At 51.8% G+C, this 285,337-nt stretch overlaps 2 protein-coding genes across 6 annotated transcripts; one reads left to right on the top strand and one right to left on the bottom strand.

The window, feature by feature from the left end:
- Positions 1-20,065: 20,065 nt before the first annotated feature.
- On the bottom strand, positions 20,066-21,650 carry LOC127056900 (uncharacterized). The gene is made up of 6 exons (XM_050965232.1): positions 21,535-21,650; positions 21,365-21,448; positions 21,186-21,272; positions 21,019-21,093; positions 20,592-20,933; positions 20,066-20,071 (listed from the first exon to the last, which is right to left on the bottom strand). The coding sequence occupies exons 1-6, from the start codon at positions 21,646-21,648 to the stop codon at positions 20,066-20,068; spliced, it is 708 nt and encodes a 235-aa protein (XP_050821189.1). The 5' UTR covers positions 21,649-21,650.
- A 72,308-nt stretch (positions 21,651-93,958) lies between these two features.
- NHSL2 (NHS like 2) lies at positions 93,959-274,558 on the top strand. Of its 5 annotated transcripts, none has more exons than XM_050964191.1 (8): positions 93,959-94,223; positions 246,914-247,066; positions 249,290-249,426; positions 249,941-250,136; positions 252,550-252,681; positions 256,731-259,034; positions 260,433-260,565; positions 264,901-274,558. In XM_050964191.1, the coding sequence occupies exons 1-8, from the start codon at positions 93,959-93,961 to the stop codon at positions 265,214-265,216; spliced, it is 3,636 nt and encodes a 1,211-aa protein (XP_050820148.1). In that variant the 3' UTR covers positions 265,217-274,558. The 5 variants fall into 5 exon arrangements, with proteins under 5 accessions (XP_050820148.1, XP_050820151.1, XP_050820150.1 ...); XM_050964194.1 differs by lacking the exon at positions 93,959-94,223 and adding an exon at positions 116,099-116,207; XM_050964193.1 differs by lacking the exon at positions 93,959-94,223 and adding an exon at positions 185,055-185,147.
- The last annotated feature ends 10,779 nt before the right edge of the window (positions 274,559-285,337 follow it).

Here is a 285,337-nt window from a genome sequence, read left to right as displayed (position 1 = left end):
GCCGCTCACTGGTCCCTCGGCTCCAGAGCCATGGGACCAGAGGACCCTCGCAGGCATGCTGCCAAAGGCACCGTGCCTGCCACCCTCCCGGCGACTGGCAGAGTACCCCCTGCGGCATCCCGGCCCAAGCACACGCTTGACGTTCTAGGGCCTGGAGCTGCCCCTGGTGGTAGCTGCCAGCCACTGTGTCTTTGATCTGTGGGTTATCCCAGGCCTCATTAAAACTGATGAGTATGCTAGCCACCTTGCGTTCATTCTGAATGGAAGAAGCAATTAAGCCAGGGCTTCTCCAACTAGGGGCTGTGACCCCTCAGGGGATCAGGAGGTTATTACTTGGGGGTTGTGAGCTGTTATCCTCCCCCCACAAACCCTGCTTCACCTCCAGAATGTGTAATAGTATTAAATATAAAAAAATGTGGTTTTAATTTATAAGGGAGGAGGTCGCACTCAGTCTTGCTGTGTGAAAGGAGTCACCAATACAAAAGATAGAGAAACACTGAATTAAGTTCTTCTATGGTGTGAAATAGCTGAAACAATAGAAGTCACTGCATAAAGCATGGACCTCATGGGAAGTTCCTGAGCATGAACTAACTCAGGGAGAATAAGAAGAGTTTCCTTGGGACTACAAATACAGAGGCTGAGGCAGTGAATGGTTGGAGTTCTATGTGTCAAGAGGCAGAAAACAACCAGGAAGAGAGGAGAAAGAGCCAGAGAAGCAGTCAGTACCATAGCCCCAAGAGGGGGCAGATGCAGAGGTCTTATGGGACAGGACTGGTTAGAAAGGCTTGCGAATTGTGAGCAAGAAGCCTGCTGCGCTTTGTTCCAACTGTGTTCAGGAGAACAGGACTATGTGGGCCAGGGGTCTCAAAGTCCCAACCCGAGGGCCATCTGCAGCCCGAGAACCTCCCCACTACGGCCCACGGAGGAAAGACCATGCAGATAGGCTGCTCTTGCTCCCATTGGCTGGGGGACAGGGACAGAGATACCATCACTAGGGCAGAGTCAGCCATGGATGCAGCATCATTAGTTACCAGGCAGAGTCAGTTATGGAGGCAGCATCACTTTTTTCCACAATTAATATAAACAAGTCAAAATACTGAACACAACTATCTGATGCACACCTTGCTGCAATCCTGAAGGTTTCAATTGCTCAGTCACAGAGGTCAAACATCAACAAACTGACAGAACTGAAGTGTGACAAACACTAAAAGCTCTCTGGCAGGCGAAGAATTGTATAAAGCTGTATGACAGTTTTATTATTTCTAAGAAACTTGAAATAAAAAATACAATACGAACATCTTTTTTTCTGAAAAATCACCTTCAGTGACATTATTGGCCCGCTGCGAGGATTTGAGGTCTGTCACTGGCCCTGAGGTAAATTGAGTATGAGAGTCCTGATGGGGGCATTCTTTGAAAATAAACAGAATTGCTCCAGAGAACTTAACTGACACAATCAATTTCTCCTCCTCATGGAAGCAAGCCCCAATAAAGACCTCAAATACTGGCTTACTGCTCAGGCCAAGGGGCAACAGTATGAGCAGAGGAATATGAGCAGAAGTAGGGAAGGGTAGAAAGGTAATACTTACCTCTGTATTAGGGTGGCCAGATGTCCTGCTTTTATAGGGACAGTTCTGATATTTGGGTCTTTTTCTTGTATAGACTCCTCTTACCCCCCAGTCACACCCTGATTTTTCATGCTTGCTGTCTGGTCACCCTGTATACAGGACTGACGAGACTGCCTGGAATGCTGTGCCTTGTTCTGGTGTCCACACGAAAAAAGAAGCTGAAAAGTTAGAGAGGATTCAGAAAAGTGGCTACAAAAATGATTCAAGGTCCAGAAAACTTTGCATGACAGCAGAGGTGATGCGTATGTGGGGGCAGGCAGGGATCACATGCCCCCCCAGATTGCTGAGTAACATGGTATGGCCAGGCCCCCTCCCTGTGGGGCAGCTGAGCCAGCGAGCTACACCAGACAGGGAGAGGCAGGAGCAAGGGAACAGCTGGGAGCTGCACAGAGGCGCTGCTGCTTTCCAGGAGGGGAGGACTGCAAGAGGAGAGGGGGTCACTTGAGTTGTTCTGGGGTTGTGCCCCCCATCAGCAGACACCAGTTGTCTATGCATGACAGTGAGAGATCTGCATCCTGAAATGGTATAACCCTTGTATACTCGAGCCATGCTGATGCTGAAGCTTGTCTATGCAAGGCCCAAGTTGTCCTGTAGTGACCAAACATACATCCGTGCAGTATCTCAACAAAGAGATGCACAAGATACCTGACCAACCATGGAGCATGCTGGCATGACTTTACGTAGAATGGGAGATCAAACATACCCTGTGACTGTTGAGCCTATTCTGATTATTGGCCAACAGATTCCTTATCCACAACAACAGCAGCCTCCATCACTGAATGCAGCAAATCCTAGTGTGTCTAATATAAAATTCCAGAGACTTTTCTTACAGATCCTGGATCTCAGTTTGCTTATTGTGAATTTGTACAGTTTGCAGCAGAAGAAAATGTGAACATATCACAGCTAATGAATGCAAAGCTGAAGAAAGTGTCAGGACTTGGCAGCCCTGAGTCTGTTCTAAATTATGCTGGGGGCTGGGCAGGGTGTGCCCCCACCAGCCAAAAAAGCATCACTCCAAATTGTGGTTGGTTCTAGAAAGCACATATGCTGGTAGCGGGACAGTTGGTTCACCTGTTACAAAGCTCTTTTCCAGGCAGCTGTTCAGGGAAACCCACCCATCAAGCACTGGGGTTGTAGCAGTGGGGAGGCTGAAGTGCTGGGGACATGTGCTGCTGGAACAAATGCCATGCTGCATAGTCTGACTTTGGAACACTGGGCTGGATTCAGATACTTCCCCAAACCAGGTCCTAGTGGGGCCTGTACTGAGTGCAGTTGCTTTCTTGGCCTGGGCTGGTTCATAATTACGTTACTGATGGGGAGCTTTAGGGCCTATGGGGAAATGCTGAGTCTTCCTGCATACACTAACTGCGTGGACCCTGCCCCAGTGAGTCTTAGGAGCCAAGGAGCAGTCAAGGCACTCAGGGAGCTGCCTGTTTTGCAGTGCTCTCTCTCTGCTCACATGCTCCTCACCCTGCTATGTCTGTCAGTGACGGTGCATGGCATGGACTCTATTTCCAGTGGATACTTTACTTACTGTAAAACACCTGAAGCTAGGAAGAGTTTTGTAATCCATGTTGGTAGTGTTTGCCATGCTCTGCTCCAGAGACTGCTCTACTGGAGGTTAACAGCTTACATGTGCTGCCAACCACCGGGCTTATTTTAGGGCTAGCACTTTGTAAGTGAAGGTTCTGAGTTCAAACTCTGCTGATGACCCTGGTGGCAAGTCATTGCACTTTAAGGAATTTAAATGAACAAATAAAATCAAACTCACCTGATAATGCAGTTCTGCCTTCTCAGCTGCTCCAGTCATGTGGTTTGGAAGGGGCAGAGGGGCCATTACAGACAGCCCCAAACCCACGGGTACACTGCACTGCTTCGAGGGATTGGTTCAGTCCTCACCAACATTCATACTCTGAACAGTGCTGGTCTGTTCACCTCCAACCCATATCTAGCCATAGAGAGAAGGGTCTTTTTACATTTCTTCCTTATTATAGTGCAGGACCAGCTCTCTGTTTAAAGCTTGATACTTCTAAGTGCTCTAAAATCTGCATAGTTACTTGGATTGCCTTGAAATTTGGTGTGCTTCCTGAGGGCGGAGGGTTTGTTCAATGAAATAAATTTGGGACCACTTGGTCAAAGGGTTACTGAGATTCAGGTCCCCCCAAATCCCAGCTTTTCTTAAAGTTGCTGTATTGTGGCATTGTTTTTTGCCTGAGCCGCAGGATCAAACCAGGGCTCTTATCCTGACATAAGGGTCTCACTCACCCGAGGGTTACCCCCAAAGTGTGTATGGTATGTACTAGCCCTTTGGAGGATTAAAATTCTGAAAGTAAGGCCTGGTCTACACTACGTTGTTAAACCGATTTTAACAGCGTTAAATCGATTTAATGCTGCACCCGTCCACACTACACTGCTCTTTATATCGATTTAAAGGGCTCTTTAAATCGATTTCTGTACTCCTACAAAACGAGAGGAGTAACGCTAAAATCGATATTACTATATGGGATTAGGGTTAGTGTAGACGCAAATTGACGTTATTGGCCTCATTATTTTACAGTAGCTACCCACAGTGCACTGCTCCAGAAATCGATGCTAGCCTTGGACCATGGACGCACACCACCGAATTAATGTGCCTAGTGTGGATGCACACAATCGACTTATAGTATCTGTTTTATAAAATCGGTTTAAGCTAATTCGAATTTATCCTGTAGTGTAGACGTAGCAGTAGTAATAAGCTCGATAGTATTCATCACCATGCAATTTTGACAGGTTTCCACGCCCCTTTTAGGGCTTATGTCCCGCCTTCCCACCCTCCATTTCCGTTGGCGCCGTCGGCCATTTTGAAAAAAGTGCGCGTGTATGTGTTTGACTAGGGGAAGTGTTGTGTATGTTTGAGCTTGGTGACACGAATAAAAAGTGTATTAAATATCAGGGTGGATTAAGAAAAAAGTTAAATAATATTGAAAGCTAGGTTTATAAAGGGAATTTTCTAAGGCAAAACCTGTTTGGTAAGCACAGGATAAAAAGGCATTGAAACTAGTCAATATCAATGTAGGTTAAGAAAAAAACATTAAAAACTAAGTTGAAAAGGATAATTAACTGAAGCAAAACCTGTTTTGTAAGCACATAACCAAAAACTATAAAGAAATACTTAAAAACTAGGTTTAAAAAAAATTGACCAAGGTAAAGCCTGTTTGGGAGGCCCAGGGTAAAAAAGTAAATAAAAAGGCATTGAAACTATTGACTACCCGTGTAGGTTAAAAAAAAGCTTTTTAATATTATTGAATAATATTAAAAACAATACAGCTGGGTTTAAAAGGGGAATTGACTGAAGCAAAACCTGTTTAGTAAGCACATGGCCAAAAACTATAAAGGGGTACTAAAAAAGGCATTTAAAAAACATTAAAAACTAGGTTTAAAAGAAAATGTACTAAGGCAGTATAATAAAAGTAAATAAAACATATTAAAACTGTTTAATACCGGTGTAGGTTAAGAAATTTGCTAAAAAATACAATTAAAACTATTTAATGCCGGTGTAAGTTAAAAACTAGGTTTAAAAGAAAATGTACTAAGGCAGTGTAATAAAAGTGAATAAAACATATTAAAACTAGTCAATACCAATGTAGGTTAAGAAAAAACGAGGTTTAAAAGGAAAATTGACAAAGGCAAAGCCTGTTTGGTAAGCCCGGGGTAAAAAAAGCATTGAAACTATTCAATATCAGTGTAGATTAAGAAAAAAGAGCAAAGATAGAGAGCACACGGCGGAATCAGAATAAAAAAAGAGAGAAGCAGGCAGAGTCTGTTTAGTAAGCACATGGTAAAAAAGCATTCAGAATCAGGGCGGGTTACAAGACAAGAAAAGTGAAGAGAGAGTCCGCTTTGCAAAGAGCAAAGATAGAGAGCACGGGGTAGGATTAAAGAGCAAGAGAGAGAATTGTTACCTTTGCCCGTCTTTCTGTAGAATGAGGCAGCTTTCCTGGTTCAAACTCTCTCCGGCTTGTTATCACCGCCTTTGGATCGGACCAATCAGAGGTGGTTTTACAACAGCGTCATAGAATTCATTTTCCTGAACCAATCCTAGTGTTTCAAGATTTTAAGCAAGAGCCAGCTCCCTCCTTTCCCCGCTCCCCTCCTCTCTCTCCCCTCCCTTTTAACTGCTTTTTTTCTTATCTAAAGAAACAGACCCCTAGCATTTTCCCCACGTAGCCCTTTTACAAAGGCGTTTTTATAAAAGTTAAAACCATAAGCTTTTAGTAACAAACAATTTTTAAAAGTTTTTCCCTAGGTTTTAAACTAACAGAGGTTATTTTTTAGTAAAAACAATGTGAAACTGCAGCAAAGCGCCTGTTAGCAAAGCAGCCTCTGTGAGTCAGTGGATCAGAGATAAGAAGGCTGCTTCTTTCCCAAACTTTTTAACAAACAGAAGTTACAATTACATTAAGTTTTGAAAAGGAATAATGACTCGAAAAGACAAACCTAAGACACAACCCTTTTGTATGTGTTGTAATAAAAAAATATGCAGAAGCACCCCAGATTTTTAGTAACAGACGGTTTATATTACCTCTTATTTTGTAAACCAGTGGAATAAAAAGACAAAGAAGCAAAGCACCTGTTAACAAAGCAGTTTTTGTGAATTAGTGAATTAGAGATAAGAAGGCTGGTTCTGACCCATGCTTTTTAACAAGTTACATTAAGTTTTACAAAGGGATAAGGACTTGAAAAAACAATCCTTTTGTATGTGTTGTAATAAAAAATTATGCAGAAGCACCCTAGGTTTTTGTAGTAACAGGCGGTTTATAGTCCCCATATTTAGTAAACCAGCGGATTAGAGAGAAGATTGCTTCTTTCCCCGCTTTTTAACAAAGAAAGGTAAAAGACATGCCAAAACGAAGGCACAGTCCTTTGGTATAGGTGTTTTAATAAAAAAAGAGCATGCACAAACAGTCTAGGGCTATAAAAGTAATGTATAGTAACAAAAAAAAATTTCCCTAGGTTTTTGACTAGCGCTGCTTATTTTTTAGTAAAAACTGTGAAGCTGCAGCAGAGCCCTGCTCTGCTCTTATCTAATTAACCAGGACCCTGTAACAAAAGCTGAACAACACATAGCAAAGCAGCCTCTGTGAGTCAGTGGATCAGAGATAAGAAGGCTGCTTCTTTTCCAAACTTTTTAACAAACACAAGTTAAAGTTACATTAAGTTTTGCAAAGGGATAATGACTGAAAAGACAAACTTAAAACACAACCCTTTTGTATGTGTTGTAATAAAAAATTATGCAGAAGCGTCCTAGGTTTAAAACCCCAGGTTTTTAGTAACAGACGGTTTATAGTCCCCTTATTTTGTAAGCCAGTGGATTAGAGAGAAGATTGCTTTTTTCCCCACTTTTTAACAAATAAAGGTGAAAAGGAAACCTGAAGACCCATAGCCTTTATTTAGGCATAGGTGTTTTAATAACATGTAAGTGTGCAAGAACAGTTTAGGGCTATAAAACTAATGTGTTGTAACAAAAAAAGATTTGCTTTTTTTTAATTTTAGGCTAACCCGGGCCATTTTAAAGTAAAAACAGCAGCTGTTAGCAAAAAACAGCCTCTGTAAGTCAGTAAATTAAAAATAAAAAGAACAAAACATAACAAGGTCTTCTTTTAAAGTAAAAGAATGCCAAAAACAGGTATTAAAAAGCATACTAACTTACTTACTATCAAAACTAAGCTTTTTAACCATTAAAGTTTAAAAGCTAAAGTGTGTAGCCAAAAACCTTCCCGCCTTTTTTAAAAAACCAACTAAGACAAACCCCCCCCCCCCCGCTCTTATCTAAACAGCCAGAGCCTTCGGCTTTTTTTTTTTTTACTCTGTAACAAAAGCTAAATACCGTTTTAAAATGTGTTTTTTAAAGTAATACCTAAATTTTTTAACTTACTAACAATGTAAAATAAGTTTTGTAAAAGTTTAACATGGTTTATTTTTAAATTAGCAGTTTTGTTTTAAAAACTAAGGCCATAAAACAAATTAAAAAAATACAGGTTGCAGTTTTTATAAACTTTTTGGTTACAAAGGTGTAAGTGGGTATCTTACCATTTACAAAGGCTTTTTATTAACTGTTTAAACACATTTACTGTAAAAAATAACATTTTTAGCCATTAAAGCTAAAGTATATAGGCCCCCCCAACCCACACCCGCCTTTTTTCCTAGAAAAGTGCCCTTTACACACTCTGTTTTTTTAAAGAAATGCCTTTTTAAATATTAATATTGGGGGTGGGGGGCAAAACCTTTTTTTAAAAAAACAGGTTTAAACCTATAAATAGGGGGACAAAAAAACTGAACAAGGCTGTTAAAGAAATATTGCTAATACAAGGCTTCTACCGTTATGGGGAGCAACAACATGGTAAGAAACCTTACTATAATTTGTGTGGGCCGCCAAGGTATTACACCAGCGTTATGCTTAGTTAAAAGGCAATATTTTTTCTTTTAAATAGGACGATGCCTTTTTTCTTGACATTCCAGATGCCGCGCTAGAAGCTTTAAATTTTGGTAAGCTAATTAATATGCTACACAAGTATAATTTATTTTTAAGAAAAAAGGTTTTAAAAAATTTTATTTTTTTAATTTAGAACAAGATGGAAGTCAAAACCACCCAATAGGTTTTCCTGAAATTACAGAAGAAGGTGTGAACTGTTTTTTAAATATGTGTTTTTTTAAAAAAAAAAAATTGATGTTGGAAATACTGTGCATTTTAGGGGCTTGTTTGTTATTGTTAGGAAAAAAACCCTTAAAGGTTTTACTGTACAAAAGTTGCCGTTGTACAGCCCCAGGGTGGTGTAAACTAAAAGAGAGCTTTATTTTGTACATTGTATTTAAATGCGGTTTTAGCCCCCTTACTGCAAAAACGTTTTTAAAATATATATATATTTGGGGAACATGTTTGTTGTTGTTAGTAAAAAAACCCGTGCTAAAAATCATTTTGTTTATGTGTATCGGCAGACTTATCAAGCGTTATTCCTCAAGAAGAAATGTTGAAGGGGAGTGCGCTTAAAGGGGCCAAGAAATTTCCCTCTGAGGCAGCTGCAGTTGGAAGCAAGGGTATTAAGCACACCGATTTTGAACAGCCCTGCACGTCCAAATCCCTTATTGCACAAAACCAGCCGGCATTAAAAAAGGCCAAAAAGTCTACCTCTAAAACAGCATCCGTTTTTAGGGCGGGGGGAAAGGGTCTCAGACCTCCCGCTTTTGAACCGCCCAAAGCTACCTCTACAACTTCCAGGAACCATGGTAAGCGAGGTAGAGGAGGTAAAGCCCCTAGTTTTCAACAGACCTATGCCTCCCCGACCCAAAATAAATTAGCTTTAAAAACAAACAACTCTGTAGAAGCAACCGTGTCTAGGGGTGGGTTTGAGCAGGGTGAAGAAGTTAAACCCCCGGCTTTTGGAACCCACAAAACCCTTGCTACAAATAACAATCTTCCTGTGGGGCTGGCTGCATCAGTTTCTGCTTGTAACGAGCTGTTTAGTGTTTGTACATCTCTAAAGCGTTTAATAGATAAAAAGTTTTCAAAGCTAATTCTTGAGGTGTTTCAAAAACAAAATTTTCCAGAAGAAAGGGTGGTTTTGGACCAAAAAATAGCAGATACCTGGGCACTAATTGAAAAGGTGGAAAGCGCGTTAAAGGGGGAAGGAAGAGGGTGACTAAACATGAAACCTAAAAATGTAAAAAGGGGTTGGAAAAAAAATGGAAAAAATCTAAAATATTAAGAAGGCTTTTGGCCAAAAAAATAAAAAAAGTCAAAGCTATTTTAAAAAAACAACCCCCCAACCAAGAAAGGGAAATAGACCCTCCCACCCCTTCTTCTTCTGAAGGTCCAGATTCCCCCGCTCCCGATACACCACCACAGGTGTATTTGGAGTGTGTAAGACACTGGATAAGACTCCGAAGAGAGTTTAACGCTTATGAATATTTTCAAGAATTTCGTTTTGCTAATTTGGACAGAGTAACGGGGTTCACAGAAGCCATGGCGGCCATCGACATCGCTATTCAAAATTTGCTAGATGATATTAATAATCAGGTGGGCCCTCAAGATTTTGTACAGCTATGCTTAGATGCCCTGGGGCTAAATCACCCGCTCTTTTCTTTACGGAGGCCTTGGGAAAATTTAAATCCGTAGATTTTTTAAATAACATCGTTAATGTGTTGCAAAGTAATGCAGAGATTGTGGGGTCCGGAACTTTATGCCTGGTTGTTACAATTATTAGAAACATGGTTGGTGGAGTTGGGTCTGTAAGACCCCTAAAAACTATTACGTACAGTAAAATTATTGAAAAAAAAAGAAAACATTTAATTGATTTAAATAACCAGGGTAACAACTTGTGTTTTGCCGGTAGCGTGCTGGGTCTTTTATCAGATAAAAAACTTACAGATGCCCAGCTGTTAGAGGGGGCCAAACACCTTCATCAGGAGTTGGGGTTTTTGGACCAAAAAATGATTAGCTTAACAGACGTGAGCTCTTTCGAAGAGTGCTTGGGGGTAGCTATTACCGTTATGTATTATGAAAATGGAAATTGGTGTTTTTTTACAATGGGGGGTGTACAGCGTTCCCAAACTGTTTTTGTTTTGTTACATAACAAACATTTCTACGGCATTTTAAATATTAAAGCCTTTATAGGCGCCCCGTATTTGTGCAACTACTGTTACGCTCCCTATAGCCACAAACACCAGCACACCTGTAAAAACCACTGCCGTACGTGTAATAGCGCCGAGTGCCTCGAAGTGGCTGGTGAAAAAAAGAGATGCCCCAGCTGTAAGCTATTTTGCAGGTCTGACGCCTGTTTAGAAAGGCACAGCGCTTTGGTGACCAGCGGTAAAGTTGATTGTAAAAACAGAAGTTTTTGCGATAAGTGCGGCTTCTACATGGTTAAAAATCACAAGTGTACAAGCAAAAAGTGTCCCCAGTGCTATCAAAAAACCGACAACATAGAGGGTCACAAGTGTTATATGCATAATATTTGGTCTCCAGAAGAGGGAAAGGATTATGTGTTTTATGATTTTGAATGTATGCAAGAAACGTGGGTACACGTGCCAAATTATGTTTATGCTTTGCATTTAAATAAAGAAACTAGCTGGGAATTTAAGGGGGAAGAATGCATTAGCGAGTTTGTTTTAACCTTTGTAGACAAGCGCTTTAAGAGATACACTTTTATTGCTCATAACGCTAAAGGTTACGATAGTTATTTTATTCTAAGGCAGTTAATTAAAGAAAAAATGGCTGTTAGCACCGTAACGCAAGGGGGAAAACTTATTTGCGTGACGGTGGCAAACTTAAACATTAAATTTATAGATTCTTTAAATTTTCTCCCCATGAAACTTAGCAAGTTACCCAAAGCTATGGGGTTTGAGGAAGCGAAGGGGTACTTTGCGCACTTTTTTAATACCGTTAAAAATCAAAACTATGTGGGACCTATGCCCGAAATAGAGTACTTTGGAGTAGACTACATGATGCCTGACGAAAAAAAGGAATTTTTAAACTGGTACCTGCACAATCGCCAAAACAGCTTTGATCTTCAAAAAGAACTACGCTATTATTGTCAAAAAGATGTTGAAATTTTGCGAGAGGCTTGCGACCAGTTCAGAAATGAAGTTATAAAAATGACAGAAAAGCAAATTGTTAAAAACCCCGGAAAGGATAATGAGGAGGTGGTTACTAAGTGTATAGATCCCTTTCAGCACTTCACATTGGCCTCGATTTGCATGGCCATGTACCGGTTTAATTTTTTAAAACTGCAAACCATAGCTCTTTTGCCGTTAGACAATTACCACAAACAGCAGAAGAGATATTCCACGCCGGCCATTCAGTGGTTGATGTACGTAGCCCACACTGAGAATATTTACATTCAACACGCTTTGCAGGGTGGTGAGTTTAAAACGGGGTCCTATTTTTTGGACGGTTACGCCGTTATAGCTGGTAAACCCACGGCCTTTGAATTTAACAGGTGTTTTTTTCACAGGTGCCCCATTTGCTATTGCGAAAATGATTACAACCCGTTGCTTAAGGCAACCTACGGACAGCTGTACAACCGAACCATCATTAAGGCTGAATTTTTAAAAAGCCAGGGGTTTGAGGTAAGGACCGTGTGGGAACATGAGTGGCAGGCCATGCTAGCAAACAATAACCGGGTGGAAAATTTTTTACGAGAAAAGAAGCTGCCACAGCCTTTGGTTCCTAGAGACACCCTTTACGGTGGTAGAACAAACGCCATTTGCCTTTATTACAAACCTCAGCCCGGGGAGCAGGTTCATTACTATGATTTTACCAGCCTCTACCCTTTTGTTAACAAAACTAAACAATACCCTGTGGGACATCCCGTTATTGTGTATGAGGGTTTTGGGGATATCTGCCAATACTTTGGCATTGCCAAGGTTAAAGTGTACCCTCCAAGAGGTTTGTATTTTCCCTTGTTACCATACAGGGTTGATGGTAAACTAATGTTTCCCCTGTGCGCCCTTTGTGCAGAAACAAAACAAAAGGACCCCTGCGGGCACAGTCTGGAGGAGAGGGCTTTAACAGGGACTTGGTGCACAATAGAATTGGTGGAGGCTTTAAACAAAGGGTACAAAATCGCTGAAATTTATGAAGTCTGGCATTTTAACCGCTCTTCAGATGCCCTGTTTTCAGACTACATTAAAACACACCTTAGACAAAAACAAGAGGCCTCGGGGTTCCCTCACTGGTGTACGGACAAGTTTAAAAAAGAACAGTACGTTAAAGAGTACCGTGAGAAAGAAGGTGTGTGTCTGCGTCTAAACAAAATTAAGGTAAACCCCGCAAAAAGACAAATCTCAAAGCTGTTTTTAAATTCCTTGTGGGGAAAATTTGGTCAGCGAACAAATTTGACTAACACTAGTATAGTAACGGACCCCGACGAGCTCTTCAAGTATGTTTTTGTACCTTATTACGATGTGTCATCGTGTGAGTTTATCGATGATGACACAGCCGTAGTGTCTTGGAAGTACGCAAAAGAACACTGCACCCATTCCAGCAATACTAACGTGTTTATAGCGTGCTTTACCACCGCTTATGCTCGGCTAGAGCTCTACCGCTTGTTAGATCGTTTACAGCAGCGGTGTCTTTATCATGATATGGATTCTGTAATTTTTGTAAGTAAAGAAGGGGAGTGGAATCCACCCCTAGGGAATTATTTAGGAGATTTAACTAGCGAAATACCCCCAGATGAACACATTGTGGAGTTTGTGTCCACGGGACCTAAAACATATGGGTACAAACTGTCCAGCGGTAAAACCTGTATGAAATTAAAAGGAATCACACTTAACTCAGGAAACAGTGAAAAAATTAATTTTGAAAGCTTAAAAGAACTCGTCTGGGATTACCCCGCGGGAGAGGTCCCAAAAGAAATCGTAGTACAGCAGCCAGGAATTGTAAGGGTAAAAAAACACTGGTTAATAGAAACAAGAACTCTAAAAAAAACCCAAAAAGTCATTTACGACAAAAGAGCCCTCGAGGAGGCTTTTAAAACTTTGCCGTACGGGTATTAATTATTATGAAAAACCACGTTCAGTTTGTTCATCCCTTTTCCTGTTTGCTTTGTGGTCCCTCAAATTCTGGAAAATCATATTTTATAAAGCAGTTGTTAGAAAATGTTCATAAACTGTTATCATGTATGCCTGAAAATATTGTGTGGTGTTATAGCTGTTGGCAACCGCTGTATACAGAGTTGCTGCAAAAATTTTCATGTATTACATTTTTGGAAGGTTTAGCTAATACTTTTAATGATGAACATTTATTTCCTAGTAATAAAGTGAATATGGTTATTATAGATGATCTAATGGAGTCTGCTTCTGAAAGTGGTGAAATTGAAACAGCCTTTACAAAATACGTACACCACAAAAACTTAAGTATTATGTACATTGTGCAAAATATGTTTTGTCAAGGAAAAAAAGCCGTACAATTAATTTAAATACTAAATATATGGTTCTTTTAAAAAACCCCCACGATAAACTACAAATCACCACTTTGGCCTGGCAAATGTACCCTGGTAAAACACAATTTTTTTTGGAGGCTTTTGAGGATGCTACCAAAAACCCCTACGGGTATCTGCTGGTGGATTTAAACGCTTCAACGCCCGAAAACCTCAGGTTAAGAACAGGTCTTTTCCCCCCAGACTGGCCCTGTGTATACACCTTTAAAAAAAACCATTAAAAATAGTTATTTTTTTATTAATCTTCCATTTTAAAAAAAATCGCCACCCGAACAAACATGTCTAACTGTGTGCAAAAAAACCTGGCTCTTTTAAAATTTCTTATCAAAGCCAAGCCGCCTCAAAGAAAGGCTATTCTCTGTACGGCTTCTGACGACCTAGTAGCGGCCATCTCAGAAATAGCGCTTAATACTTTAAAAGGAAACGTTCCTCTAAAACCTCGACAAATAGGCATCCTTAAAAAAACCCGAAAAATTATTAAAAAGCTAAGTGATAAAAAGCTATCCCTAAAAAGAAAAAAGCTTATTGTAAAACAAACCAGTGGCTTTATTGGCCCTTTGTTAAGCTTTGCACTCTCCCTGCTGTCAAGCCTTTTAATTAACAGATAATGGAACCCGCTGAAAAAATGTACCTCGTTCCTAGCCACCAGTTAAAACAAATAAAGCGGGCTTCTAGCAGTGAAGAAAATATCAGAACCACAACCACTCGCCAATTGGATTCAGAAATGAAAGACATTCTTCAAAGAACCGGTTTATCGGACTACGAAAAGGCTAAACTCTACGAGGGGTCCTGCAAAGATACCTGGTATTGGCCAAGCGTGGTGAAATGGAAAAGACTAAAATAAACCTTTTTTTTTTCCCCCGAGCAAGAGCAAGAGCAAGAGGAGCCTCAACCTCCTAACGTTCAGGGGGGTTTATCGGACTTCGTTATTCAGGAGGTGTTGGAGGGGGTAAATCCTCGCTATAAAAAAAAAGCTGAAATATTGTTAAATAAGCTTAAACAGCGTAAAGATGTTTCTTCTTGGGCTGATAACGGCCGTTTTGTGTACCGGGGGAAAGCGATTGAGGGGTCTCACATGCTTGATTTAATCAGGGGGGTAACCGGCTCTTATTCTTTCGCTAACAAGAGGACTCCTAAAGGGTGGCATGTTTTTATGAAAGCCTTGGCAGAGCTAAACGTGCCTACGACCGTCGTAGGGCATGTTACCAATAAACAATTTTTAGAGCATCTAAAAATAGGGCTAAAGCCGGTCAAGGCCACAAGTAACACCACCCCTTTTAAAAGCGTCCCTGTTAAAAAACGAAAAATCGACTGGTTAAGAATGTAAAATAAAAGACGTAAACAAAATTAAAAATTGTGTTTTATTGGTGCACCTTTTTAAACACACGACAAGACAAACATGTTTGAACATGTTGAAACATGTTTAAAACAGGTCTGGGCATGCCGGGTCTTTTTCCTTTTACAAATCGCACCACCAAGCGGTCATTTTCTGGTAAATCTTTGGTGTACAATTTTAAAATACAATCAAAAGATAAACCCTTACTACGTTGTTTTAAAAAAAAAAATACAATGATAACCGCAGGTTACAGCTAGGGGGTCCTGTAGTTGTCTCTGACTAAACACAACGTTATTACAGTTACGGTTTAAAAAAGTCATAATAGACTGAGGGAAAAAGTTACTGTCTGGGGAAAAACCGTAGGAGTCAAAAAACTCGCCGGGCCCCCGTTTTGGTAAATAAAGGGCCAGCCAATGTTCCCCGGGTAACTTATGGGGGTGGGTGTTAACAATAAGCCCCAAAGGTCTTCCGGACACAAAACCTTTCAGAAGCAAGTCGCTAGAAAAAACATCTAAAAAAGAAGGGTCCTTTGATAAAATATCTCGTATCTGCACGGTGTTCATGATTACACATAGTCAAACAGAACGTTTCTTCTATGATTTACTTCGAGCACGTTATCAACAACCCCATACACTATCATGTTAACCGTAGAGGGCAAAGCCGTTGCAAACCGAATTTCCGCTCTCAGGTTTCCAGTTTTAATTAAAGAATAATGATCGGCGCACTCCTGATCCGGGGTCAAATCAAAGGCGTACAGCGTATAGCCCTGGGCAAATTCATCGCGGTTAATTAAGAGTGATCGGTCTTTTACATATTTTCCAGTAGCCTGCACGAGCTGCATGTACTCCCTCATGCAGTTTCCATTTTCAAAATCGGGTTGTAGGGGTTTTGCTGGCACCTGTTCGCCATCCACATACAAGGCCACAAAATTAATGTTATAATGTTTAAAGTTAAAAGGGTTTTTAACGTAGCTGCCGCTGAAGGCGTCGTTATCTATAAAACTGATTACTAGCTGCTTGGGTAGCTGTCCCAAAAAAAGGTTTTCCTGGTTACTGACACGACTGCCGGCCGGTATGCTAAACACCTTTATGCTTACCCGGTCTACGGGGTACTTAGCGTTGGCGGTCATTAAAGCTTCAGCGTGCCCCAAACGAACCCCCGGGGTTACTTTTACACTTTTTACAAACAGGGACACCGAAATAATGTGTACTTTATAATTCTGGTTGACAGTCCCGCTCATGAGGCAAAAAACATCTTTGCTACGTGTTAGTTTAATTTTTAAATCCACGCCGTTTAGCAGTAGTTTTTCTTGAAAAAACAAATTGCTGTGTAAAGGTCCCAACAAATCCAGCTTCCTGCTGCCGGCCGTTAGTTCGGCCCTGCGTATAAACCCCTCATTGGCCTGGCCAACCAAAAGGGTGCTTTCGTGGCCCCCTGCCGTGTCTTTATAAAATCCGCCTGTCGAAAACTCCGTAGCGAGGGTGTGTCATAAACAGATAGCTAAGGGTTAATGTCTCTTTCACCTGAAGCACCTGACCAGAGGACCAATCAGGAAACCGGATTTTTTCAACTCTGGGTGGAGGGAAGTTTGTGTCGAGGTCTTTGTTTTCTGTCTGCCTGCTGTCTCTGAGCTTTGGAGAAGTAGTTTTTGCTTTCTAATCTTCTGTTTCTAAGTGTAAGGACAAAGAGATCAGATAGTAAGTTATATGGTTTCTTTTCTTTGGTATTTGCATGAATATAAGTGCTGGAGTGCTTTGATTTGTATTCTTTTTGAATAAGGCTGTTTATTCATATTTCTTTTAAGCAATTAACCCTGTATTTTGTCACCTTAATACAGAGAGACCATTTGTATGTATTTTTCTTTCTTTTTTATATAAAGCTTTCTTTTAAGACCTGTTGGAGTTTTCTTTTCTGGGAAATTTCAGGGAAATTGAGTCTGTACTCACCAGGGAATTGGTGGGAGGAAGAAATCAGGGGGAAATCTGTGTGTGTTGAATTTGCTAGCCTGATTTTGCATTCCCTCTGGGTGAAGAGGAAAGTGCTTTTTTTTTCCAGGACTGGGAACGGAGAGGGGGAGTCACTCTGTTTGGATTCACAGAGCTTGTGTCTGTGTATCTCTCCAGGAGCACCTGGAGGGGGGAAGGGAAAAAGGATTATTTCCCTTTGTTGTGAGACTCAAGGGGATTTGGGTCTTGGGGTCTCCAGGGAAGGTTTTTTCAGGGGGACCAGAGTGCCCCAAAACACTCTAATTTTTTGGGTGGTGGCAGCAAGTACCAGGTCCAAGCTGGTAACTAAGCTTGGAGGTTTTCATGCTAACCCCCATATTTTGGACGCTAAGGTCCAAATCTGGGACTAAGGTTATGATAGGGTGTCGTGGCTGTAGTTTAAAATTAGCTCTATTAAGGCTCTGTAAGGGTAACAATTGTTGCTCTGGCTAATAAGACGATCGCCTAAAGTAACATCCAGCTGGTTAAAAAGAGTGGCGATGGGGTAGTTTGGTAGGGCCACCCGGGCATCATCATCAATGTCTGACCCGTCTTCTTTTATCACCTTGCAGCACACATACAGCAGCGTGTTGTTAAGGTCTAAGTAATGATCCCCATGTCCCGAAATAAAAAATTCAAGAGGTGCGTTTACCGTTAAAGCGGCCAAAGGAGGCACCTCTACATAAAAGCTATTTTCAATACTGGCTTGTGTGGGGGCTATTTGAAATAAATCCAGTTCCGATTTGGTGCATTCGTCAGAGCCACAATGAATAAAAGCCATTTTAAAATATATCCCTTTTATCGCGGGTAACGCAAAGCTTCCTCTTCTTAGGATGCCTTTTAGGTATATGGCTAAGACGTCTTCTGACAGCTTTTTTTTTTTTATAGGGTCTAGGTGGTCCTTTAAATGGCTGGCGCAACGCTGCTCTTTTTCTTCTCATTACCACTAAACCGGAACCTTCCTGTGCTCCTATTTTGTTTATAACTGCGCTAGACACGTGGTTTACGACGTCTTTGGTTATATTTTTTGCGGCTGTTTTCATATGGGGTTTAATAATGTCAAAACCTCTTTTTAAAATTGGCACGGCTTTTCTAAAAAGACTGCAAAATATCCCTCCTAAACCTGCCCCGTACATAACGGGTAATCCTTGATATCCTGGTAAGCCATAGCCAGCCTGGGCCTTGTAGTAGTTTCTATACAAAAAGGGGTCCCCGTAGTTTTTCATAGTCACCATTCTTCAGCTTTTTTGGGGAGCAAATGTAGTTTAACAATTACCTTTCCAAAACTAAATGAAACGTGTTTATTTTGATCCGTCTTGATTTCAATAGTAATGGTTCCGATGTGCTGCTTACTTACGGGGACGTAATGCGGTTTGTCATACGTTATGGTAACAAATTCGTTGTTGCTACCGCGGATGGGAATGCAGCGCAACAGCGGCACATAGTAGTCCCCCACTAACTGATGTTCTACTATGTCTGTGTACACGTATAAAGAGTTAAAACCCCCTGTAATGTCTGCGGGGTACGGTGCTATCCTACACGGATGATTTGAAAGCATTCCCAATATTGTTGCCAATTTACCACCTGTGGAAAAAAAGTACTTTTGGTTTTAACTGAACCCTTCTAGTCACAGGGTTGTAAATAACGTAGGCATTTGGTTTTTCGGCATCTTTGTCTATATTCTTGTTGATGACTTCTATAAATGGTGAATGCTTGAATAATAGCCGGCATCCATGTTGTAGGTTCGAATTTTTTTTTCCGATGCTAATGTAAATGCTGTATCGTAAAGAAGCGTGTTCCAAGAGTGACAATAATGAATTTCCGATAAAGCGACATCCCACCGCCCTATTAAATTTAAAGGCTTGGCTAGTTGTATTGTAAAATTGGAACTAGTATTTTGAGGAAAAGCCCCCGCTGAGGCATTGCTTGGTAAGGTCATGTAAAAACTTTGTTCAGTCATTTTTTTTAATTAAAGGTCGTGCACTTGAAACGCTTTAACCCAACTATTAAATTTTTTAGGCCAGCCTTTCCATTTTACAAAAAAAATTTGTTTTTTCCCTGACCTTTTTTTGCTATAATTTTTTCTACCCTGTAAACGCGGTGCTGGTTAGGGTTTACTTTTTGTAATTCTTCAGGATAAAAAGACCCCACGACTTCCTCCCCTTCATAATCTTGTAATGCATACACCGGTCTTTGTCCTCTTAATAAAACCCCTGACACGATAAATATTTCATCGGTAAAGGTTTGCTGATAGCCCTTTTCAAAAGTGCCCTTCGTTTTAGATACTCTTACATGATCCCCTTTTTTAAAAATCACACGTTGCGTCTTTATTTTAAAACTATCCCCGTAGACGGTTTTCCACACGTTTAGCGCATTAGCTTGTGTCACATCAATTGGGTGCCCTCTGATAGTTCTGTGATAACTTCTGTTGTAACCGTCTATGAAGGCCTGCAGCACATCAATGTAGCGAAAGGTGTTACGGGCGGTAAAATACCTCCACATCTTTGATTTTAAAGTTCTGTTAAACCTCTCCACGATTCCTGCTTTAACTTCGTTATTGGTAACAAAATGGTGTACCCAATATTGCTTAAACAAATTTTTTAAAGCTTTGTTTAAAAACTCTTTTCCTCGGTCTGTTTGTAATTTTTGAGGCACGCGCCCCTTTGTAAAAATAGCTTTAAACGCCTCTGCCACCTCTTTTCCTGTTTTATTTTTTAGGGTTACCGCCCAGGGGTATTTAGACAAAATATCTATCACTGTTAAAATATATTTATGGTAGTCATTGTCTTTAGAATAGGCGGCCATATCAACCAAATCTGCCTGCCATTGCGTATCCACATTAGACACCACTGTTTTATTTCTTTTAAATTTAAGCCTTGTAGGTTTATGTAAAGCGTAAGCATCTTGATCCGCAAGCCAAGCGGAAACCTGCTTTCTGCTTAAGGTTTTACGGTGTCTTTTAGCGGCCTGAAATAAAGGTGTTATGCCCCCAAAACTACCAACTTTTTCGGGTGAGTAATAAATTTTCTTTAGCAACTTTGCCATGCTTACCCCATCTTGCTTTAAAACACACGTATACACAAAAGTTTGTTCCCGCTTTTGTTTTTATTTAACACAACAACGTCTATACACACTTGACTTTTAAAGCTGCAGCAAAGTAATATATGATACAATTACATACATTTTTTAACGCATAAGCAAAATAATATAAAAACTGTGATACAAAATTTTTTTTTACAATGCATCTTAATTAATATATATTTTTTAAGCCTCTAGGGTCACAAGCTTGCATGTAAAAACTTTTATAATCCATTTTACAAACCCGGCTACACACCAATTGGCGAAGTAATATACGGTACAATCACATACATTTTTAACGCATAAGCAAAATAATACAAATTTGTACAATGCATCTTAATTAATATATATTTTTTAAGCCTCTAGGGTCACAAGCTTGCATGTAAAAAGTTTTGTAATCCATTTGACGAACTCTGCTACACACCGCTCGGCCAATATCGGGGGCCACCTCTTTTGACAGGTCTACCAGCAGGGCCACCGGGTCAGATGATTTTGCAACCTCCCTAATCATTTTAACAACTTTGATTATAGTTTCAGTGGTTATGTTAAGCTTTTTCAGTTTGTAGCCTTCAGCTATAATTATATTTACCAACTGGGCCACGTTCAGTTTAGAAGAAATACGTCTAAGCTGGTAAAATACTTCTGAGCGATCCCAAAAAATACAAGGGTGACTAAAAGAGTTGGACTTATTTACAGCGCAGGCTGCACAGTTTTCCAAAAGTTGTTTTTTCAAACAGTGGTAAAAGGCTTTTACTACAACAGCTCTAATAATATCAACCTTAACGGCATCTTCTTCTTCTTCACAGCTTTTCTGGTCACTCTCCTTACTTTTTACAGACTTTTTTTTAACATCTTGCTTCACACAAAAACAACAGGTACATATTACGGCTGTTCTGCTTAGAGGCCACCTCTTTTCATCCTCTGAAGATGTCTGTTAAAAACATTGTAAAAACATATTTTAAATTTTTTGTTGCAAAAATTTTAAAATAAAAAAGCCTACAGTTTATTTGTGCTACCTCAGTCGTACCCTCGTCTAATTCTGAATTATCATCATCCTCAGCTGACGCACCGTCGAACCCCGTAGCACCTTCCTGTTATTAAACACAAAACATATAATTTTATTTTACCGCTTTTATATATGTTTATATTTATATTTTTTTTAAATTATTTAAGTAACTTTTACCTCGCCGTGTTCTTTGGGTTTTACCATTGACACCCCGTTTGTGTCCTTTGTTTCTGAATCACTTCCGTCAATCATAGTTTCAGCAACCTATTATTAAACCAACCGTATAGTAACGCTTAATTAGTGTCATACACAAATATATATATATATATATTTTAAATAAGTTAAGCTGTCTTTACCTCCTCGGGTGTTTCTGTCTCTGCAACTGTTGGCCGTTTGTTACACACCAAAGCAGTAATCTTGTATGGCCCCGGCTTGGTTATCTGTTAAAAAATCAAAAGTCATTTTTTAAAAGTGTAAATACAATACTTTTTTTATTTTATTTTTATACAACTGGTAAAACTTTTACCGTAACAATATTGCCATCTTTCCATAACTTGGGGTCTATCGGCTGGTTTTCAACATCGCTATCCTGCGGCTGTTCCTCGGTTGCCATGTCCTCATATATAGGCTCTTCTTCCATTCCCCCCTATAAAAACAAAAATATTTAACCCTTTATTTTTATAAAACATTTTGTAATTTGTTACAAAAAAAAAAAGGTTTACCTCTGCCTTTAATTCTGTTTCTTCCAAATCTGACAACAAATTTTTTCGCACTTGATATTTTACAAACGGCTGTGGCTTCTCTTTTTTCAGTTCTATTTCAGAATAAAACACAGGGCTCGGCAACAACCCTTTCTCATTGGCAAAATAACTGTAAAGGAGCCTTCTTTTCTGAACACGGACTGGTGCACCCAGGGGCAATTCCGGCTTCTTGGCTTCTGTAGGTGTTTTGTACAGGGACATGCCTTTGTGTTTAGTTTCTCTGTGTTAAAAAACCCGCTCGCAAAACCACGTGTTTTTATACACAAAAATACATGCTCATTGGTAGACAATAGCCGGTTTTTAAAAGGCTCTTGCTTAAAATCTTGAAACACTAGGATTGGTTCAGGAAAATGAATTCTATGACGCTGTTGTAAAACCACCTCTGATTGGTCCGATCCAAAGGCGGTGATAACAAGCCGGAGAGAGTTTGAACCAGGAAAGCTGCCTCATTCTACAGAAAGACGGGCAAAGGTAACAATTCTCTCTCTTGCTCTTTAATCCTACCCCATGCTCTCTATCTTTGCTCTTTGCAACGCGGACTCTCTCTTCGCTTTTCTTGTCTTGTAACCCGCCCTGATTCTGAATGCTTTTTTACCCTGTGCTTACTAAACAGACTCCGCGTGCTTCTCTCTTTTTTTATTCTGATTCCGCCGTGTGCTCTCTATCTTTGCTCTTTTTTCTTAATCTACACTGATATTGAATAGTTTCAATGCTTTTTTACCCCGGGCTTACCAAACAGGCTTTGCCTTTGTCAATTTTCCTTTTAAACCTCGTTTTTTCTTAACCTACATTGGTATTAACTAGTTTTAATGTGTTTTATTTACTAGGGTTAAACCAAAAAAGCTACCTCGTTTTACAAAAAGACTGCAAAGGTAAACATTTTTAAATTTTACCCTAAGCTTTATTGTGTTTTTCTTAGCCACTTTTTTATAGAGTTTTTATGCTGTGCTTACCAAACAGGCTTTGCCTTTGTCAATTTTCCTTTTAAACCTCGTTTTTTCTTAACCTACATTGGTATTGACTAGTTTTAATATGTTTTATTCACTTTTATTACACTGCCTTAGTACATTTTCTTTTAAACCTAGTTTTTAACCTACACCGGCATTAAATAGTTTTAATTGTATTTTTTAGCAAATTTCTTAACCTACACCGGTATTAAACAGTTTTAATATGTTTTATTTACTTTTATTACACTGCCTTAGTACATTTTCTTTTAAACCTAGTTTTTAATGTTTTTTAAATGTCTTTTTTAGTACTCCTTTATAGTTTTTGGCCATGTGCTTACTAAACAGGTTTTGCTTCAGTCAATTCCCCTTTTAAACCCAGCTGTATTGTTTTTAATATTATTCAATAATATTAAAAAGCTTTTTTTTAACCTACACGGGTAGTCAATAGTTTCAATCCCTTTTTATTTACTTTTTTACCCTGGGCCTCCCAAACAGGCTTTGCCTTGGTCAATTTTTTTTAAACCTAGTTTTTAATTATTTCTTTATAGTTTTTGGTTATGTGCTTACAAAACAGGTTTTGCTTCAGTTAATTATCCTTTTCAACTTAGTTTTTAATGTTTTTTTCTTAACCTACATTGATATTGACTAGTTTCAATGCCTTTTTATCCTGTGCTTACCAAACAGGTTTTGCCTTAGAAAATTCCCTTTATAAACCTAGCTTTCAATATTATTTAACTTTTTTCTTAATCCACCCTGATATTTAATACACTTTTTATTCGTGTCACCAAGCTCAAACATACACAACACTTCCCCTAGTTAAACACATACACGCGCACTTTTTTCAAAATGGCCGACGGCGCCAACGGAAATGGAGGGTGGGAAGGCGGGACATAAGCCCTAAAAGGGGCGTGGAAACCTGTCAAAATTGCATGGTGATGAATACTATCTAGCTTATTACTACTCGTAGCCTAATTAGCAAAAGAATTTGCTTCTCCAGTTAGGCGTGCACCTACGACTCAACAACCAATTAGATTACGCTGAGCAGAGGGCTGTGTTTTGGTGAATCATGATGGGAGAAGGCAACAAGAAGAGGATGGGCTGGGGCTAGTGAGATTTGCAGCCCCCACAAGGCTTTTGGAGTAGGCTTGAGGTCTTGAGGGATTTAGCACATGATTTGAGCCATAAGATCTTGCAGGATTTGGCCTGAGATCTGGAGCCATGATAAGAGCCACTTCCTGTTTGCAGGCTTCCAGTAGTCAGACACTCTCTCTCCCTGGCCTAGGTTTCCATGGGCTAGTTGCCACTTGGGGCTGGGAAGTATTGGCCAAGGCTGGTTGAGTTTTTCCACCTTCCTTGTAGTGAAACCCAAGGGTTGTGTTTTGGGAAAGTAGAGGGCTGGGTCACAGTTTGGATCTACATGAGAGTTGTTGCATATTTTATCAGGTACCCAGTGCAGGAACTTGCTGATTTAGGCTCCAGATCAAAAAGGTAACATAGTGGGCATCCCAAGGGCATCTCTTTATGAGAAGGGGCATCATGTCTAACTCCTTGGGGGCAAATGTGAACCAAGGGTTGAGGCACTACCCAAGGGAGATTGCCCTGCCAGTGTGCTGGATGGTGTTGTTGGGTTAAGGGGGGGAAAGGTCCTCTCTCACGTCAACCCCTGAAAGGGAAAGGGAGAGGGCTGCTAGCGGGTGAGTGGAGGTACCCAGAGATCCTCCTGTGGTCAGAGCGCCAAGAATTGGCAAAGGATCAATGGGGGGACGCTCACCGGCAACCAACAGGAACCTTGGATCTAATTTAACTAATAATGTTGCGGCCTGGTTGAAACCCATACCACATGTGCTTGCCTTCTTCTGTGCAGCGAGCACACCAAATAGGTATACTGAAGCAGAGATCTTGGAAACTGTAATTGGGGGAGTCTGCCCAGGACTGAGCCTCAGGGACTACTTGGAGGGAAAAGCTAATCTGAGCCTGTCAAAATGAAGAAGTGTTTTAAGGTCCTATTACTAGGAAAAAGATGCCACTGAATTTTACCTGATGCCTAGAGTGACCAGATAGCAAGTGTGAAAAATTGGGACATGAGGTGGGGTGTAATAGGCTCCTATAGAAGAAAAAGGTCCAAACATTGGGACTGTCTCTGTAAAATCGGGAAATCTGGTCACCCTACTGATGCCTCAAGAGTTACACAAAAGCCAGAAAAGACACCTTAGGATTTCCTAGTCCGAGCACTTGATTTGAGATAGAAATCATTGTTTGCCTCGCAAGAAACTGATTCTGACCTAAGATATGACCCTACCTTTGTACAAAGCATGTTCCTCCATTCAGTTCTGATGGGGTTGCAGAATGACAATATATGGAGTGTGATGCAACCTTATTGACAAGATAATCAGGTTGCAGGGGAGACCTTGTTGAAGACACTGATAAGTGAGGAGGTAGACGTTAGGGAATGGAGAATATGCTCAGGCAGTAGCTTGTAATTCTATGCAGTTGCTCTACACGGAGCACAGGTGGTCAGAGAGTAAAGCAGCACCTCCTAAGTGAAAAGGAGTCTCCAAAGATGAGAGACAATATTAGGGAAATAATATCTTTTATTGGACCAACTTCAGAAGTTGTCTTTCTAATGTCCTAGGACTAACATCGCTACAATTACACATCTCCAAAGATGACTCATTGACTTAACTATCTTCAGTAATTTTCTATCATCTGCAGATTTTGCCACCCAACTTTTCCAGATCATTTATTCATACATTGAACAGCACTCGTCCCAGTACAGATCCTTGGGGGACCCCACTATTTGCACCTCTCCATTATGAAAACCGACAATCTATTTCTATCTTTTGTGTCTTATCTTTTAACCAGTTACTGATCCATGAGAGGACCTTCTCTCTTATCTCATGATTGCTTACTTCCCTTAAGAGCCTTTGGTGATGGACCTTGCCAAAGGCTTGCTGAAAGTCCAAGTACACAATGTCCACTGGATTAATCTTGTCCATATGTTTTTTGACATCCTCAGTTAATTCTGCTAGACTGGTGAGGCATGATTTCCCTTCACAAAAGCTGTGTTGACTCTTCCCCAACACATCATGTCCATCTACGTGTCTGATAATTCTGTTCTTTACTATAGTTTCAACCAATTTGTCTTGTAGTGAAGTTAGGTTTACCAATCTGTAATTGCTAGGATCACCTTTAGAGCCTTTAAAAGAAATTGATGTTACAATAGCTAGCCTCCATTCATCTTGAAGAGAGGCTGATTTACGTGCTAGGTTGCATACCACAGTTAGTAGCTCTGCAATTTCGTATTTGTTCCTTCAGAACTCTTGGGTGAATATCATCTGGTCCTGTAGAGTTATTACTGTTTAATTTATTAGTTAGTTCCAAAACCTCCTCTACTGATACCTCAATTTGGAACAGTTCCTCAGATTTGCCATCTAAAAAGAATGGCTCCAGTGTGGGAGTTTCCCTCCTTTTGTTTTCAGTGAGGACCAAGGCAAAGAACTTATTTAGCTTCTCTGCAAGAGCCTTTTCTTCTGTGAGTGCTCCTTTAGCACCTTGATTGTCACATGACCCCACTGTTTGTTTGGCAGGTTTCCTGCTGCTGATATATGTAAAAATATGTTTCGTATTAATTTTTGTGTCTTTTCTTATTTACTCTTCAGATTATTTCTTGGCCAGCCTAATTATACTTTTACATTTGACTTGCCAGTGTTTATGCTCCTTTTGGTTTTCCTCAGTAGGATTTGAGTCAGTAGGATTTGACTTACAGTGTTTAAGGGATGCCTTTTTCCTCTAACCTCTGTTGTTTAGCCATGGAGACATTTTTTTTGTTCTCTTACTGGTTTTTTTTTTTTTAATTTGGGTTATACATTTAATTTGAGCCTCTATTATGGTGTTTTAAAACCGTTTGATGCAGCTGGCAAGTATTTCACTGTTGTGACTCTTCCTTTTAATTTAAGTTTAATTAGCTTCCTTATTTTTGTGTAGTTCCCCTTTTTGAATTTAAAAATTACTGTGGTAGGTTTTTTATTTCCCCCACTACAAGGATGTTAAATATAATTACATCATGGTTGCTATTACCGAGCACATCAGCTATATTCACCTCTTGGACCATATCCTGTGCTCCACTTAGGACTAAATCAAGAATTGCCTCTCCCCTGGTGGGTTCCAGGACTAGCTGCTCAAAAAAGTAGTTATTTCTGGTGTCTAGGAATTTTATTTCTGCATCCAGTCCTGAGATGACATGTACCCAGACAATATGGGGGTAGTTGAAATCCCCCATTATTATTAATACTAATTAAGTTGTTTGTCCCCCAAACTCCTACTGGGAGGCTATTTCAGAAATTCACCCTTCTGATGGTTAGAAACGTTCTTTCAATTTCCAGGCTGAATTTGTTCATGCACAGTTTCTTTCCATTTGCCAACATCATCCTTGTTCTTCTGCCGATATCATCCTTCAGCTTAAATAGCTCTTCTCCCTCCCTGGTATTTACTCCCTGATGTGTTTATAGAGAGCAATCAGATTCTCCCTCAGTCTTCTTACTGCTATACTAAGCCAACTGTTTTCAAAAATAATTTCTGGTGACCCAGTTGAAGAAAATTATTGATGTTCGTGACTCAACGGAGCTGGGGATTTGGGGTTTGGAGTGTGGGAGGGAATCAGGACTGGGGCCAGGAATGAGGAGTTCAGGATGTGGGAGGGGGCTCTGGGCTGGGGCAGGGGGTTGGATACGGGAGGGGGTCAGGGCTACAGGTTGGGGTGGGCCGAGGAGGAGGGGCTTGGTGTGAAGGAGGGGGCTCCGGGTTTGCAGGGGGGACTCAGGCCTGGGGTAAGGGATTGAGGGCTTACCTGTGGTGGCTCCCAGTCAGCGGCACAGCAGGAGTGTTAAGGCAGGCTTCCTGCCTGTCATGGCACTGCAGACTTTGCTGCACTCCAGAAGCAGCCAACAGCAGGTCAGGCTCCTAGGCGGAGGTGCACAAGCAGCTCTGCGCTGCTCTCGCCCACAAGCACCCCCTCCCCCAACTGCCATTGGCTGGGAACCAGGCTGCTCAGGGTGAGGGCAGTGCACAGAGCCCCATGGCCCCCCCCCCTTAGCCAGGCAGCACTGCTGATGGGACTTTTAATGACCCGGTTGGTGGTGCTGACCAGAGCTGCCACAACCCAGTGCCTTACATTCTATGGCCCAGTACTGCGTCGCAACCTGCATTTTGAAAACCACTGGACTAAACTGCCTAAGCTCTTTCAGTCCCTCTCATAAGACAGGCCCTCTATTCCCCTGATCATCCTTGTAGCTCTTCTCCACATCTCTTCCAGTTTGAATTAATCTTTTCTGAACATTGGTGAGCAGAATTATACACATTTCAAATTGGGTCTTACCAGTGCCTTGTATGATGCCATTAATACTACTTTATCTTGACTGGAAGTCCTTTGCCTGTACATCCTAGGATCACATTTGTCTTTTTTTGCAGCTGCATCCCATGGGTGGCTCATAGTCATCCTGTGATCTAGACACACACTGGTCTCTCTCCTTCTCTGTCACTTCCCTAACTTATAGCAGAAATTCTTATTATTCAAGCCAAAGTGCGTGACCTTGTATTTTCACAGTTTAATTTCATCCCATTTCTGTCATTCCAGTCTCCAAAGTCCTCTAGGTCTTCCTATATACTGTTCTGATCCTTCTCTGTACTGACAATGCCTCCCAGCTTTGTATTATCAGCAAATTTCATTAGCAAACTTCTACTTTTTGTGCCAGTCATTAATACACATTGACGAAGATTGGTCCCCAGACAGGTCCTTGAGGAGCTCCACTAGTAACCTAGCAGGCAGGGGGGTCCCGCGGCAGGTGGGAGGGGGTGTGGCAGGGGGTTAAGGAGGTGAGCGGCAGGGTGAAGAGGTGAGCGCAGAATGTGAGGGTGCAAAGGTAAAAATCCTAAGGCCATTTTGGATCCTCTAAAGGACAACTAGAGTTTGTAAGCCCTTCTTGTCCCCACCTCACTCTGAATTCGGTGCCTTTTTATTTTAGGCAGGAAAAGATGGCTACTGTCATCAGGTAATCTGCCTAGCAAGCCTATGTCTATATAAGGGCAGTGCTCAGATTATATCAAGCTTGCCTGCCTGAGTGTCAGAGGCTTGTTGTTGTCTGTTTGGGGCAGAGAAGTGGCTGAAGGTTAATAAGATAGGCCATCCACCCCACCAGGGTCATCTTAAGCAGGGAATATACTTACCTAAATGCACCTAATCCATCCCTTATAGTGATTGCTTGTTCCATGCACGACGACGCAGATAAAGGGAAGAGGAGGGATTTAGTTACCTGAATACTGTCACCTTACTGAGAAGACACTCATCTGGTTCTGCCTTGAGGTCCTGTCTCCATCTGAGGGATCCAGCCATCCTGTTGTGCTGCATCCATCCTGAAGAGGAGAAGAAACCATCAAATCAAGCTGTAAGAGATGGTAATGTCATTGTTATTTTGATCCTAGTATATAGATCCCTATTGATACAGCCTTCCTTGTTTTATTATCCATCTCCCCTTATTACCTGGGGAGTCCTTGCCACCCCATTAATAAATCTTGTTGTACCTTTATCCTGTCTGAGTCATATCTGGGAGCAGAACACCCTGGTGCTAGATATGGGAAGGAAGGTGAACGTGAGATGGAGACTCCTGGCCTCCTGTTTTGGTCAACAGGGGGGGTGAGGAGGCAAAAGGCGGGCTGGGGGAGTGAGGAGGCAAGCGACGGGCAGGGGAATGAGGAGAGATGCGATTAGATGCGATGAGCCAGTGGCAGATGACGGGGATGGATAAGTGATGGGAAAATGCCAGACTTGCCATCTCCCAGCAGGTGGTGTTGTAAGGAGCAAGGCAGAAGTGCTGGCTATGAGGGGAGCTCCAGACTATACCTGTCCTGCCTTCTCCCAAAAGGGGGTGCTGTAGGGAGCACTGGCTGTGGCGGAAGCACCTGGCTGCTCCCAGCAGGAGGCATTGTAAGGAATTGGGCAGGAGTGCTAGCAGTGGGGAGGAGGCCCAGACACAGTTGTTCTGCCCCTTTCATCAGGGAACAATGCAGGTGAGTTTGCTTGGTGTGTCTTCACAGCTAATTTGGTACTAGTCACTGCCAGCAGGAGGTGCTGTCAGAGAGTGGGAGGGAATGGTGTTCTCAGAAGGTGATGGTTGCCCCCAGGGGGGTGGAGGTGATGGTCACAGAACCAACACTGCCCCACTCCCCAAGCCCTTAGAGCTACTGAGACTTAGTTAATGCCGACAGTTTAGTACTATGATACATGCCTCTCCCCTCCTCCTATAGGAGAGTCCTAGGGCCACGGGCTATCAGGGAGCCCCTGTGAACACAGCCCTGTAGTGGTCATGTGGATTGGGGCTGGAACAGGCTGTGAGCATGTGCAAGACCCACATGCCATGGCTGGTGTCCTGAGGTCTGGGAAATCCATGCCCACCTCGCTGTCGCTGCTTCTAGTGGGTGGGGCCAAGGCATCCCCCCTCCAGAGGGAGAAGGTTGGGGACTTTGGCCTGGTCTACATTACACATTTAAACTGATTTTTAGCAGCGTTAAACCGATTTAACTCTGTACCCGTCCACACAAAGAGGCCCTTTATATCGATATAAAGGGCTCTTTAAATTGGTTTCTGTACTCCTCCCCAATGAGAGGAGTAGGGCTAAAATCTGTATTACCATATCGGATTAGGGTTAGTGTGGCCGCAGATCGATGGTATTGGTATCGACGGTATTGGCCCACTTACACCCATGTCTCCCAGTAACTTGAAGGGAGCATAGCACTTGTAAAATTTGGATTAATACCTAGGCTGTTTTAAATGATCGTCAGTTTTAAAAATCCACCACCGGCATACTTTGGGTGGTGAAAACAGAGAAAAAAAGAAAACATTGACAATATATCAGATAGAAGCCAGTGAGAACTGATTACCAGGCTGAATGGAAGAAGCAGCAGAACCTGGCTGTGGGGAAAAACTTAATTATATTCATACACACACGTGTACACATCCATTCACACACTCACAGACACACACATGCACATTCACACATACGTGCGCGCGCACACACACACACACAGTGTACAATGAGTCAGTCAGATGTGAGATGTGTCCATAAGAGCCACCCCACTGCCCTTCAGAGTGCTCAAGTCAGCCCTGTTCATGGGATGATGATGATGATGATGGTGTGTAAGGGCTGTGGGCACAGGGAATTTTTCAGCAGGCTCAGCCCAAAACACCAAGGCCTCTATGCATAAGAGTCTGGGTCAGAGTTAAGATTATGCTATGGTGAAATGTGTATTTCTTTGTTCTAGGATAGGATGCACTTATGTTTATTATGCTGGCAAGGTGAGATTTATGATGCTCTTAACTACTTATTTCCTTGCTTTTAAGTGGCTGGGCTGGTAAATGAATACATAGGTAGCCACATTTTGCAGTATGGCCAATCCCAAGCAGTCAAAGATCATCAATCAGACTCCCCAAAATCCTGAGATTGGCTTAAAAATCATGAGATTTTAAAAAATAATACATTTTAGGTTCTTTGTATTCTGGTTTCTGAGGCTTTAGGTTACACATAGGTCATGTTTTCAAGCTTTTCTCTGCAACTGGAAGGGGTAGGAATGTATTTTTTGCAATGCAAGCTGGAATTCTCAAGTAATTACCTGACTCCAGGAGTTGGAGTGTTCCTAAAAGCATCAAATATCACAAGTCTCTTGATCATATAGCGAGGATTGGTTACCCTGTTTTTGTTGCCTAGCAACTTAATTTTTTTAAAAATGAAGTTTTTGGAATGCTTTCCCCCTTTCCCCTGCATTTTACCTTTTCTGCTTAGTGCAGGTAAATGATGGTTCCATTTCTAAAATGTTAGATAACTAGCAAGGCAGGATGATCACCGGGTTAAAAGTGTCAGTAGAGCCAGCCAGGCTCATAATGGTGGAAACCAACATTCACATTCCCTAAATAACTTTGGAAAGGACCTACCAGGGAAAATGCTTTGTGTATAAGCAATGCGTGAAAGGGTACTGTGCACAAGACACCCCATCCAGGAATGGGAGTGCCATACAGCACTCAGCACAATGGGGCCCAATCGTAAAGGGGCCTATGAGAGCCATCCCAGTTTGGATGGCTCAGTTCAACATTTTGCAGGCCTGGGACTGCCCCACAGCATGATGCCCCTGGCATGACAATGGAAGCGCAGTACACACCTGAGGGCACTGGGGGGACTGTGTGTGAAAGATGAGCCTCGCTCATGGCAAAACCAACCTGGCGAGGGTGATTATCCTTTGTGAGTGATCTGAACACAGGACCCATGCAGTCCAGCCAGCAGCCAGCTCCCTTCAGTCAGCATCCAGCAGTGCTGACTGCAGTAGGGAGTGAACCTCCTCCCTATATGAATGAAGGGAACTCCCCATTGTGCTCCTGGCACTGGGGTCTCTGCAGGACGAGACCTCCCCTGGCCCAGACCTGGATGAACAAGAGGGGACCAGGGCTCAGGCCCGTTCACTGGATGCAGCTGGTTGCAAAAGCCCAGCACACGGAGCCATGTTTTAGGAGCCTGAGGGAGACATCTCACTTGGCTCCTGGCCGGAAAGGAGCTTAGCGAGAGCTATAAACACTGATTGCAACCAGATGGTGCCATGGGGGTTTTCCTGCTCTGTCCCTCCTCGGGGCCTGCCTCTGGGGAGCAGCGCCCAGGAAGTGTAGGAGGAGATCTGATGAACTCTCAAGGGCAGCAGTGACCCCTCTGGCTAGGGGGGTGACAAGGCTCTGCAGGAGTCTGGCAGGGAGGAGGATGCTAGGGCTTGGAGGAGATCTGATGGGAGGGATGGTCAGGATTCCAAGAGGGGCGGTTGGTAGGGGGCATTCAGGGCATTGCCCTTCCCCCTCCTCTCTGACTGCCTCATCTGCATCCAATCTGCAGGCTCCTGCTGCTGGATGCTAGACAAGCACCACGACCCCTGCAGCATCAGCTCCAGTGGTGCTGCCACACGGTGCTCTAGGAAGCACTAGCTGAGGTCTCTGCACGCAGCTGACTGGTCACATGCTTCTGGCTTCTCCTCATTTCCAGTTGAGGAAGCAGGACAGATGGGGGAGGGAGGGATGAAGAGGAAAAGGAGACAGCGAGCAGAGCTCAGTTCACATAGGACACCACACTTAATGCACTGGAGATGGCAACCCGCACCCCACCCCTGTGCCATATCAGTGCCTGCTGTAGTTCTGGGGGGATGGTCTAGGATTGCCAAGGCCAGTGTCCACGTGACAATTTCTCTGCTAAAATGTTGTCTGCGCTTGAGGGAGCTGCGCTGGCCTGAATTCAGAGAGGATGTAAGGCTTAACGCACTCACCAGCAGGTTGCACTAGCACCCTCCACAGGCCACAGGTGGGAGTGTGTGCTCATCCTCATGGTGGAAAGGCACGGCAGAGAAGTGGGGGGTGGGACTAAGGAGAAGAGGGTAATGGGTGTAGGAAGTCAGGACATATCCATTGGCTCTGACATCATAAACCACTAAGGACAATGAGCATGGAGCAAATTGCTCTTCATAGGAAGCAGCGGGGTGGGGACATCAGACCTTCCTACCTGCTGTTGGGCCAGCAGGTGCCATGTCCCCTTTGCCTAGCTCAGAAATAGAGCAGGTCAGGACATTTCTAACAAAACAGGTTGTCCTTGGAAAATACGAAAGCATTTCATGGGAATGTACAGTTTGGGCTAAACTCTTTCCAGGAAAGGTTTCTCAAGTCCTGGACAGAATTTCAGTGGGGTGGGCAGGGCATTCATTTGGAGTGTAGGAGAGACAGGTTACGGTCCCTGATCTGAATCAGGCAGGTTAGGGACTTAAACCTGGGTCTCCCACATCCTAGATGTGTGCCCTAAACATCAACCTATTAGCTATTCAGGAGTGAGGAAGAAGGGTCTCTCCCAGAGTTTTGTAAAAAAATCTTCAAAAGGTCCCAGTTTCACCCCAATGCTGAATGGGAACATTTTCAAAATCTTGAAAAGTTTCATGAAATAGAAAAAACATTTCACACTCAGCTCTGTTCAGATCCTATAAAATCAACCCAGCTGGCTAAAAGCTCTGGAAGGATTGAGTTAGTTATTGTTGAGACCTCATGGAAGGTGGATGAGATCCCAGAGGACTAGGGAAGGGCAAACATATACCTATCTTTAAAACAGGGAACAAAGAGGACTCGAAGAATTATAGATGAGCCTGTGTAACATCAATGCCTGGAAAAATGCTGAAACAAATTATTAAATAATCAACTTGTGAGCACCTACAGGATAGTAGGGTGTTAAGGAATAGGCAGCATGGATTTGTCAAACACAAATCATGCCAAATCAACCCAGTTTCCTTCCTGGTCTGGGTAACTGGCCTAGTAGATGGGTCAGGCCAGTAGACATGTTATATCTTGATTTTTAATAAGGCTTTTGATACAGTCCCACATGGCATTCTCATAAACAAACTAGGGAAATGTGGTCTAGAGGAAATTACTGTAAGTTGCATGCACAACGGCTTGAAAGACCGTATTTAAAGAATACAGCAGTTATCAATGGTTCACCGTCAAACTGGGAGGGTGTATCTAGTGGGGTCCCACATGGGTCAGTCCTTGGTTTGGTACTATTCAATATTTTCATTAATGACTTGGATAATGGAGAAGTGAGTATGCTTATAAAATTTGCAGATGACACCAGGCTGGAAGAGGTTGATAGCACATTGGAGGACAGAATTAGAATTCAAAAAACCTTAACAAATTGGAGAATTGCTTTGAAATCAACACAATGAAATTCAGTAAAGACAAGTGCAAAGTACTACGCTTAGGAAGGAAAAATCAAATGCCTGACTACAAATGGGGAATAATTGGCTAGGCGGTCGTACTGCTGTGAAGAATTTGGGGGCAATAATGGACCACAAATTAAATATGAGTCAACAATGTGATATCAGTTGCAGAAAAGGCTAATATTCTGGGGTGTTGTATGTAAGACCTGGGAGATAATTGTCTCGTTCTCCTTGACACTAGTGAGGCCTCAGTGGGAGGGCTGTGTCTAATTCTGGGTGCCATCTTAAGAAAGATATGGATAAATTGGTGGGAGTCCAGAGGACAGCAACAAAGATGATGACAGGTTTAGAAAACCTGACCTATGAGAAAAGGTAAAAAAACTAGTCATTTTTAGTCTGAGGGGGGACCTGATCACAGCCTTCAAATTTGTTAAGGGCTGGTACAAAGAGGACAGGGATCAATTCTTCTCCATGTCCATTAAAGGTAGGACAAAAGGCCTTAATCTGCAGCAAGGGAGATTTAGGTTAGATATTAGAGAAAACTTTCTAACTAAGCTCAGGAACAGGCTTCCGAGGGAGGTTGTAGAATCCCCATCGTTGGAAGTTTTTGAGACCAAGTTGGATAAACCCCTGTCGGTATGGTTTAGGTTTACTGGGTCCTGTCTCAGCACTGGGGTCTGGACTTGATAACTTCTCCAGGTCCTTTCCAGCACTATATTTCTACAATTCTGTGAAAGGCAAAGATAGGCAGAATATGGTTTCAAAAGGACCCATGCATACAATTTGGGCCACATTAGCCCCACTGTGGACATGCCAGAATGCACCCCCCCAGGCCCCTGCTGAGATAACCCTGGACAATAATTTGTTGTGTCATTCAGAATCCAAGGGGTGGGTAAGGAGAGGTTTAATTTTCGAGGTGATCTGTTTGACTCAAATTGTTTTAAATCCTTCCGGAAACTCAAGATCCAATTTCTCTTTCTAACACAAATTTTAACAGTTCCTAGAAACTTGGCATTATGGGGGCTCTATTTCTCCCAGTAATCTCAGCTGAATAGGTGTTAACAAAACAAAACAAAACCCAGTTTTAAACAGTGTGACTAAAGGTCACTTTGCCGCTCACTTCAGCTTTCACTTGCATGGAATCTTTGACAGTCTAATTCTCCAGTCCTGCAGGCCTCCATAGAGTCCTTGAGAATAAAAAGAGTTAATATGTTCTGAATTTTTGTTACAAAACAAAACAGAAAAAAACCCTTTAAATAAGATCAAAACAAGCCCTCTTAGGCCTATCCCCAAAAAACAAGCAAAGAAGGGACAAACCCAGTGTCTTTCTTTTTGCAGATCATGTTTATCCGTGGCCTCTTCGGGACTTTAGAAACAGGAGTATATCAGAGATAAGCCAATGCCAGAGAGATGATTCATCAAACACTGAGCCTGGAAATGTGCATAAGTGCAAAAACTCTGGGAAATTCTATAACCAGACAGTGACTGGATTGTTGGAACAAGCTGACTCGTCTCCCCTGCCTCTAGAGACAGGTCCCCGGGGATCCCTTCTGAAGATTTCTCCATCCCTTTTCACAGATATCTCTGCATATTCTCTTTTCTTGTGCAGTTGTCTGTATCACATGGCACTGGGAATCTGCAAAGGTCCTGATGGCAGGCGAATGCATTTATAGAAGTCACGTGGTCAGCCAACAATGAAGAGCTGGGTTATGGTCTATGAGAAACAACAACAAATATGGAATCCTTGGCTAGCTATGATGGTATAAAATAGACTCTCTTTCATTATACTTCCCATCGGTTCTACATTGCTTCCTGGTGACTTAGTGTCCAGTACAAGAAAGATCCCCATTGCCTTAGTGCGCACTGGGCTTGTTTTTCCCTCCAATTTCCCATTGCTGTGACCACCAGTTCAGGTCCCCTCATAATAGCAATGGTGAGAGCTGGGGTTGACAGGGTTCCATGCAGCTGCAGGTGTTTTAACCTCCATGCAGTCTAACTCTGCTCAGATCAGGTCTATATGACATGGCTGTCTGGAGCCTTGTCTAGTTGCCACTGTTGCTACCACAAGGGCAGCTGATTTAGTGGTAACAACAGGGGCAATTTCTTGAGAAATAAGCTGGTGCAGACAAGGCCAGTGGGAGCTTCACAGGACCCAGCACTATGTTCAGTACTCAGAGTATTTGCAGGATCACTCCTCTTGCCAGTAAGATATGCTGGGTGGTGGCGACAAGAGTGAGTTTTGTGTGTCCAGCACCCCATGCCGGTGACACAAAAATGTTCAGATAAACCCAGGCCCCACCCTACTTGATGAAAATTGGTGTGTACAAGCTATACCTACACATGGAAGGCTTGACACTGCATGGTACCTCCTCCATTCCGCTCAATGCCCCCAGAAATTGGGGGTCTCCAGCACCATCCCAGAAGGGGCCCAGCACCATGGGGGAGCAGGCCCTTTAGTGACCATGCACATTTGTGTCCCCTCAAACAGCCTTTGGCTGGGCTGGCTCCTACTCCAAAGGACACACCCAGTATGTTCCATTCCCCCCTGCACTGTTTAGTAGCGAAGCTCACCCCGCAGCCTATTGGTTCTGGTTGTGTGATTCATGAGAGAGGTGAAAGTTCTATGGAATGGGTGTATTTAGTGGTGCCCTGGTGGTGATCATACCGATTCCTCTTCTCCATCGTGTGCAGGGATTGTACAGGGCTGTACCTTGCTACCTGTCTGGAGAGGCAAGGTCACTTACCTCATTCTTGCTATCGCTGCTCTCAGTCATGCCCACTGGTCCATGGGAGAAGGCTGGTGGCATGACTGTCTGTCACATGCAGAGTGCCAACTGGTGCCATGGGTCCATCATCACTGGTGCCATGGGCCCTTCCTGACATGGGGAGGTGATGGGATAACTGGGCCTACAATGTACCCTAATTGTGAGCTCAGTCTGTTCATAAAGTGTCCTCCCAGTAACCACTAACAATAAATGATGATGGGAAATGGTGTAAAAGAGACTGAATTAGTCCACACAAAAAGGCTATTGAGATCATGCCTGCTAAACAAGAGAAATCTGGGACTGGAAATTAATGGACCAAAATTGCTGGGTTGGCAATTAGGCCTTATTGGTAAATAAAATAATGAGGGGATAGCTTATTCCACCCATCACACCTTTTTTGGGTCCGTAAATAAAGACTGAAGCAAACAGCTGGCTACCAAGATGCTGGCTGACTGAAAGAAGGGGAGGAGCGAGCTCACTATCATGGCTGCCTCCCCTCCCCCATCTCTTGGGAACGTGGGATCCAGAGTGACAATATTGTGCCTTTGTCGTCATGACCCTGAGAAATGTCTTGACCAGACTAGGCCAGGGAGAGGGACCCCGATGGCATCACCATCTCTACTGGCTAAATCCCAAATACCATCTGGTATGTGAGCCTCTGTCTGCCCTACACCCTGGTGTGTCCTTTTCCTGCCCTCCCTTATTTCTTCTCTTTCCTATCTCTCTCCAGTCCCCTGTTGCCTAAGGAGAGTCTGGCTTAGCTGGCCAAGACTGCATATTCTGTCACACTGATGCAAGCCTGTGACCAGAGAGTTAGCGAAAAGCAAGGCCTTGAACAGCCTGATGTTGGTACATGTTTGTGACGCTGATCAGACTGTGGGCTGGACCTCTGTTTTTCCAGCAGTGAGGTTGCAAATGAGAATCAATACTAGAGACAGAAGATACATTTTGTATCATTGATGTTCTTTTCTATCCCCATTTTCATCGTGTTTTATCTTAAAGGCAGCAGGATCGGATTTTAACAACAGCTCCGGACTATTTCAACAAGCTTCTCTTTTGCCCAAGTGCACAGTTATTACTATCTTTGATAGGTAGCTAAGAGAGTGTCATGAGACTGGCCCTGCTGAGTCAGACCAAAGATCCATGTATAGCCCAGTATCCTGACTTCCAGCAGTGGCCAGTGTCAGGTGCTTCAGAGGGAATGAACAGAACAGGTTATCATCAAGTGATCCATCCCCTGTCGCCCATTCCCAGCTTCTGAAAAACAGAGGCTAGGGACACCATCCCTGCCCATCCTGGCTAATAGCCATTGATGGACCTATCCTCCATGAATTTATCTAATTCTTTTTTGAACCCTGTTATAGGCTTGGCCTTCACAACATCCTCTGGCACAGAGTTCTATGGGTTGGCTGTGCATTGTGTGAAGAAATACTTCCTTTGGTTTGTTTTACACCTGCTGCCTATTAATTTCATTCTGTGACCTCTAGTTCTTGTGTTATGAGGAGTAAATAACACTTCCTTTATTTACTTTCTCACTCATGATTTTATAGACTTCTATCATCTCCCCACTTAGTTATCTCTATTCCAAGCTGAAAAGTCCCAGTCTTATTAACCTCGCCTCATATGGCAGCCATTTCATACCCTTAATAATTTTTGTTGCCCCTTCTCTATACCTTTTCCAAATCTAATATACTTTTTTTAAGATGGGTTGACCAGATCCGCATGCAACATACAAAATGTGGGTGTACCATTTATATAGAGGCACTATGATATTTTCTGTCATATTATCTATCACTTTCTTAATGATTCCCAACATTCTGTTCACTTTTTTGATTGCCACTGCACATTGAGTGGATGTTTCCAGACAACTATCCACGACTCCAAGATCTCTTTCTTGAGTCGTAACAGCTAATTTAGACCCCATCATTTTAGATGTATAGTTGGGATTATGTTTTCCAGTGTGCATTTCTTTGCATTTATCAGCATTGAATTTCACCTGCCATTTTGTTCCCCAGTCACCCAGGTTAGTGAGATCTCTTTGTAACTCTTCACAGTCTGCTTTGGACTTAACTGTCTACAGTACTTTTGTATCATCTGCAAATTTTGCCACCTCGCTGTTTAGCCCATAATCTATGAATATGTTTTATTCCTTCTCAAACTCCCTCCAGCAAAAGGGAACGGGGACAAGGGATGGTGTTAAAGGAAAGTCTTACTCTATACTTTACATTTCAGATGCTTTAAATGTTTTTCCTTCTTTACTATATCCAGGTCCACCAATGGGGTGGGAGTGGGGGTGGGGCAAAGCAGGTAATTGCTCAGGGGCCCAGGCACTTTAAAAGGGTTTGGGGGCCCCTGGCTGCTGCCGCAGTAGTGGCAGCTGGGAGCCCCAGACCCTTTTAAATTGTCCGGGCAGGCTGCAGGGCTCCTAAGCGTGTGAGACCATTCTGGGACCGGGTCCCATGCTTTGGGGGGCCCTGTGGGCCAGTACAATTGGCCAGCGCAGGCGGTCCTGGAAGTGACGGATTCATCACTTCCACCCTGGACCCTGCCCACCCACTGGCAGCCCTGCAGATCAGCTCCTTCCCCTCCTCCCTCCAGCCCTCCCACCCACCACCAGTTCTTCAGCAGCGTGCAAGAGGCATTGGGTGGGAACAGGGCTGGCTCTACAGTTTCGCTGCCCCAAGCAGCACATTGAATTGCCACTACGGGCGATGGGGGCAGTCCCTGTGCCCTTAGGGCAGCAAGCGCGTTTCTGTGGCGGTGATAATTCGGCGGCAGCTTCTATGTTTAGCTGAAGCCACCCTGGACAGCTAAATGTAGAAGCTGCTGCTGCCAAATGGCTGCCGCCGCGGAAATGCGCCTGCCATCCTGAGAGCACACAGACTGCCCCTGCCACCCGCGGCGGCAATTCGGTGCGCCGCTTGGGGGCAAAACAACAGGGACTGCTGCCCCTTGCAGAATGTCGCCCCAAGCACCCCTGGGTGGGAAGGGGGAGGAGCAGGGACAGGAAGAGATAGGGAGAGGAGGCGGAACAGGGAAGGAAGGGGTGGGCGGGAATAGGCGGGGTGGAGGTTTGGGAGAAGGGATGGAGTGAGGGCGAGGTCTGGGCTGGAGTAGGGGTCGAGCAGCCCCCAGAAACTGGGGAAGTCATTGCCTCTGCATGGCCTCATCACACACTGACAGTTATCGCCTGGCGACTGATAGTTCCCATTTCAGCCATACTTTAATAACTCCTCCTGCTCCTGTCCCTTCAAAACAAGTATCTCCATGAAAGTGCAAGCTGACAGGATGGCTATTTAACAGGATGGACTTTGACAGCCATCTGCTGGGTACCACCTGAAACTGCAGCTCTGGCAACACCCCTAAATTTTGTGAAGGGCCCGCTGAACTTTATTCAGAGGACAAAGTGTTACAATAAAGATGAAGGGCTGGATTAAAGTGTGGAGTCACATGTTCAGAGAAGGGGAGCTTAGCGGTAGCGGGCATGCTCACTAGCATCCTGGGGGTGCCTAACACACGTGGGAGGGGGGGTTCTCGTCATGTAGGAATCAGGTGCTTTTACTTTAAAGTTGCCAATATGAAAAATGACAGGCTTTAGAGCAGTGGTCCCCAACCTTTTTGGCTGGTGGGCACCAGCCGAAGGACCACTGTGGCAATGGAGCACCTGCCGAAATGCTGCCGAATTTCGGCGGCATCTCGGTGGCGACGCCTCTCGATGATGCCGTTTGCCGTCGACAAGAGATGTCGTCGAGAGGTGTCCCTGCTGAAATGCCACTGAAATTCAGCGGCATTTTGGCAGGTGTTCTCCCAGGGGCCAAAACGTGGGCGCATTAAGATGCCCCCGCGGGCGCCATGTTGGGGACCATTGCTCTAGAGGGCTGGTGGTAGCGCCATGGTGGAGCTGTAGTCAAAAGCAGCAGCTCAGGAGGAACGTGTGGCCCATGGAAATAACCTAGAACATCTGACAGTAGGAGGTCATGTGTATGTCAGTATTAATGGCATATTTTGATCTGTATCCAAAAAGAGATTGTGACGGAGCAAGGAGTGGGGTGGATTTGACCTGGGAGTGTTGCCGGGGAGTTACATTGGGGATGAGAAGGAAGCTATCTGAGCTGTAACCTGAGCCAGGATGGAGGTGGGGAGAAGTGACACCTTCTGCCCGGGGAGACTGAAAAAAGGAGAGGAGAAGCAGAGGGGAGAGGGGACAAAGCTGCTAGAGGAATTTTTTGTTTCAGTTTGGGCTGGATCGTGCAATGCAGGGAACTCCACGCTGGGGTCTAAGCTCCCTGAACCCCCCAGAAGGACTTGATTGAGGGGTTCTGGCTGTACCTACACACTCTTCTTGGGATTGTGTTCCTGTTGTCCAATAAACCTTCTGTTTTACTGGCTGGCTGAGAGTCACAGAGAATCTCAGGAAGAGGAGTGCAGGGTCCTGACTCCCCCATACAGTGTGACAGAGATGTATGGGTGTTAGCCTTGCAAAGTGGGGGGGGAGAAGAGGGAAGGTGCCCGCTCAGATAGTTCAAAGAGCTCCCCACTAGCGAGACACAGTCATCAGGCCAATGATGACAGCTCAGTATGGCCAAGCTGGTCCAGCCACCCAAACAACAAAGCAGCTTTTATGGAGGCATCCTCTTGGACAGGCCTTCTGGATGCGCTGGCCCAAGGGGAAAATCACCAGGAGACTTCACACCTGATCCCATAAACAAAAACATCAAAATACCAAAAATGGTTTGAGCCCTTAGGGTAGATGTAATCAATTATTTTTTGTCAAGATCCAAATCTCTTGGTCAAGGTATTGTCAAGGTCCAGACTCCAGAGAAAATAATACAAAAACAATAATAATGATAATGAGTAAATAAAAAGATATTGGGGTCCATTCAAAAGTGTCTGGCAGTCCAGATTTGGCCCACGGTCTGCCTATTGACTATCCCTGCTCTAGGGAAATGGATTTGCTCAGGGAGCAGCAGGGTCTCTCTTCTACTTCAGAGAGAGGAAGGCCTTGTCTTCGCTGCAAAAAAATAGTGTGTTTTTTACCTCAGGGTAACTAACATGAGTGAACTGCATGGATGTAAAAACACTGTGTGAAGTTGTCATAACTATAAAGGGAAGAGTAACAACCCTCCTGTATACAATTTTATAAAATTCCTCCTGGCCAGAGGCACCAAAAATTTTTTACCTGTAAAGGGTTAAGAAGCTCAGGTAACCTGACTGACACCTGACCCAAAGGACCAATAAGAGTGTTTCCGGCACCTAAGTGCCCAAGGCCAAGCAACAGCCGGGGGGGGGGAGGAGGAGTCCATCGCCCGGTGTGCTGCGCCAATAAAGACACCAGAGTGGAGAAGCAAATAAAGTTTATTTGAGATCTCAAAGCGGTGCAGGGAGGCTGACGCCTCAAATCATACACACCTAACACAAGCAGTTTCCTCTTTTTATATCCCAGTTGCTTTTTGAGAACTTTTTCTTGCTGACTAGCTGATCTCTCACTTCCGCCTCCTTTCCCATCCAGCTGCAGTATCTTTTCTCATTCAATCTTTTGTCTTCTCCCTTCCTCCCCCCTCTCCGCTGCTGAGACATGTATACTGTATCTTGAAACGGCCTAGAGCATGCTTTAGCCTAGCTTCAATGTGTTACAGCAGAGAACTGGCTGTAACAACCAAAAACTAACTGCTAACACTACATTTTTGCAGCTATTAGTACATTAGGTTACACTAGGTTACACAAAGTGTTTAAAATGGAGAAACATTGGTTCATTGAGGCCTGAGCAGGAGGGTTTCATCGGCACTCGTGATCTTCCACCCTCCCGAGCTACCTAGATTTATGCCTAGTGACACCAACAAGAGGATAAGATACTTTCAAATCTTGGGAGGAGGAAGGCTTTTGTTTCTGCTCTTTGTTTTGGGTGGTGCTCGCTCTTGGGACTAATAGGGACTGGACATCAATCCATGCTCTCCAAATCTTTCTGCACAAGTCTATCATATTTCAAACTTGTAAGTAACCGCCAGGTAAGGTGTGCTAGTTTTATCTTTGTTTTCTCAACTTGTAAATGTTTCTTTGCTAGAGGGAGGTTTATCCCTGTTTTGCTGTAACTTTAAAACTAAGGCTAGAGGGCGTTCGTCTGGGCTCTTTAAATCTAATTACCCTGTAAAGTTATTTCCATCCTAATTTTACAGAAATAAACTTTACCTTTTTTTTATAATAAGTCAAGGCACTTTAGCAGTAAACAAGGCGCAGTGAACCCCAGGCAGGGGTGGAGATCTCAGCTGCCCTTGCCTGGCAGCAAACCCAAAGTGCCTTGCCTTCACATCACGGTGTAGCTCCCAGGTGCTGGTTACCCTGAGGTACAATTACTTTTCTCATTGAAGACAAGGCTGCAGACAAAGAGCAGCAGGGCTGCTGTCAGCTGGGACCAGTGTGCATCACAGGGCTGCCATCTTCGCTTTCTAAGAGAATGTGAGTTGGGTCAGTTCTGTTCCTGTCTCTGGAGAAGAATCCTGTCTCCCTTAGCTCAGTGGGAAGCATAAGACTGGATGAGGCTAAGCTTGCACGTTAACTGTTTGCTGTTTAAAAATTCTTGTTCTCTAACGCTTTGGTCCACCTGGTAAGTAAACAGACTTTCATAAAGGCAGTTGGTAATGATCACAGTCACAGTTCCCTGAAGGGTGGGTCAAGCAGGGTTGTAGCTGAGACAGGCCTACAGGGTGATAAGCAGTGGATATGCACAGGGAAGTGTACCGGGTCCTGCTCTGAGAGTCGGGGACTCATGAGATCCTGCCATGAGACAGTTAAGGGTGAGACAAGACTGCACATCTGAGAGAGGTGCATTCAGAGAGACTAGAAAGGAGGCAGAGAGATGTGGCTGGCCCTGTTACTGTGACAGCATCTTTCAGTTAGATTGAATACAGCTTAGGGCAGGTCAGTAGCACCAAGCATCACAGTGTCAACCTGGTGGCTATCCGGTGTCTCTCAGTGGCACGAGTGGGGATGTCACTGCCCTTCCCAAATGGCTCTGGTTGCTCATGAGTTGGAAAATTGGAGCAGAGCAGCAGCAGCTGCTGCTGGACCAGATCCTGCCATTAACTGGAATTTTCATGTGGCCCCAGTGCCAGCAGCCCAACATTTCCTGCCAAACATCTGAAGGGCCAGAGCCATCCTTGGAGAAACTGCATGGACTTCAGTGATGTTACCCCAGGGGTGCACTTGGCGCAGCATGTTTGGGGATGGGAAGGGCTATGTTAAGCAGGGATGATGCACATTTTCTGGTAGTGGCAGTGGCCCTAGAAATGGCAGCCCTCCAGCCAAATCATAACATCCATTCCCACCTTCTGGGGGTAAAAAAAGAGTCCAAGACTGTCTTCCTCCACTTCCTCCCAGGGCCACACCATGCTCTCAGCTTCACTGGGGTAGTGTTCTTCTTCTACCCCGCCTGCCTAGGCTCAGCATCCATTTGCCTTGTTGGCAGAGAGTAAAAAGAGGGGGACATCCTCCCACCCTCACTGGAAGTCCCAGCTTGGACCCCTAAATAAGAGCAAGTGTCAACTTCCTTCACCATCCATTCACAGTATCCTCTCCAGGCTGCTTCCGTGTGGACATACCCTTCCTCAGGGCCTCCTAATTCCCCTTGCATCAGGGCTTGCGCCTTCAAACATTCTTGTATCAGTGCAAGAAGTAGATTAAGAATTCCATCCCATTTGGGACAATGTGAGCCCCTGACAGGTCATGAGGATGCAGCCCTTGTGCTCTCCTGAATCCAGAAACAGCAACTGTGACTGGCTGTCAGGTAGATGGTGCAGGAATGGGGAGATGCTTTGCTAGCTCTCTGCTGCCTGTATTTTTAAATCTTTTCATGTCCTGTTAGCACAATCACTAACAGGGGGAAATGACCAGTCTAGAGAGAAGAATTTGTGAACATCTAATCTCCCCCATTCAATACACACCCGTGAAACATATCAGTGCTAAGGAGTCGTGTGTGTGAGCCAGAGAGAATAAATCTCCCCAGCACTAAATGCAGCCATGGGGAGAACAACCTGACTGCAATACTGAGTGGTATCCTTTGTGTCCACTTGGGGGTGCTCTTGTATCAGGGATGTCTCCCAAACGTTCAGCTATGCAGCAGGTCTTAAGCATGGCTAGAGTCTTTTAGCATCTAAAGAAACCAAATGCAGGCCAGAGCGAGTGACATTTGTGAAACTGAAAAACAGGGAAATGTTTCCTTTCCTTTGTTAAAGCCACTGAGAGAGGGAAGTAATCCTGGCGACTGACAGACACATCAGACATTGTATGTAAATACTCCCAGAACCATGCTCATGCTTCATCTACCCAGGGGCTCCACCACCCCCAGTTACACAACCGATGGGTGACTGGCCCTCTTCTGTACCCTGTCTGTAGAAGCTGACTCCCTACAGGTACATATTGCCCTGGGTCTCACCCCCTCTCTGGAGGTCTCACTCCTTCCACACTCAGTTAGCTAGTAGCTACTTTGAGAGATGGTCTTGCATATTTCGAGATGACATATGAAAACTGCCAATGTGTCAATAGTTCCTACATGCATCTTTTCTAGACCCAACTAGCCCCTTCTTCCTACTGTATTCCTCATGCCCAAAATCTATGAGTTTCTCTCACCTTCTCCCACTCAAATCTCATTCCAAGACTGAATAAGTGAGCACAAGCAGCCCAGGACATATGTTCCACAAATTTCTATCATACCTCCCTTCAGTCTACCAGCATGGTTCTTACAGCATGTATATGCATGTCCTATACATACCTAAAAGGGATACTACTACCAGGCACCTGGCTCACAATTCCAGCCTCATTGCCGCCTGAAGCACACGTCCTTGCTCATGAAGAACATCATTGTGTTACCAAGACTTAATGGGACTTGAGTCAGCTGACCTTTGTCTTGAAATGTGGGTGTGAGTGTCTACACTGATTTTTAACCCTTTGTTTTCTAACCAGGCTCAAACCCTGGAGCTCTGACAGCCATACTACAGTGTGCAGAACCGAGTCAGACCAACCATCTCCCAGAGTTCCTGGCTTTGTGAGAAGCTTGCCCCAATCCTTCAATGTAAAGAGACACACATGAGATTACCCTTGCTGGACAAGAAGCAGATTGCTATAAGCATCTGGAAACTGGCTACACTAGACTGCTACAGGTCTGTTGCCAACTAGTTTGGTGCTGGAAGGTCAACTGTGGGTAAAGCGGTGGCAGAGGTTTCTGAGGCAATCAGCCTTGTAGGTTACCCCAAGATGCTGGGCATTAAAGAGAGAGTGGGGTTTCAGGTAGCTTTCAACTACCTGAAGGTGAGTTCCGAAGAGGATGGAGCTAGACTGTTCTCAGTGGTGGCAGATAACAGAACAAGGAGCAATGGTCTCAAGCTGCAGAGCGGGAGATCTAGGTGGGATATTAGAAAAAACTATTTCACCAGGAGGGTGAAACTGGAATGGGTTACCAAGGGAGGTGGTGGAATCTCCTTTCTCAGAGGTTTTTAAGGTCGGGCAAGGGACACTGCAGAGTCACATTGTGGCACCATACTAGGGGGCCCCCTGTGTTGGGGTGGTCCAGGAAAAGTGAGTGGTCAGGACAGAAGGGCAATGGATGTTAGTCTGGATCTGTAAAAGCAGCAAAGAGTCCTGTGGCACCTTATAGACTAACAGAAGTATTGGAGCATGAGCTTTTGTGGGTGAATACCTACTTCATCGGATGCATCATGCATCCAACGAAGTGGGTATTCACTCACGAAAGCTCATGCTCCAATACTTCTATAAGGTGCCACAGGACTCTTTGCTACTTTAACTTTTTAAGCTGTTTTCAGTTAAGCCTGAAGCTTTTGGGGGACGTGGTTCAGACCTGGGTCTGTGTTTGTAGCAGGGAAGTGTGTCTGGTTCAAATCAGGCAGGGCACTAAAGTCCCAAACTGGCAGGGAAAACAGGCTCAGAGGTAGTCTAGGCACATCAGGTAGCAGTCCCAAAGGGGTTTCTGTGATCACCCCTGTCACAGCCCCCTTTGCTTTGGCTTATGAAACCACACCCTGATTTCAGAGTGTGGTTTCACAAAAGAAGGTTTAATTACATTCTCAGCAGGTGTAGAGTGGTTGCTGAATGTATGTTTGACAGATTAAAATCTCACTGGAGATGTCTACAGACCAGGTTGTACTCCATTGTCATCAATACTGTCTGCATTATGGTGGCTCACTGTGCTCTTCCCAACCTTCATGAAGCCAGAGATGAGCCACCATTCCCCACTTAAGGGACCTATGACAGCGAGGGGCAGTTGAATCAGTACACTCAGATAGAAAGTGCACCTGCAACAGCTGGAGCTGGCTGCATCTGGGCAACAGAAGTCAGGGATGTTCTGTGTTCTCACCTTATGGATTTGCATGGCCCAATGGAAGAGGGGGACTAATACCTGTAAGAATGTGCTTGTGGAGGGAAAAGGGCAAATTGGGGGTGGAGGAGTCCAGTGCTTGGGAAGGATGTGGGCTTGATTGCCATGGAATTAACTTGTCAATGACATGCTAAATAAGAGAACAACACCTACAAAATCTTCACCAAGCATTCTCAAAACAACAATACCCACATGAGAAATAAGGAAACAGATCAACAGAGCCTCCTACTGCAAGACAAACCCAAGAAAGAAACCAACAGAACTCCACTGGCCATCACATACAGTCCCCAGCTGAAACACCTCCAACGCATCATTAGGGACCTACAGCCCATCTTGAACAATGATCCCACACTTTCACAGGCCTTGGGTGGCAGGCCAGTCCTTGCCCACAGACAGCCTGCCAATCTGAAGCACATTCTCACCAGTAGCTGCACACTGCACCATAGTAACTCTGCAACAAACCTCGATGCCAACTCTGTCCACATATCTACACCAGCGACACCATCACAGGACCTAACCAGATCAGCCACGCCATTACTGGTTCATTCACCTGCACGTCCACCAATATAATATATGCCATCATATGCCAGCAATGCCCGTCTGCTACGTACATCGGCCAAACTGGACAGTCTCTACGGAAAAGGATAAATGGACTCAAATCAGATATTAGGAATGGCAATATACAAGAACCTGTAGGAGAACACTTCAATCTTCCTGGACACACAATAGCAGATCTAAAGGTAGTCATCCTGCAGCAAAAAAACTTCAGGACCAGACTTCAAAGAGAAACCGCTGAGCTTCAGTTCATCTGCAAATTTGATGCCATCAGCTCAGGATTAAACAAACACTGTGAATGACTTGCCAACTACAAAAGCAGTTTCTCCTCCCTTGGCTTTCACACCTCAACTGCTAGAAGAGGGCCTCATCCCCCCTGATTGAACTAAACTTCCCACGAAACCTCATGGTCCAATACGTCTATTAGTCTACAAGGTGCCACAGGACTCTTTGCTGCTTATGCTAAATAATAAACTTGGGGTGTGTGAATCACAATATAGGCTCATATGAGGACATAATTGAAGTGTGAATTAATGTATCTAAATACATAGGGCATGATTACACTGGCAAAGTTACAGCACCGGGTGTTACAGCGCCGCTCAGAGAGCATTGAAGAGAAACCGCTGTTGTGTGTTCACACTGTCAACTGCCTGCACAATAGTGTGTTCACACTTGCTGCACTTGCATCAGTATTCGGAGTTGTCAAGGTCTTTTCCCCACTTCGAACTTTAGCGTCCAGAAAGTGGGACCCGCTTGATTACTCTTAAGCTTAATTACCAGGTTACATTTGGTACGCTGCCAGCAGCCAAAAATACAGTGTATGGCACACTTCCTGTTCCCCCAAAAAATTCCCTGGGGAACCTAAGACCCAAACCCCTTGATCTGAACACAAGAAGAGATTAGCTTTCCTCCCTCTCTTTTCCCCCTCAGACTTTCCCCTCCCTGGGTTACCCTGAGAGGCTACACTGATCCAAACTCCTTGGATCTTAAAACAAAGAGGTATTAACCTTCCTCCCCTTCTTTCCCGCCCACCAAATCCCTGGTGAGTTTAGACTCAATCCCTTGGATTCCAAAACAATGAAAAATCAATCAGGTTCTTAAAAAGAAAGCTTTTAATTAAAGAAAGAAAAGGTAAAAATTATCTCTGTAAAATCAGGATGGAAAATGTTTACAGGGTTTTTAGATTCATATAGCCTAGAGGAACCTCCCAGCCTGAGATTCAAAGTTACAGCAAACAGAGGTAAAAATCCTTCCAGCAAAAGGAAAACATTCACAAGTTGAAAGAAAACAAACATAAGACTAATCTGCCTTTCCTGGCTATTACTTACTGTTTTGAAACATGAGAGACTGAGTCAGAAAGATTGGAGAAAACCTGGATGTACGTCTGGTCCCTCTTAACCCCAAGAGCGAACAACGAATAAAAAAAACAGCACAAACAAAGACTTCCTTCCACCAATATTTGAAAGTATCTTGTCCCCTCATTGGTCTTCTGGTCAGGTGTCAGCCAGGTTCACTGAGCTTCTTAACCCTTTACAGGTAAAAGAGACATTAACCCTTAACCATCAGATTATGACAGGAGTGGTGCAATCTAGGCAGCTATCCCACAGAGCACTTCTTTGCTTCCTTCTGCATTTGGTGCCTTCTTTCAATGGTTTGTGTACTGCACACCCTGCTTCTTCAGGCTGCAGGATTGAATTCCGAACTGTTGACCAGTATGCTCCTCACTCTGACCAACACATCACAAGTGGCAGTGGAGTTATTTTTTAAATTACAAAGGCAAGAGGAATGTGACACTGATCTCATCATACATAGTAGCTACGACACGAGATTGCTTGTGGCATTCACAGAGGTGCTGACCACAGTGGAACACTGCTTTTGGCTTGGGAAACAAGCACTGAGTGGTGGGATCACATTGTGATGCACATCTGGGATAACGAGCATTGGCTTCATAACTTTCGAATGAGGAAAGCTACATTCATAGGGCTGAGGGTACGTCTTCACTACCCACCGTATCGGCGGGTAGCAACCGATTGCTCGGGGATCAAAATATCGCATCTCATCTAGACGCGATATATAGATCCCCGAACGCACTTATATCGATTCCGTTACTCCATCAACCTGAACGCAGTTGTGGAATCGACAGGGGGAGCCATGGACATCGATCCCACGCCATGAGGACGGTGAATTATTCAATCTTAGATACTTTGACTTCAGCTACATTATTCACGTAGCTGTAGTTGCATATCTAAGATCGATTTTCCCCCATAGTGTAGACCAGCCCTATATGATGAGCTCATCCCAGCCCTGCGGCACAAGGACACAAGAATGAGAGCTGCCCTGCCGCTGGAGAAGCACGTGACGATTGCACTGTGGAAGCTGGCTATTCCGGACTGCTACCAAATGGTCGCTAACCAGTTCTGAACGGGAAAGTTGACCATTGGACTCGTGTTGACAGAAGTCTGCAGGGCCATTAATCGCATCCTGCTCCAAAAGACCATGACTTTGGGCAATGTGCGTGACATTGTGGATGGCTTTGAGCCTTGGCTTTTAGCTCATGTTTCATCCTCCCCCAACTTTTTTACATTTACAAGTTGGCTCAGAAGCACAATGGTGAGCTTAGTAGGGAGCAGGTGTCCCTAGAAGTCCCAGGGATGAAGGAGGGAACAGAGTGGCTGTATTGACTTCTATGTATCATTGTAAATCCCCTATTCCAGACAGGTCCCACTGGCAGACTCAGTGCTTCTCTCCTTCAGTCAAATCCTTCAGTCCCTAATCATTCCAAACTCCCACAGATTTCAATTAGAGCACTACTTGAGTGAGGGAAGAGTGGGTTGCTTAGAGTTTGACTCTTTGGAAGGGACTTCATGGTCCCCTGGCCCGGCTGGGTGGAGTTGGGATAATAAGCTACATTAAAGTGTATAAGAAATGTGGATCCTATAACAGCTACTAAGGCACTCTGAGTACAACTTATTTGACTATTAAGTCCTTGTTTCCCTTGGCACTGAAATCCTGACGTGTGATCACTTCTCAGTTTAGTTACAGTAAATCCTCTGTTAGTCACACCATTTGCCTCAGTTAATACAAAGACAAGGAAACCAAGCAGCAATGTTGAGGTGAAACCTGGATCCGAGTGTCAGTCAAGCTCCATTGTTCTCCATCCCTCTTCTCCAACTCTCAGAAGTATGAGTTCGCAGCCGGAGTTAGTGCCATGAGCTGTGTCTGTTTTCGACTGTTTTAGTCTATGGCTATTTTAGTCTACAGTAGTACTTTTGTTGGTCAGAGGTGTGAAAAAAATCCTCCCCTAAGTGATATAAGTTTCACCAACAAAAGCGCCAGTGTGCACAGCACTATGTCGGCAGGAGACACTCTCCTGTCAACATAGCTACTGCTGCTCATTGGGGATGGTTTACAGGAGACTTTAGAGTAGTGCAGTTATAGAACTACAGCTGTGCCACGGTAAGGGCTACAGTGTAGACCTAGCTTATGTCTAAACTAGTGAGCTTACAATGGTACAGCTGTAAGATCTCCAGTGTAGCTACTCTATGGATACGTCTACACTACAGGATAAATTTGAATTAGCTTAAACCAATTTTATAAAACAGATATTATAAAGTCGATTGTGCGCATCCACACTAGGTACATTAATTCGGTGGTGTGTGCCCATGGTCCAAGGCTAGCATCGATTTCTGGAGCGGTGCACTGTGGGTAGCTACTGTAAAAGAATAAGGCCAATAACGTTGATTTGCATCCACACTAACCCTAAATCGATATAGTAATATCGATTTTAGCGTTACTCCTCTCGTTTTGTAGGAGTACAGAAATCGATTTAAAGAGCCCTTTAAATCGATTTAAAGTGCATGGTACTGTGGACAGGTACAGCGTTAAATCGATTTAACGCTGTTAAAATCGATTTAACTGCGTAGTGTGGACCAGACCTATATCAATGGGAGAGAGTTGGTGGCAATTATGTTGGTGGGAGAAGCTCTCCTGCTGACATAGCGCTGTCCACACCAGCGCTTGTCGATGTAACTGATGTCATTCAGGGGGGTGTTTTATTCACACCCCTGAGTAACACAAGTTATGCCAATGTAAATGGCAGTATACACGTGCACTGGCAGAAACTGTGGAAAACCAACATCGCTTGCCTCATAACCTAAGTCGTGCAGAACGCAATGCCATCCACAGCCTCAGAAACCACCCTGACATTATAATCAAAGAGGCTGATAAAGGAGGTGCTGTTGTCATCATGAACAGGTCTGACTGCCAAAAAGAGGCCGCCAGACAACTCTCCAACACCAAATTCTACAGGCCACTTCCCTCAGATCCCACTGAGGAATACATTAAGAAACTGCACCATCTACTCAGGACATTCCCTAAACTAACACCGGAACAAATCAACATACCCTTAGAGCCCTGACCAGGGTTATTCTATCTACTACTCAAGATCCACAAATCCGGAAATCCTGGACACTCCATTGTCTCGGACATTGGCACTTTCACTGAAGGACTATCTGGATATGTGTACTCTCTACTCAGACCCTTTGCCACCAGCACTCCCAGCTATCTCCGTGACACCACCGATTTCCTGAGGAAACTACAATGCATTGGTGACCTTCCAGAAAACACCATCCTAGCCACCATGGCCGTAGAGGCTCTCTACACGAACATCCCCCACACAGGTGGAATACAAACTATCAGGAACAGTATCCCTGATGATTCCACAGCACAACTGGCTGCTGAGCTCTGTGCCTTTATCCTCACACACAACTATTTCAAATTTGATGACAATATATATTTCCAGATCAATGGCACCGCTATGGGCACCCACATGGCCCCACAATATGCCAATATTTTTATGGCCAACCTGGAACAACGTTTCCTCAGCTCTCGTCCACTCATGCCCCTTCTCTACCTATGCTACATTGATGACATCTTCATCATCTGGATCCATGGGAAGGAGACTCTGGAAAAATTCCACCACGATTTCAACAGCTTCCACCCCACCATCAACCTCAGCCTGGACCAATCTACACGGGAGGTCCACTTCCTAGACACCACGGTGCAAATCAGTGATGGTCGCATTAACACCACCCTATACCGAAAACCTACAGACCGCTATGCCTACCTTCATGCCTCCAGCTTCCATCCCGTGCACATCACACTATCCATTATCTACAGCCAAGCTCTGAGGTACAATCGCATCTGCTCTAACCCCTCAGACAGAGGTCAACACCTGCAAAATCTCCACCAAGCATTCTCAAAACTACAATACATTGACAGCTTGCGACCCCCATGAACTAATCTTGTGGACCTCCGGTTTGAGAACCACTGTTCTATTTTATGACATCAAGTGACAGCTGGTGCACAAGGTTTTGGAAGTCAACTGTCAAAACTGGAACTGTAGTGTGTAATTGGATCGAAGGGACCAGACCCTAGTTTGACTGAGCTCATGGTTGTGTGGGATCAGACTGCTCATCTCTGACCATGGGCCTGTTGTTTGCAGAGTTGTTGTAGCCATGTTGGTCCCAGGATGTTAGATACTCAAGTGTGCAGCAGCATTTTTTGTACCTGTGCAGCATGGTCTCATGATTAGAGCATTGGCTGGAAACCCAGGCGAACTGAGTTCTAGCCCTGACTTTTTTGTCACTGCATCACAATCTGACCTTGGGCAAGTCTTTGTACCTCAGTTTCTCTATTTGTAAGCAACAGGACATTAATACAGAGCCCTTTGTAAAGTGCTCTCTCTGTGATGAGAACATGCCCCATGGTACCTGCAGGCTCCTTCGCTGTGTGTTTGGACCTGCAGCCATGGGTCTATAGATACCTCCATATTCAGAACTCCACAGAAATACATGGGTGTGTCAGTCTCTGAATAGATGTGTAGAACAAACTTCGATTGAATGGTTGATGTAAAGCCAGAAAATCAAGAAATAAAATTGAGTGCTTCAAAGAATGCCAGACTTTGAAGCACAGAAGCAAGTGCTAAGATAAGTGCAGCACCTGGTCCCCCTTTCGAACAGAATGGGCCAACGAGGCAAGCAGGGGTGATAGAGGAAAGAGGGACATTTTGATACACTTTGACACGTTCCAGGCAGATAATGTACTACACACTTTGGCCTGGGCCATGAATAGAATTTAGATCGACCTAGTGATGTCAGGGCTCTGAAGAATTTCTCACCCTGTCCAACACTGTTAGGTGGACTTAGCCCCCGGTGTAGATGTGCCAATTTCCTCTTGGAGAGGTGGATTACCTATATTGATGGAAAAACTCCTTCTGTTCTTGTAGCAAGTGCCTACACTGTGGTGTCATAGAGAGACGCTATTCAAAACGACGGGGTCCTCTTGGCATGGGGAGGATTGCAGGGCGCCTGTTCCAGGGAGGGGCAGTTCCTGAGAGAAGGGAGAGGGCAGAGTCTAATGATTGACAAGGGAAAGCCTGAGAAGAAGAGCTAGCCTGCCCAATAGGGAGTGAGATGCCTGCCCTGGGAGCTCTGGAGAGGAGAGAGGTCAGTCTGGAGGAGCTGGAGCCAGCCAGGGAAAGGGCAGGGCTGGCTGCAGGGGCTGGTGAGGCCCAGGTTCGCCTGCAGGGTTCTCCTGAGAACCGACTTCTGGAGCCAGGCAGCAACATCCCTCAGCCTGTACCCTCTCTCTCCAAGGCGAGTCCCAGTTTGTAGAGCTTTATTGGGAAAATTTCTCCTGCGCGGCCTGGCTGGATTAGTCCTGCAGCTCCCTAGGTGAGATCAGTCACCACATGGCGAGCTCTGCTCTGGCTGTGAGTGTGTCTGAGCACTGGGGTAGGAGACTAACACTAGGATTTTAGTAGAGTTTTTGTAACCTGCACTCTGAGGAGCGAGGGGCGTGGAGATACTGCCTAATAAAGTCATATGTGAAGAAAATGAGGAAGTTACACCCTGATGAGGTGGAAGCAGGATGCAGAAGAACCTAGGCCTGTCCATCAAAACCCATAAGGAGATTGGCGCTAAAAGAGGTAACCGAGTGAATTCGGACACTTATACAAGGGAATTGGAAAGAATGAACTCTGCATACACATTGCTAGTATATAAATTAACTGTAATCTCTCATGAGAGAGACTAGGGACCACAGTTTACAGCTCAATGAAAATCTCTGCTCATGCAAAATTATTGCTGTTATTTTCTTCAGTGCCTTGAAATCACTCTTGAGCTATAGTTTTCCCTACTGTTAGCAACCCTGGGACTGTCCTATCGGCCCGCACCAGTGAGTAGGCGGGAAGTGGCTGTGGTGTTTGTGAAAACTGTCAAATTGGCAGACCTGGAAAATGAGGCTTCTGTCCGACATATCCACACAACAGGCACAGTCAGGGGCCTGAACAGACCTGGAAACAATGGGTCCCGTTTATCTTCAGAGCAGTGTAACCTAGCCTAGGGTGGCTCCTTGGGCCCAATTTTCAAAGGTATTTAGGCCGCCAAAGATGCAAAAACATATGTAGTGGGAATTTCAAAAGTACCTAAGCAGCTCCCCTATGGACTTCAAGGGGAACTGGGCACCTAACCTGTGTTTGGCACTTTTGAAAATCCCATTCAGCACCTGTGTGAATGTTTTGGTGCTGCCATCTGTTTGAGAATTGGGCCCCTTATCCTCAGTGGCTATTTCACATAAGAGGCTAAGAGCAGAACTAGGCAAATCATGGATTTTTTTGATTTGCTGGCAATTTTGAAAAACTGAAAGAAAAAATTGTTTCAGGTCAAACTGAAAATGACATTTGTGAAAGTTTTCTGTGAATTGAAAATCTGAAAAAATGGAATCAAAACGTTTTGGTAACATTGAAATGAAATGTTTTGACTTTCAGGCAATTTTATTCACAAATGGCCACAGGAGGAACCCCCTCCTTTGTGTGCTTTAGCCCTCACAGTTAGGAGAGATCCAGGTTCCGTTACCCTCTCTGCTCTTTATTCCTAACCCAATAAGATTTTATGATCAGGACCGCTCATAAAACTGTAGATATTTACTCCTAGAATTTCCTTCCTCAGCAGCTTCATCTTCCTCCCTAAATTCAGCTGGCACGGAATTAACTAGTTTTGAGTTCCAAACATTGTAAGCTTTCATCATATACACTGGATTAAGTTAGGAATTGAAAAGGAATTCTGTTAATGGTAATTTGCACATTTTATTTCACATTTATGTCTTTTGAGAGTTTCATGTTCATATTTTATCTTTCAGCACTTACCCAGGAAGCCAGGAAGGTTAAAGACACGTTCTTGCCCCTCACATAAAACACGTATTATTTTGAAAATCCCAAAATAACTATTACATTCGTAATATTTGCTAAGGGGTTTTTAATGATTTGTATTTCTAGAATTTCCCATCTTCCCATGTACTAGTTCCCCAGAGTGTAGCTAGGACTCACCAGGGTGGGAGCTGTAGATTGCAGGAGCTTGCCTTTGTCTTTCCCCAATAGTTCCAAAGTATCTCCAGGTGTGGGTATTTGAAAGAGCAATGTGCTGAAGGGAATTTCTTCAAGCCTTCATCTCCCTTAGCAACCTTCAGTGTGGGTTGCAAAGACCTTCCTGAGAACCGACTGTTCATGGTCATTAGCACAAACCATACTCTACCCAAATGCTGAAGGGCTGCAAGCCATCAAACAGGGTCTAATGTCCTTTGCGTCTCCTCTCAAGGACCAGCTCTCACAGCATGACAGCAATGTTAGCTGCGGCTCAGGGGGATGAGCCACCACCTCCGGCTGGAACTTTCCTACCAGTGTTGAAAAGTGCCTGGAAGCCCAATATTTTGCAGAAATCCCATGACCAAAATATTAACATGTGCTGATTGTTAATTAACATATGCTAACATGTACAGAGGAATGCCAGAGATATAAGAAAGGCTGCGAGTAAGCAGAACCAGCAGAATGGTGTCCCTAGCAGTTCCTGGGTCAGAGCAGGTGCGGCATTGCTGTGAGAACAGTGAACAAGAGGGAACTCATCATCCGTGAACTTACTCTGCTCTTTGATGATTTGAATGGGGAACTCTACCCGCCCTGGTGAGGCAGAGGCTATGGGCATAGAAGGTGTCTTGGGTGAATGCTATGGATGGCCATGGAAAGAAGATGGAGACTATTAAGAATATTATTATTATGTATTACTTGATTATAATGAGAGCCCTCATCATGGACCAGGACCCTATTGTGCTAGGTACTGTACAAACATGGATAGAAAATAGCATGACCTCCCCAACCAATCCTGGGTTGTAGATGGTAACAGTACAGCTTCCTCTCACATTTATAAAGGTGCAGCTGCTGAACATATTGCCTTCTGCTAACAGGAGTCAGCCATTGATGGGTCCTCCAGACAGGGGACACCTGAGACTAGAGGACACCAGAGGCCTGACTTGGAGGCACTCCCTTCCTAGGCTTGGAATTGGGATGGATGAGGCAAGTCAGGGAATTTAAGACACCTTTGCACTCCCTGTATCCTGATCCCAGGCAAGGACTTGCCCAGCACCCATGTAAATTAGAGTCCATTCTGTCCAACTAACACTCCGCTTCCTATGTACCTGGGAAGCAAAGAACAGTCATAGTGCAGTGCATCCCAACACACCCCACAGTCCATGCCCTACTCTGGGGGCTGGCAGCAGGGCTGGACTGAGCTAGTATTTCGAGAAGAAATTTCATATAGGGCATTGAGTATCCCCCAGGAGATAAGACAACCCTCATATCCATGGTATCTGCACAGAGCTGCAGGCAGAGATTAATCCATGGCAGCCTTTGAGGAGCACTCATTGTCAGTTGCTGTTCATGTAACTACAATGCATCCAGGGCACCCTACTCCCAGCCCCTCAGTTTGGGTGCTATTATGCAGCCGGATGCATTAACTGCTCTGATAGGGAGGGCAGGCAGGTACAGTCCATGCAAACATCTCTCACCCATCCTATTGGTAGCTTCAGATATACCTAGTTCCCAGCCTGAGTTGGAGCCAGACTGCATCTGCAGGAGATCTTCAATAACTGAGCCTCCTATTCTCCCCAAAAAATCCTAGTGAAATCCTACAGTACCAGAGAGACCTGATCTGCTTCCCTTCCATTCATATGATGCCTAGCAGGCTATTATAACCACTATACCTGAAATGGGACCCTACCTCACAATATGGGATAATGTGCAACAGTCTGTGAAACCCTCCCCCCCATACAGGTTTAACAAATAGAAATCCCTTTTATTATAGCTATAGCTTACAGTTTGTACAGAAAGAGGTGTAAGAGGGACACTCCCTAACAATAAAGAGATGCACATCAAGTCCAGGGGGGTTTGCAAAGCTGAAGACTATGTCTCTACTACATGGCAGTGTAATCATAGTTTTTTTTTAAAACATAGAATATTAGGGTTGGACGGGACCTCAAAAGGTCATCTAATCTAATCTAATCCAATCCCACCCCCTGCAGGATTAATCTCCAGGCAGACTTTCATTCCAGTTCCCTAAAAGGCTCCCTCAAAGATTGAGCTCGCAATCCTAGGTTTAGCAGGCCAAAGATCAAAGATCAAACCACTAAGCTATCCCTCCCCCTTATAAAAGCAGCAAAGAGTCCTGTGGCACCATATAGACTAACAAGACGTTTTGGAGCATGAGCTTTTGTGAGTGAATACCCACTTCGTTGGATGCATGTAGTGGAAATTTCCAGGGGCGTGTGTGTGTGTATATATAATAGCAGATGAACTGAAGCTCAGCAGTTTCTCTTTGGTCCTGAAATTTTTTTGCTGCAGGATGGCCAATTTAAGATCTGCTATTGTGTGGCCAGGGAGGTTGACGTGTTCTCCTACAGATTTTTGTACATTGCCATTCCTAGTATCTGATTTGTGTCCATAGAGACTCCAGTTTGGCTGATGTACGTAGCAGACGGGCATTGCTGGCATATGATGGCGTATATTACATTGGTGGACGTGCAGGTGAATGAAATGGTGATGGCGTGGCCGATCTGGTTAGGTCCTGTGATGGTGTCGCTGGTGTAGATATGTGGACAGAGTTGGCATCAAGGTTTGTTGCATGGATTGGTTCCTGAGCTAGAGTTACTATGGTGTGGTGTGCAGTTACTGGTGAGAATATGTTTCAGGTTGGCAGGTTGCCTCTGGGCAAGGACTGGCCTGCCACCCAAGGCCTGCAAAGTGTGGGATCGTTGTCAAGGATGGGTTTTAGATCCCTGATAATGCGCTGGAGGGGTTTTAGCTGGAGACTGTACGTGATGGACAGTGGAGTCCTGTTGGTTTCTTTCTTGGGTTTGTCTGGCAGTAGGAGGCTTCTGGGTACACATCTGGCTCTGTTGCTCTGTTTCCTTATTTCCTCGTGCGGGTATTGTAGTTTTGAGAATGCTTGGTGGAGATTTTCAAGGTGTTGGCCTCTGTCTGAGGGGTTAGAGCAGATGCGATTGTACCTCAGAGCTTGGCTGTAGATAATGGGATCGTGTGATGTGCCCGGGATGGAAGCTGGAGGCATGAAGGTAGGCATAGCGGTCGGTAGGTTTTCGGTATAGGGTGGTGTTAATGTGACCATCACTTATTTGCACCGTGGTGTCTAGGAAGTGGACCTCCCGTGTAGATTGGTCCAGGCTGAGGTTGATGGTGGGGCGGAAGCTGTTGAAATCGTGGTGGAATTTTTCCAGAGTCTCCTTCCCATGGATCCAGATGATGAAGATGTCATCAATGTAACGTAGGTAGAGAAGGGACGTGAGTGGACGAGAGCTGAGGAAGCGTTGTTCCAGGTCGGCCATAAAAATATTGGCATGTTGTGGGGCCATGCGGGTGCCCAGAGCGGTGCCACTGATCTGGAGATATAAATTGTCATCAAATTTGAAATAGTTGTATGTGAGGATAAAGGCACAGAGCTCAGCAGCCAGTTGTGCTGCGGCATCATCAGGGATACTGTTCCTGATAGTTTGTATTCCACCTGTGTGGGGGATGTTCGTGTAGAGAGCCTCTACGGCCATGGTGGCTAGAATGGTGTTTTCTGGAAGGTCACCAATGCATTGTAGGTTCCTCAGGAAATCAGTGGTGTCACGGAGATAGCTGGGAGTGCTGGTGGCATAGGGTCTGAGTAGAGAGTACACATATCCAGATAGTCCTTCAGTGAAAGTGCCAATGCCCGAGACAATGGGGCATCCAGGATTTCCAGATTTGTGGATCTTGAGTAGTAGATAGAATAACCCTGGTCAGGGCTCTAAGGGTATGTTGATTTGTTCCGGTGTTAGTTTAGGGAATGTCCTGAGTAGATGGTGCAGTTTCTTAATGTATTCCTCAGTGGGATCTGAGGGAAGTGGCCTGTAGAATTTGGTGTTGGAGAGTTGTCTGGCGGCCTCTTTTTGGCAGTCAGACCTGTTCATGATGACAACAGCACCTCCTTTATCAGCCTCTTTGATTATAATGTCAGGGTGGTTTCTGAGGCTGTGGATGGCATTGCGTTCTGCACAACTTAGGTTATGAGGCAAGCGATGTTGTTTTTCCACAATTTCTGCCAGTGCACGTGTATACTGCCATTTACATTGGCATAACTTGTGTTACTCAGGGGTGTGAATAAAACACCCCCCTGAATGACATCAGTTACATCGACAAGCGCTAGTGTGGACAGCGCTATGTCAGCAGGAGAGCTTCTCCCACCAACATAATTACCACCGACTCTCTCTCATTGACATAGGCCTGGTCCACACTACGCAGTTAAATCGATTTTAACAGCGTTAAATCGATTTAACGCTGTACCTGTCCACACTACCATGCACTTTAAATCGATTTAAAGGGCTCTTTAAATCGATTTCTGTACTCCTACAAAACGAGAGGAGTAACGCTAAAATCGATATTATTATATCGATTTAGGGTTAGTGTGGACGTAAATTGACGTTATTGGCCTCATTCTTTTACAGTAGCTACCCATAGTGCACCGCTCCAGAAATCGACGCTAGCCTTGGACCACGGACACACACCACCGAATTAATGTGCCTAGTGTGGATGCGCACAATCGACTTTATAATATCTGTTTTATAAAATCGGTTTAAGCTAATTCAAATTTATCCTGTAGTGTAGACGTACCCATAGAGTAGCTACACTGGAGATCTTACAGCTGTACCATTTTAAGCTCACTAGTGCTTTAGACATAAGCTAGGTCTACACTGTAGCCCTTACCGTGGCACAGCTGTAGTTCTATAACTGCACTACTCTAAAGTCTCCTGTAAACCATCCCCAATGAGCAGCAGTAGCTATGTTGACAGGAGAGTGTCTCCTGCCGACATAGTGCTGTGCACACTGGTACTTTTGTTGGTGAAACTTATATCACTTAGGGGAGGATTTTTTTCACACCCATGACCAACAAAAGTACTACTGTAGACTAAAATAGCTGAAAACAAACACAGCTCATGGCACTAACTCCGGCTGCGAACTCATACTTCTGAGAGTTGGAGAAGAGGGATGGAGAACAATGGAGCTTGACTGACACTCGGATCCAGGTTTCACCCCAACATTGCTGCTTGGTTTCCTTGTCTTTGTATTAACTGAGGCAAATGGTGTGACTAACAGAGGATTTACTGTAACTAAACTGAGAAGTGATCACACGTCAGGATTTCAGTGCCAAGGGAAACAAGGACTTAATAGTCAAATAAGTTGTACTCAGAGTGCCTTAGAAGCTGTTATAGGATCCACATTTCTTATTCACTTTAATGTAGCTTATTATCCCAACTCCACCCAGCCGGGCCAGGGGACCATGAAGTCCCTTCCAAAGGGTCAAACTCTGAGCTCCCCACTCTTCCCTCACTCAAGTAGTGCTCTAATTGAAATCTGTGGGAGTTTGGAATGATTAGGGACTGAAGGATTTGACTGAAGGAGAGAAGCACTGAGTCTGCCAGTGGGACCTGTCTGGAATAGGGGATTTACAATGATACATAGAAGTCAATACAGCCACTCTGTTCCCTCCTTCATCCCTGGGACTTCTAGGGACACCTGCTCCCTACTAAGCTCACCATTGTGCTTCTGAGCCAACTTGTAAATGTAAAAAAGTTGGGGGAGGATGAAACATGAGCTAAAAGCCAAGGCTCAAAGCCATCCACAATGTCACGCACATTGCCCAAAGTCATGGTCTTTTGGAGCAGGATGCGATTAATGGCCCTGCAGACTTCTGTCAACACGAGTCCAATGGTCAACTTTCCCGTTCAGAACTGGTTAGCGACCATTTGGTAGCAGTCCGGAATAGCCAGCTTCCACAGTGCAATCGTCACGTGCTTCTCCAGCGGCAGGGCAGCTCTCATTCTTGTGTCCTTGTGCCGCAGGGCTGGGATGAGCTCATCATATAGGGCTGGTCTACACTATGGGGGAAAATCGATCTTAGATATGCAACTTCAGCTACGTGAATAACGTACCTGAAGTCAAAGTATCTAAGATTGAATAACTCACCATCCTCATGGCGTGGGATCGATGTCCATGGCTCCCCCTGTCGATTCCGCAACTCCGTTCGGGTTGGTGGAGTAACGGAATCGATATAAGTGCGTTCAGGGATCGATATATCGCATCTAGATGAGATGCGATATATTGATCCCCGAGCAATCGGTTGCTACCCGCCGATACGGTGGGTAGTGAAGACGTACCCTCAGTCCTATAAATGTGGCTTTCCTCATTCGAAAGTTATGCAGCCAATGCTCGTTATCCCAGATGTGCATCACAATGTGATCCCACCACTCAGTGCTTGTTTCCCAAGCCAAAAGCAGTGTTCCACTGTGGTCAGCACCTCTGTGAATGCCACAAGCAATCTCGTGTCGTAGCTACTATGCATGAGGAGATCAGTGTCACATTCCTCTTGCCTTTGTAATTTAAAAAATAACTCCACTGCCACTTGTGATGTGTTGGTCAGAGTGAGGAGCATACTGGTCAACAGTTCAGAATTCATTCTTGCAGCCTGAAGAGGCAGGGTGTGCAGTACACAAACCATTGAAAGAAGGCACCAAAGGCAGACGGAAGCACAGGAATTGCTGAGATGCAAAGCAATGGATCACGGGGCATTGGGACATGACCCAGGATGCCCTGCAACACCCTCCACCTTCCCACAACTCTTAGTGGCAGAAGAGAAAGAAGTGCTCTGTGGGATAGCTGCCCAGATTGCACCACTCCTGTCATAATCTGATGGTTAAGGGTTACTGTCTCTTTTACTTGTAAAGGGTTAAGAAGCTCAGTGAACCTGGCTGACACCTGACCAGAAGACCAATGAGGGGACAAGATACTTTCAAATATTGGTGGAAGGAAGTCTTTGTTTGTGCTGTTTTTTTTATTCGTTGTTCGCTCTTGGGGCTAAGAGGGACCAGACGTACATCCAGGTTTTCTCCAATCTTTCTGACTCAGTCTCTCATGTTTCAAAACAGTAAGTAATAACCAGGAAAGGCGGATTAGTCTTATGTTTGTTTTCTTTCAACTTGTGAATGTTTTCCTTTTGCTGGAAGGATTTTTACCTCTGTTTGCTGTAACTTTGAATCTCAGGCTGGGAGGTCCTTCTAGGCTATATGAATCTAAAAACCCTGTAAACATTTTCCATCCTGATTTTACAGAGATAATTTTTACCTTTTCTTTCTTTAATTAAAAGCTTTCTTTTTAAGAACCTGATTGATTTTTCATTGTTTTGGAATCCAAGGGATTAAGTCTAAACTCACCAGGGATTTGGTGGGCGGGAAAGAAGGGGAGGAAGGTTAATTCCTCTTTGTTTTAAGATCCAAGGAGTTTGGATCAGTGTAGCCTCTCAGGGTAACCCAGGGAGGGGAAAGTCTGAGGGGGAAAAGAGAGAGAGGAAAGCTAATCTCTTCTTGTGTTCAGATCAAGAGGTTTGGGTCTTGGGTTCCCCAGGGAATTTTTTGGGGGAACAGGAAGTGTGCCATACACTGTATTTTTGGCTGCTGGCAGCGTACCAAATGTAACCTGGTAATTAAGCTTAAGAGTAATCAAGCGGGTCCCCACTTTCTGGACGCTAAAGTTCGAAGTGGGGAAAAGACCTTGACAACTCCGAATACTGATGCAAGTGCAGCAAGTGTGAACACACTATTGTGCAGGCAGTTGACAGTGTGAACACACAACAGCGGTTTCTCTTCAATGCTCTCTGAGCGGCGCTGTAACTCCCGGTGCTGTAACTTTGCCAGTGTAATCATGCCCTATGTATTTAGGTACATTAATTCACACTTCAATTATGTCCTCATATGAGCCTATATTGTGATTCACACACCCCAAGTTTATTATTTAGCATAAGCAGCAAAGGGTCCTGTGGCACCTTATAGACTAATAGACGTATTGGACCATGAGCTTTCGTGGGAAGGTTAGTTCAATCAGGGAGGATGAGGCCCTCTTCTAGCAGTTGAGGTGTGAAAGCCAAGGGAGGAGAAACTGCTTTTGTAGTTGGCAAGTCATTCACAGTGTTTGTTTAATCCTGAGCTGATGGCATCAAATTTGCAGATGAACTGAAGCTCAGCAGTTTCTCTTTGAAGTCTGGTCCTGAAGTTTTTTGCTACAGGATGACTACCTTTAGATCTGCTATTGTGTGTCCAGGAAGATTGAAGTGTTCTCCTACAGGTTCTTGTATATTGCCATTCCTAATATCTGATTTGTGTCCATTTATCCTTTTCCATAGAGACTGTCCAGTTTGGCCGATGTACGTAGCAGATGGGCATTGCTGGCATATGACGGCATATATTATATTGGTGGACGTGCAGGTGAATGAACCAGTAATGGCCTGGCTGATCTGGTTAGGTCCTGTGATGGTGTCGCTGGTGTAGATATGTGGACAGAGTTGGCATCGAGGTTTGTTGCAGAGTTACTATGGTGCAGTGTGCAGCTACTGGTGAGAATATGCTTCAGGTTGGCAGGCTGTCTGTGGGCAAGGACTGGCCTGCCACCCAAGGCCTGTGAAAGTGTGGGATCATTGTCCAAGATGGGCTGTAGGTCCCTAATGATGTGTTGGAGGTGTTTTAGCTGGGGACTGTATGTGATGGCCAGTGGAGTTCTATTAGTTTCTTTCTTGGGTTTGTCTTGCAGTAGGAGGCTCTGTTGATCTGTTTCCTTATTTCCTCGTGTGAGTATTGTAGTTTTGAGAATGCTTGGTGAAGATTTTGTAGGTGTTGTTCTCTTATTTAGCATGTCATTGACAAGTTAATTCCATGGCAATCAAGCCCACATCCTTCCCAAGCACTGGACTCCTCCAGCCCCAATCAATTTGCCCTTTTCCCCCCACAAGCACATTCTTACAGGTATTAGTCCCCCTTTTCCATTGGGCCATGCAAATCCATAAGGTGAGAACACTGAGCATCCCTGACTTCTGTTGCCCAGATGCAGCCAGCTTCAGCTGTGGCAGGTGCACTTTCTATCTGAGTGTACTGATTCAACTGCCCCTCGCTGTCATAGGTCCCTTAAGTGGGGAATGGTGGCTCATCTCTGGCTTCACGAAGGTTGGGAAGAGCACAGTGAGCCACCGTAATGCAGACAGCATTGATGACAAAGGAGTACAACCTGGTCTGTAGACATCTCCAGTGAGATTTTAATCTGTCATACATACATTCAGCAACCATTCTACACCTGCTGAGAATGTAATTAAACCTTCTTTTGTGAAACCACACTCTGAAATCAGGGTGTGGTTTCATAAGCCAAAGCAAAGGGGGCTGTGACAGGGGTGATCACAGAAACCCCTTTGGGACTGCTACCTGATGTGCCTAGACTACCTCTGAGCCTGTTTTCCCTGCCAGTTTGGGACTTCAGTGCCCTGCCTGATTTGAGCCAGACACACTTCCCTGCTACAAACACAGACCCAGGTCTGAACCACGTCTCCCAAAAGCTTCAGGCTTAACTGAAAACAGCTTAAAAAGTTAAAGTTGCAAAGAGTCCTGTGGCACCTTATAGAAGTATTGCAGCATGAGCTTTCGTGGGTGAATATCTACTTCCTTGGATGCATGATGCATCCGATGAAGTAGGTATTCACCCACAAAAGCTCATGCTCCAATACTTCTGTTAGTCTATAAGGTGCCACAGGACTCTTTGCTGCTTTTACAGATCCAGACTAACATCCATTGCCCTTCTGTCCTGGACCACTCACTTTTCCTGGACCACCCCAACACAGGGGGCCCCCTAGTATGGTGCCACAATGTGACTCTGCAGTGTCCCTTGCCCGACCTTAAAAACCTCTGAGAAAGGAGATTCCACCACCTCCCTAGATAACCCATTCCAGTTTCACCCTCCTGGTGAAATAGTTTTTTCTAATATCCCACCTAGATCTCCCGCTCTGCAGCTTGAGACCATTGCTCCTTGTTCTGTTATCTGCCACCACTGAGAACAGTCTAGCTCCATCCTCTTCGGAACTCACCTTCAGGTAGTTGAAAGCTACCTGAAACCCCACTCTCTCTTTAATGCCTAGCATCTTGGGGTAACCTACAAGGCTGATTGCCTCAGAAACCTCTGCCACCGCTTTACCCACAGTTGACCTTCCAGCACCAAACTAGTTGGCAACAGACCTGTAGCAGTCTCGTGTAGCCAGTTTCCAGATGCTTATAGCAATCTGCTTCTTGTCCAGCAAGGGTAATCTCATGTGTGTCTCTTTACATTGAAGGATTGGGGCAAACTGCTCACAAAGCCAGGAACTCTGGGAGATGGCTGGTCTGACTCGGTTCTGCACACTGTAGTATGGCTGTCAGAGCTCCAGGGTTTGAGCCCGGTTAGAAAACAAAGGGTTAAAAATCAGTGTAGACACCCACACCCACATTTCAAGACAAAGGTCAGCTGACTCAAGTCCCATTAACTCTGGGCTTACCTTGCAGTATAGACATATCCTCTGTGTCAGCCCATCACATTACATTACCAAATCCTCAACAGCAGTAGATTTTATTAACTACACTCAGGCAACCTCACTGTGGTATTTTAATCCATTTTCAGCATATAAATACCACACCAGGAAGCACTTTACTGGTGCTGATAGACAGATTAGAGTAGATTAGATTACATCTTGATATTAGTTCTTGAAATATGCAGTTTTCCAGAGCAAAAATAATAATTTTTTTAAAGAAATTCCTGTCATTTGAAAATGAGACACAACTGTCCACCACTGAAGCTAACAGAGGCAAGCAAGAGGTGATGGATGCTATATTCTGTTCAGCCGCTCTCGCCTGACAATTCTTTCAGAGACCAGAGCAAAGATACTATGTTTGTCTGGAGCCAATAAAGAGTGATTTTGCTGTGATGGAAACCCAGATACTGGGCAAAAGATGCAATTTCTGGCTGGGAAATGGCACCCCATTGTTGAATTGGATTTCTGGTAGTACATCACAGGAAGAGGAGGTTTTGTCAAGTAAGGGGAAGACCTTGTGTGAAGCTGTAGATGAAATAAGTGTGAGTATTCAATGATGATAGACAGGTGATAGTCACCAGAGGGAAGATTGTCCAGAGAAATCACTGCTGATTTCCTCCTAGAACTCTTTTGACAGGTCAGACATTGGAAGTGGTTGTGTTTTACTTGCAGGAACTTGGCATGGGATGTATGTGAGAAGCATGGATTGGGCCTACTTGTCAGTGCCTGGGAACCTGACTTGTTCATGAAGGAACTGTTTAGTCTTGGTAACACAATGATGTTCTTCATGAGCAAGGACGTGTGCTTCAGGCGGCAACGAGGCTGGAATTGTGAGCCAGGTGCCTGGTAGTAGTATCCCTTTTAGGTATGTATAGGACATTCATATGCATGCTGTAAGAACCATGCTGGTAGACTGAAGGGAGGTATGACAGAAATTTGTGGAACATATGTCCTGGGCTGCTTGTGCTCACTTATTCAGTCTTGGAATAAGATTTGGGTGCGAGAAGGTGAGAGAAACTCATAGATTTTGGGCATGAGGAATACAGTAGGAAGAAGGGGCTAGTTGGGTCTAGAAAAGATGCATGTAGGAACTATTGACACATTGGCAGTTTTCATATGTCATCTCAAAATATGCAAGACCATCTCTCAAAGTAGCTACTAGCTAACTGAGTGTGGAAGGAGTGAGACCTCCAGAGGGGGGGTGAGACCCAGGGCAATATGTACCTGTAGGGAGTTAGCTTCTACAGACAGGGTGCAGAAGAAGCCCAGTCACCCATTGGCTGTGTAACTGGGGGTGGTAGAGCCCCTGGGTAGATGAAGCATGAGCATGGTTCTGGGAGTATTTACATACAATGTCTGATGTGTCTGTCAGTCGCCAGGATTACTTCCCTCTCTCAGTGGCTTTAACAAAGGAAAGGAAACATTTCCCTGTTTTTCAGTTTCACAAATGTCACTCGCTCTGGCCTGCATTTGGTTTCTTTAGATGCTAAAAGACTCTAGCCATGCTTAAGACCTGCTGCATAGCTGAACGTTTGGGAGACATCCCTGATACAAGAGCACCCCCAAGTGGACACAAAGGATACCACTCAGTATTGCAGTCAGGTTGTTCTCCCCACGGCTGCATTTAGTGCTGGGGAGATTTATTCTCTCTGGCTCACACACACGACTTCTTAGCACTGATATGTTTCACGGGTGTGTATTGAATGGGGGAGATTAGATGTTCACAAATTCTTCTCTCTAGACTGGTCATTTCCCCCTGTTAGTGATTGTGCTAACAGGACATGAAAAGACTTAAAAATACAGGCTGCAGAGAGCTTGCAAAGCATCTCCCCATTCCTGCACCATCTACCTGACAGCCAGTCACAGTTGCTGTTTCTGGATTCAGGAGAGCACAAGGGCTGCATCCTCATGACCCGTCAGGGGCTCACATTGTCCCAAATGGGATGGAATTCTTAATCTACTTCTTGCACTGATACAAGAATGTTTGAAGGCGCAAGCCCTGATGCAAGGGGAATTAGGAGGCCCTGAGGAAGGGTATGTCCACACAGAAGCAGCCTGGAGAGGATACTGTGAATGGATGGTGAAGGAAGTTGACACCTGCTCTTATTTAGGGGTCCAAGCTGGGACTTCCAGTGAGGGTGGGAAGATGTCCCCCTCTTTTTACCCTCTGCCAACAAGGCAAATGGATGCTGAGCCTAGGCAGAAGGGGTAGAAGAAGAACACTACCCCAGTGAAGCTGAGAGCATGGTGTGGCCCTGGGAGGAAGTGAAGGAAGACAGTCTTGGACTCTTTTTTTACCCCCAGAAGGTGGGAATGGATGTTATGATTTGGCTGGAGGGCTGCCATTTCTAGGGCCACTGCCACTACCAGAAAATGTGCATCATCCCTGCTTAACATAGCCCTTCCCATCCCCAAACATGCTGCGCCAAGTGCACCCCTGGGGTAACATCACTGAAGTCCATGCAGTTTCTCCAAGGATGGCTCTGGCCCTTCAGATGTTTGGCAGGAAATGTTGGGCTGCTGGCACTGGGGCCACATGAAAATTCCAGTTAATGGCAGGATCTGGTCCAGCAGCAGCTGCTGCTGCTCTGCTCCAATTTTCCAACTCATGAGCAACCAGAGCCATTTGGGAAGGGTAGTGACATCCCCACTCGTGCCACTGAGAGACACCGGATAGCCACCAGGTTGACACTGTGATGCTTGGTGCTACTGACCTGCCCTGAGCTGTATTCAATCTAACTGAAAGATGCTGTCACAGTAACAGGGCCAGCCACATCTCTCTGCCTCCTTTCTAGTCTCTCTGAATGCACCTCTCTCAGATGTGCAGTCTTGTTTCACCCTTAACTGTCTCATGGCAGGATCTCATGAGTCCCCGACTCTCAGAGCAGGACCCGGTACACTTCCCTGTGCATATCCACTGCATATCACCCTGCAGGCCTGTCTCAGCTACAACCCTGCTTGACCCACCCTTCAGGGAACTGTGACTGTGATCATTACCAACCGCCTTTATGAAAGTCTGTTTACTTACCAGGTGGAACAAAGCGTTAGAGAACAAGAATTTTATAACAGCAAACAGTTAACGTGCAAACTTAGCCTCATCCAGTCTTATGCTTCCCTCTGAGCTAAGGGAGACAGGATTCTTCTCCAGAGACAGGAACAGAACTGACCCAACTCGCATTCTCTTAGAAAGCAAAGATGGCAGCCCTGTGATGCACGCTGGTCCCAGCTGACAGCAGCCCTGCTGCTCTTTGTCTGCAGCCTTGTCTTCAATGAGAAAAGTAATTGTACCTCAGGGTAACCAGTACCTGGGAGCTACACTGTGATGTGAAGGCAAGGCACTTTGGGTTTGCTGCCAGGCAAGGGCAGCTGAGCTCTCCACCCCTGCCTGGGGTTCACTGCGCCTTGTTTACTGCTAAAGTGCCTTGACTTATTATAAAAAAAAGGTAAAGTTTATTTCTGTAAAATTAGGATGGAAATAACTTTACAGGGTAATTAGATTTAAAGAGCCCAGACGAACGCCCTCTAGCCTTAGTTTTAAAGTTACAGCAAAACAGGGATAAACCTCCCTCTAGCAAAGAAACATTTACAAGTTGAGAAAACAAAGATAAAACTAGCACAACTTACCTGGCGGTTACTTATAAGTTTGAAATATGATAGACTTGTGCAGAAAGATTTGGAGAACATGGATTGATGTCCGGTCCCTATTAGTCCCAAGAGTGAACACCACGCAAAACAAAGAGCAGAAACAAAAGCCTTCCTCCTCCCAAGATTTGAAAGTATCTTATCCTCTTGTTGGTGTCACTAGGCATAAATCTAGGTAGCTCGGGAGGGTGGAAGATCACGAGTGCCGATGAAGCCCTCCTGCTCAGGCCTCAATGAACCAATGTTTCTCCATGTTAAACACTTTGTGTAACCTAGTGTAACCTAATGTACTAATAGCTGCAAAAATGTAGTGTTAGCAGTTAGTTTTTGGTTGTTACAGCCAGTTCTCTGCTGTAACACATTGAAGCTAGGCTAAAGCATGCTCTAGGCCGTTTCAAGATACAGTATACATGTCTCAGCAGCGGAGAGAGGGGAGGAAGGGAGAAGACAAAAGATTGAATGAGAAAAGATACTGCAGCTGGATGGGAAAGGAGGCGGGAGTGAGAGATCAGCTAGTCAGCAAGAAAAAGTTCTCAAAAAGCAACCGGGATATAAAAAGAGGAAACTGCTTGTGTTAGGTGTGTATGATTTGAGGCGTCAGCCTCCCTGCACCGCTTTGAGATCTCAAATAAACTTTGTTTGCTTCTCCACTCTGGTGTCTTTATTGGCGCAGCACACCGGGCGATGGACTCCTCCTCCCCCCCCCCGGCTGTTGCTTGGCCTTGGGCACTTAGGTGCCGGAAACACTCTTATTGGTCCTTTGGGTCAGGTGTCAGTCAGGTTACCTGAGCTTCTTAACCCTTTACAGGTAAAAATTTTTTGGTGCCTCTGGCCAGGAGGAATTTTATAAAATTGTATACAGGAGGGTTGTTACTCTTCCCTTTATAGTTATGACAACTTCACACAGTGTTTTTACATCCATGCAGTTCACTCATGTTAGTTACCCTGAGGTAAAAACCACACTAGTTTTTTGCAGCGAAGACAAGGCCTTCCTCTCTCTGAAGTAGAAGAGAGGCCCTGCTGCTCCCTGAGCAAATCCATTTCCCTAGAGCAGGGATAGTCAATAGGCAGACCGTGGGCCAAATCTGGACTGCCAGACACTTTTGAATGGACCCCAATATCTTTTTATTTACTCATTATCATTATTATTGTTTTTGTATTATTTTCTCTGGAGTCTGGACCTTGACAATACCTTGACCAAGAGATTTGGATCTTGACAAAAAATAATTGATTACATCTACCCTAAGGGCTCAAACCATTTTTGGTATTTTGGTGTTTTTGTTTATGGGACCAGGTGTGAAGTCTCCTGGTGATTTTCCCCTTGGGCCAGCACATCCAGAAGGCCTGTCCAAGAGGATGCCTCCATAAAAGCTGCTTTGTTGTTTGGGTGGCTGGACCAGCTTGGCCATACTGAGCTGTCATCATTGGCCTGATGACTGTGTCTCGCTAGTGGGGAGCTCTTTGAACTATCTGAGCGGGCGCCTTCCCTCTTCTCCCCCCCCCCACTTTGCAAGGCTAACACCCATACATCTCTGTCACACTGTATGGGGGAGTCAGGACCCTGCACTCCTCTTCCTGAGATTCTCTGTGACTCTCAGCCAGCCAGTAAAACAGAAGGTTTATTGGACAACAGGAACACAATCCCAAGAAGAGTGTGTAGGTACAGCCAGAACCCCTCAATCAAGTCCTTCTGGGGGGTTCAGGGAGCTTAGACCCCAGCGTGGAGTTCCCTGCATTGCACGATCCAGCCCAAACTGAAACAAAAAATTCCTCCAGCAGCTTTGTCCCCCCTCCCCTCTGCTTCTCCTCTCCTTTTTTCAGTTTCCCCGGGCAGAAGGTGTCACTTCTCCCCACCCCCATCCTGGCTCAGGTTACAGCTCAGATAGCTTCCTTCTCATCCCCAGTGTAACTCCCCGGCAACACTCCCAGGTCAAATCCACCCCACTCCTTGCTCCGTCACAATCTCTTTTTGGATACAGATCAAAATATGCCATTAATACTGACATACACATGACCTCCTACTGTCAGATGTTCTAGGCTATTTCCATGGGTCACACGTTCCTCCTGAGCTGCTGCTTTTGACTACAGCTCCACCATGGTGCTACCACCAGCCCTCTAGAGCAGTGGTCCCCAACATGGCGCCCGCGGGGGCATCTTAATGCGCCCACGTCTTGGCCCCTGGGAGAACACCTGCCAAAATGCTGCCGAATTTCAGTGGCATTTCAGAGGGGACACCTCTCGACGACGTCTCTTGTCGACGGCAAACGGCGTCATCGAGAGGCGTCGTCGCCGAGATGCCGCCGAAATTCGGCAGCATTTCGGCAGGTGCTCCATTGCCACAGTGGTCCTTCGGCTGGTGCCCACCAGCCAAAAAGGTTGGGGACCACTGCTCTAAAGCCTGTCATTTTTCATATTGGCAACTTTAAAGTAAAAGCACCTGATTCCTACATGACGAGAACCCCCCCTCCCACGTGTGTTAGGCACCCCCAGGATGCTAGTGAGCATGCCCGCTACCGCTAAGCTCCCCTTCTCTGAACATGTGACTCCACACTTTAATCCAGCCCTCCATCTTTATTGTAACACTTTGTCCTCTGAATAAAGTTCAGCGGGCCCTTCACAAAATTTAGGGGTGTTGCCAGAGCTGCAGTTTCAGGTGGTACCCAGCAGATGGCTGTCAAAGTCCATCCTGTTAAATAGCCATCTTGTCAGCTCGCACTTTCATGGAGATACTTGCTTTGAAGGGACAGGAGCAGGAGGAGTTATTAAAGTGTGGCTGAAATGGGAACCATCAGTCGCCAGGCGATAACTGTCAGTGTGTGATGAGGCCATACAGAGGCAATGACTTCCCCAGTTCCTGGGGGCTGCTCAACCTCCACTCCAGCCCAGACCCCGCCCTCACTCCATCCCTTCTCCCAAACCTCCACCCAGCCTATTCTCGCCCACCCCTTCCTACCCTGTTCCGCCTCCTCTCCATATCTCTTCCTGTCCTTGCTCCTCCCCCTTCCCACCCAGGGGTGCTTGGGGCGGCATTCTGCAAGGAGTGGCAGTCCCTGTTGTTTTGCCCCCAAGCGGCGCACCAAATTGCCGCCGCGGGTGGCGGGGGCAGTCTGTGTGCTCGCAGGGTGGCAGGCGCGTTTCCGCGGCGGCAGCCATTTGGCAGCAGCAGCTTCTACATTTAGCTATCCGGGGTGGCTTCAGCTAAACATAGAAGCTGCCGCCGAATTGCCACCGTCACAGAAACGCGCCTGCTGCCCTAAGGGCACAGGGACTGCCCCCATCGCCCACAGTGGCAATTCAATGCGCTGCTTGGGGCAGCGAAACTGTAGAGCCAGCCCTGTTCCCACCCAATGCCTCTTGCACGCTGCTGAACAATTGGTGGTGGGTGGGAGGGCTGGAGGGAGGAGGGGAAGGAGCTGATCTGCAGGGCTGCCAGTGGGTGGGCAGGGTCCAGGGTGGAAGTGATGAATCCGTCACTTCCAGGACCGCCTGCGCTGGCCAATTGTACTGGCCCACAGGGCCCCCCAAAGCATGGAACCCGGTCCCAGAATGGTCTCACACACGTAGGAGCCCTGCAGCCTGCCCGGACAATTTAAAAGGGTCTGGGGCTCCCAGCTGCCACTACTGCGGCAGCAGCCAGGGGCCCCCAAGCCCTTTTAAATTGCCTGGGCCCCTGGGCAATTACCTCCTTTGTCCCACCCCCACCCCCACCCCATTGGTGGACCTGGATATAGTAAAGAAGGAAAAACATTTAAAGCATTTGAAATGTAAAGTATTGAGTAAGACTTTCCTTTAACACCATCCCTTGTCCCCGTTCCCTTTTGCTGGAGGGAGTTTGAGAAGGAATAAAACATATTCATAGATTATCTGGAAAAGGGGCTAAACAGCGAGGTGGCAAAATTTGCAGATGATACAAAAGTACTGTAGACAGTTCAGTCCAAAGCAGACTGTGAAGAGTTACAAAGAGATCTCACTAACCTGGGTGACTGGGGAACAATATGGCAGGTGAAATTCAATGCTGATAAATGCAAAGAAATGCACACTGGAAAACATAATCCCAACTATACATCTAAAATGATGAGGTCTAAATTAGCTGTTACGACTCAAGAAAGAGATCTTGGAGTCGTGGATAGTTGTCTGGAAACATCCACTCAATGTGCAGCGGCAATCAAAAATGTGAACAGAATGTTGGGAATCTTTAAGAAAGTGATAGATAATAAGACAGAAAATATCATAGTGCCTCTATATAAATGGTACACCCACATTTTGTACGTTGCATACAGATCTGGTCACCCCATCTTAAAAAAGGTATACTAGATTTGGAAAGGGTATAGAGAAGGGGCAACAAAAATTATTAAAGGTATGAAATGGCTGCCATATGAGGCGAGGTTAATAAGACTGGGACTTTTCAGCTTGGAATAGAGATAACTAAGTGGGGAGATGATAGAAGTCTATAAAATCATGAGTGAGAAAGTAAATAAAGGAAGTGTTATTTACTCCTCATAACACAAGAACTAGGGGTCACAGAATGAAATTAATAGGCAGCAGGTGTAAAACAAACCAAAGGAAGTATTTCTTCACACAATGCACAGCCAGCCCATAGAACTCTGTGCCAGAGGATGTTGTGAAGGCCAAGCCTATAACAGGGTTCAAAAAAGAATTAGATAAATTCATGGAGGATAGGTCCATCAATGGCTATTAGCCAGGATGGGCAGGGATGGTGTCCCTAGCCTCTGTTTTTCAGAAGCTGGGAATGGGCGACAGGGGATGGATCACTTGATGATAACCTGTTCTGTTCATTCCCTCTGAAGCACCTGACACTGGCCACTGCTGGAAGTCAGGATACTGGGCTATACATGGATCTTTGGTCTGACTCAGCAGGGCCGGTCTCATGACACTCTCTTAGCTACCTATCAAAGATAGTAATAACTGTGCACTTGGGCAAAAGAGAAGCTTGTTGAAATAGTCCGAAGCTGTTGTTAAAATCCGATCCTGCTGCCTTTAAGATAAAACACGATGAAAATGGGGATAGAAAAGAACATCAATGATACAAAATGTATCTTCTGTCTCTAGTGTTGATTCTCATTTGCAACCTCATTGCTGGAAAAACAGAGGCCCAGCCCACAGTCTGATCAGCCTCGCAAACATGTACCAACATCAGGCTGTTCAAGGCCTTGCTTTTCGCTAACTCTCTGGTCACAGGCTTGCATCAGTGTGACAGAATATGCAGTCTTGGCCAGCTAAGCCAGACTCTCCTTAGGCAACAGGGGACTGGAGAGAGATAGGAAAGAGAAGAAATAAGGGAGGGCAGGAAAAGGACACACCAGGGTGTAGGGCAGACAGAGGCTCACATACCAGATGGTATTTGGGATTTAGCCAGTAGAGATGGTGATGCCATCGGGGTCCCTCTCCCTGGCCTAGTCTGGTCAAGACGTTTCTCAGGGTCACGACGACAAAGGCACAATATTGTCACTCTGGATCCCACGTTCCCAAGAGATGGGGGAGGGGAGGCAGCCATGATAGTGAGCTCACTCCTCCCTTTCTTTCAGTCAGCCAGCATCTTGGCAGCCAGCTGTTTGCTTCAGTCTTTATTTACGGACACAAAAAAGGTGTGATGGGTGGAATAAGCTATCCCCTCATTATTTTATTTACCAATAAGGCCTAATTGCCAACCCAGCAATTTTGGTCCATTAATTTCCAGTCCCACATTTCTCTTGTTTACCAGGCATGACCTCAATAGCCTTTTTGTGTGGACTAATTCAGTCTCTTTTACACCATTTCCCATCACCATTTATTGTTAGTGGTTGCTGGGAGGACACTTTATGAACAGACTGAGCTCACAATTAGGGTACATTGTAGGCCCAGTTATCCCATCACCTCCCCATGTCAGGAAGGGGCTGATGATGGACCCATGGCACCAGTTGGCACTCTGCATGTGACAGACAGTCATGCCACCAGCCTTATCCCATGGACCAGTGGGCATGACTGAGAGCAGCGATAGCAGGAATGAGGTAAGTGACCTTGCCTCTCCAGACAAGTGGCATGGTACAGTCCTGTACAATCCCTGCACATGCTGGAGAAGAGGAATCAGTATGATCACCACCAGGGCACCACTAAATACAGCCATTCCATAGAATTTTCACCTCTCTCATGAATCACACAACCAGCACCAATAGGCTGCAGAGTGAGCTTCGCTACTAAACAGTGCAGGGGGGAATGGAATATGCTGGGTGTGTCCTTTGGAGTAGGAGCCAGCTCAGCCAAAGGCTGTTTGAGGGGACACAAATGTGCATGGTCACTAAAGGGCCTGCTCCCCCATGGTGCTGGGCCCCTGCTGGGATGGTGCTGGAGACCCCTACTTTCTGGGGGCATTGAGGGGAATGGAGGAGGTACCATGCGGTGTCAAGCCTTCCATGTGTAGGTATAGCTTGTACACACCAATTTTCATCAAGTAGGGTGGGCCCTGGGTTTATCTGAACATTTTTGTGTCACCGGCATGGGGTGCTGGACACACAAAACTCACTCTTGTCACCACCACCCAGCATATTTTACTGGCAAGAGGAGTGATCCTGCAAATACTCTGAGTACTGAACATAGTGCTGGGTCCTGTGAAGCTCCCACTGGCCTTGTCTGCACCAACTTTTTTCTCAAGAAATTGCCCCTGTTGTTACCACTAAATCAGCTGCCCTGGTGGTAGCAACAGTGGCAACTAGACAAGGCTCCAGACAGCCATGTCATATAGACCTGCTCTGAGCAGAGTTAGACTGCATGGAGGTTAAAACACCTGCAGCTGCATGGAACCCTGTCAACCCCAGCTCTCACCATTGCTATCATGAGGGGACCTGAACTGGTGGTCACAGCGATGGGAAATTGGAGGGAAAAACAAGCCCAGTGCGCACTAAGGCAATGGGGATCTTTCCTGTACTGGACACTAAGTCATCAGGAAGCAATGTAGAACCAATGGGAAGTATAATGAAAGAGAGTCTATTTTATACCATCATAGCTAGCCAAGGATTCCATATTTGTTGTTGTTGTTTCTCATAGACCATAACCCAGCTCTTCATTGTTGGCTGACCATGTGATTTCTATAGATGCATTCGCCTGCCAACAGGACCTTTGCAGATTCCCAGTGCCATGTGATACAGACAACTGCACAAGAAAAGAGAATATGCAGAGACATCTGTGAAAAGGGATGGAGACATCTTCATAAGGGATCCCCGGGGACCTGTCTCTAGAGGCAGGGGAAACAAGTCAGCTTGTTCCAACAATCCAGTCACTGTCTGGTTATAGAATTTCCCAGAGTTTTTGCACTTATGCACATTTCCAGGCTCAGTGTTTGATGAATCATCTCTCTGGCATTGGCTTATCTCTGATATACTCCTGTTTCTAAAGTCCCGAAGAGGCCACGGATAAACATGACCTGCAAAAAGAAAGACACTGGGTTTGTCCCTTCTTTGCTTGTTTCTTAGGGATAGGCCTAAGAGGGCTTGTTTTGATCTTATTTAAAGGGTTTTTTTCTGTTTTGTTTTGTAACAAAAATTCAGAACATATTAACTCTTTTTATTCTCAAGGACTCTATGGAGGCCTGCAGAACTGGAGAATTAGACTGTCAAAGATTCCATGCAAGTGAAAGCTGAAGTGAGCGGCAAAGTGACCTTTAGTTACACTGTTTAAAACTCTGGGTTTTGTTTGGTTTCGTTAACACCTATTCAGCTGAGATTACTGGGAGAAATAGAGCCCCCATAATGCCATGTTTCTAGGAACTGTTAAAATTTGTGTTAGAAAGAGAAATTGGATCTTGAGTTTCCGGAAGGATTTAAAACAATGTGAGTCAAACAGATCACCTCGGAAATGAAACCTCTCCTTACCCACCCCTTGGATTCTGAATGACACAACAAATTATTGTCCAGGGTTATCTCAGCAGGGGACTTGGGGGGTGCATTCTGGCATGTCCACGGTGGGGCTAATGTGGCCCAAATTGTATGCATGGGTCCTTTTGAAACCATATTCTGCCTATCTTTGCCTTTCACAGAATTGTAGAAATATAGTGCTGGAAAGGACCTGGAGAAGTTATCAAGTCCAGACCCCAGTGCTGAGACAGGACCGAGTAAACCTAAACCATACCGACAGGGGTTTATCCAACTTGGTCTTAAAAACTTCCAATGATGGGGATTCTACAACCTCTCTCGGAAGCCTGTTCCTGAGCTTAGTTAGAAAGTTTTCCCTAATATCTAACCTAAATCTCCCTTGCTGCAGATTAAGGCCTTTTGTCCTACCTTTAATGGACATGGAGAAGAATTGATCCCTGTTCTCTTTGTACCAGCCCTTAACAAATTTGAAGGCTGTGATCAGGTCCCCCCTTAGACTAAAAATGACCAGTTTTTTTATCTTTTCTCATAGGTCAGGTTTTCTAAACCTGTCATCATCTTTGTTGCTCTCCTCTGGACTCCCACCAATTTATCCATATCTTTCTTAAGATGGCACCCAGAATTAGACACAGCCCTCCCACTGAGGCCTCACTAGTGTCAAGGAGAACGAGACAATTATCTCCCAGGTCTTACATACAACACCTCAGAATGATATTAGCCTTTTCCGCAACTGATATCACATTGTTGACTCATATTTAATTTGTGGTCCATTATTGCCCCCAAATCCTTCACAGCAGTACGACCGCCTAGCCAATTATTCCCCATTTGTAGTCAGGCATTTGATTTTTCCTTCCTAAGCGTAGTACTTTGCACTTGTCTTTACTGAATTTCATTGTGTTGATTTCAAAGCAATTCTCCAATTTGTTAAGGTTTTTTGAATTCTAATTCTGTCCTCCAATGTGCTGTCAACCTCTTCCAGCCTGGTGTCATCTGCAAATTTTATAAGCATACTCACCTCTCCATTATCCAAGTCATTAATGAAAATATTGAATAGTACCAAACCCAGGACTGAGCCATGTGGAACCCCACTAGATACACCCTCCCAATTTGACGGTGAACCATTGATAACTGCTGTATTCTTTAAATACAGTCTTTCAAGCCGTTGTGCATGCAACTTACAGTAATTTCCTCTAGACCACATTTCCCTAGTTTGTTTATGAGAATGCCATGTGGGACTGTATCAAAAGCCTTATTAAAAATCAAGATATAACATGTCTACTGGCCTGACCCATCTACTAGGCCAGTTACCCAGACCAGGAAGGAAACTGGGTTGATTTGGCATGATTTGTGTTTGACAAATCCATGCTGCCTATTCCTTAACACCCTACTATCCTGTAGGTGCTCACAAGCTGATTATTTAATAATTTGTTTCAGCATTTTTCCAGGCATTGATGTTACACAGGCTCATCTATAATTCCTCGAGTCCTCTTTGTTCCCTGTTTTAAAGATAGGTATATGTTTGCCCTTCTCTAGTCCTCTGGGATCTCATCCACCCTCCATGAGGTCTCAACAGTAACTAACTCAATCCTTCCAGAGCTTTTAGCCAGCTGGGTTGATTTTATAGGATCTGAACAGAGCTGAGTGTGAAATGTTTTTTCTATTTCATGAAACTTTTCAAGATTTTGAAAATGTTCCCATTCAGCATTGGGGTGAAACTGGGACCTTTTGAAGATTTTTTTACAAAACTCTGGGAGAGACCCTTCTTCCTCACTCCTGAATAGCTAATAGGTTGATGTTTAGGGCACACATCTAGGATGTGGGAGACCCAGGTTTAAGTCCCTAACCTGCCTGATTCAGATCAGGGACCGTAACCTGTCTCTCCTACACTCCAAATGAATGCCCTACCCACCCCACTGAAATTCTGTCCAGGACTTGAGAAACCTTTCCTGGAAAGAGTTTAGCCCAAACTGTACATTCCCATGAAATGCTTTCGTATTTTCCAAGGACAACCTGTTTTGTTAGAAATGTCCTGACTTGCTCTATTTCTGAGCTAGGCAAAGGGGACATGGCACCTGCTGGCCCAACAGCAGGTAGGAAGGTCTGATGTCCCCACCCCGCTGCTTCCTATGAAGAGCAATTTGCTCCATGCTCATTGTCCTTAGTGGTTTATGATGTCAGAGCCAATGGATACATCCTGCCTTCTTACACCCATTACCCTCTTCTCCTTAGTCCCACCCCCCACTTCTCTGCAGTGCCTTTCCACCGTGAGGATGAGCACACACTCCCGCTTGTGGCCTGTGGAGGGTGCTAGTGCAACCTGCTGGTGAGTGCATTAAGCCTGACATCCTCTCTGAATCCAGGCCAGCGCAGCTCCCTCAAGTGCAGACAACATTTTAGCAGAGAGATTGTCACGTGGACACTGGCCTTGGCAATCCTAGATCATTCCCCCAGAACTACAGCAGGCACTGATATGGCACAGGGGTGGGGTGCGGATTGCCATCTCCAGTGCATTAAGTGTGGTGTCCTTTGTGAACTGAGCTCTTCTCGCTGTCTCCTTTTCCTCTTCATCCCTCCCTCCCCCATCTGTCCTGCTTCCTCAACTGGAAATGAGGAGAAGCCAGAAGCATGTGACCAGTCAGCTGCGTGCAGAGACCTCAGCTAGTGCTTCCTAGAGCACCGTGTGGCAGCCACCACTGGAGCTGATGCTGCAGGGGTCGTGGTGCTTGTCTAGCATCCAGCAGCAGGAGCCTGCAGATTGGATGCAGATGAGGCAGTCAGGGAGGAGGGGGAAGGGCAATGCCCTGAATGCCCCCTACCAACAGCCCCTCTTGGAATCCTGACCATCCCTCCCATCAGATCTCCTCCAAGCCCTAGCATCCTCCTCCCTGCCAGACTCCTTCAGAGCCTTGTCACCCCCCCAGCCAGAGGGGTCACTGCTGCCCTTGAGAGTTCATCAGATCTCCTCCTACACCTCCTGGGCACTGCTCCCCAGAGGCAGGCCCCGAGGAGGGACAGAGCAGGAAAACCCCCACGGCACCATCTGGTTGCAATCAGTGTTTATAGCACTCGCTAAGCTCCTTTCCGGCCAGGAGCCAAGTGAGATGTCTCCCTCAGGCTCCTAAAACATGGCTCCGTGTTCTGGGCTTTTGTGACCAGCTGCATCCAGTGAACGGGCCTGAGCCCTGGTCCCCTCTTGTTCATCCAGGTCTGGGCCAGGGGAGGTCTCCTCCCGCAGAGACCCCAGTGCCAGAAGCACAGTGAGGAGTTCCCTTTATCCATATAGGGAGGAGGTTCACTCCCTACTGCAGTCAGCACTGCTGGATGCTGACTGAAGGGAGCTGGCTGCTGGCAGGACTGCATGGGTCCTGTGTTCAGATCACTCACAAAGGATAACCACCCTCGCCAGGTTGGTTTTGCCATGAGCCAGGCCCAACTTTCACACACAGTCCCCCCAGTGCCCTCAGGTGTGTACTGCGCTTCCATTGTCATGCCAGGGGCATCATGCTGTGTGGCAGTCTCAGGCCTGCAAAATGTTGAACTGAGCCATCCAAACTGGGATGGCTCTCACAGGCCCCTTTACAATTGGGCCGCATTGTGCTGGGTGCTGTATGGCACCCCCATTCCTGAGTGGGGTGTTGTGTGCACAGTACCCTTTCACGCATTGCTTATACACAAAGCATTTTCCCTGGTAGGTCCTTTCCAAAGTTATTTAGGGAATGTGAATGTTGGTTTCCACCATTATGAGCCTGGCTGGCTCTACTGACACTTAATCCGGTGATCATCCTGCCTTGCTAGTTATCTAACATTTTACAAATGGAACCATCATTTACCTGCACTAAGCAGAAAAGGCAAAATGCGGGGGAAGGGGGGAAAGCATTCCAAAAACTTCATTTTAAAACCAATTAAGTTGCTAGGCAACAAAAACAGGGTAACCAATCCTCGCAATTTGATCAAGAGACTTGTGATATTTGATGCTTTTAAGAACACTCCAACTCCTGGAGTCAGGTAATTACTTGAGAATTCCAGCTTGCATTGCAAAAAATACATTCCTACCCCTTCCAATTGCAGAGAAAAGCTTGAAAACATGACCTGTGTGTAACCTAAAGCCTCAGAAACCAGAATACAAAGAACCTAAAATGTATTATTTTTTAAAATCTCATGATTTTTAAGCCAATCTCAGGATTTTGGGGAGTCTGATTCATGATCTTTGACTGCTTGGGACTGGCCATACTGCAAAATGTGGCTACCTATGAATTCATTTACCAGCCCAGCCACTTAAAAGCAAGGAAATAAGTAGTTAAGAGCATCATAAATCTCACCTTGCCAGCATAATAAACATAAGTGCATCCTATCCTAGAACAAAGAAATACACATTTCACCAGAGCGTAACCTTAACTCTGACCCAGACTCTTATACACAGAGGCCTTGGTGTTTTGGGCTGGGCCTGCTGAACAGGGCTGACCTAAGCACTCTGAAGGGCAGTGGGATGGCTCTGATGGACACATCTCACACCTGACTGACTCATTTTACACTGTGTGTGTGTGCGCAGTATGTGTGCATGTGTGTGTCTGTGAGTGTGTGAATGGGTGTGCACATGTGTATGAATATAATTAAGTTTCTCCCCACAGCCAGGTTCTGCTGCTTCTTCCATTCAGCCTGGTAATCAGTTCTCACTGGCTTCTATCTGATATATTTTCAATGTTTTCTTTTTTTCTCTGTTTTCACCACCCAAAGTATGCCAGGGGTGGATTTTTAAAACTGATGATCGTTTAAAACAGCCTAGGTATTAGTCCAAATTTTACAAATGCTGTGCACCCTTCAAGTTACTGGGAGACATGGGTGTAAGTGGGAGCAGAATCTGGTTCACCTTAAACGGGGAGAACAATCTGTCATGTGGCTGCAAGAAAAATATAAGTTTGACAACCAGCTTGAATCCCAGAAAACAATTGAAAGAACTGGGGAAAAACCAGATCCTTTTGCAATAGAGGTGTTCTGGTCTACCAGGAAATCACAAGATAATGAGATCTCTGGTTTTGAAAAGCACAAACAGGCCCATTGTATGTGCATATTTTGGTTCTTTGGCAGGAGTTCGTGGATAATGTTGAGGTTGGTTGGGGAAAGGAACTTAGCTCTCTCCGGGGACCAGTACAGTTAGTTCCCTCTAGCAAAAGCTATTAAACTAATTCTGATCACATCCTGATGGTTGCTACGGGAAATGCCAGCCGCAATCACAGGATTCAATATGGGTGGCAAATTGTGCTCTGGAGTCATCTAAGTGTTTGGTTTACATTGCAGTACAGCATAGTGTGAGCCCTGGAGTCAGGACTCCTGGGTTCTATTCTTGGCTCTACCACTGACTCCTCTGTGACTTTGGGCATGTCACTTAATCTCTCTGGGGCTCAGTTTCCCCATCTGCAAAATGGAGGCAATGCTAGCTATCTCTCCAGAGAATTGTCCATTCATTAACACTTGCAAAGCACTGGGAGATGCTTGTATGGACAGTGCTAGACAAGTGCTCAGTGTTGTTACAGCTGTTGTGTCTGAAGGGTTAGTTCACTTTTGTGAATGGGGATGTAACAAAATGCTATTGCCATGGGTCTCAGTTTTATTACTGCATTGACATATTAACTTTGCTCTCTCCTGCTTACAGAAGCTTACAGCTGACAATTGCAGTATAATGACACAGACAACTGGAAAACCACAGCAATCAGACTAATTGGCAACAAATAGTAAATGGTGGTAAATAGTCAAGCAGCATGAAAACAACGCCTGGTGTAAATGAGACCAGCAATCGCATCGCCTCAGCTGTGCACCAACACCTCTTTCTGATCCACAGCAGGATGCGTTAGACACAAATCAGACTCTGCTCCAAGAACTGACTCTTGGTAGATGAAGCTGTGATGCCTTTTCTGTGTGCCCATGGCACCTCCCCATTCCTGAGCACTTGCCCCAGGTTTCTCAGCTCATTACAGAAAAGATTCACATGCTGTGCTCTCTCAAGAGGATTTTACTGTTGGTCTTTCTTGTTGGAGTTTTCCTTCATGTAAAGCCAAAGTCGCATTAGGCCAAGAGCAGGTGGTCCCCTCTGGATAGCACACTGAATGGCTAGCGGCCATCCAGGGGGAGGTGTTACTGCTGCATGGCAGCTGGAGTAAAGTAGTTCAGTTTGCAGTTAAAATGTCCTTCTGCTCTGATCTTATACCTGTGGGCTGCACTTTGACCCCTCGCAGGGGAGTCTCAGTACTTCAGGTCTTCATTTGCTATCCAGCACAGAGGAGAGCACCCTGCACATCATGGGAGCTGGACTGTGGGGAAAGCAGCCTGGGAACATGCCACACACACACCTCTATCCTCTCTGCAGGACAGCTGTGTACCCATGGATTGCATGGCAAAAGGGACATGACTAGGCAGTGAGAGTAGCTGGGAATAACCACTCCTAGCCAGACCAAAGGCCTTGTAGAAAAGCCTTATCCACTAATACTTGCTTTACTTGTTTTGAAGCCACATCAGCCAACCTTCGCACTCCCCCCGGCCCCTCAGAGGGACAGGTCTGCATGGTCAGGGTGTCACTGAGACCACGTTTTCTCCGCTCTGGGATGTCCAGAGTTCTCTGGATCCCAGAAGTGCCACTGGGTTCCACATGGGGCCATGGTGACTGGCTGGCCCAGCTCAGATCCCTCACCTGGTTTGCCCTGAAGGGCTTTCTGGGGCATGCCATTCAGTGCCCAGGACCAGGGCAGCGAGGGGGATTTCTGGTTCATTCCCACCCCTCTTTCTCTGCTTTGAGGGACAGGGCCGGGGTCTGAGTCTCTCCCAGGTGTGACGGGATAAGAACAGCAGGCTTTGAAATCAGGCCAAAGGGGTGGAGACACAAGAAGGGTCACACACGGGGTCCCTGCTGCACCGGGCACTTGCCTGCAGAGATGTGCTTCCCTCCTTCCACTGCACCAAAGGACAGTCCCCTCAGCTAGTAGCAGTGCTTAATGGCTGCAATGGTTACTATTACTCATGGCCTGGACAGTCAGTGTTACCACTTGTATTTGTTCTATTCAGTCCTATTTGCTCTCTCTCTAGCAGCCAAAAGGGGAAGTTTTGACTTAGCTTCAGACTGCCCATCCCTTACTCATTCGCCCTTAGGCCTGGTCTCCCTCCCTTCCCTTAATGAAGCTGTGGGGGACATAGTGAACACATGCACCCCCCACAAGTGCCTGGCCTCAGTCATTGTTAGAGAACAAGTCTCCCCAGCCCACTCTTTCCCTAACCTGACGTGGGTCACCTCCCCTGTTAACAGGCCCCATTCCTCTGGCCCTGCCTGGCATCTCACTTTTGCATAGCCAAGCCCACACTGCTGACGCTGCTGCTGCTGCATAGGGGCTGCTGGCTGGGACAGGGCCCTTTTGATGCCTCTCCATTTAACAGTCCAGAGGAGGATCATCTCCTGATCACTTTGCCGTCAGGGCTTTCTAGTTGTTTATTTTTGCACGGCAGTTCTAAAACCCTCACCTTGTGCTTAGGAATTTGGTTCGGGGGAACCCAGAAAGTGAAATCCCAGCATGCAGCTACACTACACATTCTTGTGGAACATATTCACTAAATGGTAATGCAAAGTTTACTGCAACTCCTCCATCCTGATCTGCAGCCTCTGCTATTCCAGCCCTGGGCCTCTCCTAAGACAGCACTGGCTGTCCTGCCAACGTGAACCTTGCTGTGTGTTGGAAAAGCGTCTACCGGAAACTGCAGTGAGATGGCAAACTCCATTCAAAGACCCGTTTGAACATGGCCTGCCATGAACGCCCCTACCATTGGCTACAGCTTGCCTTTCACAGCGCTACCCTCTGCTTCAGTACAGTTGCTTAAACCTTTGTCTCTTCTAGGGTGCACAACATACATCCTGCAATGCAGTGCATGCTGGGAGAAATTATCCCTTTGGATCAGTGCATGTGACTCACTGACTTCAAGGTAGGTGCACGTATTTATTTGAGGGTAGCATCTAGCCCACTGCATGTGGCACAGGGTGGCATCACGGTCTTCGCCATTCAGCGGGATCTGAGGTGAGAATGGTTTCCACTGGATTTAGAGCTAGGAGCCTAGGGATTGCTGTCAGCAATGTCTATTCTTTATTGAAGTATCTGTCTGGACAACATAGTTCAGAATATCAGGGCCCCACCAGCCCAAAGCAGAAGGCAAGATGTGAACCCACATGCCCTTGAAGCACTGCTACGGATGGGTGAGGCTGGTGAATGGCACAAAAGATATCAGAGTGGAACATCCCAGCAACTTGGGTCTGACACACAGGCTAGTAAGTAATCAGTGAAAAGCTGGAGGAAGCAGCATGCAGCAGGGTGTGGCTGGAGAAGTGAAGATGCAGGATTGACATGAGATCAGTTATCGACCTGAGGCATGTATTTACAGCGCATTTATCACTGGCATTAGAGCTGGGTGAATAGCTGATTTTTCAATTTGGTGGCCAAGCCAAAACATTTTTAAAAAATGTTTCAGATCAACATGAAAATTTCTGCAAACTGAAAAAGTAAAAACAAAAATTAGAGGCATACGAAATGTTTCATTTTCAGGGGGTTAATAAAATTGCAGTAACATTTGAAAAGGCATTTCAAATTGAAATGTTTCATTTTGAAAATGTCATAAATAAACTGAGAAGACTAAAAAAAATCTGTTTTTTAAAAACAATTTGGCAAATTCAGCCTAAATTCAAGCGTTATTTTGGTTAACTTGAATTTGCATTTTTGGAAGAAAAATGGTTTTGTACAAAAAATCTCATCCAGCTGTACTGAGAGCAAAGGGCTCAGACTCACACTTGATGAACAGCTAGGCTCAGGATGGCTGGATGTAGGATTGCTCTGTCATCGACCTGCTGCATCAACTTAGGCAAGTCGTGTCACCACTTTGTGCCTCAGTTTCCCCATCTATGCAGTGGAGTGGAAAGAACTTTGTGAAGCACCTTGAGATTGGCAGCAGAGCAGCCCTTCATAAGTGAAAAGTACGGTTATTTCTGGAGTTTAGGACACTGCAGTTGTGGGAGTGGGCACAGAGACTCCTCACCTCTCTGCTCCCATGTGCATGTGTGTGGCGGTGGTTGTGACACCCAGGATGTGCTAAAGCTGCCTCATTCCTGCGCATTTAGTAGCCTGACTCACATGAGTGCTGATGTAGGAGTTCTGGCCACACCCCCATTTGCAGGCTGGACGCATGGTACAGAACTCTGCTACACACCTTTGCCTGCACCCCTTAACCTTGGGTTTGTTAATGGGGCAAATCCCATTCACTGCCCTTCTCCAGAGTGCCGTAAGCACAGTGGGCCGTCGAGCTCTGGGAGCTTCCCATCTCTATACACCTCAGTTCTGTGTGCTGCTTTAGGCAGAACAGGCGCATGGCTCACTCATTCTTTTTCCTCACCCTTTTCTTCCCTACCAGTGGGGCTACTGACTGCTGCATGTTTTATAGGGGGGAAGGATCAGGAGAGCGGTAGCCTCAGATGCTGGGCCTGGAACTTGATTTTCTCCACTAGCTACAGCAGAGGATCTCAGGGTTTCACGAATACAGGAGGTTACTCAAACTTCTTGGACAGTGAATGTTCCTATGTAGCTTCCTGTGGGAACCCCAGCACAGCTTCGAGATCACTGGGAGTGGGCGGGGGGAAGGCCAAGCGGACATAAGAATTTGCTGCCAAAGGGCTTTTATTTAAATCTTGGCAAGAAGAAAAGATCAAATAAAAACATGTTAAAATTAGCCTCTGTCGGGCAGGGGATAAAGTTTCCCAAAGCTCTGTAGGGAGAGCATTGCAAACCTCGAATCTGAACCATCTGCTGCCAGACAGGGCCTCACTGCAAGCTCCCTGCTACAGGGACAGCAAGGCTGCAAGGCGACCAAGGTCCTCCATCATTGCCCTGGCCACTGCATGTTGAACAGAGCCCACATCAGAGAAACCCTCTGGTCCATGGCCAAACCTTGCAGGAACTATGATTATGCAGCCCAGCCTCACCACTGCATTTATTTATTTTCCTTTTGAGATGCCATGTGCTGTGAGCATTTCAGCCTCCTGAAGCTAAGCAGGGTAGGGGATCAGTCAGTACGTGGATGAGAGACTTCCAAGGAACATTCAGGTCTGTTACTGATTGGGAGGATCTGACTCTGCCCCAATCCAGTGCTGCTCGAGGGACCATCGTTGGGAGGAGATATAAAACCCAGGTCTTGACCTCATGTCATTATTAAAGCTCCTAAGGCCTGTATTGGAGGAACAGGAGTTTGAACTCCCATGTCTTGGCTAGTTTCCAACTCTAATTCCATTCTGCCTCACCACATTCCCACTGCAGTGTCTGCTGGACACATGACTCCTTCTTCACTTCCTGTGTTGTTTGATGTTGTCAAAACATTGCCATACTCCACCCCAGAGGTGGCTGCACTTCAGTGGTGGCCTAAGTGATTTTTCTTTAAAGCTTGCAAAATGCTGGCAAACCCTTCTCTAGAAATGCCAGAGTTTAGTTACTAATTGGGGTGATGTCCTGGATTTGGCTCAGCCAGTCAGTCTCCTCAATGAGCGATACGTTGGAGGGCACGCCCATAGTAATGGATTGTACCATTATCATTCCCAAAATATTTGGGAGGTTTTGAAAAAGGAGGAAGCTGAAAGGCCCATGGAAGCTCCAGAGTCTCTAATGATGTCTGTGAATCCCAGCATCCGGCAACATCTCTCTTCTTAGTCTCAGTTTGGAAAGGAGCGACCCTGACCCCTTTCTCCTGGCTCAGGTTAGCCCAAACTGGCACCTCCTAATCAAGGCAGGTGTGTGATGCCCCAGCAGGACCAACTCTCATGCAGGAGCAGATGCTCACGGTGCATGTCAAGGCTCAGAGAAGGCCAAGATTTTATGTTCTGTTCCACTGTCTTCTTATGCCAGTGGGAATCACAGAGCGGGGAGGAGGCTTCCAAAGAGGAGAATGTTTGCGGCAGGTCCAGCATAAACATTTACTTTAGCGTACGCTGAGTGGAGGGAGGAGGGCAGAGGCACGCAGCTGCTGGGGGGGGGGGGGGGGCCAGGAACACTCACAGGAGAGGAATGCCAAAAGAATGCAAGCAGAACAGGTCACCATGTTTTCCCTGTTGCAGGCCTCGCGCCCCATGTTCCTGTCCTCGGTCAGAGTGAGCAACGAACCCCCATCAGACTTCCCTGGCTCTCCCCCCCGATTTCAGAGGGAACAGGAACATGGCCTCCAGGCCTCCGCCCTGCTAGTCAGGTCTGGTGGGTGACTCCCATACGGCACTGGCAACACAAAGTGTGCAGCTGCCATGGGCTGCTGCCCAGGCCTAGGGCTACCTTCACAACACACACACACCAGCTGGCCAGTGCAGGGGCAGGAAAAGGACTAAAGAGTTGCAGCAATAGCTGAGAATAAACAAACAGCCACTGAGCCAAGCTGTGGGGCATGGCCTGCCCAGCAGTACAGTCTTGTCATCCCACACACCTGGTCACATCTCTGCGTATCAGTGCCAGGCTGCAGCCAGAGGTCAGAGTCTGACGCTCCTGTGCCTTTCCTAGGGGTGCTAGAACAATGTGTACAGTGGGGGTGCTGAGAGCCATTGAACCAAACTGTAAACCCTGCATATGATGGAAACCTCTTCAAGTCAGGGGGTGAGGCAGCTCTCCCCACCCCCAGAACCCCTAGTCCCAGCACCTATGGCCTTTCTTCCCCTTTGGCCAGCTTTCAAAGCCTGTTGTTCTTATCCCATCGCACTGTTGCTAGAGTGGTTCTGGCTCTGTCCCTCCGAAGCAGAAAACAGGTGGTAGGAAAGAACCAGAAATGCCTCTTGCCCCCCTGGGCTTGGCCACACATAGAGAACAGCCTATTCACTGCAGGCCAGACCCACCCAGGCCAGTGCAGGAGAAAAGGTGTTTTCCAATGGCTCCTGGCAACATGCGCTGTGACTTGGCTAGTAGCTGGTCAGCAGGAGCAAACCTGAGGTCTTCAGCATTAAAAGCCCTGCACCTCCATAGCTCTCTCCTTCCTGTGTCAGTCATAGAATCATAGAATATCAGGGTTGGAAGGGACCTCAAGAGGTCATCTAGTCCAACCCCCTGCTCAAAGCAGGACCAATACCCAACTAAATCATCCCAGCCAGGGCTTTGTCAAGCCTGACCTTAAAAACCTCTAAGGAAGGAGATTCCACCACCTCCCTAGATAACCCATTCCAGTGCTTCACCACTCTCTGAGTGAAAAAGTTTTTCCTAATATCCAACCGAGACCTCCCCCACTGCAACTTGAGACCATTACTCCTTGTTCTGTCATTGGGTACCATTGAGAGCAGTCTAGATCCATCCTCTTTGGAACCCCCTTTCAGGTAGTTGAAAGCAGCTATCAGATCCCCCCTCATCCATCTCTTCTGCAGACTAAACAATCCCAGTTCCCTCAGCCTCTCCTCATAAGTTATGTGCTCCAGCCCCCTAATCATTTCTGTTGCCCTCCGCTGGACTCTTTCCAATTTTTCCACATCCTTCTTGTAGTGTGGGACCCAAAACTGGACACAGTACTCCAGATGAGGCCTCACCAATGTCGAATAGAGGGAAATGATCACATCCCTCGATCTGCTGACAATGCCCCTACTTATACAGCTCAAAATGCCATTAGCCTTCTTGGCAACAAGGGCACACTGTTGACTAATATCCAGCTTCTCATCCACTGTAACCCCTAGGTCCTTTCCTGCAGAACTCCTTCCTAGCCATTTGGTCCCTAGTCTGTAACAGGGCATGGGATTCTTCTGTCCTAAGTGCAGGACTCTGTACTTGTCCTTGTTGAACCTCATCAGCTTTCTTTTGGCCCAGTCCTCCAATTTGTCTAGGTCCCTCTGTATCCTATCCCTACCCTCCAACGTATCTACCACTCCTCCAAGTTTAGTGTCATCTGCAAACTTGCTGAGAGTGCAGTCCACGCCATCCTCCAGATCATTAATGAAGATATTGAACAAAACCGGCCCCAGGACCAACCCTTGGGGCACTCCGTTTGAAACCGGCTGCCAACTAGACATGGAGCTGTTGATCACTACCCGTTGAGCCCGACTATCTGGCCAGCTTTCTATCCACCTTATAGTCCATTCATCCAGCCCAGACATCTTTAACTTGCTGGCAAGAATACTGTGGGAGACCGTGTCAAAAGCTTTGCTAAAGTCAAGGAATAACATGTCTACTTCTTTCCCCTCATCCACAGAGCCAGTTATATCCTCATAGAAGGCAATTAGGTTAGTCAGGCATGACGTGCCCTTGGTGAATCCATGCTGACTGTTCCTGATCACTTTCCTCTCCTCTAAGTGCTTCAGAATTGATTCTTTGAGGACCTGCACCGTGATTTTTCCAGGGACTGAGGTGAGGCTGACTGGCCTGTAGTTCCCCGTATCATCCTTCTTCCCTTTTTTAAAAGATGGGCACTACATTAGCCTTTTTCCAGTCATTCGGGACCTCCCCCGTTTGCCATGAGTTTTCAAAGATAATGGCCAATGGCTCCGCAATCACATTCATCAACTCCTTTAGCACCCTCGGATGCAGCGCATCCGGCCCCATGGACTTACGCTCGTCCAGTTTTTCTATAAGCTGTAGAGTCACTGCAGTGGTCACTAGAAGGAGACATGATCGCAGGCACCTGGCTAGTGAAGGCAGCCGAGCCCAAGTTCCCACTGGTGTGGATGGGAATTAGGGGTGCTGGAGGGACCCCGACAGGTTTCATCGCTCCTGAGTTTGCTCGCATAACATGTAACAGGGCAGCTCGTTCCCCAACGAGCCAAACAGCTACATCCTCAGTATAGTCCCTTCCTCAGAGTGGGCAAGGCCCCTGACTTCTCCCTCTTCAGTGGCTCTGTGGCTCCCTTTAGGACGAGTGAGGCCTGGGTTCTCCAGCTGCCTTCTCCCCATCCCCTCCACAGCATCTGCAGAGAGCAGGGTGAGCCCTATAGAAAGAGAGGATAGTGACAGAGAACTTGAGATGGACAGAAAGAAGGGAAAGGAGCTGTTCAGGAAAGGGAGCCAGCTGGGTTCAGCTTAGTGCTGGCTACCCAAGCAGGGCTGCCCAGGGATTCAGGAGCACACTTAGCACATGCCTTCCGGAGTGGAGGGAGGGGAAAGAATTTAGAACACATGAGGGAGGCTAAAGGCGAAGGCCAGGCATGGCTGCAGGATCAGGCTGTCCTGACAGCATATGCACTAAGGAGTCCAGGACTGTGGGATCTGGAAGGGAGGGAAGGGATGTTGCTGAGGGTTTTTTAAATGTTATTTGTATTGTTTCGGCTTCCTTGGTATCATCACAGAACACAGCCATGCTTGGAAAGGAAACAGCCCTAGGAAGGCAGAAATCACTTACCGCCAAGGAGGGAATCACATGGATACCATGACAGGAGTGCTCTGATTCTGCACCAATCCCTCTTCCTTATGGCACCGGGCCTGACCCTACTCCCCTGGGGCCCTACTTCCTGGGGGTCTGTCCCTAGAGTGAGCTCAGGGCAGTGTGAGGAAGGATGGTAGCACATGGCCTTGTACACAGTGCTCCTAGCCAGTCAGGGTTACAGAAATCTGATCCCCCTCCCTTCTGGCACCTAGTTACCCCGTGGCAAGTGTTTAGTTACCCCCGTGGCTACTCTTTACAGAGCCCTTCAAGGCGAGAACTGTGTCACCCTCCTGTATTGTCTTCTCATAGGGCCTGATCCTGCAGCCACCACCAGGCAAAATCAATGGGACTCATCACAACAATAAGCACTATGGAAGGAAGTATCACAGGATCGGGTCCCTGTAATTTCACTGCGGTGCTGGCTGCATGTAGCATTTGGCACAGCACCAAAGCAATGTTAGAACCAGGGCAGGGGGATCTGGAGAGAGAGCGGGCTGGAGGAGGGGACAGGGACAGACATCTGGGTCAAGCCCTGGTAAAGCAAACTTCCCCTGCAAGCTGGGTCACTGCCTGCTGCGTCCCTGGGCAGGATAGTTGCCTACTGAGGGCCTGATCCTAAAGGCATTTGCACAGCCGGGGACCCTAGCTGGCTTGAGCTCCATGGGAGGGAGTGCTGCTGCTGCAGGGGCTTGTATGATCGGGCATTTGCCTCCGTCCCAGGCTGGGAAGCGCCTTATCCACCTCAGGGCTGGGCCGGGGCGCAGGGGGCACAGCACTCATGTCTCCGCGGATCTCAAAGGGCGACACAAACACTACCTCCCCACACCTCCGGGGCACAGAGGCTCCCTGGCTCCGCGCCTCCAAGTGTCCCCGCGCCCGGCGCCGGGGGAGGGAGCGGCCTGGCAGGCCCGGCGCTACAGCCAGCCCACACCCCTCCCTCGCCGCGAGGCTGGCTCGGGGAAGCCCTGCCGGCCGGAGCAGCCTGGACTCCGCACTGCGCGCACAGGCAGCGCAGGACGCCGCGCAGAGGCTGGCCAGGCAGGGTGCTGCGCTGCGCTGGGCTTCGGCGCTCCGACCATGCCGTTCTACCGGCGCACGGTGCTGCCCCGCAGTCTCTGCCCCAGGCGCGCCGCGCTGCAACTGGCCGAGCTGCGGGACGTCTGCAGCCTGGCCTCGCTCACCCTGCTCCGCCAGCTCGCCGACCTGTGCGGCCACTCGCTGGCGCTGCTCGGCGAGATCGAGGGGCACCTGCTGGCGCTGGGGCGCCGGGCCGGCCGGCTGCGCCACCGCATGAGCCGCCTGCAGGGGTTGCTGCACGGGCGCCCTCACCCCCGAGCGCAAGGTAAGAGACCGAGAGGCTCCTGCGCCTCCCTCGAGCCCTCCGACAGCCCCTCCCCGGCCACCGCCCCGGAGCCCCCCTCATCTTTCCTCCTCTCTCTCGGGAGCTGTTTCCCATTAAAGCAACTTCCCCTCTCCTCTCCCAGTCCACCGCGTCCGCCGCCCCTCGGTTCTCCTTCGGCCGAGGAATGAGTCTCTCTTCCAGCTTCGCCGGGCAGAGCTGCCCCCAGCTCGTGTCCCAGCTCTGTCACTCTCTGCCCCTTGGCGTGCGGGGTCCTGCTGGGTCTACACAGCCGCTTCCAAGGGGCCATTCTCCGAAGGTTCTCCGGGCTGACGTGTGGCTGCCTTGAGCGCAGGACTCGTGGGCATGGCTGAGCCTGGTGGTGCTGGGCACGGGGTAGGAGGTGATGCAGGGGTGTGCCTGGGTCCAAAAGAGTAAGGCTGCATGCAGCATGGCGGGGACACCTGTGGCCTCCTGGAGAGGAGTTGGTTGTCATTTGTCCCCTAGACCTAGCACTCAGGGCCTTGGCACTTAGCCCTTTGTGAGGCTTCCTGGGCCGGTCCTGGCTTCACCCATAGTCTCTGTTGGCGCATGTTCTGGTGGCTTCGAGATTTTTTTAATCTGCTTCAATTTGTAAAGGGATTAATGTAAAAACGGGAACTGTCTGGTGTGGCTAAAAGCAACTGCACAATCCAGTTCAGATCTCCAGGAAGGGGCTACTCATGATGTCACCTCCGAACTGGCTTTATGATTATTTCTGTATACCAACTAGATCCCTGCTGAGCTGCCATGGGCAGCTATCCTGTGAGGAATGGGCTCCTTGAAGTCTCTGTCTGATTCTCCTAAGAATTTACCTGGGACAACATGCTGCTGCTTCTGGGAGACTCACAGAGCCATGGCACGCGCAGAGCGGGGCAAGCGCCCGATCCCGCTCCCTGCCTGGAGCTCGAGGGCCAGATTAAGAGGTCTGAAGGGCCGGATGTGGCCCCCATGCCATAGTTTCCCCACCCCTGCTGTTGTACCTGAGCACCTTCTGCATCAGTAGCAATAGCAAAGTCTCTAATGGGCTTAGTTGTGTCTCTCACCCTTCCCCTTTTTGTAGTGAAAGCTCTACTGCAGTCGGGGTGGGGGGCTTGTTTACGACAGGTGTTGATGGGTGTTTTTTGAGCAGAGGAAGTGGCAGTGCTGGAGGTAGCAAAACTCCCCATGATTTATGTGGGGGTAGGACTGGACCCTTAGCCCCTGGTTCAGCCCCACCGGGAAGGAAATCGCCTGAGGACTCAAGCGTAGCCCTAGTAAAATCTGAGTACAGTGACAGAGCATTGCCCAAGGCAGCCCTGGGGCATCCTAGCCCGTGCAATCAGGGAAAGCTGCTGGTGCTGGGAGCAGAGCAAGCACTGGGTACAGCCCAGTGTGTCTCTGTTAGTGTGTCGGTGGCCATGTAGATCCGCTGTGTGCTCTGTCACACTGGCACATGCCCAGAACACCCACTCACCCTCTTCTGGGAGATTGGCAGGACACCTGCCACTCATCCCCAGGAGGGGCAGGGCCTGCGAAGCCCTGTCTGCTCTTTCCCCACCTGCAGTGGAGCTGTGTTGGGCCTTGCACAGGTACACGCTATGCTCAGACTATGTGCCTTCCTCTCACGCTAGCACCTGGCACCCATCTATCATGCTGGCAACACCATCTCAGTGAGTGACTGCTACACTTACACTGACGATTCCGATTCACAGCTTGGCTTATGCTTGCCAAATCCAGTCCCCAACCTGCCTTCACGTGATGTCAAGTGTCTCGCTACATGGCAGAGGGAGACACGTAGGCGATCTGGCACTATCCGGCACCTGTCCTGCCCCGTAACATACCGAGGACCCCGGGCACATCTCACCCGGTGCAGGAGCAAGGCCTAGTGGGGAGCAGGCTGAGGACAGCAGCCTGAATCCTGCCTTTCTTTGAGAGTTGTCCAAACACTGGGCATTTCCCAGGCTGCTGGTCAAATGAACGCAGTACAGGTTGCTCCTTAGATCAAAGCACTGGTGTGTACTGTAGCTCTGAGTGTTAATGCTCTGTCTGCACTGCTGGGCATCCGTGCAGCCCTGTCCTGCCATGCACTGGGTGCAGCGTAAAGCCTGGCCTGGATTTTGTGGGGCAGGTTACTTCCTGGGTTGTCCCAAAGCCCTGGTGTGGGATATGGAGGTAAACTTCTCCCATAAACAAAACCCAATCTAAATCACTCTCTTTAAAGGCTCCCTAAGGTGTGTCCATCTTTAGGTATTCAACCTTTAGCTAAGGCAGGCCTGCACAACATGTGGCCTGGGGACCAAATGCGGCCCGCATGGGCTCACTGTGTGGCCCGCGTGGGGTGAGAAGGCAAGCAGCGAGTGAGGGAGGGGAGCTGAGGAGGCGAGTGGGTGGGCAGTGGCAGGGGGTTAGTAGGCGGGGAGGGCAGGTAAGCCGGGGGGGTGAGTAGGTAAGTGGGGGGGGCTGAGGAGGCAAGCGAGCAGGCAGTGGTTGGGGGGCAGGTGAGCCGGTGGAGGGTGAGCAGGCAAGCAGACGGGCAGTGGCTGGGGGTGAGTAGGTGAGCGGGGGGGAGGGGGCTAAGGAGGTGAGCAGGGGGGCAGGTGAGCTGGCGGCGGGGGAGGGGAGCTGAGAAGGTGAGTGGTGATTCAGTGGCTGACCTGTTCTACTGATCTGGTCCGGCTCTCATCCCCTCTCCAAGGGTTGCAGCTGTCTGGGGATGCTTGCCTTCCACGCCTTCCACAGTCACACCTCATTCATTCAACAGGGCAATTGATTACAAAGTGGCAGGAAGATCTTATTCTACTTCTAGCAAAAAGACAGTTTTATTTTACTTTAATTATACTACCTTAGGGGCCCGCTATAAGATATTACCAAGGTTCAATACCGCTATTTCGGTGAGACGGCACTAGGGAAGGAGGGTTTGTTTCCACGGGGGAGGGTTTTGGCAGCGCTGGGGTGGGGTTGTGTTTCAGGGGAGCTGGGTGGTGCTGGGTGGGTGGGTCCAGCAGTGATGGGTGGGAATCAGCGGGGCTGGGGGGGTTTTGGCCCTCAGCTGTTTTCTTTGAAGTAATATGGCCCTCGCCACTTTACGAGTTGTGCAGGCCTGAGCTAAGGGCTCTCTTCTACTAAGGAGGATGGATTTTTGCTGGAGTCTTGTGCTGCTTGTTAAAATGACAAGTTGCACCCTCTTTGTCCTTTGTGCCCCCATCTGATCACCTCTGCATTGGAGCTCTACTGGCAGGTTTGCTTTTGTAGTGCTTTTATTTTCACTTTCAAATGCTAAGTTTTGGCACAAATGTCTGCATTGGGGCAGAAATGGGCAGTGTGTTTTGGAGGAGTTTAAATACGCTCATTTGAGATTTGCTTGTAAAGGTTTCTTTGAAAATACTTATTAAAATGGTGTCAAGCGCATTCCCTCTGCAGACTCTGCACTTTCATCAGGCCCTTTGGCAAAGGCTGTGCATCTTGTGTTTTCCGCATTCTCTTGCATGTGCTGTTTGTTTCTAAGTTGGAGCGCTCTGCATGGAGCCAGGGGAAGTAGCTGCCAGGATCCTGCAGCTTGTTTCCTGTATGCAGAGAGCAAACCAAAGTTTTCAGAGTTGGCCTTTGAGACACGTTTGTGTTGCAGACACTAGTGTGATAATTAAAAAAGCTACTAGGGCAAGCAGAGACAAAGGCCAAAAATCCTTCATCTCGGGTACAAACTCTGAGGCAAAGCGTTGATAGATTAATAGATTTTAAGGCTAAGGGCCATTATGGTCATCTAATCTGATGTCCTGCATAGCACAGGTCAGAGAATTTCACTGAGTATTTCTTGCATCAAAACTGTGATATGCTGCATTTATTTCCAGCCAACCAGGTGATATTGACCCCAGCTGGCAAGGGTGAGCAGAGGATGCCCTGTGGGTTTTGCAGTCTAACTCAGCTTGGGCCAGAGGAGATTCAGACTGTGGTGCTGGAGCCTGTCAGCATCAACATAAAACAGCCACATCCAACCAAAATATTATTTTTAAAATTTCTTCCTGTAAAGGCAGGTGACTGGCTTGGAGCAGCCTCAGCGGTTGGGGGTGGGGATGCTGGGGGCGGAGGTTGCCAGTGTCGTACTGGAGAGCTGCCTGACAAGAGAGGGAAGGCGCCTGGGGATTATGCACCTGCTGCTGTGTCCCTGCCTGCAGGAGGACGAGGGAGATCATTGACTGGGCTCTCATTCACTGGGGCGAGGAGCAGGGAAGCAGGCAGGACTGGGGGAAACTGGAGAGAGAGGAGGAGGGCTGGCAGCTGTATGTGTGTGGCTCTGCCCCTGTTCTGGGGGTGAATATTCAGACGGTGGGTGGAGTCATGACCGGGCTGTCTCTGGATTGGCTCTGATCACCACACTTGGCTTTGCAGTCAGCATCAAGTCACCGCTGCTCCAAGTCAGAATCGCACAGCATGTCAGTCGTGAGGCCAAGCCACTTGCAAGCATAGGCGCAATGTCACTTTCTGCATACATGTGTGCATGGTGGTGGATCCTCTCCTGCTGGTGGATGATCATTGTTGTAGCCATGACCAGTTTGGTTTATACCACCTGTGTCCCTCCAGGAGGTTGCGACCATTTCTCATGGATGGGGCTTGCTCCCATGACCCAGGCCTTTATCACCTGGGGACGGATTCGTGCAATGCTTAGAACTAAGAACAGCCATACTGGGTCAGACCAAAGGCCCATCTAGCCCAGTGTCCTGTATTCCGACAATGGCCAATGCCAGGTACCCCAGAGGGAATGAAAAGAACAAGTAATCATCAAGTGATCCATACCGTTGCCCATTCCCAGCTTCTGGCAAACAGAGGCTAGGGACACCATCTCTGCCCATCCTGGCTAATAGCCACTGATGGACCTATCCTCCATTAATGTATCTAGTTCTTTTTTGAACCCTGTTATAGTCTTGACCTTCACAACATCCTCTGGCAAGGAGTTCCACAGGTGGACGGTGCATTTTGTGAAAAAATACTTCCTTTTGTTTGTTTTAAACCTGCTGCCTATTAATTGAATTTGGTGGCCTCTATTTCTTGTGTTATGAGGAGTAAATAACACTTCCTTATTTACTTTCCCCACACAGTCATTTTATAGACCTCTATCATATCCACCCTTAGTCATCTCTTTTCCAAGCTGAAAATTCCCAGTTTTATTAATCTCTCCTCATGCTTCTGGGTGTGGCTGCATTTGGGGTCAATCCAACAACCTTGAACTGGTGTGGAATGTAGCACCTTCATGCTATGCGGCACCTCTCAGGGCTGCATGTGTTACCAGTGCTCCGTGATCCTCACTGGGCTGCCTCCTGGCTTCTGGCTGGAGATTAAGTTGCTGGGTTTGATCTGTGAAGCCCTAGGTGTCCTGGGACTTGCCTAGTGGAGCTGCCTCCCTCCCCAAGCAGTGCTGTCAGCAGCAGAGGCCATTGAACTTGATCCCCTTGTAACAGGCAGGGTCTGCAGGCAGAGTACTCTCTGCCAGGGTCCCGTCCTTTGGAGTTCTCCGGCTCCCAGGGTCTGAAATAGCCTCAGTCTGTAGGTCAGTCTAGCTCACTGCCAAGCCCATCCGTTTGAGCAGGTGTTGGGGGAGGGGGCAGGGAAGGTGGCTTTCAGGGGAGAAGGCAGAGTGTGCTGGGGGTGTTGCACTGTATGAGTCACATAGCTGGGGAGGAGTGGATGAGGGGGCAGGGAGGAGAATGCTGTTGCTTTACAGGGTTTATGCTCTAACTCAGGGATCTCAAACATGCGGCCTGCAGGCTGCATGCGGCCCATGGGGCTATTTCCTGTGGCCCGCTCCCTTCCGGCCTACCTCCAGCCAGGCATGGGCAAACTACAGCAGATTGCCCCTCTCATGCCCTGTGCCACCCCCTGAAGCGGCTGGCATCACGTTCCTGCGGCCGGGGCAGGGTGGGAGGTGGGAAAAAGCAGAGGGCTCCAGCCCTGTCTTCCAGGCACCGCTCACTCGCCACTCCCATTGGCCAGGAACGGGGAGCCACAGCCAATGGGAACTTTGGGGGAGGTACCTGGAGGCACAGCAAGCTGCGTGTGGAGCCCTGCATCCCCCCTCCCCCAGGGGCCGCAGGGACATGGTTCCAGCTACTTCCCGGAGCGGAGCGGGGCCGCGGCTGGCAGCCTGCCCTGGCCCCGGTGTGTACCAGTGTGCACCACTGCCACTCCAGAGCCCAAAGCCCTCCCGCACCCTACCCACCACTCCCTGCCCCGAGCCCCCTTGCCCTGAGCACTCTGCTGCACCCCACACCCAACCCCGTGCCCTGAGCCCCCTGCTGCATCCCACACCCCTTCTGCACCCCAACCCCCTGCCCTGAGCCCCCTGCTGCATCCCACACCCCTTCTGCACCCTAATCTCCTGCCCTGAGTCCCTTGCCTGAACCCCAACCCCCTGCTGCACTCCAACCGCCTGCCCTGAGCCGCCTGCCTGAACCTCAACCCTCTGCTGCACCCCAACACCCTGTCCTGAGCCCCCTGCTGCATCCCACACCCCTCCTGCACCCCAACTCCCTGCCCTGAGCCCCCTGCTGCACTCCACACCCCAACCCCCTGCCCTGAGCCACCTGCTGCCTCCCACACCTCTTCTGCACCCTGAGCCTCCTGCCTGCACCCCAACCCCCTGCTGCACCTCAACTCCCTGCCCTGAGCCCCCGCCACACCCCTCACGCACTCTCTGGGTGCAGGGAGGGGGTGGAGTTGGGGTGAGGACTTTAGGAAAGGGATAGGAATGGGGGCAGGGAAGGAGTGGGAAGAGGCAGGGCCTCATGGAAGGGGTAGAGTGGGGGCAGGGCCGGGGGCAGCAAGGGGGAGCGGTGTCAGTGATGCAGCCCTTGGGCCAATGAACTAGCCCTCATGTGGCCCTCTTGGACATTTGAGTTTGAGACCCCTGCTCTAACTCCTGCCTTGTTGTGGTTTTAGATGTGGTGTTGCAGTACCCAGGGCATCAGACAGGGTTCTTGGGGCAGAGTTTCTTTTGGAACAAACTTGTAATATAAAAGCCCTGTGTACGTCCTGTGTGTGACGTAATCAGAAAGTACAGTGGGGCCCAGGCAGCTGCTGCTCTTTAGGGTGGGGGTTAATATCCCTTGTCTGCAGATGTGAAGTGATTGCTTTCTTAAGGCTGACGATCAAGATTAAGAGTATAGATCTGAACTAGTCCAATCTCCTTGCTGTTGTTACTAACTCAGTCTGTTCAAACGGAAGGGGTCCAAGTCACTGTGCACATTCCCCAATCTCCATTCACAATTTCTAAATCCTCTGTCACTTTTACCACTGAGGCTGTTTGCTTGGTTTTCATACTTCACTCAGCCCGGAGAGGGAATCTGAGTGGTGAGTTTCTCTGGCTGTTCCTAGTCAATCTGGTGTAACTCCTTCCTACTCTCTGGAAGGATGCTGAGGTATCTGGGAATTTATGTCACTCGATGAGAGCGCTGAAATCCCAACCTCTCTCCCACTGTCTTTATTTCAGTAAAAACCCTAAATCATGGAAACATTTCTATTGATGTTAGTTTGGGCAGTTTGTTTTTCTAAAGCTCAAGCGTTTGGTATCTAGTTGCTGGATGCTTTCCAGAGAGGAGGAAGGTGGCCTGTAACTCTGCTAGCATCCCAGCAGTGCAGTAGGAACTGGCGAGAGTTCCAGCACGTCCAGAAATGCTTTACACAAGACGGTGTTGCTGTCTGCAAGTTGCCTGAATTAGTAATGAGTTCACGGGCCAAGGTGTTTGATTGCAATGCAAAACCTTCCATCTTCAAAGTGTGCCTCTTGCTTTTATATCCCAGTGTCCCATCTCGAGGAGGAAGCACTGGGTGGGAAGTGAGGGGTTCTCTTTTCAAAACAGAGTAGAAGGAACATTTGTTGCTTCCAAAAAACACAGGAAACAATCTCCCTAGGCCACGTTCTGATACACTTGAATAACACTAGGGATTTCAATAGGACTACGCCAAGGCATGTACTGTGGACACTTAATCTATTTGATAAGTCATTTTCCTGGAACTCTCTTAGGAAGCAGGAGCCTTGCAGCTAAGGAACATGCCCTTCGGCTTTTGCTTCATTGTGCTAAAGAGCAGATTTTGCATCCCACTCTGCCCTACAGCCCCAACAGACACGGGTTTTAGGAGAACTTTGTTCTCTGCACTGTGACCCACCGAAGGCTTTATGCACTGGGGACCAAAACAGCTGGCTTTTTATCTTTGCATATGATACACCAATGTGCGCCTCTGCTCTGCCTGTGCACTATTCCCAAAAGGGGAAACATTTGGGGAATGAGTTTAGAAGCTCACTGTATGTGCCCTGTCCTGCATGGACTAGGGTCACGAGGGGAGCACTGGTGTGAGCTGCTGATTGACAGCTGTGGTGAATGAAGTCCTCCATGCACAGTGTAGCTACAGTAAGGTAGGCAGCCCTCTCAGCTTCCTGACCACACTCCCAGCACATGTACACTTTCACTCACTCAGGTCGGGAAAGAACCACCTCTAGGAGAGACGGGAGTTCATACATCTTGCCCTGCATACACTCAGTTCTGTGCTCAGTCAGGTATTTGCTCCACTTCTAGTTTCTGGGAGAATCTCCAGAGATCTCTAGTGGTCAGTTTTTGTCACATCCTCTGGTTTTTATCTGATCCCATATGGGAACAATGAGATATTTCTGTGGTGTTATACAGTGCGTGTTTCTGTCCAGATGCAGCAGAACTCTAACTGTAAAACAACAATCCCCAAGTACTTGTGAAAAAGCAGGTTGTTTATCAGCCATGCGGAGATTTCACAAGGGGGCTCTCTCTCTTTTCCATGTGATCAGTTTCATACTAAACTTTATCTTCTTCACTTCCCCTAAAGATACTTCCATCTCTTTCCTGTGAGGCCACTTGGCTCTCTGTGTCCTTCTCATAATTCGGATTCCCCATTAGCAGCCATATATGGCAGATCAGAGAGATTCCAGAGGTCATTTCCAGCGATCTGGGCAATTTCATGTTCTTAGCCATGGGATCCAGTCCTCTTGTTACCCTGGTCCAGAATGAAAGTGCATGTGTGTGTTTCTGAAACTGCACTTAAGATTTCATTTGTGTGCCTCATTGTCACTCTATCATGGCTGTTCAACACAGAATGGGAGAGCAAGGTTATACTGCAGAGCTTGAATTCAGCCCATTAGTTAAGAGACCGAAATGACAGAATAGATACATGGGTGCAGGAGGAAAGAATTGTGTGGCTGATGGCCAAGCATTTAATCAGAACCAAAGACTCTGAAAAGGCAGGTACTGGTTCCACTGTAGGATAGAAGAGACTGATTTTGTTTTTACTGTCACTGTTACTGTTTACTGTTGCTTAGTAATGAGACTTTGCACTGCTTACCCAGTGATCTCAAAGCACCTTTCAGACATTTGTCATCTCAGCCGCCCTGTCAATCTACCCACTTTACAGATGGAGAAGCGAAGGCTCGGATAAGCTAAAAGTCTTGCCCAGGGTCATGCTAGTTGACAGCAGAGCTGGGAACAGAACCCAGGAGTCCTGGCTTCCAGTGCTATGCTCTTGAGCCCTAGACAAAGCCTGCTAGATGTGGGACTAGAACTCAGGACTTCTGACTCAGTCTTCAACCAGTAGCCTGCAGCGCCTAGTTTGTCTGATGGAGGCTGCTGTAATGGTAATGAGTGCTGTGCACTGGCTGAGTTGAAAAGCTGCAGTCTGATTGACAGCCCTTCAGCCTGAACTCACCCTTTCAGAAAAGCACGGTGCCTTTAAGCTCTCGTGCTTTTACTGCGGGTTCCTGCTTGGCTGAGGTTCTGGTCTGCAGGCTGAGATGTGGGTCCCTTGGCATTGGCTGTGTAACATGAATCCCAGCAGCAGAGCAAGGCACCCGTTTGTCCCTCTCTCCCCATGCCCATTGGAGTGACTGGGCACACAGATTGTCACAGACAAGCACTTTAAACCCAAAGGCAGCCAGTCCCTAGGAGCCGTGGAGGAGCAGATCCAAGTCTGTGCTCGCAGAGATGAGCTGCTTACTGGTTTTGTAGAAAATATGTGATGTGCTGGCTTCCTTCTGACCTCCCAGCCTGGGCCTTGAAGCAAACATTTAAACAAGCAGAGCAAGAATGAGGGGTCAGCTCCAATGCCCCAAAATGGCTGGAATATCCTCTAGCAGCCATGCGAGCAGGGCCAGTGCAAGGATATTTTGCGCCCTAGGCGAAATTTCCACCTTGCGCCGTCTGCCCCCACCCCTCCCTCCAGAGCATTGCTTATTATAAACTTTCAAAAATGAATACTGCATAATGTGGCATTGTTCATTAGAATTAATACATATTCAGCTTGAAAATTTATTAATTTCATTATTTCGCCTACATATTTAATGAAAATAATTGAATAACCTGACAGGGTGTGGAGCTGGCTGGCTCTGGGCAGGGCAGGGGATGCAAAGCTGGTTGGAGATGGGGTGTGGGGATGGCTGGAGACAGGGGGTGCGGGACTGGCTGCGTGCAGGGCAGGGGGTGTGGGGCTGGCTGCAAGCAGGGCAGGGGCTGCAGCAGGGGCTGGATGGAGACAGGTGGTCTGGGGCTGGCTATGGACAGGGCAAGGAGTGCAGCAGGGGCTGGATGCATGCAGGGCAGGGAGTGAGGGGCTGGCTGTGGGAAGGGCAGGGGGTGTGGGGTGGCTGGAGACAGGAGGTGTGGGGCTGGCTGTGGGCAGGGCAGAGGATGTGGGGTGGCTGGAGACAGAAGGTGTGGGGCTGGCTGTGGGCAGGGCAGGGAGTGTGGGGCTGGCTGCGGGCAGGGGGTGAGGGGCTGGCTAGAGACAGGGCAGGGGGTGTGAGGCTGGCTGTGGGTAGGGCAGGGGGTGCAGCAGGGGTGGCTGCAGGTAGGGCAGGGGGTGAGGGGCTGGCTGGAGGCAGGGGAAGGGATGTGGGGCTGACTGGAGGCAGGGCAGGGGATGAGGGGTTGGCTGCAGTCAGGACAGGGGTTTCAGCTGCCATGGATGGAGCTGGAGCACAAAGAGCAGCAGCAGAAGGAAGAGCTGTTGGACAGAAGCTTCTGTGAGGAACCGGCTCTGTCCCATGGAGAGGTACCACTGCGGGATCTGCATTTTAAATAGCAGTGGGGACGCCTCTGCAGCCCCTTGCCCTCTCAGCCTCCTGGGCACTGGCTCTCTGCGGCTCACTCTCTAGGGGCTCACCCCGCCCTGCTCCTCTTGCCTCCAGTCCCTCATTAGGCCTGGGTGCACGGAAAGCATGCAGCATATCTTTGTACTGTGTTAATGACTCTTGAACTGGTGGGGGCTATGTCTAATTGCTGCCACTATCTCTTTCTCTGCTGGGCAATTAGATGACAATTAACTTGGAATAGCCCAGAGGGGTCAGAGTAGAGAAGGAGGAAAGAGAGACCTTTAGGTTTCAGTTCTGTGCAAAGCTGGTTAACTTTTCTTTTCAGCTGCCTATAAACAAACCTAGTAGAGAAAAGAGTTTTTTCCCCACATCCCCTCCCCCAAAAAATCGGTTATGATTTTAATGGATCCAGAAGCAAAATAATTCTGTAATCAAAAAGACAAGTTTCCTGCTTTCCCTACCACAAAGAACTATTTCCAACCCAGGTAACTTATTATTTATTATCTATAGTAACTATGTTCTCACGTTTGAATGATACACTGTAGTGGTGTCGGAGTTCTTTGGAAATCCCTCAGCTCTTTTGCGGTGTTGGGAGTGAATGCTAGACCCTCTGTTAATTACTTTTACCTTACTTCACGTGCCCATCTTTTGGTCATTAATTTTTGAAGTTAAATTAGATTTTCAAAACCCAGCTTTAAAATGATGTTCATGCCGACAATTGCAATTTAATTGTCCAAACGGGGAAATCGATGCCTTGAAATTATGGGATCTAACTTTAAAATTGTATTAAAAATGTGGCATTATAAAGGGGAAATATTTTAAAAGGTTTTACCAGCATCCCCATTACTGTTACCCAGGATTCTGCTTCAAGCAGTAACACAGGAGGGAGAGGGCAATGGACAGATTAGTGTTCAGTGGTACTTCAAACAAAAAGACATTTACTCTTAAATTATCTCGTTGATGCCTGATTGACGATCTAATAGCATGTATCAAGTATATCAAAACTTCTCTGAATAAGCTTGTTAGCATTTCTAAGGGGGACACTGAACATTCCTCAACCCTCCCCTCACCCCCCACTATGCCCTGATTGGGCAGGTAGGCAGCTCCGGTGGAGCTGCCGCAGTGGTGTCTGCGGGAGGTCCACCGGAGCCGCGCGAGCAGCCGACTATCCGCAGGCACGACTGGGGCAGCTCCACAGGAGCTGCCTGCCGCCCCTTCCGAACACCCTGGGCTGCCGGCTACTGTGGCGGCGCCCTGACCCAGGGGAACCCCTAGACTGCGGGCTGCCGCAGCCGCGCCCTGACCCAGGGGAACCCCTGGACTGCGGGCTGCCGCAGCCGCGCCCTGACCCAGGGGAACCCCTGGACTGCGGGCTGCCGCGGCGGCGCCCTGACCCAGGGGACCCCCTGGACTGCGGGCTGCAGCGGAGGTGCCCTGACCCAGGGGACCCCCTGGACTGCGGGCTGCCGCGGCGGCGCCCTGACCCAGGGGACCCCCTGGACTGTAGGCTGCAGCGGAGGCGCCCTGACCCAGGGGACCCCCTGGACTGTAGGCTGCAGCGGAGGCGCCCTGACCCAGGGGACACCCTGGACTGCCGGCTGCAGCGGAGGCGCCCTGACCCAGGGGACACCCTGGACTGCCGGCTGCAGCGGAGGCGCCCTGACCCAGGGGAACCCCTGGACTACCGGCTGCAGCGGAGGTGCCCTGACCCAGGGGACCCCCTGGACTGCGGGCTGCCGCGGCGGCGCCCTGACCCAGGGGACCCCCTGGATTGCAGGCTGCAGCGGAGGCGCCCTGACCCAGGGGACACCCTGGACTGCCGGCTGCAGCGGAGGCGCCCTGACCCAGGGGAACCCCTGGACTGCTGGCTGCCGCGGCGGCGCCCTGACCCAGGGGACACCCTGGACTACTGGCTGCAGCGGAGGCGCGCTGACCCAGGGGACACCCTGGACTGCCGGCTGCAGTGGAGGCGCCCTGACCTGGACTGCGGGCTGCCGCCGGCAGCTCAGACTCCCTCTCTGTCCCAGCAGCAGCGGCTGCTCAACCATTTAAAAAAAAATTGAGGGCGCTTTTTGGCGCCCTCAAATCTCGGCGCCCTAGGCAACCGCCTAGTTCGCCTAAATGGTGGCACCGGCCCTGCATGCGAGACAGCCTCCCCTTGCCCTGCGGGCTGTGCGCCCCCAGGCCAGGGATAGTCAGGATGGGTTACCATTGGTGCTCTTGGCTGGAACCCAGGTGGCTGGTAAATGCGTGTCCGTGGAGGTTCTTCCCAAAAACACTGTCATTGGCTTTTCTTTAAAAAAAAGAAATGGAGTGAGTGTAGTGAATGAATGACATTGGAATAACTAACAACAGAGCCAAATACACCCCAACGCAAACACTGTGCCAACTTACCCATACACTATCATCTCACCACACAGCTCCCCTGCTGATCTGCTCCTGCCCAACCGAGCTCTGCCGATGTCCCTCAGTCCCGGTTTGAAGCCTCCCTGCGATTCCAGACACGCCCCCCACCCCCAACTCTGCCTGTGCTGCTCGCTTCCCCCTGCTATTACAGTCCTGCCCCCCAGCTCTGCTTGTGCTCCTCACTTCTCCTTGCTACTCCAGTCCTGCCCCCCAGCTCTGCCTGTGCTCCTCACTTCCCCCTGCTATTCCAGTCCTGCCCCCCAGCTCTGCCTGTGCTCCTCAATTCCCCTGCTATTCCAGTCCTGCCCCCACTCCTCACTTCCCCCTGCTATTCCATTCCTGCCCCCCAGCTCTGCCTGTGCTCTTCACTTCCTCCTGCCACTCCAGTCCTGCCCCCCAGCTCTGCCTGTGCCACTCACTTCCTCCTGCTACTCCAGCCCTGCCCCCCCAGCTCTGCCTGTGCTCCTCACTTCCCTTTGCTATTCCAGTCCTGACCCCCAGCTCCGCCTGTGCTCCTCACTTCCCCCTGCTACTCCAGTCCTGCCTCCCTGACTCTACCTGTGCCACTTACTTCTCTCTGCTATTCCAGTCCTGCCCCCAGCTCTGCCTGTGCTCCTCAATTCCCTCTGCTATTCCAGTCCTGCTCCCTAGCTCTGCCTGTGCTTCTCACTTCCCCCTCCTACTCCAGTCCTGCTCCCCAGCTCTCCCTGTGCTCCTCACTTCTCCCTGCTACTCCAGTCCTGCCCCCCAGCTCTGCCTGTGCTCCTTCCTTCCCACCACTCCTCTGCGGGAAGAATGTTCCTGGGCCCCGGCCTCTCAAGGTTAATTTTCCCTGCCCCTCCATTATGGGAAAGCCAAAGCTCATTCTCTGGTGCTGTGAGGGAGAGGCCAGCGGGTGGGTGGCTGGGTGGGTGGGCCCTGAAAGCAGCTGTCCAGCCCAGTCCCATGTGCAGATGAGTCAGTGCACTGCAAGCTCAGCATGCTCAGAGAAGAGCAAAGGAACCGTGAGCGGAGCCCTGGCGCTGACCCCAGCCAAGTCTGCCCTGCTGCTGCTGTCACTGATTGTCTGTGGGCCAGGACCCTGCCTGCTTTCGGATGCCCCTCCCTTCCTGTCCTTTCACACGGAGCAGTGAAGGGCAATCTCAGGTGCCCTTCTGCACACACAAGTTCAAGGAAGCCCACTTGCAGGTGCAGTCTAGACATACCTTAGAGGCACGCTATCAGGGTAAAGATCAGATGAGGATATCAAACAAGTTCCTACATACAGTGTTGCAGATAACACCTCCTAGAGAATTATCCCTGACAGGCAGTTAAACAGCTGCTCTGCTTGTATTGAACTCTATTTATTCTGGTTTTTAAATGATTCAAACCTGTAATCCAAGCAAGCATACAAAGCAGGGAAATTGAAAAAGAGCAGATGTGAGACCTGGCAAGTGTTAGTTGTTCAAAACTACTAGACTGAAACATATTGGACATGCCTGCACTTTGGGGAAGGTCTGTGCTAAGTGGGTTTGCTGGGGAATCCCTGGGGAGTGGTTAATGCAAATTACACAACCCCAATTATGCAAAACCCCAACCTTTTGAAGCTATGCCCTGAGGAGAGGGCCACTGACTGGTGATTACCTGCCCCAAGAGCATAGAGATCAAAGAGCCAAACTGGATAAAGAACCAGCTGTATTGTCCAGGTCAGATTGTTCCTGACCTATAAGCTGACATGAACTTGTAACCAAGGGGGCAAATCCTTTCGAAAGACCGACACATACCAGAGCCCTGTGGTGGTGTTGGGGGTGAAAATAGGAAAAACTATTTCACTAGGTGGGTGGTGACGCACTGGAGTGGGTTATCCAGGGGGGTGGTGAAATCTCCATCCTTAGAGGTTTTTAAGGCTCGGTTTGACAAAGCCCTGGATGGGATGATTTTAGTTGGAAATTGGTCCTGCTTTGAGCAGGGGGTTGGACTAGATGACCCCCTGAGGTCCCTTCCAACCCTGATATTCTATGATTCTATGAAACCGCTGGTAAGCTTTTAGCATGCACGGAGGTTCTCTTCTTGTGTTTAAATGTTGTCTCAATAATGCTTTTGCCCTAAGAATGAAGACAGTGTGCTCTGTGAAGGCTGGTTGGTAGCTGGTGTGCACTGTGGTAGCCCATGGGCCCGGAAAAAGAACCACAGGGCTTGGACCCTCCAACCTGCTGGCAAGTCACAGTGATGCACAGAGGTGCTGCAAGTCTAAAGGGAGCAAGACTTGGGAAGCCTCAAGCAGGTGCCCTCAAAGGAGACCAGGGGACGAGGGGTCAATGGTGCAGTGAACCCTGAAACTGTGACAAGCTCCTCCTTATTACAGATCCTAATCCATCTGCCTTATCTTCAGGGCTTTAGATGGCCCCCGTCAACCTCACAGCCACACACACCTGTGCTTCAGGGCAGGGCTGTTATGGGGATGGGGAGATGGAGGCCCAGAAAGACTCAGGCCTAGATCCCCAAAGTATTTAGGGACCTAACTCCCAGTGAAATCAATAGAAGTTCAGTGTCCCAATCGACTCCCTCTGGATCGACATGGGCGGATGTCCTTTGTTCCACCTCTGGGGCACTGTCTCCCCTCTCCACTCTATGCTGGGATCCCAGAGGGGTGAGGAGGGGGGCAATCAGAGCCAATTCACAGCAGCAAGTGAAGTGATTAGTCAGTTCCATGGTTTAGTCCCTGCCCCTGCCTGTCCCTGCAGAGCTGAGAGATAGCTGCTGCCTCCTGATGATGGTGTGAGTTCTTCAGGCAGCAGAGAGATCCCTGGGTGGGCGCAGTGCTGGGAAGCTCCCGGTGGGCCTTGCATGCTTGGCAGGTACAGGAAAGATTTGTGGCACCGGCCCTACCAGCACTGGTTTCCCTGATAGCGGCTGGGGAGCAAGTCCAACGGAGAAGGCCAGGAGTGTTGTGTGGCCTGGCTTTCTGATATCGGTAACGTGGGGTGAAGTATCAGAGGAGTAGCTGTGTTAGTCTGTATCCACAAAAACAATGAGGAGTCTGGTGGCGGCTTAAAGACTAGAAGTGGGGTTTTTTGCTCACAAAAGCTTATACCCAAATAAATCTGTTAGTCTTTAAGGTGCCACCAGACTCCTTGATGTTTTGTGGGTGAAGTGTAGATTCTTCCCTGCCCCCCTGCCGCCGCCTTCTGTGCCACACAGAGTGCTTGGCTTGCTTGCCCTCTGAGGGAAGGGACTGCTGACAGGGTAGTATGCCCAGGGGCCAGGAACATTTGCCGGGTTATGCTCACGGAGCCGGTATGGGCCAGCAGTACCCGTGGCCTGGGGTGTTCATCTCTCCGGCGGCTGTGGTGCCATGAGTGCCATGGCTCCAGCCAGCAGCAGGGATAGCACTGGAGGAGGGTACCCTGTCTCACCTGTCGGGTTGAGGGAGCCTCACTCTGACCTCGCCATCAGCACCATGGCTCACCCCAGGAGGGAGAATCAGTTCTGCTTGGACAAGGGTCCCTGGCCTTCTCACCAGCCTCTCAGTGCCCAGCCCCAGAGCTGCCAGAGGGAGGGAGCCTGGCCTCAGGACAAACACCAGAGGAGCATCCAGACTGGTCTCTCCCTAGCTCGGTTCCCCCATGTACCCTGGAGCTCCAGGGCCAGGTAGCATCTACGACACAGGCGCCGGCATGGGAGGGGCAGTGAGTACACGCAGCAGGCTCATAACCCCAAACAGCACAGATGGGGTGTCTGCTTCAGGTGCTGCTGAGGAGAAGGCTCTTGCACCACCTGCACCAGGGGAAGGGCAGAGCGGAGGCCAGTGCTAGGTGTGCTGAGGGCAGTGAGGCAGGGGACAGTTTTGAACTGGACCCTGAGATGAATGGGGGCAAGTGGAGCAGCAGGGCTGGTGGCTGCATATAAGGCTGTGTTTGTTACTGTTTGTGATGAAGTGGGACTGTTCTTAATGTTTCCTCTGAATACTGTGTGGGTGCCTCAGTTTCTGGCCGACCCTCTGTCACCTAGCAACTAATGGCCAGGCCCTTCTCCCCTGCAAGGGGATGCTAAAAGTGTGGGAGAACAAAGAGATCAGGTGACCTCCTGGCCCGGGAAAGAGACAAAGGCCAGAAAGGAGGGGCTGGAGAGGGTTTCAGTTTGGAGCTGGCTGGGAACAGGAAGTGAGTGCAGATGGAGTTGTCTGGCTTGCTGGGCCCCAGAATGAACCCGGCTGAGGGGTCCGGTTCTCTGTACCTACAGACTCTGTTTTAGACCGTGTTCCTGTCATCTAATAAACCTCTGTTTTACTGGCTGGCTGAGAGTCACATCTGACTGCGAGGTGGGGGTATAGGACCCTGTGGCTTCCCCAGGACCCCACCTGGGTGGACTCACTGTGGGAAGTGCACGGAGGGGCAGAGGATGCTGATTGCTCCAAGGAGAAACTCAGGAGGTGAAGCCATGTCAGCTTCTTGACCTGAAGACAGTCTGCTCCAGGGGAGAGGAGGCTCCCCAAAGTCCTGACTGGCTTGGTGGGGAGCAGTTCCAAAGCATCGCCCGGGGACTCCATAACACTGTTAACCCAGTAGACTGCTGCAGGGCCAGGGGCACCGTCCAGGCCCAGATCCCGTTGTGCTGGGTGTGTGCCATGGTGGCTGTGTGTGGGGCCAAGGCAGGCTGCAGAGAAGGGGTGATGAACTGGGAATGTTCTTAATGTTTTCTCTGAATACTGTGTTGGTGCCTCAGTGTCCCCATGGCAGTTCTTAAGTATCTGGCAGAGCAAAGGGCCAGTGCACCTAAATGCCTGACCCTCTGTCTCCTAGCAACTGATGGCCTGGGCCCCTCCCCTGCAAAGGTGCCAGCTGAAGGTGTTGGAGACAAAGAGATCAGGTGACCTCGTGTCCCGGGAAAGGAGCTGAGCAGAGGAGTTGGGGCTGGATGGGTTGTTAGTCTGGAGCTGGCTGGGGTCGAGGTGTGAAGTGCAGATGTGGGGGGTCTGGTTCACTGCCCCCCAGCATGGACCCGGCTGAGGGGTCCGGTTCGCTGTATCTACAAGCTCTGTTTTAGACCCTGTTCCTGTCATCGAATAAACCTCTGTTTTACAGGGTGGCTAAGAGTCATGTCTGACTGCAAAGTGGGGGTGCAGGACCCGGTGGCTTCCTCAGGACCCCACTGAGGCGGGCTCACTGTGGGAAGCGCACGGAGGGGCAGAGGATGCTGAATGCTCCAAGGAGAGACCCAGGAGGTGAAGATGTGTGAGCTTCTTGCCCTGAACAAGTCTGCTCCAAGGGAGAGGAGCCTCCCCAAAGTCCTGCCTGGCTTGGTGGGGAGCAGTTCCAGAGCATCGCCTGGGGACTCTGTGACAGGAGTTCAATGGGAGAAGTAGTGGCTGAGGCCCTGGGGGTCACAGGTGAATTGTGGGGGACAGGGCTGGCCTGGCTCGCATGCAGAGGAGATAGCAGGTGCCTGGCTCCCAACTTGCTGCCCAGGTCCCTAGAGCAGAGCAGGAGGGAGAGGCCAGCTAAGTGCAGTGGCCCACTGGCCTTGAGAGGGAGCCGAGCCTGTGTTCTCCCAGGACTGGAGCTAAGAGTCCGGGAGTGGGAGCAGATGTGGGCTCCTCGGGGCTGGGCATGGCCGGAGGCTGCAGCTGGGTGGAGGGGATTCCCCTGGCAGCCTCACGTGCCTCGTGGTTGCGGGATCCAGTGAGGAGGAAGGAAGAAATGCCGCTTGAATGAGCTGCAGCTCCTGGGAGGCGTCCCTGGCTGCTCACGGGGAGGGGGTTTCCCAGCTCCTGTCACTGGGGGCTGAGCTGACACCCCCGCCAGTGCCAGGCAAATGAGGGGGTGGGGTCACTGGACCCACAAAGACCTTTGGGAGGTGGCACAAGAGGGCAAGGCTAGGCAGAAGGGGGTTAAACTGCTGGATGAAATGCAGGCTGCCAGCATGGCGAGCGTCCAGCAACGAGGTCTGTGGAGCAGCGTCACCGGGGAGTGAGCTGGGAACCCCATTGCTTGGGGCTGTGCAGAGCCCTGGGCATGACCCCAAGGAAGCAACTCTGTCCTGCTTAGTCCTTCCTGTCTGGGATGCTCAGTGAGGCTGTTCCAGCCCAGCACCCAAGAGGCAAGGGAGAAGCTGGCACAGAGCCCTACATGGCATGGAGAGGGCAAGGGTGCCCCAACAGGGAGGCTGCAGCAAAGGCCGAGCCCAGCAGGGTTTGTGTTCAGGGACAAGGCGGTAACTGTGGAGTCATGACTGCAATACAGCCTCTGCCACCCAGGAAGGGCATGTGGCTAGGGCACTCCAGGGGCTTCACTGGGCGAGGACAGACAGATTTCAGGGCAGTGTTTGCAGCAGACACATCTGGAGTGGGGAGAGCCAGGGGTGTTATTTTGTGAGAAGGGCAGGGGCATCGGCATGTGCATGGGCACAACTGGGGGTATGAGCAGAGATGCATGGTCAGGGCAGTGCCAGGAGAGATGGGCATATGTGGTCTGGCCAGCGCTATGACAGTGGGCTCACAGGTGCGGTCTGGGCAGCGCTGGGGCAGGAGGGTGGGCAGAGACACACAGTCTGGGAAATGCCATGGGTGGGCATGTGAGCAGTCATGGAGGCACCTTCACTTCAGGTTTTTGAGAGGCAGCTGGAGCCATCTGTCAGGGGTGGTTTAGACACAACAAATCCTGCATCTTGGCAGGGGCTAGACTAGATGACCCCTGCAGTGCCTTCTAACCCTCTCATTCTGTGGTTTTTTCATACAGTCTGGGTGGTGCCAGGGGGGTGGTGAGGGATGCATGGTCTGGGCAGTGCCTGGGGTGGGCAGGGACACGTGATCTGGGCGGTGCCGGGGGCGGAGGGGATGAGCAGGGACATGCGATCTGGGTGGTGTTGTGGGGAATGGGCAGGGACACGCAATCTGGGTGGACTGGGGGGGATGGGCAGGGACACATGATCTGAGTAGTGTTATGGTGGGGATAGGCAGGCATACACGGTCTAGGCGGACGTGGGGGGTGGGCAGGAACACGCGATCTGGGTGGTGCTGGGGGGGTGGGCAGGGAGATGTGGTGTGAGCAGTGCCAGGAATGGGCACACTTGGGCAGGGCGGTGCTGGGGCACATCAGAAACCGTGTATGTTGATGCCATGAATTAGCCAGAGAAAGGAGCATTTCATCACTGAGCTAGGTGGCCCTGTGCACACCCCCATTCCCACTAGCCAGGGGCCCTGTGGGGCAGCTGTGCTTGGCCTCCAGACCCCACATGGGCTGGCAGGGCATCCCTTGTCAGAGTCCTGTCCCCACAGGCCGCAGTGCTGCCCCGTCCCGCTGCCACAGAGCCTGCTGCTTGGAGCAGCCTTGGGAAGAGCTGGCAGCAGGTTGCCATGGCACCCGGCCTGCGGGCCCCATGTGCTGAGGCTAGGCAGGTAAACACAGGAGAGTGGCTGGAAGGGGCTGGGGCTGGGGCTGTGTAGCCCTGCCTCTCGCCGCCACCTGCTGCTCATGTCCCCTCGCAAGAGGGCACTGCTGGGTGGGATGGGCAGGAGGCAGAGAGGTGCCACCCACAGCTAGTGCTCCCAGGGCAACAGAAGCCCTGGTGGTATTGATGCTGGGCTGGGATGGATGTAGCCACCTGCACAAGGATGGGATGAGAATGGGTCTGGACCAGCCCTGGGCTTCTTCCCCCTCCCCCAGCTCTGCCCCTCAGGTGCCCCTCAGTCCTGACCCATAGTCCCCTCCATACTATTCCAGCCTTGTTCCTCTTCAGAGAAGATGCACATCTGTGCTGAGCTGTATGTTTGTTTTTTGATGTGGCTAAAGGATTTCTAAAACTCACCGTGAGCTCATCACCCTGGTATTATTGGTGACACCAGTCTCTGAGCCCAGGCTTGTGCCACCTACCTGACCAACCCCGCACACCAGACGCTGTCCCTCCACAGTCATTCATGGCTGGACTGCAGCCACTCCACCAGGGCTGGGCTATGCACAAGCAGCAAAGGTGACTGTTTGAGGCCTGGCTCTCCCCATTCCCTGGCTAACCAGATCTCTCCCGCCAGCCCAGAGACAGCTCCCTGCCTGATCCCCACCCTCCTGTTCATGCCACCAGCCTTGGGCACGGGGGAGGGTCCCTGAGGTCACCAAGTCTCCTGTGGTGCTGCAGAATGAGTGTGAATGTCTCCATCCCTGGACAGAATGTTTCTTCACCTGCCATTATTTCCCGCTCCTCGTGTGGGCGTCTGCAGTTCCTGCTGTGCAGTGCTAGAGAAGCGCAGCGTGTGTTTGCCAAGGGCTGCAGCAGTCGAGCCGCTGCAGCCATCCCCATGCCGCCCCCAGCCCTCTTGTCTCACCACCCCCTCGTCTCCTCTCCGCGTGCGGAGCTAGGCTCACTTGTCTGTGCTGTGAGCAGCAGGTGAATGGAGCCGCAACACTGAGCCAAACTGCTCCTTTCTTTCGCTGCCAATCCCCCGAGCAGCAGCGCAGAACTGGGAAGCGGATCCATGCACCGGATCAAAGGTAATGCCATGGGCCTGGGGCTGGCAGCGAGGCTGTGGGGCCATGCTGGGAGGACACATGCCACCTGTGGCACATGCCACTCTAGCCCCTGGGATTCAGCGGGCACCTGTATACTGGCTAATCCTTTTCCTCCCCAGCAGATGTATCTCTGGGCTCTCTTGCTGTGGTGATCTGCAGTTCGCTGGGTGGCACTTGCCTGTCGGGGGCCGAAGGGCACGTGGTACTGGTAGAACAGGCTCCCAATGCAGTGCTGGGGAAGCTGAGAGCTCTGCGCGGTTCCTGTCTGTGTCAGCAGCACCCAGTGGTATCATACCTGGGTGCTCAGTGCCAGGTGTGCTGCAGTAGCCCAGCAGGGAGCACTGGCCCTGCTCCTTCTCTGGCAGGACTCTGTGTGAGGAGGCCTTTGTGCCATTTGTTACAGGGAGCAGGCCAAGGCAGACTATCATCTCTGCAGTAGAATCACGGGGGTGCTGGCCTAGGGCATCATGGTGGCCCAGGTCTCTCTGGGGTGAGCCCCAGGGGCCCACTCTCCACAGCCAGACCCCCAGCTGAGCTCTCTGACTGGCAGGAGGGCTGGTGTGGTTAGACATGGTGGCTTTGTAAAGTCTCCACAGGACAGTTGCTGAGGATTTGGGCCAAGGTCTTGACACCAGTTGAATCTCCTGGATGGTCACTGTGCTCTGACAGGGCACGTGCCCTGGCCTCTGCCATTCAGGAGCGTTACGTTTGCCATCTGTACCTTTAGAATAAAAACACCATGTAGGAGGGGCACAGAACAAGGTGTGTGCCCCCCGGAAGGCTCTGGCAGAAGCACTAGAGTAACTTCCCTGTGCCTCAATCAGCCGGACGGCCTTGCTAACCGACGCTTTGGGCTGGTATGAGAAGGTGCTAGCCGGGTCCGTGAGGATGTCCAATGCAGCATGTCAATTTCAGCTTCATCCTGCTGAGCAGGGTGGGGTTTGCACTGGCCAACTGGAAAAGGAGACACTCTGGGGGACGTGGGGGCCTGGATTTGCTCCCTCCTGTGGATGTATTCAGGAGGAGTGATGCTGCCAGTAATGGTCGCACTGGGGGAGGTGAAAGCCAACTCTGCTCTGTGGGCGTCACAGTCGGTAAGGACTGGCGCACGCCCTGAAATGGGAAGCCAAAGGATTTGCCTGTTGCGGACTCTAAAGGCAAAATTTTGGTTTCCTCAAGTAAACCCTCTGTTCCTGTGCAGTAAACGGCTGCAGGGTGGTGGGGTTACTCTGCATTGCAGCACATAGATTATATGGTCTGTTCACCTGGGCAATGGGCCCTGGGCGCCTGAATGTGAGAGTCTGCGGCAAACCAGCCTGAAAACAGAAATTGAAATTGATACCTTCTGTCACGGAGTCACCGGGTGATGCTCTGGAACTGCTCCCCGCCAAGCCAGTCAGGACTTTGGGGAGGCTCCTCTCCCTTGGAGCAGACTTGTTCAGGGCAAGAAGCTCACACGTCTTCACCTCCTGGGTCTCTCCTTGGAGCATTCAGCATCCTCTGCCCCTCCGTGCGCTTCCCACAGCGAGCCCGCCTCAGTGGGGTCCTGAGGAAGCCACCGGGTCCTGCACCCCCACTTTGCAGTCAGACATGACTCTTAGCCACCCCGTAAAACAGAGGTTTATTCGATGACAGGAACAGGGTCTAAAACAGAGCTTGTAGATACAGCGAACCGGACCCCTCAGCCGGGTCCATGCTGGGGGGCAGTGAACCAGACCCCCCACATCTGCACTTCACACCTTAACCCCAGCCAGCTCCAGACTAACAACCCATCCAGCCCCAACTCCTCTGCTCAGCTCCTTTCCCGGGACACGAGGTCACCTGATCTCTTTGTCTCCAACACCTTCAGCTGGCACCTTTGCAGGGGAGGGGCCCAGGCCATCAGTTGCTAGGAGACAGAGGGTCAGGCATTTAGGTGCACTGGCCCTTTGCTCTGCCAGATACTTAAGAACTGCCATGGGGACACTGAGGCACCAACACAGTATTCAGAGAAAACATTAAGAACATTCCTAGTTCATCACACCTTCCTCTTCCCACCCAGCAGGGAAGGGCAGGAAGTGAGCAGCCTGGTGGGTAAGGATCCACTTGATTGGGTGAAGGAGGGGGGTCAGTCAGATGGGAACTAGATGGTCCATGTGGAAGATGCTGGGGTAGGGCAGCCTTGGCAGGCAGTGAAGTGTGAGACCTGTTCTCTCCCTGTATCTCGTTAACAAGGCATCCGTCCGTCTGTAACTCAGGCAGAAGCTGAGCTGGTCTCTGCCATTGCACTTTGTATTAATAATGGACAATGCCCAGTGTCTGGACTGGGGTCCTCCAGCCCCTTTGCCATGGGCACTTGGGGGCTCCCACCTGCTGGAAGTCCTGCCCCAGGAGTGCCTCTGATGGAGGGGCCTCCCAGGAAGGTGCCGAGCCGGAGTTGCTGGCTCCTGTGGCACCAGGGGTGGGACAGAGCGGGAGAGGGCATTGCCAGGATGTGTCACAGCCCTAGCAGTCAGGCTGGGGCACATTGCCTCCCCTCTCAGGCCCCAGGCTGGCATGGACATTCACACACATGCTGCGGCGACACCAGAGCTTTATGCATGGCACAGGACTGGCACACTCTCCTGAGCAAAGGATGAATGAGAGAGAAATGTCCTCAGGAATGAGCTCAGTTTCTGCGAGTGCCAGGTGCTAATGCTCTCGCTGCCCTCAGGAATTCACCCCCAGAGCAGAGACCAGCCCCTGCTTCATAGAGCGATCAGCTGGGAGGGTGGGCACTGCAGCAGTGGATCCCCCACCCCTACGGGCCTGGTGTTGTCAGTACCACCTCTGCAAAGATGGTGTGAAATGCTGCTGTCACGGAGTCCCTGGGCGATGCTTTGGAACTGCTCCCTATGAAGCCAGTTAGGACTCTGGGGAAGTCTCCTCTCTGTGAGCAGACTGTCTTCAGGGCAAAAAGCTCACACTGCTTCCACTTTCCTGGGTCTGACCTTGGAGCATTCAGCAATCTTTGCCCCTCCGTGTGCTTCCCACAGTGAGTCCGCCCAGGCGGGGTCCTGGGGAAGCCAGAGGGTCCTGCACCCCAACTTCGCAATTAGATGTGACTCTTAACCAGCCAGTAAAACAGAGGTTTATTAGATGACAGGAACATGGTCTAAAACAAAGCTTGTAGGTATGGAGAACAAGACCCCTCAGCCGGGTCGATTTTGGGGGGCAGTGAGCCAGACACCCACGTCTGCACTCACTCCACGTCCCCAGCCAGCCCCTAACTGACTCATCCTCCAGCCCCTCCTCCTCTGGGCTTTGTTCCTTTCCCGGGCCAGGAGGTCACCTGATCTCTTTGTTCTCCAACACCTTTAGCTATCTCCTTGCTGAGGGGAAGGGCCCCGGTCATTAGTTGCCAGGAGATAGAGTGTTGGCCATTTATGTGCACTGGCCCTTTGCTCTGCAACACTCTCGCCCCCTAGAGACTTAAGAAATGCATAGGGGAAACTGAGGCACCCACACAGTATTCTGAGGAAACATTAAGAACAGTCCCACTTCGTCACAGCTGCCAAGCCATTGCCCTCCACCCACATCCTGGGCGTGTCGCTCATCTGCTCTGCACAGGTGTGAATGGCGACACAGCGTGCCCGGTGGGGCAGGATTGGGCCTCAGGGTGGGGGAGGGTTGGGCCCGCCATGTACCATCGTGCTCTGTGGGCTTAGAGGATGAACCAATTACGCCCACCCTGTTGCCTCACATTAGCTCTTGCCTTTGGTTTCAGCTCTTTTTTTAAAAGGAACAAATGCCCTTTTCTCCCCCACCAGCTAATCCCCCTCCCATTGTCCCTTTCTGACCCATCTTGCCCTCCTGCAGCTAATAAATAACATAGCAATAAAGCCCTTTAATTCACTCCTAAAGCTGCCTTCCCCCAGCCCCTCCATGTGTGGTGTTGCTGTGTGCTGTTGCTGCCCTCCTCCCCAGAAGTGGCTGCATTTCACTCACACTGAGTGTATGCAGTGCAACCCTTACTCAGGTGAAACAATTCTGAGGTTTGGCCAGTTCTGCATGTAATTCTGGGGTTGGGAGGGATGACCATGAATGCAGCGGTTCTTGTGCTAGCCTAATGGTACTACAGTTCCCTGCATGCCCCTGGGCCCTGTCACTACCCTGTCTGAATGTTCTACAGGAGACCCTGACATGCTAGGTGGGAGATAGCAGAGCTACACATTCACTGACCTGAGGGCTGAGTGGAGTCGTGCTCCATTCCCGCAGCTCCGAGCCATGGGATCTGAGTGGGTGTCTCTTCAGCTGTGCTGGGGTTTCTCTGGGAGTTCAGCAGTGATGGAAGAGTCAGGGTAGGTGTTGTAGAACCCTGGCTTGGAAAGGGTGTGTTGTGGGGTTCAGTTTCCCACACCCCCAGGAGGTGCCCAGATGTGACCCATGGTGGCAGAGAGCAGCGTGCTGCGCCAGCATGTGGAAAATCAAGGATTTAGAGTAGCTGAGCTCACAGCTAATGTTCTGTGATTGCAACGAGGAGGGGAGACCTAGCCAAGCCTCTGCCACCCATCTCATCCTCCATACAGACATGGTTAGAGCAGGTTCTTTGCATCTCGAGCCCCATGCAGGCCTGGGAGTGCGCTCCCTAGGATGCTCTGGCAATTCTGCAAGACGAAGATTCCCTCTGCGGGCTGTGCTGGGCAGGGGCTTGTGCGTAGCTGGGACTCTGGTTAGGGGGGCTGGGAATGAGGAACCCCTCTCCCAAAACACCAATCAGAGGGACCTTCTGGGAACGTCTCTGCTTGGCCTGGGATCACTGATGTAGCTAGGGTGTCATTGAGCAACCAGATGGTGCAGGGTGGCTGGCTAGGTGGGGATCACACAGGAGCTATAGGCCATGGGCAAGGAATGGCTCAGCCCATGTGTGCTCACATCATATGGATGGCTGCACCCTGCACCCTCCACCCTCAGCCCCCTGGCACAAGGCCCTTTCCCAGGCCACTGGATTAGCATCACATGTGGGGAGAGCGATGGAGAGCTTGTCTCCATTCCGAAGGGAACCCGAGTTAAGGTAGGGTATGAGTTTAAAGCACTGTAGCTGTTCCAGATGTGCGTATGTGTGTGTATTCCAGATGTGTGTGTAGCTATTCCCGATGTCTGTGTGTAGCTATTGCAGGTGCAGAGGGGTGTGTGTTTGTATCTATGTGTCTGTCTGTGTAGCTATTCCATGTGTGTGTGTGCGTGTGTATCTATTCCGGATGCGGAGGGGTGTGTGTGTATATGTGTGTATAATACAAATGCAAGTGTGTGCATGGGTATAGCTATTTTGTGCGTGCGTGCATTGTAGCGTGCATGTAGCTGTCCCGGATGCAGAGGGGTGTGTGTGTATTCCAGATGCGGGTGTGGGGGGGGTATAGCTATTCCATGTGTGTGTGTAGTGCTATTCTGGATGTGGAGAGTGTGTATGCGTGTATTCTGGGTGCGATCATGTGTGTGGGTATAGCTATTCCCTATGTGTGTGAGAGAGACACACACCATGTGGATCAGGCAGTGCTGGGAGGCAAAGGACCCTGCCAGAAGCTGCTTCCAATCCAGCTGTCTGCTGGAGAGGGCTCCGGCTGGGTGGTCTGTCTCTCCCCCGGGTGTCTCTCTCTCTCTCTGCCTGGCTCCTGGAGTGGAGGGAGACATGAAGGGCTTGCCTAGTTGATTGTCAGGGCAATGGCGCTGTCAGCCTGGCACAGGCTTCCCAATGCACCTGGCTGGAGGGGAGCCTGGCTGGTCTGTGGTTGGGGTGCTGGGGCTGGGGGGAGGTAGAGGGGGAAGCCTGGCCATCATGCTGCCCAGGGGAAGGAGATCAGTGAGTCTGCGACATCCGTGTTTGTGGTTCCAGGGGAAGAGGTGAGGAAAGACCCCCTCCACCCCCTGAACACCTACTGAGGACATAGTGGAGTGGCAGTGCTTGGTATGGTGCCAGGCTCACCAGGGACCTGTCACTGGGTAGTCTCCCCCCATGCAAGAAGTGATTCAGGATTATTTCAAAAAATTGGATGAGCACAAGTCCACGGGGCCAGATGCACTGCATCCGAGGTGTGCTAAAGGAGTTGGCAGATGTGATTGCAGAGCCATTGGCCATTATCTTTGAAAACTCATGGCGATCGGGGGAGGTCCCGGATGACTGGAAAAGGCTAATGTAGTGCCCATCTTTAAAAAAGGAAAGGAGGATCTGGAGAACTACAGACCAGTCAGCTTCACCTCAGTCCCTGGAAAAATCACAGCGCAGGTCCTCAAGGAATCAATTCTGAAGCACTTAAAGGAGCAGAAAGTGATCAGGAACAGTCAGCATGGATTCACCAAGGGCATGTCATGCCTGACTAACCTAATTGCTTTCTATGAGGAGATAACTGGGTCTGTGGATGAGAGGAAAGCAGTGGATGTGTTATTCCTTGACTTTAGCAAAGCTTTTGATATGGTCTCCCACAGTATTCTGGCTGGCAAATTAAAGAAGTCTGGGCTGGATGAATGGACTATAAGGTGGATAGAAAGCTAGCTAGATCATTGGGCTCAACGGGTAGTGATCAATGGCTCCATGTCTAGTTGGCAGCCGGTTTCAAGCACAGTACCCCAAGAGTCGGTCCTGTTTTGTTCAATATTGTCATTAAAGATCTGGAGGATGCCGTGGACTGCACCTTCCGCAAGTTTGCAGATGACTCTAAACTTGGAGGAGTGGTAGATACGCTGGAGGGTAGGAGTAGGATACAGAGGGACCTGGACAAATTAGAGGTTTGGGTCAAAAGAAGGCTGGTGAGGTTCAACAAGGACAAGTGCAGAGTCCTGCACTTAGGACAGAAGAATCCCATGCACTGTTACAGACTAGGGACTGAATGGCTAGGAAGCAGTTCTGCAGGAAAGGACCTAGGGGTTACAGTGGACGAGAAGCTGGATATGAGTCAACAGTGTGCCCTTGTTGCCAAGAAGGCTAATGGCATTTTCAGCTGTATAAGTAGGGGCATTGTCAGCAGATCGAGGGATGTGATCATTCCCCTCTATTCGACATTGATGAGGCCTCATCTGGAGTACTGTATCCAGTTTTGGGTCCCACACTACAAGAAGGATGTGGAAAAATTGGAAAGAGTCCAGCGGAGGGCAACAAAAATGATTAGAGGGCTGGAGCACATGACTTATGAGGAGAGGCTGAGGGAACTGGGAATGTTCAGTCTGCAGAAGAGAAGGATCTGATAGCTGCTTTCAACTACCTGAAAGGGAATTCCAAAGAGGATGGACCTAGAATCATAGATTATTAGGGTTGGAAGGGACGTCAGGAGATCATCTAGTCCAACCCCCTGCTCAAAGGGGGACCAATCCCTAAATTGCCCCCTCAAGGACTGAACTCACAACCCTGGGTTTAGCAGGCCAATGCTCAAACCACTGAGCTATCCCTCCCCCTGATTGGTCTCACTGGTAGAGCAAGGAGTAATGGTCTCAAGTTGCAGTGGGGGAGATTTAGGTTGGATATTAGGAAAAACTTTTTCACTAGGAGGGTGGTGAAGCACTGGAATGGGTTACCTAGGGAGGTGGTGGAATCTCCTTCCTGAGAGGTTTTTAAGGTCAGGCTTGACAAAGCCATGTCTGGGATGATTTAGTTGGGAATTGGTCCTGCTTTGAGCAGGGGGTTGAACTAGATGACCTCCTGAGGTCCCTTCAAACCCTGTTATTCTATGATTCTATGCTAGACCAGGCACTGCAGTCACCAGCTCGCTGTGCTGCTTGTGCCTGTCTCCCCAGTGGCAGGCAGGGCCAAGGCTGGAACCTGGGGTCAGGGGCATAATTAGCTGTGGGAACAATATACCCAAGAGCAGCGATGATGTTCTGTCCAGCTCGGCTATCTTTCTGCAAGATCTGCTCAAGGGGATTACAAGGGCAGCAGGATCACAATGGGCCCTCCTGGCCTTGACCTCTCTGAGGGAGCCAGCAAGAGAGCCAGAGACTCTCCCATCTGGGGCCAGCTCAGCCCACCTGGGGGCACTACAGCCTGGACGCAGTTTGGGGTGGCACCAGGATACAGTATCCCCCAGCATCTGGTGAAACTGTCGGTCTCATTGACTCGCCCGTTGTGACCTGCACTGTCCTTCCCCACACCTCTCAGCCCAGCGGACACTTGTCTCTTTTGCCACAGGACCCTCTGGGGCAGGCCCCTCTTGTGGTGCTTGTAAAGCCCCAGGCACCAGGCCCCGCTCCGAGCACAGCACCACCGGGGAAACGTGGAGCCATACCAGCGAGTCCAGAGGAGGCTTGAATCACCCTCCGGGGATGAGCTGCAGCCCTACCAGCTGCAGGAGCAGCGGTCCAGGGAGCGATGTGCCCACCAATTGCACCAGAGACAGGCCTCCTGCAGGAGGATGTCTCCAGAGAGACTGCAGTGGTGGGAGCTCTGAGTGTAACTAAGGGCTGTGCTGCATCGGGACCCTGCTCCCACGGGGAAGAGTTAATAATGACTCAATTTAAACCTTCAGGACTCTGACCTGACTCTATTTACCAGTGTCCTGAAGCAAGGGGCATCTCTCCACAGAGTACCAAGCACAGTACACCCACTGGCCCTGCGCCAGGCAGCAGGCCCAGCTTGGACATGCATACAGAGGGCATTGGCTGGCGGCACAAAGTGGGGATTAAGCAGGAGTTGGCTGTCAGGCTCTGCTAGCAGCAACACGCTGAATGGGGGTGAGTATGTGCTCCAGAAGAATAGGCTTTTCTTCTCGCATGTGCGTGTTTGTCGGGGTTGGGTCCCCTCCTCCGGAGAGGCTCCGTGGGTACTGAATAGGCGGTTGTCAGACAGAGCAGCCTGGCCACTGGAGACCTGGTTGAGTCAAGACACAGCACATGGGGTGACAGAACACTGATCTGCATAGATCTACCAGGCTCGCTGCCTGGCCAGCCTGGGATGCACGTGTCAGGGGAGCAGACTGGCCATGTGTGCTCAGGTGGATCCTGGACTAAAGGTACTTGTGTTTGTGTGCAGATCTCTGTGTATGTGCAAGCACATGTGCGGGTCTGTATGTGTGTGTGTTTGTGTGTGTAGATCTGGGTGTGCAAGTGAATATGTGGGTCATTGTGTGTGTGCAAGCACAGGGGCAGTTGTGTGTGTGTGCAAGCGCATGCATGAACGTGCAGATCTGTGTGTGTGTGTTTGTGTGCAGATGTCTCTGTGTGTATGTGTTGATTGCCAAGAGGCTTTAACCCAAGTGCCTGTTGTAGGTACAAACCCGGTCTGTTGCTTTGCGGTGCCAGATGAGAGTCCCCTGTGCTCTGGTGAGTGTGAGCAGAGTGGCCCCTCAGCAGCCTGGTGACTCTGAGGAACTTGAACAATAAGGAGATTGCACAAACAGGGGCCCGACCCACAGCCTGGCAGCATGGCTGGGTGGGAGTCTAACGAAGGTGGAACAGAGCCACAAGCAGGAATGAGCTAATTCCCTCCGTTAACCCAGCAACACAGTTGCCGGTCTCACAACTCCATGAGGCATCAAAATACTGAATTGCTTTCACGGCGCTAGCAGGGTCGAGGGTGAACGCATCTGCAGTGTGCCAACTGCCCTGGAACCAGGAGAGCAAGACTGCTGGAGCCCCCCTAGGGGGATACTGAAATCAAGAGAACACTGCAGCAGGTCAGTGGGGGTGTACCCTGCTGGGACATGACCAGCGATGGCAGGAGGCCAAAGACTGAGTTTCCATAATTGATAAATGGTAACAGGTTAGCAAATGACCCAAGCACATGTTATTCCCCACCCTAGGAAGCGGAAAGGGTTTCTGTAATAGCCACTGATGGGCAGTTCTTCTCCCCTCTCTGCACCTGGGATTGTCTTTGCAAATGAGTGTCAGACCCGGCTGCCGGGAGAAGTACAGAAGTGTGTGTGTCTGTCCAGCATGCTCAGGGGGAAAAGGTGCCCAGCCAGAGGCATCCAGCACAATGAATGTAATGGAGCTGTGCCAAAGTCATCGTCCTGATTTATGAACTAAATGCAGGTTCCGCACACTCATGGTGCGAACACGCACACACTTCCTGTGTTCGTGCAACAGGACGGGAGATTCTCCCAGCATTGAAGTCTGGGAGGGGAGAGTTGTGGCGGCCCCTGTTCTGTGTCCCTCATGTGCAGATATTTGTGTGGCGCTAGGTAGGGTCACTATGTCCTTGATGCAGGGGGGCTGGACTTGAGGACTTGTCAAAGTGCCTCCTGGCCCCGTGTGTCTGTGGCTCTGTGTGCGTAAGGGAGTGGGAGAAGCAAAGTGTGTGTGTGTGTACCGGAAGGTGTGAGGATGTGTGCACAGAGGTGCAGAGTGGAGGAGTTCTTTGCTGGGTGTGTACGGAGTTGTGTACTCCATGGGGTGCTGAGTATTGTGTATGCGCAAGCTTTATTCCCCTTTTGTCTTGATGGCTCCCCTTGCACCTGTGCACACTGCAGTCCGGGACGGGCCAGCGCTTCCATTTAGGCGACCTAGGCTGTCGCCTAGGGCACCAGGATTTGGGAGGGCGGCATTTTGCGACCCTCGGCAACAATTCGGCGGTGGGGGGGTCCTTCTGCGGTCCGGGTCTTCATCGGCAATTCTGCGGTGGGTCCTTCACTTGCTCCGGGACCCGCCACTGAAGTGCCCCAAAGACCGGGAGCACGGAAGGACCCCCTGCTGCCGAATTGCCGCCAACTGGGAGCGCGGAAGGACCCCCGCCTAGGGCGCCAAAAACCCTGGCGCCGCTCCTGAGTCCAGGAGAGGCTGGGGGCACACACGGGCAGGTACTGACTGGCCACCTGTGTCTCGGACACAATGCTGCGCACGCTGTCCCTCGAGCTCTCTGGACAGCAATGGCCCCCTACCCCAGCCCAGCTCCAGGGTTCTTCCCATTCTCCCTGTATTTCCCTGGTGCTTGTTTTCAGTGACAAAGGCCACCCTGCAGGAGGGGCCAGGCAGTCTTGTGTTGGGGGGAGCTCCTACCTCAGCTCAGCTGCACTTGCAGCCATTGGGAGCAGCTGCAGTGGGGTGGCTCCCACGGACCCTGCTATGACTGGGACTGGAGCTGGGACAGGCACCACACAGAGCAGTGGCAGCTCTTCCTCGCAGGCAGGCGGATGGGGAGAGGTTGCTTTGGGTGAAGCCAGGTGCCCCTAACGCATCACAACTCTCACTTCATGCTGGCGGGGTCAGATCTCACCAGCTAGGTGGGGTTTGGGCCCAGTTCGTGCCTAAGGACAGGCAGTGGGGTGGGTATCCGACAGGGGGCATTTCTCCACATTGGTGCTGCTTCACCCTGGTTCTTGGGAAGCTGTGCTGCAGGTGATGCCGGGCATAAAGTAAGAGGTTGAATCAAGGGCCTGTCTGCCCATGATCATTAAAGATCCCGGGATACTTGCACAAGAGCTGGGGCTGTTTGTCCTTGGCAAACCCCAGCACTGGTTATTATGTTCTGTCCCCCTAAAGTCTGCTGTAGCATCGGCTAAGTACAGTCTCAAACTGGTGCAGTGTTATTGTGCGCTGCTGAACAGCTGCTGTGTGGTGCTCCAGAGGCAGCTGTATTTCAGCGGTGCATGCCGTAATCCCAGTCCCTCTAGGAGTGCTTTGGGGTCCTGTGGGGTGACAGGTGCTAGGGAAAGGGCAGGTGATGTTGTCCCTGGCAATATGCTGCCCCGGGGCTGCAGAAAGGGCAGCACCTGCAGGCAGATGCCATGGCCCAAGGCCAATGCCATAGGACTGAGTAGCTGTGTGTAGCAAATAGGCACCTGCCCCATGGCTGCTCCCAGGCTCCCACCTAGTTGGGTCCTGGGGAAGCTGAGTTTGGAGTGTTTCCTATTTGGGCTGGAAGGACCCTCCCTCTCTGAGCAGGAAGCTTCTCCTTGCTAGCGGCGCCTCTCCAAGTAGCAGAAGGATCAGGCTGAACATGTGGGACTGAGCCTAATGCAGCAGGGACAAGCAGTTAGGTTGGTTTAGTGCATTTGGAAGGGACTCACAGAGCCAGGTCCTGATGCGCCGGTGTCACTCCATGTGTCAGTGACTCGCCACACTACCCTGCCATACTTGGATCTCAGGGAGAATCCTGGAGGTCTGAGAGGCTATCCCCAAGGGCTGGGCTGTTTGGGCCAGGGACATGGATAATGCCCAGCACTCTGTACCATGCCTAGATAGCAAACCATGGGTTGCCCCAGCATTGTGTCCGTTGTGAGGCACCTCAGCTTAAGAAATATGCGGGATTGCTGAGACTGAGAAGAGCCAGAGGGCTGGTCCAGACTCCAGGCCGGAGTTATTTAGCAATCAGGAGGAGAGAGGGAGAATTCAAGGTTGCTTGGCAATGCAGGGGAGATCAAGGGGGTTTCAGTGTTATGAGTTGGTGGAACAAATGCTGCTCAGGGTCTCCTCCCTGTCATCCCCTGCCCATGAGAACAAGAGGATGTAGGATGAAATGAATGGTGGGGACGCTTGTGACGAACTGGGAATGTTCTTAATGTTTTCTCTGAATACTGTGTTGGTGCTTCAGTGTCTCCTATGCAGTTCTTAATATCTAGGTGGTGGAATAAGAGTGTGTGATTGCTGCAGAGGAAGGGGCTAGTGCACCTAAATGCCTGGCACTCTGTCCCCTAACAGGGCTAGCTCTAGCCATTTCGCCACCCCAAGCATGGCGGCACGCCGCGGCGGGGGGGGGCCGCTCTGCCGCTTGCCGGTCCCGCAGCTCCGGTGGATCTCTCGCAGGCATGCCTGCGGATGCTCCACTGGAGCTGCGGGACCAGCGGACCCTCCGCAGGCACGCCTGCGGGAGGTCCACCGGAGCTGCCTGCCGCCCTCCCAGCAACTGGCAGAGCGCCCCCCGTGGCATGCCGCCCTAAGCACGTCCTAGGCGCGCTGGGGCCTGGAGCCGGCCCTGTCTCCTAGCAACTGATGTCCTGGGCCCCTTCTCTGCAAAGGTGCCAGCTGAAGGTGTTGGAGACAAAGAGGTCAGGTGACCTCCTGGCCCGGGAAAGGAACTGAGCAGAGAGAAGGGGCTGGAGGGGGTTGTTAGTCTGGAGCTGGCTGGGGACAAGGAGTGAAGTGCAGATATGGGGGACTGGCTCACTGCCCCCCAAAATGGACCCGGCCGAAGAGTCCAGTTCGCTATATCTACAAGCTCTGTTTTAGACCCTGTTCCTGTCATCGAATAAACCTCTGTTTTACTGGCTGGCTGAGAGTCACGTCTGACTGCAAAGTGGGGATGCAGGACCCTGTGGCTTCCCCAGGACCCCGCTGGGGCGGGCTCGCTGTGGGAAGCGCACGGAGGGGCAGAGGATGCTGAATGCTCCAAGGAGAGACCCAGGAGGTGAAGACGTGTGAGCTTCTTGCCCTGAACAAGTCTGCTCCAAGGGAGAGGAGCCTCCCCAAAGTCCTGACTGGCTTGGTGGGGAGCAGTTCCAGAGCATCACCCGGTGACTCCGTGACAACGCTTAGACTAGATCAAAAGAAGTGCCGTTTTATGCAGGGGTAGTAGTCAGAGCTGTGGAACTCACTGCTGCAGGGGGAATCAAGTCAAAGGACTCCACTGGAGCGACTATTTCCTCTCAGCTGGCTTTGAAAAGGGACTGGATAATGGTGCGATTAGTCATGGCTTTGGTAGCTGAACAAATCTCATGCTTCAGGGTAGCAGAGTGATTGCAGCAGGGATCAGCAAGGAATCTTTACTGAGGTAGTTACCCCTTCCCTCCAATGGAACCAGGATTCTGGACTCAATGAGCCAGTGTCTGAAGCAATGTGCGTGCATGCTCCCATGCTGTGTGTGGTGGCTTCCAGGTCTGAACTGGGGTGGCACAGCCCACTTCTTTGTTCCCTGGGGGAGGTCAGAGGAAGGACTTGTGTTCCCCCGCCCTAGGGCTGGCAGCTGGACCCAGGCCTGATCACGTATCCCCAGCCCGTACAGATAGACTGGATGGTTAACTCGCACTCCTGGGGCCAAGCCTCCTGCTGATGTAAATCAGCCGAGCCCCATAGACCTGTGCCCACTTACACCAGTGCCTTTGTGAATGTGGCTGAGGAGCAGCTGTCTCATGCATTAGGTCCAGTTGGTTGTGCAAAGGCACGTGTGACCATGACACATGCATGGCCAGCACTGCGTGATGGGCATGGCGGGCATCATGTGTACAGCACCACTAGTGTACCTGGCGCTGTGTGCACCAGCAGCCCGAGGGTTGGACAATATACGTGAGGCACAGCTCAGGCGAGCATGTTGTGGGTCCAGCAGGGGAAGCTCAGGAGGGGCACCCAGTGGGCTTTAGCCTTCTTCTTTGTTTGGGAAATGTTGCATGTTACTGAAGTCTATTGAAATGTCTGGCTGGGCTGGTCTGTCCTTGGCCTGGAGCAAGTGGCATGAGATGGGTTGGAGCTGGGCTTGCTGTGCTGCTAATGTGCAGCCTGCATTTATTGTAACGTGGCTTGGAGCCTTCCCAGGCCATGTGCAACAGAGTGTCTAGTTCCCCGCTCTCAGCTGCGCAGCGCTGGGACCAAGGCTGCTGCAGGGTTACAGGCAGATGCCTGTGATTAGAGCCCCAGCGCAAAGGGAGAGAGGGAGCTGGCAGCTCCCGGTGTGTGAAATCTGCCTGCCTGTGCTAGCGAACATCTGCCATGCAATTGGATCAGGCCGATGGCGCGGGGAGGGTTTGTTTGCCAGATATTCCTCACCCAACCCCAGGCAAGGCTGAGCTCTTGGGGCCAGGACAGTGGGCCAGGAGACTATCCAGTGCTCAGCTCAGTCATCACTGGGGATTTGTCACCGGTCCTGCTGCTGCTGCCCTCCTCCTTCCCCCTGGTGCTTCCCCCCTTAGCCAGAGATGTGGGAGTAGGAAGGCCCATGCGGTAGTGTCAGGGTGTCTTGCAGCTCCATAGTAACTCACCTGGTGCCATACCAAAGAGAAGCTGCTGTCTCCTTGAACAGTCAGTAAACAGAGGCTCCGTGTGAGCCCTGTACAGGGTCTGGCTGGGAAGGGGTGAATCTGAGCCTGCCCCCAACTGCCTCTCCACAGCAGGCATCTGATGCCAGAGCTGGGACAGCTTAGCTCCCAGCTGGGCTGCAGCTCTCAGTGCAGGAAACTGCACCCCCCCACACACCCCGGGCAAGGCAGGTGGGCAGCTGGGGCATTGTGCAAACTAGGTATGCTCCCCCCAAGGTCTAATACCAGCTGGCATCACCCAGCACATAAAGCGCTGCAGGGTGAGTATCAGCCCCTATGGCCCCACCTTGGAAAATACCCTCAGCCTGAGTGTCCCTCTGCAGGAGATGGGTCCATGCAGAGTGAGTCCAGGGCAGGAGAGTGGCAGCTGAGTCCCCAGTCCTGTATCACAATCCTGAGGGAGAGCTGCCAGCTTCCAGTTCAGTTCCCTGAAGTGTCATCGGCAGCACACGAGCGCTGGCCAAGGGTACAAGAGAGAGACTCTGCAGAGACGTCTGTCTCAGTCTCCTCTGTCCTGCTGGCTCCTTGCTGGGCTCAGCCTGGCATTGCACCTCCCAGCTGGCACCTCTGCTCGCTGGTGGCACTGCAGGGAGGCTGTCTGCCAGCGGGACAGTTCAATGCAGGGAACCGGACCAGAGGAGCCGCACTCGGCAGGCCCACAGGAGTGAAGGTGCCAGCTACCTCCCTTCTGTGCCGGTGCTGTCCTCAGTGCCAGTCCTGTGGTGAGTCTGGCCCTAGCAGAGTTAGGGAGGGTCCCTGAGATCCCAGGAACAGTTTCCCCCAGCCGCCCCCATGTCAGCTCCATCCCCCTGTGACCACCTCCCCTGAAATGCGGGGACACTCAAACCCCTGTCAGTAGCCGGGTGGTGGTGACATGTGTGAAGTACCCCATCACACTGACCTCCCTGCACATGCTGCCAGCAGTCACTGATTGTGCCGGGGCTGCACCCACAGGTCTGCAGCAGGGCAAGCTGCCTGGGCTGGCTTGGGGGAGCCCTCTGTGGGCCGGGGGAGGGCCCAGCCTTCTTGCCCTTGTTGCTGAGTGCCAGTCAGATGCCAATCTGTGTTTGCTGCATGTTTGGTGACACAGGCACCTGCCTGCTGGGATGTGGGGGCGTTTGGCTCGCAGCTGTCCCAGCTGTGGGAGGGGTGGTCTCTGGCTCAGGTGGGAAAAGGGAGTCTCCTGCTCTGTTGAAGTGGAAGTGCTGCTTGGTGGGGGTTTGGAGACTATGTCCAAACTGGGTGCTTAGGGTTCTTGCTCCCGGGCTAGGAAATGGAACATGGCAGGACCCTCGTACGGGCAGCCATTTCTGTCACTGACCAGCTTTGCTGGCTGTGGAGTGGGTGCTGTGCCTGCACATCACATTGGTCACATGTCCTGCCGTGGGCTTTGCTCGCACTTCACCAGGGAGGCTTGCTTATCATTGGGGGGGAGGGATAGCTCAGTGGTTTGAGCATTGGCCAGCTAAACCCAGGGTTGTGAGTTCAATCCTGAAGGGGGCCATTTAGGGGTATGGGGCAAAAATCTGTTGGATGATTTAATTGGGGATTGGTCCTGCTTTGAGCCGGGAGTTGGACTAGATGATTTCCTGAGGTCCATTCCAACCCTGATATTCTATTTCAGACCACCCCCAGTCAGCCCCACTCTGTAGAGAGCTCAAGCCCAGATCCCCAGTCCAACCCCTCTGAACTCCAGGCTGGGCAGAGACAGACCCTAGGGCTGCAGCTGGCCTGGTCCAGTGTGGCCCCATCGCACCCAGTGACACACTGCCAGGAATGTGATCAGCTGCTGCCACCTACAGGAGAGGATCTGAAGGGCAGCTCTTTGGCACCAGCTGTTCTGTTATGGGGACAGTTCCATTCCTTGGCATTCGCTGGCCTGTCTCCTGTGGAGGGCATGATGGATGGATGGGAGGCAGGCACAGGAGAGTACTGGCTTGGGGAACTGGGCTCTTAGATGCACACACATGCCTTGACAATGCTTGGTTTGTGGGGGAGGCCAAGCTAGACTTACTTAGCACAGAAGGCAGGACGTATTCCCATTAGCTAAGGCCTGGTCTACACTATGCGTTTAAACTGATTTTAGCAGCGTTAAACCGATTTAACACCACACCCGTCCACACTACGAGGCCCTTTATAAAGGACTCTCTACATCGGTTTCTGTACTCCTCCCCGACGAGAGGAGTAGCGCTGAAATCAATATTACCATATCAGATTAGGGTTAGTGTGGCCGCAAATCGACGGTGTTGGCCTCCGGGCGGTATCCCACAGTGCACCACTGTGACTGCTCTGGACAGCAGTCTGAACTCGGATGCACTGGCCAGGTATACAGGAAAAGCCCTGCAAACTTTTGAATTTCATTTCCTGTTTGGCCAGCGTGGAGCTGTGATCAGCACAGGTGACCACACAGAGCTCATCAGTACAGGCAGCAATGCAGTCTCCTGAGAATCAAAAAAGAGCTCCAGCATGGACTGCACGGGAGGTACTGGATCTGATCGCTATATGGGGAGAGGATTCAGTGCTAACAGAACTCTGTTCCAAAAGACGAAATGAAAAAATATTTGAAAAAATTTCCAAGGCTATGATGGACAAAGGCCACACCAGGGACTCAGTGCAGTGCAGAGTGAAAGTTAAGGAGCTCAGACAAGCCTACCAGAAAACCAAAGCAGCAAACGGAAGGTCCGGGTCAGGGCCGAAAACATGCTGCTTCTACGCTGAGCTGCATGCAATTTTAGGGGGCTGCGCCACCACTACCCCACCCCTGTCCGTGGATTCCGAGGTGGGGGTTGTAATCTCAACCATGGCTGAGGATTCTGCGGAGGGGGAAGATGAGGAGGAGGAGGAGGAGGAAGAGGAGGACGACCTTGCAGCGAGCACACAGCATTCCGTTAGCCCCAACAGCCAGGAGCTTTTGTGACTCAGACAGAATTACCCTCCCAGCCCTCCCAAGCCACTAGCCCAGACAGTGAAGCCATGGAAGCGACCTCTGGTGAGTGTACTTTTGTAAATATAAAACATGGTTTAAAAGCAAGCGTTTTTTAATGATTGATTTGCCATGAGGGCTTGGGCTGCATTCACGGCCAGTAAAATTACTGGAAAAGTTTGTTAACATGTCTGGGGATGGAGCGGAAATCCTCCAGGGACATCTCCATGAAGCGCTCCTGGAGGTACTCCAAAAGCCTTTGCAGAAGGTTTCTGGGCAAGGCAGCCTTGTTCCGTCCACCATGGTAGGACACTTTACCACGCAATGCATGTAGCAAGTAATGGGGTATCATTGCATGACAAAGCATAGCTGCGTATGGTCCCAGTGATTGCTGGCATTCAAGAAACATCCGTTCTTTATCTCGCTCTGTTATGCTCAGCAGAGTGATATCGTTCATGGTAACCTGGCTGAAATTCAGGAATTTAATTAAGGGGACAGAGATGGGCATTTTCCTACTGGGCTGTTGCTTAAAAGAAATCCTTCCTTGCACGTAGCCAAGCAGGGGGAGGGGAGGAAGGATAGCGCTAAGCTTTTTTGCATTTGGCCAGCAGGAATCGTCCCAGCTACCAGCCACGCAGTGTGGGGCGGAAAGGGGGGTGATTAGCAGTGATCTTCCATGATACCAGCCATGCGGTGGGGGGAGGGGTAAAGCAATCATCCTAGAGAATTGGATGTGGGGGTTGGCTTCTGCTGCTGCATGTTAACAGGAAAGAAGCATTAAAGGGCACTGTGTATCTGAAGGCTGGAGAAGCCGAAAGACAATGGCTTACCATGGCCGCATGCAAGCTGAATTCTGATGCCCAGACCTGCATCTGTGAGATCTGTAACACCAGAGCCGCAGGCACTCAATATTAAGATTCAAAATGAGACCTTGTAGTGAAATCACATGTGCTATGTAAGGTGAATAGTGTTGTTCACTGTGAAAGAGTTTAATCATTGTTCTGTAAAATGTATATTTTTAAATACTTTTCTCCCTTTTTTCCCTCCCTCATGCAGCTGCACATTTTTCAAGCCTCCCTACTCCATCCCGAAGGCTGTCTCAGATAAGGCGGAGGAAAAAGAAGACGCGAGACGAAATGTTCTCTGAAATCATGGAAGTAACCCGCAATGAAAGAGCTCATCTGAATAAGTGGAAGGACATGGTAGCAAAGTACAGGAAAGAAGCCAGTGAACGTGAGGACAGGAGGGACGAACGTGAGGATAGGAGAGACGCTCGAGATGAGAGGTGGCGGCAGGAAGATCAGAGGTGTAGGCAGGAAGATCAGCGGTGGCAGGATGCAACGCTGGAGCTGCTGCGTGATCAAACTGATATCCTCCGACATCTGGTGGATCTTCAGGAAGAGCAGCGGGGTCACAGAGTGCCGCTGCAGCCCCTGTGTAACCACCCTCACCACTCACCATGTTCCATATCTTCCACACCCAGATGTGTAAGAACGCGTGGGGGAAGGCTTCGTGCACCCACCCACTCCACCCTAGTGGACAGTCCAATCAAAAGGCTGTCATTACATTGAAATGTATTTAATGGCCTTTTCCTTCCCTCCTATCCTCCTCCCAAACCACACCCGGGATACCTTGTCAGTTCTCTGCCTCTTTTTATAATTACTTCTTAATAATGAATACATAATTTTTAAACGATAGAGACTTTATTTCCTTAAGCAAGCTGTAATTGAAGGCGGAGGGTGTGTTGCTTACAGGAAAGGAGTCAATAAAGGGGAGGCATTCATGAAGGGGAAACAAACACAGCAGTCACACCGTACCCTGGCCCGTGATGAAACTCATTTTCAAAGCTTCTCTGATGTGCACCGCTTCCTGGTGTGCTCTTCTAATCGCCCTGGTGTCTGGCTGCACGTAATCAGCGGCCAGGTGATTTGCCTCAGCCTCCCACCCCACCATAAAGGTCTCCCCCTTACTCTCACAGAGATTGTGGAGCACACAGCAAGCAGCAATAACAAAGGGGACATTGGTTTGGCTGAGGTCTGAGCGAGTCAGTAATGTGCGCCAGCGTGCCTTTAAACGTCCAAATGCACATTCTACCACCATCCTGCACTTGCTCAGCCTGTAGTTGAACAGCTCCTGACCACTGTCCAGGCTGCCTGTGTATGGCTTCATGAGCCATGGCATCAAGGGGTAGGCTGGGTCCCCCAGGATAACTATAGGCATTTCAACATCCCCAACTGTTATTTTTTGGTCTGGGAAGTAATTCCCTTGCTGCAGCAGTTTAAACAGAGCAATGCTTCTGAAGATGCAAGCATCATGAACCCTTCCTGACCATCCCACGTGGATGTTGGTGAAACGTCCCTTATGATCCACCAGTGCTTGCAGCGCCATTGAAAAGTACCCCTTGCGGTTTATGTACTGGGTGCCCTGGTGCTCCGGTGCCAAGATAGGGATATGGGTTCCATCTATCGCCCTCCCACAGTTATGGAATCCCATTGCAGCAAAGCCATCCACTATGGCCTGCACGTTTCCCAGAGTCACAACCTTTCGTAGCAGCAGCTTAATGATTGCTTTGGCTACTTGCATCACAGCAGCCCCCACAGTAGATTTTCCCACTCCAAATTGATTCCCGACTGACCGGTAGCTGTCTGGCATTGCAAGCTTCCAGAGGGCTATTGCCACTCACTTCTCCACCGTGAGGGCTGCTCTCATCTTGGTATTATGGCGTTTCAGGGCAGGGGAAAGCAAGTCACAAAGTTCAAAGAAAATCCCCTTATGCATGCGAAAGTTTCGCAGCCACTGGGAATCGTCCGACACCTGCAAAACTATGCGGTCCCACCAGTCTGTGCTTGTTTCCCAGGCCCAAAATCGGCGTTCAATGGCTAGAACCTGCCCCATTCCCGGCAGGATCTCCAAAGTGCAGGGGCCCGCGGTTTGAGATAATTCTGTGTCCGTGTCCTCATCACTCTCGTCGCTGCGCTGCTATAGCAGCCGCCTCCTCCTCGCCTGGCTTTGCAGGTCCCGGTTCAGCATAGACTGCATGAGAATGCGCGAGGTGTTTACAACGTCCACTATTGTGGTATTGATCTGAGCAGGGTCCATGCTTGCTGTGCTATGGCGTTTGCACAGTTCACTCAGGAAAAAAGGCGCGAAATGGTTGTCTGCTGCTTTCACGAAGGGAGGGGTGAGGCTGTACCCAGAACCACCCGCGACAACGATTTTTGCCCCATCAGGCACTGGGCTCTCAACCCAGAATTCCAAGACGCGGGGGAGATTACGGGAACTATGGGATAGCTACGAGATAGCTACCCACAGTGCAACGCTTCAGAAATTGATGCTAGCCTCGGATCATGGACGCACACCGTCGAATTAATGTGCTTAGTGTGGCCGCGTGCACTCAACTTTATACAATCTGTTTTATAAAACCGGTTTATGTAAAATCGGAATAATCCCGTAGTGTTGACGTACCCTAAGGCCATGCCTGAGGGATTGGTGCTGCTTATCTGGGCAGGGGGACTCTTCACCTCCAGGGGTGCAACTCAGGGCATAAGAGGCTGCGTAATCTTCTGGAGAAGCACAAATCTCCTGGGAGGAAAGGCCTGGTCTAGAGAGAAGACCCACGGGAGCCAATGAGCAAGGGTGAAACAAAACTACTGTTCTCTCCAGCTGATCACTTGCTGTCTAAGAACTTGAGAATGGGTCATACCAATGGTCCATCTAGCCCAGTGTCCTGCCTTCTGACAGTGGCCAATGCCAGGCACTTCATGGGGAGTGAACAGACCAGGGTAATTATTGAATGATCCATCCCCTGTCCCAGCTTCTAGAAGTCAGAGGTTTAGGGACATCCAGAACATGAGGTTGCATCCCTTCCCATCCTGGCTAATAGCCATTGATAGATATATCCTCCATGGATTAACTAATTCTTTTTTCAACCCAGTTATACTTTTGACCCTCACAATATCCACTGCCAGCAAGTTCCACAGGTTGACTGTGCGTTGTGTGAAGAAACACTTCCTTTGGTTTGTTTTAAACCTGCTGCCTGTAAATTCCCTTGGGTGAGCCTTGGTTCTTGTGTTATATGAAGGGGTAAAGAACACTTCCTTGTTCATTTTCTCCACACCAGTCATGATTTTATGGACTTCTGTCATAACCTTCTTAATCATCTCTTTTCTAAGCTGAACAGTCAGGGTCTCTTTAATCTCTCCTCCTGTGGAAGCTGTTCCATACCCCTGAGCATATTTGTTGTCCTTTTCTGCACCTTTTCCAATTCTAACATACCTTTTTTGAGATGGCATGACCAGAACTGCATGCAGTATTCAAGGTGTGGGCATAACATGGGTTTATATAGTGGCGTTGATATTTTCTGTCTTATTATCTATCCCTTTGTCTGCCTAGCCAATGTTCGCCCTGCCACTCCCAGGCCTTCCCACCAGCCTCATCCCCTCTTAGTGACACTGGTGTAAATTAGGAGTCACTGCTCTGGACTCCCACTTGGGTAACGTCTTTGTGAGAAAAGACTTGGTGCTAAGCCCAATCCTCTGTGCCCCTCTGCTCTTTCTCTTGCATGTCACACACCTAGACCAGCAACAGTAGGCAGCCCAGTCTGGGGAGGTGAATGACCCTACACTAATGCACAGTCCAGGACGCAGCCTGTGTGTGAGTGCCCAGCAACTCTACACGCTGCCCCAGCATGCACTGCCTTGCTGCTGCTAGTGCCAACCAGGACCAGCTCTACAGTTTTCGCCGCCCCAAGCAGTGCACCGAATTGCCGCCCCGGGCTGCTGGGGCAGTCCGTGTGCCCTTAGGGCGTCAGGCACGTTTCCGCGGCAGCAGCAATTGGACGGCAGCTTCTATGTTTAGCTGAAGCCACGGCGTACAGCTAAATATAGACACTGCTCTGGAATTGCTGCCACTGCGGAAACGCATGTGCCGCCCTAAGGGCACATGGACTGCCCCCGCTGTCCGTGGCGGCAATTCGGCGCGCGCTGCTGGGGGCAAAACAACAGGGACTGCCGCCCGTTGAAAATTGCCGCCCCAACACAGGCTTGGAATGCTGGTGCCTGGAGCCAGCCCTGGTGCCAACACACGGAGCTGATCCTGGGCCAGCCAATTGTGCCTGACACTGATGTGGGGAAGGGAGGCCACTAGAGGGTGCAGTATACACAGCTATTAGTGCCAGAGGAACAGCTGGTCTGACTCATAGATTCCCAGGCCAGAAGGGAGAACTGTGATCACATTTATGCCTTATTTCCAGTCTGAATTTATGTAGCTTCAACTTCCAGCCATTGGATCAAGTTAAACCTTTCTCTGCTAGACTGAAAAGCCCATTATTAAATATTTGTTCCCCATGTAGGTACTTACAGACTCTTACAGACGTCTCCCCTTAACCTTCTCTTTGTTATGCGAAATAGATTGAGCTCCTTGAGTCTTTCACTGTAAAGCCTAATTCTGTAGTTGTTCTTGTGGCTCTTGGCTGACCCCTCTCCAATTTATCACCATCCTTCTTGAATTGTGGGCCCCAAAACTGAACACAGGATTCCAACAGTGGTTGCATCAGTGCCAAAGATAGAGATAAAATAACCTCTCAGCTCCTACTCGAGATTCCCCTGTTTATGCATCCCAGGAGCTCATTTACTCTTTTGGCCACAGCATCTCTCTGGGAGCTCATGTGCAGCTGATTATCCATTCCCACCCCCACCCTCCCCAAAATCTTTTTTAATCCCGGCTTCCCAGGATAGAGTCCCCCACTCTGTAAGTATGGCCAACATCCTTTGTTCCCAGCGGTACATATTTACATTTAGCTGTATTAAAACACATATTGTTGCTTCCACTCAGTTTTCCAAGCTAGCTGCATCGCTCTCTATCAGCAACCTGTCCTCTTCATTATCTACCAAACCCTTGATTTTTGTGTCATCTGCAAACTCCTTCAGTGAGGATTTATGTTTTCTCTGTTTTATGACTGAATGACTGTGAAGCCAGTTCCTTAGTGTGATTTGGTCTGTAGCAGATGCCAACCAATACCCCATCTTGTGCTTTCTCTGGTAGGACATTGACCCATAAGCATTCAGGATCTTTTTCTTCTGAGTTGTCAGACACTCAGAAACAGGTACTGTAATGCCGTTTTTGACAGAGTGCCCCTCCCCCATCCCTTTTGCTCTCGATCCTTCCTAAATAAGTTGTAACCATTGATTTTAACACTCCAGTCAGGGGAATCCTCCCACCAGATTTCAGTAGCACCAAGTTATCCGGTGGTTGCAATGACCGGGACTGGTTAAACTTTGAACTATGCTCTCAGATCTCCAGGCGTCCCCTGTGCTGCTGCCTTGTCCTCCAACAGGAGTTGGCAGTTCCATGCTGATAGGAACCTCCTGACCCTGAACTTTCCTTCTGAACCAGGAGCTGGGATTTGAAAAGATGTATCCCAGGCTTTACCCTCAGTCTGTGACTGCATGGCATGTCCATTCCAAGGATGTACAGTCACAAGAGGACCTGCTGTATCCAGTGGCCTTTAAGGAGGCCAAAGATCCCATCAGTTGCCTTCTCCTGGCCATGAATGGCAGGCTCAGTACTGGCACAGGCAGACTGCCACAGCCCTCGGATCTGAACTTGTTTGTTCCCAGTCTGTGTTGCTCTGAGAGGCTGGGTGGTGTGCATCTCTGCTGGGCAGGAAGGGCTGCACCTGTCTGCAGCTCAGAGATGGCTGGACATGATCCAGACATAACGTATTGAAAGAAAATCAGTCAGATCCTGATCCACCATGGCAGCACACAACAGCCAGCTCTGGCCAGAGTTGGAGTCATACAGCTCTTCCCATATACACCCGGCTTCCCCGGGATTGGTAGTAAGAGAGAAGTTGGATGAGGTGATTGCTCAGGCTGGAGGTCTAGAGGCATTAGCACAGGCACTGATGGCCTGCAGCATCTCCTCAGTGGTGCATTTCGTAGGCACAGGAAACATGGGCATTTCAGTGAGGCCAAATGGGACATTCCAGGGGTCTCCAGTTGTGCCAGGACTTCGGTGTTACAGTTCTCTTTGGGCTGAGATGAGCAAGCTGCACCTTCTTGAGGGTGTGCTCCATATCTTCATTTACTCCCAATAACACTTTTGGCGAGCACCTTTCATCACAAGGGCTGCCAACAACATCTCCCACCAAAATGCTCCCACCCCTGTGTTGGAAACTGCTGCTTGGGACACAAGGACCTCTTGGTGCCAACTGGGAGAGGGCACAGGGGGATACAGGGATACCCTCGGGTTCAGGGCTTTGTAGCAGAGCTAGAGCACGAAGCAGCTCCAGAGCAGTGAAGCTGCAGGTTTTTGCCTGGAGCTGGAGCGGAGCACAGCTCCAAAGCCCTGCTTGAGTTCACCAAAAGGAACGTGCAAGGTCTCTGCTGAAAGCTTGTGTCACACTGATCATCATAACCATTGTGAGACATCTATATGCGAATACATGAGGGGTTCTATATGTATGCTGGACATTATGTTCTCTAGGCCTTGTAGTTAAAGGCAGAGCACTCGAAGGCAGCATGCTTTGAGACATGCTCTCCAGATAGGAAAATGGGAGACACCTTTCTCCCTGTGGACCTTTGTGTATTGGTGCAGTCTATTAGCATGCTGAGTTACATGCTAACGAAGAGCTTGAAGTGACTTCAGAAGGAAATGAACAAGCACAGTTGACCAGCAAGAGGTAGTGGAGGAAGAATCTAATTTTCAGGTGAAGCTCAGTGGTCTGGTGTGATGGAGTAGGGGCTGTCTGTGTGGGGAATGGGAGAGCAGGGGAGGACTTTAGGGGATGGACGATACCGGAGCCTGTAACCTGAGCTAGGTAAGGGAGGGGAAAGGTCAACACCTTTGCCTGGGAAGGAGGACAAAGGAAGGGAGTGGCAGGAGGGAAGCAGTTTTTGAGTTTGGGCTTGGGGCTGTGTGGGCAGAATTCAGGGTATCCTAGCTAGGATCCAAGCACCCTGAAAGCCCAGAAGGACTCGATGGAGGTGTCCTGACTTTGCCTGCAAGCTCTGCTGTAACCTGTGTTCCTGTTGTCCAATAAACCTTCTGTTTTACTGGCTGGCCAAGAGTCACTGTGGGTCCCAGGAAGAGGGGTGCAGGGCTGGACTCCCCCACACTCTGTGACATCTGGTCTGGTCTTTCTAGGGTACATATGAAACCCCAGGTATCCTTCAGTCTGTGAAGGCAAGCCACCAGTGGGCTTGATCTTATTAAATGGGGATCTCAACCTTCCTGGCTGGAAATTGCTGGGAAAAGGACTTGGGTAAAGTATCCTGTAGGAGACAGAGTAGAGTCTTGTGAGTATAACCCTTCTGCCAGGTGGAGTCAGCAGTGACAAGGGTCGGGTTCAGTATGTAGAGGTTCCTTTTCAACAATACAACACAAAACCAGCTTGAGCCCCCACCCAGTAACCTGGGACAATTACACACCATCCCTGGGCACCTCTGAGAGGCAGTGCTTCACCTCCCATAAGCACAGAGTCTAAGTGGAGAAAAGAAAGAAACACCCCCTGTGTGTAATTCTGACAGCCCCCAGGTGGCAGTAGCCAGGATCAAACCTGGTACCTGGGGAGCTTAATGCCTGCACCGCTACTACAAGAGCCACAAGACACATCTCTCTTACCTAATGCTGTAGCAGGCTCATCAATCATTATCTGGTCGAGCTGCCACTAGAGGGGGACAGAGCACCACACTGAGCAGCCATGGAGGACATGAGTTAAGTTTATGCTGTAGAAAGCGTGTTATGATTTTGTTTATATGTAACTTTGTTTCCAACATTCTCACTTACTCTCATTTGCTCTTTGATAACAATCTCAGGCTTGTTTTGCTAGAGGTGTGTCTAAGTGTTGTGTGCTAAGGGGAGTGGGGATACTGGGGTGTACTGTACCCAAAGGAGTAGAAAATCAGTGAGTTCTGTGTGGGCTGGGCACTCCAGTGGGATGCTGGAGGCTGGCGTGTGCCTATTGCTACCTGTGCAGACAGTAAGGCCAGTGAGGCCCAGCAGGAAGCACTTGTGCCAGAGGCTGGTGGTGTCAGGGTGATGACCGCCCCCCCCCCAGCAGGCACAGACAAGGGCAGGTGCTGGCGAGGTGCCCCACAGCCCTGGGGTCCCCAGGAAGCATCACCTTGCTCTTTGATGTGTGGCAGGTCCAGACTGGGGGTGCAGGGGACTGTCAGAGCCTGAATCTGAATCTGGCCAGATGATGGAGCTAACATCCCCATTCCCAAGGACAGCACCATGGTATCATTAGAGACCAGGGTCTTGGCTGTAGGTCTCCTCTGAAGAAGGCCCATGCTGGATGATGTCAGGGTGTTGTCTCCTGCCTGGTTTTACCTGCAGTGTTTTCTCACTTGTCCTGCCCCTCTCCTTGCCAGTTGCTCTCCCTCCATTGCTCCCCCTCAGCCTGGTGCAGTGGCACCAAACCCCTGCAGGTCATAGTGTGCCGAGGTGAAGCGCATGACAGCAGATTTACAGCATCGCCCATGGCTGCGAGGAGCTGATCAAGCGAGCTCAGCTGGCAGCTCTCTCCTGTGCACAGCTGGCTGCAGGGCCTGCACCACTGCTTTGGGCACCCCACGTGCAGGCTGCAGGGTGGCAGACGGGAGGGTACTGAGGCACAGACAGGGTCTAGCTGGCTGCCCAGGTGGGGAGTTGTGAGGAGAGGGTGGACAGTGGTGGCGGCCCGGCATTATCCCCTCTGGCAGCACAATAGGCCTCAGTCAGTGGGTGTGACCGGCCGTGTCCGGCTGCCATGCTCATGCCAACAGCCCCTGAGCTGCAGGGCCAGCCACGGCTACAGCGTGTACTCATGCAGGCTCTGCAAGCCCGGGGCTGATCCAGGAACGCACCATGCTGGGAGGCCCCTGCAGTGCTGGAGGAAGCCTGGCTTGTGTGCCATCGAGGCAGACGGGGCTTGACTGACCTTGGCACTGTGCAGGAGCCATTGTGAAGTCAGACTGCAAGGAGATGGCAGCATCTTACCCCCTGCTCTGCTCCTCCGAGTGAGGTAGGGCACAGTGTGCAGGCAGCCTCCCTGCGGGGAGCCGAAGGCTTGCAGGAAGGGCTGTGGAGGAAATTGCCGAGCAGCCGAAGTTGTTCTCAGGAAAGTGCTTTGAAGCCAGCCAGGAGTGAAGAGCCTGTGTGGGGGCAGAGCTGAGTGGGGGAATGACAGGATGTGCCCGCGCAGGGAGATCATTGTTGGCACGGCCCCTGGAGGGTTAACCCCTCGTGCGTGGGAGGCATTCTGAGAGCCAGGAATGGAAGTGCTAAGGAGAGGCTGAGAACCCAGCATGGGCCCTTCTCGACTCCAGCTCCCTGGGTGCTGTGGTTCCCCAGGTTCTTTCCCTTTCTCTTCTTGCAGGCCGAGTTCCACCTGCTTTTCTGCTGTCCTGGTCCATCCTCAGCCCCTGCCAGCTCCCCCCCCCGCCCCCGCCCCCGGCTTCCTGTGGTGTCAGGGCCATCAGTCCAGTCCTCTTAGGGCACCAAAGAAACCAGCCCACATGTCCCGTGCCTCCTTTCCTCCCAGCCTGGTTCCCATGGGCCCCACGGACACTGGAGAGTCATGCAGGGTCACGGTGGGCTAGAGGGCCCTGAACCGTCCAGTGTGAGGTTGGGGGCTCTCAGTGGCTGCTGCTGTCAGGAGAGGCTGCCCTCCTGCTGGCCTTCTGTTAGCCTAGCTCTGAGCAGTGTGTCCTCATCCCGGTGGGGTAAACAGGGGAGGCTGCCGGCTCTCTGGGTGGTCCCTCCAACAGGGAAGCTGTTCACGGGGATCTGTTTGTGTGGGCCCAGCTAGGTTACGGCATGCGCAGGGAGGCCAGCCAAAGTGGCCCCTGACAGCTGGAGTTGTGTTCTGAGAATGGCCTGTCTGGTGGCTGTGCGGCGGTGGCGGGGGTGCAATGGGGTGGGGGCAGCTAGGGGAACAGACAGCTTTGACCCATGTCGTTTCTGGAAGGTCAGGCAGGAGAGCAGCAGCTCTGGCCAAAGCTTCTCCCCAGAGGGCACAGCCCCTAGCCCTAGGTGAGAGACCTTGGCAGTCAGCTGTGGGGACTGGGGTCCCTCTGCGACAGGGGCTGGGGCTGGCTTTCCCTGCCCTCTGGGAAGAAGACACAACCCCGACTGCTTCAGGTGTGGGGGGAGGGTGGGTTATAGCCAAAAAGAAGTGTTGAGGGAGGTCAAACAGAGGGATGAAAGCACGGCGCCCAGCAGGGCTGGCTTTAGGCCAATTCAACCAATTTTTCTGAATCGGGCCCTACCCCTAAGAGGGCCCCGTGCCCAAGCCCCAGTATGGCGTACAGGCAAGAGCCGGTGTGCTGTACCGGGGTGGCCTGGCTTCCCTAGGGGGCAATTTAAAGGGCCTGGGGCTCCCAGCAGGGGCTGGAGCTCCAGGCCCTTTAAATTGCCACCAGAGCCCCACTGCTGGAGCCCTGGAGTAGGGCTGCGGGGCTCTGGGGGCTATTTAAAGGGCCCAGGGCTCCCCTGCTTCTACCGCCCCGGCCTTTTAAATAGCCACCAGAGCCCCACCGCTTCCCCAGGGCTCCCTCGGCTATTTAAAGGGCCAGGGCAGTAGAAGCAGGGGAGCCCTGGGCCCTTTAAATAGCCCCTGAGCCCCGGGCTGCTGCTGTACCCAGGTGGAGGAGGAAGGAGGAGGGGGCACTCACCATACCCCCCCGCCCCCTGTACCTGCACCACCTGCCCGCACCAGCCGCACACCCCCTGCGCTGCCTGCACCATTTCCTGTCTGCAGCCAGCCCATCTCCAGCCAGCCCCGCACCAGCCCCTGCCCACACCAACCCCGCACCTCCTGCCCTGTCTCCAGCCAACCCCTGCTGCACCCCCCTGCCTGAAGCTAGCCAGTCCCACACTCCTTTGTCTCCAGCCCTGCCAATCCATGCTGCACCCCCGTGTGGCCCTGCCTGAAGCCAGCCAGCCCACCCCACCCCACACACCCCTGTCTCCAGCCAGCCCCGCAACCCTTGCCCTGCCTGCAGCCCGACCCTACCTCCAGTCAGCCCCTGCCCTGCCTCCAGCCAGCCCTATGTCCACTGGTGCCCTGCCATTCCCAGGGCAGTAACCCTGCACACCTGCTTCAATGAGGGGGGCAGGGAGTGACTGGGACCCACACATGTGCACACTGGGCTAGGGTGACCAGACAGCAAGTGTGAAAAATCGGGACAGGGGGTGGGGGGTAATAGGATCCTATATAAGAAAAAGACCCAAAAATCAGGACTGTTCCTATAAAATCGGGACATCTGGTCACCCTAGCACACCCCCAGGAAGCGGTGGGGACCCACACGTGAAATGGAGCTCATTTCTAGTTCGGGCCCAACTTTTAAAAAAGAACTTTAGGTAGGGTTAACATACATCTGTATTTTCCTGGACACGTCAGGCTTTTTGGTTCTTAAATCGCCATCCGGGAGGAAAATACGATGTATGGTAGCCGTCTTGGTACAAAAAATACATACTGTGGCACATCCCTTAAATCAGAACTTTTTATAGGGAACCAGTTGCTAAGAAATGAAAGGCTTTTTTTAGCATGTGTTTTTTTTTTAGTTATCCCTGCCGGGGCCCTGCGGAAAATGTTTGAATTGGGCCCTGCACTTCCTAAAGCCGACCCCGGCGCCCAGCAGCTACAGCCCATTGTCGGAGGGGCATCGCAGCTCACAGCCTGGGGAAGGCCTTTTACCAGCACGTCCAGAAGTGGGCGCTGAAACTGGGTGCCTGGCGTAGGGCAGGGGCAGCCTGTAGAGGGCTGAGCCTGAGGGTGCAGCAACTGCTCCTCATCTCTGACTTGTCAGGCCTATGAAGGTGTCTCAGGCTAGGCACCTAAAATCTGACCTGCTGAGAACCCTGTTGGAGAACACTGCTCAAGGTCCCAGAGGGCCCAGAGTCAGAGCCCACGCTGGAGCAGAGATGCCCTGGCTCCCAGCTCTGTGTTAAGCAACCACTGCTCAGAGCCATTCACTGGGGCAGCAGGCATGTTCTTTGTAGGACAGATGGTCCTGTTTATAAAGGGTTAATGAATACTGAGTAGCCATTATAGGCACCGTTGCAGACAGGAACAGAGTGTGGGCAGGCAGGGTACATGTGAATAGGGTGCAAGCAGCTCTTGGCCCTCCAAAACACAGTCTGGGCTTTTCGAAGCAGAGTGGCTGAGCTAGAGGAGCGAAGGGAGAGAGGTGTGTAGACAAGACTTTCTGGGACACAGTAATGCGCCCCCAATCCAATTCAGGCTGTTGAGGAGGAGAGATTTAACTGTGGCGCGGTGGAGCTGGAATGCAGTTCCAATACTGTCCACTTCCATGTGAGGAGAGATTAAAAAGACTGGGACTGCTCAGCTTGGAAAAGAGATAACTGAGAGGGGATATGATAGAGCAGTGCTTAAGTTGTAATGAAAGAGGTGCTGGGGATCAAGCAATTTTTTTACATTCATAACTGATGCAGCAAGCCCAGATGTGCTGGGGCTCTGAACTGCCAAGCCCAGAGGTGCCTAATTAAGCACTGGGATAGAGGTCTATAAAATTATGACTGGTGTGGAGAAAGTGAATAGGGAGGTGTTATTTACCCCTTCACATAACACACAAACTGAGGATCACCTGATGAAATTAACAGGCAGCAGGTTTCAAACAAACAAAAGGAAGTATTTCTTCATACAAGGCACAGTCAACCTGTGGAACTCATTACCAGGGGATGCTGTGAAGGCCAAAAGTCTTAACTGTGTTAAAAAAAAGAGTTAGGTAAGTTCATGGAGGATGGGGCCATCAACAGCTGTTAGCCAAGATGATCAGGGATGCAACCCCCATGCTATGGATGTCCCTAAACCTCTGACACTGCCCGAGGCACCTAGCACTAGTCACTATCAGAGACAGGACAATGGGCTAGCTGAACCATTGGTGTGACCCAGTATAGCCATTCTTATCTTGGATGTTATAAGCACATCAGCAGAAGGGCTTAGAGATGGTTGTAAGTGACCTGTTGATTCTTCCTCTTATCTTGGTCGACTCTGTCCCTAGCTCTTTGATTGGAGTGAGGGAGGGCTCTTGTTCTCCATGTTCCCACCAGGCTGGTGCATGTTACAGTTTGCAGAGCACAGGGTTGTCCTTGTAGATGGTTAAATCTGGCAACTGGAGGGCCATGTGCAAAAAATGTGTGTGCAAAAGGCCAGACACACCCTGCATGAGCAACAAGATTATGTATGTGCAGATGACTGCTCAGGCATCAGGGAGTTTGTCCATACAATGCCGTTTTGCACTCACTTTTTTTTTCCCGCCTCCTTCAGAACTGGGCTTTGTATTTCTAAGCATGTTTCTAAACATCACTGCCAGTGTCTAGGTAACAGAGCCAGCTGGGGTCAGTGGCCTTTATCATCACATACACTTTCCTGGGGCTCTTCTGACTCATTCACAATTTTGCTCCCATCTCATTGATCATCTATCAGGTGTCTCTAGCCTCCAATAGAATTATCCAATGAATCTGCCCCAGGGATCCACCGAGATCCGGTAAAGGGCACACCTGTCTGTAGTACAAATGACTCATGGCCTGCAGTTGGGATCAGATTAAAGGAAGAATCAAAACTGTGATTGTGGAAATGGTTCCTCTCAGCATGGCCACCCACATCGGGGACTTCTGAGCCAGGCAGATTTGGGGGTTCGGCTAAAATGCCCCCCCAGATTGGGAACTTGCCGGAGGGATCCCATTGCAGACTAGCAGTGTGGGCTTTTCCAGCTCAGCTGGCAGGGGAGTTGGTATTTGCATTCAAAATAACTGAAATAGCAAAGCATGTATTTAAAATCTTCCCTTCTGTTCCCTCTCCCTCAGTGTAAAGGCTGATTTCAGTCTCTAAGCCAAATGTTTAGGTTTGGGAACTGATCTTCAGGCTGGGGTTAGTGACCTTTCCTGACCATTCCCAGCTGGTCCCTTTGGAGGAACAGAGACAGGAGGTTGGTCCTAGCTCGGGGAGCAGCACTATAAGCGAGAACAGTGACCCCCACAGCAGGGGCGGCTCTAGGTATTTTGCCGCCCCAAGCATGGCAGGCAGGCTGCCTTCGGTGGCTTGCATGCGGGAGGTCCCTGGTCCCGTGGATTTGGTTGCATGCCTGCAGGAGGTCCGCCAAAGCCATGGGACCAGTAGACATTCTGCAGGCATGCCACTGAAGGCAACCTGCCTGCCGCCCTCACGGCGACCGGCAGAGCGCCCCCTGTGGCTTGCCGCCCCAGGCACGTGCTTGGTGTACTGGTGCCTGGAGCCGTCCCTGCCCCTCAGAAAGCCTCTGCCTTTGCTGGGGCATGCCACACTGCTGGGCAATAGCAAATGCTAAATAAATGGCTGATTATTATGTGTATTACCATAGTGCAGGTCATGGACCAGGACCCTGCTGTGCCAGGCGCTGTACAAACAGAACTAAACGACGTGCCCTGGCCCAGAGTTTACAGTCTAAGTATATAAGACAAGAGACAACAGATGGAGATAGACAGACGGTTGGGGGAGTACAAGGAAACAATGAGGCAATATTGGCAGTCTCCACACAGCAGCAGCCTAGCTATGAGCAGCTCTCACAGCAAAGGAGACTTTCCAGGAGAGAGTTAAAGGAGAGTAATGAGGTGGCTTTGCAGCTGCTTACAGCGAGCTCCTCCCAAGCGGGAGGATCAGGAAGGGAGAAAGCACGCAGGGGCTTGTTGGAGAATTTAAGAAGTGGGCGATGGAGGCTGGTGTCATGGGTGGGAGCGAATGAGAGATGGTCTGTCGGGTGGGGATTGGTTGCGAAGCGCTTTGGAAGTGAAGAGACATGGCTCACATGTGATGCAATGGCACAGGGGGAGCCAGCGGAAGGATGGACAGAGAAGCATGGCAGTGCCATTCTGAATGGATGTGAGTGGGACAAGGGTGCCTTTGTCAAGGCCGTTAATGGAGACATGAGTTGCTGGGAGTTTAGCAGGAGATGAGAGAGCCAGTGGAGCATTGATGGGCATCCCCAACATACGTCTGTCCCTGCCCCTGTGTGACAGCCTGCAACCCTGTCATCAGCCTCAGTCACAGACCTGCTACCCTCAGCCGAGTGAGGCTCCCACCCTCACCTCAAATGGCAGCACCCCCAGCTGAGGCCAGCCCAGCTGAATCACACTGGGCTCTATGGGCTGTCCCCGTGGCTTATGCTGAGATGCGGCCCTTGGGCACTACAGCAGCCAGCCTGTGATGCTTCATGTGGACATGAGCAGGCACCCACTGGCAGCCTGGCAGTCAGTGTGCAGTGGGAGGGGAGATGCCAGCATTGCCTCATGAAATCTAGAGCTGGAGTAAGGGCAGCATGCACCGAAACCGGCACTGCTCCCATACTTGGGTTGTGTATTTTGTAAGGGTGGGCAACACTGTGCAGACTGTGCTGTTTCCTAAGCCTCCCGTGTCCCTAGATCCCCGCACTGCTAATGAGGTGTGTGGATGTGCCATGTGCCACTACCATCATCCATGGCTGGGGCTGGCCTGGGGCGCGCACTGCATGGAATTTGCAGCCCATTCCATCCAGGTCATTATAGCTCGGATGGGCAGGACAGTAAACACAACAATACTGTACAAGGAAATTGCTCCTTTCCTGTTTACATGGGGCCTTTGGCTAGATGGATGCAGCCTCAGCAGCTGCTGCTGTGCTGAAAGGAGGCAGTGTGCTGGGGAAAAGTGCCAGACAGCTGGAGGCCTCTGGTCATCCCCAGCAGAGCTAGGATGACCAGATGTCCCGATTTTATAGGGACAGTCCCGATTTTTGGGTCTTTTTCTTATATAGGCTCCTATTAACCCCTGCCCCCTGTCCCGATTTTTCACACTTGCTGTCTGGTCACCCTAAGCAAAGCAGAGTTCATGTAGCAGCATGCCAGCCCTGACTGGCAGGGATATGGGTTAGGGGAGAAGGCAGGATGGTCTCCAGGATCTGCTCAGGCCTTGCTGGCCACAGAGACTGCCACTGCAATCATGTGCAGAAGCTTTTTCTCCACCGGCAGGGTAGCCTGGTGGGGCTGTTTGAACGCAGCTGAGGGGCACTCAAACGGGTGTCAGGCTAGTGAGCATGGGCTCAAACTGTGTGAGGAGAGTGTTCAACAAACATGCTCCAGTCTCTGTCCCCACCAAGCTGCCATAAGGCAGCTTGGGCCCATCTCCACGGCCAGGCCAGGCTGGGTTGGAGCCTTCTTTGCCAGCATGGACTTTTAAGCTGTGCTTCAGGCAGGTGTGAAAGTGCAGGTGGGGCTGTAAATGGGGGCCGAGCCCTGTGGTGGCAGAAGCAGGTTTGCTCACCCTTTCCCAGGCTAGACTAGACTGTGATAAGAAATGCATGGGAGATCACAGCTTTCAGCCACTGCTGCCCAGAGTCCATTCACTCTGGTGTCCTTGGGCCTGATTCTCCTGCCCCATCTTACCCCTTGTGTCGTCACTTCCACCAGTGCAGAGCGGGTGTGAACTGCAATCTCCAGGGTGAGTGGAGAATTCTGCTGCAATTTGCCCTTCCCTATGCTCTGCATGCAACCCACAGGGGAGAAAGCCAGTCTGCTAGAACCTGAAGGCTGAGTAGCCTGTGTCCAATCCCAGACACAGCCAGCTCGGCAGGACGCCCGGTGAAATAAGGCCACTTCTGCTCTCAATATTGTCCTGTTTCCAGATACCATTGTCACAATTCTGGAGTTCTTCAGGAGCCCTATATCTCCTTGTGTGGATGGGCTGTTGCTTTGGAAGGGATGATGTGTCGTGCCATTATAAAAGAAAGCCCTTTCTCTACAAGCTGCTACAGTGGGGTGATCTGGAGCAGATCTCAAGACCTGATCTCAAATGCTCTGTCAAGACATAGGAATGCTGCGGGGAGTGGGGGATAGGGGAGGTCGAAAGGGGCTCAAAGGTGTTTTTAAACTCTGTAAGCTGCCAGCTGCCTGTCACCTTGGTCAGGCAACACAAGTGTAATGAACCAATGTGCTGAGACCACAGACATAATTACCAGATAAGCCACCGATGCACATCCACCCACTCCTGTGCTGGGAGCCGGCACTCAAACGCTGATCCTTCACTTGCCAAAGCACAGGCCTCTAACGCACAAATTAGAGGTTAGCACTGCTCTGAGCTGAGAGCAAAAGCAGAATCCCAGTCCTTTTGGTGGGCTGAGCGACATCACTCATGAAGACATCCAGAGCTACTCTGCACCCCAGGCTGGTTTTGCTTCCCAAGCAGGGCTAAGATGCTCTGAGCCTATGCAAGGACTGCTCTTCAGGTGTGTGCATGCACACAGGTGTACAGCATGGAATGTGCATATGGCTGTGCGCACACGTGCGTGGGAATGTGCGTGCATTCCCCTGCATGCACTCATACAATAAACTTGCATGCAGCTGTCATGTTGCAGGTGCAGGAGCACTGCAGTGTTAAAGCTCCCAGGAAGTAGAAAGGCATCTCTCCTCCACCCACAAAGTGGCATTTTACTCCTACAGCACCATGGGGTGCGTGTCTCCCCCTGGAAACCCAGTGCCCCCAGCAGAGGTAGCTCTGCCATGTGCCAGGCTGCATTAGCCACTCCTGGAGGTGTTAGGTGGAAACTCCCAAGACACTCCCTGACTGTTTGCATAGATGATTCATTGGGCAATTGTTTTTGCACTTCTCCCTTTGCCCCAGAGCCCCCTGGACAGGAGGCTTTCCCTGGGCACCAGTGTGGTACTCCGAGTGCTGGAGTCTGGGCCTGATGGGTCTGAGGCAATTGTGTATTGTGTCATGAGAACAGTGGCCCTGCCTGCGAGGATCCCTTTGAAGCACCGGCTCTAAGCCCATTAACCCCGAGATGTGGGGGGATATGTGGGGGTTGGATGTGGGGTATGTGTGGAGTGGATGCGATGGCTGTATGGATGCAGTGTGACACATATATGTGAAGGGTAGGTGAGTGGGCAGTGTGGGGGGATAAATGTGGATATGGTGTGGGGGGGATGTGTTTGTGGATGTGGGGGAGAGGATGGTGTGGAAGGGGGGACGCTGGGGAAGTTGTTATGTGGTGGGGGGAGAATGTGGTTTGGTGTGGGCAGAAGGATGTGTGTGTGGTGGTGGGGAGGATGTGTGTGGTGTGAGGGACGATGTATGGGAGGAGGATTGTGTGGTGGTGGGGAGGATGTGTGTGATGTGGGGGGACAATGGGTGTGGGGAGGGTGTGGTGTGGAGGAGGATGTGGTATGTGTGATTGGTGGGGAGTACGTGGTTTGTGTGGTGAGGTGGGGAGGGTGTTTGTAGTGTGGGGGGAGGAGTGTGGTGAAGGAGGTTGTGTTTGTGGTGTGGGGGGAGGGATGTGGTGGGGAGGATGAGGGGTATGTGTATGTGGTTGGAGGGTCTGGGGTGGTTGGGGAGGATGTGGGGTTGTGGGGGAAGATGTGGGGTATGTGTATGTGGGGGGAAGGGTGTGGTGTGTGGGGGAGGGTGGGGGAGGATGTGGTATGTAGTGGGACAGGGTGAAGGGGGAGTGTATTTGAAGGGAAAGTGGGGATGTGGCATCTGGCTGATCTCCTGGTGTCTGACTCTGGTCTGTGTGGGGATAGTGGCTGGCTGGCGCGTGACCCTGGAGGGAGTTTCTGTTCCATGTCAGCCATAGCTTTTGTTTTGTTCTGTTTACAGCCCCAGGGTAGGCGGGTAACGTGCCACTCCCTGTGGTGGGGCTGTGTGACACCAAGGAGAACCCCAAACTCATTGCCTGGCAGTGTTGGCAAGGGCATGCTACAGGGCAGAACTCAGCCTTCCTTTCAAGAGCAGGGACCTGATCCAGTAGCCCTAGGGCCTGCGGGGCTGCTGCTATGCATGGAGCAGAGCGGACACGGAACGGCATCTCCAGAGCTCCTGTGCGTGCATGCCTATGCCGAGTTCTGACATCCTTGGAGCCTGCTCTTCCAGGGCACCCCAGGGAACTCGTGCGGGCAGGGCATGGTCACCATGCAGGGATACTCAGAGGCCTCCGAAGTGCCAGCCACAGAGTGCATCTGCTTGGAGAGAGCCCCGCTGCCCCAGGACGGCTGCTGGGGGCTCTGAGCCTATGGGTTGGGGGACGGGACTCTGAGGGGGTCGCTCTGTGGTCAAATCCACACTGATGCTGGGCTGCAACCTACTTGGCCATTCCCTTGAGCCCGAGTGGCTTAGGCACGGTCATTCCCCAAGGCGAACACAGTTGCCCTGCTGGGGTTGAGCAGAAAGAGAATCCACAATCCATTCCACACCCAAGCGCTTCTCTTCAGGAAGGATTTTGGCACTGCAATAATGAGGGGGAATGCAGGGGCTGTGGGTCTGGATTGAGGGGCAGTGGCAGAGCTGGAGCAGGCGGGGAGCTATAGATCAGGACTGCAGCAGGGCATTGATGGAACAATAGGGGATCCCAGGAATGGGGACCTGCAGTCAAAATGAGCAGCACTGCAGCTGTGAGTAAGGCCCCAGGATGGGAGCAGCAGTGGAAAGGCACATCGCCCTGGCAGAGCTGGGGGGGATAACAGGGAGCAGCCTACCCATCTCCTGCCAGCCCTTACCAGGCAGTGGTCAAAGCAGCCAGCCCCTCCTGCTCCTGGTCACTGAAACGCTGCAGAACAAGGCCCAGGAATGATGATGCAGGGGCAGGTTCATCTCTCCCATTGTGCCCTGGGGACCTGCACTGAGTCAGCTGGAATGTTGGGCTTCTCTGCAAGTGGCTCAAGGGTGACCAGCCCCTGCTAGCGTGGATGGTGGACAGGCTGGCATGGAGAGGCCGCTCATGGCTGGGCTCACTGCAGCTGCCAGGCAGGGCAGGTGCAAGGATGTTTCATGCCCTAGGCGAAACTTCCACCTTGTCCCTCCACCCCCCGAGTCCTGTGGCAGCTCTTCGCCCCCTCCCGCCCTAAGGCGCCCCCCCCAGCAGCTCCTCCCCTCCGCCCTGAGGTGTCCTCCCCATGGCAGCCACCCCCGGCCCAGCTCACCTCTGCTCCACCTCCTCTCCGAGCATGCCATCGCCGCTCCACTTCTCCTGCCTCCCAGGCTCGCGGCGCCAAACAGCTGTTTGGCGCCGCAAGCCTGGGAGGGAGAGAAGCAGAGCGGGGCGGTGTGCTCAGGGGAGAAGGTGGAGCAGAGGGGAGCTGGGGTGTGGAGTTCCCTTGTGTGCTGCCCCCCTGCCCTGACTTGCTGCAGGCGGCCCTCCCCGCGCTTCCCTACCCCAGCTCCCTCTCCCTAAATGCAAACAACGACCCAGGCGGCAGAAGATCCAGCCACCGCTGAAGGACCCAAAATGCCGCCCCCCAAATGTTAGTGCCCTAGGCAACCGCCTAGGTCGCATAATGGGTTGCAATGGCCCTGCTGCCAGGCAGTTCATTACCTTGTGAGAGCCTCGCTAGGATCTCGCCTGTCCCCCTGCCCTCAGCCCAGAGGGCTGGCTTTAGTGCAGCAGCACTGGGGCCAGGGCCGGGCTGGGCTCTGTGCAGCCCCATCTCTGGCCTCCCGAGTGCGTGGCCTCTGCTGCTCAGAGGAAGGCTCTAGAGGCCTTCGGGTCAGTTCTGGAATTACCTGTCCTGGAGAGTGTCCTCTTTCCCCCTCCCCAAGTGTGGGGATGTGACGAAGTGGGGCTGTGCTTAATGTTTCCTCTGAATACTGTGTGGGTGCCTCAGTTTCCCCTATGCATTTCCCAAGTCTCCAGTCTGCATAAATTGCTGACACTTTGTATCCTAGCAATAAATGGCTGGGGCCCTTCACCCTGCAAGGGAATAGCTAAAGGTGAACAAAGAGATCAGGTGACCCCCTGGCCCAGGAAAGAAACAAAGGCCAAAAAGGAGGGGCTGGAGGGGGTTTCAGTTTTGGGCTGGCTGGGAACAGGAAGTGAGGGCAGACGGGGTTATCTGGCTTGCTGGGCCCCAGAATGGACCCGGCTGAGGGGTCTCGTTCTGGATCTATAAGCTCTGTTTTAGACCTTGTTCCTGTCATCTAATAAAACTCTGTTTTACTGGCTGGCTAAGAGTCACGTCTGACTGCAAAACAAAGTGGGGGTGCAGGACCCTCTGGCTTCCCCAGGATGCCACCTGGGTGGACTCGCTGTGGGAAGCGCACAGAGGGGCATATACTGAGTGCTACAAGGAGAGACCCAGGAGGTGAATCCATGTGAGCTTCTTTGCCCTGAAGACAGTCTGCTCCAAGGGAGAGGAGGCTCCCCAAAGTCCTGAGTGGCTTTGTGGGGAGCAGTTCCAGAGCATCACCCGGGGACTCTGTGGCAGGGGCAAGGGGCTGTGTTCCCTGGATGGAGCCTGGGACCAAAAGCCAGGGCCCTGCCTGCTCCTCCCGCCATCCTAGCAGGGACTGGGGCAGTGTCTGAGCTTTAGAAGCTGCCCCCACTCAGTGCCCAGGACAGAAATGGCAGTGGTGGCCTGGCTGAGCTGTGGTTCTCAGGCCTGGCCCTTGTGGGAGGCATCCATATGGCCACAAGCCCACACTCACTGCCTGGCCCCCTGCAGCATTGGCCCAGGGAGGGGCCTCGGTGTTAATGAGCCATGGAGCCTAAGCTGCCCTCGTCCCTCGGTGGCCAAGTCACTGTCCTGTGCCACAGAGAGAAGCCGTCAGCAACACTGAACTGGCTGATCAAGGGGAAGGGGGACATCCTCCTCCCTGCCCCCGAGGTCTCTTGCAGGAAGGGCTAGGCCCTGTCAGCCCCCTGCCCTGGGCTGCGTGGCTGAGGGCTGTGGACCATGGCTAACTGCTGCTGGCCTACTGGCTCCTGCTGAGGCTGGCTGCTCTGTGTTGGGGGGAGGCAGGTGCAGGGGGCTGTAATGACAGACTTAATGGCACTGGCTCTTCCCCCTCTGGCATCTCCAACCACAGATGCCAGCGGGGACCACCTGAGTGTGAGAGGCAGGGCTGGCAGAGGGAGAGAGGATGCTGCAGTTTGGCGTGAGTTGCATGGGGGTGTGTTGCAGGATGCTAGCTCGACCTCCTGGCTGGATATGGAGCCCGGCATCAGGCCCTGGCAGGGAGGCGTTCTGGCTGGGGCAAAAGTCCCCTCTCTGGTCCTGTTACTGGATCTGGTTTCCTGGGATGCTAGGCCAAACCCTCAGCAGGGCACTGGGCTTGCAGGCTTGCTTGGGTCTCCCCCTAGATGGAGGTCAGGGCTGGATGAGCATGCAGTTCTCACGGAAATGCTGCCTCTGGGCTCCAGTCACAAGCAGCTGGGCAAAGTCCCAAGTAAATAGCTGGATCCTGCTGCCTGATCCCAGTTTATTAAAGGTGATGGGGGAGGGACACTTCATGCTCACAGGGGGAGGGTGCAGTATGACGCTTCTCAGGCTGGCATGGTAATGCCCTGCATGGACTGGTCTGGGCAATCTCTGGCCACCTTCCACTTACCCTCATCCTCTCCCCTCCTCTCTCTCCTGAGCACAGACCTACCCAGCCTTGTGAGATGTTGACAAGGGCACAACATTCAACTATTCACACATGTTTTCCATTTCACTAGTACCTCTGCAGGATGTTAAACAGAAGCTACTAAAGTCAGACATTTATATATCAGCAGGTTCAAAAAATTTGAATCCAATAATTTTAAAAGAGCTGCCCAAGGTGCTTGCCAGACCATTAATGTTGATTTTCAATAAGTCTTGGAGCACTGGGGAAGTTTCAGAAGACTGGACGAAAACAAATGTTGTGCCAATATTTATAATGGGTAAACAGGATGACTGGGGTTATTATCGGTCTGTCAGCTGAAAGTTGAAACTAGACAAATTCAGTCTAGAAATAAGCAGTACATTTGTAACAGTGAGAGTAATTAGCCATTGGAACAACTTACCAAGGGTCATGGTGGATTCCCCATCACTGACAATATTTTAAATTGTTTGAATTTTTTTTCTAAAATACCTGCTGTAGGGATTATTTTGGGGCAGGTCTCTGTGTTATCCAGGAGGTCAGACTGGGTGATCACAGTGGGCCCTTTTGGCCTTAGAATCTATTGGAGTAGTATCGAAAGGCTGACAAGGGCTCCAAGCTGCTCTCCCTGTTTGGCTTTAGACATTTTGGCACTACTAGGCCCTGAGCACACTTGGTATAAAATCCATGGAAAAGGTCCCAGGTACCTCACTGGGAGCAGCCTGGGGTCCATAGCCAAAGCATTTCCCCAGTCAAGCTTGTCCAAGAAAATTCAGGTGTACTTTCTGCACGCGGCCAGTGCAGAAATACATTCCTGACTTCCAAGCGGCACCCTCCAGGGACGTGCTCAGCAGCAGCAGGCACTGTTGAAGCTGGTGACCGGCAAAGGGTAAACTTCTCTGTGCTGGCTTCTCCCTGCAGCACCGTCCATTTCACCTCTGCAGATCCTTTTGGCTCTGGGCATGGCTCATAGTACTCATGTGGCCCTTGCAGGCCTGTGGCACGGTGCATGAGTGGGCTGTCATGACAGAGCAGGGTCCAGTGCTGTCTCTGGCTGTATGTGCCTGTGCTGGTGGAAATGCAGAGGCTATATCTTTAAGAAGGGCCTGGGCTAGGGGGTGGGGGAATCAATTTCATGCAGTTTCCCTTAAAGCAAATCTGGATTGAGTTTAGGAAGTGAGCAGAGGGGATAGAGGCGCTGTGGCCGCTCCCCCTCCCTGCGCTCAGGCATGGTGAGCAGCAGCCTGCTGCTTCTTTGCATAGGCTCAGTACATGGCCCAGGGTCAGGTGGTAGGTACGTGAACCAGCTAGGCGCAGGACAGCCTCTTCCCCCTGCTGCCACTTGCTGCCTGTGCCGGGTTCCTGGAGGGGAAGTTGTTCCAGAAGCTGGGTATGTACAAGTTTTCTCCTCCTCCCCTGCCTTCTGAGACTTGGTCTGCCAGATCTGTGAACGAATTCCGGCCATGACAGAGCAGTTGGCACAGGCGTAGGGCAGAACCACTGTGCCTCACACCTATGGGCACGGGGTGAGACCTATCAGCCAGTCACCCTTACAGAGGGGAGGGGGCACCACGCCCTGGCTTTGGGGCTCCATGGTGGGGTCTGGGTGCGTGCAGAGCTGCTTACTCTGGTTTCTTACATGTTTCCTGTGTGCTCCTCACAGAACTGGCATGTGTGAGAGAGCTGAATGGGGATGGAGGCTGGTGTTGAGGGGCTGTGCAGGACTCCGGCAGTGTTGGGGCTCACGTAGGTTGCAGTGGGGAATGGGAGGAGCTATTGTAAAGCGCTGGGCTGGAGAGGAATAGCTGGTTGTCAGGGTTGTGGACGTGGGAGGATTCTTACCTAGCTGCTGTGACGACTTGAGTCTCCTTACAACAGAAGCTCCCAGGCTGGGCTGGGCTGCACAGAGACCTAAGTAAGATGGGGCTTGAGAGTGATCATAGAGGGTCAGGTCTGTCATGTTAACTCAGCTGCTGCTGCTCAGGGAAAGCCGTGTGGCAACATCCACACATCGCGTGCCAGAGATCAGCCCCACCGCCACATGTGTCACAGGGAGCAGCCTGCACGGCACATTCCTGTTTCAAAAATAATCCTGCTGTGCGCTTGTGATGAACTGGGAATGTTCTTAATGTTTTCTCTGAATACTATGTTGGTGCCTCAGTGTCCCCTATGCAGTTCTTATATATCTAAGTGGCGGAATAAGGATGTGTGATTGCTGCAGAGTAAGGGCCAGTGCACCTATATACCTGACGCTCTGTCTCCTAGCAACTGATGGCCTGGGCCCCTTCTCTGCAAAGATGCCAACTGAAGGTGTTGGAAACAAGGAGGTCAGGTGACCTCCTGGCCCAGGAAAGGAACTGAGCAGAGAAGGAGGGGCTGGAGGGGGTTTTTGAGTCTGGAAGTGGCTGGGGATGGGGAGTGAAGTGCAGACGTGGGGATCTGCCTCGCTGGGCTCCAGAATGGACCAGGCCAAGGGGTTCGGTTCGCAGTACCTACAAGCTCTGTTTTAGACTGTGTTCCTGTCATCGAATAAACCTCTGTTTTACTGGCTGGCTGAGAGACACATCTGACTGCGAAGTGGGGGTGCAGGACCCTGTGGCTTCCCCAGGACCCCGCCGGGGCGGGCTTGCTGTAGGAAGCGCACGGAGGGGCAGAGGATGCTGAATGCTCCAAGGAGAGACCCAGGAGGTGAAGACATGTGAGCTTCTTGCCCTGAAAACAGTCTGCTCCAAGGGAGAGGACTGGCTGACTGGCTTTGTGGGGAGCAGTTCCAGAGCATTGCCCAAGGACTCCGTCACAACTGGTGGCAGAGGTGGGATGTACTGCACCTCGTGAATGGCGCTGCTTGCAGTAAGTGATTGGGGAGCAGTAAAACAAAGGAGGGATAATGAGGACCAGGTGTGCTGAAGGCTCGGAGAGGGACAGTTTCAGGGAGCGGTTAACCTCTGGGAGTGTGTGACCGACAAGAAGGACTATTGGAGTAACGGGGTCCCCCTGAGGACTGCAGCGAGCAGTCTCGGGGCAGAGGAGCTTGCCACTCGACCCTGGGAGAGAGAAGGATTTTTGCAGTAGCAGGGTTCCCCTGGGGATTGAGGAGCAGTCCCAGGGGCGGGGGAGTCTGCAGCTTGACCCTGGCAAAGAGGTGGTAATCACGAGAAGGGCTGGCACACCAGGGGTTCTTCCTGGAAACCATGGGGAAGTCAAGAGCATGCAGGCCTGTGAGTCCAGAGCAACTTGGGAACTGTGAAGAGATGGCCTATCACGATCTCCTTAAGGAGAACATTGTGATCCTGTGCACAAAGAGAGGGTTACGCATGGGGAAGTTCACCAAGGCACAGTTAATCGTGCAGTTGGAGGAGAAGGACCTCTCTGAGGAGCAGATTCCTGACCCAGATGGGGCTACAAGAGGATCTGGGAGCAGCTGGAGTAGCAGCCAGGCATCCCCGAGAGTCTGGTCCCCAACCAGATGAGGGTCTTCACAATTGGGTTCCCCATCAGGGGATCGGAGACGGATGGTATGGGAGCAGAGTCCGAGAGAGCAGGAGGACCGTGAGAGAGAGCAAGAGCCCAAGGAAAAGCTGCAGGAGAAGCAGCAGCAGCATGGACTGGCGATGGTGAAGCGGAGAAACATAGGGGGCATACCAGGGGTCAGTGAGGAAACACGCCTGGGGTGGCAAGATCCAGGGACAGGGAGAGCTGTGGTGGTGCAGCCGCAGATGCTGAGGGCCTGAGGGACCTGCATGAAGGTCCCCGGGGTGAAGGAGATGTGATGGAGTAGGGGCTGTCTGTGTGGGGAATGGGAGAGCAGGGGAGGACTTTAGGGGATGGACGATACCGGAGCCTGTAACCTGAGCTAGGTAAGGGAGAGGAAAGGTCAACACCTTTGCTCGGGAAGGAGGACAAAGGAAGGGAGTGGCAGGAGGGAAGCAGTTTTGGGTTTGGGTTTGGGGCTGTGTGGGCGAAATTCAGGGTATTCTAGCTAGGATCCAAGCACCCTGAAAGCCTAGAAGGACTCGATGGAGGGTTCCTGACTGTGCCTGCAAGTTCTGCTGTAACCTGTGTTCCTGTTGTCCAATAAACCTTCTGTTTTACTGGCTGGCTAAAAGTCACTGTGGGTCCCAGGAAGAGGGGTGCAGGACCGGACTCCCTCACACTCCGTGACAACTGGTGGCAGCGGCGGGAGATACTGCACCCCGTGGACGGCGCTTCCTGTAGTAAGTGACTGGGGAGCAGTAAAACGAAGGGGTGGTTAACCCCTGGGAGTGTGTGCCCAGTGAGAAGGACTTTGCAGTAACAGGGTCCCCCGGGGGATTGCAGTGAGCAGTCCCAGGGGCGGAGGAGTCTGCAGCTCGACCCTGGCAGAGAGGTGGTGACCTCAAGGAGGGCTGGTGCACTAGGGGTCTCCCTGGAAACCGTGGGGAGCGGCGAGCACCCCGACCTGTGAGTGGCCAGCAGGAAGATGTATGCCAAGCGGCGCAAGTGTGACCTGCTGGAGCTGTGCAAGCAGAGGGGGCTGCGCATGGAGAGGCTCACCAAGGACCAGCTGATTGCCCAGCTGGAGCAGGGAGACCGCATGAATGAACGGAGCCCTGTCTCTGAGGGAAGCAGCCGGGCAGATGCAGTGCAGGCACCAGTGTCTGTCCCCGCTGGGAGTGGTCAGCCGGTGGACGAGGGCTTCCTGAGACCCCCCCTTCCTAGGCCTAGGGGAAGGGCGGGGAGGAGCCCAGTGAATACCGAGGGCACCGTGACCCCCCCCGGCCAGCAGGGGATCCTGCCAGCAAAGCTCACCCCCCAGTAGGCGATCCTCCTGGCGACGCTCGGCATCCGTGGAGCGGATGCTGCTGGAATATGAAAGGGAGCTGAGACGGGAGGAGCTCGAGTTAAAGAGGCAAGAGCTAGAGGAGAAGGCGAAACAGCGTAAACATGAGGAGAACCAGCGCCAGCGTAAGCGGGAGGAGAAGGAGAACCAGCATAAACATGAGGAGAACCAGCGCCAGCGTGAGCTGGAGGAGGAGAAACAGCGTAAACATGAGCTGGACCTGGCCCGGTTGAGGAGCAGTGAGGACCCGGCTGCGGTGAGTGAAGGGGGACCCAAGCCTACAAAGAGCTTTGATAAGCACTTGCTGCCCCGGCATAAGGAGGGGGAGGACATAGATACCTTCCTGATGGCCTTTGAGAATGCCTGCGAGCTGCACAGGGTTGACCCTGCAGACAGGATCGCAGTTCTCACCCCCTTACTGGACTCCACAGCCGTGGAGGTGTACAGCCGGATGAAAGAGGCGGAGGCAGGGGACTACGAACTGTTCAAACAGGCCCTGCTCTGTGAGTTTGGGCTGACTCCTGAGATGTACCGGAAAAAGTTCCGGAGCCAGCGTAAAACCCGTGAGGTCACATACCTACAACTGGTCAACCGGGCGCAGGGGTATGCCCGCAAGTGGACAGCTGGGGCCCAAACTAAAGAGGACCTGCTTGACCTATTCATACTAGAGCACCTGTATGAGCAGTGCCCGTCCGACCTGAGGCTGTGGTTGAGGGATCAGAAGCCGGAGAACCCACAGCACACAGGCCAGCTGGCCGACCAATTTGTGGACCGTCGGGCAGGGGATGGCAGGGAGGAGTCTCGAAGGAGCAGGCCTGCCTCAATGCAGAGAGAGAGTCTCTGATGCTGTGACCAAAGCAAGGAGCTCGCTGCCTGCCCGCACTGGGACAGCAAGGGCAGTGCTGAGCAAAGGGGAGCTGAGACACCAGCTGAGTCGGTGGACACCCAGGCAGGGCAGGTCGGCTGCCAGCCAGGCTTGCCTGGTCCAGATGTGCTGCTGGGAAGTGATTACACAGCAGGGAGGGAGCTACCAGGGACAGGGCTCAGGGGGTCTGTGACCCCAGGCCCAGCCAGCGAGAGAGAGCAGGTCCCACTCTCTTCCCCAGCAGCTGAATCCCAGACCGAGCTGCAGAGGGATCCCTCCTTGGAGAAGCTGAGGGAACTTGCTGGCCACAGCGCTGCAAACCCCCTTGGGGAAGGACGCAGGGACAGAGTCCTGCGGGAGAAGGGATTCCTGTACTTGGAATGGGCTCCCCAAGGGGAAGTAGAACTGGGGGGAATCATGAGGCAACTGGTGGTGCCCCAGGAATCCACAGGGTTCTTCCCTTTCGAGCTGCTGGATGGGAGGAAGGTGAGGGGACCCCTGGACCTGGAAGGGGAAGATTGGGAGGAGAAGGTGCAAGACCCCCTGGGGGATCTCTTCCCTGAGGTGGGAGCCAATCTCCACATCAGGTGTTCCCCATTCAGAGTCACTGGGAAAGCAGCCGAGAGCCTGGAGAGAGAGGTCAAGGACTTGCTGGCTTTAGATGTGATCCAGCCGTTCAACAGCCCATGGGCCTCACCCATGGGGCTGGTCCCCAAGGAAGACAGGATGATCTGGTTTAGTGGGGACCATCGGAAGCTTAAAGCCATCACGGTGTCCAATGCCTTACCCCATGCCATGGCCTGGGGAAATTCAAGACAAGCTGAGGAAAATGGAGAACTTGGCCCTGGCATACACTGATAACATGTGCATCTTTAACCAGACCTGGGAGGAACAGGTGTCCCAGGTGAAGAGGGTGCTGGGCTGCCTCAAAGAGGTGGGACTGAGGTAAAAGCTGGAAAGTGTAAGGTGGGGACGGCAAAGGTGTTGTATCTGGGCCACAACGTGGGGAATGGCTGCCCAAGCCCAGAGCTGGCCAAGGCCAAGATGGGAGCTCTTAACCAAGAGAGCCTGAATCGCAGCCCAGAGTGCTGGGAGAAGACCCCATCCCAGTTTGAACCCCAGGGGTATTGGGGGGCAAAAGGGTTCAGGCTGCATAAACCTTCCCACATGCGGCTTGCAAGTGCCATCAAGCACAACAGACCCACGAGAGGGTGTGAAACTGTAATATCCTGGTGTAACTCACACCAAGGAATGGGAGAAATGCTGGGGCATCCATGGAAACGTTGGTGGGTTCGAACTTCCCAGGTCACTGGCTGAAGTGATCTCGTTCAGTTCAATCTCGAAAGGGGGAGAGATGTGACGAACAGGGAATGTTCTCAATGTTTTCTCTGAATACTGTGTGTGTGCCTCAGTGTCCCCTATGCAGTTCTTATATATCTAGGTGGTGGAATAAGGGTTGTGATTGCTGCAGAGCAAGGGCCAGTGCACCTAAATGCCTGACTCTCTGTCTCCTAGCAACTGATGGCCTGGGCCCCTTCTCTGCAAAGGTGCCAGCTGAAGGTGTTGGAAACAAGGAGGTCAGGTGACCTCCTGGCCCAGGAAAGGAACTGAGCAGAGAAGGAGGAGCTGGAGGGGGTTTTTGAGTCTGGAGGTGGCTAGGGATGGGGAGTGAAGTGCAGACGTGGGGGTCTGCCTCGCTGGGCCCCAGAATGGACCAGGCCGAGGGGTCCGGTTTGCAGTACCTACAATCTCTGTTTTAGACTGTGTTCCTGTCATCGAATAAACCTCTGTTTTACTGGCTGGCTGAGAGTCACATCTCACTGTGAAGTGGGGTGCAGGACCCTGTGGCTTCCCCAGGACCCTGCCGGGGCGGGGTCACTGTGGGAAGCGCATGGAGGGGCAGAGGATGCTGAATGCTCCAAGGAGAGACCCGGGAGGTGAAGACGTGTGAGCTTCTTGCCCTGAAAACAGTCTGCTCCAAGGGAGAGGACTGGCTGACTGGCTTTGTGGGGAGCAGTTCCAGAGCATTGCCCGGGGACTCCATGACAGCACTTTCAGCTGCCATGGGCAGCGGCATCAGCCCGTTGCACTGATGTGACCCCCAGGGGGAAGGGACATGCCCCAAGTCACACAGCATGTCACTGGCAAAGATGGGAACAGAACCCAGGAGTCCTGACTCCCGGGTCTATGGTCTAACGAGTAGAACCAACTTCTATGATGGGAGGTGGGGGATCCTCTGCGTTCCCATGGCACTTTCAGTGTAACATACCCTGGCACCCTCAGGCCTGTAACGGGTTTATGCCATGCTGCTTCGTAGATACTAGTCTGTAACAGGCGACTCTCATGAATCCTCTGCAAGACTGGCTCAATCTCCCCCTCCCCCCACCCCATGCCCTGTCCTTGCTGAGGATCCCTTTCTGACCCATCCCTGGGAGGGGACAGGAAGCCCCTCAGCACAGCTGCTGACATTGCTGCCTCCCCTCCCTGTGGCTTCAGCGAGCACAAGACTAGCTCCTGGCACACATCCTCCATTTCCAGATGCTCATCAGTGGGGTCTTTCAGCAGTGCTGGGCTTCCACCAAGAATGCGGCACATTCCTGCATTTCTCCCTCGTTGCAGAGGGGCCCTGTGTGAGTCCTAGGGGGCTGCATGCTGGGAATCCAGGGGGCTCAGGCACTAACACCAGCAACTGGCATGCATCTGGCCTGCCCTGGTACCTGCAGCAGGACTGACTTGGCCATGGGCACTGGCCTTCTGGTGCATGCTCTGCAGGTCAGGGCTGAGGCTCGTTGGCAGGGGACACTGGGGGGAAGCTGGTGGACAGAGGGCCTGGCTCTTGGTAGTTGGAAGTGGCTCCTGGCCCATGTGCTGGAGTCCCAGTTGCTCTCTTGCAGCCCCCCAGGCTGATGGAATCAGGCTGTGTTTCCTGCTGTTCAAATGCTGAATGCAGGTGACCTGCGTGGGTGCTGTCTTGCAGGGGGGTGACAGGGTGAGGTACTGCCTTCCTCACATCCCAATGGTCATCCGAGGTGTGCCCGTCCCCAGAGGGGGAAGGTACAGCTGCACCTAGTCAGCAGCTCAGGGGATCTATGCACTACCCCACCAGAGAGAAGCTTATCGGGGGGTGGAATGGGGTGTAGAGTAAGTCTCAGCGCAGGGAGGGGGCCGCATTATCACAGCTTTATGCCTGAGGGGCTGAGTGCCTCCATCCCCCAGTGGGGGTGGTGGGAAGCTGTCTCTGGGGAGTATGTGGGTGGCTGAGTATGGCACGGCCCTGTAGCTGCGAGTCCAGTGGCGATTCCTAGTGCCAGCCCTTGTCACTGGGCTGTGAAGCCTGGGGGCGAAACAGGAACAGCTGTCACCACCATCAAAACAAGCTGGGATTCCCATTAGCGTCATGCCCTGCAACAGCTGGCTGGGTCTGTGCCTCCCATATATACAGCCCCCTTCTGCGGTTACAGACACCGTTCACCACGCAATGGGCCCATAAACCCCAGCCTGACTGGTGATCAGATCGCGGTAAGCTGTGTGAGTCAGGGTCTGTAATTATTTTATTTGCCTCAGATTTCACAGTACGTTCATTATTCCCTGGCAAGTGGCAGCTTTAGCTGAATGGTTGGATCAGATGCAGGGTTATTAGCAACCTATCACAGCAGAGACAATTGACAGCTCTGTCTGTGCCTAGTCTTAGCTGTGCTTTATTTACACTAGCTAGGAGACAGGGTATGGGGGCTCTGGAGCTTCATGCATCATCATCAAACATGCATAGTCCACAGACAATTGTGCCAGGTAGAGCGACCACGGCAGATGGCGTTGCACCAGGCATCCTGTAGTAAGGTTCCCAGCTCTGGCTCAATCCTGTGACTCTTTTCTTTGGGGTGGCCGTGCAGGCGGCCCCAGACAGAGTCAGGGTGTGTGCCCTTTTGCATGCTGATGGAGCGTTTGAGAGCACAATGTGCTGGGTATGCAACGTCACTTTTGAATATGCTGAGCGACTGAAGGAAGGCCAGAGCTCTGTGAGACTGTAACATTTTGCACAAAGTCAAACCACTTTATGTTCAGGATTTGGTACTGATGGCTCCTCTGGAGTGCCTCTAGCCACGCCAAGCCTGCCTGTAAGAGGATTCAGGTTTCTGACTCATATAGCAATACAGGAGCCTGGCTTTGGGGTGTAAATAGATCCTCAGTTAGGATCAGGGAGGAACCCCTCCTTGTATACTGCACATATATGGGGCTTCTCCATACACAAAAGCAGCCAGATGATTTCAGCATGAATGACTTTTATTTTACATTAAAAGAATGTCAGTCAAGTCTGGATGAAAGAGAGCACAGTGTGTGAACAATCTGGGCTGAACTCAATGCAATGGGGCTGCCTATCTGCAGACAGCAAAGGCCTTAGAGATTTAAAGGCCACAAACAAAAAAATAATGAAACCAATCACAGGGTTAAATAGACATGAACTATGGGAAGCTGATAGCATCAGACACTGGCCATGGTCAGTGTGGATGAGTGGTCTGCTCTGAGATGAATCTACATTTCCTTTTATCCCAAATACCCTGTGACCTAACAGCAGGGCTGTCCCTACAAACAGCTGTCAGAAGAAGTACTGAGCCTGGGGAAGTTCTCTCCAAGTTACAGAAACAACCCTCTTACTGGTCCCTGTTACTGGCTCCAGCTGTGCATGCTGTCCACCTGGTCATGAGGTCTTGGACACAAGTATAAATGGCCACTGTGATACCCAGGGGTCTCTGAAGTCTCAGAGCCCTAATTCAACTGCAGTGAACCCCAGAGGATATGCCTGTAGGCTCTCTCAGACAGGGGCTGGCCAGTGATACTGATCAGGGCTTCTAGGTACTATTGTAGTCATCAGCATTCTTATTACCGACAATCATAAAATTGCAAAGCATTTGCCAGCTGAGTCAGTGGCTCAGTCCCAGGGCCGGCTCCAGGCACCACCTTAGCAAGCAGGTGGTTGGAGCGGTGCTCCGGAGAGGAGCGGCAGGTCCAGCTATTCGGCGGCAATTCGGCAGAGGGTCCCTCACTCCCAGTCGGAGCGAAGGACCTCCCGCTGAATTGCTGCAGATCATGATCGCGGCTTTTGTTGTTGTTGTTGTTATTGTTGTTTTGTTTTGGCTGCTTGGGGCAGCAAAACCCCTGGAGCCGGCCCTGCTCAGTCCATTTCACAGACAAGCAAAGAAAGGCAGCAGAACAGCTCATTCCTGGGAAACCACCTCCAGATTTCTGGCCTGAAACCTGTTTTCCCCCGTAATAAATATTCTGTCATGTGATAATTCAGTGAGGTTGTTCCTGAAATGGATGCAGCCTGTAGCTGCATGTTTGGAACATGGATATTTTCCTCCTCTTGCTAGGATCTTGTCTAGTAAAAAACCAAAGCAAATTGAAAACAGCTGCAGTTTGCAAACTCCTTCGGAGATGCTTAAAGCAGGACTGGTCTTGGGGCAAGGGAACAAGGGGCTGGCATGGAGAAGTGGCCTCAGAAACGTGAGGTGAGATCCCATCTCAGATCACAAGTGAAGCAAGTTTGGCAGTCCTGGTCTAGTCACTAGTGGAACTGTGTCCGTGTCACTAAAGCAGCATGCCATCTGGTGTGATTAGAGTTCTCTGTTCAAGAGAGGCCCTGGACTGGAATAACAGCTATTAGATGCTATCAGGAGTGAGGGGCATCAGCAGAGCTCTGGGTGTAGGGAGCCCAGGGTTGGGATAGCAGAATGGGGCTGTGAGTTTGGACTGCCAGGTATCAGCAGAGTTGCATGGTGCTGGCATTTGCAGGACTAGGGCAGCAGGGGTGCTGTCAGGGTCACCTAGCAAGGTAGCACTGCTAGTCCTTTGCTTACTTCAGCACCAAGTCCACAGAGCTTTCTTTCCCCTCCCATTGGCACTCCTGAGACACCTGGCATCAACCAGAACACCCCAAGTTCGTGAGACACATGGTGTCAACCAGAGTGGCCCTAGCTTGTGAGATACCTGGCATCAACCAGAACACCCCTAGCTCCTGAGACACCTGGCGTCAACCAGAGCACCCCTAGCTCCTCAGACACCCGGCGTCAACCAGAGCGCCCGTAGCTCCTGAGGCACCTGGTGTCAACCAGAGCGCCCCTAGCTCCTCAGACACCTGGTGTCAACCAGAGCGGCCCCAGCTCCTCAGACACCTGGCGTCAACCATAGCGCCTCTAGCTCCTCAGACACCCGGTGTCAACCAGAGCGCCCCTAGCTCGTGAGACACATAGTGTCAACCAGAGCGCCCCTAGCTCCTGAGACACCCGGCGTCAACCAGAGCCCCCCTAGCTCCTCAGACACCCAGCGTCAACCAGAGCCCCTCGAGCTCCTGAGACACCTGGTGTCAACCAGAGCGGACCCAGCTCCTCAGACACCCAGCGTCAACCAGAGTGCCCCTAGCTCCTCAGACATCTGGCATCAACCAGAGCGGCCCCAGCTCCTCAGACACCCGGCATCAATTAGAGCACTCCTGAGACACCCTGTAAGGGTGTGTTCACCCGCACACACACACACCCTGGAGGGGTTAAAATGGCTCAGGAGCAGTGACTTGACAGGATGGGCTACCCATGGGTGAAGTGTGGGCTGGATATTCAGCCCCAGCTGGGCAGTTAGAAGCCAGAGAAAGGAGAGCAGAAGGGGGCGGTGGGGGAGAGCGTTAGCCCTCACTCTCACTAGGAAGGAGCCGAGGGAAAACAGCAGCAAAGGTTAGGCCGCAGGGGCGTTAGCTACTGATTGTAGGGTCCCCAGTGCAGAGGGCCGGTCTCAGTTCCCTCCAGCCATGGGGTCTGGCATGGGACAGGCCAGTGGACTTTGCAGGCTGCTTCTTGAGGCAGTTTATTTAGAGAGACTTTGATACCACACAGGGGGGAAACTCTAGTGACCCACTGGGGGGGGGGAAGCCCTGGAGAAGTGCTGCGACTCATGGTCAAGAGAGAAGTGCCCAGGGAGAGATTGGGACAAGGGGCAGAGAAATGCAAGAGACAGTGTCAAAGCAGCGGTGAGCTAATCCCCAACTGTACCACAAGGAGATGCCACGGTGGGGAATGGTGTGAACCCCGTGACGCCCCCCGTACCTACACCACGGTGAGAGACTGATGCCTGGGGACAACCTGGGAAGCAGCTGCTTCAGTTGCTGTGTCCCCAGCAGCACGCAAATCCTGCTGCAGCTCAGGGTGCCCCTGGCAACCTGCTTTTTGCTCACTCTTGTCCCCTGGGAATCCCACGGCTCTGTTGAACTTGGCCAGCAGTCAGGGCTCTGCTGGTGGAATAAACCTGGGGCTGGGGACCGACTAGCTAAGCAATAGTTCTGCAGAAAGGGACCTGGGGATTACAGTGGATGAGAAACTGGATATGAGTCAACAGTGTGCCCTTGTTGCCAAGAAGGCTAATGGTATATTGTGCTGCATTACTAGGAGCATCGTCAGCAGATTGAGGGAAGTGATTATTCCCCTCTATTCAGCATTGGTGAGGCCACATCTGGAGTATTGCATCCAGTTTTGGGCCCCACCCTACAGAAAGGATGTGGACAAATTAGAGAGAATCCAGGGGAGGGCAATGAAAATGATTAGGTGGCTGGCGCACATGACTTATGAGGACAGGCTGAGGGAACCGGGCTTATTTAGTCTGCAGAAGAGAAGAGTGAGGGGGGATTTGATAGGAGCCTTCTGTGATGAAGTGGGACTGTTCTTAATGTTTCCTCTGAATACTGTGTGGGTGCCTCAGTTTCCCCTATGCATTTCTTAAGTCTCTAGGGGGTAAGATTGTTGCAGAGCAAAGGGCCAGTGTGCATAAATGGCCAACACTCTGTCTCCTGGCAGCTAATGGCCGGGGTCCTTCGCGCCTGCAAGGAGATAGCTAAAGGTGTCGGAGAACAAAGGAATCAGGTGACTTCCTGGCCTGGAAAAGGAACAAAGCCCAGAGAGGAGGGGCTGGAGTCAGTTTGGAGCTGGTTGGGGATGAGAAGTAAGGGCAGACGGGGTTGTCAGGCTCGCTGGGCCCCAGAATGGACCTGGCTGAGGGGTCCTGTTCTCTGTACCTACAAGCTTTGTTTTAGACCGTGTTTCTGTCGTCTAATAAACCTCTGTTTTACTGGCTGGCTGAGAGTCACGTCTGACTGAGAAATTGGAGTGCATGCAGGACCCTCTGGCTTGCTCAGGACCCCGCCTGGGCGGACTCGCTGTGGGAAGCACATGGAGGGGCATATGCTGAATGCTCCAAAGTCAGACCCAGGAAGGTGAAGCCATGTGAGCTTCTTGTCCTGAAGACAGTCTGCTCCAAGGGAGAGGAGGCTTCCCAAAGTCCTGACTGGCTTTGTGGGGAGCAGTTCCAGAGCATCGGCCGGGGACTCCGTCACAACTGGTGGCAGAGGTGGGATGTACTGCACCCCGTGAATGGCGCTGCTTGCAGTAAGTGATTGGGGAGCAGTAAAACAAAGGGGGGATAATGAGGACCAGGCGTGCTGAAGGCTCAGAGGGTGACGGTTTGAGGGGGCAATTAACCCCTGGGAGTGTGTGACCAGCGAGAAGGACTTTTGCAGTAAGAGGGTTCCCCTGGGGATTGCAGCAAGTGGTCCCGGGGCGGAGGAGTCTGCAGCTTGACCCTGGCAAAGAGGTGGTGACCACTGAAGGGGCTGGCACACTAGGGGTTCTTCCTGGAAACCATGGGGGAGCTAAGATCACACAGGCCTGTGAATCCAGAGCAACTTGGGAACAGTGAGGTGATGGCCTATCACCATCTCCTTAAGGAGAACACTGTGATGCTGTGCAAAAAGAGAGGGTTACACATTGGAAAGTTCACCAAGGCCCGGTTAATTGTGCAACTGGAGGAGGAGAACCGCTCTAAGGAGCAGATTCCTGACCCAAATGGGTCTACAAGAGGATCTGGGAGCAGCTGGAGCATCCCCAACAGTCTGGTCCTCAACCAGATGGTCTTCACGATCGGGTTCCCCATCAGGAGATCAGAGATGGATGAGATTGGAGCTGAGTCCAAGAGAGCAAGAGGACCGAGAGAGAGAGCAAGAGCCTAAGGAAAAGCTGCAGGAAAAGCAACAGCAGCATGGACTGGCGATGGTGGAGTGGAGAGGCATAGGGGACTCCCCAGGAGTGAGTGGGGATAGACCCCGGGCTGCCAGTTCCGCAGGGAACCTCGACACTAAATTGCTGCCACTGGTTAAGGAGGGAGGGGATGTGGATGCCCACCATACTGCCTTCAAGCAGGCAGGTGATTTGAACCAGGGGGACCCTGCGTAAAAGCCCCGGTATCTAGCTCTTTGCTGGGTCCCAAGACCATAGACGCTGTCAGCCAGATGGGTGGTGGACAGACTCCCACTCCTGGCCCTAGCCTATATGTCTGTGTAGAGTCTCCTGGGCTCAGGCCCCTTGGACCCCCAGTGGGAGCGGAAGCTGGTGGTCAATGGGGAGACCTGCCTGGGGTGGCGAGACCCTGGGATAGAGAGAACTGTTTTCAGGCCCTGGGTGGTGCAGCTGCAGATGCTGAGGGGCTGTGTGACCTGGGTGAAGGTCCCCGGGATGGAACCATTTGCTCTGCCTATGGCCTGGATCCCCGTGCAGACACAGGAGGGGTCGGGCTGGCTGGTAGTTGGATTTCTCCAAAATATTGGTTGTGAGGTCCCTTTGAGGGGTGACTGTGTATTTGTGGGACAGGATCCAGGCCCTGCTCCTGTAACGGCCGAGGATTTGAATTTGAATCCAGGGAACCAATTTGCTAAGATGGAAATGGTCAGTGAAAACGCAAATGACCTGGCTGCAGGGCTCAGGATACCTGCCCACCTGTAACCAGACCCCTGGGGCTGATTGGGACAGAGAGATGCTCCCTGCCCCACTGCACACCGGAGAGGGGGCTCATGCTGGCTCTGATGCTGTAAGGAGAGCAGAGAACTCGCTGCCTGCCCCCACTGGGACAGCAAGGGCAGCGCTAAGCATGGAGGGAGGTGAGACCCCACCTGAATGGGGAGACACACAGGCAGTGCAGGTTGGCTGCCAACCAAGTTTGCCTGGTCCAGACGTGCTGCTGGGAAGTGATTACACAGCAGGGAGGGAGTTACCAGGGACAGGACTCAGCGGAGCTGTGACCCCAGGCCCAGCCAGTGAGAGGGAACAGATCCCACTGCCTTCCCCAGCAGCTGAATTCCAGACCGAGCTGCAGAAGGATCCCTCCTTGGAGAAGCTGAGGGAACTTGCTGGCCACCACATTGCAAACCCCCTTGGGGAAGGCTGCAGGGACAGAGTCCTGTGGGAGAAGGGATTCCTGTACCAGGAATGGGCTCCCCAAGGGGAAATAGAACTGTGGGGAATCGGGAGGCAGCTGGTGGATGGGAGGAGAGTGAGGGGACCCCTGGACATGAAAAGGGAGGGTTGGGAGGAGAAGGGGGAAGATCCCCTGGTGGATCTCTTCCCTGAGGTGGGAGCCAATCTCCACATCAGGTGTTCCCCATTCAGAGTCACTGGGAAAGCAGCCCAGAATCTGGAGAGAGAGGTCAAGCGCATGCTGGCTTTAGATGTGATCCAGCCGTTCAACAGCCTAGGGGCCTTACCCGTGGGGCTGGTCCCCAAGGAAGACAAGATGATCTGGTTCTGTGGGGACTATCGGAAGCTTAAAGCCATCGCCGTGTCCGATGCCTACCCCATGCCTAGGCCTGGGGAGATTCTAGACAAGCTGAGGGGGATGGAGAACTTGGCCCTGGTGGACATTGATGATATGTGTGTCTTTGGCCAGACCTGGGAGGAACATGTGTCCCAGGTGACGAGGGTGGTGGGCTGCAAGGAGCAGGACTGACGGTAAAAGCCGAAAAGTGCAAGGTGGAGATGATCGGAGATTGGCCCATTCCCCAGACCAAGAAACAAGTCCAGGCCTTTATCAGGATGGCGGGGTGCTACCGGAGGTTTGTACCCCACGTTAGCCCCCTAGCTGCCTACATCCTTGAGCTATTTGAGAAGAAGCCAGACGAGGTGGTCTGAACTGAGCAGTGCCAGAGGACTCTCTGTATACTGAAGGAGGCTCTAATCCAGGGCCTGGTAACTCTGGTAAACCCAGACTTTGCCAAGCCATTTGCAGTGTTCACTGATGACTCAGATACACTGAGGCTGGGCACGGTGCTGATGCAAGCTGATGCTGACGGGGGGGAGACACCCCATTGGGTACTTGAGCAAGAAACTGCTGCCCCGGGAGCAAACCTATGTGGCCTCAGAGAAGAAATGCCTGGCCATGGTGCAGGCCCTTAGAAAGCTGCAGCTGTATCTATTTGGGCGGCGCTTTACTGTGTATACTGACCACTCTCCTCCAACGTGGTGGCATCAAATGCAAGGGACTGATGTTGAGCTGTGGGTGACAGAAACACCTGTTTAGAGGGTGGCCAAGGTCAAGATGAGGGCTCTTAACCAAGAGAGCCCAAATTGCAGCCCTCCAAACTGGAGCGCTGGAAAAAGTCCCAATCCCAGTTTAAACCCCAGGGGCACTGGGGGGGCAAAAGGGTATGGGCCGCATAAACCTTCCCACATGCAGCCTGCAAGTGCCATCAAGCACAACAGACCCATGGGAGGGCCTGCAACTGGAAGGGCCTGATGTAACTCTCACCAAGGAATGGGAGAGATGCTGGGGCATCCATGGGAACGTTGGTGGGTTCGAACTTTCCCAGGTCACCGGCTAAAGTGACCCCGCTCAGTTCGGTCTCAAAGTGGGGAAAGATGTGACAAAGTAGGACTGTTCTTAATGTTTCCTCTGAATACTGTGTGTGTGCCTTAGTTTCCCCTATGCATTTCTTAAGTCTCTAGGGGGTAAGATTGTTGCAGCGCACAGGGCTAGTGTGCATAAATGGCCGGACCTCTGTCTCCTGGCAACTAATGGCCGGGGCCCTTCCCCTCTGCAAGGAGATAGATAAAAGTGTTGGAGAACAAAGGAATCAGGTGACCTCCTGGCCCGGGAAAGGAACAAAGCCCAGAGAGGAGGGGCTGGAGGGTGAGTCAGTTTGGAGCTGGCTGGGGACGGGAAGTGAGGGCAGACGGGGTTGTCTGGCTTGCTGGGCCCCAGAATGGACCTGGCTGAGGAGTCTCGTTCTCTGTACTCACAAGCTCTGTTTTAGACCGTGTTCCTATCATCTAATAAACCTCTGTTTTACTGGCTGGCTGAGAGTCATGTCTGACTGCAAAATTGGGGGTGCGTGCAGACCCTCTGGCTTCCCCAGGACCCCACCTGGGCGGACTTGCTGTGGGAAGCGCATGGAGGGGCATATGCTGAATGCTCCAAGGTCAGACCCAGGAAGGTGAAGCCATGTGAGCTTCTTGCGCTGAAGACAGTCTGCTCCAAGGAAGAGGAGGCTCCCCAGAGTCCTGACTGGCTTTGTGGGGAGCAGTACCATAGCATTGCCAGGGGACTCCGACACCTTCAACTACCTGAAGGGGGGTTCCAAAGAGAATGAAGCTCGGCTGTTCTCAGTGGTGGCAGATGACAGAACAAGGAGCAATGGTCTCAAGTTGTAGTGGGGGACATCTAGGGTGGTGTGACGGAGCAGGAAGCAGGGCGGATTTGACCTGGGAATGTTGCAGGAGAGTTACATTGGGGTGGGGGACGTCCCTTGAAGGAAGCTACCTGAGCTGTAACCTGAGCCAGGAGGGGGTTCGGTGAAGTGACACCTGCTGCCTGGGAGAGTGAAAAAAGGAGAGGAGGAGCTGGGGGGAGGGGGAAGAGAGCTGCTGGAGGAGTTTTTGTTTTCAGTCTTGGGCTGGGTGGTGCAACGCAGGGAACCCCAAGCTGGGGTCTAAGCTCCCTGAATCCCCAGAAGGACTTGATTGAGGGGTTATGGTTGTATCTACATGCTCCACTTGGGACTGTATTCCTGTCATCTAATAAACCTTCTGTTTTACTGGCTGGCTGAGAGTCACAGTGAATCTCAGGAAGAGGGGTGCAAGGTCTTGACTCTCCCACACTCCGTGACAGCTGGATATTAGGAAACACTATTTCACTAGCAGGGTGGTGAAGCACTGGAATGGGTTACCTAGGGAGGTGGTGGAATCTCCATCCTTGGAGGTTTTTAAGGTCAGGCTTGACAATGCCCTGGCTGGGATGATTGAGTTGGTGTTGGTCCTGCTTTGAGCATGGGGTTGGACTAGATGACCTCCTGAGGTCTCTTCCAACCCTAATCTTTATGATTCTATGATAATCCAGGAGTGCAGAACCCTAAAGTGGCACAAGGTGGCAGAGCAGCCTCTGCCTTTGGCTGCAGCTTCTCCTTCACCCACCTGGTCCCCTGCAGACTGGGCCAGATTTAGGGGCAGGTGACCTCCTGGGGTGCTGGGTTTGGGGGGCACCAGGCTCGGGGTGCTGTTTTTGTTGTACAGGTCCGGGGAGGAGGTTGGGGCATGGCCCTGAGGGGTAGTGTGGGACATGGGGCGGCCTTGGGGAGGTGGTGTGACACTTAGCCTGGTGGAGCCGGGCAGGGCTCCACCAGGCTGCTCCAGGTGGGTGCAGTCCAGGGAGGTAGTCTCTGATGGGGATAGCAGGGCGTGGCAGGGCACGACCCAGGGAGGTGGGATCTGGGGGCAGTGGCTGGGAGAGGCAGATTCTGGAGGAAGCAGGTCTGCCTATCACTCCCCAGTCTCCACCTCCTCCCCTCCACCCCCCGGGCGATGCCAGGTCTCACATCTTGGCCCCAAAGGCTGGAGCACGCTGGAGCATAGTCCTTTCCCTTTCAGGAACACGTGTGGAATTCTGCTTTCCAGGCTCTTTCTCTGAAGCACTTGGCTCATACCCCAGGCCATTGTTCTCCAAATGAGCTCATTTCACTCTGTTAGTTTTTAACATTGTTTCTTGGCAGAAAATTCTGCTTGTGCACATAGAGGGTGTTTATGACTTCTTCAAAGATATGGCTTTCTCCATCAGCTCAGGAGCCTGCAAGGCTGCTTTCCACATGGAGGGGGGTGTGTGTGTGTGCGGCGGGTCTCCTCTGGACATACTGACGTACAGAGGCAGACCCACCCACTCTTGCTCTATCTTGGCCTGGGGGTCCAGCTGTCTGCAGGGGAGAAGGGCTCTATATATGTCCTAGCTGCCAGGTGGGAGCTGTAGAGGGGATGATCTCTGCACATTCAGTGCAGTGCTGAAGTTAATACAACCTTAGGTCAAGATCAAGCGCTCAGATGTCAGCAGGACTGGCACTAGGGGTTTGAGCGCCCTAGGCGGACGGCAATTTCGCCGCTCCGCGCGCTGGTCCTGCGGTTCCGGTGGAGCTGCCGCAGTGGTGCCTACGGAGGGTCCGATACTCCGTGGCTCCGGTGGAGCTGCCGCAGTCGTGCCTGCGGGAGGTCCACCGGAGCTGCGGAGCACCGGACCCTCCGCAGGCACCACTGCGGCAGCTCCACCGGAGCCGCCTGCCGCCCCCTCCGGCAAAACGGCGCCCACCATTTATTCTGGCGCCCTAGGCGATTGCTTAGGCTGCCTAAATGGTAGCGCCGGCCCTGGATGTCAGGTAAGGTCCGGCCGCTCCAGGCCGGTTCATTCAGGCCTGTTGCAGTTTGCTATTCCTCTCCCTTGGCTACCTGCAAGCTGCCATTGGGCAGTGGAGTTCCCCTGTGCTCTGAGTGCCTGATCTTATGGCTTCAGTATTGCATTAACACCTTATTTGCACTTGGTTGGCTAGGTTGCATTACCAGGTAGGTAAAGGCTAGTGGAGAAGGCAAATCTGAAGCATCAGCGTCCGCAGCTTACTGACCTGTTGGCTTCACCATCACAGCGTGCAAATCCTTCCAGGGCAGAGAACAGCTCCCTCCAGCCAGGACTTGAAGTAGAGAGGGATGTCTGCCAGATGCTGGGTCACATGACCAAGAGTCTAACTCCAGACCCTGATTGACAGCTTCTCTCCTGAGCTGTGGGAATCCTCCGGCCTGCACCTGTCTCAGAGCACCCAGCTGCCGAGTTCGCCCAGCAGCTTCTGCCTTCCAGAGAGCCAAGAGCCTGGCCAGCTGTGAGGGGCTCCCCAGTCCTTCATGCGCATATCCCCTCACTCCAGCCACTCTTATTTTTCTGTGCAGTGATTGTATCATGCACAGTGCATGTTACATCCAAACAGCCTGGAGACATACTGGGTCTAGTCAGATCCCCACGTCAGGAGCCCGCAGTGCACGTTCCAGGGCTGGCCTCCTGTTCCCCTGCAGCAACAGCACTTTGGCTCCCTGCTGGCCCTCCCCATCACTTCTTCACTGCCGGGAGCCTGGCAGGATGCTGCTGCCCACCTGCTCTCCAATCTTGTCTCATCTCAGACACCAAGGCTGAGATTCAGACCAACTGTGCTCCCAAGCACAGGGCCTCTGGAGGTAGGGGCTTATCTGCAACCCCGTCCGCTGCCAATAAATGGCCAAGGCAACCTGCCAGGGGTCAGTGCTGCTGGAGACAAGGTGAGGACATGCTGACCCAGAGCGTCTCCCTAGCAGCTTCTGCAGCCAGGCCGCTTCCTTGGTACAAACTCCTGTGCAAGGGGCCAGGCCTGTACAGTAAAGGTGACTGGGCTGGACGGGCAGATGGGAGCTGTCTGCGTCTCATTCTCTGCAGTGCCTCTTGGCTCCCATGCTCATGGGCCGCTGGATAGATGAAGGCCAGGAGGAAATCTATTTTCAGATCAAACAGCCCTTCTGCAGACCTATCCCAGCAGAGGGCCTGTCTCCTGGCAGAGAACCAGCGGCTCAGGGACACCAGAGGAGGCTGGCTGGGTCAGGGTCATCTGAGCAGCAAGTGCCCCTTCCTGCAGGCAGGAAACGCCGATCTGTTGTGATCCGATTGTCCTTCCAGCAACTGGTCTCTAAGCCCCAGGATAAGCAGCCAGCTGAAGGCAGTAGGGTTTCCTGACCCATTGGGGCTCAGACATGAGCTTGGCACATTGCACGCAGGAGCTGTGTAAACACTGCACAGCCTGTGACAATCTGAAACAAGGCTAGAAAACTGTGGGTGGGCAGCCCTTTGCCTCCCAAACGCTGTCCTGCGTTCTCCTGCAGCCGCTAGAATGCAGGTGCACACAGAGGGAATGGCTCTGCCCTGCGGAGCGTTCCCAAGCACTGCCAAATGTGGACTGAGCTGCAGGCCCATGAAAATGGTGGATCAGCGCCATCCCACTTGTGGGGCCAGTAAAAATGGGCACAGATGGGTGGAGTGACCGGGCTGAGGCTGTGTGAGTTTTGGCAGAGCTGGAGTTAAAGCAGGGTCTTCTGACTCCCAGTCTTGTGCTCTGATCACTGGGCATTTGAAACAAATTGCTTGGCCTTACAGTGGGGTCATCTCTGGTGTGGGTCCCGCCTCCCTCTCATCCCTAGGCATTGCTGCACCAGAGCATACCCGCAGGGGCTTTGCTGCCAGTCCGCCGAGGTGCTCTCTTGGGGCTGGCATTGGGGCACCATCAGCAGGAAGCCCTCAGTCCAGAATTCCCTACCCCTCTTGTTCCCCAGAGATGGTTGGTCTGTTTCAGGTCATGGGATGAGGCATGGCCATTGATGCAACTTTGTGCCCCAAAGGGTGCCACGGGATGGTGTGCTGGGTCAAACTGGGGTGGACATGGCTCCTCGGATTCATGGCTGCCAGCGCGTTGTGTGCATCACAGAATTCTCCTCCAGGTGGGGGGCATCACACAGTCAGGGTTCAGGATGGGGAGGGGCTGAGCTCAGACCCTAATCTCATGTGGTATGTGATCTCCAACCTGTAGGGCCTGAAGGACCCATGGAGCTGGTCTTGGGCAAGCATGTGGCTAAATAGCACCAAAGTGCTGAGTTTACCTATGTCACAGGGCAGGGAGGGCCAAGGGCTGCATCTGAACCAAAGAATCTTTATTATCAGAGATGATGCATGAGCCCAAAATAACCCACCTCGGCTCTGATCCAAGCAGCGTTTGCACCCATACACTGAGTGTGTCTGATCTGGAGTCACTGGGCGGTGAGAAACTTGGAGGCCACGAGGATGACATTTATAGAGTCACTTATCAGAGAGCAGTGCATGCCTCAGAGTTTGTTGTGGAGGGGAAACAGGAGAAAGACGTTTCCACACTTTTCAGGTCCTTGGTTCTAAATGAACTGCCCCAGATGTGTCCAGGTTGTTTATCCTCCTGGAAGCCAAGAGCACACTGCGGGGTTCCAATGACCAACCAATTTTTGGTTTTCCCTGCTCCACCACCCGTGGAGATTGATAGATCCTAGTCGTTTTCTGATGTTCCTACAGTCAGTGAGTCCTAGTCTGTTCTATAGAGGTTCTCATACCGCACTCATCTCTGTAGTAGCCGAGCCCCTTTCTGCCATGCATTAAGCAATATGACTAATATCTGGCTAGTCTCTCATCCTCTGCCCAGTGGAATGTTTCAGTTTGGAATTTGTTTTTATAATGTAGAGCCACACACAGACTCTCACACGCGGAGAATCACACGCATATTGCTATGTGTTTAGATTAGAGGAGGCAAGGTCAAGGAAATGCACTTAGCTCTTGGAGTGGAAGGTGGGGAGGCTTAGAGTGGCCTTTGCTTCCTGGGGGAGTTTGTTTCCCAGTCTTGGACTGATTCCCAAGAAATTTATGGTAGAGAGTTCCATCAGATGAGCAGAGTTAGCGACCACAGTCTTCATCCTGGAGCTTGAGGCTCTTTTAGATCCTCTGGGCCTAGGCCAAGGAGTCCCTTGAAGATCAGGACCGAGACCTTGAGTTGCTATTCTATGGGGAGCCAGGGTTAGTCTATGGGAGGACAGCTCGGAGGAAGCTTGTGCTGCTGAGGAGATGCTCTGCAGAACTTTGTATTAGTTGGTGTTTCCTAAGTGCTGATGGCTTCCTGCCCAGGTGCTCTACATTGCTATAGCCCAGCCCAGTGGGGATGAAGGCATGAATGACTGAGGCTGGGTCTGCATCCGGCAGGACGGGCCGGAGCATCCTAGCCAACCGGAGGTGACAGAAAGCGTTCCTCGCGGGTGCTGCTATGTGAGAGCTCAGCACCAGCAAGGAGTCCAGAGGCCTCCTGAACTGCAGACTGAATTGCCCAATTGTGTGGGGTGAACCTTCAACAACAGGACGCTGCACCATGGCTGCAAACTCCTTAACATGCAGAAGGTTCACTCAGCTGATGACCTCGCAAGGTAGCGCGACTCTTTGCTCCTAGACTCTCCACAATGGGTTCCCTTGTGCCCTCTCCCATGTACATTACCCCCAGGGGTAGAAACCTGTAACAGACAAAGCATACAGGCCAGAGGGGAGAGCTCCAGTGGCGCGGCAGCTTCCAGAGGCTGATCAGTCATGGCCTAGAGCAATTGTCAAACTCTGATGATATGGGAGAGGCAGAAGCAGCTTCCTCTCCTCCACGCGAGCATCTGCGCAGGGTCATCTGGTTGGAGTCCCCCTAGATGCCAGACAGTCTGAAGAGTTGTGCTCCCCTCAACTGGAAGCAGATCTGAGTGTTCCTTGCTGTAAGGAGTGGCCAACTGGCTTGGGCTGAGATTGGCCTTGATTGGAACTGGTCTGAGCCTGCCTGCAGTGAGGTGAGTGTCTTCTCTGTTGCTCAGTCTCAAGGCCTGAGTGTTTAAATGGAACATACGGACTGTCTAGGCCCAGTGCCGCCTTCTTTCTGGGGAAGGGGGAAGATTTCTGCAAAGATGGGCAATTGTTGAAATCAAGCTGTACTGAAGTATCCTGGTGGAGCAGTGGTTTGGTGCAGCATGTCCTGTGGCTGGGTGACACTGCCGCACCCACACCCGGGTGCAGGGCTGCCATGCACACCTGCAGCCATTCACGCCCACCTGTGCCCATGTCAGTCAAAGAAGAAATTTCTTTTGCCAACTTATGCTAAGTACTGATTCAATTTGTTCCTGTTTCCATAACAACCTCCCAGTGCTTTCTGGTCCTTTCTGTTGTTACAGAGACGCTGAGATTTGGTGTCTAGGTGCTCCACAAAATTCATCACATTGGGAAAGAGAGTCAGGCTCTAACAAATGATAATTCACAGACCCTGCAGGCTGGGAATGGGCCCAAACTCTGCCAGTGAGCCACCGCCCCCCATCTCCTTGCCCTGTGGGGCAGTGCCAGTGAGTTCAGATCACTCTGGCTCAGCTGCTGCTGCACTGCCCACCTGGAAGGCATTAGTCTAGTTTTCTTCCCTGCATGCCTGAGTGGAGCTAACGAGTTTTAGAGATTGTGAAGATGGGAGGCTAATAGCAGTGATTAGTGCCCAGCTTTCCAGGGGTAGGGGCAATGGGAGCTTCCCTACCAACTCAGCACCCACCGTTCTTACCTGCAGGCCCCTGGGCTCCCCATAGCCCCCAGCTCTGTCATTGCCCCTCAGTCCCAAACCATAGCCCCTGCTATTCCAGCTCTGACCTCCCTCCCTCCAGCAGTGTGAGTGCTCCTCAGTCTTGCCTGCAGCCCCCCTGCCACTCCAGTTGGAGGGGCTGAGGGCAGAGTTTTGTCTGGTGTATTTTAACTCTGTAACTGTTGCCTAGGGGGTCAGACAGCTATTGGAAGTGGTCAGGGGAAAGTCAGGGCCACCCGGGGGGGCAAGTGGGGCAATTTGCCCTAGGCCTGGGCCGCACAGGGGCCGCCATGAGAGTTCTTCGGGGCCCCTGGAGCGGGGTCCTTCACTCGCTCCGGGGGTCCCGGAAAACTCTCACAGGGCCTGGGCCTCCGGAGCTTCTTCTGCTCTGGGTCTTCGGTGGCAGGGGGTCCTTCCACCCTGGGGCGGAAAGACCCCCAGCCACCAAAGTCCCGGGTCTTCGGCAGTAATTCGACAGCAGGGGGCTCCTGCCACGGCTCTTCGGGGCACTTCGGCGGCAGGTCCCGGAGTGGAAGGACCCCCCGCCACCGAATTACCGCCGAAGCAGGGTCCCCCCACTGCCGAAGACCCCAGGCCCTCTGAATCCTCTGGGCAACCCTGGGGAAAGTTAAACCCACTGGTGTTTGCATAGGCCTCCAGAGTTTCTCTGAGCATGGGGGTGTTTCTATCTGTGAAGGGGGGCTGTGTGGTGAACTATCAAATACATGAGTCCCAGGCAGTGACCGGGCTCCCCAGAGAGGCAAGTGATGTCTCTTGGGCTCTGTGCCCAGCTCACTGCATGACCTAGAACCCCCCTCCATCTGCATCCCCTATCTCTGAAGGGGGTGCTGATGCAGATCTTCCCAAGGGACGCTAGGAGGGTGCGCTCAAGAGCACTAAGAATTCCCATGCTCCGCAAGGCTCCTGTGCTCAGTGATCTGTGCTGACTGTCTTCTTCTAGCCCAGGTACGAGCTGAGCTCTTGGCTCACATCAGGTCCAGGGCGGGCAGCCTTGGCCATGCCTTTGACCAGTGACCCTGCTACAGTGAGGAGCTGATGAGGGTGCTGGCTGGGCATGCTCAGCACCAGGCAGGCTGGATGGCAGGAGGTTGGCACCTTTGAATGTGTTTCCATTGCTCCTGCAGCATGTGCTGGGCCTGCCCCTGACATCCACTGAGATACCAGGGCACCCAGCAACAGCACTAGTGTTGGGAAGGATAGACCCCAGGTGCAGTTCTTAGGGACCCTGGCACCCTGCGATTCTCTTCAGCACAGGCCCACCATTAACTCAACAGCCACACAGACGCAGGGGTGTCCTTTCTTATTTGCAGGGTATTTGCTCCCACAGGGAGAGAAGACTCCAGTGACCTCCAAACCCACCCACTGCCTTATCCCTGGGCTCATGGACTCAGCTCTTCCCTATGCCAGTGGCAGTACATCCTCAGGATGGGCTCCCCAAGACAAGGGGTAAAACCCCAGAGAGCCATCCTTTTGCTCTCTAGCTGCTGGTGCCCTTTGGCATGTGCTGGCCACAGAACAATCCTGCCATGCTGGAGCACTAGATTGGGCCTCATGACACCGAGCTCTATACGCAGGTCCTGTCTCCATTTCCCCTCCTTCTCTTTGTCTGTTAAACTGGAAGCTCTTTGGGGCAGGAGCACTGGCTGGGTGCCTGTGCTGGGCCCTGGTCTCACCTGGCTGCTGCTAGACAAATGATAAACATGGATACAGTGGTTTCTGTTCAGTCCCTAACTGGGCAACTTGATCCCTGTTCAATTCAGTTGTGCTTTTGCCCTAGGGGGAGCAGCAGGTGGGGCAATGGGACTTGCTGCAGGGTCACCACCGCCCTTTCCCGGGTGCAGCACAGGCATCTCCAAGACCAAAGTCTGGAAGTGTTAGGGAGCGGCCCAGGCTCGGGTCCTGCCCCCCTCTCCCACCAAGCAGATCTGCCAGGGGAGAGAGTAGCTGAACCTCCCAGCCCCCCGAGCCTACAAAGCCCGCAGCGGCCCCGAGGGAGCAGCGCTCTGTGTGGGGGTGTGCACACACTCCCACACGTTTACATTCTTAATGGAGCTGCTGAACGGAGACATGCCATTGGCTGCCAGCGATGCAGCTCCTGGGTATCCGGCTTCGCAGCTCCACGAACAGCAGAGACTCCCTCGGCACAGCAGTGACCTGCCTGGCTCCCCGGAGAGGGGCAGGGCCTGATTCCGATCTCAGTCCAGTTCCACACCTGATTCCCCTGGGGCTCCTCCCAGGTGTCCCTGACCGGAACGTGGTCATGGGGTGTCAGTCCGGAGCGGCTGCTCCGGCGCCAGGTGGCGAGTCCCCGGCGCCGTGGGCGTGAGCGCTGCAGAGACCCCCCGCTCCCGGCGCGAGTTCGGCCCGGCGGCAGGTCCCCATGGTGTGAACGTGCCGCGGCCGGGGAGCCGCAGCCTGGCGGGCTCCCTGCCTGGGTCCGGCGCGGGGCCGCCGACGTGCCGGAGCGCGGCGCGGGGGCCGGGGAGCGCGCCGCGGGCCACCCTGGCCCAGGGCGGCATGAGGGCCGGCTGCCCGCTCCGCGCCCCGGCTCCCGCCCGCCCCCGGGGCCGCTCCCCTCAACCCGGCGCGGCGCTACTGGACCCCCCGAGCGCGGGGATGATGGAGCCGGGGCACAGCGGCGCCGAGGCGCGGTGACCCCCTGGGGCGGAGCCACCAGCGCCCAGGGATGGGCAACTCTCAGCGCAAGGCGCCGCGGAGCCCCCGGCCCTGCAAGATGGACTCGGCAACAGGTACCGCCGCGGCGGCCGGACTGGGGGGAGCGGGGCCTTGCCTGGGCGCGCTCCGCAATCTCCGTTCCCCATCACACCCGCGCTCTCTGGATGTGTCGCCCCCAGCACTCAGTAGCCTTCCCCCCCTCCCCGTCCCGTGCTGCGAGTGCAGTGTACGCCCCTGCTCTCCCCCCTCCCTCTGGCATGAGCCATGCAGGTGGGATCCTGCACCTGCTTGGGGGAGGGTGTGGGCAGCACCACAATCCACTTCCCATATTCATAGATTCATAGATTCTAGGGTCAGAAGGGACCAATGTGATCATCTAGTCCGACCCCCTGCACAAAGCAGGCCACAGAACCCTACCCATCCAGTTCTATAACAAACCCCTTTGCCTCTGCCATGCTGTGTACCCAGCCCCCTGCCAGCCCAGCACCAGTGCAAGGTGAGGCTGCCCCAGCCTTAGCAGCCCAGGCTAGCCCCTGGGCTAGCTCCTTCTGCTAGCCCCCTGCCAGTGCAGTGCCAATGCAGGGTGAGCCTTGGCAGCCTGGGCACTGGGCTCCTACCAGGCTGCTCCTTGCCTACTGTGTGCTCCATGCCCTGCACCCTAATCCTCCTTCTACATCCTAGCTTGCCATCCTGTTGCTGTCACCTCACACATGCTCTTGCCAGGTCACAGGCGGAGCACTTCCTCCCGTTGTTTGGTGCCCTCCCTGGAGACCCCTCCTCGAGGGCCGCCCGGGGGGCGGCAAGAGGGGCAATTTGCCCCAGGCCCCGGGCTCCGCAGGGGCCCCCACGAGAGTTTTTCGGGGACCCTGGAGCGGGGTCCTTCACTCGCTCGGGGGCCCCAGAAAACTCTTGTGGGGCCGGGCCCCGGAGCTTCTTCCACTCCCAGTCTTCACTGGCTGGGGAGTCCTTCTGCTCCGGGGCAGAAGGACCCCCCGCCATTGCATTACCGCCGAAGTGGGACCTGCTGCCGAAGCACAACCCGGTCTTCGGCAGTAATTCGGCGGCTGGGGGCCCTTCCGTTCAGGGACCCGCCGCCAAAGTGCCCCGAAGACCCGCGGCGGGGGCCCCCCGCCACCGAATTACCGCCGAAGAGCGGGCTGCACTTTGGCAGCAGGTCCCGCTTCGGCGGTAATTTGCCAGTGGGGGGCCCCTGCCGCGGGTCTTCAGGGCACTTCAGCGGCGGGTCCCAGAACGGAAGGGCCCCCCGGCGCCGAACAGGGCCGGCTCTAGACATTTCGCCACACGGGGGGCCCCCTGCCGCTTGCCGGTCACACGGCTCCGGTGGACCTCCCGCAGGCATGGCTGCGGAGGGTCCGCTGGTCCCGCGGCTCCGGTGGAGCATGCACAGGCATGCCTGCGGGAGGTCCACCGAAACCGCGGGACCAGCGGACCCTCTGCAGCCATGCCTGCGGGAGGTCCACCGGAGCCGCCTGCCGCCGATGGCCCCAGGCCCCCGGAATCCTCTGGGCGGCCCTGCCCTCCTCTACCACCTCCTCAGACTGGGCAGGGACAGGTGGGGAGGCTGCCAAGCTGGGCTGCAGGCTCTGTTCCCTGAAGTGCTCTGAGTTGCAGTGGTAAGGGGCAGCTGACAATACATACTGAGTATCTGCAGGTGCTCTGGGGTTTGCTATAGCAACAGGAATGACATTGGGCTGTGTGCTCCAGGTTCTCCAGGGAGCATTCATTCCCTCTGGCTGTTGAGCCTGCTGCATGCAACCCCCCGTTCTAGCTGTGTCACATCTGGAGGAAGGTCCAAGGGACTTGCTCAAGGTCATGCAGTGAGTCAGAACCAGGACACCTGGGTTCTGCTCTTGGTTGGCCCAGCCGCTAACTAGAATAAGTCACCTCCAGGTTGTGTGTGCCCAAGTGCTGGCTTGCTGCTGCCCTCTATTGGCTGGAGTATAGGTGACCTGCTTCAGTGGCCCAGGGTCACCCATAACCAGCTCAACTATGTTAGACCGGTGGAGGGAGGAAGGCTTTTGGGTGTTGCACTGTAACGCTGTGTGTGGGAGAGAGAGATGCACTGCTGATGCCCTCTGGTTGGGCTTGCAGAGAGGATAAGGCACTGCTGTTGCTGCCTGCTCAGGGAGCTCTCCTATGTGTTTGGAGCTGACCAAGACTCATGCATTGGGGCGATGGCTATTCGGAAAGGAGTTGGGCTGTCTGCAGCACTTGGATTTGTTGCACATGTGCAGTGTGATGTGGGGTCCGTATCTCAGCACCCACTTGCCATTTGCAGGGAAACTCCAGATGGAGGGCATGGGGTCCGTTCTCTCCCCCCACTGCATGGGTGCAAGTCTCTTGCCGACTCACTGTGTCACTGGAAAGGCTCACAGGCAAGGAGGAAGTGACAAAACCTGCCCCCAAGGGGCCTGTGTGCAGGTTACCGGGATTCACTGCAGAGCTCGTGGACTAGCAAACTAGTCCAACCTCATCTAGCCCTGACCTTGCTTCATGCAGGGCTGATAAAACAAGTAGCACCTGTCTATTCACTTCTCCGCCCTCCCCTGGGCTGACCTCAGCAATTCAGCAACTTGGGAATCCTGTATCCATCTCTTTCTGATCCCTGGCTCCACGAGATATGAGGAGGCGCTCTGCACATGCCCAGATCTTGCCTGTTGCCCAGTGCTTGGGCTAACCTTGATCAGGTCTCCTCAGACTGTTCCACATTCAGCTCAGCCAATCCTTAGAGTTTGAAATGCTGCCCTGTCTCTTATGATACCTAGTGAATGGACATATGACGGCTCAGGGAGAACCCCATGCCTAGGAGTCCTGGCTGGTGCTAGCCCTGCAGAGTCCACAGAGCAGAGAGGGGGAGCTGGAGGCTAGTCTGGTAGATGCAGGAGAAGGGAAAGGCCTGGCTTGCCTCAGATCCCTGGGGAGCGTGCAGGGCCAGCTATTTAGAAAACAAACCTGTATCTCTTTACTTGTTAACTGAGCACATGTATCCCATGGAGTCATCCTCACTAACAGTGCTGTGATTTAATTTTGGGTAACTTCTCACAGCAAAGCTGCCCTTGGATCCTGGTCAATGTGCTATGCTGAGGGTTTTAGCTAAGTCATAATTGTGAATTTGCCTGTTGGACCCTAGAGAATTTTCACACTCATCTCATATGTAAAGTGGGGACAACTGAGGCACACCCAGTCCTGTTAGTGCTAGAAGGCTGTTAGGATTCTGATGACCCAGGCATTCCTCCTAGAAATGTACTGCCCTAAAACCTAGGCTGAAGGTGAAGCCTTATCTGCTCAGTAAAAAGCCATTGAAACTTGATAGCCCTTAGGGCCTCAAGTCCCCAGAAGAAACCAGGATTTGGTGAGTCCCCTCCCCAGACAGGTCAGAACCAGATCAAGTGATTGCAACACCTTAATCACAAGGCTGAGCAGTGGAACTGCAACCAGTCTCAGATAGGCTGGAAGGGCTGTGGAGGCTTCCATGGACTGGTTGGGTGGGGACACGTTTCCTGACCTAGGAGAGGTTTTTCCAGAAGTGTGGTGAAAGCCCTAAGCCAGCCCCTAGAAGCAGAGGAGAGAGGATCCATCTTGGGAGCAGCAGGGCTGGATGCATGGCTGGAGTCCGACCAGCAGTTGATCACTACCCAGGGAAAGTCCTGGCTAAGGGTAGGAAATGTCTTGGCTAGTCTCCCCTATCCAGTGAAGTTCTGTGCTCACACAAGCAGCCTGTGCTGTGCTTGCTCCTTGTGCTCTTCTCCTTAAACAGCATTTTGTTCTCATCAAATATGCATCGGTTCTGACTCTTCTATCCCCCAGAGAGCTTGTCAGTCACCTGCCTCCTTTCCAGCAGAGGTGGGGACGGAAGGGGCTAAGGCCTGCTGGCTGAGGGGAACCCAGGTCAGAACCGACCCCCCACCCATACCCTCAGCAGGTATGTGGTCTGACCCAGTATGGCAGGGGTGGACTGCACTGATGTTCTGTCTAACTCGGTGCGGGAGGGAGTGGCTGTGCCGATGTTCTGAGCCGGTGCAGGAGGGGGTGGCTGTGCCGAACTTCTGACCTGGTGCAGCAGGGGTTGGCTGTGCCGAACTTCTGAGCCGGTGCAGGAGGGGGTGGCTGTGCCGAACTTCTGACCTGGTGCAGCAGGGGGTGGCTATGCTGATATTCTGACCTAGTATGAAATTTCCTATGTCTTTATGAAGAGGAAGTGACTGGCAGGGAAAGGCCAAAGCTTTGAAGGGGAGGGGCTCTGTAGAGAACCGATCTCTCTGTTATAACTGGTCGCAGTAATATGGTCTGTGGGAGTTACTAACCATGGCTCCAGGACTCTCAGTAACATGCAGCCCCCGCCCGCCCCCCCCGCCCCAGTACTGTGCATTGACTGCCTGTCCACCAGTGTGAGGGCAGGGAAATGCTGGTGACATGTCCCCAAGGTTGTTTCATGGCCAAGATGAATGGCAGTGACATCCAGCACTAGGCGTCTGACCTCAGCCCCTGAGGAGGTCAGTGTTGCAATTCAGGTTGCATCGTGACCTTTGTGCAGTGTCTGTGAAATCCAGTGCTGCACAGAGTGACCCTGGTTACCATGTGTCACGGAGTGTGGGGGAGACAAGGCCCTGCACCCCCGGCTTCCTGCGATTCACTGTGACTCTCAGCCAGCCAGTAAAACAGAAGGTTTATTTAGATGACAGGAACACAGTCCAAAATAGGTCTTGTCGGTACAGACAACAGGACCCCCTTTAGTTAGGTCCATCTAGAGGCCCGAGGGAGGCCACAGTCCCGTTGGGAGGTCCAAGCCCCCTCGGTGCGCCCCTCTCCATTTCCCAGCCAGCTCTCTCCAGCCATCTCACTCAGCCGCCCCCGGCTCCTCCCCCAGCCTTTGTGTCCTTTGTCCAGTTTCCCAGGCAGAGGTGTTACCTGGCCTCCAACTGCCCCTCCTGGGTTCTCATGTTACATGCTCAGGTATCCTCCCTTCTCCAATGCAGACAGTTCCAGCAAAACTCCACTGCAGCCTTCCCAGGTCAACACTCCCCACTCATCATTCAGAGAACACATCAAGAACAGTCCCACTTCATCACACCATGTGTTACCTTGGGGACCTAGGGCTTTAAGGGCACGTCTGCACTGCGGCTGGAAGTGTAATTTCCACTCAGGCACATGTGCATGTGCTAATTCTGCTCATGCTAGCGCACTAAAATCAGCAGTGTGGCTGCGGCAGCCTGGACTAGCCACTGGAGTCCAATCCACCCTATCCATGGGGTACGTACTTGGGAGTCTAGCCTGAATCACCTGTGCTGCTGCGGCCACGCTGCTATTTTCAAGTATCAGAGGGTAGCCGTGTTAGTCTGGATCTGTAAAAGCAGCAAAGAATCCTGTGGCACCTTATAGACTAACAGACGTTTTGGAGCATGAGCTTTCGTGGGTGAATACCCACTTCCTCAGATGCATTTTCAGCGCTCAAGCAGAGCTTTCACAGGTATGTCTACCCAAGCTTGGAATCCCACCTCCAGCTGTTGTGTAGGTGGGCATAACTGTCCTGAGAGCCCCCAAAGTGAGACAGACCCATGGAGACTGGTGGGATGGGTGGAGGCCTCAGGTCTCTGGCCCTGATGGGTGAGTGAGTGAAGCAGAGCCGTTTTTTGCCTGTGAGGCTGTCATTTGTGGCTGGAGCTCTGGGCCACAGTTCACTGCCTAGCCTTGAGATGTCTTGGCTGAGCAGGCTGGAGATTGCTGACCTGACAGTGCATGGGGCTGGCTGCTCGGCTAAATGATAGACTTTGGGGCAGAACTGTACCACTGCAGTCAGTGGAGGTACACTGGTAGAACTGAGCAGGCCATCTGCATCTAGCCATGGCTTAATCGCTTACATTTGAAGTGCTTTACGGGGGGAGTGGAAGTGCACAACAACCTCTGCAGACAGCTCCTCTGTACATGCCTCACTCCAGGACAGAGGGCAATGCAGGAAGGAGTCTTTACACTATTGCAGTGGTTCTCAAACTTTTGTACGAGTGCCCCCTTTCACATAGCAAGCCTCTGAGCCCCCCCCCCCATCCCCTTTATAAATTAAAAACACATTAGCACCATTATAAATGCTGGAGGCAAAGCTGGGTTTGGGGTGGAGGCTGACAGCTCGTGACCCCCATGTAATAGCGTTGTGACCCCCTGAGGGGTCCCGACCCCCAGGTTGAGAACCCCTGCACTATTGCCACTCATGTTTACAGCTATTCCCCAGTAATGGCTGGCTTAGCCAGGAATACATGCTCAGACACAGCCTCCACAAGGTGAGCTAACGTTAAATACATATCCTAACTAAAGGTAAACCATAGGCCTTACAAGAATGCATTGGGGTTAAAAACCTTAGTTGGAAAGCCAGGACACTCTAAGATAGTGTAACATCTTAAACAAACGTCACTGTTTGGGACCCTCTGGTAACCTTAACTCTGCCCTTCTCCATTCTCCACCTCCCCATGTGTCCTCAGTATCCGGTAGAGAGAGGTCTGTAACAAGCATCACAGATTGGTGCAGGGCCTGATGGCCTAGTATACCCACAGCTCCTCCCCACTTCACCAGGAAGGGTGTGTGTGTGTGTAAGTCTCCTTAAATTTCTTAGTGTTTTTCACAAATTCCTCTGTGATGCCTGGATGGGTCCTAGGGTGCTTTATGAAGGGGGAGTGCCGAAGGACAGTCTTTGTAAGGGATTTAGCGTTACCAGGGATGCTGTGTGGATCTGCAGGAGTCCTTGTATCAGCTTGACTCTCCATCAGCTCTGCAGGAACCTCCCTTTGAGGTTCCACACACCAATCTGTTGTGTTGCAGAGGCTCCCTCTCCTTCTCACTTCTCCTGTACGAACCTGGAACTCCTCTCCTGCGTCAGGGTCCTGGATGGCACAACTTCTGCAGACAGGCTGGAATAGAGATTGGCCCGAGAGCCAAAGCCGATCAAATAATTTACATGCATCGCTGCCTTCCACTGGACTCAGCTCTGCCTGCTCTGGCTAGAATCTGTCTTCCTCTAGTCGCTGGAGGCCTGCGAAGAGGAAGAGGCTGAGTGAGAAGCCATTGGTTTTGGAGCTTGTGGCCTGGTTCTCTGGCTGATGTCATGTGTGCTGTTTGTTTGTGGATTTGCTAGTTTGTGCTGGGGTTGATTAGGGAAAGCTGCCTTTCTCCCAGACTGTTTGCAGTGAGTAATTTGTGGGATGAATTAGCCCCTCTTCCTGTTTGTGGATTAGCCCCAAACAGGCTTTGGTTTCAGGGATGTGTTGATTAATCCACAAGTGGCTGTGCAAACCTATTTCAGCCCGTGGAATGCTTGTGAACTCTTCACTGTCACTATTGCTGAATATTTGTGTGGTGAGGTTAGTCACAGAGTTGCATGGTATTGTTTCCACTTCCCAATTTGAGGGTTGCCAGACCTGCTAAGAACTTTTAAGCTGGCCAGGGGAACACGGCCATTGTGAATAATGATGCACACACCCTCATGTGCAAGTATGCCCGATGCTTTCAGTTTCCACAGGCTTCCTTGAGGACAATGTTTTGCTCACGCAAATGTGTGCAAAAAGTGACCGAAGAAGGTGGTGGCTCCCGGGAGGTGATGTGTGTGTTCTGCCTGATTGTCTGAGGATGCACTGCATCGTTCGCTTGCTGCCTGGGCGCAGGGTCGGTCAGTTCTAAGAGATTGATTGCAAAGGTAAGCCATGCAGCTGTGGAGCACGACGGCTCGTGCAGGGTTGGAAATGGAATTCCGGCACTGCATTGTGAGCTCTGCAGAGAAGTCTCATCCAGGGAGCCGCTTCCCTTCTCTGTATTTTTGACATTTTGCTTGTTATGTTAGTTGGTTCAGAGAAAACAAACAAAGAGCAGCAAGGAAGATTCAGTCCTGCAGCTACATGGCATGCCAGGCCTGCCGTAACCTGTGGAGCGATGCTGGGGACATGGCAGAAAACACTAGCTCAGCAACACTTAAGTCAGCAGCAAGCAGGGGCTGTGCTGAGAATCCATTCCAGGTGGGCAAAGGAATCCAGTTCCAGTCCCTAGTCTGTGTCCAGATGCATTGCAGGACAAGAGCCCCCCTTCGTGTCCCACACTGGCACAAATCCTGCTAACTAAACTGTTTGAGCTGTGATGGTCACATGTAAACTATGGCCTGGATAACTTGTGTCCATGGGAAATGGGTTCTGCCTGTATTTCCCCGCACCTTATCCACTACACTGGTATTTCTTTGTATTACTGTAGCACCTAGGAGCCCCATTGGTGGGGCAGGACCCCATTACGCTAGGTGCTGTGCAAACAGAACAGAAAGATGTTGTCTACCCCTGAGAGCTTCGAGTAGGCATCATGGCAAAGGAAAGCTGGGAGGCGGGATCTGAAGGAAGAGAAGGGGTCACTTATGCAGATGTTTACAGTGAGCGCCTCCCAGATGTGGTCACAGCAGGGGGGAAAGCATGAAGGGCTTGTTTGAACATGTAACCCGTGAGCAATGGAGGCTGGGTTCATGGCTTGGCTGGAGGTGAGCCTTGTCATGATGAGAGGTTGTGTGGGGATATTCTGTGGAGGTGTTTGGAAATGAAAACAAGTAGCTCCTGTCTGATGTAGTGGAGAAGGGTGAGCCCATGGAGGGATGCAGAGAGAGTATGACGTGGTCAAAGCTGCAGGCTAGGAGAAGGATCCTTGCAGCAGCGTTCTGAACAAGCATGAGTGGGATAAGTGGGCATCATTGGTCAAGGCTGGAGAGAAAGCTGTTGCAGTGGGTGAGATGCAAGATAAGAGCCTGGGCAAGGGTTTTAGCTATGCGGATGGCTAGGAAAGGCGTAGCTTAGACATAGCCTGGATGTGAGGACCTAGAGAAAAGGCCCTGGCAAAGATGACACCCAGGTTACAGGCAGGGTTGTGGTGTTGTCCACGGTGATTGAGCAAGACAGAATGGGGAGGGCTTGGAGGAGATGAAGAGCTCTGTTTCAGCCATATTGGGTGGCTAAACATCCCTAAGGAGCCATTAGAGACAGGCTGCGATGGCAGTTTGATCAGAAGGAGCCAGGTCTGGAGAAGAGAGGTAGGGCTGAGAGCTGTCAGCGTAGAGATGGGAGCTGAATTTTTGTGTGGATGAGATGACCCATGTCTCTAGCTGAGTCAGGATGTCCCTTGGGGCTGGGTGGCGGGGGGGATGCTGAATCTGTGGTGCCTTAAATCCCGGCTCTCTGGGAGATGTGATGCCCTGGCACCTCTTCTCCCGCTCGCTGTGGGGAAGTAGCAGCCACTCCCTGGTTCAGGTTGCAGTGGAGTTTCTGTCAGCACCCCCCAAGTTGACTCCTTTCTGAAACCCACAAACAAAGGAGCACTGGGCTTGATTTTCAAAGTGCCTGTGTAACTTAGAATCCACGTCCTGATCTCAGAAGTGACGTGGGCACTGAAAGGCCTAGCCGCCATTAAAGCCAATGAGATGTAGGTGTTGCAGTGCCCAAGTCTCTTTGGAAACAGGCCTTAGACACCTGAATCACTTAGGTTCTTTCGGAAATGTCACCTGTTGGCCTCACAGCTGGGAGATTGGTCTGTGGCTGTGGCAGGATCAGGGCAGGTTTCAGGCCACCTAAAGATAGAGGAGTTGGTCAGAGTTCAAAACTTCTTCTCCTGGTATTTTTTTGCTACTTGGTAGCAAAAAGCCCCATGAGAAGGCGGCTCCCTGGTCTGTGCCTGCTGGGACCAAGCACCCGGCCCGAGGCAATCAGAGACTAGGCAGTCGCTGCCCAAGTTATGAAATGGGAGCGTCATCCTAGGCAGCAGGACTGGAAGCAGGAGTCAGCCCTGCATGGGGGCACCACTGAAATTAGCAAAGGACAAGGCCCATTTGGTTCCTGACCCTGCCAGTGCAGGAGGATCCCTGACTGTACCAGGGGACTGCATTGTCCAACCTAGTTTGAACTGTCCTGAGCACTGAAACTCCTGGAAAGACTGCTCCTCGGCTGGGTAGGACTTCTCCAATATTTGGCCTAAATTTTCCTTTAGTTCCACCCTCCTGACTCACCCCAAATAATTTGTCTCCAATTCTCCGGCTCGCACCTTCCAGCATGTGCAGCCTGTTCCCATGTCCCTACTTAGCTGTGGGTCCTCCAAACTTGTATTGCCTATACACACAAACAGCTAAGCATGCACACTCTGCCTGGCGGGGATGTCTAGTAGCCAGGAAAGAACAAATACAAAGTTTCCAGAAGAGTGATTGAGAGCACAGTGTGTGTGTCACCCTTCCTGCACCCCCTCCCAAGTGGCTGTTCTCTCACATTTAAAGGGAAATTACACTAAAAAGTACACGTGCTCCGTGAAAGGATCTGAGTCTGCATCGCTTAACTTACACCCATTTATCAGTCACTCTGTATCTCTGTCACATGTGAGTCATGTGCTCCATGCCCATCCTCTACATCTCTGCTGTGAAAGTGATTGACAGATACAGAGCTGTCAAGGTCTATGCCCCTCTCTTCTCACTGCACAGAGCAGAGCAGGAAGCAGATTACCCCAAATGAAAGCGGGGAGGGGAAGGGGAACCTTTTTACTGGGTGCAACCAAACCCCAGGTCTGACTCTGTCTGGCTGCAGCAAGCTGGAATCCTGACCCAACTCAGCACCCCTCCAAGGGAGGCTTTTGAGCTCTGTGTTTGGATTCGGTCCCTTCTCTACTAATGAGCCACAGCTGGAGCTCAGATCCTGGCCCAGGGCTTGGACCCAGCCCTAGCTGCTGTTGGATGTAGCTGTTTGTTTTGCTGGAAGGTGAGCTGGGGTTCCTCAGCTCTTCCAGCAAGAAGATTCCAGGGTCCTTCCTGATCTCTCCACCCCCACCCCAAGCTGAGGGGCTGTAGGAGGAGAAAGTGCAAAGAGAGCTTGGGAATGGGCTCTGGGCCTCTCACTGCCCTGGGCCTGGCCTAGAGTGACTGGCTGGCTTCCACTGGAGGGCTGTTCTGATTTCTGTGGGAGCTGCGCTGGAGCAGTCTCCAGCCATACCTCATGCCAGCACTAATCAGGTTCTTTGGGGGTAGCATCAACAGAGAGACCAAGAACTGAACGAGCTCCAGAGTCGAGACTCCTACTTCCCCAGGTGTTATTCCTCAACAGAAAAGCCATGGAGGGAGGCAGTGTGTGCCCTGCCTGTGCTGTTCCTGCGCTAGGGATTCACAGGCCTTCCTTCTCCAGGGCTGGCAGTCTGGCTCCCTCCCCAGTGCTCAGTGCCTCTTGCAATGCAGTCACTCTGGGGTAAGGGGCCTGCAGGCTGGGTGCTGTTGGTAGGTGAATGCTGGTAGGGAGCCAGCTGAACACCCTGTCTGGCTGCCTGGGGGGTGGCAAATGGGCCATGTGATGTGGAGCTAATGAAGAGCGAGGGCTTGGTTCACTGCTCCACGGAGCTCTGGGTCCTTCTCCTCTGAGAGCTGCTCGCTTTTCCAACCGCTTCCTCCCTCAGCTGGATTACACCTAGGACAGGGCCATTTGGGTCATGGCCCTGCGTTTGCAGCATGCCTTTGGAGTGACTGGAGGGGGCTGTGACTGCCACCCTGTGTGGATGGACAGCCAGGCTGGCAGAGGCCCTGTGGTTCTCCCAAGTGGGCAGGACGCCAGCACCAGCTGTGCTAAGGGTTTGACAGGTATCAACCCCCAGCAGCACGCTCCAGGCAGAGGCCTATCGCTTTGGCAGGTCTCTGAACTTCCCAACTCCAGAGCTGCATGGAGGTCGAAGGGTCGAAGGTGGTGCCTGAATCTCTCTAGGGCAGGGGTGGCCAGACTGCGGCTCCCGAGCCACATGCAGCTCTTCAGAAGTTAATATGTGGCTCCTTGTATAGGCACCGACTCGAGGGCTGGCAGCAGCAGGCCCCAGCTGTTGCATGTGTGTGTGTGCGTGCGTGCGCGCGCTCACTGCTCAACTCCTGACTCTGCCACAGGCCCTGCCCCCACTCCACCCCCTCCTCCACTCCCTCCCCTGACCTGTTGTGCCCTCGCTCTCCCCCCCCCAAGCCCCTTGCATGCCGCAGCTGATTGGGAGGTGGGGGCAGGAGCGGGAAGTGCTGATCGGCAGGGCTGCCAGTGGGTGGGAGGCCCTGGGAGCGGGGGGGGGGGGGGGCAGGGGAAGCCGATGTGGGGGCTGCTGACGTATTACTGTGGCTCTTTGGCAATGTACATTGGTAAATTCTGGCTCCTTCTCAGGCTAAGGTTGGCCACCCCTTCTCTAGGGGCTGCCTCATGCTCTGCAGGCCAATAACCCATGGAGCAGGAGCCCTGAGCCAGGCTGGCCAAGCGAGCGCTGTGGTGCTCCCTGCTCCCTCCTGTGCCATGGACAGCCCGCAGGGAGGTCAGGCATGTGCAGATAGGGTGGGACAAACTGGGGTGGCCACAGGGGCTGAACCACTCGGAAGGGAAGGGGTGGTTGAGCTGCAATGCGGCTCCCCACATTGGAGTCACGTATGTCTATGTGCCAGTCACGTAGTCACCTGACTTCCACTCCCTACCCCATTCCCCGCACACATAGTGCTGAGCAGCCTCCTCTCCCACTGACTTTTGGGGCACCATTGCTGTGGCAGCTGGGTGTAGACAAATAGCCCTGGGAGTCACCAGTTGCATTTTGGGACAATGAGAGGGCTCCAGTTCCAAGGGTTGGCATTAACCTGTGGCTCTGGGAGCTGGCAATGGACTCCTTGCGGGAGAACCACAGGTCAGGAAGCATTGCCCAGCAGCTGGGAGGGGGAGGGTAACAGTTACTCTGTGGAACTTTGACCTAGACTCAAGGAGGAGGTAAAGCATTTCCTGTATCCCTGTCCCCCAGCCAAACTCCTGCTGCATAAGACAGCACCAGAGCCTGGTGCCTGAGTTGCAGGGAGTTGCCCCTTCATTCAAGAGTCCTGCTCCAGTCTTCTGAGAGTAGGGTGACCAGATAGCAAGTGTAAAATATCGGGACCTTTTTTGTTTTTTGGGGGGGTGGGGGGGGGAATTGCCTATAGAAGAAAAAGCCTCTAATATTGGCACCTTTGGTCACTTTAAGCCAGGGCTCCCTAACACAGCTCAGCTGACTCAAGTTCCACTAACCCTGCACTTAAACTGTGGTGCAGACTCACCCAAAGTGGCCACTGACTCTCCCACTTGGCTTTATAACCATCCCACCCATGCTGAGGGAGATAGTTGGGGTGGGGGGGTGCACATGGGAAACTGTCCCACATAGACTCATAGACTTTAAGGTCAGAAGGGACCATTATGATCATCACATCGAGGCACCCCCTGTCCCTGCTCTCTGCCACAGACCCCTCATTGCCCTTCCCGCCTCCAGCTGCTGAAGGCTGCAATCCCTGGCCAAATGCCCTTGTTGGGTCATGGCTGCTGGCGGGCAGCAGCCTGGGCGGGGTGGCTGCGTGGGGGCAGCATGGCAGGGGCCAGGGAGCTATTTACTGTGCTGGCGCGTGGAGCGCCCAGCACTGAACGGAGCCCGCGTGCCGCAGGGAGCTGTTTGCGTGGTGAGTGGGGAGCAGAGCTACACGGTCTGCAGGGCGGGGTGGTGCTGGGGCCCCCTCCAGCCACCCAGAGCCAGGTGACGGCGGTTCCCCCAGTGGTGCTGCGCCGCTGCGTCAGGGTGGGCTTCTTCCCCAGCTTGCAGCTGGGCTGGCTCACTGCGCTTCCTGGGGTAGCGGGAGCCTGGGGCGGCGCTCTTCGGCGCTCTGCACCGTGCACGGGGCCCCAGAGGGACCTGCCGGGGGGTGAGGTGGGGAGTCCCGGTGGGGCTTAACTGGGGCGCGTCCCGGGAAGCATCCAGCAGGTCTCTGGCTCCTAGGTCGGGGGGCGGGGCTGTCTGTCTGCTCCAGTGCCTGCAAGCCCCGCCCCTACAGCTCTGATTGGGCAGGAGGGAGCCGGTGCAGCACACGGAGACCCCCTCTGCCTCTGTGCCTAGGGGCCACCAGCACTGCAGGCTCCTGCTGGCGGGCGAACGTGCTGCCGGGAGCTGCCCCAGGAAGCGCCGTCACACCAGCCCCTGGACTTTAGCGGTGTTGGTGAATGGTCCCCAATATCAGGACAAAGGGCGTCCTGACTGATGTGCGGTCGGGATGCTGGACAAATGTGTTAAAATCAGGACTGTCCCGATAATATCGGGACGTCTGGTCACCCTATGTGAGAACATCTCTTCGCTGCAGACCCTTAGGGGACCTTGGAGCCATAGGACAGAGGAGGGAAAGAGGGGCTCCTGACTGAAGCACAAGTAGGGGTGGGAGGAGTCCTGGGTTCTAGTCCCAGTTCTGCCTGTGTGGCCTTGTGCAGGTCCCTGCCCCTCTTGGTGCCTTGGTTTCCCCATCTGCAACATGGGGACTCATGTCCCGGGGCATGGTACTGTTTGACATGTGAACCCCTCTGCTGACATTGCTAGGGAAGTGCTGCAGCGGGGTGGTGCTGTCCATGGCGCAGGGGATCTCAAGGGCATGCTCCTTGTTCCTGTGGGCACTGGCCCTGGGGGCAGCCCTGGGGTAAGCAGAGCAGGCCGCATCCCTGATCCTCTGCTGCGGGCTGGGCCAGCCCCTTAGTGCTGCTTCGGATGGGAGGTTTGATGTGGCTGTGGCAGGGGAGCAGGTGAGGGGCAGCTCTGTGCTATGGGTGGAGCTTCCCTGATTCCCATTGGCTGGGCAGCTGGCTATCAGAGTAGGACTGTGGTCAGGCCCAGCTTCGCGCAGGGGCTGGCTCCAGCTAGGGACCCTGGGAGGGGTTTCTCTGCCCGGGGATAACAACCCAAAGCAGGGTCCAGATGTGTCTGAGGAGGGAGGGCTGGGGGAGGGAGGGAGGGAGAGACTGCAAAGCAAGGCCCCTCCCCCGGCCTCCTGTGCACTTGGGAAGGAAGAGGGGATGGGGCCAGGACAATGGGCTGCAGGGAACTGACTCCAACAGCCGGTTCCTGACCATTTCCTCCCTCTGTCGCTGGAGCAGGGCGGGGAGACAGAGGAAGTTCACCCCTCGAGGTGTTTATGATACAGGACCCAGTGAGCACCAGAGGCAAGTGCCCTCCAGCCTGTGAGCGGAGCCGTGGGGACCCCCAGCCAGAGGAGCCTTGGCTGCCGGGGCCAGCTGGGGGACCCCCCCCTCCTCTCTGCATCTGGCTGGAGCAAAGGCACTGTTTGGAAGCAGAGTTGACCCGAGCCGTGGGGCGTGGCCAGGGGTCTCCGGCGCAGACTCTTCTGTTGTGCTTGGTCGGATGTTCCCATAATCTCTGCTCTGCCGCAGGGGGTCAGCACTTTATGTGGAGTCATGGGCAGCTGTCGTGCGACCGTGGACTGGTCCGAGTCGCTGGTCCTTTCCTGGCACAGGGCAGGTAGGATGGCATCGCGGTGAGCCCCATGCCAGTGGGGTGGAGGCCAGCTCGGCATTTGGTGAGGAGTACGGGCAGGGCACCAGAGAAACCCTGGAGCATTGGGGATGGTTTGGTTAGGTGCCAGTGATGATCTTGGCACTGGGCATGGCACATAAGGGGCATCTTGCTCTCCAGTGGGGCAGCACGAACTTGGGGCTCCTCCAAGAATTCTGGGGTAGACTCTGAATCTGGTGGGGCTTCGCCTCGTCTGGACTAGGCCCAGGGCAGAAATCACTGAACATGTCCTGCGTATTGGAGGCAGTTTCGAAGCCATCAGGCTGGTTTTGACTGCTGGTGTGAGGGATGCAGCACAGGGAGGCAGCTGTCTCCCCGCCTTTGCCAACAGCTTTTGGGGTTTGTGACATGGCACTGAGTCCTAATCCAGGGGTTCCCTTGGCAGGCAAGGGGGGCGTTGGTGTGCACAAACCAGTCCCTCTCTATAAAGCTGTTCTGGGGGTTACTCAGCGCTGGGCTGGAGTCCTGGGCAGGATGGTGCTCTGTGTGCTGAGGGCTGCACCTGGTGGTGAGTAGCTGGGATAGCGAGATAAACTTGATGCCAGAGGCAGCTTTGGAGCCAGGCATGAACATCCTGGTCCGCAGCTGCGCACCCAGCACGTCACCCCACTGCAGGGCAACAGGTAAATGAGACTGGAAGCCCCTACTCCTGGGGACACTGCAGAGCTACTGGGTAGACAGAGTAATAATGGCCCATTGCCTTGGGTGTTCTTCTGTCAGTGGCAGTGGGGAGAGTCCTGGATCCAGGTGCAGTGAGTGAGTCACACACCCAGAGTACAAACTGCCTCTGCTTCCTGCTGCCCCTCTAATCATGCCCAGACTCCATGAGAAGCCCTCACTTCACTGGCAGCCAGGGTGGGGAAGCCACCTGCCCTCAGCCTGGCTCGCCTCCATCTCTCCAATGGGCTGCTGTCTCCAGAGTGGCCTCTGCATTGGGGACTGTGGCCATGCTGACACACCATAACTTGTGTTCATTCTGCCCCACTGATCCTAGCAGGCGGGGACAGAGCCGGGATGTGGTGTGAGCAGCAAGGAAGTGCAGCGAAGCACCACTTGGAGAGTGTCCTCTCTGGCTGGGAACTGGCAGCTGTTCCCAGAGCCCCTTTCCTGCATATGCAATGGGAGAATCTCAGGGCCAGATGGTTGGTGGGGCAGGGCATAATACAGACTGCTTAGAACCAGAGCTAGAAGTGGGATGGTTGAACCCACCAGAGCCCAGCCAGGTCCATTCAGCTCCAACATTGCCCTGTCAATGGGCAGTTGGTCTGGCTAGTTAGCTTTAGTTATTGTGGGTAGCACTGTGCTGTGGACACTCAGGATTTTGAATGTTCCAGCTAAATGAGGGTGCATATTTAGGGTCCAGATGCTCTGGATTCTGTGGGGCGCTCCTTCATGTTCTGGTACAGGCCAGAGGCAGAACGTGGGCTATGTGGACCAGGGATCCAGTCTGACGTGGCAGCTGGTGGGGTGCAGAGCGGATAGACCAGGGGTCCCGTCTGACGTGGCAGCTGGTGGGGTCCAAGGCGAATAGGCTGGGAGTCTGACCAGGGCTAGACCACATGGAGTCTGGTCACTTGGCAGGAGGCAGGTTTCCAGTCCAGCTGTGTCAGCAATCTGATCGGGAATTGTCGGAGCTGGCTACTGGGCTGGATGGGCCAGGGGTCTGATCTATGCAGGAGCTGAGAGATCAGTGGGCATGGAGCAGCAATTAGTGCTTCATGTAGCTGCTGTGGTGCATCTTCTGGGTTGTCCATTGTGCCTTGGGGATGTATTTGGCGCCCAGGGCTTGCACTGATGGATGGTGCAGGGTTCTCCAGCTGTGCTGCCCTCCGGCCCTGTGGAACTATCCTCCTCAGCCAGGTGATGGGGCTGGTGCTTGGCTGTGCAGGCCAGCACTGCTGTAGTCCTTGCCCTGCTTTCTAGTGCTGCCCCCATGCCCCAGGGTTGTAGCTCAGTGCTGCCTTGCTGAACTGGCCAGGAGCATGAGGTTTTTCCTTCTTCTTCAAGTGCTTGCTTGTGTTTCCCAGCCCTTTGGGATGTAATTATTCTGCTAGCAGCTGTGAAACTGGCATGGAGCCCTGCGGAGCATGCATTTCCACCCATCAGCTAGCACTACAGCAGGCTCATGGGTGGGGTCTGAGAGCTCTGAATCAGGGTCTGGCTCCCTCCTGCACTCATGGCTTGTGCCATTGCACTGTCAGTACTGTGTGAATATGCAGTAAAGTACAGGGCAGCACCGTGACCGGGAGAGCAACAGTGACCGACTCAGGGACTCCTGTATCCAGATGAATGGGAGCACAGGGTGGTCTCTGCGCTGTGACCGATGGTCTGTGGGGCACGAGGAGGAGGGGGCTACGGAATGGACGGGGATATGGAGCAGTCAGAGGGGATGGAGTGGGAGTCAGAGCTGAAATTGTGTTGGGAGGATCCAGAGCTGGGAGGCAAGAGAAGGAAGCTCTTTATAGCTATGGGAATGTGCCGCCTTGCTGCTGAGAGGAGGGTGGCGCTGTTGGCATTGAGGGCACGTGAGCCAGGAGGTTCTTGGAACTCCGGGCTTCTGCCCTGAAACAGCTTACACAAAAAACTGAAGAAAAGGGAGAACATGGCTCTATGAAAGAGACCCAAATGTCACTGAAAGGCAGGTGCGTTCCTGCTGGGTATGTGGGACCTGCACTGGGGAGTGCAAGGGCTGAGCAAGGAGTTTCTGTGATCACCAGTGGCAGGGGTGCTTGTGGGATGGCCAGTTGGAAAGGTGTGTGTTCATTGTGAGTGGGGTGTCCTAGGCTGGGTGTCGTCTCACTTACTGGACAGGTATATGTATCTGAGGCACTGGCTGGCTGCCTGGCCCGTGGGAGGTAAATGCTGGGATCCCAGAGCACAGGGTTTGCAGCCCCTGTGTCGTGGCTCCCCTCCTGGGCTGGGGTGGGAGTGCAGGGCTGTGATATTTGGGGTGGGGAGGGGGTGTTGGGAAGGTGCAGGCAATAGAGCATCTGCCCTGGGTGCTCTGGATGACTGAGTGCTGGGCATTGCTAGTGGCTTCCAGCTGATTGTCCTTACAGCTGGGTGCTAACTCTGCGTACTCTTCCCCACAGGTCCCACTTCCCTTTCTGTTGGGTAATGGCAGTCTCTTCCTGTCCTGCGCTGCTGGGCGGAGGTGCTGCATGCTGGTGACAGCCATTGCATCCCCCAGAGGCAGCTGCAGGGCTGGGGAGGGGAGTGGGGCAAGACCTTCAGGCAGAGCCCTTTGCTATAGACTTGGGGATCGATGTTATTACAGCAGCTGCGTGTGGGGTCAGGTGTCTGCCCTGCCCTCCCAAGCTGTTTCTGATCCCACGTATCGCACCCCTTGGTCCGATTGCCCAGCCTCGTTCGTCTAACACACAAATTCTTTATGCTGCCCTTGGGGACGGAAGAGCCTGCATTGCCGTGAGGGTAGCAGGGTTCGCGGGGAAGCACTGTCTTCCTGGAGTCTCGGGTTCCCTGCAGCGTGTTAGCAGTCCGGGGGCTGCAGCTCCCCCAGTCAGCCACAGCCAGCATCTCTGCAAGGGCAGAGCTCAGCAGTGACTGTGATCACAGCCCTTCTTTGGGGGACTCTTCCTTCGTGGCAGGGCAGATACAGTGCTGCCCACCAGAGCAGCTGTCCAGTGATGGGGATGCACCCCCATCGTGCCTGCACACTGCCCTGCCAGCGCACCTCAGCCATGACTGGGGGCATCTCTAGGGGGAGTGGGGAGTCCAGCCTCTGCCAAGGCTGACAAAACAGCCAGTGGTGGTTTTGTGCCATGGACACCTGCCATCTAGTATCTGCACTGAGACCTCCCATCCCACAGGGCACTGGGAACCTGAACAGTGACTCCAGCCTGAGCTCCATGCCATACACCCAGCCCCTGGTGTCCCTCAGCCAAGTCCCTACCCATGAGCCTGGGTCTCCAGCATGGCAGTACTGGGCCTGTGCTGCCGCTAGGCTATGGGGCTGGCGTGTGGCCCATGCCCGACACATCTGTCAGCGTCCCCCATTCCATCAGGACAGGACAATCTAGGCTTTCACTGCTGGCTGCTTTGGTACTGTCATGGTGGGATATGTGCTGCTTGGGAACTGGGAAGTGCAGCTTGTGGGCAGCTCCCACGTCCTCTCCTTCCCCTGTCCGCCCTCTGTGGACAAGTTGACAAGCAACCCTTTTGGCTGCTCCCCTCCCCACCAGCATGCTTCTACTTTTCTCTACACCAGGGGCTCTTAAACTGGGGGTCAGGGGTCATGAGGTTATTACATGGGAGGCCATAAGCTATCAGCCTCCACCCCAAACCCCACTTTGCCTCCAGCATTTATAATGGTGTTAAATATATTAAAAAGTGTTTCTCATTTAAAAGGGGGGGTCGCACTCAGAGGCTTGCTGTGTGAAAGGGGTCACCAGTACAAAAGTTAGAGAACCACTGCTCTACGCAAAGCTATTTGGGGATTCTGTGCATGGGAGAGACTCTTCTGTCTTCTCTGTGCACTTGAGACACAGCATTGCTGGCCACTGGGGAAGGGGGGTGCAAAGGGGAGATCTAGGAAGAGCCTCCTCCCCGCAATAATAAACCCAGGCCTACAACAGAGAGGCCTGGCTGGGACAGCCTGAGTCGCTCTTTGCTGTGTGACCATGACATTATGATGCGGTGAGTTAGAAACACAACAGCTGTCTTTTTACTACGTGCTACAAGCAACTGAGGCCTGGTCTCTGTGCAGAGTTGCACCAGTTTCCCAGTGAACTGGTTTTTATAGAAAGCAAGTGAAGCTAAGTCGATGGGAGCCAGATTTAAATTGAGTGTCCACACAGTGCTTTGCACCATGGAACCAAAAATGGTAGAAACTCCTGGCACTAGTGAAAGCAATGCCGTGGGGATTGCAGGCGAGGCCTGAGATGTGCCCAGGCAGAGTTCAGATCTAGATCCAGACCCACCCTGAGCCGGGCACATCTCCCTCTAGAGGCTGGCCCTGGCCCTGTGACAGCACGCTGCAGCTAGAAGGCTCTCCTGTGGCAAAGTGGTAGGGCTCTGTAGGCTCCCTTGGAGCTCTCAGGTTCATCCCTGGGGTGACCATGTGTACCTGGCCATGGACTCTTACCTTTGGCCTGGGGTTTGGTCATGTTCTGTTTCGAGAAGTTGGTGTAAATAGATTGCTGTTGGTTGTAGGGGGGTGGTGGCCGTGCCCAAAGGCCTCCTGGGGGATCAGGGCCCCAGCGTGCTGGGCGCTGCACATACGGTGCACAGACGCAGCAGGGGCCACTGTGGGAGAGAAGGTGGAAGGCAGTGACCGCTGGGTTTCCTGGAGGAGATGGGAACCTCTTGGTGATGTCAAACCAGCTGGAAGTGTGGGTGTCAGTTTTTTGTTTTAAAATAAATAAAATTAGTTGCTCCCACTGGGGCCAATCTGGGGGGATCTCTGAAGCCTGATCTGGTGGAGTGGGGACCTGAGCTTGGGGGCAGGCTGCAGACTGACCCTTGTATCTCATTCAGTTTCCAATAAATTCAGCCCCCAGAGCTACCGCAGGGTGTGAAGTAACAACACTCTCAGACAATGAGAACGCAAGCTGGCATACTGCCATTGGCCCAGCCCTGACCCTGGGGGCTGTGCCATAGCGCTGCCTGTGCCTCTGGGGGCGGGAGCTGCCACCAGCCCTGAGCACGGGCTGCAGCTCAGTGAGGTGCCCCAGGCAGGATGGCCAGCAGGGTGCCCATCGCTGCTCTGTGCTGGGCACTGCCCAGCACTTCGTGCAAAGCTCTGGAGCCCCCTGGTGCACTGCTGCCTGGAAGGACACGTTATCCCCCTACCCCCAGGGGTTGTTCCGTATCCCTTACAAGGAACTGGCTGCAGTGGGACAGGTGCCTTCCTTGTGCATGGAAAAGGGGGCTGCTTGGCGCTGGAGATACGAGGGTGACCTGTCCTGCCTTGCCTGTCTCTGCTGGAGCTATCCGTGGGGGATCAGGGGTCTGAGGAGGTGCTTTCCTTGCTGTCCAAGGGTTGGAGGGTGGAATCTGTCCTGAAGAGCTTTTCTTCCAAGGGAGGAGTTGTAGACAACAAACCTGCTCATAATAAAACAAAGAGCTTGAAGCATCCTGAATAAAACTACTCCCCCTTTGCAGTGCTCAGTGAGATCCTGCAGCTCTCTGGTTGTCCACAGGGTCCTTCAGCAAAGACCTGGTTTTTCTTATGTAAAATCAGGTTGAAAAACAGTCAGGCCTAAAGCCTCCAGGAGTTAAAAGGGCACAGATTTTGTTCTTTTCCTTTCCTAATGATCCTTCAAGCCTTGGGTCTGTGGACCTGGGAGTAGCAGGAGAGGGTACAGGAGATGAGTGGCTCGATTTGATTTTACCGTTTTGGGGGATTGTAGCACCTGGTACCTGCCCAGGGGACAGGAGAGGATGAGAAACCAGAGGACAAAGAAGTGGGAGCTCCCTGCATACACAACCTCCCTTTGCACTCGGAATGAGAGTGGCACAGAACTGTCCCATCCCAGCGCTGGTAATACCCGGTGTGAAGCTTGGTCTTGCCCAGTACTTGTGAGCTGCGGTGCCATCAGCAGCCCTGCACCTGGCTATTCCGGTTCTGGCTCGACGTGGGACAGAATCAGGCGCCTTCCTCGTAGCTTTTGGCCATTGCTCCCTTGAATGGGCTGAATGAGGTAATTTGATTAATGGCTGCAGTACTAGGTCAGGATGCATGCCACTTCCATTTCACACAGCAAGAGCACAAGACATTCTGGGCATAATCCTGTGCCATTGGCTGACCGGGCCAGCTGCTCAGATGGGGTGAAGCCATGGGGATGTGCTGACGGCAGTGGATCAATGGCAGTTCACCCCAGTCAGGGTCTGCCTCTGTGGCTCCAGACTCAGATAAGCCAACTGTGGCATTTCAGTTAGCTACAGGGACTCTTAACGGGATCTGAGGAACAGGCAAATTAATGCCCAACTTGTTAGCATACGCAGAGGGGGGTATATTCCCAAGCTGCATCCAGCCCACTCCCTGCCTAGACTCAGCCCCCTACCAGCTCGAGCTGCTAAGTGCTTCATACTCTCCCTACAACACTCCCCTTAAAGGGACAGTGACCATACAGCCACCAATGTTGCCTGCTCCACACCCAGCAGCACATCCTCAATGCACATCACTCCTGTTACGGGCTAAGGTGCACTAATTTGCCTATGGCCAAATCTCCTGCTAATCTAGGAGGGTTGTGGCTGGCTTCTGTCCTACAGCATGAGGCTTCTGGTTGAAAGTTGTTCAGATCTAAGGGTGAGGTCTGGCTATGGTTGCCAAATGTCTAATCATACAAACCCAAACACATTTTCCCCACCCCCTGCCCCTTCTCTGAGTCCCCGCCCTATTCACTCCATCCCCCCTCCTTCCGTCACTCACTCTCCCCCACCCTCACTCACTTTCACCAGGCTGGGGCAGGAGGTTGGGGTGCGGGAGGGAGTGCAGGCTCTGGGAGGGAGTTTGCATGCAGGAGGAGGCTCAGGGCTGTGGCAGGAGATTGGGGTGTGGAAGGGGGTTTGGGGTGCTGGCTCTGGGAAGGGGCTCAGGGCAATGTCAGGGAGTTGGAGTGCAGGAGGGGGTGCAGGGTGCAGCTCCGGCTGGGAGGTGCATATCTTGGTCAGCTCTTGGCATATCCCTGTGGCCCCTAGAGGAGGGGCCAAGGAGGCTCTGCACGCTGCCCACATCCACAGGCACTGCCCCTGCAGCTTCCATTGGCTGCAGTTGCCGGCCAATGGAAGCTGTGGAGTCAATGCTCAGCAGGAGGACAGTGCATGGAGACCCCCTATCACCTCCCTCACCAGGGGCCACAGAGACGAGCCAGCTGCTTACGGGATGGGGGCCGGGGCAGTCAGGGAGCCTGCCTTAGCCCCGCTGCACTGCCAGACATTTAGTGGCTTAAAATCTCCCGGTTTGGATTCATTAACCTCCCGGGGGATAGAGCCCGATTCTAGGAGACTCCTGGCAAAGCTGGGAGGGTTGGCCACCCTAGCTCTGGCTCATTATAGAGATAAGGGTCATTGGTAAAGTCTAGGCTGAAGGTCAAACATGGGAGGTCTTTGGAGCTGGGGTTTTGCTGGGCCAATCTGTGGTGGAAACACTTGGGCTGGGGAGAGCCTCCAGTTCCCAAAGTATGTCGAGCTGCTTATCTACATCGGATCCCTGAAAGTGGAGTCAGCTTACAGCTATTTTCTGCCAAGTGGGGGTGTGCTGAGTTCTTTCCTACACTGTGCTGTGTGAGCACCTGGAGAGGATGGCATTGTGGTTAAAGTACTCTGATAGTGGCTCTGATACTGATTTGTTTGTGGCCTTCGGCAGGTCCCAGCACTGTCTCGTGCCTCAGTTTCCCCACCTGTAAAATACAGCATGTGCTGAGACATTACAGGGCTCATTGAGGACTAATGTTTGTGAAGCACAAGGATGGTGCTGTTTGGAGCACAATTCAGATGCCTAGAAGTAAAATACTGATTTCCTCATGTTGGTTTCCAGTTTCTTACTGGGGTGGGTGCAGGGTCCAGCAGCCCAGGTTGCAGGGCAGGCAGAGAGACCATTTGTGGCTTGCTGTCCCACACATCCCCCATACTGGAGCGAATCACCCTGCCTGGCATGTGAACAGAATCTGGAGTTCCATTTCCTCTGCTCTCCAGATTCGGGAGGGTGGGTGTGAGAAAGTGCATGACTTCACCTCCTTCCCCTCCCCCCGGGGAGCAGGGGGAGTGGAGCTGCAGGAGGGGTTTGGACAATGTCAGAAGGCAGTGCTCTGAGTCAGGCCAGCGCTGCACTCCCTAATCCAACTGCTGAGCAGAGAGTGGTGGAAGAAGTGCTCACAGCAGGCAGCCAGGGGCCCAGTGAGGATGGTGGGGCTTTGCCACAGTCCACACAGGGCCCATGAGCTTTGCCAGGTGTTGCATTTTATAAAAATACCGCATTTGACGAGGAGGACAACCAGATTTCCCCTCTGTAATGGTGACCATGGAGCGTCTGGAGCTCTACAGAATGGACCATTTTGAGACTTGAGCGGGATCTGGGTCCTTTAAAAGAGCTGCCTCATGTGAAGCACTCCCAGGATGGAAACCTGATCTGATCTGTTCCGATTTCCTGACTTCCAGACAGGAATGAAGTAATTCTCCTGACTCCATGAGGTAGGACGGAATCACAAACACCATGTTACAGGTGGAGAAACTGAGGCACTGAGTGGGCAAGGGACTCACCCAAGATCACTCAGGGAGTCAGTGGTGAAGCTGTAGATAGAATCTGGGCCTCCTGAGTCACTCATTCCAGCTCTAACCACGAGACCCTACTCCTCTCCCAGAGCTTGGGATAGAACCCAGGAGTCCTGACTCCCAGCTCCCTCGGGTCTAACCACTAGACCCCCCTTCCTGTTAAAGAAATCAGTCTTTATGATCTCCTTTATGATAATCTCCTCTCCCGCCCTCCATACCCCGCACTGTGCCTCCCCCGGGCAGTCGCCCATCTGGCGTGCGTGGGGCCGTACTCAGCTGCACTGTGCCGTGTGGTCTCTAGAACTGTATCCCAGCAGGCTCCCAGCTCCTTGACTGGCAACGCCTCTTTGGCTGTCACTGTTTTCACCTTTTATGGCTGTTCTGTCCCTGAGAAAGTGACAGTGCTCCCATTGCCATGGTGACCGCTCCCGAGTAGTGGGGAGCAGGGGAGCCTCCCGACATCCATTGCTCCTTCCAGGGCTCTGGGAAGGAAGGCTGAGCTGGTGCAGGTTTCAGGCCAGCCCAGTGGAGCCTGAACATAGGGCACCTGCCATTGGAGGCCCGGGTGGCTTGGGGCATTGGGAATGCGCAGGGGGCCAGAGCGCAGGCTAGTACAGCCAGATAGGGATTGCTGTAGATAGTTTAGGGGTCAATGGAGGAGGCACTCGGTGGCCCTGTGTCAGCAGTCAGACCAAGGACTCACCAGGCCACGGAGACCGAAGTCCTAGCTGAGGCTCACGGATAGGGTGGAAGCTGTCCTTGGCCCATGGATAAAGACAGACTCCATGTCCCTCTACTCCTGAGCTGAATCAAAGCTTTCATTGAAAAAAATGTTGTGCGTCTAGCACAAAGAAGACACTGAAAAATACGAGTTTGTGTTTACAGATCAAAATAATGGTCTCTCCCCCTTCCCAGGCTTGAGAGGAAACAGTGGGATGAGCCTCTGCAGGGTGGGGGTGCAAAGGAATTAGTGAGGGAAAGCTAAATCAGAGAACAAGGTCAGCATTGATTTCTGGGATCTGTTAACTGAGTGTAACTGCTATCATGTCACCTTCATGAATCTGCAGCTTGAGAGTGGTGAATTGCCCCATTCGTCTCAATGATATGTTAATTCTGAACCCTAACGATGCTGTAAATACTAACCTTAACTATTGATGAAAATTTTAGCAGAAACAACAACTAATATGCTTATCTCACAATCCCAATTTGTCTCCCACCTGCCACAAATGTCCCTTACTCAGCTGCCAAAACCGTTCACTCCTCCCACGGCAGCTTCACCAATGCAGTTATCTCCTGCAAGGAAAAAATCAGCTGCATAGTGAACAGTGGAAATGTGGGACTGGTGTAGAATCCATTGAACTGAACAGTAGATTAAATAGCACAGGGCCCACTGTCTGGATTGTATTAATTATTGTCATTGGATTGCGTCAGAAGCTCCATTGTTTAACTGAAGTGAAGCTGGTGCAGAAGTTCCAGCCCACTGCATTGGAGTGCTGCAGCATGAAGTGATTTTGCCATGGAATTATCGGTGCTCCTGGTTGTCCAACTGGTTGCTGCTGCCTGACACTTTCTAAGCTCCTGTTTTCAGTTGCTTATACTTTTGCAAGACTTTAACCAGGCAGGCTGAAATGTCCCATGCCAGAGGTTTGACTTAGGGTGGCTGAGTTTCAGCTCAAACAGTGCAGCCATTTCTGAGACTGAGATTAGGGGGAAATACGTTGTTTTGACCATGCTGAAACCATTCTTCCAACTTTCATGGGGAACGTCTAACACCTCCATGCTGTTGAGCAGAGGGGCCTGAAATTTGGTGGAGAAGTTTCCTTTGTGTCAGGGATGTGCATTAACTATCCTCTTGGCAAAATGCCCAGACTAAGTCAAGCCTTTGAAAAATCTCAATTTTCACATGCTCAGTAGAAATTTGTTAAGAGTTTGGTAGCTAAATTCTCCCAAGAGTCTACCTGTGCTGAGCATGCTCTAGCCCCTCCCAGCTCCTAGTGCTGATCAGACTGTGCAGGCCTGCTCCCATCCCCAGATCAGGACAGAGCATGCTCCAGCCTGGGGATGCAGGGGCTGAGCGGGACTACTCTGCAGTTCCTGTCCTGGACTGTTGAACTAAGAGCAGGGAGTCTGTCTCCTGTGCTCTGAGACCCCCCAGCTGGCACCCAGGCAGCCTGGAGGAGGAGGAGGAAACAGCTTTGACGGGGATGCGGAGGGGCGAGGAATGTAGGGCAAAAGATGAAGGGGAAGGGGGAATAGGAGCCTGAAGAGGAGAAGGGTTAGGTGAAGGAGTGCGGGGGGAGCAGAGAGGGGCCGATGCTGGGATAGGGGTTGAAACAAGGGTTGGGGAGAGGTGGCTCAGGATCTGGGGGTGGGGAAAGAATAGGAGTAGGAAAAGAAAGGAAGGATAGGTTGGTAATGGGGCAGGAGTCAGGGAGAAGGAGACGGGATGGCTAAGAGCATAGGGCAGGAGTTGGGCATGAGCTAGTGGGGAGAGCAGCAGTGAAGGGACAGGAGCAGAGGGAGAGCCTGATGTGCAGGGGCAAAAGGGTCTGTAACCACCAGAGTGCACTTCCCTATCCAGTCTGGAATGGAATGTAACGTTTCTGAGTCTCGCCAGTCCTCTGCTGTCAGCAACTAGCAGTGAAACCCCACAGCAGTGTCTCTCTCATCCCTCTTTAGTGGCAGGTCCCAGCCTTCTTCTGCTACCCGTCACTCCCTTAGCTCAAGTCATTACTCTAAAGATCCTCGCCCTGTCTGTATGATTCACAAAATGACAGTTTGGGGGTTAAAAAAAATGTTGGAAATTGCATCCAAAACACTTACGTTAAAGAATATTATTAAGGTTGCAAAGTCAAACACTGAAAACATAGGAAATGCCAAAATGAAGGTTGCCCTACAGCCTTAGTTTGGCCCCTTTGTGCATGTGCATTATGATACGATCTTCAGCATCCAGGGCTGTTAACCTGGCACATTTCAGTGGGGCAGCTGCACCAGCCTGTGTGTGAGTTCAGCATGAGCCAGGCTTCAGATGAGAAGCGTTCTGTGCAATCTCTTCCAAATCCTGTTGGTTCCTGTTTTCTGCTGCTCTCCCACTGGGCACTGCCCAGCATGCGTTTCAGCTCAGGTACCTCAGCGAATGTAGTCCAGCTCCGCTGACAGAGTGCTGGGGCTGCTTCTCTTCTCGCTTTTGCTGGAGGAAGCTGAAATCAGTGGGGCATACTGGAGGAGGAGAAGGCCTGTTATTGCCTTGGCGTGCCCAGTGGGAGCTAGTGGCAGGTAGGGGGTGAGCGTAAAGCAGGACCGGCTCCAGGCACCAGCATTCGAAGCTGGTGCTTGGGGCGGCATTCTGCAAGGGGCAGCAGTCCCTGTGTTTTCGCCCCAAAGCAGCGCACCAAATTGCCACCGCGGACAGCGGGGCCGCCAAATTGCCACTGCCGTGGTAATGCGCCTGCCACCCTAAGGGCACAGGAACTGCCCCCACTGTCCGGCGGCAATTCAGCTGCTGCTTGGGGCGGCGAAAACTGTAGAGCTGGCCCTGGCGTAAAGGCGTGCCGTTTTGGTGCCTTTTGTTTCCATTGCTTGAATTCAGACTGAGGTATGGGCAACCATTTTAGAGTGACACCACCAAATATTAACATTACTCAGAATTAAAATGACCCTCAAGAACTCTGCTGAATTTTTCTCTATGAACTGGTGATGCCTAGGCACTAGGGAAAGGCTTGGAGGGTCCTGTGGGGGTGATTTCCAGGGGAAACCTCGGGGGCATGGGGGAGGTGCACACATACACCAGTCCTGGAGTGAGATGGTCACCCAGCCTTCAGGGCATGCCCTTCTCCCAGGAATCTCAGCCCAGCACCAGTGCATAGGCCCCAGGCACCAATGCCTCCTCAAGGATCGACACTAATCACAACCCAAGGCAGAGAGCACAAGCACCTGTTGCCAACACAGCTCCCCCTGCCCAAAGCGTCACAAACCACAGTACAATACTGTCACTGAGCGTGGGGGAGTCAAGGCCTTGCACTCCCGGCTCCTTGCGTTTCACCATGACTCTCAGCCAACCAGTAATACAGTTTTATTTACATGACAGGAACACAGTCCAAAACAGGTCTTGCTGGTACAGACAAGAGGGCCCCCATTAGTTAGGTCCATCTGGGGGCCCCAGGGAGGCCACAGCACTATGGGGAAGCCCAAGCCCGGTCAGGACGCCCCTCTCCATTTCCCAGTCAGCTCCAAACTGAAACTCCCTCCAGCCGTCTCACTCAGCCTCCCCCCGGCTCCTCCCCCAGCCTTTGTGTCCTTTGTCCAGTTTCCCGGATAGAGATGTTACCTGGCCTCCAACCCCTGTCCTGGGTTCTCATGTTACATGCTCAGTTATCCTCCCTTCCCCAAAGGCAGTCCCAGCAAAACTCCCCTGCAACCTTCCCAGGTCAATACTCCTCACTCAGTATTCAAATAACACATCAAGAACATTCCCACTTTGTCACAAGTGCATCTTCCAAAGACTGAACATTTGCTTGCACAATGCGATAAAGAACTTGGAAGACTATGTATAGCAGCACCATCTGGTGACACCTGTCATGCCAGTACCTATTAAGCAAAGCAATGCATGCTGGACTGTTAGCCTGGTAACCCATTTAATGATAGCGACATCACTGCAAGATCCCCTGAGTCTATGTTTGTGGTTGGTACCTCTAGCATGGCTTTATCCTTAGCTGCATGTGTGCATGCAGAGACCCCCTTGTATGAACATTTTGGGTTGTCTCTGGAGACATCTTCCATGTGGAGTCAAGTCCATCCCTGGTACAAATGGCAGTGAAAGTGAGTGTAACTTGTACTAATGTGGAAACTAGTATAGGTGCAAAACAAATGTCACTGAGCTGCCTGGGGCTGGGAGGGAGAAATTTAAGTGGGAGTTTGAAACACACAAGCTGTGATATCTTTCACTGTCCCTGAGGCTCAGGCGCTTGTCCAAGCCACCCCTTTCCCACCCACCCTCAACCTTGGGAGGGAGGAGGAGGCCCCATTGGCATAGGCCACCGTAGCCTATGCTGCTGCTGAACTTTGTGTTGCCTGCCCATGGGGATGAGGAGGAGTGGCCTTTCAGTGAGGTGGGGTAGGGTCAGAGCAGGGGACTGGGAATGAGGAGTCTGGGCTGGCTCTCTCTGACACCTTGGCCTAGTTCTGCCATCAGTCTATGCCTCAGTTTCCCCTGGGTAGCATTCAGATAGTGAAACTTGACTAAGGACTAAAAAGTTTGTAAGGCACTTGTGGAGCCTCAGGCGAGGGAGAGGCCTGGGTTATTCTTTGCACCCCATATTCCTCTGCTGGGGGGTGGGGGAGGGAGTGGCCAGGCACTGAACAAGACCTCCAGCTAAAACCCTCCTCTGTAAGAGCTGTCAGGCTGGCGCTAACTTAAAAGCAAACTGTCCTGGTCAGTCAGCATTTGTTCCTGGGCCTGGGAAGGGTTGGTCCTGCCAGCCTGTGCTCACACCTGAGCAAGCCCAGCTCTTCTCTGTGACACTAGCAGCACCCAGGGATTTCCTCCCTGCTGGCCAGTCCGATGATGTCCCCTTTGTAAAGCAGCCAGTCGCTTTCCTGGCGGAAAGGCTCACTATTAACCTCCTCCTCTCCCCCCATGCTCAGCGTGCTTTGCAAACATTAGGGCACTGAGTCTCAGCTGTCCCTGGGAGATGAGGACACTGAGGCACAGAGATTGTCCCAGCTGGAGCCAGTGCCAGAGTGGGAGCATTGCTCTGGGACCTGACTCACTGCAGCCCCAGAGCACAGGAGGGTGTGGTGGGACACAGCCATGCTGGGCAGTGTGTTTTGTAGTGGGGGATGTGAAATGGTTTGTGTGAGGGGGCTGACACACTAGTGACGATTCAGTTCTGCGCGGGCCTGTTGAGTTGGTTGTTCATTGTCAGTGTCCATCACCTCTGAGCCGGCTGCACCTGCATCCTGTGCTGCCCCTGGAGGGATGCTGTGTGGAAGGGCTACCTCAGCTGGGAAGGCAGAGTTGTGGGAAGGGGAACCCAACAGCCATGGGGCCACCCACTGTCGAAGGTTTGGGGGTTTCTCACTGCCTTGTGCACCTGGTTTTTGTATCCCTGTGCTTTGTAGTTGTGGTGGCAGCCTGGATGGGGAATAAAGCTCTCTCTCTGGGCCAGCCACAGCTGTGACCTGACCAGGCCCTGCAGTGATCTCACCCAGTCATAACATGGGATTCAGGGCCTCTTCAGCCACACAGACTCTATCAGCCTAGCTTGGGTGGTCTCCCAGGGTCAGGGCAGCTGTCACCACTGCCCAGCTGGGGTTAACAGAACTCTCCATCGCCGCCGGTGCTTTCCAGCTCTTGGGCCCCAGGATGGGCTGACAGGTGGAATCCATAGCTGCTCTGGGTTGCCATCGGAGCATAGGGGAGGGTCTCTGAGCAGGGCTGCCGTGTATCGGGGGGCTTGTAGCCAGTGTCAGCACATCAATCCAGGGTACTCTTCCACTTTGTCAATGTGACTGCTTCTGAGCACAGGCCCTAGCATGCAATGTACCCCCTTGAGCTAAGCACCAATGGCTGGATCTCGCTTGCTGCGGCTGTCATCTCTGAGGTTGCTCTTCAGCAGGAAAGACAGGGCAGCTGCAGCCTGCTCCTACTATATCCACAGCTGTAACCGCGACACTTGGGCTCCATGTGAGGTGTGTACTCCCCTCCTACTAACACAAGAAATGCCCTATTTATTGCCAGCCTGTGGGAAGTCAGCTGCAGCCAGCAGAGAGGCTGCCACTCTTATGGAAACACCCAACAGGATTGGATGGGATGTATGGAAACCTATTCCAGCCTCAGGGGAAGACGCAGAGCTACAGCATGCAAGCCTGGGAAACAGCCCCTGCTCTAGCATTCAAGCACACAGGCGCTCAGCTGTTAGTCCTGCCATGGGTCTTATTTGCTGGTCCAGTCTGCAGGGCATGTGTGGATGGACCGACACCCCTTCCCCTGCTGGGTCTGCTGCCGCTCACGGCATCTGGGTTCCCATGCAGCCTCCCTTCCCATGCTGCTCCCCCAGCCACCTGGTGCACTGTGCCTGATAGTGCTGTCTGAGGTTCAGACAACCTTGGAGTGACTGGGCAGCCCAGCCCCAGGTCTAAGCCCTGCCCAGCTCCTGGGCAGGAAATGGCTCCTTTACTGCACAGGTTCCCACTGGGTTTCCATAGGAATGCAGAACTTGAGGTAGTGCTGCAAAGTTCCTCTTGGACTGCAAACTGGAGAAGAGCCTGGCCCTGCTGAGGGAACAGGAGCTAAATGACCTGATGAGCCTTCGGGGCTGGCCGGGGTGGCTGATGGGGCTGTGGTATGGGGAGAAGGGGGCTCCTTGGTGCCAGGTGTGGGGGGAGCTTCTGTCACTCAATTAAGAATTAAAGACCTCGCTGCATCCATGTTCCCAGGCAATGTGGGCAACCCCTGAGCCTGTCATACACCCTGCGAGGAGGGCAGTTCTGCCCTGCTGCCTCAGAACCGATGGAAAGCTGCAGCTCTGGCTGGAGACAGCAGGCTAGAACGTGTGACCCCTGGCAGCTCGCTGGATGATGAGAAAAGGACAGCTGCAGATTACAGCTCTGTGATGCTCACACCCATCTGTACTGACTCACTCTGTTTCCTCTCCTGGGTTAATAAAACTCGCGGTGAGGGAAGTGAGTTTGAGCACTCCCATCTCCTCTCCCCGGCTTGCTCCTCTCAGTTTGGGTGGTGAAACTAGACTCCTTGGTCCCACTGCTGTTTCACTCTCAGGCACAAGCCCAGGCCTACAGGCTTTGTAAGGATCAACAGGACTTGAACCCAGGCCCACAGGGCTGTTTGACAGCCCCCACTGCCACCTGGCATCTGCTGTTACTGGGCTTCTCCCTGGGACCCTAGTGCAAAAAGGTTACATGCCGCAGCAAGCTCCAGCTCAAGTGGTCTTAGCGATCCCTGATTGGCTCCTTGTCCCTGTTTCAGCTCCTTGGGGTATGCCAGGAAACACCCAGGTAACAGTGTTGATTCCTCGCTGTCTGTTGTGATTGCCCTGCTTTTCTATTGCTGAGCTCTCTGCCTCTGAACCTCAGCTCTGATTTGGAGCCTGGCTCCCATGAGACCCCAGAAGCCCCAACAGGGGCCCTGAGACCTGCTATTGCCCCTCAGCCAGACTCCTGATTCTGACTCCGGCTTGACCTGATAGTGCTCTGTCCCCTAGCTTCAGTTCCTGCCCTCAGTCCTGCCCCGCTTTGCCCAGGATCCTAACAGGCAGGGGTTTGTCTGGGTATTGAGAAGGTTTGCAACTTGCAAGGGGACAGTAGTGACGGCAGACAGAGATTTGTGGGAGCTGGGGTTTGGGGAAGTTGGGTTTGAACAAACCCTGCGCTGCGGGGGAGATGTGCCATGGCATTGGCCCCCACATCAGTGCGATTGATTTGTTTTAACAGTTAGGCAGCACTGGGAAGGTGTTTTATTACTGACTAGCAATGATTAAGAGATTAAGCCGGGTGGAGAGGGTGCAGCTCCCGGGACAATGCTGTCCTATGGAGAGACAGCAGAGCTAGCCACTGAGTCCCACTCTCTGTAGCAAGCTCAGCTTTCCCCTCACCCTCTCGTTGGGTTCTGAACACAGCTGATGGGATCTCTCCATGGAGTGGGGCAAGCTCTCTACCCTCCTGCAGGCCCTGGTGGGAGCTGGGCAGCACAAAGCCAAGCAGAGAGAATGGCCTGGAAGGGACGGGATGGAGGCTGCCGAAGTTTCCAAGAAGCACAGAGACTCTTTCAGTGGGATGGGTCTCTGCTCTGCTCTTAGCATGTCTCTGCCGGACATGGGGATTCCCTGGCCTGCCAAAGGATACTACTGCCAGTGCTCCCTCTCCTGCACTCCGTGGGGTCAGTCTCCGTCTCCGTCTCAGGGGCTCTCATCCCTCACCAATGTTAGGCTCAGTCAGGCCTGAGCTTCATCCATTCCAAGGCCAGAAGGGACCATTGTGATCATCTAGTCTGACATCTCAGGTCGGAGAACTTCCCTGAAATAATCCCTCGGGCAGATTGTTTAGACAAACAGCCAGTCTGGATTTTAAAATGGTTAGGAATAGAGATTCTATCACTGTGACCTCTGGTAAATTGGTCCAGTGGCTAATTATTCTAATGATTAAAACGTTTCCCTTATTTCCAGACTGAATTTGTCTAGTTTCAACTTCCAGTCACTGGATCATATTAGACCTTCCTCTGATAGGCTGAAGAGCCCACTATTAAATATTTGTTCCTCAGGTAGGTACTTAGAGTGTAATCAAGTCACCCCTTAACCTTCTCTTTATTAGGCTCCAGGAGCTCTGTCTATGCAGTTTATCTCTCTAAGGCAGGTTTTCTAATCCTTTAATCATTCTCAAGTCTCTTCTTTGACCTCTCTCCAATTGATCACCCTCTTTCTTGAATTGTGGACACCAGAACTGGACACAGGATTCCAGCAGTGGTTGCACCAATGCCAAATGCAGAGGTAAAATCACCTCTCCGCTCCTACTTGAGATTCCCCTGTTTATGCACCCCTGGATCTCATTGGCTGTTTTGGCCACAGCATCATATTGGGAGCTTATGTTCAGCTGATTATCCACCACCTCTCCCAAATCTTTTTCAGAGTCACTGCATACCAGGATAGAATACCCCATCCTGGAAATATGGCCGACATACCTTGTTCCTAAAGGTGTACATTTACATTTAGCCACAGTAAAATACATATTCTTCTTCGAGTGCTTGTTCACATCCATTCTACATTAGGTGTGGGTGCATCGCGTGCACGAGCGTCAGAAACTTTTTCCCTTAGCGTCTCCTGTCGGGCCGGTGGGGCCCCCGCCAGAGTGGCACCACTGCGCTGTGCATATATACCCCCGCTGGCCCGACCCCCTCCAGTTCCTTCTTACCATCCGTGACGGCATTGGAACAACCTCATGCTCTCCTAAGAGAAGCAATTCCCTTAACCTTAGTGTCGCATAGCTGTTATCAGTCAGTTATCAGTTAGTTACAGTTGTTGCTGGTCTCTTACTAGATTAGGTGCTTGGAGGACTCTGGCACCTGCCCTGGTGCCCCGGACCACGGATTTAAGGCATGCGCCACGTGCTGCAAGCCTATGGCCGTTAGTGACCCCCACGACTCCTGTCTACATTGCCTGGTGGAAGCTCACCAAACAGAGAGGTGCACGATTTGTAAGGTCTTTAAGCCGAGAACAAAGAAAGAATGAGACTTTCGTTTAAGGCAGCTGTTGATAGAGGCCGTGCTGCAGCCACTGGACCCGGAATGCCCAACACCGGCCTCAGCCTCCTTGGTGCGGAGCACCCTGGAGTCATCAAGACATCCAGTACCGGGCCAGGCATCATAAGCCATCGGCCTCAGAATGACAAAATGGGCCCTGGCACCGCTCATCCTCCCTGATACGGCCCAAGGCAAAGCCAAAGGAGGGGCACGGACGCTCTCCACAAAAGAGACAGATGCCATGTCAGGCCTCGGACACAGGGGAGAGTGGAAAGGATGCTGCATCTACTCCGGCACTGGTGGCACCAGCTCCTCAAGTCTCACCGAGTCCAGCTATAAGTGAGCTCAGTGCGGACGCAGGGCTCAAGGGCTTGATAAATCAGCCGTTTATGCCTGACACCTTTGAGGCTGCAAAAGACCTCATCGGATTGTCGGCGAAGAGCCCCCTCAGCCAGGGAGAAGCCTACGGTACCGCGGCCCAGGGTGCCATCGAGGGGAAAGCCGGCAGTGGTGAGCTGTTCGAGGTCACTGTCTCAGCACCGCTCCCGGCGCTGGTCCCAGTTGAGCTCTGAGTCCGAGAACTCCCAGGTACCCTTGACTCAGATGGAAGTCTCGGTACCGGAGATGAGTCAACGCACGGGGTCAGTGCAGGACATATGGCACTCCCCGGTTTCCCCCCCCCCCCCCCGTCCAAGACCGGCACCAGCAGGACTCGAGCCGACAGTCACCGTAGGTGCCCAGAACGCACTGGTCCCGGTCTCGGGAACACCGGCACCGGTCCCAGTCCAGAGAGCAGCAGTACCGGTACCGGTCCTGGTCAGCCAGAAGCCGATCATAAGCCTTCTGCAGGCACAGATCAACGGCACTGCCGTGGCCCTCGCGCTCAGCGTCACCGGAGTCCAGTGCCGACTCGGGCTGATACATCTATCCACAACGGGCCCTAGACAGCAGGGAACAACAAACTGGCTGGCTACCACAATGGGGACCACCAGGACACTGGCTCTTCTAAACCCCATGGGCTTACACCAGCGTCATAGCACTCCTTCTAGGGCAAGCTATTCGGTACAGAGATCTCAGTCCCCACACCGACGCTCCCCTGTAAGGGAAGCTACGGTGTCCAAGCCACCTGCAGCCTCGCTAAGCAAGAGACGGGAAAGCCCGGTACCATACCTGTTGCCGTCCCAGGACCACCGGCCCTGGCTTGAGCCAGAAACCCCTTCCCTGGGGGAGGAGGACCGAGGGGACCAACAAGAGGAAGCTGAGCAGCTGCTAACCTCTTTGTCATCCCCGGATGAAGCAGTGGCAGGCACGGCGGTGTCAGGACCTCCGCCATTAGACCATAAGGCCCACCAAGAACTGCTTCGTAAGGTGGCCCATAACTTGGGGTTGCAAGCCGAGGAGATGGTGGAGCAGGAAGACCCCATGGTGGACATTCTGAGCCCAGAAGGTCCTTCCAGAATAGCACTCCCACTCATTAAGACCATTCAGTCTAATTACATGACTATATGGCAGACTCCAGCATCCAGCGCACCAACGGCCAAAGGTGTGAAGTGCAAGTACTTTGCCCCATCAGAAGGTTACGACTTCTTGTTCTGTCACCCAAGCCCATGTTCACTGGTAGTCTCAGTGGTGAAAAGAAAGAGCGCCATGGGCAACAAGCCCCAACCCCCAAGGCCAGGGAAGCAAAACGCCTGGACCTGTTCAGCAGGAAGGTGTATTCGTCAGGGGGCCTCCAGTTGAGGATTGCTAACCAATAGGCCATCCTCAATAGGCATAACTTCAACTCCTGGGCGATGGTGGAGAAGTTTAAGGACAGCCTCCCGCAGGGCTCCTAACAGGAGTTCACAGCCCTAATGGAGGACGGCAAGGCCATAGCAAAAACCTCCCTCCAAGTGTCCCTGGACTCGGCGGATGCGGCAGCCAGGACAATAGCTTCAAGCGTGGTCATGCAGCGCTCAGCGTGGCTTCAGGAGTCAGGTTTACTGCCTGAGGTCCAGAATTCGATCCAGGACCTCCCGTTTGAAGGGTCCAGACTTTTCTCGGACCAAACTGATTTGAAGCTACATAGCCTTAAAGACTCTAGAGCCACACTCAAGTCACTGGGTATGCATACCCCGGTGACTCAGAGGAAGCCCTTTAAGCCGCAACCCCCTCATCAGCGCTAGTACCAGCCTCATCCTCGGCAGGAGCCTTGCTGCAGGCAGGGCGGAGACAATAGGAAGTGGCGCTATAATAACAACAATTCCAATAGGCCTGGCCAGAACCAAGGCCAACAGAAATCTCAGCTGGGCTCTAAGCCAGGCTTTTGAAGGTGCGCGCGAGGACAGCGTATCAGATCATCCACCAGATCCATCAGGGCTTGTGGTCAGGGAGGGAGCAATCGCTCCATATCAACGTGAAGGAGCTCAGGGCAGTTCGTTTAGCATGCCAGACCTTTCACGCCACTCTGAGTGGTCACAGCGTGACAGTTCTGACAGACAACACGACCGCGACATTTTATATAAACAAGCAGGGCAGAGCCCATTCCTCCCCGCTTTGCCACGAAGCTCTCCTTCTCTGGAACTTCTGCATAGCCCATGCCATTCACCTCGAGGTGGTGTATCTCCCAGGGGAGCAGAACGAGCTGGAGGACCACCTCAGCAGGTCCTACTGCATGCACAAGTGGACACTGAAAACGGACATCGTGCTTTCGCTCTTCTGGAGGTGAGGTTTTCCCGGGTGGACCTGTTCACTACCAAGGACAACACCCAGTGTCCACATTTCTGCTCATTCCAGGATCCCAGCCCGGGCTCAATAGCCGACGCATTTGCAATCCGGTGGGGAGGGGAACTGAAATACACTCTTCCCCCTATCCCCCTAGTGCACAAGGTACTGCTCAAGGTGTGCAGGGACAGGGCATTGATCATTCTCATCACCCTGGCATGGGCCCACCAACATTGGTTCATCATGCTCCTGGAGCTGTCAGTGGAGGCCCCAATATCCCTGTGTCACGGAGTCCCTGGGCGATGCTCTGGAACTGCTCCCCACAAATCCAGTCAGGACTTTGGGGACCCTCCACTCCCTTGGAGCAGACTATCTTTAGGGCAGGAAGCTTGCATGTAGCATTCAGCATGTGCCCCTCCGTGTGCTTCCCACAGCGAGTCCACCCAGTCGGGGTCCTGGGGAAGCCAGAGGGTCCTGCACTCCCACCTTGCAGTCAGACGTGCCTCTCAGCCAGCCAGTAAAACAGAGGTTTATGTAGATGACAGGAACACAGTCCAAAACAGGTCTTGCCAGTACAGATAACAAGACCTCCCTTAGTTAGGTCCATCTGGGGCCCCAGGGAGGCCACAGCCCTGCTGGGAGGCCCGAGCCACCTCGAGGCTCCCCTCCATTTTCCAGCCAGCTTCCAAAAACTACCAAACCCCCTCCAACCCCTACTCTCTGGCCTTTGTCTCTTTCCTGGGCCAGGAGGTCACCTGATCTCTCTATCTCCAACACCTTTAGCATCCCCTTGCAGGAGGGAAGGGCCTGGCCATTAGTTTCTAGGCGACAGAGGGTCGGCCAGAGCTGAGACCCCCACACAGTATTCAGAGGAAACATTAAAACCAGTCCCACTTCATCACACCTTGCCCCTACACCAGGAGCTCATTACACAGGACGGAGGGCGGCTTCTCCACCCCGACCTGCAATCACTGCATCTGACGGCATGGAAGCTGCGTGGTTAAGTGGTTTGGCAAGCCAATGCTCCCTTCCTGTGCAGCAGGTTCTACTTGGCAGTAAGAAACCCTCTACCAGGGCCATTTACTTGGCCAAGTGGAAGAGGCTCTCGTGCTGGTGCAGGTCACAACAGGTGCAACCACTCCAGGCCTCAGTTCCGATCATTCTGGAGTACCTTCTGCACCTTAAGCAGCAAGGGCTGGCCCCATCCTCGATTAAGGTGCACTTGGTGGCTATTTCTGCCTTTCACCCAGGGTTTTTAGGTAACTCGGTTTTCTCCCACTCAACGGTGGGACAATTCCTAAAGGTCTGGAAAGAGTGTTCCCTTACTCACGCCCCCCGGTTTCCCCATGGAATCTCAACTTAGTCCTGTGGGACCCCTGTTTGTGCCCGCAGCTACCTGCTCCCTTCTCCACCTTTCCTGGAAGGTGGCATTCCTGGTGGCAATCACCTCGGCCACAAGGGTATTGGAGCTGAGCGCTCTCACCTTGGAGCCACCATATACTGTGTTTCACAGAGATAAGGTGTAGCTCCTCCCACACCCTAAGTTCCTCCCAAAGATGGTCTCACAATTCCATCTGGGTCAGGACAGTTGCCTGCTGGTGTTCTTTGTTGCTTGTGCCTAGCGTACCAAGTGATCCAGATTGCTCTGTATCAGTGACCTGTCATCTTTGTTATTTATCGCTCTCCCAATTTTTGTGTCATCTGCAAGCTTCATCAGTGATGATTTTATGTTTCTTCCAGGTCGTTGATGAAAATGTTTGAAAGTTTAGGGCCTAGAACTGATTCCTGCATGACCCCACTGGAAATACAGCCATCTGATGATGATTCCCTGTTTACAGTTACATTTGGAGACCTGTCAGTTAGCCAACTTCTAATCCATTTAAGGTGTGTCATGGTAATTTTATATTCTAGTTTTTTAATCAAAATGTCTTGTGGTACCAAGTCAAATGCCTTCCAGATGTCTAGGTATATTACATCAACACCATTTCCTTTATCAGCCAAACACGTATTCTCATTAAAAAAAAAAATCAAGTTAGTTTGAAAGGATCTATTTTCCATAAATCTATTTTGATTGGCATTAATTATATTGCCCTCCTTTATTTGTTTATTAATTGAGTCTCATATCAGCTACTCTATTATCTTGCCTGAGATTGATTGACAGACCTATAATTACCCTGGTCATCCCTTTTACTCTTTTTAAATATTGGTACAACATTAGCTTTCTTCCAGTCTTCTGGAACTTCATTAGTGTTCTGAGACTTAATGAAAATCAGTATTAACAGTCCAGGGAGCTCATCAGCCACCTCTTTTAAAACTCTTGGATGCAAGTTTTTTGGACCTGCCCATTTACAAATATCTAACTTTGGTATCTGCTATTTAACACCCTGCAGAGATATTAGTGGAGTGGAAAGAGTGTTTATCATCAATGACTAAATCATCTGTTTTTATTCCCAAATACAAAACAGAGATTTTTATTGAACACTTCTGTCTTTTCTGCATTATTACTGATAATTCTTCCATTTCCGTTGTTAGGATTATTTTTGTTCCTAATATACTTTAAAAAAAGCCCTCCTTACTATCAATTTTCCCTTTCTTCCATTTGTTTATATATAGTTTCTATGGCTGTTTTCACTTTCTGTCTAAACCAGATGGATTTTTTAACCAATATGGAAAACTTCCTCAATTATGGGATTGTGGCTTTTTGGACGTATAGTAAAGTTATCTTAAACAATTCCAAATTATCATTCACATTTTTGTAATTAACTTTTTCCTTGCAGTTGACTTGTCTCATAATTGTTTTCAGCTTTGTGAAATTGCCCTTTTAAAGCACCGAGTATATATAGCACTGATCTGGAATTTATTCTGTTTACACATTCTAAATGTAATCACATCATGGTCACTTGTACCTAAGGGCATGACTACACTTGCAGATGTAGAGCGCTGTGAGTTAAACCAGCCTTCAGAGAGCACAGTAGGGAAAGCGCTGCAGTCTGTCCACACTGACAGCTGCAAGTGCACTGGCATGGCCACATTTGCAGCACTTGCAGCAGCATTGGGAGCAGTGCATTATGGGCAGCTATCCCCCACAGAGCACCTCTTCTCATTATGGGAAGGGGGCGTGGAGTGAGGGGCATTCTGGGTTCTGTCCCAACACCCCATGATGCATCGGTTCACATCCCAGCATTTCCTTTGCTTCCATCCACATTTGGCACCATCTTTCAACGGTTTCTGTGCAGCATGATCTGTGTTCCGTTTCGGTCTGCGGGAATGGACCCCGAATTGCTGAGGAGTATGCTGATGAGTCTCGCCAGCACATCACGTTTGGCAGTTGAGCAATTCCTTAAGATCCAAAGTGACAGTGAGAAGTCTGATGATGATAGCGAGTCGTGTAACACATACATCACGAAATTGCTTGTGGCATTCACAGACATGCTCAGCACCGTGGAACGCCGCTTTTCGGCTCGGGAAACAAGCACTGAGTGGTGGGATCACATTGTCATGCAAGTCTGGGATGACGAGCAGTGGCTGCAGAACTTTCGCATGGGAAAAGTTACTTTCGTGGGACTGTGTGAGGAGCTCTTCCCCACCCAGCCGCAGAAGGACGCGAGATTGAGAGCTGCCCTGCCGGTGGAGAAGCAGGTGGCTATTGCAGTCTGGAAGCTGGCAACTCCAGACAGCTATCAATCGGTTGCTAACCAGTTTGGAGTGGGAAAGTTGACTGTTGGAATCGTGTTGATGCAAGTTTGCAGGGCCATTAATCGTATCCTGCTTAGAAGAACCGTGACTCTGGGTAACAAGCATAACATTGTGGCTGGTTTTGCACAAATGGGTTTCCCTAACTGTGGAAGGGCTATAGATGGCACACATATTCCAATTCTGGCACCAGCCCACCTAGCCTCCGAGTATGTTAATTGGAAGAGGTATTTCTTGATTGTTCTCCAGGCACTTGTGGATCCCCATGGGCGTTTCACTGACGTTAACGCAGGCTGGCCCAGAAAGGTGCATGATGCACGCATCTTTCGGAACACTGGCCTGTTCAGGAAGCTGCAAGCCAGGACTTTTTTCCCAGACCAGAAGATCACCGTAGGGGACGTCGAAATGCCCATTGTGATCCTTGGAGACCCCGCTTACCCTTTAATGCCATGGCTCATGAAACCCTACACAGGGAGCCTTGACAGTGGTGCAGAATGACTGTGGGGTGTGCTTTTGGCCATTTAAAGGGCTGCTGGTGCTGTCTGTATGGGAAGCTGGACCTGGCCGATGACAGCATCCTCACCATTATATCCACGTGCTGCACCCTCCGTAACATTTGTGAAGGGAAGGGTGAAAGATGCTCTTCGGCATGGAACTTGGAGGTTCAACACCTAGAGGCTGAATTTGAGCAGCCAGAGAGCAGGGCTATTAGAGGGGCCCAGCGTGGGGCTGCAAGCATTAGAGATGCCTTGAGGGAGCAATTTGAGGCTGAAAGCCACCAGTAATGTCTGGTGCCCTGCACAGGAGTGAAGTGCAGTAGTTCCAATATTAGTAGGAATCTGTGTTAGCTACACTGACTTGCAATGCCTGTTTTTTTCCTGGGCTAAGGTATATTTTACTTTATGCAATAATAAAAAATGTTTTCAAAGCCAAAAAATTTATTTATTGAAAAGAAAATTCATTTATTGAAAAGAAACACAACTGCTTGGGAAACAAAAAGGACAAGGGGTGGGGGGAATGGTACAATCACAGATTTGCGTATGTCCTGTTATCATACTCAGTCTTCCTGTCTGGAGTGCTGTGCAATGAGTACTGCACTTCAGGAAGGCTATAATGCATGGTGATGGGAATTGAGTGCAGTGGGTGAGGGTCATAGTTTTTAGGGCTGGGTAGTGAAGCTACAGGTGTTGGAGGCAGCTGGTGGCAGAAGAACCCGGATGTTGGGGAAAGTGGGTTGGAAATGACATGGGGACACAAGGGAAAGAGTTTTGGGACAAAGGCGGGGGGTGGGTGGGGCATGAGCGCAGTGGTGCTCCGCCTGCATTGCTACAAGCACCTGTATCGAGTCCGCTTGGCACTCCATGATGCTTAGCAGCCACTCCGGGTTTTGGTGCTGGCGATCTGCATTCTGCAGGTGGACCCTCCTTTCGCTCTCCCACCACTCCTGCACTTTTTGATTTTCATTACTTGAATGCTGCATTACTTCATGCAACATGTCATCCTTGCTTCTGCGTGGCCTCTTTCTGATTCTTTGGGGTCTTTTGGATGGTGATAACATGAACGGCTGAGATCTCAAGGTTGCATCTGTAAAGGCAAAATGCAACACTTAACAGAGGCAGCATTGTTCACACCAAACAGAGCAATGATTCCCCCATACTTAAGGGCAAGGACAGTCTACACAATAGCATCATTTGCCCATCCCAAAGTGAGCACACATAACCCGCGGGAGCCCCAAAATGGTGAGTAAGTGTGACTGATTGTTTCACGGCCTTCCGCCCTGGCCCATATGCAGTTTGCTTGTGTGCAGCAATGGTCCCCTTGCCCCTCATGGCACAGTCAGTAGCCTGACTCGAACAAGGACCACAGTGGCTCTCCCAAGAAATATGTGTAAGTGCATTGCCCAAGTTCTGGATGAGACCTTTGAAGAGATCACTGAGGCTGATTACCACAATGTGAGAGAGCACATCAGTGCCCTATTCTGCATCTAGGCATGCATGCAGCCCTAACCCTCCTCGCCCCAAGAGCCCACACCAAATAACTTCCTTTCCAAAATAAAAGCTGCTTACCGGGAACTGCCTCTGGTGTTTGTCCTTCCCCAGGCACCGGCCACCGCGACTGGCTACCTTCCTCCTGGCTTGAGAACAGCTCCTGGCTGCATGCATCTAGGGATTCCGGGGTGTCTTCCTCCACCTCAGCACCCTCGCTCCCGCTTTGTTCCTCCTCCTTCTCCTCCTCCTGCCTTGTGAGACTGGACTCTGAAGTGTCCATGGTGGTCCCCAGAGTGGAGGTGGGGTCGCCCCCAAGTATTGTGTCCAGCTCTTTGTAGAAACGGCAGCTCATGGGGGCAGCACCGGAGCGGCAGTTTGCTTCACGGGCTTTGTGGTAGGCATTCTGCAGCTCCTTCACTTTAATTCTGCACTGCAGTGCATCCTGGTCATGGCCCTTTTCCATCATGTCCCTTGATGTCTACCCGAAGGTATCATAATTCCTACGGCTGGAGCGCAGCTGGAACTGGACAGCTTCCTCCCCCCAAACACTGATGAGGCCTAGCACCTTGCCATTGCTCCATACTGGGGATGCGTGGAGGCATGGTCAGCTGAAAAGATTTGCTGAGATCACTCCACGCCTTGCTGAGCAAACAGGAAGAGATTTTTCAGAATTCCCAGAGAATTTCAAGGGAGGGTCTGACGGTTGGTCACCTGAGGGCAGGGCAGTAGAGTTCACAGTGATGACTAGAGTGGCTAGAACTGGCATTGTGGGACACTTCTGGAGGCTGGTCAGAATGCTCTATAGGACCAGGGTGTCCGTGCTGTGCCACGGCGCTCCTGCCAGGGGGAGAGGGGAGGCGCAGCAAATGTTATTCAACTCACCAAGGTGGAGTACCAGCAGTGCTGTAGCCGCAGAGTCAGAGTGCTCTACGTGCCTTGCCAGTGTGGACGGAGAGTGAATTACTGTGCACTGGGCGGCTTTAGTGCACTCTAACGTGCAAGTGTAGCCAAGCCCTCAGTTACTGTTAACTTTTAGTTCTGTGATCAATTCCAGACTGCGATCTGTATTTGAATTCTCCCATGTTGGATACACCCTTTGGAGGTAGAAGATAGGAAATGGCTGCTGGCTGTAGCGTTTCAGTGTCTAATGCCTTATCTCCAGCTGCATTGCCCCTTCTAATCGTCACACCCTGCAGAGCGAGGGGGGCTGTCTGAATCCAAGCAGAGAAATTGACGGGAGCTGCCTCCACAGAGGGAGGCAGCCCTGAGCCCTGTCCTGCTTCCGAGGATGGGGTCAGCAGGGTGGGGCTGAGGAGACAGTTGCAAGCCTGTTTAGCTAACGCTGCAGCTTTCGGATGCCTCCCTGCATCCTGTGCAGTGCCCCACTTCCCCCTTCTCCTTGCACAAGAAGGGCTGTGGCTCAGGGCTGCGGTTTTCACACATGACCAGAATCAGTCGGTTGGGCCAGGCTGAGGGTGGAGCTGGAGGGAGCCTACTGTCCTGCAGCACTTGCTGCCCCTGCTCCAAAGTCGCCTGGAGCAGCTAGGGCTTGCAGGGAATCCAGGACCAAGCGGGATCGGGGCCAGTAGACACGTAAGCAATATGCCTAGCACTCTCACATCCTGCTCCCTGTGGCGAAGGGTAATTGCTTGCACATCCCAGCTGTGGTGGCTGCAGCTGCCTTGTTTGTGTCTAGGTGTTTGACGGTACCGGGGTCTCAAGAGGGCATGGGAGGTGGGTACCCCTGCCAGCTGGCAGGGAGCTCTGAGGATTAAAGTAGTGCCAGGCTGCTGCTCTCGGCCAATGAGGGGTTCGTTTCTGGAATGCGGTTCTGTGTCTGGGCACTGGTAAATGCCAGTTTCCGGCCCATAGGCCAGTGTCACTGATTTGGGCTCCCTGTGCTCAGCCTGGGTCATCAGTGTGCCTAGCTGCAGAATGACTGGGCGTTGCCAGCCTGGGGGGTGCCCTGGGCCAGGAATGTACTGCCAGTCTGCCACTGCTCTCCCCTTGTTCCATGTGAGCTCCCAGCCCCCTACCTCGACTTCAGCATGCTCCCTGCTACCCCTGTCCAGGGAGCATTTCTTTGGAAAACCTTGCTTGCCTAGATTTGCTGGAGAAAACTCTGTAAGTAATGCTGTGTCACTGGGGGAATGTAAGACAACGCTTCCATCCGTGTTCAGATTGCAGGGAGCCAGGCTTCGGCTAGTCTGTGCCGACTGAGAGGAGAGGCAGAGCCATGGGCTCTCTGTCTCCAGGATAGCATTCGATGCTGCTGCATCACTGCTGCAGACTCTACCACCACCCCTCTCAAAGCTGCCACAGGTGCCAGGGCTGCAACCCTGGACTCCACCCCATTCTGTGTTCCACTTGCTAGAATCAACCCACTCTTCGGGCTCCTAGAGGGTGGGGTTTCTGTTGTGATGCTGAAGCAAACCAGTCACGGCAGACAGCGTTTCCCATGTGACCTGAAACACAAGGGATGATTTGAGTGGAGCCCAACAGTGCAGGTAAAGCAGCAGAGCCACCCAGAAACTCCCTAGAGGGGCTGGTTGCAGCGATTTGCCTGAGCAGGCAGGGCTGTATGGCTGCTGCCTGAAGACCTGGGAAAGCTGGAGCCGGTGGCATTTAGAGTGATGGTAGCTATATGGTTAAGGTAGCAAGCGGGGCATCTGGGCCCACACTCCTGACATGCTGCTGGAGCCCTCGCTGACCAGTAGAGACACGTGCCCAGGTGTGATCTGTCCAGCAGAGGCAGAGAGCATATACACACGCCAGTGCAGGGCTGGTGCAAGCATGGTCAGGGCCATGTTATGCTGCGCATGCACCGGCCAGCATGCCATGGGGCTATAGTGCGTCAGCTCTCAAAGTACCTGCAGCCCTTTCCCCCAACACACGAGGAGCGGCTGTTTGCCTGCCTGTGGGCTGCAACCTGCCTGGCAAAGGGTTTGATCCCCCTCTGCAGTGCAGCAGCCTCGCTCACACCCAGCGCCCAGCCATGCTGCTGGCCCAGTGGGAGAACTTGGCAGCCTACTGCTGCTTCACTCCGTCACTGGGAGCAGCACTGCGCAGACACACACCGCTCCTCACAAACATGTGGGCACTGCTCCATGAGCTCTTCGCCCTCATCCTGAGATGGTTCAATTCCCAGGGTGGGACTCCACCAGCTGGCACTGACCAAAGAAGGAACATGCCTACCAAATACTTTCACAGAAACTTGCTGGTCCCTGGCACCTGCCTCTGCATTCTGTGGGCATCAGCTCTCCCACTGGAGTGACAGGCTATGGGGCCGGGCAGGGGATGCAAGATCAGGTGCTATGGGTCAGATGGGAAGTGCAGGAGCAGGCGCTGGTGGGCGGTCGGGGAGTGCAGGAGCAGGCACCGGGGGCAGGTAGTGCAGAAGCGGGTGCTGGGGGAGGGTGGGGAGTGCAGGAGTGGGCACCAGAGGAGCGGGCGGGCAGTGCAGGAGCGGGGGATGGGGGATGGGCGGGGAGTGCAGGAGCGAGCGTCAGGGCGGGTAGTTAGTGCAGGAGTGGGTGCCAGAGGGTGGAGGGGCAGTACAGGAGTGGGTGCCAGGGGGATGGGTGAGGAGTGCAGGAGAGCACGCCAGGGAACGGGCGGGGAGTGCAGGAGCGAGCGCTGGGGGGCAGGCGGGTGGGGAGTGCAGGAGCAGGCACCAGGGGGCAGGTAGGTAGTGCAGCAGCAGACGCCAGGGGGTGGTGGGTGGGGAGTGCAGGAGCGGGCGCCAGAGGGTCAAGGGACAGTAGAAGACCGGGTGCTGGGGGGGGCAGGTGGGGAGTGCAGGAGAGGACACCAGGGTATGAGCAGTGAGTGCAGGAGTGGGCCCCAGGGGAGCTGGTAGTTAGTGCAGGAGTGGGCACCAGGGGGTGGGCGGGCAGGGAGTGCAGGAGCGGGCATTGGGGGATGGGTGGGGAGTGCAGGAGCAGGCATCGGGGCGAGTAGTTAGTGCAGGAGCGGGTGCCAGGGGAATGGAAGAGCAGGTGCTGGTGGGTGGGTGGAGAGTGCAGGAGTGGGTACGGGGGGGGCGGGTAGTTAGTGCAGAAGCGAGCACTTGGGGGGGCAGTACAAGAGCAGGTGCTGGGGGGGCAGGGCAGCAGGGACTGCAAGAGAGCACGCCAGGGGATGGGTGGGGAGTGCAGGAGTGGGCGGGCAGGACAGGAGCAGGCACTGAGGGGCGGACAGGGAGTACAGGAGCAGGTGAGCGGGGAGTACAGGTGCTGGCGCCGGGAGGCGGATGGGCGGGGAGTGCAGGAGCGGGCGCCGGGAGGCGGACGGGCGTGGAGTGCAGGAGCGGGTGCCAGGGGGCTGGCAGGCAGGCAGTACAAGAGCTGGCAACGGAGGGTGGGTGGAGAATGCAGGAGCGGGTGCTGGGGGGCAGGCAGATGTGAAGTGCAGAAGTGGGTACCAGGAGAGCGGGCAGGTGGGGAGTGCAGGAGCGGGTGCTGGAGGGTGGGCGGGCAGTACAGGAGCTGGCACCAGGGGTGGGCGGGGAGTGCAGGAGTGGGTGTCGGGGGTCGGGTAGTTAGTGCAGGAACGGGTGCCGGGGGGCAGATGGGGCGTGTAGGAGTGGGCACCAGGGGGGTGGGCAGGTGTGCAGGAGCGGGTGCTTGCAGGTGGGCATGTAGGAGCAGGCGCTGGGGGGCAGGTGGGAAGTGCAGGAGCGGGTGCCATGGGGGCGAGAGGGTGTGAAGGAGCGCCACTGGGGGGCAGGCAGGGAGTACAGGAGCAGGTGCCAGGGGGGCGGGTGGGTATGCAGGAGTAGACGCAGGCAGGCGGGCAGAAGAGGGCACTGGGGGGCATGCGGGCATGCAGGAACGTGCTCTGGGGGTCAGGTATGGAGTGCAAGAGCGGGCGCTAGGAGGGCAGGCAGTTGTGCAGGAGTGCGTGCTGGCAAGCGGGCGGGCAGGAGCAGGCACTGGGGGGCAGGTGGAGAGTGCAGGAATGGGCACCAGGGGGCAGGCGGGGAGTGCAGGAGCGGGCTTCAGGGGGATGGGCGGGAGTGCAGGAGCGGGCACTGGCAGGCAGGCGTGCAGGAGCAGGCGCTGAGGGGCAGACGGGGAGTGCAGGTGCAGGTGCCGGGGGAGTGCAGGAGTGCGCGCTGGGGTGGTGGGGAGCGCAGGAGCAGGCACCAGGGGGCAGGAGCAAGTTAATGGGGTTTGGTCATAGATGTTTTCAGCAGTTTTCATCATCGTTAGCAGGCAGCTCTGGTTTTGCCCTCTCATGCTGCCCAGAGCCAGTAGCTCACTGTGTGAGGCAGAAGGTCTCTACGTGTCCCGTGAGAAACCACGTTCCTGGCAGAAATGCAGGGGACCCATATTGAACTATACAGAGCATGTTCTGCCTTTCCCACGCTGCCCCCGGCCAAACACTCGTGACATGAAATCTGGGTCGCCCAACTCTGCTGTGCAGGGCAAGAGCACTCGCTCCCCCACGCGGGTCTCATGGTGTCACAGAGTCCCTGGGCGATGCTCTGGAACTGCTCCCCACAAAGCCAGTCAGGACTTTGGGGAGCCTCCTGTCCCTTGGAGCAGACTGTCTTCAGGGCAAGAAGCTCACACGGCTTCACCTTCATGGGTCTGACCTTGGAGCATTCAGCATATACCCCTCCATGCGCTTCCCACAGCGAGTCCCCCCAGGCGGCATCCTGGGGAAGCCAGAGGGTCCTGCACGCACCCCCACTTCGCAGTCAGACGTGACTCTTAGCCAGCCAGTAAAAGGTTTATTAGATGACAGGAACACGGTCTAAAAAAGAGCTTGTAGGTACAGAGAATGGGAGCTCTCAGCCCAGTCCATTCTGGGGCCCAGCGAGCCAGACAACCCCATCTGCCCTCACTTCCCATCCCCAGCCAGCTCCAAACTGAAGCCCCCTCCAGCCCCTCCTCTGCTGAGTTCCTTTCCTGGGCCAGGAGGTCACCTGATCTCTTTGTTCTCCCACACCTTTAGCATCCCTTGCAGGGGGGAAGGGCCCCGGCCATTAGTTGCCAGGAGACAGAGTGTTGGCCAGAAACTGAGGCACCCACAGAGTATTCAGAGGAAACATTAAGAACAGTCCCATTTTGTCACACATGGACACGTCCCGGCTGGGGAAAGACCATTCTCTGTGTTTTTTTTACACACACGTGTATGTGCACACACATGCACGCACACACATGCATATTGACACATGCACATGTATACATGCACACACATTCATGTATGCACACATGCATGCACACACACACACCCCGACATGTGCACCCATCTCTCTGTTGATATGGAAACGAGTCAAATTATTTAAAGAATAAAAAGTCGTCTGCTAGGTGCCGTCGTCATGGGAACATGAATTGTGGCAGTAGCTAGGCACAGGAGATGGCATGTTGCTTTTTGATCCCAAGTTTTGTACAAACTCCATGGCTCAGCAAAACTCCCAGGGAGGTGGGAGGGCAGGGGCAGCCTGGTAGGGACAAGGGGAGGAATGGCCGAGAAGGCGTGGGTGGTCTCTGGAGCACAGAGCTTCTGATGCTGATTCTCATGTCCACTGTGCCCAGTGCTGATGTGGCAGTGCTTTGAGGATATGCTCCCACCCTGCTGTGGGTCCTGTGCCCCCAGGGAGCAGGGATAGAGCCAAGCTGAAGCACCTCTGTGTAACAGAAATGACCCATGATAGGCCTGCACTTGTTCCCAGTGTCAGCCCAGCACCCCTTTCACCTCCAACTCCAGTGGGAGCTGAGGCAGATGTTAGTGATCTCAGATGCTTTGGGACCACTGTGGGAGGATGAACCCTATGTATCAGTGCAACCTGTGGATCTATGTGTCAGGGTGTGTGCGTGCACCTGTATCAGTGTGTGGTTCTGTACATCTGTTTCTGGGTATGTCCCTGTCTGTGTGTCTCCCTCTTTGTGTGTGTTTGTCCCTGTCTCTGGGTGTCTCTGTGTCCCGTCTTGGGTATGTCCCTGTCTCTGGGTGGCCCTGTGTAGTTGTGTGTTTGTCCCTGTCTCTGGGTGTGTCCTTATCTCTTAGGTGTCTCTGTTTCTGGGTGTCCCTGTTTGTGTGTCTGTCCCTGTCCCTGTCCTTGGCCAGGCCTGTGTGTCCCTGCAGCCAAGCAGAATAGCACTTTTGTGAAAACCAGGCCAGCAGCTCAAGGTGCCACTCTCTCTCCCAGCAAAGGGGTCAGGGAGGTACTGGGTGCTCAGAGGAGGAGGTTCCTCATGTTGCTTTCCAGCGACCCCCTCTGGCCACTGTAGGAACAGGGTGGCGAGGCTGTGGAGGAACCGTGCCCTGTCTAGACTAGTCAGGTCAGAGGATGGTCGCTACAGGGTGGGCCTCTGGGTGAAGCAGATTAGTAGGGGGAATGTGGAGGAGGGGATTCAGAGACTGGGGGACCCAAGGGTTCCAGGGTTGGGGTTCATCCATTGTAGAAACAGGGCGAGCCCTCCTGGAGTTTGGGTGCAACCCAGTCCCCATGGGGCTATCACACACATGAGCAGAGGGGCAAGGAGGGCCGGCACTGACAGAGCAGGGTCGAACCATTTGAGTTTTATCCATCTCAGTGCCCAGAAGCCAGTCTGCCTCCCCCGGGGCGCCCGGCTTGGAGGAGCAGGGCCTGGGCCACACTATAGCACCAGTAGCCATTCTCTGGAACTGCCTCCCACAAGTGAGTTCTGCCTCACAGCAGTCATATGTGAAATTGCTTTCCTCTCTGGAACCGTCCCAGAGGGTGTGCCCTTACCCAGCTGTTGCGTTCTACCCCAGAGGTGGCTGCCTTTCATCCATGGGGACAGTGACACGATCACCTCATTGGAGTGAGGCTGTAACTCTGCACCTCACTCTGAGGCCTGCAGAGGGTGCGCTGTCAGTCTGTGAATAGGACTGACAGGCTCTCTTCCCTATTGCCATTGGCACTAATTAGGGTCAGGCATGTGGGGCGGAGAAGGGCTCCCTGCAGGCAGCACAACGCAGTAGGCTGCCTAATTCTGCTTTCAGTCAGGTGGCCGCATCTGAACTCATTGTTTTTGGGTCAGGGAGTTTTGAAAATACCAGCAGGGTGGGAGCTGGAGTGGGCTGGGTTAGTGACGGGGCCTGGCTGTGTCTGCCGAGACCACACAGGGAAAGTTGAGACCATCTGTCCTTCTTCAGGCTTGCTTTAGAGGCCACTTGGGGTGTTCCCATCTCCCTGCTGTGTCAGGCCTCCGTCCTTCTAGGGCTACTGCAAAGTCCTTGGCAGTGAGGTGGGGACTTGCTCTGTCCCCTGTGGGCACTGTTGTCATGGCCCCTACCAGCATCACACCCCCACAGTCAGTATCTCATGTGAGCTTGGCTGCCCATGTGGCTCACTGCAAAGTTCGCTGGCTGCCGCGGTTGAGTAGTGTGTTTCAGGGGAAGGGTTAGTGGTAGGAGCTCTACTTTCTGATGGGGAGGGGTTTCCTGTGCTGGTGCTGAGTGACCCGGGGCCTGATCCTGCCTTCTATGTGCACCCAAACCTCCCACTGCTGCCCCTGGGACACTGGCTAGGAGCGGTGCAGGGCTTGGTCCTAGGTTTGGAGAAGGACCCAGGTCAGGCGCTGAACCAGACTCGGCAAATAGGCAGGCCTGATCCTGTGATGTTTGATACGGCTCCAACAGGGGTCTGAGTGCCCCCAACTCCCATTGACATCAATGGGAGCCAAGGGTGTTCAGCACTCACAGGATCAGCCCCTCTGGAACAGGCTTCTTGGATAGTTTTCCAGACTCCTTGCTCCTGCTCAGCAAGGTGTGAGTGGCTCGTAGGACAGGGAGCAGGCGCACCCAGGACTGCTGCATCTTGGCTAGTACAGACTGGGAGCTGGACAGTCAGTGAGCCCCGCAGGTGTGTCTGTGTCCAGCAGCCTCTGGACAGTGCTCCCTTTCTCTTCTCTGCAGCCCGCCTCTGCTCTACCATGAGGACACTCCGCGTTGGATGGGGTTTCGGAAAGCCTGATACCTCGAGTGGGGGAGAGTCAGAACAGTCCCTGGGGAGGGAGCTGGCTCCCAAAGGTGCAGGAGCTCATGACAATGGAACATAACAAGGGGAGGGGGGTGGGGGAATAAACACAGGAGTTTTGGGTTTCCAAGGGTGCTGTGGTTTTGAACAGTTTCCTATTTTATCAAAAGCACCTGCTCTCCCTTACCCATGCCAGTCTGCCCGCGTCTGGCCCCTGTAGGCTCCCTCCACATGGCAGGAGGGCTGGCTTGGGAGCTGCTAAGTATTGCTTGGTGATGGGCTCAGAACTGCCAACCCCAAGTGTGCAAAAATTACGAGTCAGGGCCCCCAGCTCCCAAGATTTGCTTATAAGTCAGGAGATTTTAACAATAATCAAGGCTGGGTTTTTGTATTGGCCCTCCACTGTCAGACCTGAATGGGGTTCTGTGCAGCCAGAGGGCTAGGAACGTACCCTTCTTAGTGCAACTGAAATTCTCGCCTAATCACAGGACTCCCAGAGCTGTGGCTTTCATTAAATACCAAATCCTGCGAGCCATGTGATAAGATCAGGAGAGATGGCCATGCTGCTGAACTGATCAGGAACCAGGGGGCCAGCTGATGTGGGCTTTTGTTCTGGAGATGGTGAGCCTGGCCTAGCATTTGGATTTAGCTCAGAGTTCAAGTTTTCACATTGTTTACATTCTGCTGCTCCACAACTGAAAGGTGGGGCTTGCTTTCTGCATCGGCTGGCCCTGGGCTCGCCCTGCTCTCTCCTGGCCCATGACCCAGGCTGGCAGGGCAGCGGGGTGAGAGTGGCTTTGGTTTGTTTTGTTTATTGCTCACTTGAGTGTCTGTGCCATTAAGATGACAGTGCCCTAGTTAACTCAGCAGTGGAGCAGGTTCCCAGGCAGCCAGTGACTCATTAAATGCTCGGCTTTACTCTCAGCTAAACGGTCTGACATGGAATGGGAGAGGAATTGTCCAGACCCTGCTGCCATGGGCTGTGCATGGATTGTAGGGGGCTGCCAAGGCCTCCCAAACATCCCTCACTGTTATGTTTGCGGCCCTGGCTTGCTAATGCAGCTTCGGCTTCCTTTCCCCCTTGCCTCCTAGCCCATGTGGGCTACATGGGGAAGTGAGGCCAGCACGTGGCATCCAGCCCTAGCTGCCCCAGTGCTGCTCTCAGAAGCCCTGCATCCCTTGGGCATCCCACGGCAACCAGCCCTAGGGTAGACAAGGCCTTAGTGAGCAGAGCCATGCTGAAGGGGCTCAGTTGTGGGAGACACTTACACAAACAGATATACATCCACGATTTGCATGTGTGTGTATCTATGTGCACATGTATCTGTGTGTACCTCTGTGTGAATGTGTGTGTACACCTCTGTGTGAGTGGGTGTCTGAGTGTGTGTGTATACCAATGTGTGCGTGTGTATACCTCTGTGTGAATGAATGTGTATACCTGTGTGTCTGTATACATGTCTCTGCATGTGATTATACCTCTGTGTGAATAGGTGTGTGTGTGTGTGCATTTCCATGTGCATGTGTTTCAGGACAAGCCTGTTGTGTGCGTGTTTGCAGGGTACATTGTGTGGAGGTGCATGGTGAAGACCTGAGGGCAAAAGAAGGGTCCTCAGAGACTGTTCTGTTCCTCCTCAAGCCCCCTAAGGCCAGCTCTGTGCGCGGGCCCGGTGCATTGTGGGTAGGCACAACACCCTTTCCCTCCCACTCTGGACTGGGCAGGGTGCAGACCAGGTCATTTCCAGGTGGCCTCGTGTGACCCTGCTTGCAGCTGTGAGCATCCCAGTGGGGCAGGGCCTATTGCTTAATGCGCCGCTGGTGCGGCGGCTGTAAACAGGCTGGGTGGTCATTAGGGGAGCCATGTGTGGCAGCCCGGTGCTGGGCTTCCTGCAGTGACAATGAGCCAGGAGCCCTCCCACAACAGCTGGCACCTTGCCTCTGCCCTACAGAGCACAGAGCCCACACAGAGCAGGAAGAGAGTGGCAGGGACCAGCTCCCAGCTGAGGGACTTGGCATCCTTGGACCAGGCTGGGAGAGGGATAGGAGACCCCCAGATATATGTGTCAGCCTCCAGCACCCCCTAAAGTCAGGGTTCTGGGAGACAGACTGGCCACAAAGTCTGGCTGTGGATCCAACCACTCCCAGAGCACAGGGAGCCAGTGCAGACCCTGAGCCACCGGGGCTCGCCATGGGGGATGGGTCTCCCAGGCTCAGGGCATTGGGCTCTGTTTCGGCTGTCTCTGTGCAATCAGACTGGGGTCAGTGCAGCCAGCAGCCACCGAAGGCCTTGGCCAAGCTGGGATGTAAGGCAGGTGACACAAGCCCACCCAGAGGGGTGTGCTGAGTGTGGCAGTGCTCATACCTCCCCGTTAATGTCAGTGCAGAGGCCCTGTCTCCCCCCCAGTGAGCACCCAGAGATGTGATAGCCCAGGAGCCGTAGGGCAGCCTTATGCTGAGAGCAGGGGGTGGTCCCCAGCTGCCTTGGAGAGATGTACTGGATTATGCCAGGTCAGTGGCCACATTTGCAGAGAGGCTGTGATCTGCACACATGGCACGGGTGCAGACAGGTCTGGATTTACCTGGCAGAGGATGCAGGATGGGGGTGTGCATGCCTGGCAGAGGGACCTGGGCGTACATGGCAGAGGAGCCCAGCAGCATGGTGTAGAGGGGCATTGGCCTGCCTAGCAGAGGAGCCTGGGTGTGTCCGCAGCGGGTGCAGAGGGGCCTGGCAGTGGTTGAAGAGGGTCATTAGCCTGCCTGGCAGAGGGGCCTGGATGCATGCTGTTAGGATGGGGCCTTTGGTAGAGGGTCCCCAAGGTGGCAGATGACGGGGCTGTTCTTGGTGCCAGCGGGTGCCACTTTCCAAGTTCCCTCTCTTTGGCTTCAGCCATGCGTGGGGTAGGGGTAGAGTCCTGGACAACTCTGCTGGCTCCGACAAGTGAGGATCAAGGGGGAGCTCGCCACCCACACATGGGGGCACTGGGATTCAGTGGCATGTGAGTACCCTGGCTGAGTATTCCTGCTCTGACCTGAGGGTGCGGGTGGGACCACCTGTCGGCCCCGCCTCCTTTTTAATCGATCAAACCAATGGCACACAATGCTCTCACCTGCCTCTAGCCCTCTCCAGCTGCACCACTGACTTGCTTCAAACTTGGCTTGTTTTGTAGACCTCCTTGAGACCCAAGAACCCTTGCAGGTCTGCTTAGGCCGGGCTGGGCCTTACTGGGCCTAAGGGTGAGGGGGAGATTCTGGCTGGCACGACAGATTAATGAACAATTTCTCCTGCTGTAAAAGAGGCCATGTTTTAAGGCACAAGTGCAGGAAACAGAGCTGGGGCTGAGCTTTCCCCTTGCCTGCAGCTCCTGACTCCTGAGCACTCGGTGTCTCAGGGCGCTGAGTTTTGTACACAAATCCTGTGGATTGCACAGCACTTTGGGAGCTGACTGTTCTTACTGGAGTTCTACTGTCTGGGGGCCACCCAGGCTAGTGGAAGCAAAACAAGCAATGAATGTCCTCTAAGTCTGGGCCGCTGGGGTCAGAGGCATAGCTAGTGACTTGGGCTCACTGGGCCCAGAGACCGCTGGGCAGGGTTCTCATGCTCTTTCCCCCCCACCTCCCCCAGCCATCCCTGTGCTAATCACCCTGGCAGGAAAACATTCTTAGCAGGAAATCCGCTTCCCCTTCTGTTCAGCTGCTTCCCTGCAAAGAGAACTATGTGCATGGCCCCGTCCGCTTCCTGGGGCAAAGCCAGTCCCAGGAGTCTCTCCCGGCAGGGGGCAGGGCACCGACACTGCTGCAGGGCATATCTAGCATGCCAGGGGTCCCAGGGACATGCACCCACCTCGGGGCAGCACGCAGCAGCTTGGAACAGCCACGCACACAACATGAGGGAGACTATGGTGTCCTGCTGAACCTGCAGGAGGGATTAATGGAGGCAGGACACAGCCATGCCTACAGGCACTGAGTGGGTGTCACACGGGGTCACTGCTGATGTCAGCTGCAGCCTGTCTGTGCACCGCCCTCCTCTGCTTTGCCTGGAGCAGCCCCGGGGCAGGAACTTGTTGTTTGTGATGCCCTGAGCCAGAAATGCATGACACTTCTGAGAGCACTCTGTGGCCCCTTGCTGCTCCAGTAAGGCTTGGGCTGCCTGGCCCCCCCTGGTGGAATGTCTGATCCACTGGAGGAACTCACCTGCCTTTGTCCTTCACCTCACGGGAGCAGCAATGGCCTGGACCATTATTGTTGATTTTCAACTGTCTTGGAGCACTGGGTAAGCTCCAGAAGACTGGAAGAAAGTTACGGTTGTGCCAATATTTAAAGAGGGTAAACGGGATGAACTGGCTAATTATAAGCCTGTCAGCCTGACATCAATCACAGGCAAGATAATGGAGCAGCTGATATGGGACTTGATTAGTAAATAACTAAAAGTAATTCATGCAAATCAACATGGGCTTATGGAAAATAGATCCTGTCAAACCAACTTGATAGCTTTTTTTATGAGATTACAAGTTTGGTTGAAAAAGATAATAGTGTTGATGTAATATCCATAGATTCTGTAGGACACTGACTTGGTACTGCACAACATTTTGATTAAAAAACTAGAACAATATAAAATGAACATGCCATCCATTAAATGGATTAAAAACTGGCTAAGTTGTAGGTCTCAAAATATAAATGTATATAACTAATTGCCATTGAATGGCTCTGTTTCCAGTGGGGTTCTGCAGGGATTGGTTCTTGGACCTAGACTATTTAATATCTGTATCAGTTACCTGGAAGAAAACATAAAATCATCACTGATAAAGTTTGCAGATGACACTGGAGGAGTGGTAAATAATGAAGAGGATAGGTCACTTGTACAAAGCGATGTAGATCTCTTGGTAAACAAGTTGCAAGCAAACAATATGCGTTTTAATACAGCTCAATGTAAATGTACACATCTGGGAACAAAGAATGTAGACCATACTTATTGCATGGGGGACTCTATCCCGGGAAACAGGGACTCTGAAAAGGATTTGAGTGTCATGATGGATTATCAGTTGAACATGAGCTCCCTGAGCGACGTTGTGGCCAAAAGAGTTATTGCAATCCTGGGATCCATAAACAGAAGAATCTTGCAGAGAGGTTATTTTACTCTGTATTTGGCATTGGTGCGACCGCTGCTGGAATCCTGTGTCTGGTTCTGGTGTCCACAGTTCAAGAAGGATGTTGATTAATTGGAGAGTGTTCAGAGAAGAGCCACGAGATTAATTAAAGGATTTAAAACCTGACTCAGGGAGTTCAACCTGTTTATCTTAACAAAGAGAAGGTTAAGGGGTGACTTAATCCCAAGCTATAAGTACCTACATGGGGAACAAATATTTAATAATGGGCTGTTCAGTCTAGCAGAGGAAGGTCTAACGTGATTCAATGGCTGGAAGTTGAAGCTAGACGAATTCAGACTGGAAATTAGGCGTACATTTATAATCATGAGAGTAACTAACAATCGGAACAACTGACCAAGGGTTGTGGTGGATTCTCCATCACTGGACATTTTAAATCAAGATTGGATTTGTTTCTAAAAGATCTTCTCTGCAAATTCTTTGGGGGCAGATATCTGGCCTGGGTCATGCAGGAGATCAGACTAGATGATCACAGTGGTCTCTTCTGACCTTGGAATCTATGAACATATGAATGCATGGTGCTGTGGTATTCAGTGGTGGTGTAGCCGTGCTGGTCCCAGGAGATCAGAGGGACAAAGTGGATGAGGTAATGTCTTTTATTGGACCAACTTCTGTTGGTGAGAGAGACAAGCTTTCCAGCTACACCAAGTTCTTCATGTATGGGAAATGTATTGAGCGTGCCACAGCTAAATACAAGATAGAACACATTTTTTAGCATAAGTAGTTAGTACATATTTCAAGGGATCATTCAAAGAGAAGTGGCCCATAAACACCCCTCCAGGTACAGGGAAGAAATGAACAGAGAGGAGAAACATAAATGAAAAAGGCAGTTGTTAGTGGGCAGATATCTGATTGTTGTAATAAGCCATGAATCCAGTGTGTCTGTTGAGTCTATGATTTGTAGTGTTTAGTTATGAATTTAAGCTCCCAGGCTCGTCTTTTGAAGCTGTTGTGCAGGTTTCCTTGGTGAATGAGTACTGAGAGTGATACAGTGATTGTTTTGTGAGAAGTGTTGGCTCATGGGTGATAGGGTGTTTTTGTCTGTGTGAGTTCATTCGAGAGCGCAGTGATTGTCTGGATTCATGCACCCAGTTGTTTTTGTTTAGGACAATCTGTGACTACCTGAGGTACACCACATGTTGTGACAGGCATGGATAGGTAGGACCTATGAATCTTGAAAGGTGTGTTGTGGGAAATGATAATCGCAGCAGTGGAGCTACATCTGCCGATTTTGCGTCTGTTGTTCTGACAGGGTTTGCTGTGGCTTTGAGTTGGTGGGTCCTGATCTGTGGGGAGCTTGCTTCTGATAATGAGCTTGGCGAGGTTGGGGAGTTGTTTGAAGGCCAGAATAGGAGGTTCAGGAAAGATTTATTTCAGGATGGGGTCCCCATTGAGTATGGGTTGTAATTGTTTAATGATACCCCCTCTGGGTTCCAGTGTGGAGTGGTAGATGACCACTAGGGGTGTGTGGTGTATTTTATTTCTGTATTGAAGGTTCTCTCTGGGTATGTGAGTGGCGCATTCCATGATGTGATCTTCTCATGATGGAGTCTTCTTGTTTGGTGAAGGCGATTTTAAATGTGTTAAGGGGTATATCCGTGACTTTGTTCTCCAAGCATATTCTGTGATATCTGAGTGCCTGGCTGTAGCTTAAAGATTTCTTGATGTGTTCGGGGTGGTTACCAGATCTGTGGGGTAAGTGTGGTGATCTATGGGTTTCTTGTATATGGTTATCTGTAGGGTTGCATTGTTGAAGCTGACTGTGGTGTCCAGGAAGTTGAGGCTAGTGTGGGAGTGTTCCAGAGAAAGTTTAATGGACGCATGGTGGTTGTTGAAGTTGTGGTAGAAATCTATGAGGGAGTTTAGATGTTCTGTTCAGAGCATGAAAATATCATTAATGTATTTCAGGTTTCATGGTGCATTTGTCCAGGAGATGCATTCTTCCTCAAGGTGGCCCATGAAAAGCATGGCGTATTAGGGAGCCATCCTAGTACCGATGGCTGTTCCAATGGTTTGGACAAAGTGATTGTTGTTGAATGTAAAATGGTTATGGGTGAGGATGAAATGGATGAATCTGGCACACTGTTTGAGGTGCTTTCTGAGGGGTGTCCATTGTCTTGTAGATAGTTGCGGTGGGAAACGATGCCGTCACTATGAGGGCTGTTGCTGTATAGGGAGGTGACATGCATGGTAGTGGGGATGGTGTTCTGTGGAAAGTTATTAATGTTGCAGAGTTTCTGGAGGAAGTCAGTTGTGTCCTGGACAGGGTTGATTTGATTTAAATAAAATTGATTTAAATGATGATTTAAATTACTATTCAGAAAGACTCGATTTAATCATGGTTTTCTACATAAAAGTGAATTTTTGTTGGTTGTTATAACCTTAATACATATAATCTGCAGAACTCAGAGATAGATGTGGGTTTCATTTTTAGAAGGTAAACACTATACATTTTTAAACCGCGATTTATTTTGAAAACTTTTCAGATTCGTTTTACAGCTATATCAGAAAATGAATGATTGTTTGGTTATTTCATTTACGAAAGGTAATCGAAGCAGATATTTATGAAGTGATTGGGAGGTGAACTATCTCCAATTCAACAGGTTAATCATTAATATTTGGAGGATTTTCTTGCCATGCTGTATTAGGAAGAGAACATCACCAGAAAGACATTTAAAAAGTTTTATTTAACTAAAATAACAACATTAAGTATTCTGGATTTTTTTCTTCAACAGCAAACATATAATATTTTAACAAAACAAGCATATGTCCCTCGCTTCTCACATTTATCTCCAGACTTCTTCTTCATGGGATTGCCTCAGTGTACACAAATTTGCAGAGGGACAATAGAGTTGAGGTCTGTTATTTCTCACCTCTATATATTATTTATTTATTTAAATACATTTTTGCTGTTAACAAGCATGTTACCTCTGGAGACACAAATCCACAGTGTGAGAACTGCAAAATTAAGCATCTCTGATGGTATCTTCTAGACTGAGCTCTGAGTCCCATTGGGCAGGTAGAAAGATTAACCTAAATAATCTATTCAGAAGCCTGTGGAACCCCAATAGACTGAGTCCCTAATCCATGAACTATTAGAACTCATTTACAAAATTTTTCTTAAACATTACATGAATATATTGCCTCATACTACAGAATTAGAATTTAAAATCCCTATTCCATGATGAGATATCTTTGCGCTATAATATATCTTAATTAAAACTATCTTTAGATAGGTTTTTTCCTCAAAAAGCATTTATCAAAAAAATCCAATTTAAATTAAAAAAATCATTGATTTTTATCCACCCTAGTCCTGGAGGAAGCCTGCCCTTTGTGTGGTGAGTGGTCCGAGGATGGTTCTATGAGTCCCCGTATCCCTTCAGCAAGGGTTCCATGGCCAGATATGATGTGTCTGCCTGGGGTCCCTTGTCTATAGAAGGTCTCTGAGTTGGGTTCGTGGGGATGAGGTTGTTGAGTTTCTTTTGGAGTTGTTGGGGAAGGATTCAATGATATCCCTTAAATTCCTGGGTGGACTGTGATCTCTGAGTTCTTTATAGTAGGCAGTGTCAGAGAGTTGTTGGTTGGCCTTGTTGCCGTAGTCATCGTGGCTGAGGACTGTGATGGCACTCCTTGTCTGCTGGTTTGTTCACCGTGTGGTGGTTGAATTTCAGGGACTGTGTAGCTGTGGTTTCTGGGGTGGAGATTGTGGGTGCAGTTTGGTCTGCTGCTATTTAGTGCCATCTAGTGGCGTCAGGGTGAAAAGCAGGCAGGAAAACCCATTGTGGTGTAGGGTCAAACTGGGGGTCGGGGGCGGGGAGGCTGTTTGCTAGTGAGAGTCCATATGTGCGTTGTTTATTACAGCCAGTGCCTGGCTTGTATGACTGCCTCAAATCCTGTGCAGTTCTCTTCTGCTGACATGAGGCCCGACCCCAGCAGTCTAGGAGGGGGCTGGAGAATAACAGCTGGCACTGTCCATCCCTAGAGCCCAAAGTGCCTTGCAAAGCCAGGACAGCCCAGAATCCCCATGCTACAGAGGGGAAACTGAGGCACACAGTGAGCAGTGACAGAGCTGGGAACAGAACCCAGCTCTCCTGGCTCATAGTCTGGTGCCCAGTGTCAAGCCATGCTGCTGCTTCAGGCTCTGGGTTAGAGGCTTGTTGGTGTGCAGGGAGGGAGGAAGTGTGGGCTGGAGCCAGGGTCCATGACTCAGGGCACTGGCTTTTGTTCCCAGCTGAATCATTCATTCATCATGTGACTGTGGGCAGGTGCCAACCCCCTCTGCCTCAGTTTCCCTCTCCAAGCATGGGGATTACAACACTGACACCACCACCACTGCCAAGCTTAACTTGCCCTTCATGAAGGGCTGTGTCCCGGGTGTGCACGTTGGGGCCTCGGGCTTGCAGCTCACCCTTGGCTGGGGAGGGATGAAAGGGTTTGGGGAGCTGCAGCCCATGTTTCACCCCTCCTCTCCTCTCTGCAGCCACCTCTAACCTGGACCTGGAGAGCAAGAAAACACCCCACTCCAAATTGCCATGGCAACAGCCCGTGAACGTGTTCCTGGCCGCAGGCAGGTCACCCTGCGTGGAAGAGCTGCACCAGGAGGCTCAGTTCAATCTCCAGAGCTTGCTACAAGGTACCCTGCACCGAGGGGAGGGCTGGGCTGCAGCAGGAATGGGGGGGAGAAGGGGAGGCTGTTTCCACAGCTCTTGGTACACAGGGGGCAGCAGGGAGAAGACTGTCCCATTGCTGCCAGGAGGGGAGGGGAGAGCAGGGAGCAGAGTAATCCATGAGGAGGAGGGAGCAGATTGACCCATCACAAACGGGGAAGCAGGGAGCAAACTGACCCATTGCTGAGAGCAGGGAGCAGAGTGACCCATGGGGAGGAGGGCAGGAAGGAGATTGACCCATTGCACACAGGGGAGGAAGGGGGAGCAGGGAACAGGCTGACTCATTGCTGACTGGAGGGGGCGGAGTGCTCCCTTCCCTCTTCCCCTTGTGAGATTGGCATCAGCTGCTCCATTCTCTCATCCTTCCCACACAGATGCACCCTTGTGCAGGGTGTGAGGCCATATGGGTCTGTTAAAGTATGGATTGAATTAACGGACTATAAGGTGGATAAAAAGCTGGCTAGATCATCCGGCTCAACGGGTAGCGATCAATGGCTCCATGTCTAGTTGGCAGCCAGTTTCAAGTGGAGTGTCCAAGGGTCGGTCCTGGGGCCTGTTTTGTTCAATATCTTCATTAATAATCTGGAGGATGGCGTGGATTGCACCCTCAGCAAGTTTGCAGATGACACTAAACTGGGAGGAGTGGTAGATTCGCTGGAGGGTAGGGATAGGATACAGAGGGACCTAGACAAATTAGAGGATTGGGCCAAAAGAAATCTGAAGTAGTTCAACAAGGACAAGTGCAGAGTCCTGCACTTGGGACAGAACAGTTCCATGCGTTGCTACAGACTAGGGACTGAGTGGCTAGGCAGCAGTTCTGCCGAAAAGGACCTAGGGGTTACAGTGGATGAGAAGCTGGATATGAGTCAACAGTGTGCCCTTGTTGCCAAGAAAGCTAATGGCATTTTGGACTGTATAAGTAGGAGCATTGCCAGCAGATCAAGGGATGTGATAATTCCCCTCTATTTGGCATTGGTGAGGCCTCATCTGAAGTATTGCATTCGGTTTTGAGCCCTACACTACAAGAAGATTGTGGAATAATTGGAAAGAGTCCAGCAAAGGGCAACAAAAATGATTAGGAGGCTGGAGCACATGACTTATGAAGAGAGGCTGAGGGAACTGGGATTGTTTAGTCTGCAGAAGAGAAGAATGAGGGGAGGATTGATAGTTGCTTTCAACTACCTGAAAGGGGGTTCCAAAGAGGATGGATCTAGACTGTTCTAAGTGGTAGCAGATGACAGAGCAAGGAGTAATGGTCTCAAGTTGCAGTGGGGGAGGTTTAGGTTGGATATTAGGAAAAACTTTTTCACTAGGAGGGTGGTAAAGCACTGGAATGGGTTACCTAGGGAGGTGGTGGAATCTCCTTCCTTAGAGGTTTTTAAGGTCAGGCTTGACATAGCCCTGACTGGGATGATTTAGTTGGAGACTGGTCCTGCATTAAGCAGGATGTTGGACTAGATGACTTCCTGAGGTCCGTTCCAACCCTGATATTCTATGGTTCTATGATTCTAAAGACTTGTGGGTCCCAGCGAGAGCTGCTTCCTCCAGCCAGGGCAGTTGTCTGGTTCCTCTACCTGCTAAAGCACGTAGCTTACTAGCTAAGGAAGACGAATACCCACATGGAGCCGGTGCCCAGAGGCCAGAAGCTGTGTCCAGGCACTGGCACTCCCCCCATGCAGCTGCACGAGACCAGCACGAGGCTGCTGTGCCCAAAGATCCTTGGGAGCTGCCGCCTCCCCCAGAGAGACCTGGGAGCTTCTGGGGCAGTGACTCCCATGTGCATCACTGCAGGCACCCATCCAGGGGCCGCGCAGCCAGGCAGTACTAGGCCAGGCCCTACCCCACACAGCTCCAGCAGTGACACGAATACAGGCCAGGGGAGGGGAGGATGAGGTGTCCAGCACAGGCAGCGAGCAGAGGTTTGCCCACAGCAGGGCTGCCAGCTAGCCAGGCTGGGCAGTGGTTTGTGGTGTGCTCGGGAGCAGCGGGGAGCTCCTCTGGGCTCTTCTCCCCATGTGCAAAAGGGGGCAGAGAGCAGAGTCCCATTGCTGTGAGAGGGCCCAGAAAGTGCATTGTTGGCATATGCCCAGTGCATGTGCCACTAGCCTTTGGCTCAGCACTGGGGTGGGGAGGGCACAGCGCATCGCAATCCACCAGCTATGGAAATGCCCTGGCTGCTTGTATTTCAGAGGAGTATGAGGAGCAATACACAGAGGCTAGGGTCACTGGTCAGACCTTCCGCTACGCCAGCCACCTGCCCCTGGACACGCCCCCTGAGCCCTCTCCCAGGCCTCTGCCCACCAAGCGCCTGGAGTTCGTGTTTATGGTGAGTCCATCTCTGTACAGACGCAACCCCAAGGCGCTGTGTCTCAGCAGCATTCCTATGGCCATGGGCTACCCATGAGGATATCAACTCTGCCTGATGTCACCCAGAGAGGTTACTGCAGAGCAATAGATGTAGGGGCTGTGAGTCAGGAGTGAGAGGCATCAGCAGAACTAGTGGTAGGGGAGAGCGACAGGCTGGGGTAGCTGGGGACTGTGGGTTGGAAGTGAGGGGCATCACAGAGCTGGCCCTGCGCTGGGATTGCCAGGGACTAAAGGTTGAGAGTGGTGCAGGAGGGAAGAGGATAATCCTACCTACAAGGTTTGACTCAAACCATCACTCAGTCCCTCGTTCTGAGCACTAGATTCCTCCCCACACACACAGTCACCTCCTGCTCCTCACAAGCACCCCTTCCTCCTCCACACTCCCACAATCCCTCCCTTACCCCCTTCCCCACACTTGTTATCGCCCCACCAGGACACTGATATCTCGATCCATTTCCTTTGTTCCCTGGCAGCCCGCAGCTCGGCAAGTGAATGAGGACGAGGCCACGACACTGGGTGTGAGGCCCCCAGAGCCGTTTCTGAGCCTACCCACCACCCCAGACAAGCAGCCGGCCTGGACCCGAGCCTTCCCTTTGCCCACTGTGGAGGAGAAGAGGTGGCACCAATCCTGCTCCATCCAAGCCAACATTGTCCCCATCAATGTCTCTGGTAGGGCTGTGCCCCTTCCAGGCCCTTTGGGGAGTGTGTGTAGAAGCATGGGGGGCAAGGAGTTAAATCTTTCCAGTCTGCTCCAAGCAGCGATGCTGGGGTTCTGCGGCCTGCAGAGGGTGGCTGTGGGCATAGCAAGTGCTGCTGGCTCTGAGCCCCAGGCGCTGTGATGCCACTGCTAGGGAAAGTGCATAGATCCTGTAAAATTGAAACGCAGCAATGTGGGGGGGCGGGGGGCCAGGCACAGGGAGACCTGCAGCGATGTGGGGAGGTGGGGCCAAGCACAGGGAGGAGGGGCTGGCCTGCAGCTATGTGAGGAGGCGGGGCCAGGCACAGGGAGGAGGGGCTGGCCTACAGGGATGCTATTGGCCCACATGTGCTGTGGGTTATAAAGAGGGCGGAATCATGCTCAGTAGCCAGGCCAAGGGGAGCGCTCAGTGGGGTGCAGTTTGCAGGGCTGCATTTCTGTGCTTTGTTCTTGCCCATGTATTTTACCACCCATAACATCACCCTTCATTTCTGAGCTGCTAGCCACGTCATTAAGTTAATCCAGTCTCATCTGCATCATCTAATGAGTGTCTCAGAGCCGACCAGTCGATGTGTTCTGTTGTCACCTTGGTTCTCCCAGTGGTTGAGACCCTTCCATCCGTGCAGGGGAACTTGTGTGTTCGGCAGGAATGTGAGGCTGCAGGGCACTGGCTGCCGGCAACAGCTCTGCTCAGCATGGGGCCTTCAGCAGCACCAAACTACCTGGGTTCTGGAGGAAACTAGGTCCCCCCCACCCATGCCCGCCCTCCCTCCCCAGGCAGTGCATGAGCACCCTGCTCCAGAGCTGGCTGGGAGGGCACATACACATGCACCCTCCTGCTGGCCTGGTGAGGTGCCTGCCCCTCCCTAGCAGTGTCCAGGCTGCCATAAGGCCCTGTTGGAGATCAGGGCTGGAGGCGCACGAGACCTGTATGGAGCCCCAGAGGAGCTGCTCGGCCCCTTGACTCCTCCCTTCACACCCCATCAGATGCCTGGAGCCAGGCCCTCAGCCCTGCTCACATGTGGGGAGAACCTGCCAAGCATGTCTCTGGCCCTTTGTCACTGGACTGCCCCTGAGCCCTCCTGCCCAGCACCAGAGTCCCCAAGCGGGGTGGGGATGGGTCTCAGTGGCTTCCGATACATCGTATCTCCATCAGCACGTGTCAGTTGTCTCTGTGTTCCCCCTGGCTGGCTTGCCCAGCAGCATGTGTGAGGCCCCACAGGAGTCATTCACCCATCCCTCATGCCATCTCTCTCCAAAGGCCTGTATCTCGCTGCTAACCAGCCCCTCTCCCTGAGTGCCAACCGATCCTGGCATCAATACCTCAGCCTCCTGGACAGCCATGGGCAGGCGAGGGGCTGGCTCCCAGAGCAAAGAGCAGGGGCTGGCCTGATCGCCTTCCCCATTTGTCCAGCAGGCAATTATAAAATGGCCATTGGCTTGCCACTAGGAGGTGCGGAGATGGGGTGAGGGCGCCTGCCCCGAAGTCCAGCGCTCTAAACCAGCAATGGGTGTGAGGGCTGCTCGCCAACACACACCTGAGCTCTATGCTGTAGGGAGCCAGCAGTGCCCTTTCCAGTGGGACAAGGCCTTGGTTTCTAGCCCTGCGGCTTGTGACCTGGTGTCTGCCCCATCAGCACCTTTCTGGGGGTTTTCATACTCCTCTCCTGAGGCCATGCAGTGGGGCCCATGAGAGTTGGGCACCTCCAGATAATGCCCATAAACACTCTTTGGCTGAATGACAGATCTGCAGAGTGGCTTGTCTGGAGTCCCTGGCGAAAGCAGAGTGGGGGTGGGCAGACAGCATGTGGGTGACCCGTAGAACTCCCCTGGAGCATGTCACTAATAACTGAGGCATGCATCCCAAGCACATGTCCAAAACGCTGTACCCAGCAGCATGTGTAAATATGTACATATGTGACCACACGCCTTGTTCTGTGAGTGTCCCCACACCTTGCCACACGTGTTGCCCTGCAGCCTGCCTGGCTCCAGGAAAGCGGCTCACCATCTGTGTTGCTGTGCTGGTGATTGCAGTTTCCAAGTGTGATCCCCCCTCCCTACCCCCCATGCCTGGTACCTCCCCAAACATCACTCATAAACCCTGGCACCCCCTCCCTGCCCGGCCCTTGCCCCACAGCTGCCTGGGTGCCCCAGCATAGAGCCCTCGCGCTCACGCAGGAACAGGAACAACATGAGGAAAAGGGCAGAGCCCTTTGTTATAAACCCCAAGAGCCAAATTCACCACAGTGCAACGCAGCCTTAGGCAAGCAAGTTGGGGTGTTAACGCAGGGAGAACGTGGCCTCAGCAGCCAGGCCAGGACCGGGCCAGGCGTTCCCCATGCCCCCTGCTTGCTGCCACGGAGAGTGTGTTTGTTTTGGCTACAGGACAGCATTTTGATAGGCACGCGAGTGCGCGGCACTCCTTGTTTAACACAGAGACCGCGGTGAACCCCAAGTCCACGCTGCGGCGAAGACGGACCATTATCGGATTCCCTAACCTCGCGCTGCGAGACCAAGGTGACCACTACAACTTTATGGCTGCTCTCCCCTCTCCCAGGCTAGAGAGCACTCAGGGACTACCAGGAACGTGGCTCCTAAGGGCAGGTGTCCCCAGGCCATGCTAGGGACCGTGCAGCCAGAGCTGACTGCAGGCTGCCACCATTTGCAGGCAGGGCCACTCCCACTGCCAGAGATTTGCTTGCTGAAGGAGCAGCCTGGAACTCCACACAGAGCCTTGGTTTAACACCCTAGGGAGCTCAGGCCAGGCTGGGCAGTTCAGAGATCTGGTCAGCCTTCTCCAGCTCTGAGGCCAGGCAGCCAGAACCTCTCTTCCAGGTACATGTCCTACATGCCCCTGGCTACCCCAGTCTAGGAGGGGGATCCCAGGAGCTACAGCTTGGCACCCTGAGCTGGGGAGCAGGGCTGGCTGGTCCATCATGAAGTGACCTGGAACAAGTGCCTGGGGTGTGATTCCTGGCCTCGCTTGGGCCTTGCCATGTTACTGTGGGCCAGTCACTTGGGCCCACATTTTCTGAAGTTCCCACTAGTTCTGAGGCCCTGGGTGCGGGTACCCTGGGTGAGCACCAGGGGCCTGGCTGGAGGGTGCTGAGCATCAGAAGAGGTGGATATGCAGCTCCTCTCGGATCTGAGCCCTGGGGAGCCCAGGCTGAGGACAGAGTTCAGGGTCTGCTGCCCTGATGGCCCTTGGTTTGCAGCACCGGCTCCCTGCTGGATTTGGCAGTGCAGTTGCTGGGAGTGCGAGGGGAGGTGTTGCCAGGAAGCCAGTGCTTTTGTTCTGGGCTCACGCTCCTGACAGCTCCTCTGTGAAATGATCTCTCTTGACAAGTGATTATGGGTAATTTGGGCTCTGTTCACACTGGCTCTTGGAAGGGAGCGGAGGTAAAATGACAGCTCGATCTCTGGTGGCACAAGCAGCTTCTTCGCCAGAGAGTTGCACCTCACAGCCCTGGAGTCCAGCCTCTTCCGTGATTCCAGAGCAGGATGTTGGGAGCCACCCAGCAGCACTGGCTGATGCTAGGGAGCCCAAGGGAACCTCATGGGGTGTGTCTGGCAGCCTGGGCACAGAGAATTCCCTTTCGCTGCAATCCAGCCCAGTCCTGGCTCTGCTCACCACCAGGGCTGGTGCTGCTGGCTGGGCTGGGCAGCAGTTAGCAGGACGGGAGGGTTCCTCTGGGATGGGAGATTGCTCACTGCTGGCCTGTACTCCAGCTCAGAGGGGAGAGGCCTTGGCACTGCCCTCCAGAGAGGCCAGAGGGAGCTGCTAGCTGTGCTATGGGCTGCAGGGCGGGAGTCACCCAGCAGGTCAGGAGTGAGGAGGCATGCTGCAAGCCATGCTGCAAGGCTAGGCATGCTGCAAGCCATGGGAAGGGAGGGCTCCTTGTGTCTTGGGACCTGTCATGCTCTTCACACCCCTCAAAACAACAGCACCCCACCCACATTGAGCTCTAGGGGGGCCAGGCCAGGCCCGGCCCCGGAGGAGGCTGTGGCTGGGATTGGGACCCATCTCAGAGACAGGAGCCTGGGGAGACAGCAAGCAGACTTTCCCACCCCACGCCCCAGGATGCACTGAGCAAAGCATTGGAGCTGGGGCTGGCACCTGCAATCCCAGTCCCTCTCCATTGTGGGCTGGGGAAAGTTTGCCTCGAGTTCACCTCTCTCCTGTCATTCTTCTTCGAGTGATTGCCCAGGTGTATTCCACAGGCGGTGTGCATGCTCGCCATGTGCACCGGTGCCGGAAGTTTTTCCCTTAGCAGTACCCATACGGTGGGAGCACCGCTGCGACCGCTGGAGTGGCGTCTCTATATCGCGCTATAAGGGGAGCTGCGCACTCTCCCCACCCTCGGTTCCTTCTTGCTGCCAGTGAAGTAAGTTGGAACTTCAGGCTCCAGCCTTACTGAAGCTTCTCTAGTTAGCCTGTTCTTCACATTATGCAATCATCTCCCAAGCACGGGATGACGCCAGGTTTGGTAGAGCGGAACTCCGTCCCAGAAACCCTTAAACTCCTACCCACCTCCATCAGCTATAGCTTGCAGTCACCTACTGTGGAATACACATGAGCAATCACTCGAAGAAGAAAGGGCAGTTACCTGTTCCGTAACTGGTGTTCTTCGAGACGTGTTGCTCAGGTGTATTCCACATCCCGCTCTCCTTCCCCTCTGTCGGAGTTGTCTGGCAAGAAGGAACCAAGGGTGGGGGGAGTGTGCAGCTCCCCTTATAGCGCGATACAGAGGCGCCACTGCAGGGGTCGCAGTGGTGCTCCCCCCTACGGGTACTACTAAGGGAAAAACTTCCAGCACTGGTCCACGTGGCGAGCATGCACACCTACTGTGGAATACACCTGAGCAACACATCTCGAAGAATGCCAGTTACGGAACAGGTAACCATCCTTTCTGGGTCCAGCTGCCTCCAGTCCAGAGGGGCCCAATCTCCAGATCCAGGCTGGATTTGGCCAAAACCTAGTGAGAACAGCTTGTGAGACTTCAGCCCAGCCAGATCCTGCTCCTAAACTGACTGCAGCTGCAAACCCCTACCTCCCTGGCCAGTCCAGGGCAGGAGGAGCTCCTGCCCTGCAACCCTTGCTGGGTCACAGCAAGGAGTCCCTGGGGGAGCAGCAGCTACATGGCTCCGTGTGCTTGACCCAGGGAACCAGGTCCTGCGAGGTGCTGCATGCACAGCTGTCACTGGGAGCAGAGGCTGCTCCACGCTTCTCAGGTCTGGGCCCTCGTTAGCCCGGGTGCTGCTGTGCTCTGTGGAGAGCTGTGCCCTGAAAGCCCTAGGGATGAGCGGGGAGCAGAGCACAGTGGGGTGTCTTGCTTTGCAGGGAGCTCTGAACAGCTAATTCAGGAGGGAGGGCAAGTCTGAGTCTGGTGTTACCAGTGGGGTGAAGTACCTCCCGCCCTAGGAGCGGGGGCAGAAAGTGAGGGGTGATGCCTTTCTCAGGGCTCCTGCGCTCTCTCACTCCCAGTGGAAAGGTCCCTGCTCTGATCCGTCTTGGGGGCAGCCCCTCTGGCACTTGCAGGCCTGCATGGATTCACCGTGGGGGACCGCAAGGTCCAGCAGACAGTACCAGACAGTGGGTGCTCTCCCATCCCTGGGGTAGGGAAGTGATGCCAAAGCCTGCGCCCAGGAAGGGGGCTTGCATCCAGCCATGTTAAATTGCAACGTTGGGGGCACCTGGGGGTTCATTCCTGTGCCCCTTCCTAATGTTCAGGGGTAAGCTGCAGGTGCCAGTGCAGGGCCCTTGGCTTTCCCCAGCATTCGCTTCTTCTGCCCCTGGTGGATTTGGGGCACTTCTGTTCCCCACCACCTCCAGCAGTGGCTCTGATTCCCAGGGAGTCAGCAGCCCCCAGCCGCTCATTCTGCCACAAGGCAAGGGCTGGGCACAGCTCTAGACCAGCTAGGCCCTTTAGACCCGCATAGCCAGGTTGTCCAGACTGGAACCCGCTGGTCAGATCCTCCCCAGAGGAACCCTCTATGCAGGCTCGTAAAGCTGGTGCATCCCCAAGGGTCTGCCTGGACCCTGGGGAACAGGGTCATTTCTACAGGAACCCTGGCCTTCCACACTGGCTCCACTGCACCTGACCTAGCAGGGCCAAGGTCTCTGCTCCACTATTGGGGCAGGAGGACAGAGAGAACAGCTCATCCATCCCCCTGCGTGCCCTGTCCCACTCCTCCCCTACATGAACGCAGGACTGTGCAGAGTGGGGCACTGATGCTGCAGATGGCTGAGCCTGCCTTGCATGGCAAGGAGATTGTCACATAGAGGGTCTCCTCTGTTCAGGGCAGGCCCAGCTCTCACTCTATTCAGAGGCCAGGCAGAGCTCAGCACCGCGCTGACACCAGGTAGCAGGTCAGAGCGCAGGCCAGCCAGGGCTCTGGGTGCCGCACAGACCCGCACCTGCCGAGTGTGGTGCAAGTAGGTGTGTGTCATTCCCAGAGCTCTCCGTGGGCAGTGGGTGAGTGTGCGGCTTGCTAGCCCATCCTGCGGCCAGAGCTCCACTAGCCGTTCGCTCAGTGCTGACCTGTCCTTGTGTCTGTCCCTGCAGGCAGCAGCAACGGCCCCATGTTCATGCCGCACACGACCATAGGGGAGTCGGTCTCCTGCAGCTTTGTCCCTGAGGCTGCAAATGGGAAGAGCGTGTCCCAGCAGCCCTGCACCCCGCAGACCCTAGCAGCACCACTGAGAAAGACATTCAGTGACCTCGGGGGAGGCCTGCAGGTGTCCTGCTATCAGCCTCCTGCCAGGATGGAGAGCACAACCATGGCTTGCACCAGCCCTGCCTGCAACGGGCCAAAGGACACCACTTTTTCCCCTCCCTGGAACACGGCTTCCTTCAACTGCTTGAGCCTGGCTGAGGAGGCCGCAGCGTATCCCTCACCCGGCGGCTCCCTGGAATCTCCAGCCCTGGGCTCGCCTGAGCACTGCGACGGTGCAGCCTCCTTCTTCATCGCGAAAGACGAGCAGCCAGGAAGCAATGGGCCCCATGTGTTCCCCTGTACTGCTCCAGAGTCCTCACTGAATGCTGCCAGCAGCCAGACACCTGAGGGGAGAGAGGCCAAGGTGATTTTCCTGGCTGGTGACGCAGAGGAGGCCACACCCTCCCGGCTGGAGCTGGGAGTCAGGGCCTGCCCCTTCCGCGAGAGGTCACTGTCTGTGCCCACAGACTCAGGCTCGCTCTGCTCTGTGGACATCATTTACCCTGAGAACAGGAGAGGCAGCGGGACCTACGCCCTGAGCTACCCCAGCGCTAGCTCTGAGGGCAGCACCAGCACGGACAATGTCTCCCTGGGGGTGGAGCAGGATGCCCAGCGGAGGCGCCGCTCCAAGAGCATCTCTCTCAAGAAGGCAAAGAAGAAGCCGTCTCCCCCCATGCGCAGCGTCTCACTGATTAAAGACGGGCAGGGGCTCAGCACAGAGCTTGGCGCAGCGCTGCCAAAGGAGCTGCGGCCCAAGAGCCTTTGTCTCCCCTTAGATCCTCAGGGCTGTGGCATGGTGCCCACGGACACCCAGGGTAACACAGCAGTGCCTCCTGTGAGGGACCTGGATGGCGGGCATTTATCCCAGCACTGGTGCCTAACAGACTGGAAAGCCAGCGATCCCTACCGGTCCCTGTCCAGTTCCAGTACTGCCACGGGTACCACTGTGATCGAATGCACGAAGACTCAGGGCAGCTCCGAGTCCCTCCCCTCCCCCTCTATTTCCAGGGCCACCACGCCCTCCCAGCTCTCCACAGAAGTGGAGCTAAAGATCTCCTCCACGGGGCAGCCCGCGAGGCTGATGTCCCCCTCTAGTGGCTACTCCAGCCAGTCGGAGACCCCAACACCCACCATCCCCACCTCGGTGATTCTTGGGCATTCTCCCCACCAGACCGTCAGGGTGAGGCCGCTAGTGCCCGAAAGGAAGTCCTCCCTGCCCCCTCCATCACCCATGGAAAAAAGCCCCAAGTCCCGGCTCTCCTTCGACCTGCCTGTCACGCCGCTAATGCACCTGGACCTTTCTGGGCTGAAGATCTCACTCAAGGGGAAGACCAAGGTGAGCCGGCATCATTCGGACTCCACCTTCGGGACCAAGCTTGGCCCAAAGACAAGCCCAATCCAGCCCGTCATGCCCGTGGTCACCCAGTCGGACCTGAGGTCCGTGCGCCTGCGCTCTGTCAGCAGATCTGAGCCAGAGGATGACCTGGACAGTCCAGACCATGCCGAGGAGCATGGGGGCGATGCCATACCACTTCCGGGAAGGAAAGCGAAGCCACCTGTTGCAGAGAAGCCACCACTGGCCAAACGGCCCCCAAACATCATGGCCAAGCCCCCGCCTCTGCAGGAGGAGTCTCCCCTGGCATCTCCCACCTCCCCACCCATGTCACAGGACACCTCTGCCCAGGAGAGGGGGCTGCAGGACATCTACATGGTCATTCGGAAACCCAAGCCTAAGAGGAGCCCAGAGCCCAGGAGCCCCGGAGAGCCTCCCTCTCCACTAGAGCCCTCCCAGGGCTGCCCAGGGATCTTTTTCTCAGGATCGCGGCGACTGTCCCAGAGCAGTCTGGAGGAGGAGCCCAGAGCCCAGCTGGAGAGGAGCGGCACCCCCCATGGGCCCGAGGGGGAGAAGAGGAAAGCCAAAGTCCCACCCCCCGTCCCCAAGAAGCCCAGTGTGCTGTACCTGCCGCTCACCCCTCCTCCGCCCCACCTGGGAGCCTGCCCGGGGGATCCCAGGCTAACACCCAGCCCCATCATCACCTTGCATGAGGACACCAGCTGCTGTGACCCAGACGCAGACTACCTGCCATCACCCGAGGCCATGGAAAAGAACTCGAGCCCTTCAGCTGCTGCCACGCCTGGGGAGATTCCTGCAGGTTAGTGTCACAGATGCTCTGCCCCCCACAGCAGCCCGGGCATGGCTTGGGAATCGCTGCCATGTGCAGCTAGCTGGGGAGTCTGGCTGCTGCCTCTGTGTGGCTCACTGCACACCCGGGTGCACAGCCTTGGCCACGCAGCTCCTTGCGGCGTGGCCAGACACCATTCGATAGCGTCAGTGTTAGACCCCAGAGCTCCACCCACACTGCTGCACAGGGATTGCCCCACCTTGAAAAGCAGCCACCTCTGTGGCAAAGCGTGGCAGCTGCTGACCAGCACAGAGTTGTAACAGACCCAGTAGAGAGAGGAACGTGTCTGCAAGGGAAGTGGGCTGCCCCGAAGGGCAGGGTGGAGTAAGTGCTGGCAGACAGGTAGCAGCTGACTAGTTTAGCCCTTGTCCTAGCACTGGCTTGCTAGGCTCCTGTCAGCAGGTCTCTTCTGGCCTGCCCGCCCCAGGGGCACTGGAAGGCTCCCTTGGCTGAGGAGGGGAAGTGGGTATTATTAGCTAACATGTCCATTGCAATGGTGCCAACGGGCCCTGCTGTGCTAGGCGCTGTACAGACACAGCATCACAGACAGTTCTCACGGTCCATTAGCCAGGGCAGACATGGGGAAGGGGCAGAACACCCCAGCAGAGCGACCCATGGCAGGGCAGCAAGTGGGGAGGCACTTAAGAAGGGTTCATCTACTTGGGAGGGAGGAGGAGGGTAAGGGGGGGATGTGGAGTGAGGCTAGGGGAGGAGAGGTTGGACAAACAGCTGGTGAGCACAGGGCAGAGAACGTCCAGCCGCGCTGTAGCCAGTTCTGTGCACATGAGGAGTCCTGACTTTGGCTGCAGCTATCGCTGTGGCTGGCTCCTCTCTGCCACGTTTCCCCACAGCCCAGTCAGGGCTGGGTGCGTTCCTCAGAGGGGGTGTAATGGTGAGAAGTGCTCAGCAGAGCTGGTAGGCAGCTGCCCATGCCGGGATGTGGCCAGGGCACCCTGGGACGCCCAGTCAGAGACCTCCCATGGCCAGCAGCCAGACTGTGCGAGGACTGCAGGGTCAGAGCCCTGCCTGCTCATTGCCTGAGTCTCATTGTAGCCGAGGTGTCTCCCGAGTGGTACGTGTGTGCAGGAAGTGGAGCTGCGTGCTCGTGCCATCTGGTCAGTCGCAGTGCCTGGGGAGGCAGGCAGGACAGGTGCTGCTGGCACTAACTCTGGGATTCTGCTCCTGTTGAGCTACAGGAATGTGCAGAGCCAGGTTACCTAGAGGTGCCCGCGGCAGGCACACATATGGATACAGGTATCCTCAGCTTGCTCCAAGGGGTTGACTCCACACATCTCCTGGGAAAGGCCCCCCGCCACTCCATCCTGCTCTCAGCAAGCCCAGCTCACGGTTCTTCTTCCCTCTATCTAGGCGATTCCGTGGAGCTCAGCGCTGATGAGAGGAGTTTTGTAAGTGACAAAACAGCTGAGTCGATAGTGGAAGAGGATGATGATGTATTTGTGACGAGTCGTACGACAGAGGATCTATTTACCGTCATCCACAGGTACCAGCTCACGTTGTGAATGGAAAACCCACACCCCCATCGCATTTACCCACCGTCGGCCTCTGGGAGTCTCTGGCCCAGCAGGCAGTAATTGGGGGCTGGTCTCCGCAGAGCCGAGGACTGAGCAGGCCATGGAGATAAACTCATCTGGGTGAGGCCAGTACTGGCTGGGAGGATAAACAAGGCCCCTCTGTCTCCTGGGCTACTGGCCTGGCCCCCACCCCAAACACTGAGTGCCCTGAGCAGACCAGGGCAAGAGAGATGGCTGTGGCATGGCACCCCAGTTCTAGTTGTGTGTCTCAGGGCACTCAGGGCCTTCTGCAGCAAGCCCCGGCCACTCTGGTGGTGCTAGACCCGTTGCTCATCGAGAGGCCGGTGTGACGGGTTGGATCACAGAAACCCCCTTGGGAGCTGCCAACTGATGTGCCAAGACTACTACTGCCCCTGCTTTCCCTGCCAGCTTGGGACTCCAGCACCCTGTCTTATTGAGCCAGACATGCCAGTCTGCTCCAACCCAGACCTAGGGTCTGAACCACGTGCCCCAAAGCTGCAGACTTAACTGAAAGCAACTTAAAGAGTGTTCCTGTCTTTAACACTCAGATGCTCAACTCCCAATGGGGTCTAAACCCCAAATAAATCCATTTTACCCTGTACAAAGCTTATAAATTGTTCACCCTCTGTAACACTGATACAGAGACATGCACAGCTGTTTACCTCCCCCCCAGGATTAATACATTCTCTGGGTTAATTAATAAGTAAAAAGTGATTTTATTAAATACGGAAAGTAGAATTTAAGTGGTTCCAAGTAATAGCAGACAGAACAAAGAACAAAGTGAATTTCCAAGCAAAATAAAATAGAACACGCAAGTTTATGTCTAATACAGTAAGAAACCTGAATACAGATAAAATCTCACCCTCAGAGATGTTTCAATAAGTTTATTTCACAGACTGGACGCTTTCCTAGTCTGGGCACGGTCCTTTCCCCTGGTGCAGCCCTTGTTCCAGCTCAGGTGGTAGCTAGGGGAGTTCTCATGATAGCCGCCTCCTTTGTTCTGTTTCAGGGGTCGGCAACCTACAGCACACAAGCTGATTTTGAATGGCACGCAGCTGTCTGCCACAGTCCCGGCACCCAGCCCCACTCAGCCTCCCCCCCTCCCCCATCCACCGCTCTCCCCTGCAGGGGCAGGAGGCAGAAGCTTGATCCTGTGGCAGCCAAGCTTCCCTCTCCCCGGCTTCTTCCCCCAGCATGGTGCTTTCCTGCCCCGCGCCCTCTCCTTCCCTGCGCCAATCAGCTGATGGCCCTAGCGAGGGGGAGGGGGAAGAGCGGCAGCATGCAGGCAGCTCCGTAGAGGACGCAGAGAGAGGTAGGGACGGGGCCATGGGGAAGGGGGTAGAACAGGGCATATCCCTTCCAGCCCCCTGCCATGAGCCGCTCAGGACAGGGGGCTGGGAGCACCCCAACCCTCTGCCCTGACCCCCCCACACACACTCAGCCTTCTGCCCTGCACCCCCCACACCCCTATCCCTCTGCCCTGCACCCCCACAGCCCCCATCCCTCTGCTCTGAACTCCCTACACACCCAGCCTTCTGCCCTACATCCCTACACACCCCAGCCCTCTGCCTTGATCCCTGAACCCCCCGACACACCCCAGCATTCTGCCCTAAACCCCACCCAGCCCTCTGCCCTGACCCCTGAACCCCACCCCCACCCCTAGGTCTGGGGTCCCAGCCGCAGGCCCTGCTCAGCCTGCTGCTGGCCTTAGGTGAACAGGACCCCAGGCTGGCAGCGAGCTAAGTAAGCTGGTGGCGTAAGATCAGCATTTTAATTTAATTTTAAATGATGCTTCTTAAATATTTTGAAAACCTTATTTACTTTACATACAACAATAGTTTAATTATATAATACAGACATATAGAAAGAGACCTTCTAAAAACGTTAAAATGTATTACTGGCACGTGAAACCTTAAATGAGAGTGAATAAATGAAGACTCGGCGCACCACTTCTGAAAGGTTGCAGACCCCTGTTCTCTTCCATCCACTTATATATCTTTTGCATAATTCAGGAATCCTTTTTCCCTTTGGGTTGCCACACCTCCTTCTCAATGGAAAAACACCAGGTTAAAGATGGATTCCAGTTCAGGTGACATGATCACATGTCACTATAAGACCCCAAGCCTTCATTCCTCCCAGCCTGACTCACAGGAAGGCCTGCCTGCAAACAGAGCCATCCACAGTCAGTTGTCCTGGCTGATGGGAGCCATCAAGATTCCAAACCACCATTAATGGCCCACACTTTGCATAATTACAATAGGCCCTCAGCAGTGGCATAGCCAGGTGGAGGGAACAGGGAGAGCAATAAAAAAAAAAAAAGGTGCCACCCACTGCGGCGCTTTTACTCACCCGGCAGTGCTCCAGGTCTTCGGCAGTGGGCCCTTCACTTGCTCCGGGTGTCTTCGGCGGCACTGAAGGTCCTGCCACCTAAATGCCACCCAAGACCAAGAGCGAGTGAAGGTCCCGCCGCCAAAGTGCCGCCAAAGACCCAGAGTGCCGCCAGGTGAGTAAAATAAAAGCACTGCAGGGGATGGCGCCTTTTTATTCTTTTTATTGCTTCCCTGGGTGAGTACAAAGGCACCAGGAAACTGAGAATGCGCCACTTCTGCTCAGTGGGGGAGCGGCTGCTCCCCCGGCTTCCCCCCTAGCTACACTACTGGCCCTCAGAGTTATACTTCATATTTCTAGTTTCAGATACAAGAATGATACATACATACAAATAGGATGACCACACTCAGTAGATGATAAGCTTTGTAAGGATACCTTACAAGAGACCTTTTGCATGAAGCATATTTTATTTACATTATATTCACACTCATCAGCACACTTTCATAAAATCATATAGAGCGCAACGTCACACGTCTCTAAAGCCTGGATGGATTTCTCTACAGGACGCTGGGCAGCGCTGCATCTCCACAGAGAGCCCTGGGCAGCCAGCTGCCTTTTTTTCAGAACTTGTGTTCCTGGCCCACTCTCAGCACAGGGCCAGACATGGAACCCGAGTCTCACCCTGTGCCCCCAGGAGCCCTTTGTGCCTGGGACTGGCCTAGCCACAGAGATGACCCTGGGAACAGCACCAGGCCAGGGCTCCCATCTGTCTGCACTGGCTGAGGCAGCAGCCCTTTGGCCAGGCACTGTGCAGTTCTGCCAGGGAGCCAGGGCTTGTCACAGGAGCTGGACAGCACTGTGCTGGCGGGCTTGTGGGGCAGCTGGGGACTGGGGAGTCTGTAGCTCCTCGCTGGTCATCACCACCTACTGGCTGCTCTGTGGCCTCTCGGAAGGGAAGTGGGTGGGTTCAATGCAGTTCCCACTATCCACAGCACATTCCCCCCATCACCAGTGGCCCCAGTTGTCCCCCTTGCTAGCCAAACACTGGATGTGCCAAGTGCCCTAGAGGCTGAACTCCCCTCCCCTCCTGTCTGGGCACTGGGACAAGCGGGAGGGTGGCACCATGGTAGAATTTAGCACTCCCTGCTTCTGCCTCTGCTCTCCTCACTCCAGGGGGAAGAGGGTCAGGGTCCAGAGCTGCCAGGCCAGGACCTCTCACCGACCTGAGAGTCCTTTGCAGGCAGTGTTGGGCCAGATTCATACTTAAAGCAGCTCCACTGACTTCAGGGGCTGGCACCAGGGGTGAATTTGGCCTGTTCTCGGTGATGTATATATATTCTCTATGAATCTATTCCAGGGGTAGGCAACCTATGGCACGGGTGCCGAAGGCGGCATGTGAGCTGATTTTCAGTGGCACTCACACTGCCTAGGTCCTGGCCACCGGTCCAGGGGGCTCTGCATTTTATTTAATTTAAAATGAAGCTTCTTAAACATTTTTAAAACCTTATTTACTTTACACACAACAATAGTTTAGTTATATAGTATAGATCTATAGAAAGAGACCTTCTAAAAACGTTAAAATGTATTACTGGCATGCGAAACCTTAAATTAGAGTGAATGAATGAAGATTCGGCACACCACTTCTGAAAGGTTACCAACCCCTTTTCTATTCTATGTTATGCCATGGTGCTCAGTGAAGTAACTGGGTTCTGCACCTCTTGGCACTGATTGACCATGCTGGATTTGCTGTTATACATAAGTTTCCAGTGGATGAAACATTTCCGGGTTGCAGTGGGGGCACAGCCGATCTGGGGGTCAGGCATAAACCACAGTTATGGGTGGGATGCAGCCATCTGCCTAGGGATTGTGGGGAATGTTCCTTTGTGAGCACCTCCACCTCAGGAACTGGCACACACCACCACAGCACGCCAACCATAGGCTTCTTTTGTCTTTAGGTCGAAGAGGAAGCTGCTGGGCTGGAAGGAGCCAGGAGATGCCTTTGGCAGCAGGCAGAATTCGCACTCCCCAGTGAAGAACCCAGCCGGGCTTCCAGCCTGCGAGTCCCCCCCAGTGGGGGGTGGCCCCGGCAGAGCCTCCAGTCGGAATGAAGACTTCAAGGCCCTGCTACAGAAGAAAGGCAGCAAGGCCAGTCCCGGGACTCGCACCTCCGCAGCAGAGCTTCTCAAGAGCACAAATCCACTGGCTCGGCGGGTCATGATGGAGTTCGCCCCCGAGTTAGACAACCCAAGTGGTGCCAGAACCCAGCCCTGACCACCCCGAGTTCATCCTGGCCAGGGAGGGGTGGAGACAGCATTGCTGGGAGTTTATGCTGGCTCTTCAAAGCCCAGCTTCAGCTGCAGGGGCTGCACCCTCCCAGGCTGGTGCTGTGAAGACATCCGGTCCTGCTGGGATTTATATCATTTTTTCCTTTCTTTATTGGCAATTTACGAATCTTTTTTGTGTCTCCCTGGGGACTCCAGCAGATGGAAGGTAATTGTCTTAACTACAGAGCCCGTACCCCTGTGCAATCGGCTACTGGCATTGTTTCTGGTGGAGATACAGTGGAAGGAGACGGCTGTGGAATGGAGAAGGCAGACATCAGTCATCATGAGCAGGGCCATCATCAGATGATAGTGGGCTTCCCATTTATTTCCAGGGTCCGATGACAAATGTGGACTTCCCTCCTGCTCTTTGGGGCTCTGCAAACGGACTCCAGTTCAGCTCCAGTTGTAACCTAGTGTCCACGACCAAGCTAGCTTGAAACTGTTTAGTCGCTATGGCATGTGGTACTTTAAATGGCTTTGATCATGCAAAATGTTGATGATGTTTTTTCTCTTTCATTTGATCTTGTAATTTTCATTCCCTGGGCAAAGTCCCCAGTGTTGAGTTGAGCTGAACAGATGGAAATTCCCGGCAGCAGAGACGGAAAGGCCAGTTAGAATGTAGGTTGCTTTGGAAGAACCAAGATGCTTCAGACTCATTGTTCAACCAAAGCGACCCTCAGTCACTCACTGGCCAGTTCTAACACTCTTCTGAGAGCTTCCACCATCAACTCGATGCCAGCTGCCAGCCCCTGGTAATGCTGCGGGGAGAGAACTGGGCCTGTTGTCAGCCAAAAGGAAAGAACATCCAGCACTGATAATCAGAGAGGGAGCAAGCCAAGACTAGGCCCAGCCCTGCCATGAGTGCTGTGTGCTCAGCCCAGTGGGATTCTGTCTGGCACAAGGGGCCACATGCTCTTAGCAGGACCAAGGCCTGAAATGGCAAGTGCCTGGGGCAAACGGATCCTTGGTGTAGTCTGGCTACCCTTGGGATTCTGTTCAGGATGACTTTGGCCCAGCCGACCTACAAAAGGAAGTGCTTTTCTGCAAAGGAAATGTGAAGGTTGAAGCAACTTGCTGAAGACCGACTTAGCTAGAGGCACTTAGCGAGTCATTGGCAAAATGGCTTGTGTCTCCTCCGCTGGCTCTGTGTGTCTCATAGGATTGAAGGGCATCATAGGAGTCCATGGACTCAGCCTCACCAGGAATCTTCAGAGCCTGGTTCCTCCTGCCCCTGCTGGAAACAGTCTAGAGAGTCTAGGGTCCTACTGGCACGGAGCACGGGAGGGACCCACAGCATGGTCCTCCCTGCCCAGACACCAAGCATCCCAGAGACAAGCCCTGGGGAGTTCTGCCCAAACCATATTGTAGCTGGCCTTGAGGAAAGAGACCACTCCTCTCCTGTGAATCAGATGAGAGTCGTGTCTCAGGAGGTGCTAGGCATGGCTTATTTTCCTTCGTAAGACAAACTCTTACCTATCAATCTGATCTGACCTCAGCTATCTCGCACCGGCCTGCCCGCCTTCCCTCTAGTATATCTGAGGAGTCCGTCACCTTGCTCACAAAACACACTTTACCCATGCTCTGGTGTTCCCTCCGATGCAGGCAGGCTGCTGTTCGGCGGAGTTACGCCTGGGCTGAGCCAGGCGCCATGTTCCTGTGACACAGGAGCACTGTATGTGCACACAGCTGGGCCATTCTGCTCCGTGCACACTTGTCACACGCACAGTGGGTGGCTGCTGATGTGACAAGGATGCACAAATCCTGGCCGGGTTATGTACAGGTTGCCTGGCAGCAGCCCAACCCCGCCTTGAATGCGGTGACAATCACTGAAGAGCTGAGGCCCCAGCCTGCTTCCATCCCCAGCCCCCAACACACACTCAGGCAGTGCCCTACTCCCCATTGGCACTTGCACTGCAAGCCCCTGGGCTGGCTGGCCTGCTTCCTGCTAGACAGCTTTGGGTTGTCTGAGAGGTGCCTGAGCCATAACTGGATTTCAGACCCCTCCAAGGTGAAGAGTGTTGGGTCAGGGGTTTGCTCTGGCCCCATTCTTGGCTTTCAGGTAACAGATTTCCCTCTCCTGAGTGTCCTCCTGGATCGGATACAAAATGCCTCCAAATCACAACAGACTTTCACAAGTCCAATTTCTGTGAATGCATCTGTCAGGTTCCCCCCTTCACACGCATAGCACTGTGAGCTCCCTCGCACGCAGCCCCTGTGCTCTCGTGGAAGCAAATCAGCAGTGGATTTGGGGAATTGCTCGCTTTAAAGCAAAGCTATTGAAATGTTTGCATTGCTGAGTCGGGGCCCGATCCTGTGAGCACCCTGCACTCCTGGTGACTCAGCACCTTACAGAGTCCCAAGGGCCTGTATTGATATTTTACCAAATGAGATGCTTTCCCCAGCCTGCTTTCCCCTCACTCCCTGTCAGTCCCGAGAGCTGCTGGCGCAGAAACACACTGAGCAAAGACACTCAGCCTGCTCACTTAATATTTTTAACATAATAATAATAAAAATGGGGGGAAACAACCTGCCAGTGCTGTGATCAAAGGTGCAGCTGTCTGCTTCCCATCAGCCCCCCTGCCAGGCTCTGGCATGCTGCATGCAAGGAGCACATAGCAGGAGATGGGGTGATGGCAGCATGGAAGGAGCCAGCAGCACGTTCATCTGAGGGCAGCCCCCAGTCCTCAGCATGGCCCTGGAACTAGCTGCTGGGTCTGATTCCCTGGGCAGCCTTTCTGCAGCAGCTGGGGGATCCAGGCCCTGGGGAGATGCCCTGAAGGAGTAGGCAGCAATGGGTGATCTTGTCCCTGTTCTAGTTATATAGCACTCGCTATGCATGACGCTTTGCAGAGAGGCAGAGACAGTGGACAAGTGTGTGAGGCTACAGGGGTGCAGAGAGAACTCCCTGCTGACAGGCCAGGATGCTGCCACAACATTGAGAAAGAGCCAGGGTCAGCGCAAGCAGTGAATTGTTCTGGCTACACCTAGTGGCAAAAGGAAGGAAAGGCAGACATCAGGCAAATCCATGAATAGTTAGGAAAGGCCCGGAGACTGAGTCCTCTACAGGTCTGCTCCTGAACTAGACATCACAGCTAGGCAAAGTAATAACTAAAAACAAGGCAGGTGAATGTAGTGGGAACCTGGATTCTGTTGAGATCCACGCGCTTTCCTGTGACTGTACGCAGGCCAGACTTATGAGGAATGGGAAATCAGTGGGGCAACGAAGTCAGAGCTGACCTGCTGTGATAGGGTTATTTATTTTGGTGCAGCACAACTCTGCCAGGTAATTTTGAGGCTGCTGTTTGTGTAAGCAGAGCAGTCACAAGGGGGCCGTTGTTGGTAGGCATTTGGCAATGGCCAGGCACTCGGGAAATGCCTCACGGATACAATGTCCCAGGGATTGTAGCACCAAGGTTTATTCACCCTGCAAAAGGTATGATTTCTGAGTCACCTGCTTAAATAGTTTGTCATCAAATCAGAGAGCAAAAACACTGCCATGTGACTTCAGTGGTGCCCAGACTCACAAACGAGGTCAAGCCAGTCAGGTAGCCTGGGAGTGACCTCCAGTTTGGGCATCGTCACAAGCAACAAACCAGCTCCTAGAATAGGGCTCAGGGCTCGCAAACCAGAGAGCCAGTTCCAGCGATCCCCACTCAGCCAGCTCAGCCCAGCAGCAGCATTTCAGGGGCGCTTGTGCAAACCTATTCTTGGTTCCATTCCCACGAGGAGGGCCGTGCGCTCGCCTTGTGCTGTCCCTGCACTGCGGCTCTGGATGGGACGGAATCACAGCAGTAACCTTCATGTCTATGTTTTGTGCAATGTCCGTGCCTGGCACCTTCCCACTAGCAGCCCCAGCAACATGGGGGAGACAGTCTGATTGTCCTAACAGGCGCATTACAGCTGTGCTAATGGGATGGGAAGTGCTCCGGGCTCTGACCCTATCCAGGCTTTTCTTTGGAATCTCTCCTTCCATTGCTAAGAATTAAACCCCCCAAAGCTAGCCAAGTTAGCCAATTGTACTGTAAATCCTAAAACCTACTGCCAGGAGCTCCCCACAGACAGGCCCCGGGCACGTCAGGAGGTGTTAGTAACCAAGTTAGTGCCTGCGTGTAGCCGCAGTGTCAAGTGGGGGCCAGGCACCGAAGCCCGGCCTAGAGTTCGGAGGGCAGTGCACTCAAAATAGCTGGCCTCTTCTGCCGCGTCCGGTGCCATGGCAACACCACTAGTTTTAGCATGCCTACTTGATTCCAGCTAGTGCAGGTCTGGCTGCCTGAGCTAGAAATTCCCTCTCCTGCTCCAGTGTAGATATACCCCCAAAGACACCATCCACGATCCACACACAGCACAGTGTGGGCCAGCTGCGGGTGGGGCAAGGCAGGCAGACATTCACATTACAAACAGCCCCATTCAGAGTCCAGCATTCACCAAAGGGGAAAACTAGAGATCTGCTCAAAAGCAAAGTCCAGATCCACTAGGCCCAGACTCCTGGGGCTGGCCCTGGCCTTTCAGGCCCCGCTCTAGACAAAACATATAAACACAGTATTTGGAAGTGGGTCTCACAAACTGGGGGGCACAAACCACAGCATGATTAACTGGCTTGACCAGGGGGCTCTCAGCCCCTGCCAGCCAATCTGGTAGCAGCAGGACTTGCCTTGCTCATTTACCTGTCCCAGTTTGCAGAGTCTCCACTGAAATCCAGGGCTTCTCTATCTCAACGTTTTCTCACTTGACTTCAGGGCCAGACCTCCACTGGCTCAGAGCTCACCATGGTCCCTGGAGAATAGAACATTTCGGCTGGAAGCCGCCAGGGTGTGAGGCACCAATAAGAACCTTGCATGGCCCATATACATCTACCTGATCCCTAATGATCAAACCGTGACTTGAGGGACACAGGGCAGTTAGTAGTTGCTGTCTGATGACTATCGGGTGCACAAGAACTTGACATTTAATGGAGGAGCTTTGAAAAAAAAAACAACCTGGAATTTGCTTCCTTCTGTATTTCTCTAAATACCAATGTGCTGTTGTGTATGACCCCTTGCACGTGGTGAAAGGAACTCATCGCAGCAAGCAAGCACACGCCCAGCAGCTCCTCCACCTCATTCAGGACCGGCTGAGGCAAAACAGGCATGGGATATCCGAGAGTGATGCCCTGCCATGAGTGGCCTTCCCTTTGGAATGTGATGGTACAAGAAGGACCCTGCAGCAGACCATGGTGAACAACAGTGACTCAAGGTCCTGATCCTGTCACACTGATTCCAGCAGAAGCACTGGCACTTAACACCAGAGCTGGCTGAATAATGCAAAGAGCTGTGATATTTTCACAGACAAAAACGCTGGGTTTGCGGGGCCGTTATTGCCAGCTGGTGAAGATTTAGATTCCAGTAGGGTATGTGGGAAGACACCAGTCCTGGTGGCACCATGCATTTCGGCACAGGTAGGAGGTTTGTCTGGATAGTCATGCAGGTGAAGGTCACGTTAAGTGGTGGGTGCTATTCTATTTTAAAAGTTTCAGGTATCCAATCAGAGTCAAAATGATGCCATGTGACTTCAATGACCAGTCACACCCCACGAATAACAGCTAGTGCTAGTCACAGTAAAGAGCTCGCAACCCAACTGGAAATCTTTGGTCCAAACTAATCAGCAAATCTTTGTGAAGGCCAAAAACCCAGGAACTGCTTGTGAACTGGAAAAAGGGCTAAATTCACAATGAATCATTCGACCCACTTCCCTCAGAACCCCCTGGATCTGTTCAGAATCGTGCCCTTTCCGCAAGTTCTTAAGCTACTCACCTATCAGCCAGGCCAGGGAATAGCAAATGTTTCCATCTGCACAGCATGCACCATGGGGCAAGGCCCTGTCGAGTGGACGCTCCACGGACACTCTACAGTGAGCACGTGTTAGCTTTGTGGCAGCCCTCAGTCCATGAACAACTGTGGATTGTAACATGAAGCTAAAAGCCCACCCTTCTGGGAGATTTCATGCCGAAGGGTTTCCCGGCTCACCAGTCACTGTTTGCTATCTCTCCTTGCTGTACCTGACCATGCAAGGTGCTGCTCCTGTCACCAGCATGGCAGCTGCCCTGGACTGAGCTCTAGTGATGTGGTATGTCTCTGGAAAAGCAACCAAGCTGGTGTCACAGGCTCCTGTGTTGAAATGAACAGTCCCTCTCTGTCAGAGGGTGTGGTACGGGATTGACACAATGAGCCTGTTTCTGTTCTCTCTTTAATGGGTTGTACCCAGCTGACTGCGCTGGCCTGGTGTCTGAGTGAGGAGAATCAGGCCCCTGCGGCTGTGTCAGGAAAACAGGCTCCAAACTCAGTGCAGAGGGAGCTGGGGTTGTGTCCATTCAGCAGGGAGGAAGTGGGAGAGTCAGGCTGTGAAAATGGCAGGCCCATGTGTCTTCAGTACCAGGTGGGTTCCTGCAGCCTGGGAAGATGACACGGGGGTGGGGCTGTGATCAGGCTCGGTTTTCACTGCCAGTCTCAGATGAATAGGCTGCTGAATCCAGCACTAGCGAGAGTTCTGAGCTCCAGTCCCCAGAAACAGCCCCACTTCATCTTACAAGTTCCAGTCCCCTGCGAGCTGAGGGGTCCACACAGCATGGTGATGGTGTCCATCTTTGCAGTGCTCCTGGTGAGTACTCACATGGCATACACCTGTGGCCAGTTCTGAGCCCTGGGGGTGCAGATAGAGGATCAGTGCCTGACCCACCATTCTGGGGAAGGGAATAACCCTCGTTGAGTGGCTGTAGCAGAACCTGAACTGGATTCTGGGATGAGTGTGTGGGGGGTGCCCCAGTTCCAGATGAGACCTGACAAAACCTGAGTGTCTTGCATTTGGTGTTGGACAGTTTCCTCCCCACTCTGATTTGACTGAAGCAGCACTAGAGAGTCATCTTTGGGGGACCAGTCTGTGGAGCAAAATTATACTCTTAGACCCAGTCCTAGAACCTCCACTGTTTTCCTGGGAACACAGCTCACCCAGAGCGGAGAGCCAGCTCTTCTCCCTTGGCAGGGAAATCCTGCTGGAGAAGCACCAGGCTTTCTTGTGTTTACACCTCGCTCTGTCTTTATCCCAGGGGAAGCATTACTGGCCCATTTTTACCAAGATGACTTTGTACTTTGCTCTAAAGGAGGCTCAGCGCTTCATGCTGCCAGTTCTGTTCTCTTTAATTACATGTTACTCCTTCCATTGTCATGGATTTGCAGAATTTCAGCCTGTAATTAACATCCAGGCTGAGAAACTCAGGAAAAATAGATCATACAAATTTCTAAGCTTCACTGTTGTTTCTTCTGCCTCTGCCACCAATAGTCTTCAAACCTGCTGTCTCCAGAAGAAAGACTTCAGATGCCACTGAGGCTGAAGATTCTCCCAGCTGCACAGTAGTGTCTATCTCCCATTGCAGACCCCCTCTCTCTGGAGTTCACATCCCACATGTTCCTGGAGATGGATTCAGTGGCCCAGAAGGACTTTCCCATCTCTGTCCCCTGTGTATCTGAGACATGGAATGTGACTCACAAAGTTCTTATGTCACATGAAGCGAGGTGAGCCAATCACTGTGCTCTGTTGAATAAGCGCGCCTGCCTCCATGTTATAAAGTGCCACGTGTAATCACAGCCATGTTGAGAAGGCAGGTGAAGAGTCACTACACACACATCAGTCAGCTGGGTCTGTCACCAGGCCGTGGGCTCCTGCTGTTCACAGAGTTGCTGACTCCAGTGCCAAGGAGCTGGCTTATTTACCTGGTCTCATTTATGTTGACTGGGTCTAAGCAGCATGGGTTGGGGCTTGAAATATGGCCCAGCCATTGGTCTATGCCTAATATCTCTACCTTGAAAGGAAGGCAAAAGACACAGCACTGGAGCTTCCTGTTGGACTTGCTAGATGGCTCCTCCAGGGCAGAGTTTAGAACCATTCTCTCCATTTCAATCTCAGTCTCCTGCTGAGGCCCATATCAGCCCCCAGTTAAGGCCCCAATTTTATTTTGACACCAAAGTGGTGTCTGGCGTAGGAAGAACAGGTGAGATGGGAACCCAGATTTCTTTTGGAACTGCTACCCACCTGGGAATGTGCCATAGCCCTTCTGCTGCCAGCATCCCCTCACTCGGTCAGTGGAACAAATGAAGAATGATTCCTTCGCCCTATTAACATGCTGTTGACCAATTAGAATGTAGTCTGAGGTCATCTGATATTCCTGCTCGGTTCCAGTAGCTGGAGTTGTGGCTGCGAAAACCAGCACCACCTGGGTTCCAGTCCTTGAACATCTCGAACAGTTTGTGCAAAGTTGTTATACAATGAGCTTCATAGATGCCTCAGCATTTCCATAGACATTTATTCCTCAATTGTCTTTCGGCCAGGCAGAAACATAAGCCTTAGTAGAAGCAACATGTCCTTAGTGAAGTGTTGCATATCGCAGGGTAAAATCTGAGTGCTTAACAAATAACTTGTTAAAGAGAAGCTACTGCTGGAATTTATGGTCAAGAAAAAATGCCAATAACCATGTACAGTATTGCACACGATTGCTCAGGAAAAAGATGCTACACACTGCAGTTAGCAATGGCTTTTTATGACGTGACTGAAGCGTGATTTTTAGCACTTGGATTGTAAATGTCCTGCTAGAAAGGGACTTTGCAAAACAATTCTGATGAAAATAGCTGCTTCAGAAAAAGAATCTTCCCTTGACTTTCTTCACTATCAAAAACTCACTTTTTTAAAACAAAAAAATATATAATAAAAGTTTGAATCTCCACATCCCAGCCTTAAAAACCTGTGGGTGAAATCCTGGCTCTTGTGAAGTCACTGGGAGGTCTGCCCTAGACTTCAGTGGGGCCAGGGCATCCCCCACACAATGCTTTAACAGAGAACGTGGCTCTTGTTTGCCAAGTTCAACATCTGCACCTAGGACAGAACTGTCTCTTTGCAGATCTGGAGCACTACAGGGAATTAATTGGACTGCTAGGGATGGGTTTCCTCATACACCACCCAACTGAACTTAAGATGAAATTCTCGGATTGGTTCTGTGCAGCAAAGACTGAAGTAAGGTCTATAAATATATAGGACTTGTTTGTCCTAAGTGGGCCAGCCATGGGCAAGATGAAAGAATGTGAACTATTTTTGAGTGTTATGCAAACATCCCCCTACCCCCACCCCCGTGTAAGTGGCCTCTTTTGCAATGTCAGCCCAATCCCTGCCCCTGGACAGCCCTCAGAGATGGGGAAACCACATTTTTATATTTCTGAATGTTGTACTTTTTAACTATTGCAAGCTTGTTAAACTCCATTAACTGTCACATCCACTGGCTGTGTGTGTGCTTTTCTTCCTCAGAGCCCTTGCCTGGAAAGGTCCTAGAGTTGAGCTCTGAGAGGGCAGGGTAGTAGGGGTTCAGACATTTTAAACACAGTGGAAATATTAAAAACCTATTGACTACACAGTTCCTATCCCAAGCCTTGTCAGGTGGACTTGTGTGAAGTTTAAGAGAGAGAGAGAGAGAGTGTGTGTATATAAAATAGGAGTTATAGTGTGCACTTAGCTAGCACTGTCCAGCCATAGACCTCACAGAGCTTTCAAAAGCTGGTATCATTAGCTCCATTTTACAGATGGAGAAACTAAGATCCAGCAAGGTAAAGCAGCTTGGCCAAGACTACTTAGGGTATGTCTGCACAGCCAGGTAAGCCCAGTTCTGAGCCTGGACTCAAGGCAAACCCCTCCTTGCATCTGCACTGTAATTGTGCTAACCTAGGTCCCAGGTCCCTGCAGGCTGAAGGGACTGAGGCTGTTAAGCTGGGACCTAGGGTCTGAGCCCTAGTGCTTTCCTGTGTGTACAGCCCTGGCTTGACTTAGGTCCCGGGAGTCGTCCGGATGTATCCCATAGCTCCTGGGGGCAGAGTGCACTGCAGGCAGCCAGTACAGCAGCCAGAAGTGCCATTGCTGCCTGGCTGAGCCTCCTCTCCCTTCCTGCTCCAACTTGCTGCTGCCTGGAGTTTTCCTGGAGCAGGGATCAAAGTTGCCAGGCGCCACCCCCAAAACTTCCTTGCAACCTCCTGAGGTGCAGTGGGGGCAGGGATAAGGGAGCGGGACAGAGGGCTGGATCACACTACACCCCGATTCCTGGGAGTGCACTTCACCACTCTGCAGCTGGCAGCAGCCAGGCTGGGTGTGTGTTTAAGGGACGGGATCTTTGGAAGGAGAGCAGCGATCCCCCTGCTGGGTCATGTGGGCTGGGGCCACACATCCTGGGCAGAGTGAAGCAGGGAAGGAAGTAGCTAGTTCTGGGGTTCCCAGCGGGGAGTGCCAGGCACTGAAGATCTTGATTATTAAGCAGACCCATGGGTCAACCACGTTGCTGCTTTGGGAGTCTTGTCAGTAAAGTGGGAGTCAGAAGGCACCAGCAGCTGCACCCAGGCTGCTTCTGCAGGGCACCAGTGTCCAGCTAGGCCAGGCTACAAGACATTAGTCAGATGTGGTGTTTCTGGTGCAGTATATATCCCACTTAAGGCATTCCTCTGCAGCAGGAGTGAGCTGTGCTTGGCACACATACACTCAGAGCCTCCAGTGTTTCAGTGCAAACCAATAAGCTTGAGCCATTTTGTAAAGCCATTGTGCCCCCCTCCACCCCACCCAACCCCCAACCATACATTTCTTTTCCATCACGTCATTCTGACTTACACTACATGGCACTCAAGACCACCCCCCCCCACCCCAGCTCCGCCCTCCTGCCAAAAATAAGCAATCTCCTCCCCCGCCCCCTCACTGCCCCAGCACATAACACCATTTATGTCAATGGCATTTGGTGGGAATAGTGGCCCAGCCAGCCCGTGAACATAGACAGTAGTTTTCCCACAGGGCACCATGTTCCTAGGCCTAGAGCAGGGGTCTAAATGCATCCATGTCCCAGCTGGCGGTGGAGCATCCACCGAAATGCCGCTGAATTTCTGCAGCGTTTTGGCTGCGACATCTCTCGATGACGTCACTCACTGCCGCTAAAACGCCGCCGACAATTGACGTCATCAAGAGGCGTCACCGCTGAAATGCTGCAGAAATCCGGCGACATTTTGGTGGGTGCTCCACTTCCGCTATCGTCTTTCATATGGAGCCTGCCACACAGAAACGTTGGGGACCACTGGCCTAGAGTGTCAACAGGGAGGGGGGAGCACTAGGCATGCTGGGATATGGTTACTTTGCCCTGGGTATGTGCACTGCAGTGTGGCTGCCAGCACCCTAGGTTCAAGCATGGGTCAGGAAATTCTTAATCTAGGGTTAAAAGCCAGTGTAGACACTCTGGCCCAGGATTCCCTGACATGGGTCAGCTGACCCAAGTCCCACTAACCATAGGCTTACATTGCTGTGTACACACAGCCTTAGTGAGTTATGCATCCTGCATGCACTTGACACATCATAGGCATCCAATCTGATTACACATCTATAACGGCCCACATGGGGTAGGTCCTTGGCATGCTGGTATGGCTTGGGGCAGGACAGAGCTATGTCTGTAGAGGCCAGGCCTGCTGTGTTAGGAACCCCTCTCATGCACTGCCTGGGGGGAGCAGCACCGCTGGGGTGTGAGCTAAAGACCACTGAGAGAGACTTCCATCACCTCTGATGGGCAAAAGCAGCCCCCAAGTGCACTGAACTGGCTGCCTCCTGGGAGACCAGTCCCAGAGTAAGCACTGACCCTGTGGCAGATCCTCCCCGCCTGCCCGGCCACCCTTGAGCTCCCAGCAGTTAGCCACATCCTGTTGGCAGCATGCTGGGGCTCCAGGGGCAGGGAGTATGAACCAACCTGCTTCTCGGGCAGTGGTTCCCAAACTTTTCCTGTTGGGCCAGTAATGGAATCTGTCCACAAACCACCCCCCACCTGCCATTACTGCACAATTGGTTCAACAGAGTAGCTGGGGCTGAAGGCAGAGCTGGGGGCTGAACTGGGGATGGAGGAGGAACTGGCCTGGAGGCAGAGAGGGAATAAGGGCAGAGCTCGGCTCAGGGTGGAGTGAGGGGGGTCTTTCTCCCTGCCCTTTGTGGGGGCTAGCACAGCCCACATGTGAGCCCTCAAATGTCCCTCTGCCACCACCCCCCACCCCGCTTAGGGGAGGTGCACCTACCATTGCGGGACCACTGTTCTAGGCCAGTGGTAGGCAACCTATGGCATGGGTTCCGAAGGCGGCACGCGAGCTGATTTTCAATGGCACTCTCACTGCCTGGATCCCGGCCGCCGGTCCAAGGGGCTCTGCATTTTAATTTAATTTTAAATGAAGCTTCTTAAACATTTTAAAAACCTTATTTACTTTACATACAACAATACTTTAGTTATATATTATAGACATAGAAAGAGACCGTCTAAAAATGCTAAAATGCATTACTGGCACGCGAAACCTTAAATCAGAGTGAATAAATGAAGCCTCGGCACACCACTTCTGAAAGGTTGCCGACCCCTGTTCTAGGCAGTGTGGCTGAAGAGGCTGGTGTATGCAGTGTGATGGACCAAGGCCAGATGGCTACAGTAAAGTACTGAGGAACAGGTTTGTTAGCCCCAGGCTAAACAAATCCCTAGTACCATGGTAACCAAATGACAGTTGTTCCAGGTTAATCAAAGCACATGGGGCCAATTAAGATCTTTCTAGAAGGCAGTGGAGATAGCTATATCGATTAGAACACCTGCAGCCAGGGCCGGCACTACCATTTAGGCAGCCTAGGCAATCACCTAGGGCACCAGGATTATTCAGGGGGCGGCATTTTGCCGGGGGGGCAGCAGATGGCTCCGGTTGACCTGCCACAGGCATGCCTGCAGAGGGTCCGCTGGTCCGTGGCTCCGGTGGAGCTGCCGCAGTCATGCCTGTGGACAGTCGGCTGCTGGCGTGGCTCCGGTGGACCGCCCGCAGGCATGCCTGCGGCAGCTCCACCGGAGCCACGGACCAACGGGCCCTCCGCAGGAATAACTGTGGCAGCTCCACCGGAGCCGCGGGATCAGCGCGGGGGGCGGCGAAATGGCCGTGCGCCTAGGGCGCGAGAAACCCTAGCGCCGGTCCTGCCTGCAGCCAATCAAGGCAGACTAATCAGGGCACCTGGGTTTAAAAAGGAGCTCACGCCAGTCGGGGGGAGGAACCAGAGGAGGGGAAGTGTGTGTGAGGAGCTGGGAGCAAGAGGCGCAAGGAGCTGAGACTGAGAGGATGTGCTGCTGGTGGATTAAGGAATCATCAGACAATCAAGCATTATCAGACACCAGGAGGAAGGTCCTGTGGTGAGGATAAAGAAGGTGCTTGGAGAAGGCCATGGGGAAGTAGCCCAGGGAGTTGTAGCTGTCATGCAGCTGTTACAGGAAGCACTATAGACAGCTGCAATCCACAGGGCCGTGGGCTGAAGCCCGGAGTAGAGGGCAGGCCCGGGTTCCCCCCAAACCTCCCAACTGCTGATCAGACACAGGAGGAGTTGACCCAGACTGTGGGTTCCACCAGAGGGGAAGATCACTGAGGTGAGCAAATCCACCAATAAGCACAGGACCCATCAAGGTAAAGGAGGAACTTTGTCACAACTGGTGTTAGGGGTGGGATTTTTGGTGTGCACAGCACGGCGGAAGAAGGAGGGTGATTTAAAAAAAAAAGAGAGTTAATATTTTTTTTTGTCACCACAATGGATGACGTAGTGCGGGCACTGATACAAGCCATGGCGGCCCAGCAGGAGGCTACCCGTGTCCAGGCAGCTGCCCAGCAAGAAGCAGTGTGGCTGCAGCAAGAGACTAATCACCTGCTGATGGACCAAGCTGCTCAAGACCGAGCTATGTTGCGAGAACTGGTAAACCAGGTAAAGACCCTTACAGAGCTGAACTGTGGCCATGATGGGACGCGGCTCATATAGGCTAGCCATTGGCTGCAGAAAATGACACGGGAGGATGATGTAGAGGCATACCTTCTGGCCTTTGAGAGGACAGCCCTATGGGAGGCCTGGCCTTGAGATCTGTGGTCTGGCATCCTTTCCCCATTCCTGTGTGGGGAGGCCCAGAAGGCCTACCATGATCTGCCTGAAGAGGTTGCAGCAGACTACTCCCAGCTGAAGGCAGAGATCCTGATCAGATCTGGGGTAACGATCGCAGTGCGGGCCCAGCGATATCATGAGTGGAGGTACCAGGAAGACAAAACCCCGCGATCCCAATTGTATGACCTCATCCATCTCACACGAAAGTGGTTGCAAACAGAGTCCCGGAGTCTGGAAGAGATACTAGAGGTTCTGGTCATCGACCGGTACATGAGGGTACTGCCACCAGATCTCCACAAATGGGTAGGCCAGAACGATCCGTCCACCTATGATGAGATGATCACGCTGGTAGAAAGATGCATGACAGCCAGGGAATTGACCCAACTACCCAAGGAAAGCCCCTTTCGTAGCAAACACCCAACCCCAGCCCTGGAAGGTGGGACAGCCAAACCCCTGGAGAGTCCTAGGTGGAGGAAGAGGGGGGCTGAAAACCAACAGAGACTCCAGAAGGAAGGGATTGGCCTGAGTGGGGGGAACCCTGGGACTAAACCCCCTAGCCCACATGATAGGAGAATAATTAGAAACAATTATAGATGTTATGCATGTGGGGAGTGGGGACACATAGCAGCACAGTGTCCTAGCACCGAGGAGCCTATGCAATGCAACTTGGGGGATTGGGAGGTCCCATGCGCCCTTATCCACCTTGCGGGCATCGCATTAGCCCCACATAACTACACCAGGCCGGTGAAGATAAATGGAGCAGAGACTACAGCACTTGTGGACTCGGGGTGTGCTATCACCCTTATATCAGGTAAGCTGGTAAAAAGTAGCCAGCTGCTGCAAGCCAAATGTGTAGCAGTGACGTGTGTGCATGGGGCCATGAGCCATTATCCCACCATCCCAGTGGAGATAGAGGTTTAGGGGAACCCCATTAAGGTGACAGTGGGCGTAGTTCCTAAACTCCCATCTCCTGTAGTTATTGGGAGGGACTATCCAGGGTTTGATAAGTTACTCCCCCTGGAGAGGCTGGAAGGAGGTGGAGACCCTGTTGGCAGTGACTCATCATTGGGGGAATGTCAACCCCCAATGTTTTCTGAGTTTTCTCAGGATCTATTCTTAGCCCCCCAAAAGGCCTGGAAGACAAAAAAAGAAAGGAAGGCCGCGAAGGCTTTGGGAACCCGGATCCTGACCCAGGGCCAGAAGACCACAATAGTAGGCAGATGGACACGAGCAGCCATCAGAGAAACTACCAACATGGAAGGTGAGCCGGAGGTTAGCCCCAGCCATGATGGTGACGAGCCATTGGAAGAAGCAGAAGCCAGCCCCTGGGAGCTCAAGCAGGTTAGTCCTGGGAGAGAGACTTTCGGACAGGATCAGGCAGAGGATCCTAGATATGATAACGTCAGGAAAGAGGTGGCTGAGATAGATGGGATACCAGTGGAGGGGAAGGTCTGGGGTCCAGGACCCTACATTATAGTGAAGAAAGATCTCCTGTTCCGTGTGGTGCAAATGCAGGAGCAGGAGATACATCAACTTCTGGTGCCACAAAAACATCAAAAAGCCATATTGAGCCTCGCCCACAGTCCCCTGTTTGGAGGACATTTAGGGGTAGAACAAACCCAGGCCAGGATCCTGCGGAGGTTCTTCTGGTCAGGAGTACATGAAGACGTCAGGCAACACTGCACCTCTTGTCCAGAGTGTCAGCTACAAAGCCCTCGCCCACACTTGCGGGCCCCTTTGATACCTCTTCCAATAATAGAGGTACCATTTGAACGCATAGGCATGGATCTGATTGGGCCCCTAGAGAAGACAGCTCGGGGCCACCAACATGTGCTGGTTGTATTAGACTATGCAATCTGATACCGGGAAGCTGTCCCCCTATGCAACACAGCTTCCAAGACAATAGCTAAGGAGCTAGTACAGATCTTTTCCCGGGTTGGGCTACCCAAGGAGATACTGACTGATCAAGGGACACCTTTCATATCCAAGTTGATGAAAGATCTCTGTTCATTGCTCCATGTACAAGCCCTATGGACCTCTGTATACCACCCACAAACAAATGGTCTTGTGGAAAGGTTCAATAGGACCCTCAAGGCCATGATCAGGAAAGTGGTGAGCCGGGATGGGAAAGACTGGTATACCCTATTGCCTTACCTCATGTTCGCCATCTGGGAAGTTCCACAAGCCTCCACAGGTTTCTCTCCATTTGAACTACTATATGGGCGCCACCCCTGAGGCATATTGGATATAGCCAGAGAAGCCTGGGAAGAGGAGCCAAATCCCAGAAGAAACATAGTTGAGCATGTACTACAGATGAGGGATTGGATAGCTCGAGTTACACCCATTGTACGGGAACACTTGGAGAAAGCACAAGAGACCCAACGGACCCATTATAACAACCAAGCAAAGCTCTGACGGTTCCAACCAGGGGATTGAGTAATGGTCCTGGTGCCCACAGCAAAAAGCAAGCTGTTGGCCCAGTGGCAGGTACCCTATGAAGTGACTGAAACTGTGGGAGAGCTAAACTATAAGGTGCGGCAGCGAGGCCGCAGGAAACCGGAGCAAATTTATCACATCAATCTTCGAAAACCTTGGCATGATCGAGAGGCATGCTTAGTCACCCAGGAGACCCTTCCCCAGGAGGATAACTTACATGAGCAAGTAAAGATATCACCCGACTTGAGGCCAATCCAAAAAATCAAGGCAACTGACATGATTAATCGCAACCGAGATGTGTTCTCTACAAAACCAGGGCGGACGACTGAGACCTATCACCATATCTGCACGATCCCCGGAGCCAAGGTAACACTGAGACCCTACCGAATCCCAGCAGCCAAAAGAGAAGAAATCAAGGCTGAAGTAAAGAAAATGTTAGAATTAGGCTTTATTGAAGAATCCTACAGTCAGTGGTGCAGTCCAATTGTTCTAGTGCCCAAACCTGATGGTACCACGAGATTCTGTAATGACTTTCACCGACTGAATGAAGTATCCCAATTTGATGCATACCCCATACCACACATCGACGAACTGGTTGAACAACTGGGTAGTGCCCGATTCTTGACTACACTGGATCTGATAAAAGGGTATTGGCAGATTCCCCTGACCAAAGAAGCTAAAGACAGTGTTCTCCACCCCAGATGGGCTATTCCAGTACACTGTCCTCCCTTTTGGGTTACATGGGGCCCCAGCCACATTCCAGCACCTCATGGATAAGCTGCTGCGCCCCCATACTAGTTATGTAGCTGCATACCTAGATGATGTCATCATCCATACGCCAGGCTGGGGAACCCACTTGGAGAAAGTTGAGCCAGTACTACACACCTTAAGGCGGGCTGGCCTCACCGCTAATCCTGCTAAATGTGCCATAGGACTAGCAGAGGCTAGGTACCTGGGATATATTGTAGGAAGGGATATAGTGAAGCCCCAAACTAATAAGCTAGAGGCGATTCAAAACTGGCCCTGGCTGACCCGAAAGAAGCAGGTCTGTGCATTCCTAGGCGTGGTAGGCTACTACCAACGTTTTATTCCCCACTTCACCAGAAGGGCAAGTCCTCTAACGGACTTGGTGAAGGCCCGAGGTCTAGACGTGGTGAAGTGGACCGACGCAGCAGAGGGGGCATTTTTAGACCTTCGGACAGCCCTCTGTAATGACCCCATACTCATAGCCCCGGACTTTAACAAGGAATTTATTTTACAGACAGATGCTTCTGAGGTGGGGTTGGCTGCAGTTCTGTCACAAATGATTGGAGAAGAAGGACACCCGATCCTCTACCTAAGCAGAAAGCTGCTCCCAAGAGAACAGAAGTATGCGGTAGTCAGGAGAGAATGCCTTGCGGTCACATGGGCCATGGAGACACTGCATTATTACCTCTTAGGCAGGCGACTTACTCTTGTGACAGACCATGCACCCCTCCAGTGGATGCAGAGAAATAAGGAAAAGAATGTAAGGGTCACCAGGTGGTTCTTATCCCTCCAACTATTCCAGTTCCGCATACGGCACAGGGCTGGATGCCACCACGGCAACACTGATGGTCTTTCACGAGCACACTGCCTGGTGTCTCAAGTTGCCCAACCCTATGGTGTTGAGCAGAGGGGGGGGATATGTGATGGGGCAAGGCCAGATGGCTACAGTAAAGTACTGAGGAACAGGTATGTTAACCCCAGGCTAAACAAATCCCTAGTACCATGGTAACCAAATGGCAGTTGTTCCAGGTTAATCAAAGCACCTGGGGCCAATTAAGATCTTTCTAGAAGGCAGTGGAGATAGCTATATCGATTAGAACACCTGCAGCCAATCAAGGCAGGCTAATCAGGGCAACTGGGTTTAAAAAGGAGCTCACTCCAATCAGGGGGGAGGAGCCAGAGGAGAGGAAGTGAGTGTGAGGAGCTGGGAGCAAGAGGTGCAAGGAGCTGAGACTGAGAGGATGTGCTATTGGAGGATTGAGGAATTATCAGACAATCAAGCTTTATCAGACACCAGGAGGAAGGTCCTGTGGTGAGGATACAGAAGGTGTTTGGAGGAGGCCATGGGGAAGTAGCCTAGGGAGTTGTAGCTATTATGCAGCTGTTACAGGAGGCACTATAGACAGCTGCAATCCACAGGGCCCTGGGCTGGAACCCGGAGTAGAGGGCGGGCCTGGGTTCCCCCCAAACCTTGCAACTCCTGATCAAACACAAGAGGAGTTGACTCAGACTGTGGGTTCCACCAGAGGGGAAGATCACTGAGGTGAGCAAATCCGCCAATAAGCACAGGACCCACCAAGGTAAAGGGGAACTTTGTCACAGCAGGTACATGTTGCACTCTGCTGGACAGAATCAGACCTGCTCAACTATGACAGGGAGCCTGAGCTGAACCTACTGACTCCTATGGAGATGCTCTTGGAAGTCCTGACCCTATTTAAGCCAGTGGGAGTTTTTCCATTTACCTCACTGGGCCAGGAATTGCCCTTGCTCACCAGTGAGTGTCCTTGCTTTTGGCAACACAGGGCCCTTGCTTCTCATGTGATGCTCCAGATAGTAGATATACTGGGGAGGGGACTTGTTGCCTATTTAATCACTCGTTTGGCATTCCCCTAGCCAGCACAACCATAAGTGGCATCTAGACCAGAGAGTTCAGTGGCAGCTGGAAACATCTGCTGGGAGCAGATGCAGGGACACTGCAGAGGGTGACTAGAAGGCAAGGGGCACAAGCAGAGAGGTAAAGTGCAAGAGTCAGCAGCACCTTTCCCATGAATCCCCTGCTGTTGGGTCAAACATAAAGACCCATTGAATCCGTGCCTGGGAATTGGTTTGAACAGAGGACAGGACCCTGCTGTCACTGAGAGAAGCCCTTCTGGGCTCCCATAGTGAGATCAGAGCTGGGAGCAGCTGCCAGCCTGGCCCATCAGCATCTGTCCAAGGACATTGGGAACGTCTCAGAGACCCAGCTGGGAAAAACTGAGACATAGGCTGACCTCAGTGAGGTGAGGAGATGATCAAGCTCTTTATGAGGTGCTGCTGGGATGGGAGGGAAGAGGAGAGAGGATCATGAGGGGCAGCTCTAGGAGACAGCAGGGTCCCTTCCTCACTCCAATTCAGAGGTTCAGATTCAATCAGTCTTTAGGCTTCCTCTCATTTGTGTCTTTCCTGGGAAATCGCAAACCAATAACAACTAAAAATGTTTTTCCCCTTTCCCTAATATGTGTTCTACTCTATACAGATAGATCAGCCTAGAGCTATCTTTTCACTGCACAACTCCACAGGATCATAGCTGGGAATACAGCTTTTTTCTTTTTTAGGCTTTTAAAACTAAAAGAAACAGAAGTGCAAACATCTAGCTCAATGCAACTCCAAGGCTGCACAACTCAAAAAATACATACATAGAACAATCAGGAAAAGTAAAGGTGGTTTTTTTTCCAGGCAACAGGAACTCAACCACTTCCTACAGAGGGAGCATTTTATATGATTGGTTAGAATGCTGTGTATGCTCTAAATTAGTCTCCATTCAGTACAATCAGGGCCGGCTTTAGGCTGATTCGTCCAATTCCCCAGAATCGGGCCCCATGCTAGGCCCCCACGCCTTAGGCGCCTTTTAATTTTTTTATTTTATTTTATTTTATTTTTT

This window comes from Gopherus flavomarginatus, chromosome 8 (assembly GCF_025201925.1).
Source record: "Gopherus flavomarginatus isolate rGopFla2 chromosome 8, rGopFla2.mat.asm, whole genome shotgun sequence".
Lineage (NCBI taxonomy): Eukaryota > Metazoa > Chordata > Testudines > Testudinidae > Gopherus > Gopherus flavomarginatus.
This window is presented reverse-complemented; position numbering and strand designations above follow the sequence as displayed.

What these genes read in the sequence shown, in the direction of transcription:
- LOC127056900 (XM_050965232.1), bottom strand. Translation starts at nt 21,648, where the DNA reads ATGGAAGAAGAGCCTATATATGAGGACATGGCAACCGAGGAACAGCCG. An exon ending in AACCCAAAGAACACGGCGAG is followed by an intron (nt 21,094 to 21,185) that starts GTAAAAGTTACT and finishes GTTTAATAACAG; the next exon opens with GAAGGTGCTACGGGGTTCGA. An exon ending in TAGACGAGGGTACGACTGAG is followed by an intron (nt 20,934 to 21,018) that starts GTAGCACAAATA and finishes TGTTTTTAACAG; the next exon opens with ACATCTTCAGAGGATGAAAA.
- NHSL2 (XM_050964191.1), top strand. Translation starts at nt 93,959, where the DNA reads ATGCCGTTCTACCGGCGCACGGTGCTGCCCCGCAGTCTCTGCCCCAGG. An exon ending in CCCTCACCCCCGAGCGCAAG is followed by an intron (nt 94,224 to 246,913) that starts GTAAGAGACCGA and finishes TCCTCTCTGCAG; the next exon opens with CCACCTCTAACCTGGACCTG. An exon ending in CTATTTACCGTCATCCACAG is followed by an intron (nt 260,566 to 264,900) that starts GTACCAGCTCAC and finishes TTTTGTCTTTAG; the next exon opens with GTCGAAGAGGAAGCTGCTGG.